Raw genomic sequence first — 288,358 nt, 5'->3', positions numbered from 1 at the left:
AATGACTCAACTGAACAAATAAAGCAAATCTATGTAAATCAGTGATTGTATATTCAAGGACTGTTTTTAATTTTAACCCTAATACCTAACTGAAATAAATGCCCATTTTTCATGGATATTGGATATCAATTGATGAAGTAAGAATGCTTTGAGATATTTGGGGAGGGGCAAAAATTTCTGGAATGACTCAAGCAGTAGGCTGCTATCTTTTCAACTTAAACAGGAAAACAGTCCTCTTATCTTCCTTAGACTCCTAATTGCATCTCACGTTAATTATGCTCCTACAGCAGCCCCTTCATACAGATCTTCTGTGCATGTTTACGTGTGTGTGTGGTAGCTAGTGTGGGTAGTTTTTTCTCCTCTGCATAATTCTGTGCGAGCTGCAGACTTAGGTGGAATCCTCACTGTATAGGAGGTAAGAAGAGATCATGAATTAGTGCTTCCAACAAAGAAGATTATTCAGAGCGTCTTTGGAATAGGCAGAGAAGTGGGGCAGTAGGCTAGTCTTTTATTAAACACATCATATCTGAGATCTTCCTAAAAATCATTTCCCTAGTCCCTGTAAATTTAAGAAGAAAATATCTAAAATCTGGAAGTCTGCAAATTATATTGTTTTCAGAGTAAGGAACAGATCACAGGAAGCTATGAATAAAACCACTCTTTCTGCCACAAAAATGTCACATGGTTTATTTGCTTAAAAACACACAAGGAGGGGTTGTGTGAGGAATTAGGGTAAAATGCAAGGCAAGAGAAAAACCATGCCAGGAAGATAGTTGCCAATGACCTAAAAGAGATGCCAAGTTAATTTGGGGGCCAATTTGTCAAACATTCCCTTTGAACTGCAAATTTCAGAACTACAAAAATTTCAGATGGGAATATCAGGCTGTCTCCAGGAAACGTCTCTCAGATAATCAAGGTTATAATTACAACGGAGGTGATGAAACATGTTCTATAATCTACACTTTGGCTGATGCTGTCTAGTTAATTCAGCTAACATTTCTCTTTTTCCTTTTGCCCCACTATCTTTCCAAATTTTCTGTAAATTTCTTGGACTAGTCAGTTATACCATGTTGCCCACACTACTGTATAAAAGAACATCAGTGCCAAGAACCAAAGAAAATTTGTTATCAGGGGACTGGCAGCTTACAGATCACTGTGACTGGTGGAAGCAATTCTTGCTGTTGTGAAGAAATTGTGTCAAAAGCACGTACAATGAAGTTCAAATATGCTAATGCTACTAATTCAGTTTGACATCCCAGAGCAGTTTCATGCCTGGACCTCAGAACCAGCACTGGGGTATACAGAGCTATTTATCTGTTATTTTAGTCATTCACTGGCCTAAGACATTTTATTGGAAAGCTACCGATTAAAGTAGGGAAGATGGGAGTCAGGGAGTGGGCGTGAGGCTCAAATTAAGATGAAACTGTTTGTCATTCCTAAGACACTACCTTTAGCTGAAAATGTGCTCAGGGTAGTTAAAAATTGCAATGTTTCCATGGCAGAGTTTGACAAACAATTTTGAATTAATCAAAAGACTGACTCTCTGCACAGACCCTCTGTTCTCTGCAATCAATCCCGCTTTAAAGTAAGGAACAGAATGCTGATCTTTCAAATCTGGGATAATTCCTCCTAATTCTTCAAGCCAGGATTGTGCATAGATGGTTCTGTTTGTCCTAAATGGGGTCTACACTAGATGAGGATGAAATTGTGGACTTTGTCACCAAATGATACTATATACATATAAGGCAATTCATCAATAGCATAGACAATATAAAATACTTGCTGGAAGTACATAGGCAGGTAGGGGAGAGAAAAAAATGAATAGTTATTAAGAACTTGCAGCACTCAAGGCATTTTATATGTGAAATACCTAGCTCAGATTTTAATGATTCATTCTGATCTCAAACCGTATTCTAAGTGTTTGTGATACAGTAGTGAGATAAACTGCCAAAAAACAAAAGAAATTCTGACCCTCATGGAGCCTGTTTCATGAAGAAGAGATAGACAAAGCAATAAATATAATAAATAACTAATCTAAATAGTAATATTAGAAGCGAAAAAGTGCTGTAGGAAAAGAAACAAAAACTAAAATAGCCTAAAGGGAATGAAGGTAGAGAAATTGCAGTTTGAAATAGGGTGTCAGGGCTGGCAGCCTCGAGAAGGCAGTATTTCAGCAAAGGCATGAAGGAAATGATGTACTATCCATACAGCTGTTAAAGGGAAGAATATTCCAGAGGTAACAGAGTGCGAAGGTTCTTAGGAGAGGTTGTGCCTGGGAATATCGAGATACTGCAGGGAGATGAGGGTGGGTTGATTAAGTGTGGGTGGGGAGGGAGGGAGGGAAGGGGATGAGATCAAAATGAAATATGGTCCACGTCACATGAGATTTTGTAGACCACTGTAAGAATGGTGGAGTTTATCCTGAAGAAAGTAGGAAACTGCTACCTGGTTTTCAGATCTGGCTTGTTTAAGAGGCTACTCTGTGAATCAGGGACTGTATGTAAAGGGGGGACGGTTGGAAAGAGCAACATAATTCCGAAGCTTTTGAAAACATTGAGATGAGAGTTTATGGTGACTTCAACCAGGATATTAGCGGTGGAAATGGTATGAAGCGGTTGAATTCTGGTTCTGTTTTGCAGATAGAGACAGCGGGATTTCCTGATTAAAGTCATGTGCAGGTGAGAGTTAAAGGGAGACATCAAGCATGACTAAAGGTTTTGTCCCAGGCAATTGGAGGGATTATTATTATTATTATTATTTTTACTATTTACTGAGCTATGGGAACAAATTTGAAAAAAAACTGAGGGATTATTTTTTCAGTGTATTATATTCGAGAAACTCACTAAACATCCAATGGAGATGCCAAGCAACTTGTTGGATACATAAACCTGGAATGCAGGAGTGATGGCTGGGCTAAAGTTATAAATAAAATAAATAAATTAAATAACATGGTACCATGAACCTGGGTGAGAGAGCCAGGGAGGGAGGATAGCTCTAAAGGAGGAGAAAGCCATGGATTAAGCCTTGAGCCACTCTGAAGATAAGAGGTGGAGGAGAAGAGGAGGATTCAGAAGGAGACTGAAAATAAACTGCTAGGAAGATAGGAGGAAGGGCTTCCCTGGTGGCGCAGTGCTTGAGAGTCTGCCTGCCGATGCAGGGGACACGGGTTCGTGCCCTGGTTCGGGAAGATCCCACATGCCGCGGAGCGGCTGGGCCCGTGAGCCATGGCCGCTGAGCCTGCGCATCCGGAGCCTGTGCTCTGCAACGGGAGAGGCCACGACAGTGAGAGGCCCGTGTACCACACACACACACACACACACAAACCCAAAGAAACAAAAAATAGCAATGAATAAAACACAGCCACAGCAGCAGCAAGATCACTGGAACTAGACAGTATGGGGCACGTTGGAATAATAAGTAGTCTGCTATTTGCATAAGGTCACAGGACTTGTAAACCGACTTTGGTACAAATCTTGCTTCTTTCATTTATTCTCTCCGTGAACCTACAAGAGATACTTAACCTCTCTGCACCTCAGTTTCCTAAGTAAAAAATAAAAATAATTTTACATTATCTTTCAAGATTGTTGTTAGGACTAAATGAGATAATTTATACATATATATAATTTAGCCCCAAGCAGGTCTTCATAAATGCTACGTGAGAATTAGTCATGGAAATGGGGTTTGATGTAAAGTTTGGAATCAAATCAGGGCAGGACTTCAAAATCATGATAAATATCCAGACAGATGTTAGGCCACAGGTGATGGTGATGTGGTGAAAGTATATGAGCTGAGAAGGTTACCTTGATCTCAGCCAGAGACCACCACACGCACAGCTTTAGTTTATTACTCTGCAGTGAATGACTACGAGATGTTTCAGTAAGAGAATGTTAGAACTTACAGGATTTGAGTCTGGGTTAGGTAAGTTTGGGGAGGAAGTTGGGCTTTTCTCTGGATTAAATGCTGTCAGGAAGTGGGGGTAAGATTGGGTATCTTTATGAATATAACCTAAAGGGAGAGAAAATTAGAGCAAGGATAAAGCTGTCATAGGCAAAGAACTGTGGCCACACATCACATATTAGCCAGGATATGGGCTGTTTGGTCATTTTTGCAGTTTGGACCACGCTAGTGTTTTTCTCTGTGTTGAGACAAGATTGCCAAGATTTGTCTTGATCCTCAGTATCCAAGAGTAGCCTTGTCTGATATTGATGTTCTATGAAGTTCTATGTGTTCAACTTCTGTGCACACATAAGATCTAGCTGTGAACGCCAGATCAGCAGCACCAAGACCTAACACACAGCACCAGACCATCTCCCAGAGGTCTGGGCTGCTTTCTCCTTCCCAAAGGTAAGGTCAATGATGTGTGTTTTAGGAGACATAACATTGGTAGACAGGAGAGAAACCAGAACTAGATCCTCTTATAACAGGTGAATGAAAACGAGAACTTTAGAGAACGTATGGGAGGACAGCTATTCACCCCAAATAGCGGGTTACTTATCTATCAGAAACAGTTTAAATGGGATTCTTGGGATGTGTGGTTAGTTGAGCAGGAGTTCTAAATTGTCTTCAATGCTTCAGTTTCATAGTTCTATGCATTCCTTTAACATAGCTGATTAAAGAAGAGTTTTCTGTTGTGATGGTGGTTTTAAGCACTTGGAGCCATCCATATTGTCAGTTTAGAATAACACTTATCCAGCCTGTTTCTCCAGAACCCAAGAGTCACACAGAACTTCCTGAGATACCACCTCAGTCAGGCAAGGGGAAAAGAAATGGTTGGGGTTTTGCCCTCTTACCTGATACCAGCCGTGAACAATCTCCCTTTGTTTCTATCATATGTCAAGTTTTTTGTAAGATTTTATTTAAAAAACAAAACAAAACAGGCACTGCTTCCTGACATTTCAAGGCATGTGTAATCTAAAAATTCCATCGGGGCCGAGCTAATTGTAGGCAGGTCTGGCTGTTGCTTCCTACCAGGCTGTTTCAAATGTAAATGTTTGTCCCAACTCAGTCTTTGCCTATGGTTATAGCAATACTTTGTTGAAAAGTGAACAATTATTCAACCTCCGCACTCACAGCAACAATCACTTTGATAGCTTTTCACCTCATTATGCTCTCAGTTCACTCCATTCTTAAGCAGAATGATTTAAATGAAGAAATGATTACAGCAAGGGAAATGGCTTTTTGGTAGTATTTGCTTTATAAGTCTGTTGGTCTTCTAGCTTGATACTAATATTTTATCTATTAAGAGATATATCCAGGCAAGCAGACTTCTTGAGCTGTGTATAAATGGCACTAGGATGTTGGTTTTCAGGCTTTCATATTACTAACACTGAAAATACATAAATTTTGTGTAGACAGAAGGCAGTCTCTCTACTGCTGATCCAAAGTGCTATTTGTTCATATCAAACCCTTGTCCCTGCAGTGGAAGCGCTGAGTCCTAACCACTGAACCGCCAGGGAAGTCCCTTGTGCATAGCTTCATTGTCTACTCTAGGTCATTTGCCAGCATAATCTTATGTGCACATTATAAATATCATGTTGCTTTGGGTTATTTACTCCTGGTGTTTATCATCAAGTGCCTACATTATTATAAAGAACTTGACAGGGCTTCTCTGGTGGCGCAGTGCTTGAGAGTTCGCCTGCCGATGCAGGGGACACGGGTTCGTGCCCCGGTCTGGGAAGATCCCACATGCCGCAAAACGGCTGGGCCTGTGAGCCATGGCTGCTAAGCCTGCGTGTCCGGAGCCTGTGCTCTGCAACGGGAGAGGCCACAACAGTGGGAGGCCCGTGTACCGCAAAAAAAAAAAAAAGAACTTGACAACTGGACCATATTCTCCTTTCATCTAAAATCAGTTTTGCTTGTATGTATATGTGGGCCAATATTTATACAGTAACTTTGGTGCAGTTTCTGGCAACATATTATATTTAAAAAGATACTCATGTCCCCACATTAAATTCTTTCAAGGGTCTGTCATAGGTTCTAGAATAAAAATTGAACTGATTAATGATACCCATGAGGTTATCTGTGATCTGGGCCCATGATGTGTTTGATCAGCCTCACACCCCTGACACTCTTGATCACCATCTAAAAGGTAAGCTCAGTATTGGGTCACCAATGTTCTCTTCTCTTATTACCTTAGTGACCTAACCCAAGTCTCCCTTGACTTTTTATTTCATTGCATCCTTCTTTCTTGATGCCTTTCGTTAAAACCCCTCTTGCCATAAATGAGTACCACTGCATCATTAACCTATTCAAAATGTGTATCTCGTATCTACTAGCTTTAATTGACACATGACAATGGAAAGCGATTTCTCCCTTGAGTAGAGGCACATGCTTTCTATATACCCATAAACACCTGCTTACAGAGGTCAGTTCAGTGTCCACCTGACCAGGACCCCATTTAGATCTTCACTTCTTTAAACTAGAACACCAGTCAGTGTCTGCCAGCGCCCAAACTCTGCTTAGAAAATTGCAATTCCTACATTTTTTTGCAATAAAGCAGCAACTTTATTTAAAATCCTTGTGCTTCTTTTTCACATCGATTAAGTTAAGGGAGGCCACCAGCTCCAAGAGCAGTCAATTTATGGGTAGATCAGAGACTGAAGATATAGATAGAATTAAAAAAAAAAAAAAGAAAGGCCAAGCAAATTCCCTCTCTGAATAATTTGACTCACAGAAATCATTGGAAATCCAGAGACTAAGAAAGCAATTTAAATGCCTAGCCTTGGAAATCCCCACCTCTAAGAATAAGGAAATCAAGGAGAAATTGGCGAGGTTTGAAAATTATGCTTTTGTCTTACCATCAGGAGCATGGCAGGGAATGAAAGAAAAATAAAGCTAGACAGACTGATGAAGGTGGAGAAAGAGCTATGCCTGTAGAAAAAAGTTTGAGATTTGGGAAGATTTGCAGAACAGATAGGTAGAGAGAAAGGACACCTTGAATGCAAAATTGGGCAGAAATATAAAAGCAGAACAGAGATGCATGTAGGCACATCTAATTCCCCTTGAAGAGAGTGTCAGGAAGGGGTGAGCTGATTTTGTGGATATTAAATCAAAAATTGAGACTGGGCCTCCGAAGAAATTTATCAAGAGAAAGACAAGGAATCTCCATTAATGACCTGGAATTACTCCCGAGGCAATCCAAATACAGGAAGCAATTGAGAGCCATTCTCTTAAGGCAACTCACAATAAGAGCTATCAGGAAACCACCCCTTTAAGACTGGGGATCTATTCCAAGTGGTTGAGAAGTAAAGACAAATACCAGTGTGGAATTATTAAAGCATTAATTTGCAAGCTTCACATATTGTATATGGGGATGTAGCTATTGCCCTAGACGAATACATTGTAGGAATGTATGGAATCAGGGGTTATAAAGGCATAGAGAAGATCAGACACATTTTTTTTAAGGTGATGAGTATGGTCAGTGCTAGATTGAGTCTAGCTCTTTTTGGAGGTTAGCCTAATGGCTACTGTACTTACAGGATGTTGGTTCTATATGTTGGTTCCTATGTGGTGGTAGATATTTATAAAATGTTGAATAAGATTAACACTGCAGGAATTGAGTCCACATTCCAGGAAGAAAAATGGTGAAGGAGTGGTGGGCTTGTTTTGTCTGTCTTTTTTGAACCCTACCCTATAATATCCACATACATCTTTTTAGCGAGAACTGGGTCTCATGGCCAGTCTTGCTGTGAAAGATTCTGAGAAGTAAGTAGTTTAGCAGAATTGAGGTTCTATTAAAAACTAAGATGGGAATAATGGATATCATGTTATAGTAAAAATTATGTGAACAATGATTGATTTTAGCAAAATTAGGACTCGTTTATTCCAAATTTCTCACTGTGAATGATCATACAAACAAAGTCATAAGAGTGTGTTAGCAAAAGAATTTCAGGGCCAGAAGACAAGGAGCAAGAGAGAGATAGGGAGACACTGAGATCTACCGAAAAATGCCAGTCCTACATGAGGTCAAAAAGTGGGTTTAAGTATCTAAAATCCAGCTGAGCTTTCCTCAGGAATAAGGACTCTATGGGGAAATTAGACCACTGGAGACGTATTTCACCACTGCATAAAAGTATGTACCAAAAAGAAATCCTTCTCAAAACCCAAAACATGAAAGAAAAGTAAAGAAGTGTCTTAAAGAGCAGATAGCTGAGTTATTGGTAGTTATCAGGGCTCCAGGGGCATTGGTTTCATAACCATCAAGAACAGCTTCCTTGAAGCAATGGGCTAAGGACGCTTCTCCAGCTGTGGGACTGGGGAAACTCTGCCTTGGAGGCTCAAAGCAATTATATTGCAAGAACCAGTGGTTGCAAGAGCTGTGATGAAACTGGAGTAAAAATGCCTTCTAATCAAGAAAGTGTGGGGCAGGTAGTGGGGAGGTTGTTACCAGACAAATCCCATACCCCAGTACAGCACCAGGTCACTGGTTAGTCAATGTTCAAAGAAAAACTACAAATTAAGATATTTTTAACGTGCTAGATGAAAATAAACCCTGAAGAATGGGACTGCCGCCACTGCAAATTTTGAACTCCCCAAGATCGCAGGATTATTCTAATGCTACCCACTGAGAGAGAAGAATTTTTCTGCAAGCTGAAGAATTTAAATAGTGCCATAATTAATTCCATGGTGAGATATTTCTCCTTACTGAATTTTAATCCACAAGTCTTGAAGCCTAGACCCCTGGGATAGAATAATTGGCAAAGTGGTGAGCCTGAAATGAAGGATTTTCTTGATTTTATCTATCCTCCATTGCTTAGATAGCATTAAGCCTTAAGCAAGAGTAACGTGGGTCTAGTTTAATTGTGTTTTTGGAACCTTCCTTTTGCTTGGGATAACTGCTATCAGGCCTGGGGATTGGCTTCTTGTCTTCATTTTGTGAGTGTGTGGCTTAATGCTAAGATATTCCTTTGTTCCCAATGTATACTTTAGACTTTTTACAAATGGGGACACATAAGAGACTTGGCAGGAATAATCCAATCTCAGAGGCACTGCAGAGCTACATCCTTTCCAGGGAGAGACAGACAGGTTGAAGCTGTTGAAATTCTTCAACTTCACTCTGGCATCTGATTTAGAATTCTGCTCTCTGGCTGAGAATTAGCAGGATTAAAAAAAAAAAAAAAATTGGCAGTGATGATTTCTGGACTAAAATGAAGATTTTGGACTACCTTTGAACTTCATATTTAAAGGCAAGATGATTTTGTTTTGGCATTGGTTTTACTTACATATTAACCTGAGAATGTTGATCTGTGATTTCTGTGGACTTCGATTTGTAGGATCTTATTCTCGGCATTTTTGTTTCTCCCAGGTACATGATAATGAGGGGCGTTTGTATTTACATTTGGGATATCTCTGTATTGCTGACATCTTGGTATTAGCATGTTTTTATGCTGTTATTTGATTTAACAGAGTAACTTACGGTGAAGTCATCTTATACAATGTGGCTGGGCATACTTTGAGAACAAGTACACTGAGAATAAAGAATATTTTCTGCTCTAGGGGACAGCAGTGGCTTCACTTAACATGTGGTACCGACCCATTCGAGACCCCCATAGGGGCTAAAGCTAAATTTCTGGAAGCGGAAGGAGACTCTAACAGCAGTAGTGGGTATGGAGGGCATGGACTCAGAATAGATAAATGGGGAATTCCCTGGTGTTCCAGTGGTTAAGACCCTGTGCTTCCATTGCAGGGAGCACAGGTTTGATCCCTGGTCGCGGGGAACTAAGATCCTGCAAGCTGCGTGATGCAGCCAAAAAAAAAAGATAAATGGAATTGTGGAATGGTTTTCATAGCATGTTGCCTGCTTCTTCTGGGAGGAATGTCCACAGCCAGTGGAATACAGATCCAAGAGTTAAGTACTATCAATTAAGAAAACAATTGAAATGTAACTGTAGAATTTCTAGATTTTTCACCTCATTTTTCAATGTGGGAGGGCTTCTCTAGAGCAGGGGTTCCCTACCCACTGGGCTGTGGACTAGTACCGGTCCATGGCCTGTTAGGCACCAGCCGCACAGCAGGAGGTGAGCAGTGGGCAAGTGAGCAGAGCTTCATCTGTATTTACAGCCACTCCCCATCGCTCGCATTACCGCCTGAGCTCCGCCTCCTGTCAGATCAGCAGCGGCATTAGATTCTAATAGGAACGCGAACCCTACTGTGAACTGCACGTGGGAGGGATCTACGTTGCGTGCTCCTCATGAGAATTTAATGCCTGATGATCTGAGGTGGAGCTGAGGCGGTGATGCTAGAACTGGGGAGTGGCTGCACATACAGATTGTCATTAGCAGAGAGGTTTGACTGCACAGACACCATAATAAATCAATTGCTTGCAGACTCGTATCAAAACCTTATCAGTGAGTGGCAAGTAACAATTAAGCTGCATCTGGTGGCAGGCCTTAAGTCAGAATCCGACACTTATCTTAGTCTGCACGTGGCCCGCCCATTATTTCATTTACCACTTCTGTCTGCGCCTCTTTCCCACAATGTGCACTTGTCTCAGTCACAGTTTTGGTAAGCCCACAAGCTAACCCTAGCCAAAATGAATAAAAAACAAACGTCGCTGGAGAGCTTCTTTGAAAAGGGGGAAAGACCCAATGATGAGACAGCAGAAGAGTCTAAGACTGCCCATGAAAAGAAAGCTGCATTTAAAAGAAAATACCAAGAGTCCTACTTAAATTACAGGTTCATTGCAACAGGTGATCACATTTTCCAATCCTGCTTTGTATAATATGTGGCAACCAGCTATCCAGTGAAGCCATGAAACCTTCAAAACTGCTTCGCCACATGGCGACCAAGCACCCTGCATTAAAAAGAAAGTCTTTGGAGTTTTCCAAAAGGAGAAAAAATGAACATGAAGAACAGAAGCAATTATTGAAGGCTACAACTTCATCAAATGCGTCTGCACTGAAAGCATCATTCTTAGTGGGTAACTGCATTGCTAAAGCTAAGAAGCCCTTTACTGTTGGTGAAGAGTTGATCCTGCCTGCTGCTAAGGACATCTGTTGTGAACTTTTTAGGAGAGGCTGCAGTTCAAAAGGTGACACATCACATGTTCTTCTTTCAGCTAGCACCATAACTAGATGAACTGATGAAATAGCAGGGGATTTTGAGACACAATTGTTAGACAGGATTAATGAGTCACCGTGGTGACTACCGATGTCTACCGATGTTGACAACAAAGCAACAATGCTTGTTTTTGTGTGATATGCTTTTCAGGAGGATGAGCCTGAGGATATGTTACGTACACTTTTGTTGCCAACCAGCACCACAGATGCAAAACTATTCAAATATTTGAATGATTACATATAGGGAAAACTGACCTGGTTATTTTGTGTCAGTATAGGCATGGACAGAGCGGCTGCCATGACTGGACGGCTTTCTGGTTTCACTACTCGGGTCAAAGAGGTCACTTCTGAATGTGAGTCTACACACTGTGTCATCCGTAGAGCAATGCTGGCTAGACGAAAAATGTCACCCGAACTTAACAGCATTTTGCAGGATGTGATTAAAATTATCAACCACATTAAAGTACATGCCCTTAACTCACGTCTGTTCGTGCAGCTCTGTGAGGAGATGGACGCAGAGCGCACACGTCTTCTCTTACGCACAGAAGCGAGATGGCTTTCTAAGGGAGATCACTGGCCAGAGTTTTTGAGAGCCACTCCAGAGATTTCTTTCAGAAAAACAGTCACCACTGGCAGCACATTTCAGTGACACAGAATGGGTCGCAAAACTTGCTTACTTGTGTGACATATTCAACCTGTTCAACAAATTCAATCTGTCACTTTGGGGGAGAACGACAACTGTGTTCAAGTCGGCAGATAAAGTGGCTGCATTCAAAGCCAAACTGGGATTATGGGGGTGATGAGTAAGCATTGAGATTTTTGACATGTTTCAAACATTAGCAGAGATTTTGAAAGAGACTGAGCCAGGGGCTTCTTTCTCCCAGATGGTGTGTGATCGCCTACCTCAGCTTTCAAAAGAGTTTGAGCATTACTTCCCAACCAGGAAAGACCTTGAACTGGGAAGGAATGGATCCACAACCCATCTGTGAATAAGCCAGCTGAAACCACTTTGTCTGTGCTAGAAGAGGATCAACTGCTTGAGATCACAAATGACGGTGACCTTAAAAGCATGTTTGAGACAACTTCAAATCTCCATACATTTTAGATTAAAGCCAGGGTGGAATATCCTGAGATCGCCACAAAAGCACTGAAAAGCCTGCTTCCATTTCCAACATCCCATCTTTGTGAAACAGGGTTTTCTGCAGTGACAGCAACCAAAACGAGATTACGGAGTAGACTGGACCTAAGCAACACACTTTGGGTGTCACTGTCTCCCATCACCCCCAGATGGGACCATCTAGTTGCAGGAAAAAAAACTCAGGGCTCCCACTGATTCTGCATTTTGGTGAGTTGTATAATTACTTCATTATATGTTACAATGTAATAGTAATAGAAGTAAAGTGCACAATAAATGTAATGCACTTGAATTGTCCCAAAACCATCCCCCTCCCCCAGCCCGTGGAAAAATTGTCTTCCACGAAACTGGTCCCTGGTGCCAAAAAGGTTGGGGACCACTGCTCTAGAGTAATACACCTGGTCTAGCTCTCTACCTCTTACATATTCTTCTTCATAAGAGAAATGAATTGTATATTTAGGGGGTTTAAAAGAAATATTTGGGCATGACTAGCCCAGCTTGTAGTGGATTGAATAGTACCCGACCCTCCGATTCGTGTCCCCCAGAATCTAAGAATGTGACCTTTTTTTGGAAATATGGTTGTTTCAGATACAATCAAGTTAAAATGAGGTCATGCTGGATTAGGGTGGGCCCTAAGTCTAATGATGGCGTCCTTATTAGATGAAGAGAGGGCACGCAGAGACATCAGGGAAGAAGGCCACGTACTGATGGAGACACAGCTTAGTGGGATGCAACTACAAGCCAAGGAACACCAAGGATTGCTGGAGAAGCAGGGTGAAGGCAAGGAAGGAGTCTTCAGCGGGAGCATGGCCCTTCTGACACATTGATTTCAGACTTTTAACCTCCAGAGCTGTGTGGGAATAAAGATCTGTTGTCTTAAGCCATCAAGTTTGTGGTGATTTGTTACAAAATTAATGAGGTCAGCAACTCTATTTCCAAATATCTTAATTGCTTCCAGACCCGTTGATATTAAATAGCTTTAAAATTTTGAAATGGAGCCCAATATTTCCCCTGCACTCTCCACTAACTCTTTAAAACTTGAATACTATCTACTGACAGGATAAGACATTCACCATTTCAGTAACACTTAGAGGCAATATCCATTGATTTAGCTTACAAACTTGACCTCATATTCTCTAAGAATATACTGTAAGGTGAATCACTTTATCCTGACAATACAAGGAAGAAGGATTACAAAAGTTACTGTCCCAGTTATGCTATTTTGTGTCCATTTTCTTTAACCTAAAATGTTTTCATTTATGAGGGGCAAATGGGGAAGGTTAAAACTGATATAATACCTCCATAGATGTTCCTGTTTAAAGCAAAGAAGTCACTGCTTATAAATGTCATAGGACACAATTGAGGGAAAATAACCTCTGTAAAGAAAATCCACTTCTAAAACAGGTATACATTTAAATATGAGTATTATCTGCTAAAGGGAGGCATCTTCATGAGTCTGTGCCAGGTTTATTTTTACTAATGCTTATAACAAACAAGGATGGACTGCCAGGTGACCTAACAGGGATTGACTGGTTTGTGTCAACTGGTTTGTGTCTAAGTGAAGTCCCAGAAATGTGCACTAAGAGAATGACAGGGATAATGAGATAAGTAAATCGTCTGGAGATCTAACAGCACGATAATTTTATCAGGGCTGGAAGAGAATAGTTATATAGGATATCAAAATCAAGAATATTAGCTGACCAGGGGCAAATCAGCTAGGAAAACCAGAAAATGAGAACATCAGAACTGCTGATCAAAAACCAGACACAGAGGATTTAAGGGGATTTCTATGAACGACAACTGAAAATAGTATAAAATGGTGGCTAAGCTACCTGAACAAATATGAATAGGGGCTATTAGGATCAGGTTAAAATAATGCTGAGATTCTCATGGGTTATATCTACCACTTCCATGTCCTGTAGAAGTGTCACAATTACTTAGTCTTGTCTCAATCAACAGACTAACCTTCATGCCAACACTGTATAAAAAGTGGCCATTGACTCCCTTTGTTCCTAGTTCCACCTTGAGTCCTTATACTGACCCAACTCTCCTTCAGCTTTCTGTTCTGTTCCTCATGTTTCTGAGTTCTGAACTTGTAACTCCCTTGCCAATTATAGTCTCATTTGTTTCCAGATTTCACCTCAGCATCACTGCCAATGCTATCCTTTCGTTCTTTACCAGGAGATGGATTTCTTCTTCATCTCAGCTGCCATGAGTTACTCTCTAAATCACCTGAATGATCCAGCCAGGATTTGAGACCTTGTACCTCACCACACACCCTTGAAGACACGAGCGCAGGACATTTTCAGAGGAGCCAGATCATGAGGGAACCCTCACGTCAGAGCCAATTTCTGGGTAGAACTTCTAACTTCAAACCTGAGTCCTACATTTATGATAGTGCTAAGATGGTAAAGACTCCTTTCAATACTCTTTCTTTTGGTAAAAACCCCACACTTCTGCTCTCGCAAGAAGGCGCAAAGCCCATTCAACGCTTCAAATTAATGCATAATCCATAATCATTTTGCTCCTTTTATTCAAGCTATAACCTAGCATTCCCTTCCCACTTGTATGTGGATGGGAAAGGTGTTGAGTGGATAAACAAGAATATTTCTTTTTCTTGGTCTCTTTCTAGATCATAGGAAAGGGTGCTCTTTTACAACATCTCTATCATTTCTTGGAATTGCTGTCAATCATTTTTGGATCCCTCAACTTTACATCCTTGAAATCTTTTAAAATATTTCCTGAGAGTTTAAGGTGAGAGGCAAAGGTTAAGTGTGGGGAAATCAAGTCGTATCTCAGACCAAGTGGTAGTGTCAATATCATCATAATGGCTCTTTGGATCATTTGATTTCATACCTTCCAGAAAAGCCACTGTTTCCTTCCCGATTCCTGCTAGCCAGTTTTTCAGCTTCTGCTTGCACTTACAACTATCATTTTTCTGGTATCTAATTAATTTTCCACATTCACTGTGGAATAAATGGTGGAGGAAAGAGAAAGGAATGGCCATATGCATCAGTTCTAAAACATGATCAATTGTAGATAGTGAGGAGCGTTATTGATTTAATATTAGTTTTGTGTGTGTCGGAGGTACCTTATGAGACACATTTTTAACACAGATTTTTTTTTTTTTTTTGGGCCGCTCTTTGTGGCATGAGGGATCTTAGTTCCCTGACCAGGGATTGAACCTGTGCCCCCTGCAGTGGAAGTGTGCAGTCCTAACCACTGGGCTGCCAGGGAATTCCCCAACACGGATATTTTAAGTGTGAAAAAAAGATCTTTGAGTGGACACAATGTAATATCTGTAAATTGTTTATTATGCTTTACTGGGTCAAGCACTGTGCTAGACACATATTACATGCATTAACTCATTTATTCTTCTCGATAATCCTGTGTTGCATTCAAATTTATCCATTTTGCAAAAGAGAAAACTGAGTTTCTTGTACATAATGAACTTGCTCAAGATTACCGAGCTAGTAAATGAAAGTCCTGTGTTCTTTTTTTTTAATTTATTTTTGGCTGCATTGGGTCTTCGTTGCTGCGCGCAGGCTTTCTCTAGTTGCGGCAAGTGAGGACTACTCTTGGTTGCGGTGCGCGGGCTTCTCACTGCGGTGGCTTCTCTTGTTGTGGAGCATGGTCTCTAGGTGCGCGAGCTTCAGTAATTGTGTCACGTGGGCTCAGTAGTTGTGGCTTACGGGCTCTAGAGTGCAGGCTCAGAAGTTGTGATGCACGGGCTTAGTTGCTCCGTGGCACGTGAGATCTTGCTGGACCAGGGATCGACCCCGTGTCCCCTTGCATTGGCAGGCAGATTCATAACCACTGTACCGCCAGGGAAGTCCTGGAAAGTCCTGTTGAGTTCTTTAAACTCAACACCAAGCTCATGTTTTCTCTCCTGGCGCTGTGGTCGATGAAACATCCTCTCTACTAACCTCAGGACCATTGGATGGGAAGGAGTGTAGATGACTTCCTCATCCAACCATCTTCCAACCATCTTCTCCAACAGCCTCTAAGTAATTCACCCTCAATATTATCCACTTCCATTGCCAGAAATCATTTAATCCTCAAAATTTGAATCTAAAGTTCCACGGAAACCACAGCATTTTATTTGTTTACTTCTCTTGTTTTCTTAATATAACTACACACTTTTATTATCTCCCAGCCCCTTGAAACCCCCTGTTTCCTTTCCAGCTATGCCCACGTGTGTCTTCACTTCCTTTTCTACTGAACTTGAGCCCACTCACCCATCTCCACATGTGCTCTTTCACCAGCAGACTTTGCTCTCTCATCCCTCTGTCCCTCTATTTCACTAATTCAATCCCCAATTTGGAATCAATCTAACCATTTCTTGCTCCATCAAACACTGTGTTCAGAAAACCATGTGACAATTCCAGCTGTATCCATTACAAAAGTTTAGTGTCCACCAACCTAACTGGGCCTCCAACACTGCTGAGAATTTTTTTGTACCCTCTCTAGTTACTTTCCTCTGGCATGTATGATAGTGTTTCTCCCAAACTCTAATTATTTTCATTAGTTCCCTACTCCAAGCCTGCTTGATTCTCAGCAGATGACCTTGTTTCCTACTTTCCAGAGAAAATAGAAGACAGAAGTCCTTTTGTTTCAAAACTCATCCTCCCTCATGTATTTATGTCAGTCCCCCTGGGATATGTACATGACTCACTCCCTCACCTCTCTCAAGACTTGGCTTACCTTTCAATTCCAGCCACCCTATTTAATTAAAAGCGTCTTCTTCCTCTGCTGACTTGGTCCTCAGGATTCTTCTTAAAGCAATCACTTTCTAACTTACTCTCATTTATTTATAATGTTTTTCATTATTGCTTATCTCCCTCAAGTAGAATGTAAGCTCCAATAGGAGCTTTGTCTATTTTGCACACTGATGTGTTCCAAGCCCCTAAAATGGTACTTGGCTCGTGGTAGATACCAATAGTTAGTTATTTGTTGGATGAATGAACAAACATGAACAAGTATTTTGGTTGCTTGCTTTCTTCCCTGTCCTCCCAAAGGAAGAAGTTACTTAACTCATCTCTAGATAAGACGGATCATGATAGCTGCTACTGCAGAAGAGATCAGGAAGATGATATGATTTGCTTGTTTACATCTGAGTTATGACTTCGTAAGATAGCGCTAAGGTTGCATACTTGACGTCCGGTATGAGAAAGCTTTCTTCATTACTCCTTCTTCTACCTAACTAGTTCAAGGGCAAGGAATGCATTTACTGACTCCCTCACCTCTGATTATCTCTCAGTAAATCTGGACAGAACACATATCACTGCTCCACTCAATCTCTGTCATTAAATACACTCCCTAAACAACTGGTCTCCAGGTTGACCCAAAGGGACTGACTTCTGCTGTATTTCATTTCCTTGGATAGATTTGGCCAATGTTTTTGTCATTGCAACTGAATTTTGTGCCGATTATAGTCTACCAGAGACTTCACTGACACCAGCAAGTATATTTCTCTTTGGAACACAAGTTGAACTTGAGGTACCGTCCCCAGTGAACAAGAATAGTCAAGTGTAGAGCAGTAATATAATCGACTATCCCCTCTGGCTAAAAACTGTTTGCCCGGAATCCACAACCTACTGGAAAATGCAATGCAAACACCTGCTATTTACCAATTTCCTGGGATAAAATATGATTGCAAAAAATACTTCATCAGATAGATAACATTTCCAAAGGTTGAATTTCCAGACTTGATCAAAGAAACCCTTCTTAGAAGATCCATTGCATTTACCCTGATTGCCTAAGTCTCAAAGAACAAATACATCTTTTCTTAATGTTTGAAAATGCTATTATGGCATGCTTTCTCATTCTCCTTAAAAGAAAAAAAAATCATAATAGTTTTGTTCAATTTATTCTTGTGGTTGTCTTTAGTTATTGCATTGATTCTTACGCTAACCTGGAGTTGGCTTCATTTTGTCTGTATCAAAAGATCTTTTTGTTTTTAAAGTAAAATATTGCGGGAAGTAGAAACTTGTGTTTTTCTGTGAAAATATTCTATTATTTTTTTAAAAAAGAGTGATGATTCAACCTGCAGCTTTTATGTATTGCTTAAAAGGAATGAGTGCCATCTGTTTGTCTGCTATGAGGGTAAGGGACTGAAGCAATTTGTGGTTAAATAAATTAGGTATGGAATTGCTTTCGTTATTGTTTCCACTGAAGGAGTTTTTTCTAGCTCTTTTTTTCCTCTTTAAATAAACTATTGGATTAGAGATCCCACTTCACTTAGGATGTGACAAGGCTGAACAAGCAGTCAGACTCCAAGTCACAAATGGATTGTGTTGCTAAAATGTGTTTGTTATCTTCTTTTTGTTCTGTGACTAATAAATTTTTATGTAGAAATTATATTCCTACACTAGTTAACGTATGCCTCCTCTCATGATATTTTTTTATGTGAGAAATGAATAGAGGGAGATATTTCAGTGTTTTTGCTTTCATATCTCTTATTATTTCAGTTTTTCTTTTCCACTTTCCTTATACTTTCTCTTTGACCTTTCTGAGACTTTTGTCTTTTGATTCCTCCAATTGACTCTTAATCTCAGCTCTCTTGAGTGGCTTCACTTCCTTCCCTAGCAAGCGTTGACCCACTTTTCCATCAACTACACACATTAACAATTTCTGCTACAAATGTCTATCAAGTCACTATTCCTATATTATCTGTTCTGACATATTTTTGGTCTGATCTTCTTCTTCTGCTCTTTCACCAACATCTCACGGACCTCACATCTGCGAATTGAAGTTGGCATCCTTCTGACCTCCATTCTGGAGTCTACACTATTTCCCCTTCTCCGTGGAGTAAAATTTCTGCTCTTTAGTAATACAATACTCTTTGGTAATCCTCTTCCAAATTTTCACAATTTTCTTTAGTTCTTTTACCTCATTCCCACTCCCATTCCTTTACTCTCAGCAGGAAATTTCTACATGTTCCTTACAGAGAAACTAGAAACCACTAGGTATGCATTCCCTACACTTGCCACTAATATAAACATTTGTCCTTATCTTATTTCCATCTCTTTCAAAGGAAGAGTTGCGCTTCCTCTAACCAAGTTTAATCTTTCCACCTATTCTTTTGTACTTTTTCCTCATCCTTCTTAAGCATCTTTCTCTATGACTAATGGATGAAACTCATAATTTTTATCTACTTATTCTCCATTAAACCCTTTCTGAATTGTCTTTAAAGGTATTCTTTGTAAAAATAAAGAAATAAAACAATTCCTAAACATTTCTTTACATGTTCTCTTCTTTTGTTCATTTCAATCAGGCTTCTGAAAGATTAGTCCGGTGGTAGAACAGTTTCAGGAGAAGTCGAGTTCTGGAATATGACTATGGGGATAGGAATGTAGAGTGGAGGTGAAATGAACAGGACAAGAAAGGTAAAGAAACTGAAAGGCAATTATGTTAGATGGGTTGCCGAAGTGAAGTTTGAAGTCACCTAAAATAAAGACCCAACTTAACCAGGAGAAAAAGACTATGGCCAGGCACTAAAATATTAGTAAGTGAGCAAGTGTGATCAGAGAGTCTGTGGATGATTTATGAGGTGGATGAATAAAGATTAGCGTCAGCTCCAATGAGCAGGATTTTTACTTCATGGAGAAGCGGAAATAGTGTACACTCCAGAATGGAGGTCAGAAGGATGCCAACTTCAATTCCCAGATGTGAGGTCCATGAGATGTTGGTGAAAGAGCAGAATCCAAATGAAAGAGCTGCAGGAGAAAATGGCTTTTCATGGCAGAGTCATGAAGAGTGAGGAATTTCAATGAAGAACTCAGAAATGAGCGAGAAATTTGTAACTGTGAATCAGGGTCTCCAACAGGTACATGGTGGATAAACACTCAGCAGTGAGGTCAGATCAAGGAAAAATGAGCCTGGAGCAGCAACGTGTATAAGAATCTAGATTGTAGTTGAGGAGAAAGACTCAGGTCTTGGGCAATGAGCAAGGATAACAGACTTGAGTAATGGCAGGCTAAACTGGCCACAGACTCCCAAGATTTGCCGTAACAGCTTCCTATTCATTTGGGAGGGATCAACCATGGCTTGGGTAACTATAATTCTGAAGGGAGGGGTATTGGATGAGGAAATTCTGACTTGAGTTGATTGCACTGGCTCTGATGACAGGCTCTGGGTGTGAGGTTCCTCCACAGAAACTCCCTCCATGGCAGTGTATGTGCTGTAGAGTGAGGGTGGAGATCTAATGGTCAGAGGTGTAGTCCTAGAAGCCGAGAGAAGCTCATAATTAATCCAAGCTTTATAAATCCACAGGAGCCATTGACCATCAGCATCTCCAGTAGTAGTCCCCAGTTTTGTATTAATTGATGTGTCACATAGTGAGTTACCCAGTATTGTATCCAGAAAATGCAAGAGTTGTGATTGCTGCACATGCAATTATAGAAATGCTGATCATCCCTTTTTTTCCCCAGTAGACACATATTTTTGTTTAAAATACAACCATTCCATGAAGTTACTTGAATCTGTTCCTGATGCATTTACTGATGGAAAACAGAATTGGGCTAACTTTACTTCTGGGTTTGATGTGCTTTCCAGACTTGTAGGTTTAGCTGGAAGTAATCCTACTCCTTATAGTGTGAGATGCTTTAAGGTGCTTTGCTGCACTCACCGTGGCTGATCAGAAATAAGCAAAGGGACAGATATAAAGTTAGCAAAATGGAGAACATAAATGAAGGAGCTCTACTTAGCTAATCGGAATCTGTAAATAAAGTAAAACCAGGAGGCACAGTAGGGATAGCCGTGTTAGAATTTCCAATTTTCATCCAGATATTGTACCTCAAGTAGATCCAGTCACTAGTATCAAACATGCTGAAAGCATATTACAATCTCTCTCATCTACAGATTATGTTCATGCAGATGTCATGTGCCTTATGATGGAAAGACTTCCAAAAGGGGAAAGTGGTTTTCTTCATGTCAAATGTAGTCAACAGAAACCAGGTAAGTCAGCTTTGCAGCCTGCAATCCTATTTGTTTGCATTAGGTTGACTTCTCTCATATATATCTTTCACCAGTAATATCAGACTGTATGTCCATTCTGATGATGTATACATGGAAAATTTTCAGTGCAAAATCACATGGGAACCTCCACAAGATCACTCTGACATGCTTTTTCTCTTATTTTTTCCTGCTGTGATTTTGGAAAGCTGTACTTTTCTCCTGTTAAAATGATTAGTGCTTTAAGTGAATGAGATCACTTACTGAAATAAAAGTCCAGCTAACCCATATTCTCATGTCGTGATCTCATACGGGCTCAGCCTCAAGAGAGGCCCCCTGAGAGATTTTGCAAAATTGTTCATCCAATTGTTGTATGCGGCCTCTGTTCAGAAAGGAAACATGGTTGACAAAATCTAGTAAAAAGGGCCCCTGGATGCCAAAAACAATATAAACCCATGTGTGCCTTAATATAGGCTGCTATCTTGCAAAAATAAACTTCCTCTGTTGTACATGTAAAGCCCATGGAGCATGAAACACCTGAATACTTATGTAATCCTCACTCTCTGTGTAGTGAGAAGCCCAAGATGTTGAGCTCTGTGTGTAGCCCTGTGCCCACAAATGGTCCACGGAGCATCTGGGGATACTGAGACTTAGCCTCCAAGCTTCACTTGGCTTCGGAGCTTTTGAGTTGCTGTTCCTCTGACACATATACCTTTTGATTTCCCACTGATGAAACACTCACAGCTAGGGACAGTGGTCACTGAACATGTCTTATATTCTAAGTAGATCCAAAAAGTGATCATGAATATGTGAGATGAAGTATATTGATACCTGCAGGATCAATCTAGAAAATACCGCAGGGACTTCCCTGGCAGTCCAGTGGTCAAGACTCTGTGCTTCCACTGCAGGGGGCGCGGGTTCAATCCCTGGTCAGGGAACTAAGATCCCACATCCTGCGTGGTGCAGCCAAAAAATAACATAATGATAATAATAATAAAAGAAAATATGGCAAAATAGTGCTTACCACTTTACTGAGCTCTCTCTTGGTCCTCCCCAACTTCCTTCCTTGTCTGAGTATTTTTCTTCCCTCTCTGACTTCCCTCTCCAGTCACCTTCCTTCTCCTCACTTGCTCCCTCAAATCCTTCTCTTCCAAAAAAAAAAACCAGAAACAAAAAATGCACTTCATTTTGCTTATAAATCTCTCTTTTTTTGTTGTTTTGAGGTAAACTTCACACAAAGTGAAATATACCAATCTTAAGTGTACAACTTGATAAGTTTTAATAAATCTACGTACCTTGTCCCACCTTCATCAAGGCATAGAATGCTTCTAACACCAGGGAAAGTTCCCCAGTTTCCCATCATAGTTCCACTCCCACAGGCAACCGTCACCTTGATTTCTGTCGTCATATTGTCATAGTTTTGTTTGTTTATGAACTGGTAGCAGAATGGACTTGTATAGTATATACTCATTTTTTCTGGCTTCTTTCAATTAACGTAATGATTTTGAGATCTATCCATGTCGTAATGTGTGCGCCAGTAGTTGACTTTTTATTACTGCAGTGTAGTACTCCATGGTAAATATCCCATAATTTGCTTATTATTCTCCTGTTGATGAATATCTAGTGTGTTTCCAGTTTTTGACATTATGAATAAAGCTGCTATGAAAAGAAGTCTTGTATAAGTCTTCTGAGGGATATGGTTTCATTTCTCCTGGGAAAATACTTAGAAATGAAATCGTTGGTTTTGTTTAACTTTATAAGAAACTGACAAAGAGTTTTCCAAACTGGTTGTACCATCTTCCCATTCCACTAGAAACCTATGATATTTCCCATTGTTCCAGGCACTTATCATGTTTGTCTTTTTACATCTAGCTCTTCTAGTGGATGTGAAGTTGTATTATATTCTGGTTTTAATTCCCCGATAATTAATGATATTGAACACCTTTTCATATGCTTATTGGCCATTCATATGCCTTCTTTTACCAAGTGACTGCCTTTTGCCTATATTTATAAGGGAAGAGAGGTTGTTTGTATTTTTATTGATTTATTGGTGTTCTTGTATATTCTGGGTACATGTTCTTCATCAAACATAAGTATCTCAAGTATGTTGTCTCATTTTATGACCAGCCTTTTGTACTTTTTAATGCTGTCTTTTGATGAACAGATGTTATTTTTAAACTTTTTTATTAAGTCTAACTTTCAATGTTTTATTTTATGCTCAGTTATTTTTGTGTTCTCTCTAAGAAATCTTTGCTTACTACAAGGTCATTAGGATATTCTCTGTTTTCTTCTAGACATTTTATAGTTTTAGCTATCACATTTCTAATCACCCCAAATTAATTTTGTGTATTGCATCATAAAGAGGCCAGATTCATTTATTTAGTGAATCATTTTAATCTAGTTGTTAAAGAGCAATTTTTATAACTATATATTTTTAATTGAATTGAGTTAGTACCTTCATAAAAAAGTCACTTGACATATATGCCAGGTCCTAATATTGAAATATCTTCCATTTTATTGGTTATTTTGTCTACACTACATCAACACCATACACTCTTGATAACTAGCTTTATAGCAAGTCTTGAAATCATATAGCATAAGTCCTTCAATAATATTCTTCAAGATTTCTCTGGCTATTCCAAATGTTTTGCTTTTCCATATAAATGTTATAATTAACCATATAATGTTATAACTTCCCAGCTTAGATGACATCAGTGGTAATACCTTCTAAATTTAAAGAGGAAATAATACAATTTCTACATGAAATTTTCCAGAAAAATAAATAAGGAGAAAACCATGTCCAATTCCAAAATTTAATAAGACCTGCATATTGATGATTCAAAGACCAGAAAGACACAACAAGAAAAGAAAATTACAAGCCCATTATCACTAATGAACATAGATGTAAATGTCCTTTATAGTATTAGGCAAATTGAGTTAGACCATGTGGAAACAGAATAGTTTATCATGTGCTAGTGTAATTTATCCAAGAGATATAGAGTTAGTTTAATTTTTAAAAATCAATGTAATTCTACCATATGACCCAGCAATCCCACTCCTGGGCATGTACTCAGAGAAAACCATAATTCGAAAAGATACATGCACCCCAACGTTCATTGCAGCACTATTTACAATAGCCTGGACATGGAAGCAACATAAATGTCCATCAACAGAGGAATGGATAAAGGAGATGTGGTACATATATACAACAGAATATTACTCAGCCATAAAAAAGAACAAAATAATGCCATCTGTAACAACATGGATGGACCTAATCTAAAAAAAAAGGATACAGATGAAGTTATTTACAAAACAGAAGTAGAGTCACGGATGTAGAACACAAACTTATGGTTACCAGGGGATGGGTGGGGGAGGGATAAACTGGGAGATTGGGATTGACATATACACACTACTATATATAAAATAGATAACTAATAAGAACCTGCTGGATAGAGCAGGAGACTCTGCTAAATACTCTGTAATGGCCTATAGGGGAAAAAAATTTTTTTTTAAAGAGTGGATATATGTATATGCATAACTGATTCACTTTGATATACACCTGAAACTAACACAACATCGTAAATCAACTATACTCCAATATTTTTTTTAAATCAATGTAATTCATCGTATTAACAAACACAAAAAGAAAAGATAGAGTAAAAACATTTGACAAAATTGACTCCTGTTCATGGTAAAAACTCTCACTAAACTAAGAATAAAACAGAACTTCTTCAACCTTAAAGTTAACATAATACTAAATGGTGAAAAAGTGCATGCTTTTCCCTCAACATCAGGAAAAAGGCATAGATGTCAACTCTCACCACTTCTACTTAACATTATGCTTAACATCCTAGACAATGCAAGAAGGAAAGAAAAAAAGGTAGAGTTAAAGGGAAGGAGAACAAAATATTTACCAATGATATGACTGCCTGTGTAAAAATCCTAGGGAATCTACAAAAAAAAGATTCAAGAAATAATATGTGAGTTTAGTGAGGTCTCAGGATACAAGATGAATACACAAAAAATCAATTGTATTTGTATATATTGCAAGTGAACCATTGGAAATTGAGACAAAAATCCAAGTTATTTGTAATAATGTAAAAAAAGTGAAATATTTGGGGGTATATTTTTTAAATAAGTACAAGATCTGTCACTAGAACCTAGGAAATACTGCTGATAAAAATCAAGACAAATAAATTTAGAGAGATGCCATATTTATGAATCAAAATGCTAAATATTGATGCAATATAAATTCTATAAACTGATCTTTAGATTCAGTGCAATTCCAATCAAAATGCTGGCTGCCTTTTTTTTTGTAGAAATTGACAAGCTGATTCTAAAATTTATGAAAAAAATTAAAGGACTTTTGAATAAGAACATATTTGGAAGACTTGCCTGATTGCAAGACTGATTATAATGACACAATCATCATGAGAGTGTGGTGTCAGTTTGAGTATAGACATATAGATTAATGGAACAGAACAGAGAGTTTAGAGAGAGACACACACATATGTAGTAATCGGTATTCAACAAAATGCTAAAATAGTTTAATCGGGAGCATATAGTCTTTCCAACACATGATGCTAAAATAATTGGACAACCTAATGGAAAAAAAAAATAAAGAAAAGAACAAAACAAAAGCCCAAACCTTACATTATACATATATACTCATTACTTCTAACTGGATCATTTAAATGTAAGAGCCCAAACTATAAAACTTACAAACATTAACTTAGGAGAAAAATGTTCACAAACTTAGCGTTATATTAATTAGATAGAACATTAACCATAAAAGAGAGAAATTGATACATTGAACTTTACTGAACTTAAAACTATTAAGAATATAAAAAGACAAGCCACAGGCTGGGAGAAAATATTGACAAAACATATATCAGATAAAGGACTCATTTCCAAAATATAGAAAGAACACTTACAAATCAATAATAAGAAAAAAAAATTTCAAAATGAGACAAAGATTTGAATAGACATTTTCCCAAAAAAGATACAGAATGGCCAGTGAGCACATGAAAAGATGTGCAGCTTCACTAGCCGTTAGGAAAATGCAAATTCAAACCACAATGAGATACCACTGCAGACCTATTACAGTAAATAAAATTGAAAAGCCTGACTACATCAAGAATTATATAGAGCAATTCGAATCATTGTATATTGCTGGTAGAAATACAAAATGTATAAATTACTTTGGAAAACACTTTGGTAGTTTCTTATAAAGTTATACACACACTTAGAGTAGGACCCAACAATCCCACTCGTAGATATTTACCCAAGAGAAATGAAATATTTATTTACATAAAGATTTGCGATCTCATTTTCATAGCAGCTTTATTCATAATAGCCAAACAACTATTGGAAACAATAGTGGAAACAACTTGGCCATCAACTGGTGAATGGAGAAATAAACTATCGTATGCACAAATAATGGGATACTGCCCAGCAATAGAAAGACACAAGCTACTGACGCTATGCAACCAAGTGGATGCATGTTGAAGGCATTATGCTAAGAGAAAGAAGCCAGACATAAGTAATTACACAGTCAACAATTCTATTGAATAAATTTCTGGAAAATGTAAAACTACAGTGACAGAAAGTAGATGTGTTTGCAAGTGGCTGAGGGTGGGAGTAGCAGATTGACTCCAAAGGGGCACAGGATACCTTTTGGGGTGATAGAAGTACTCCATATCATTATTCTGGTGCTGGCTACTTGGTTGTATGCAATTGTCCAAACTCATTTAATTGCACTCTCAAAATTGGTGAGTTTTATTATATATGAATCATAGCTTGATAATTGTGATTCAAAATAATTCAGTTCCAAAATTGTATCAGAAATATTATAAGGTATTAATTGGCAATGCAATAATGCAAAGAACAAAGAAAAGACAATTTCTGCACAGCATATCCAAAACCTGAACAGTCTCTTCAGAGATCAGTGACTTAGAATGGCCTCAAGAAGTCCCTGTTTTAAAGGTACATGAATTTTAATGGGAGGTTTCTATTTGAAATTCAGGTAAGGGGTGTGTGTGTGTGTGTGTGAGATTGTGTGCATGTCTGGGGCTGAGGGACTAGGGATGGAAAAACTGAGACATCAAGGGAGACAATGGAGAAAGGATGAACTGGACCCCTGCCCTAGAAGGGGAAGTGCCAAGGGGCTCGCCGGGTAGGCTCCTGGAGATGCTGGCCAGTATTGCTTTGAAAGCTCTTTGCTTACAAGCGCTCCGTGTTTACATGTAGTAATCCATCACCACCCATAAAATACTCTGTGTGTAAGCACCTTTCCTCAGGAATAGAGAGGCTACAGATGTCCTGTTCATATGCAAAGTATTCCATTTAGTAATGGCTTTCAGTGGGCTCATTTTAAGCTCTCCAACTGCTACAGTAATAGATCAATTCTATAAATTGCTAACAGTCCATGTTTGCACTAAATATAACCAAATGGCAACGTATCTCTAAAGTAAACAGATGAGTTTTTATTCTGTTCAATTTTCTCCAAACAAAATTAATCTTACTACTGTTTCTTGCTGAAAGTTATCTGGAAATGACATTTTCTCCCAATCTGCTTGGAGGCATTCTGAGAATACCAGAGGCCCCTGCATTCTGTTTCTTGCCGCTTCAACAGGCAGGAAATTCTCATAGAAGAGACAATTGCACGAAAAAGCCCTGGCCTCCACGCATCACCTTACAGCAGCCCATGCTTGGTCCGTGATTCCGTCCATCCCTTCTTTGCTCCTGGAAACAAATATTCATTATTTTACTTCAAAACTTTGGGCTCAGAGGATAAACAGAAGTGGGAAAGGCATGGCGGTGAAACAGTAGAGCTAGTTTAGAGAATATTTACTGGTTTTCCCAGAGGCAAAAGTGGTGGGATGGTTTAAGAAGTACAGACTACTAGGTATAAAATAAATAAGATATGAGGATGTAATGTACAGCACAGGGAATATAGTCAATACTTTATAACTACTTTAAATGGAGTATATAGCCTATAAAAAAATACTGAATCACTACGCGGTCCACCTGAGTCTAATGTAGTATTGTAAGTAAACTATACTTCAATTAAAAAAATACATACATAAAAAAATCCACATACATTAAAAAAAGAATTGTTGAAAGCAGTTGAGATAGAAAAGGCCTGATGTTAATCTTATCCTTTTCCATTCCACAGCAGAAAGCAGTATCCAGATCTGGCTTTGTGCCTACAAACCTAGGGTCTGTACATATTTGCATTTCATTTCATTTGTATGTCCCACAAACATGCCCTAATGGCTTCAGACTAGATGGTATCCTCCATCAACATCTATCCTCTTCCACCATAAAACTGAACAAAAATAAAAACATCCCTTCCTAGTAAACTGAATAAAATATATTTCTTTCAATGTTTGAATCAATGTATTTCACATGCAGTTGAATCTAGTTCATTGTACCAGAGCGAATCAGTGTGCGGCACCCTGGAATTTACATTAGTGTGACAGAGCCTTTATCTGGAACACACCTAATTACCTCCAGGTAACTATTGCCTTCTTGTGCCACTTGTGTAGCCCCATTATGTGTATGCAAAACGAAACCAAAAACCAAACAAATGTATTGTGATCTAAACATGCTTAATATAAATACTTATTTCTCTTCAAAAACCTAGAAGACCCTACATGGCAGGTGGGAGGTCCTTGATCTGTTTTAACTCAGAGTGACATTTGAAATCTTCTGAAAGTTTCCAGGCTAAACAATCAGTGCTTGGGGGAAAAAAGCTCCCTGATGATGAAATTATAGTCGTTGAATTTTACAGCATGTAAGGATCATCGAGAACAGGTCCAGCCCCAGAACAGCTCAAGAGAATTTTAATGGATTTGCCCTTGAGCTTGTACCTTGAGCCTGGCAGAGTTGGGATAGAATTCTAGAATTTTTATTCTCAGTACAGTGCTTGTCCCACTGCACTAACGGTGGCAAGTGGGGCAATAAAAACACTCACTGCATGTACTGATAACAAATATCTAGTATATGCAGACGTATTCTCTACTGTATCTAGTCAGAGAGCTTTGTGGAAAGCAGCCTGTTTGCAGCATGGGCGTTGAAAATAAACCCAAACATGGATGCCTCTTATATTCCCACCCACATCACTGAGAGAGTAGTCTAACACTCATAAAATGATTTGTCTTTGATAATTCACTGGCTTATCCCCCAACTCCAAATCCTCTTTGGTGGTTTAACTGGATCCCTGGAGTCTTTCGCATTCACAATCGCCTTTCACCTTCTTGTCATGACCTACAGAATTTAAAAGTGCTCCAGATTTAACACATGCTTATGAAGCACCTGGCATGTAACCTGCCTCTTGCTAGGGGCTGGCTGCACAGCACTGAGCAAACCAGTTTATCCCTGCCCTTGCGTTGCTTATCATCAGGCTTTCCAGGCACAGCAGCAGATGATATGGTGTAAGCTCTGAGACTGCATCTCCAGGGATGCTGATTGAATGAAGCTAGTTAGGCCCAGGCATCTGCATTTTAGCAACTATCCCAGGTGACATTTAACTAAGTTTGCCTGAAGAAGCACACGTTCTGCCACCTGCTCAGGCAGCTTGGGGATGTGAACCTTGAGAGCCATGATATCCACTAAGGTTGCCTAACAAAATACTGTAGATGGGTTGCTTAAACAATAGAAATGCATTTCCTGCAGTTGTGGAGGCTAGAAGTTCAAGATCAAGATGCCAGCATGGTCGGTTTTGGGTGAGAGTTCTTTCCCGGGCTGGCAGATGGATGCTTCCTGGCTATGTACTCATATGGCTTTTTCCGGGTTCAAGTGCACAAAAAGAGCAAGCAAGCTGTCTGGCGTCTCTTCTCATAGAAGCACTAATCCCACTGCACCAGGCCTCTACCCTCATAAACTCTCTAACCCTAATTACCTCCCAGAGGCCCTGACTCCGAATACCATGGGGCTTAGGGATTCAGTATATGAATTTCGGGGGACATAATTCAGTCCTTTGAGGCATCTTGAGCATATTCACCCTTTGTCCCATTTACCCTCCTTATCATAGAATTTGGGGAACCCACCCTTGGTGCTCTAAATAGTCATAACAGACTATTATGGCAACTTAATAGTCATAACAGGCAACTTAAACCTGCTCCCAGAGACTCCTGATGTATTTTTTAATAAAGTAATGACTGATTAAAAAAATAAAATTATAGTCTCAAATTATTTAGCTTAGAGTAAAAGTAACTATCAAATGACATTAATGTGTGAATCTATCTATCTGTATATATGTATATCTATCTATATATTATATATATGTATGTGTGTGTGTGTGTGTGTATACACACACACACACACACACACACACACACATATATCCCCCTACCACCAATTTGATGTCTTCATTTAAGAACTCTACACAGTGAATTTCCTAAGTGGAACAGGTAAGGAAAACTGTGAATTCTAACAGTATTTTGCATTCCATAGAAACATCTAAAATCTCTGCAAACATATTCTCCAAATTCATATGCTCTGAATCAGTCAGGAGGTAAAGACAATCAAAATAAAAGGGAATGATACCTTGCCATTTTATACCCCTCCCCCAGGCCTTTTCCCTTCCTGAGAATTACAGCTAAAATCCTCTGTCCAGTGTTGAAACTTTACAGGTTCAGTGCAACATCACACACACACACAAAGAGTATAAAGGTGTTATAGTTGTTTAGGAGCAAGAGTTGGCAGAGTGCTGTATTTCTAGACATCATACATTTCAGATTCTCTTTTCCAATCTCGTAGGGTTTTTTAACAGCTTTATTTAGGTGTAATTGATATAGAAAAAAAAGTCTGGACATATTTAGCGTACACAATTTGATGAGTTTGGAGATATGCATTCATCTGTGAAACTATAACAACAATCAAAGTGATAAACATATCCAGCACACCCAAAGGTTTCCCCCCACCCCACTGTGTGTATGTGTGAGTGTGTGTGTGTGTGTGTGTGTGTGTGTGCATGCACATGCACGCATGTTAAAAATACTAAACATGAGGGATTTCCCTGGTGGTGCAGTGGTTGGGAGTCCGCCTGCCAATACAGGGGACACAGGTTCGATCCCTGGTCCGGGAAGATCCCACATGCTGTGGAGCAGCTAAGCCCGTGTGCCACAACTACTAAGCCTGCACTCCAGAGCCCGTGACCCACCACTACTGAGCCCATACACCACAACTACTGAAGGCCACATGCCTAGAGCCTGTGTCCGCAACAAGAGAAGCCACCACAATGAGAAACCTGGGCACCGTAATGAAGAGTAGCCCCCGCTCGCCACAACTAGAGAAAGCCTGTGCAATAATGAAGACCCAATGCAAACAAACAAACAAAAAAAGTAAACATGAGATCTACTCCCTTAACAAATTTTTAAGTGAATTGTTAACAGTATGCACCATGTTACACAGAATATCCCTAGAACTTGTTCGTCTTGCATAACTGAAACTTGCCTGGGATATTGTAAAAAAAAAAAAGTCTTATAGATGAAAACAAACAAAAGTTTTGGCATCTTTATATCGAGACACTACACTTGTGATGAAAAATGTGATTGTCGTACTGGTCTCCAAGCTCTTTCTGGATTAAGACCTCTATTCATACTGACATCTGACCCCTCCCTCTGAATTTTTATACTCTGTTCCCTTATCCCGATCACATGGTTTAAGTCAATGCCACTTCTTTATTCTCTATTATCTCACTGAGATAGCAGTGTCCACAATTTGGTGTTTACTTTTTGGTTGATTCTAACATAATGTCAGTAGTGTCAGCTTTGCAGCGTAAGCTTGTACTTCTGGCACACAGCAGGTGCTCAAAATATATTTATTGAAAGCATGAATTCACTGCATTGATAGGCAATCTTGACAGATGCGTAGGGCATCGGTGAAGAGATTTTTATGCAGTTTTGCTTAGTTGTGTGTGTGTTTTCTCCCTTGGAAATAGAATTTAAAAAGTATATTAATCCTTCCCATTAAGAACATCTGACATCATATAACACTTCAGCATACGTGATATGTTTAGTAAAATTAGTTTGTTTTTTAATCAGATTTTTTTTTTATTCTTGCACACTTCCCAGTGTTTATGAGAGAGAGAAAGAATCCAGTGGACTTGATATTCCAGGGAGTGTTTTTTTTTTTTTATTTCCAACATATTTTTCTATGCTGAATGAAAGGAAGATGTGTGTGTAATTATAGGTTATTTCAATGTGATTTTTCAAGTAAGCACCATATAGGAGAATCACAGATATTTTTCATTCCTTTAAACCACAACATATAGCAGTTAAATTAATTTCAAGCCAAACCCTTTGATACAAATATAAAATATTTAAAAATATATTGGTTCAAAATTCAGGTCAATTTGCTTCTCATCCCTCCCAAATTATCCTACTCTATTCTATTCAGGCCTGTTGGAATTACACAATTTCATCTCAAAGAAAAAAATGAAATGCAGAAAGTATAACAGAACCAATCCCAAATAATATGATCAGTCTTTACAGACAGGCACATAGGGACCTAAAGGCAGATAATTATTTCTAGGAAACATACAAAGAAAGAAGAATATTGTCAGTGTCCCTTACAATTAGGGTGAATGTATCCCAGTTTGTCCTGGCAACATTATTAATAGTGTCTCTTTTTACTTTCAAAAATGTTCTGAACAATAAATTTTATGAGCATCTTATGTATGATTTAAGAAGAACTAAAGCTTGGAAAATCTAAGAATTTCAAAATGTATCTAACTAAATAGCAGCATATATTCCCTAGAATTGAGTTTTTTGTCATTTAAAAAAAATATATGTATATATATATATATTTTTTTTTTGCGGTACGTGGGCCTCGCACTGTTGTGGCCTCTCCCATTGCGGAGCACAGGCTCCGGACGCGCAGGCTCAACGGCCATGGCTCACGGGCCCAGCCGCTCTGCGGCATGTGGGATCTTACCGAACCAGGGCACGAACCTGTGTCCCCTGCATCGGCAGGCGGACTCTCAACCACTGCGCCACCAGGGAAGCCCTAAAATATATTTTGGAAGAATAATTGTCCTGAAATTCAGACTAACAAACTCAATTCTTTTTTCTCACATCTGACTGTGACAAATTCTTTGTGATAGTAACGCATCTTATGATAATCATGCTTTGAAAAGGTGTGCCAGGTCAAATGTAGGGCATTGGAACAGTGATAAGTCACAGGATAACTATGGAAAGCACTCCGGATTTCTGTTCAGAGAACCTGGATTCTGGTCTGTACTCTACCATGAACCAACTTTGTGGCCTTGGTCCATTCATTTAACTTTCTAAACACAAATATGTAAAAAGAGACTAATAACAGCATTAACAGGATCAGATAAGAAAATATGTGCATGTTATTATTATCATTCTATTCCATTTAAGGCAGGCTTGAATGGCACCTTAGCTGAGAAAATGGAAAACTGTAAAGGGGATGAGATTTGGAATGTGGTTGGTTTGCTACAGGTCCTGGCTTACCAGGTGTCTTACCTTGGGCAAGCTATTTAACCTTCTTAATTCTTAGTTTGTTCATGTGCAGAATGGGGATAATCACTGTATTAAATTTATTTTCTCAGTCTTGTAAGATAATGCAAAACATTTCACACATAAATAGTAGCTATGGTACTTCAGAACAGCGCTGCTGTGATGATGGTTTCTTGCAACATAAAATAGTGTGGTTGAACCTCCAACACTTCCAGAAGTCTGAAATGTGTCTACACAGTTATGGCAGATGACAAAATGGTGGGATGGAGGTGAATCCAAATTATTTTGGAAAATAAAACATAGCAGGGTTTCCCTGGTGGCGCAGTGGTTGAGAGTCCGCCTGCCGATGCAGGGGACACGGGTTCGTGCCCCGGTCCGGGAAGATCCCACGTGCCGCGGAGCGGCTGGGCCCGTGAGCCATGGCCACTGAGCCTGCGCATCCGGAGCCTGTGCTCCGCAACGGGAGAGGCCACAACAGTGAGAGGCCCGCGTATCACAAAAAAAAAAAAATATATATATATATATATATATATATATCAAACTCCACAGGTTATATGTGTTCGGAGGCTGGGTTACCCATTTAGTTCCCTCAATTCTTCTATATCTTATTATAGCCTATATCCTCTTAAACTGAAAATCAGTTTGTAATATATTTCAACAAAGTTGTTAACTATGAAGAAAAACTGATACAAAAATAGTCACCAAAATGGAGAAAGCAGAGTGTTAATGATTATAGAACTTTATGGGATAGAGTAATAGATGAAAGGACAGCTGGGATATTGATCTGCAGAGACTTAGGGTGATCAGGAGAAAAATAAAAAAAGTAGCAGGTGGATTTCCAGCAGTATGATATTCAAAAAATGTCACTGTGGTAGAGCTTGGTAACTACAGTTGAAAACTGTAATGAAACTCAGCCACAGTTATCTGGTGTAGCCTGTTTCAAGCCTTAGAACACAGAGTTTCACAACATTCATTACAGAGAGGAAGTGATTGCAGATTTACACACATTTCAGATTAATTGTTAGAGAATTGAAGAAAGGAGGAACAGGATACCAAGACTCATTGCTCAAACAAAATTTTTCTAAACAAGCAACTTGTTTTGCAGCTTCTTTTTAAAAACTTTGTTCCAGCTCTTCGTTAAACAAGATTTGAAAAATTTTGTGTACTGTATGTTAAACATTAGATCTTTGATCATTTACTTTTTATGATCTAAGAATGGAGAGGAGAAAAATACTAGAGTTAAAGGGGTAAATAATTCAGTTTTTACCTCTCTGGATTGTTTGGAGTGTATTCCTAAATTAAAAGTTTATTAATCCATAGACTGGCAAATTTTGATTGAGTTTCTCTCACTATTTTGCCTTCTCGAATAGTAGCTATTATCAATACACCCTCCAAAATGGGCATAAAAATGAGAGAAAAACTCAACTTGGCAAAAAAATAATAATAATAATTAAGGGGGAAAAATCACTCCTATGTGTAAAACCTTATAAATTGTGAAAAGATTACTCGTAATCAAAGTGTCTGACTTTCTCTTTATGCAAATATTATTGAAAATTATGCATATGCAAATAAAGATGCTTCTTCATGACAGATTAAAGACATACAGTACAGTGATTAGTATTCCTTGTATACATTCAAATACAGCAAGATTGATATGCAAGCAAAATGAATTACAATCAGGAATAACACTCTATTATTATCATATCACTCAAAACCAGTACCAAGCAAGTAATATAGCACTCAGGGAAATATGGGAATATACAAGGCTTAGCAAGAGACAGGAAAGTTCCTCTTCCAGGAATGTGATTTTATATCACTCATAATTAAAAAATCTGTAAGCTACAAATGAAATAAAATACAATGGAAGGTATATAGCAGCATAATTATTTATGAAACAAAAACAGTTTTGCATATATTTGCAGACCTTGGGCAAGACTGCTCTTGTTAGGTCTTAAATCATGAAGATCAATGCTCAACTATTAGTAAAAATTTTCATTGTGGAGGAAAACTATAACCGAATTCATTATTTTAGGGGAAAAAGGGATACTAAATCCAAACTAGGTATTCAATTTGGAAGTTGTTTGGGGGAACCAACTCTTTCATTAGGTCAATGATGTTTTAAAAAAATTTATGCATGTCTATTAAGAAGGAACAGTTATCCAAAAGCTTTCAGAGTCACAATTTTATCATGTGCCAAGGTTAACATTAAATATAGTCATGTAGTATTTCCTTTTGAAGATTGAACCACAATAGCAACTAAGGTAATAATAATCTGTAACTATGGATTAATAAGGCATCTTTTTCCTAGATGGTTAATTTAGAATTTTGCTGAAAAAGAATAAATATGGTACTTCTGAAATCCACTCCCTTTAGAAAGGCACGCAGTATGAAAAGTAGATTGGTTTAATTCAAATCTATTACCAAATAGTTTAAAATCTCCAAGATTCTCCATAACTTAATCTAAATGGTGCTTGACTTATTGCTCCTACTTTTTTTTTTGCGGTACTTGGGCCTCTCACCGTTGTGGCCTTTCCCGTTGCAGAGCACAGGCTCCGGACGCACAGGCCCAGCGGCCATGACTCACAGGCCTAGCCGCTCCACGGCACGTGGGACCCTCCTGGACCGGGGCACGAACCCGTGTCCCCGGCATCGGCAGGCGGACTCTCAACCACTGCGCCACCAGGGAAGCCCTTGCACCTACTTTTAAGAAGTTGACAGATCTATGCTACCTGAATGAATCTCTGGTTCACCTCTGACTTGGGATTTGGAAATGTTGAAAGTGTCGCGTGCAAAGGTGGGAGTGTAATAAGAATTATGCCCTTCATCCTTGACTGTCTTCTAGAGTTGTCAAAAAACAAAAAACAAAAGCAAAAACCAACAACAACAACAAAAATAATACATGAGCTTAGGAGGCGGGTGATGAAGATAGAAATAAGGAAGACTATAATAGAGTAAAACAATTAAGCATCTTAAATCAAAATTGTATTGCTGAGCACCTAGGTTTTAAATTCTGCATTGTCTCTGGAAAACTTTCGCATTAGGAACTGCCCAATCTGGTGAACCAGATTATTTATTGCCACCTGTCTTGATATCTGTTCAAAAGGTCAATATAATTCCTTTCCAAATACTAGAAATAATTAGTATTTAACTTCCTACGTGGATGCTGATGATGATATTAACAACATCAAGAACATAGTTGTATAGAGTTACATAACCTTTATGAATTACCCTATTTGATCACAACAACACTGAAAAGGAAAAGGTTAGATTTTACCATTAACCTTAGTCACCTAGGGTGAAAGCGGAGATAAATGACCCACCAAGGCTACAAAATTATTATTTTTATAATGCACAGTATCAGCTAATATTCACTATATGATGTTTCAGTTTGTAATCAATATCAAAACTGAAGTTTACTTGCACTTAAAAAAAGATTCTATTTTTATGAGAACCATCTGCAAATGATTACTTTTTGCTTGATTGGGTTTTCTTTCCCACATTAATGTTGTTTGCATTTCACAGAAAAGGCAAAAAAATACCAGTCATCTCCTTTGTGTTGAAATCAAGTTACACATATTTACTAAAATATGAAGTTTTTTTATGGTATTCCTCAGTTAATTTAATTCATTTGTATTTTTCCCAGTTTTATTCAGATATAAATAACAAATAAAACTGTATGTATTTAAAGTATACAATGTGATGATTTGATATATATATATACATTATAAAATGATTACCACAATCAAGTTAATTGAAATAAATTTTAAAAATTAAAAATAGTTACCACTTTTTTTTTTTTGGTGATAACACCTAACATCTACTCTCTTAGCAAATTTCAAATATAAATACAGTACAGTATTATTAATTATAGGCACAGTTCTGTACATTAGTTTGTCAAAACTTATTCCATCGGTGGATAGAAGGTTCATCTCCAGCCCAAGAGTCCCAGCTTGCCCCCCTTAATGAACTACCCTAAGAATTTTGGACTCTCTTAGACAGCCCCATTACTGTGTGGGTACACCCTTCTCCAGCCACGTTGAGTGTTGGCTACTAACACTCAGCTGTACTTTCTGAGAATCACCCTCCATAGACAGGAGCTACCTAGCCTGCTACAGCTCACTAGGAGGTTGACTTCTCCTATTGGATGATCTTCTTACCCATCACCCCACCCATACAAATCCTTGTGATTATATTGGGCCTATCTAAATAATCCATAATAATCTCCCTATTTTAAAAGTTGAATCATCTAAATTTGTTCATATGTTTCTGGTCCAAGATAGTGACACAGGAGTCACCTGGACTAATAATCCTCCCACAGACAAACTGAGTATATAGCTACACAAGGATCAATTTCCTCTGAAAGAAAGTCAGGAACTACCTGAGAGACTCCGGATAAGATGAATGAGAAAAAAACCCACACCAAAACATGATTCAGTGCAGAAAGCAGACAGAAACAGCCATCTCCAAGTCTTTCTCTGAAAGAGGATGACTGCAAACCTTAAAAATGCTGCCTGGGTGTCCAGTGTCTAATCAGTCTGCACCTAGGTGCTGAGATCCTCCACTTTGGGTCACTGAAACATGGCACACCCTCATATACTTGGAGATACTAAGAACAAAGAAGGAGGCTTAGATAAGCACAAAGGTTTGAGAGACAACCAAGAGGTTGGAATGAGCTCAATGATAAGATTTGTCATCTATATGAGACCACTCTGTCAAGACTGGGATGTATGGCTGTTTTATCCAACATGCAGAAACCAACACAGAGAGTAAAGGAAAATGAAGAAACAGAGGGTTATGTTCCAAACCAAAGAGCAAGGTAAAACTCCACAAGTGGATCTTAATGAAAAGAAGATAAGTGATTAACTTGCTGAAGAGTTCAAAGTGATGATCACCAAGGTCAGGAGAACAATGCATGAAAAAGTGAGCATTTCAGAAAATTTTAAAAGTACTAAACAGAAATCACAGAGCTGAGAAATGCCAGATCTAAATGCTTTCATATTCGGTTGAATAAGGAAAGAATATTGTGGAAAAGTAGAATACATGGGGAAACCAATGGAAGATGAAACTTATTTGGACAAGACCTGTCTGTGCAGATTTCTCTCTACCTTGACTGACTCCCATCTCTGGTATTAAGAGTGTTTCTTCCCTCCTGGTCCAGGGAGGGCACCTTTCACATGTGAGTTTTATCTCCTGCTTTCAGGAAAACAAAGGGGAGGTCAGAACAGTCTTCTTGCTTTTGCTATTTTTCAAGTGCCTTTTGCTCAAAACAATCCTTATGTCAAAGTGGCATATTTGGGGGTGGTGCATTCTGCCACCCTTCACACAGCACACAATGAAAACTGTACAGTTTATCAACTTGTGGATAAACTTGAATATCAGTAGGAGATGTAAAGGCTGTATTTATAGTTAACTTATAAAAGATATATTAAATTATTTAACTGTATATAACCTATATTTTAATAGTCTGATTTTTCTATCATAGTGATCCATTCACTCAGAAGGAAAGGGAAGAAAGTAATGAAAAATCCTGATGGAGAGATGGTAAACATAGGCAGGAATGGGCTACAAAATCAGAAGAGTGTAATTTTTTTGAGAAAAAAGAAACTAAAACAAGGTATACATGGGAGTAATTTGAGTCTATGTAACTCGTTGGAAGCAGTTCTGTGGATCTGGGTACTTGAACTTATGATTTCAGAATCGGTTACATGAATGAGCAATGGATAAAATCGAAGTTGAGAAATACACAGTCAAGCTGAATCTTTAGCTTTGTCTTAAAATTATGAAATGGGTTCCTCGATAATGAAATGTTTTTATTGTTTATTTGATTGTATTTCTTTTTGTTGTTGTTTGATTATTTCACTTCTTAACTAATTTTGGTGTTAGGTCTCTATATGTTTACTAGAAAAGTATCAATTTACTTTCTGTACTTGACTAAAACACGTACAACTTTTGATGAAAGAGCAAATGGGTAGCTTGTTTTTTGGTTTCTGGTTTTTTGTTTGTGGGTTTGTTTGGTTGGTTTTTTTGTTAGTTTGTTTTTTGGTAATGTTCTGATTCCAAAGTTTTTCAGCTCTTAGGAAAACCTAAGATATTTAATCATGTTATATCATACAAAGAATCACCACTGATTATATAGCAGTAACAACTTAGGAGCAAGGGAAAAGTAATAGAAAGAACTAAACAAGCTCCTTATGATTTGTCTGAAAACTTTGCTTCTATATTGGTAAGTAAAACATCCCAAGGGAGAAAGATCATAAAGTAAATGGAAAACAATGATGAATATTACATGTCTGATGTTAGACCCTAAATATGGGTCTATTATAGCATATTATAAAATCTGATCTCAAAAAACAAACATTAAAAAAGAAATTAACCATTCCTATTACTGTTCAAAGGATGTGTGTGTTAAAAGATCTATAAAAGCTTGAGGGGGTTTTATGAATCATATAGTAATACATATAACCGAATTAAGAGCTAGGAATGATATTTCAGCAACAGGGGGATTACGCTTGTGATTACCAGGTATATCACTTTTACAACTGTATTTTTATTTAGTTGTATTTCCTGGCCTTATCTTTAACATTTATTGGAATAGATTATTATTTTTAACAGCTCTGCAAAGAGAGAAATCAAGTAGAGTTTTATGATTTGCAAAGTATTTTGCTCGAGCAGCTTTATGTCTGTAAGAAAATGAAATTTCTGAAATCCAATGTTGAAAATGGGCTTGTTGACACTCTTGAATTAATGTAAGGAAAATCTATATACACTCAAAATAATTTGAATAATCATTAGCTGTACTTTTTCTCAGACTTCAAAATGGGGATGATGATACTCTACTCACTTCTTAGGATATGATGAAGATTAATTCAACCTTTTAAATAAAAATGTCAAATATTTTAGGAGTTGGGGTATCAGAGAAATGTGTACAATGTTTTTAGGTAAAAATATATTATTCACTGGGATGCAGTAGGATTTTATTCTATGAAGTACTTTATGGCTGTAGGTAGCAATAATCTGCTTATAAACTTTAGCTTTTAGGCCCCTTGACAAAGATTCTAACCATGTGTCCAATTCCCTCTTTTTCAACAAATTCTCTTTCATTTCAAAAAATTTTGAAATGTTCACCTTCACTTTAATTGATTGATTGATAGAACCTTAGAAGATCCTTATTTCTGTGTACAAATTTATAGTCTGAATGCAGTGTTGGTCTTCCATCTGTATTTATGGGAAATTGATTTCTGAGATGGACTGATTCAAGGTAATTTTGTGTACTCAGCTAAGGGAAATAATAAAATGTCTTAGCTACATTATTTTCCATTATGTAACCTTATCAAGTAGCGAGCAAATATCCCTGAGCCATTCAAAATCACAATTGGTTTCTATTAAATTCTGGTAATTCACATCTTATTTATTGGGATTAGTATTGATTGCGTCTCCTCAAAGTAGCTTTAATATAAACTCATGATCTGTTGATGAGGGAGAAAAGCAATGACCACATAGCTAACTCTTAGAGGTCCTTGACTTGAAAGTGTGGTAATAAAGCTACCTCTAAAACTCAGCTTATACATTTTCTAAATACTCATAGTTAGAGTCAGGATAATAAAATAAATCATTTAAGTCAATGTGTTGCTAAATTAGAGAGAAAATGAGGGACTAAAGAATGATAAGCAATAAACACAAAAATATTTTAAATGAAAATCAGGTAGGGCCAGTTTGAATGTTGAAGATGACAGAAAGCAGCAAGAGATCAAAGAGGTAAATGAATTTTTTTTTTAATGTGCTACAAAGAAAAGAATTATTCAGGCATAGACTGAAAAAAAGAAGTTACAAATTCTCAGAAGACCAAACATCAAAACACAAAACAAAACAAAAACCATACACACAGAAGATAAAGGGGGCAGAAAGAACTACCCAGAGTTAAAAGAAGAAGAAAAGAAAAAAAGAAAAAACAAAGTACAGGAGGTAATTTGAAAAGTAAATTAAATAAGGTTTAGAATGGTGCAGCCTGCAAATGAGAAATTGATACAAAGAAAGGAATTCAATAAAAAAACAATAGAAGTAATTGAGGCAGGAAAAAATTTCTACTTTAAAAAATACATGCTATTAGCAATAAATACACTTAGCTTGACTTACAATAACTAAAAGACTAGTGGTGAAAATTTTGACCTCTTATGGTTTTATGTACTGAGTTGGACAGGAAACTTGTTTCATTTGAACAATCTATGTGAACTGAACACTTAGATGCTTAATTTATTATTCTTTAATGAAGACTAGGTCACAGATCCTTAACAAGTCAATAATCCAATCCTAACTCTTATTTTAATTTACCGATTGCCAATGCAACTTAATTGATTTACTCCTTAGCCAGAGCTCCTGTATAGCTATCAGCAAGAAAACAAGTAAGTACTTTTCTCTCATAACCTTATGAAGCCAGAGAAAATAGCAGAGGTGCTACTGAAGCTTCTTAGAAGGGAACCGTGCATTAATGGTTCATTAATGTTTTAGTGTTTACTACTTCTTAAAAAATTGAGGGGGTAGCCTACCATAAAAGCTATAAATACAGAACAAAGAAACAAGGATTTAAAGAAATAATGATAACACAAAGCAAAATAAAAATATCTTTCCTAAATCCTGAAGCTGTGTATAGCTCTAAGCACACATTTATGACACTAATGTTTGAAAACCACTGGCCTCCATGCTGAAGCCTTTCCCATTAGGCAAGGCTTTCCCAGTGTCATCTTCGCTGATAGCACCGTATCTTTTGGGATACCTTCCTCTGCAACCGCATCTGTATTTAGACCCCAGGTATCAGCCCCTCTGACCTCTTACCTTGTACTTCCATGTCCATCTTGCCCTTGACCAGGCCGATGCCTCTGCATGAAGGCAGTACCCCTTTTAATTTTAATCAGCTGAGGAATTTCTGTCTTACAGAATTCTGGGCTAAAGGTATTTCCTCTCTGATACTTTTCCTAATCATTCTAGATAGAGTTAGTAATGGTTTTCATATCTGTCTTCTCCATGGCCCGTTACCTATATACACATCTCTTAGAGTTATTGGAGCTTACGTCATATTACTAGGTTCTTGGCTGCTAATTTTCCCCACTAAATTTTTAGTATCTTAATGATTGACATTTTAATTGTCAACAGATATTTGACATGAATTGGTAAGAATGTGTAAAAAGTGTCAGAGTTGATAACTAAAACCCAAGTTTCCTGATGACTATTCATTTTAGTTTTGCATATGCTTCCTCAACGTTATTTGCTGAAGAGATGCCCCACACAATTTACATTTTGACAAATGATTTCTGAATGACTAAATAAACATCTAAATAATTTTTAGTGCTATTATCACCACTGGTTTACTTGCTGAATAGAAGATTAAATCTGGAAATCTATTATTCTAAAGCAGAGACATCTAAGAGAAGAGGGTGTAAATAAGTAAATAAAACAAGTAGATGTAAGTACAACACAATACAATACAACACAACTATGGCAGATACTGTAAAAACTTAGAAGACATAAACATATTCTACATGACTTTTTATATCCTGTAGAACATCAGATGGTTTGATTTAACCAAACAAACAAGTTAAGAATGAAAGAGCATGCCCTGAAGAACAAGAGCTCCCCAGAAGGAAAGCCAGTAATTTTTGTTTAAAAGAAAAATGGTCAATACCTCCCTCCCAAAATAGAGCAGGATGCTTGTGTTACAGTCCCCAAGCCTTTTGTTCTGATGATGAGAGCTATATTTTAGTTTAGCTGGTATCCAGGAGACTATTTAGCAACGGAGACATCTTAATGTACCAAGTATTTGGTAGAATATTTAACCAAAATTTTATTTCAAATCAATAAATATACATTGGAGTCTGAGAATCAGTTTTAATATTCCTATGACCTACTAGTTTTTGTATAAAATTTGAACATCTAACTAGTTGTATAAAGTCTAAACAAATAAGTAGTTGTATAAAATCTGAATACCTAGCTTTCCAGTCTACAATGAGATTATATGATTTACACTTCTTGATTTCCTTTTTCCCTTTATTCCCCACTCCAGATTTCTGACTGGGGCCCTGTATTAGAATCTTATTAATTCCCTTCTTCTTTGTTATCCCTAATTATAGAGCTGTCAATCTCAAAACCCACAAAAGAGGGAAATTTGAAAACATTCTGGATTTGTATTATACTATTGAATGCATTGTGAGTTTTTTTCATATATCTGGAGGGAGAGAGCTTTAAATGAACTTTTCACAGGGGAAAAAAATAGGTGAGTGTTTAACAGGAGAAAAAAGGAATTGACAGATATATAATTATTTTAGTGTCTCCACTTTGTTTCTTTCTTCCCCTTTGTCAGTTGCCTTCTCTCTCCATTCACCAACATACCCTCTAAAAGTTATTTCGTTTCAGTGTTCTTTTATCACATGTACAAAGCAGACTGAGGAGGAATCTGCTTGGGTTTTCTTCTTCAGGTAAAGCATGCATCGTTGAGCTCCAGGAGCTTAGGGACTGAAATCTTCAGAATCCTGTGGGATTTGGCCCACCTCAAGAGCAGTAGACTTTAAAGATGTATGTATACAGAAAAACTGCCCTGTAATTACCAGTTTTTAACACAAAAACTATTCATGTCAGTATAATCCAGGAGGATCCATTAAAAAAATCAACTGAATACTTTTAATTAGAAAGGGACCCCCAAATATACGTAAGTTAAAAGTCAGAAATGAGTTTGACTAGGCATACACATCACATCCTTGTAATCCTGCTGGCATCAATAATAATCATGATTCAGGGGAAGGAAACAAAAAAGTCAGAGGTGATTTGTAAAAACAAACATGTTTTACAAAATTAAAGGGAAAAGACAGTAGAAAAAGTCAACTAGGGAATTACTCTAATTTTATGAATTGTAACCTCTCAGCTCTATGTATGGTGGCTGTTTCTATGATTTGAATCTACAGTGATATCATTAAAATCCAATAGGTCTTATAAAAATATGCATGCTTCTAACATTTAGAAGGCTGCCATTTTTTTCCAGATGTCCCAATTTGTTTTGATATCTCATTGTCAATAACATAATCACTCTTCTCCCAAAGTTTCTAAAACAGAAAGACCAAAGCAAAACCAAAACCTGTTATATATTAATATATTTATTTTTTTTGAAAATGATTATTTATAAATTTTATATAAATAAAAGCATATAAAGTCAATTATAAATAATGTTAAATTATGACTTACTTGGAACTGAATTATATTATCACAGATATTAGAAACTACATTTTGGATCCATTGCATAAAAAAAGGGAGAAGTGATGGGCTAGAAAATTCCTTTAGGAATAGTATCATCTTTATTTAAAGAATTCGTACCTGGCATTATCCTTTGACATTTCACATGCATCTTATGAATAAGTATTGATACGAGTTCAGATGAGATACTTCCATAAAATCCTGTCTGGTGGATTGCTGAATGGATTTAGTTATATATTGGCTGAAATTGGCCAAATGTTTCCTTATTAGTAGGATATCTAAAATAGTATATCATTACACATTATTTAATTCATTACAATGACTGCAACTGTGAAAATTTTGTCAAAAATCAGGAGATGAACTAATTCTTTTAGCATAAAAATAATTATAGTATAAGCTATTCTGAGTTCAGATAGACTCATTCCTCTGGAAGCCTGAATTTGGCTTAATTAAGGAAAATACTCCCCTTTCCTTCATAGGAGTTGCGATCATTTATTTCATCCCATACTTCTTTTAAAGGTTGCTGAATTCCCTTTTCTTGTTATACTCTACTGATTTTTCAAGTATGCAAATTGGAGTTTAAAGACTTTGATTCTTGCAACTCTAAAACCATCTCACATTGCTTTTATGACATGGAAGGTAACACATTGCAATATGTGAAAGGTGTTCTTATTTTAAAAGGAACTGAAATGAATGTCAGATTTTTTGTGTGTGTGTGTGGTACGCGGGCCTCTCACTGTTGTGGCCTCTCCCATTGCGGAGCACAGGCTCCAGACGCACAGGCTCAGCAGCCATGGCTCATGGGCCTAGCCGCTCTGCGGCATGTGGGATCTTCCCGGACCAGGGCAGGAACCCGCATCCCCTGCATCAGCAGGCGGACTCTCAACCACTGCACCACCAGGGAAGCCCTGAATGTCAGATTTATCTAAGGGAAAAAAATATTATTGGTACTTCATATAAATCTCTCCTTCTCTCCCCAAAATGCAAATTAGTTTAATATTTGGTAGCAACTAACAATGATAATAAATGAATCATGACTGCTGGTCTAGTGATAATGTCAAAGCACGTTTTCTTCTTCTATGACAAACAGATCAATCAATCAAACTACAGCAAATACATGTGATTAATAAAAGTGTATTTATCTCTTCCAGCTTCAAAATTCCAAATCTTATTAGACTACGGGCAAGATTCAATCGTAGGCGCTCTATGGTTCCAAAGTTCCTTTTGTAAGGCAGAATGAGACAAAAAAAAAAAACAAAAAACCCCACAAAAAACCAGGAATTCACTTTAAAGATGTATGTGATAATTATAGCTGGGTTAGGTTAAATTACTGTTCAAAATTATTCATGCCCTTCCTTCCCTTCACTTTGATGAAGGGATATACTTCCCTGCTCCTTGCCTTTGGGTTCAGCCATTCCATAACATCTTTTTTTTTTTTGGTACGTGGGCCTCTCACTGTTGTGGCCTCTCCCGTTGCGGAGCAACAGGCTCCGGACGCGCAGGCTCAGCGGCCATGGCTCACGGGCACAGCCACTCCGCGGCATGTGGGATCTTCCCGGACCGGGGCACGAACCCGTGTCCCCTGCATCGGCAGGCGGACTCTCAACCACTGCGCCACCAGGGAAGCCCCCATTCCATAACATCTTACAGAAAAACCCGAACAAACTTTTGGCCAATCCAATACATTGCTTTGGCTAATAGAATGTAAGCAGTCATAACCCAAGTAGGGACTTCAAATGTTTATTGTTTAGTTGTACCTGCCCTATTTTACCTCTTCCAATCACTATCTGAAGAACATACTCTAGGCAGCCCACTTGCCCAAGGAAGATGAATAACAAAGGGGCAGAATGACCTTGCCAATTTAGAGACCTGTGGCTTGAAGAAGAGTTGCCCAGAGGCACCAACCCAGACCAGGCAGCTACTGGCCGCTGCATAGACAATTTAGTGATCCAGCTGAGATTAACAGAACTCCTTCAAATAACCCACAGACGCATGAGAAATAAGAGCTTCTGTGTGATGACGCCCTTGCCGTCTTCATTTCATTTCTGATCTGCTTTCTTAAACTCTTACAATTTCTAGTGTCTTCAGCTATGACTTCCTATCAGTCAGATAAGCCTGTTGCTTTCCATTTCTTTTTTAATAAACATCAACACAAAGAAACCAAGTTTACTTAGTTCTACTTATTAAAAGTTCATGAAAAACATAGACTGAGTGAAAAGCACCCAGAATAAGTTCCTACTGCCACAAGTAGCTTAAAGGACAGAATGAATAGTTGAGTTTGTAATTTTACAGGAATATAGATGAGGACTGACCATAGGAAACTTTTTCAGTGTGAACTGGATTACATTTCTGAATGAGGATGTCGAACGTGCTGTGTTTTCTTCCATCTAGTCTGCAGCTGCCCAGAGCCGCCTCCCTCCTCCAGCCCCCACCAGCCCCAGTCTGTGAAGTGGGCTGGGCTGCGCTGGCCTGATGAGAGGGTGGATGTGCTCTTCCCCTGGCAAAGACAACAGAAACTGACATCTTCTTTGAATTCTGGCTTATAAAGAGTGTGATTATTTTTGCAGCTGCCTTTAGTCTTTACTGAAAAAGTGTTTATGTCTCCAATGCCCACTTTTAAATTATGCGGTGGTTTCCAACTAGGGCAAAGGTTGTGTTTTTCTTCAGTCACTTCTCTGTTCATATTTTTCATGGTCTTCTGATGGTTATAGTCAGACTTGTTTAATTCTACTTTTTGCTATATCTTAAGTGCTTGTTAAATATTTAATGATTCTTATCCAGGAGTTGCCAAATACAGTCCTGAACTCTGTGTCTCTCCAGATCATTAAAAACTAGCAGTCCAATTGCTTTATTTTTTTCTGACAAAACAACAACAACAAAGAGAATTATTATAAACAGCATACATAATCCTGAGTGTTTTTGAGGGAGTAATTTTTTTTGGAGTGCCGAGTCTGTTTATTATAATGTGAATAAAGAAATTATGAGTAACATTTGAGAAGTCTTGATATTTAACATGAAATTTACTGAGTGCTGTCTATCAACTCAGTAGTCAGACCTTGGTTAACCCCTTGCAAGATCCCTGCTGGCTTCCCCCAGAAGTACAGCTGAATCAGCCAAATCTATTTCCGTCAGTAGTAGAGAAAATTTTAGAAAAGGTTAAAATCTTAGGTTGATGAGAGTTAGATGGACCTGGAGAGTGATCAGGTTTAATCCTCGTTATTTTGCTTAAAAGCTACATAAATAATATAATAAATAATAATAAATAAGCTACAAGGATCTATTGGACAACACAGGAATATAACCAATATTTTATAATAATTATAAATGGAGTATATCCTTTAAAAATTGTGAATCACTATGTTGTACACCTGTAACATATAATATTGTACATCAACTGTATCTCAATCTTTAAAAAAGTTAAAAAAAATCCATTTCATCTTTTAAACTTAAATGACCATGATAAGGAGGTCTTGGGGCATTGGGTTGAGACAATATCAATATTAGATGAAAAGAAAGGAGGAAAAGAGAAGGGAGATTTTCACCCAGATTGAATGATGTCAATTTTTTTTTCTTTGTGAAGAAGGGATATTTGAAATTCATGTTGGAGCTTCTTTCTGTTCTATCAGGAAGCTGTAGGTTGAATAATCATATATTAATATTATTACTATAAACAGTATATTACAGATTTCTTTTCTGAGAATTTTTTTTTTTTCCTAGACAGGTCAAGGATTTAAATACCAGGTAAGCAGACTTGTCTAGCCCTTTCCAATTAGGTTGTTGTCTGAAACCTGTCCTAGGTCTAGCTTTATCTCCACATTGCAGGTGTAACTACACCACAGGCATCCCTCCTTCTATCTGCTGGGCTAAGCAGGTCATCAATACCCCTCCATAGGCAATCTTTCTTCGCCCTGCTGCCAATCTTCTTAGAAGCTGGAATAGCTAATGAAGACAGGCATGCTTTCATTTGAGGAAGCCCTACAAGCAGTGGTCTATTCAGCTATTTGAAGGCTTTGCACCTCTCATCATCTCTCTAGTCCCTAGCCCCCTACTTAACTCCACCAAAAATAAAAGTTCCTATTGAAGAAAATCTTGTCATCGCTAGTGTCAGCCAATGAGGGAGGAGGGGGGAAAAAAGCATAAAGGGAAAAAAAAAGCCTGGTTATTCCACAATCTGCAAGTTGTAAAATTTAGGGCTCTAGGGTACCTTCATTATAAATGAATTCTAAATAGATTTATAAAGTTCAATATGCAACATAGAAAAGTCAGGGGCCACAAAATTTGAAAAAAATATTGGAAAAAAACCCCTTAGAAACAGATATCTATATGGTTTTGAGAACATCTTCTAGGGTTCTTAGGGGTGACCCTTGACTCATGAAGGGCTATGAGCAGTGCTAGCTAGATATATTCTTCTCAAGCTCTAAACATGTTATAATTTCCTGTCTATACAAAAGAAAACTTTACACTTTTACAATAAGGGATTGACGCTTTTGATGTTTCGTCTTGCATTTTACTGGTTGTCTCGTACATATTCATCTTTATTTCCCCTTCCTGCTCAGTGCCAAGGCTGTGGGGACCCTTTGGGTATTATTATCCTCACCACACTGTTGTTCATCAGTGTTTATCTTTTTGAAATGCTCCCTCCCTTTCTCCTTTGCCTATTTCAATCCTTCCAATATTTCAAAGCCTGACCAAACAGCTGCCTCTTCTATTCAGCTGCCCTTTATTGATTTGTGCTCCTATGTCATTCTCTGCTTCTTGGTATGATCACAGCAATATATATATATATTTTTTTACATCAAAGTGTAGCACTGGGGCACTGGCCTTGTTGCTTTGTTCTCAGATTCCAGGGAGCCTCTCTTCTGTTGGCGTAGTAGGGGTACATGATAGCAGCTCAAGAAGAAATTATAGGTAGTATTTACTTCAAGATAAATTTGATTTTTCAAAAATTAAATATGGTTTCTAGCTGACAGTGTCCAATCCTACACATTGATCACGACCTCGATGTAGACAACTCAGGCTTGAGAGTCAGACTGCCTGAGTTTGAGTTCCAGTTCTACCACTTAAAACCTGGCCTGTCAGCATTGCTGTACTTCAGGTTCTTTATGTATAAAATGAGGATGACAGTAATACCCACTTCATAGGGTTGCTGTGAATGTTAAATGAATTCATAAGGCAGTTAGAATGGAGCCAGGGCCATGCATGTACTCAATAAATATTAATTATTATGATGATCACTATTCATGAAAATATTTATTGTCACCCCCAAGTAGCTCTTTAGCATGCAGATAATGAAATCACCACCACAATACTGTAACACATCACAGTGCTGGATTCAGACTTAGAAGCTGAGATAGGAAGTAATAATAAACAAGAACCCAACCCTTTCATTGAGCTAGGCCTTTTAATATTGGATAAGCATGATCTCTATTTCCTCGGCTAAATTAAATATACTATAACACAATATGGACCTTTTAATAGGCATTTTTGCACAGCCAAGATCAGTGGTCAGAAAATGCATAGAAATCACCTAATTCCTTTAGGAAGAGAGAGGGAAAGGATTTCTGACTAATTTAAGGGCCTTGCAGAGTCTGAAGTATATGATGGTCCATTGCTTCTGGTATTCACTTAAACTAGTAAATATTATGGGAAAGTGTATCACAGAAAAGGAAAAATGGAGCCCTGAGTAAAAATGTAAGCACCATAAATATAACTGAAGCAAAGATGAAAGGATAGGGCTTCCCTGGTGGCGCAGTGGTTGAGAGTCCGCCTGCCGATGCAGGGGACATGGGTTCATGCCCCGGTCCGGGAAGATCCCACATGCCGCGGAGCGGCTGGGCACGTGAGCCATGGCCGCTGAGCCTGCGCGTCCGGAGCCTGTGCTCCGCAACGGGAGAGGCCACAACAGTGAGAGGCCCGCAGGACAAAAGTTATATTCTTAGAAAAATAGATGCTTATTATACAGTTCTAGGAATTTTTTTTTTCCTTTTCAAAGTAATTTATTTTGGTTCACTTTTCAGTTGACGGAATTTTATCTTCTAGTAATTTTTTTTTACATAGTTACGAAAAATTTTTTCCTGTGAGGATGAGAACTTTTAAGGTGAACTCTCCTAGTAATGTTCAAATATACAATACAGTATTATTAACTATAGTCACCATGATGTACATTACATCCCCATGACTTATTCATCTTATAATTGGAAATGTATACCTTTTGACCCCCCTAACCCACTTCTCCCAACCCCCAACCCTCAGCCTCTGACAACCACCAATCTGTTCTCTATATCAACGAGCTTGTTTTTTTTAAAAAATTTGTTTGTTTGTTTTTCTGTTTTAGATTCCACATATAAATGAGATCATACTATATTTGCATGATCAAAATATGAGTACCAAGAAAAGTAAGAATTAAAAATTGCTGACAATCAAGATCTTGAAGAAGATGGTAAGCAGATTCCTTAACTTATATGGAAATGCTTAGTTAGCATGGAGGTGCGGATTACCATTATTTCATACCCTACAAATTTTAAATTAATATTGAAGTTGAAAATTATTCTTGCCTGTAATTATCTTATGTCTGTATTTTCATTAGAAAGGCTCTCTGTCAAGGAGATGTGGTCAAAGCATGCTTAGTAATTTACAAATAGAAACTTCCTCATAATAATATCCTTGGATTTATTTATTTATTAAATACTTATTGGGCTTCCTCTATTTTACAGAATTTTCCATATTCTGGAGATACATATCTAAATAAAATGAGTTCCTTTCCTCAAGGCACTTACTGGTTAGTGGTAAGACAGAAATGTATATGTAATAAATGCTACACTAAGAATTAACACAGAGTGTTGCGGAAAGTTTTACAAGAAGCTACACTTCAGATAAAGAAGCAGCCCAGACCTGAAACTTTTCTAGAGTTTCAAACTAAGTAGATCTCTTGCCCTCATAGATTTGCCTTAATGTGAGTTGTAATGTCATATATTCCAAGGTCATGAGACCAGAGTGCTGGTGGGAAAAGAACAATTTGGACCTGAGGATATAGGATAATCTTAGCTATCTGAAGGTGGTGGGTGTCTCATATTTCCTGTGAAGTTGATGACAGAGATATGGTCCTTAGTTCATTACTCTATCATCTATGGTAATTTTTTTGTAGCTACTGAATCCATATTTGTTGATTTTTGAAATCAGAGATGTTGGCTATGACCTTTGGTTTCACCTCCAGCATGTTAAGATCCTAGAAATCATCATTCTCAACCTCACAACAAGAAAAAGCTAAACAAAGTGAAAATCAATGATTTTTCTTAAACCCATTTGAGAACCACTATCTTAATATCTAGGAAGAGAGGGAAGTGCATCCAGAGGTACAGCTGAGATTTTCTTACCTGGAGCAGAAGCTGTTGGAGCCATAAACTGGTAGGAACACTTACATGGTAATTTGGATGAACTGCTGAATGTTGAGTTAGAACTTGAACTCCTGGAGGGCTGCAGTCTTCGGGGGTGGTCCACATTTGCATGGGCTTTATTTCTAGGAAGATACAGGGAACATCCCCTGTAGCTCTGGCAGGGGAAGGGGATGAGTCAACATTGTAAAGTACACCTGGAGCCTTCTCTGTAACAAAAGCCCATTCTTCAGGAGAAAGGATTTTGCCACAGCTTTATCTCAGCCGGAGGAAGAAAATTTCTTCCACATCAGCCTCCTTCCAGCCTTCTTGTCTCAACTAAGGGGAAAACAAAAACCAGAATCAACTGTTCAGAAAATCAACTGACAATGTTGCAGCCAGGATAGTGAGTAGGAGGCAGAGGGATATAAATGTTTGTGACATGGCCTTGAGGACATGGCCCTGAGACACAGGCCCGTGAAAATTCACAGATTTAATCCAAGATTATAGAATATACCTTCTCCTCACTTTCCCGCCACACTAACACAATCCCAGCTTAATAAAGTGGATTCCACTGAAAGAACTGTAAAACACTGGCTCTCTCTGAGAAGCAGCACTTATGGAAGCCTGAAATAAAGAGGGAAGACAAAAAAAACAAGGACACTAAAGGAATTTAAAGCCTCTGGCATCTACAGCAAACATTAAACACAGCACAGTTCATTGCCAGATTAACAAAAATCCTCAAACTAAAGGCCTATTTGTTTCAGTTCCTATTACTTGATATAACATGTCTAGCTTTTGACATGAAATTATGACATTCCAAATGGCAAGAAAGAAACACAATATAAAGAGATACAGCGGTCAACATACTTAGGTATGACAGAGATTTTGGAATTATCAGGCCAGGATTTTGAAACAGGTATGATAAACAGGTTAAAGGTTTAATGGAAAAAGTAGTCAATATGAAAGAAAAGATAGGTATTGGAAGCAGAGAGATGAAAGTTCTAAGAAAGATTGAAAAGGAAATGCTAGAAGTCAAAAACACTGTGATTGAAATGAAGAGTGTCTTTGATGTGTTCATCAGTTGTCTAGACATAGCTAAAGAAAGAATCACTGTACTTGATGACAGGTCAATAGAAACTTCCTAGTCAGAAATTCAGAGAAAAAAAAAATTTAAAAAGCAAAAAACAGAATGTCTAAGAACTGTGGGACAATTTCAAAAGGTGTAACATAGACATAATGGCAACAACAGAAGGAGAAGAAAGAAAGGGTAAAGCAGAAGAAATGGCCAAGGACTTTCCAAAATTATTGACTATCATCAAAACACATATTCAGGAAGCTTAGGAAACAATAAGCAGGATAAATCCCGAAGAGCAGTGATGAAATCCCTCATGTCTAAGCAAATCATATTCAAATTGCAGGGCTTCCCTGGTGGCGCAGTGGCTGAGAGTCCGCCTGCCGATGCAGCGGACACGGGTTCGTGCCCCGGTCCGGGAAGATCCCACATGCCACGGAGTGGCTGGGCCCGTGAGCCATGGTCGCTGAGCCTGCACATCCGGAGCCTGTGCTCCGCAACAGGAGAGGCCACAACAGTGAGAGGCCCGCGTACCACACACACACAAAAAAAAAACTGCAGAAAACCAAAGACAAAAAAAAAAAAAGTAAGGGAGAGGAAAAGAAAATACCCTATCTCTACAGGAACAAGGATAGGAATTACAGTGGAATTCTTGTCAGAAATCATACAAGCAAGAAAAGAAGGATGTGTAATCATTACAGTGTTGAAAGAGATGTTGGTATGGCAGTATAGTTAAAAATTTAACATTAATAATGAAAACCTTGGGAACTACTTAAAAATACAGAAAGCTTTCCCCAACCTCAGAAAATTCTGACTGAGGGACTCTCATGTGAGATCTGGAGAAATGCATTTCAACCATGTACTCCAGGTGCTTCTGGTCCACACAGTTTATGGATCACAAGTTAAGAAACACAAACAAGGTTGCAAAGCAAATGTCAAGATGGGATTAGACATTCAAGGGTTGCATTAGGGGAAAAGCCTATGAGAGAAAATGGAGAGGAAGCTAGTAATCTTGGAAGAGACATCAGGCCACCATGCAAGTTTAATCACCAGTGAAGGAGAGAGAAAAGGGAGGTTGAGTGGAAGCATCCTAGATTACCATCTAGTCTAAGGAAAATTCAATCAGGTTGCTGGAGAGTCCTTGAGATCAAGCAGGCTGTCATAGAAGTCCCTTATCTCCCAGAAACAGGCCAACCTTAGTGTTATAACTTAGGCACAACCTTCAGTCTGGAGCAACCCATGGGCAGTATGGCCTCAGTGCAAATGCTGTGATGGATTTCAGAGCAGAGCATCTGCCGTTGTGTGTCTACAACTGTCGTTGTGGTCTACTAGGTATATTCTCATGACTGTCACAGTACAGGAGATAAATAATTATGTCACGTTATATTTTTATAATTTAATAATATCCTCATGAGGTAATTAACTCTCAGACACATTACATAATTTTCCAGTGATCACATAATGAGTAGACGATTAGGGCCCAGGTTTTCTTATTCTTAGGCTAGGATTTATTATTTCTAATACTGGTACTATTTCTATTGTAAAAAGAAAATTGAATCAAAGCATAGAATTTAGAAATTTTTTAATACGGCTAGTCTATATGTGAGGAAGGAAAAATAATTGTCAGAATCAATTTTTTTTTTAATTGCTGAGAGACAATTATTTCCAAAGTAAATTAGGAAATAAATTCTACAGGAAAATATCTGTCAAATTCTAGTTATTGTTTCACAGCACCAAATCTACCTATCTTTTTTTTTTTTTTTTTTGCGGTGCGCGGGCATCTCACTGCTGTGGCCTCTCCCTTTGCGGAGCACAGGCTCCGGACGCGCAGGCTCAGCGGCCATGGCTCACGGGCCCAGTCGCTCCGCGGCATGTGGGATCTTCCCAGACCGGGGCATGAACCCGTGTCCCCTGCATCGGCAGGCGGACTCTCAACCACTGCGCCACCAGGGAAGTCCTACCTTTCTATCTTTTTATAATGGAAATGGGATTCTAAAATCATTTCTGCTTGGCTATCTAGCTCCCTATAGGCTTTGTCAGGAGGAGGCAACAGGAGGTGTCCACATAACAAGTTGGGAGAAGGCACTTGCCCATCATGTTTGTTTCCTGCTGGTGCTCTGCTTTGTTTTCACCTGTTTCTTGTCCCTGCGTCAGCCCAGCAAGGCTGCTTCACCCCAGCAAGGCTGCTTCACTCCAGCAGCAGCAGTTCCTGACGGTAATAGCAACTGAATCCGCAAGAGTTTTTACGACTCTTGTAGAAGCAGCCTCATAGCCCCCACCCTCACCTCCGAGCAGCATGAGCCAGCCAGTGCCCCCTCCTCAGAGGGGAGAAAGTCTGGGTCCCAGTCCTCTGGCCCTTCCTCTAAGCTCAGGGACACTGGCTCAAATCAGCAGTGCCTCCCCCTCCTCCGAGGAAGTGATTCCACTCCATTGGTCTTCTCGTAGCTTCTATGTTGGAATAATTCCAGCCTCTTCCTTCTGTTCCCTAGCCCTAGGGATGGAGGCTACTTCCTGAAATACTACCTCTGTTATACCTAGTATTCTTTTCTTACCTTTTGAATTCTCTATTAAACAACTTTACACCCAGTTAACAATTCTTATATTGACAACAAGCGCGGTTTCTGTTTCCTGATTGGACCCTGACTGATAGGATGGAAGAAATTAGAGAACAGATAATCCCATGCATCTGATACATAACATTAGATTATACCTGAGTTAGAATTATAAGAAAGTTGAGATATTTTCAAGCCAAGCAAAAACAGGCATTGGGTAGGGTGTAAAGGTAATGTCACAAAGATTCAGACCACATCTTTTGAATATGTGTGCATTACAAGGCTGATGGAAAAAGTTCATTTAGGAGTGAATAAACTTTGTTGACCATCAATGACCCACTTCTCAGGGTTATCTCTATTCTCAATTTAAAGTAATATTCCTCCAGTTAACCTATACTGGTGATTCTTAATGACGTTGAGAGAAGTGTAATAGAAAGTCAGTTTAAATTATCTAGCTTGAAAAACATGCATAGAGTTGAGATTTACTGTCCAGGTTTTCTCCATGCATCAGTCAGATCTGATAGAGCCCTGGGCATCCCAAGAGTTTTGCTGAAATGACATCAGTAGATGTAGAGGTGTGATCTCAGAAACAAGATTATGAACTTGTGCTGTTTACTATGAAATGTTGTTGAGATTAGGCTTTTTATTTTTCTATTTTCTATTTTCTTCGTAGTTATACGCTAGGATTATATGCTAGTTATACGTCAGGATACGCTAGCTTTGAAGTAGGAACAAACACAAAAGTTTATTGATCATGCACACAACGCTTATGTGGGGTTAGTTAGTAGCTCCGTAGGGAAGCTATTTTCAGTGACTCAGGGATCCAGGCTATTTCCCTCCTGCAGGTTCTGTGATCTTTTTCTCTACGACAGTGAAAGAGAAAGGAGAATTTCAATGTAGTTCTTAAATTATCCCGCCCATTAGAGACACACATGAGTTCCAATTACGGCCCGTCGGCCAGATAATGTATTCACATCATCCTAACTTCAAGGTGGAGGAAAAATGTGGAGGAAGCATATGGATATTCAGTAAACAGTGAGTGTCTCTGTCACGTTAGTCATCACTGATTCATGATAGTACTTGCGGAATCATGCCATAAATATATTTCTAAATTTTCGGATGTGCAAAACTCTTGGGGCAGGTATTTCTTAAATGCCAAGGGTCTGCTACAAAGAGAGGAAGAGAGGCAGCTCAGATGTTTATCATAAATAGCTGCGTTGTTGAGAAAGAGTTTTTCTCACAAACCCATTCTGTTATTACCTTCTATTTCGACAACCTTAGAAGGACATATTTTTTTTTTTCACATCTGAATTAGTGGAACTCTAGCAGATATTGCCATTAGAACAAAAGAACAGATTCAAATCTGTAACATACAGCTATAGCATTGCTTTAGATGTGGCAATTAAAAGACCTCTGGGGAATGAGATGAAATAGTCACGATGATCTTCATGATAGCTGAGGTCATACATGAAGCTTGGTTTCTCATGTGTGGTGTAATCTTACATGTACTATGCAAAAAAAAATATCCTAAATGGTGGCAGTTGTTACTATGAGACAATTATGAGACTTCAGACACTTTACCAAAAACAAAAGTCATAAGTAAAACACCCCACTTCTTAGCAGGCAGTGTTTCTTGAGCCTTTTTGGCCAATGTTGGTTTGTTCTCCCTGGAAGGTCATTCTTTTAAATAGTGTATTGATAATTACATTCACTAGAGAACATGTATGACAAATTTAGGTCAGATTAATTTCAGGAGAAGCATTCTCTCAGATAAGGAGCTAATGGATGGGGGATACGGTTGACTAGAAAATATAGTCAACTGCCTGGCTTTGTATAAAATTAAGCAGGGTTTCTCTTGTGAAGGGCTCATCCTTTGAGTTGATTTTTGTCATCCTTTGGGTTTCACAGGAGTCCTGTATTCCAGCATTTCTTTTACTACCCATAAGGCAGAAGAGCTCTGTGTGCCCATAACAAACCGACATTGTCTTTATTTGTAGCAAATTATGATTGAGATTAAAATGCAATTAATTTCTTTTCTGGCTCTCTCTTTACTGTGCTGTAAGGTTACCTAAAAGAAGGAGTTGAATCACTGTAAAAATAAAATTAGATAATGTATGCAACATTTTTGAGAATAATAATGTAAAAATAGTAATAGTAATAATCATAAAGATAACATTTATTGAACACCTGGTATGAACCACGCACTGGGATTACATATATGATCTCACAAATCATCACAACCTATCACAGAGGTGCATTTATTACCCCAGTTTAAAAATGAAGAAACTGAGGCTTGGAGATTTGCCCTAGGTCATAAGCTAGCTAGTAGTGGAGCTAGGAGTTAACCTAGGGAGTCAGACATTAAACATAAGCTCTTTGGCTTTCCTTATAACCTAAGGGTTCACAGTGGAATCCATACTGGACCACAATTTTCTTATTCTCAGGGTTTTCCCATTGTTATAAGTTAGTTCCATAAAGTTCTCTTGGAAACAGAGAAAATGGAAACTGTCTATCCCTTTCTAGGCTTAATTTGATATATTATTTACCTCTAACACTGGGGTTTTCACTAAGAATGAAAAATAGGCAACTTTCTGACACTACTATACATGTTTTCAGCCCAGTGCCACGGTTTCCTATTTGCTGTAAGTTTTGCCAACTGAGCCTCTAAGTGTCCAGTGCAATCACTCCAAAGAAACCTCACTTTGTTCTGCTTCCTTGATGCAATAAGCATGCAGCTGTAAACTACCCATCAGGAATGTAGAGAAGAACCCAAGGATCATGGCAAGTGTGTGTGTGCTGGACGTGCATGTGCCTGATGATGTTAAAATGCTGCCACCTCCTGTTTAGCCCAAGTGTTGCTGATGCAACTCTTTCCCACAGCTTCCCTGAGTCCTCTAAGCTGATTTATACTGATCCCGAATTGCACTTCTGCAATATATAACATGACAAGTTAAACGAAAAGCCTGCCAAAAAGTCTTGATAGGCTCAGCTTTCGTGCTGCAGCACTTGAAAAGACCATTACGACTGCCATCCCACTAAAGTGTGCTCAGTATTTTTGACAGTGAATTATCTAAGCAGCAGTTTATCTCCACATTCATGGGGTAGGGGTGTGGGGCTTGCCCTTTAAAGATTCTAAAGAGGGAAGATAAAGGGGGTGCGGGTAGGGATATTTTCCATCTCTCAAGTGGTAGTGGGTTACTCCAAGGTTTTCCAGATGTTGCAAGGGCTTTAGGTTTATACTCAGGTGCATTTTCTGCTGAAACACTCATGAGAAATGAAACACGGCATGGACAGGATCCTAGATTTGTAAACGAGGGAATAGCGCCAGCATCTGAATTTGTCTCCAAACTGAGAGGTTGTATGAAAGAGATACTGTGCGCCTGACCCCAGTAAGCTGAGCCTGGAGCAGCTGGCTTATCAAGGACAATCTCCTCTTGCTTTATCGGCATTAAGCTATTGTTTACCCCAGGACAAGAACCCTGTAGCAATCACGGACACCATACAGTGATTCCTTCCATCTGGAGCTCTGCCAGCCTGAAATCCCATCCCTAACTTCTCTCGACAAAGTGAGGGCGGGACTTCGTTTTATCTCAGTCACTCAGTCCAGCAAAATTAGCTTTGCCCAGGATCATTTTAATAACTAGCACATGACCACCTCCATCCATGTGTATACACTTAGGTCTGGGTGATTTGGGTCTCTTTATATCATCCAAATACCAGAATTGTTTAGTAAAGCTGGAAAGTCAGGAATGGAAAATAGTTTTAGAACTATTTTCTACAGGCCAGAACTGTCTAGTTAAGTGCTTACTGACCAAATTTTTATTGACTAAGAACCCCGTGCTTAATGGTTACACTCAAATCTTCTCTTCAGTCTGAAATTATCTATCTATTGATGTATCTATCTTTCTTTCTAGTTTTATGCCTCTTGTCACAAGACAAAAAACAAACATATATATTATTTCTTTCTGAAGACTTATAGAAAAAAAATCACTTTTTCCTTCTAAAATAAATATTTTTTTTATGTTCTTACTTCTTTTACCTCACTTATGCATCATTTTTCTAGAAATGCTTTTCTATATGTTAGGGGTCTTATATATACTAGATGCTTAACATTAGTTGGAGACAATCTTACTGATCGTTGACCTTGCAAGTCCCTAAACTAATTAATAACTTACTTGCAAATATTTTCCAATATAAATGCAGTAAAACAGATTTTCATATTTTTGAAGGGAGAATTCTGTGCTCAAGAAAAATGAACGTCAGTGCAAGGGTGCTATGTAATCTTACAGTGAACATGCATACAGATAGTAGTAATCTCCCACCAGCCTCGGTTGAAATGACATCAGCAGAGAAATTCCTTGAGGGTAGAGCCCCGGTACTTTTCAAGGTTTAATGCCCAAGAGTCAGGCACCTATACTGGACAAGGACTTAGGAAAACTCAGATGGACCTGAGGTGACAACAATTCAGGCGAATACAATTTCCCTGCCCACTTTTATATCTGGACTCCCATACCTTTTAGAAAAATGTTCATCATCTTCAGTTTCTTCAAGTTGAGTTAATACAAGCACTACTTCCTGGTGCTCTGATTTTATTGAAATATTGTTTAACAACAATCTGTCTTCTCTTGATAGTTAAGCTTTAATCATTTCCACTCAATTTTACTGACTAGCCCAGAAAGAAAATCACACAGCAACTGTGCCCGAAATCATACAGCCTGTAGCTCTAGTACCTTCTTAGCGATCTTGCACAGCATCTAAATTATCTGACTGAAAGGGAGCTAGGAAGACAGGCAGATCCAAAGGCAGGAAGGAAGGAACTCATAGAAAATCAGATTAAGAGAAACAACGTGTTTCAAAGCTAGATTGGGCAGGGGAAATCTTGATCCAATACCCTCATTATGGATGAAGAAACTGAAGTACAGAGAATGACTCAACCATGATGACAGAGCTAGTTTAGCTTCAAATATACCTAGAACCAAGAGACTAGCTGACCTTCTTATCTTTTTCTCCGACATCAATTCTCAGATTAGTGCCAACTGAAAATTCAGAGATATTATCTGATATGAATATTTTATAGAGTAAGAATCAACGTGCTTGCAAACAGACGCCTTCAAAACAGAGCGGTAAGGAGCTCATTTCAGAAAGGTAACAGTAAAGTTTACAAGCCTAAAAGGGGACATTCAAAGAGCTTAATTCTCATTGGTTAGGGTCAGCGGATTATGGCCGTGGCTGATTGGCTACAATGTGCTGAGTCACTACGAGAAGAAACGAAAGCTCGAGCTCCTGCCATTTAAGTGGATACTTTCGGGGAAACGTCCTTACGCAGTTTTGCTGAGCTGGATGTCGGCTGATTCCTCAGAGGAAGGTGGGTCCCAGCCTCTATTCTGATTTTTACTTCGTTTGTGTGCACAAAAGTCATCTAGGGAATATGGTGACAAGGCAGACATGGGCTCGAGCCGAGAGTCCCAGAGGCACTAGGCCCCAGTGTTGCATTAGAAGGAGCGAGAGAACCGTCACACCCCAGGTGCTGGGTGAGTCCCTGGGACGGGTTACCAAGTGAGAGTCCTTGGCTTCACTCAGGAAAGAATTCAAGAGCACCCAACGGTGAAAGCGAGTTTATTTAGAGGGATACACACCCCGTAGGACGGAGGCGGTTCAGCGCCACGCCACCCCCGGCTGCGGGGGGTGGTTAGCTTTTGTGGGCCGGGTAATTTCATATGAACTATGTAGGGGAAGGGGTGGGGATTTCCAGGAATTAAGCCAACGCACACTTTTTGGCCTTTTATAGTCCGCCTTGGAACTTTCATGGCTTTGGTGGGTGTGTCATTTAGCTAAGGTATTACAATGAGTGTATAATAAGGCTCAAGGTCTACTGGAAGTCAAATTTTCTGACATCTTGGGCCTAACTGGTTCTAACCCATTTTTGTTGTATGCTTAATGGCTGTGTCATTCTTTTTTTTTTTTTTTTTCGGTACGCGGGCCTCTCACTGTTGTGGCCTCTCCCGCTGCGGAGCGCAGGCTCAGCGGCCATGGCTCACGGGCCCAGCCGCTCCGCGGCATGTGGTGGGATCTTCCCGGACCGGGGCACGAACCCGCTTCCCTTGCATCGGCAGGCGGACTCTCAACCACTGCGCCACCAGGGAAGCCCTGTGTCATTCTTTTAAAGGTTGTGACCTGCCCCCTTCCCTCCTGTCTCACCATGAAGTCAAACAATCTGTGTTTTTAATGGATTTTCTAGGTGATCATGACACAAGTAGTCTGAGCATGCGGCTTTAAGAAAAGCTGCATTACATCATGCAGTAGTTTCTCATTTATTACTAGAGAAAAACGTGTGGAATCAAAACTGAGAAAGTATTCAGGTGTGTAACCAACAGGTCACCAAGGTCAAACCAACTCATTTGAGTTAACCTGTTTCCTGCTTCTGCATACTTAGAGGATTTGCGCCGATTTCTGGGTAAAGAATTGTGGGGAACAGAGAAATGTTTAAATGTCATCTATGCTTAATTGACCTCCATATTCTCCCACAGCCCCTTACCAGTAGGAGAAGATATGGCCAAAGGCTTCCTTTCTTTCATTGGTCTCTCAAACCTTAAAAGCTTCAAGTAGAATAACAAATATTTTCTTCCTACAAAGGGCTCTCATTTATAAATTGATCTAAGCAATTTTGTGAATATCCTTAACAGAAACAAATTCGGGGTTTCTCTTACCAGGGTCAAAAAAGAGTGCAGATGTGGAAATTTAGATAAATTGGATTAAATAACAGAATGGACTAGATGGAGTCAAGATTTGAGATTTTGTGATTCTGGAAGCCCCGTGACTCTTTTGCTGTATTAGTATCTCTCCCATAAAGTACCAGGGAAGGATGAACAAATTCATGAAGACCATTCTGATCTTCAGCCACTGGCGGGCCTTCTCCCACTAGAATGAACTCCCAAACATCAGGCAATAAGCAACAGAAGAGCAGCTACCTGCTTCTCTGTCCCTTTCTCCCAGCCCCATTGAGCTGCAGGCAGCAGAGGAAAAGAAGAAAAGTAAAATTGATACGTTTCTTTTGCTTTCTGCCTAAGACAGGGAGCTCTGGCCAGCGTGTCCATTAAAAGTGGGAGAAAAGGTAGACTCGTCCTCTTTGATTAGGACCGTCACCATCACACAGTGGTTGCAATTAGTCCATGCCAGGCTTATTCAGGCCTTGGATTCTTTTCAGAAGTGAAAAAGGGAACACTCAAGGTCTATTGAATTGGAGCGTGGCATCTGCCGCAGACCGAGGGGAGAGGTCGGGGGTCAGTGCTTGATTTTGATAAAGCGTGCCAGATTAATTGTCTTCGGTAATCCTGTTTGTCATGCTAGATATGCAGGGGCGTCTTTGTGGCACAGGCTGACATATGGGCCAGCCTGCTGCTTGCCTATTCAGCCCCCCCAGCACATGCTCTCCACAGTTGGACTGGTTCCCAGGGCCTTGTTTGCCAGGGGAGTGGGGCCTCTTGCTCCCATTCAGCCAGCCCCCATCTCCACAAACGGGCTTCCTAATCTTCAAGCCTGCCTGGGCTATTGAAAGAGCCTGCATTATTCAAAAAGGCCTAAAGAGAGAAAGGGAAAGAGAAGGGGGGCTGCTGAGGAGAGAAAGAAGGGGATTGTGGGGGAGGGAGAAATCCAAGCACCAGAGATGGGAGTGAAAGACTCTCCAGACTGGGGAGGGGACGGGGGGAGGGCAGAGAAATATAATTACAAAAAATAGCAACCGTGTACTTCAGGCAGAGCCCTTCAGGAGGCTGATTATAGCTCCTCTCCAAATCTGAATCTATCACCAAATTATACCCTGCCTCTTTTGTAAAATAAATGTTAATAGGAGGTAATTTGGGCCCTGCTGATTGTTAAGCTCAATGGAGATAGAAAATTTTTTTTCTGCCTGTGTGTGTGTGTGTGTGTGTGTGTGTGTTTATTGTACTATCTGGAGGGCTTTTTTGTCTTCCAACCAAAATGTGTATTCAGCCACAAAAGATGAAACAAACGTTCAGTGGCCTGACACAAGTGCCAGAAAATGGAGAAGAGTTTGAATTTTATGATAAAGGGTGAATGTACTGATTGGCAATTGGCCCTTAATCTACTACAGGGTGCAGTGGGTGTGCCCTGGAGAGAATGTCCCCTGGATTTTAGAAGAGAGAGGAGCGGGGAGGAAGGAGGGCCGCTAAGCCCTGCCTGGTGCGCGGCGGAGGTTCTTGCTCTAAATAGCTTTGCCTTTCTTTGGTTTAAAAGCAGGATTTTTTTTTTTCATTTACATAATCATTATTTTGAGTTGCTGACAATTCCTCTGGGGGCTTTTACATGGAAAAGCACAAAAAATGGAGATAATCCTGTGGCAGAGCTTTGGAAAGTGTTCCTGTGACGTGTATTTACGAACAGATCCAGAAATGGAGCAGTTCGAAACAATGAATAATAATCTTCTGATCAGACAAAGTGTGGAGATAGTAAAATATAAATCCTTGATGGTAATCTCCCTGAAGCAGTCCTTCCTGTATCTTCACTGTTCTGTTCTTCTCATCCACAGGATAGAGATGGGGGACGATTCAGTCAGTAGTGTGTCTGACCAGAGACTGCTTAGACTCCAGTTATGATTTCTTACTTAAATACTCTGAATACTATTTTTTGGGGGGGTGGGGGGGAGATGATAATTTGACAATGTCATCTATCATTGATTTCAAGAGGAACAGAATAGATTTTCAAATTTTAAAAAATTGAACTAAGAAGAAATCATTTAACCCTTCCTTTATTGTAGATATTCAGAGAAAAAGATTTTGTCCCCCCCCTCCCCAAATAGTTGACTGCAGTACTTACTGCTTTTCTGGGATATGTATTTCAACATTTATTTGTTCTGCTTCCTGTAATAAAGCTGGCATTGGACTGAGCAACACAGGGCTGGGTGTGTAGTGGAAACAGAAACAAAGTAACAAAGTTTCTGTTTTCATAGAGCTTATGGTGTATGAGGGTTTTTGGTTGTTTGGCCAGTGCATAGAACAGCGCCAGGAACATCCCATGAACTCATTAAATTTTATTTATTCAAAAAAATGACTGAGTAAACAAGTAGCAAAATTTTTGACATTTCCAAGGTGGAATGCTTGCTCTAACTTATACATGATGCTATAAAGAAGGAGAAAGAAAAGAAGGGGAAGAGGAGGAGAAAAAGAAAAAAGAAATAACACTTTTTGAGCACATAGTTTATGCTGGGTATATACCAAGTGCTTTGTAAACGTTAGCCCTTGTAATCTTTAACAGAACCTATGGGTGGGAAGAGCTGGTAGCTAGTGCACGTGGATGCCTCCATACTAGTTATATAATTGAATTCACCTGATAACCCTGTAAAATGAGTTACAGCTGATGCCCAAGCATCATCACTGAGAACCTCTGGGGTGAAGCCCAGGAATCAGTATTAAAAAAAAAAGTTCCCAGGTGATTCTAATGAGAATCCAGAAATGAGAATCACTGATTTTAAGTCATATTTTTCAAACTTTGTTGTGCATGCCAATCTCCTGGGGGTCTGGCTAAAATGAGGTTTCCCAGTAGGTTGGTTTGCGGTGAGCGCCTGAATCCTAGAGCTCTAACAAGCCCTCAGGTGATGCTAGTAGTACTGCTGGTCTCTGAACTTCTTTTAAGGAAGCCAGGCTTTCAAGATGGAGCAGCTTGCACAATGGCTGACCTGGATTTCACACCTTGGTTTTTCCAGCGGTGATCCTCTGCCTCTTACAGAATGAAATCCAGCCTGTACGGAAGCATGGTGTGATGGGAAGAACGTGCATCTGTGAGTCTGGTGATCCGGAGCTTATTTATAGTTCTTTCACTGCCCTTGACTTTGGGTCTTGCCTCCTAGGGTCTCAGTTTTCTTCTCTGTAATTTGTAGGGTTTGGACTTGATTATAGTTGCTGTCCTTGGATTCTCAAAGTGTCACCTATTTAAATGTCATCCATGAGATCAGACAATCAGACATTTCCTGTAGGGAAAATTCCACTTTAGGAAGAGATAAGAACTTGTTTCTTTTCTTTTTTCCTCTTAGTGAATATGTGGGTTTTCATTATCTGCTTGCTGGGATGAAAAAGGTACAGAAGTATTGGTATTACTGAGAAGGGTCCTTTGTTCAGCAGCGTCCCCAGAGCCACCCCATGTGATGTCCTTTAACTTCCCCATTTTGTTTACCACTCCTTGGGCATTTTTCCAGTAAAGAAAATCAATTAAAATGGAAATCTGTGAAGAGATATTAATTATTTACGTCTTAGCAGGATCTGGTGCTTTCGGAATGCCCTGAGGCTATCTGGATGGGAGCTGGAGAAACAGGGACAGATACAGGTGATATACAAATGGGGGCATTATTAGCCAGGCGTAGGAGACCTGCGCCGGGATGGCTGAAACACAGATATAAAACAGATTCAGAAAGGGATAAATACCATATCTTGCTTTCTTTTTGGCTGGATTTCAGGGCAGATCTGTCTCAGGGTCTTCCAGCCTTTGCAGAGACTGGCACTGGGACCATTCCCCTGAAGACAATGGAAAATGACCAGCATTTAACTGGCCTGTCCCTCCTTCACCTTGGCACCGCCTGAGCCAAACCCTTTAAACCTGCGTGATTAGGCTCGGTGGGAGCCAGTTCCCTTTCTCTGTTCATGAGGCCAACAGGGGCAAATACTGCTCATCTCCTCTCATGCTCTATAAGCAATTATAACACAAAAGCAGGCCTCTGATTCCTAAGGTAAGCTTATAGAGAACCTGTGTCTCCTATACCTGGGCTGTAGGAATGAGGTAGAAACTAGGCTTTGGTATTTCAAGAGAAGCATGACATTCAGGAAGGTCCAAATACATAAGGAAGCAACACTGTTCTCATGTTTTTCTTCTTTACCTTTATTCAACATATTTGTGTCTTAATTTTTTTTTAACATAAATTAGTCAAAAAAGGCTTCTTTGTGGATTTTCAAGTCAGTGTGAAAAGTGAGCCCCAGAAGATGCCTAAGAAACAAGTTATGAACAGGAACAGCCCCCCATCCTAGCCCTGCCCTGTCAAACAGACCGTGACTAGCTTTCACATCTCTTCTTTACTTCTACTCCAGAACAAGCTATAGCCTTGCTCAGTGCTTTTGCCGAATTTTACAAGGTCAAAAATTATGCCATGGGGGAAAACAGTTTGAGGGAAGCAGGAGGAAGGAAAGCATTATTCCTTTCAGGGCTGCCTTTAATGTTGACGTTTAAGGAGTCTTGACGCTTAGAGTGAAAACTTTACTCATCTTCTCAGCTATCCCAAGTGGGCTAAGGACTCTTCTGCTGGTTTTAATGCTTTTTACTAATTCAGTAATACTCAGACTCCTAATGGCCACTCACCCTGCAGGTTGTCAACAAGAACAAGTTAGGATGTCAGAGGACTGTGTGATTCAGTCAGGTTACTTATATAAGATCTATTTCACATCCTGAGATAATACTGATAAATAATCATCACCTCTACCAAAACAATAGCACAAATAGAGGCGTTGCCCGTTTTTTCCATGGGCTTATTTAAAACCAGGTTAAGGAAAGAAGTGCTTCTTCCCTCTGTGCTGTGTATCTCTCTCTAGGGGAAGGGTAATTAATCATCCTAACTCTTCTAAAATCTGGTTGTTAGCCTGCCCACTAACAGTTTTCCAGTGTGCTTTAACAGTGATCTAGCATCTTGGAAGTGAAAGGATTCTGGAAAGATAAAAAGTGATGGTTTGCCTTATCTGCTGCTGGACTTATTTTATCAGCTCTGGTGATTCAGGTATTCTTGAGATATTTAATTCTGGTGTCAACTCTTTTCCTCCTGTCTGTTTTTATTCATCATCCTACTTTTTCCAAGAACCCTCAGCCATTTACTACTACTACTACTAAAATAATAATAATAATAATAAGGAGAAGAAGGAGAGAAGAAGAAGTAATATTAAGAGCAGTTACCACCTGCTCAGTTTTTATCTCACTTTATACTTACCCTCGAATTCACAGGTAGGTACCACTATTTCCTCCACTCATGGTGGAAGACATTGAGCCTTAGAAAATGTAGGTAACTTGCCCAGTGTTCCACAGGTTACCAGACTAGAAGTCTGTCCTTGACTATGATGCAGCAGGGCTACAAAGAATCAAATAAGCAAGCACTTAGAAGGCACCTGCAACATTTAATGCAATGTGTTAGATATAAAATAGAACAGAATAGAATAAAAATAAAATAAAATAAAATCCTGCCCTCAAAATTCTCCCAGAGATACTAGGCACCTACCAAAACCTAGTGTCTCTTCTCATAGATGTGAAAAACTAGATAGTTGCTGCCCTCAAAATGCTAGACTCAAGATAGAGATATGACAGAAAAACAAAGCCTCAAATAACTTTATAAAAATTAATAAAACATTGAAGAGGCAATAAAGATATCCCCTAAATCACAAAGCAGTTCTGATGAAATGCCAGTGAATGACATATCATATCTAATTTACGTGCTATCAATTAAGGGAAATAATTTAGGATCTGAGAGCAGAGATAACAAGAGCAATGGAGCCTCCATTCTGTTGAGTTGAAAGGTTCACATTACTCTGGCTATTTTTTCATATAAATATTTAAATATGTGGTATCTTCTTTGAATTGATCTGGGTGTATAGCTCTCCCTAAAACACTAAGAGCTAAGCCACTGAATGAATACCTTGATAACTGAATTTCCCAGGATGCAGGCTTCTTGTTCTGAGTAGTAACTGATTGGCCAGCTTGTTTGTAGAAGCCTCATGTTTTAGAATTGATTGTGAACGTTAACACTAGAGATAATGAAAAAGTAGTATTAATGCAAAAACTGGTTCATAATTATTGCATTGCAAGGCAAAATTCCAAGGATTTTACAAGTTTTAATCTATGTTAAATGTCGCAAGAACACGAGGTACAGAATTCTGGCAGAGCTACTAGATATTCACCAGAGCCTGATTTCTTGTTTTCTGACTACATTTTGTACTCTATCTTGTAGTTACTTATGGCTTTGTGGCTGACCTTAGACCAATGTAATGTGAACAGCTGTGAAATGTTCTGTTTCCAGTCTAGAACCATGTACACCTTACATGCACAGTCCTCCATGCTCTTTTCTATTTCTGGCTGGCCGAAATGGTGATGCTCCCTCCCCTTTCCTCAACATACACATGTGCACGTGCACACATGCAAATGCACAGGGTGGCATCTTTGGGCTCTACATACTAAAGAAGATAACACCACAAAATAAAAGGAGCCCATTTGCAGGAGAGCCATCCAGCTGGGGATATTCATTAGACCGTACAGGGAACAAGATACACTGTTTTAATTGGTTAAGCCACTGACAGTTGAGATTTACTCATCAGGGCACCAAGCCTACCATAAAATATGCATTACTGTTTCTCCCATTTTTACTGAGGCTCAGCGAGGTTACGTAACTTGCCTAGGACCTTTTAAAGAACCAAGATTTTAAGCCAGGAGATCTGATTCCAGAGCCCAAACATTTATCTACTATGCTAAGCTGGAATTTAACTCATTCCTTTCTTCTTAGATGTGCCATTAGTTACACTTCTGGTTAAAGCTAAGTTAATAATGATACTGTGCAGAATAGTCACTACTATATTCTTTAGTGTAAGCAAGCTCTTTGAGCCAAGTAAAACTTTAAGCAGCAGCTAGTAGTTTAAGAAAAATGTGAATTTTCCTTTGTTTCTGTAGAGCCTGTGCTTATTGTTTCTGCTGGTTTTAAGTTTGGTAGCATATTCAGTCATACCAACTAAAGGTTGGAACTTGGGGTACACAAAGGTAGATGCAAAGTTAGTGCTCCCCATGAAGTATCAGCTCTGCTGTTGCATGGCTGTGTGCATTTTGTGAGAAATGAACCAACCAACCAAAGAAGAAAACAACAAAAAAGTTTCATTGCAGCATTTATCCTTGTTCTGATCTTTAGTATTCTTGAAGGGAATACTAACCAATAAAACTAAAACGTTGGAGTAGGTTTTTAAATCGCTATAATAAAATTAATGTAGATGGGATTGCAAGTCAAGAGTGGATGACCAGAGAGTACTTGGGTTGAGATATTAAGCTAGATTTATAATTCCAAACTTCTTGGTCTTGGCTGGGGAAGATTGTCAAACTCTCTGCAAACATAAGGCCATTCCTTCATACCTCTCTCTCATCTGGGCTATTTCTCAATCTCTGCTGGGTTTTTTTTTCCCCAAAATCATGTTTCCCTGCCACATAATACAAGTCCCTGGATGGCTGGGGAACTGCTTTTATGCATATTTTCATGCCTTGTATTGTCTATTGTGTTTCCTCAGAATAAGCTGTTTCAATAAACATCCCCTAAATCAATGAATATCTTAATGGTCTCTAATGTGAAATGGGATTTAATTTAACGCTTGAGTCCCTCACCAGATATAGCACAGATAGTTATAATATCTCAGGAATCTACTTTGGTAAGCTAAATATTAGCCATTCCTTCCCAGATAGCTGACTCTATGCCTAGGTGTTCATTTTAAGTCCATAAAGCACACTGATTATTCACAGTGTGGAAATGAAAATAAATTTTTAACCATTAGGATTTCAGATTAGCACAGAGTAAAAGGAAAAGTTGGTGGACCATGTCTGAAAGTAAAAATTAATGCAAAAAGATACACAAAATTTGAGGGCATGCAAAAACGGGTACAATCTGAGTAACTGCTGGAGACCAGTTAATTTTGCTGTGCCAATCAATTTCCTGAATTGATTATGCATTTTAGTTTTCTATGTCATCATTGGGGGAAGCTGGGTGATGGGCACGAGGGGCTTCTCTGTGAAATTTTTGCAACTCCTGTGAGTCTATAATCATTTCAAAATAAAAAAGTTTTAAAAAGCAGCATAGGGCTTCCCTGGTGGCGCAGTGGTTGAGAGTCCGCCTGCCGATGCAGGGGACACGGGTTCGTGCCCCGGTCCGGGAGGATCCCACATGCCGCGGAGCGGCTGGGCCCGTGAGCCATGGCCACTGAGCCTGCGCGTCCGGAGCCTGTGCTCTGCAACGGGAGAGGGCACAACAGTGAGAGGCCCGCGTACCGCAAAAAAAAAAGAAAGGGGCAGCATAAAACAATTTAGTGATAGAAGAGGATTATCAGAAAATACGTCTACCCTTTTGAGAAGTTTTTTCATTGAGAACTAATATTAAAGTACCTTGTATTTCTGGCTAGTTTAGTCTAATCTAACCCTTCTGTTAATATAGAGTGCCACAGATTATGAGAAGATATATTTTGGTAATAAATACTTTTTGTTTTTGGCTGCTGAGTATGGTATCTATATAGGAATAATTCACACGTTCACATTTTATGCAAATTATGTTAATCTTATAGTCTTCAAACTCATTTGATACTGCTTTTATTGTACTGATGGCAGCGTTTACTGCTTTGTTTTAAATATGCCCTCACTGATTATGGCACTGGAGATTTCTGCCATCTCAATAGTAATGATATAATTTTATGTTTGTAATACATAAAATTGAAACATACATTCATTGAAACTATATCATACAAAGAGGCTAAATTGATCAAATAAAATCCACCTCATAAACACACAATACAAACATACATACACACAAATATAATATTCCATGAATTTAGATGCATTCAATTAGAAAAAGCAACTTCTATTTATTTCTAGAATTCTCAAATAAGCTATTTCTTCATATTGCTTATAATTTATTTTTCTTAGACTTATCCTTGATATATTCACTTAAAAAAAACTTTGGTGACATTCTCAGGACAATGTGAAATAGAATGTCCTTCTATAACTAGATTTGAAAGATGGAAGAGACTTTATAAATAATAAAATCCAACTGGCTTATTTTAAAGAATAAGAAACAGGGTCAGCCATGCCATGTGGCTTTGTGGCACAGTCTGGATTAGAAAACAGTCTTCTAATTTTCAGAATAGTGTACATTTCAGTGTCTGACCTTACCTCGTGAGAGAGAATGTGGAAAATTCAAAATCTTAGGGATTGAAAGTTCCACTTAGGTAATTTCGTCACATTATTACCAGATATGTAAGTGGCCTGGGGTTGACATCTAAGATATTTATTAATACTTGTGCGTATTATGTCCCTCCTCTTCCCTTATTCCGATTAATCAGGCTACAAAAAAAAAAGAAAGAAAAATACCTAGGAATTGCTTAGTCTGGGAATGTAGGGAGAGGAAGAAAGGGGCTTGAGAAATATGTCAGGGTTCTTTTTCCTCCAGTGTCATTGTGCCATCTTGACATGAAGAATGGCTGCCAGAAAGAATCTGTTTCATTGTCAGTCTGGAAAACTGCATTAGGCATGTGTTGGCATTCTGTGATTGGTGAGATACCCTACTGTTTTTATGCTTCAAAATTATTTGCCATGTTGTTTAATTACCTAATTAGTCTTTTTTTTTTCCCTGTCTTGATGCCATTTCCTGAACTGCAGTCATTTTGGAAAAGCAGAATTATAGCCTTTTTTAGTCTCTACGGATTTTCCCTATTCACTTATCTTTGTTTTGTGAGAGCTATACTGAGTTACTGGTACGGAGAGAGAAAGATGGATATATGGATTGGGAAAGAGAAATATACTGATTGGAACTTAGAAGGCTTCTTTTGCCCACTCCCTTCACTCATTCCACCAACACTGATGGTCTCATCAGGCTTCATCTTCCCTCTTGGTATGTTTTCCCTGTTCTTGTCTCCACTGATGTCTATTATCATCTTATATAACCAATATGGAGAAGTTAAGGAGATGATTGATCTTTGAGAGTATCAGAAAAAAATGTGAGGAACTCTGAAATGGATCAAAATGATTACTGGGTATCTTCAGCAGAAAACTATGTGTTGAGGGGTTTGCACTTTTCACTGTGTTTGAACTGTTTTCCACCTCTCTAAGCTGCAGATAACTCTTAGCAATGCAAATAATTACTTTCCATTTGCAAATGAATTCTGTCCAGAGCAGGGACAATTGATTTCCCTCCTCCTTACAGAAAAACCTTTGTATCTATTTGTAAGTTCATTTCAGCATTCCTGTTAGATCTTTATAATTGTGGTCCATTGGATTCTTTTTCAAACTGATTGTAACATTTGACTGGTCCTCTCATCAGTTACATCCAAAACAAGACATTAGGTTTACTATAGCCCTTTAAGTACATTCTTCTAAAAGTAGAGATTGTTGTTACACAAAATGAAGTAGTCTGTCTATTCGAAGTTATACGCTCAATTGTGATTCATTACAACTTCATCATCACCACTGTAATTACCAGTCGGGTATTTGGCAGATTGGGAAAATGAGACAGGGGAAGACAGAGACAGAGACAGAGAGGCAGATACACACTCATACACCCCACACACCTGCCACACACACACGCAGAGTTCGTTTCAAGTTCACCTTACAGGCTTCTTGGCAGAGTCAATGCAAATGTAGGACTTCTTCTTTAATTTTATAGATTTAGGAACATTATTTTGCCAATATATCATAGGATTTTGGAAAGAAATTCATATGAACTAATCACATTTAATTCCAGACGGGATCATATAAACCAGAATTTTAAAATTTTATCCTGGGAACTAAATGTGATGGAATAATAATTTCTGGTTATTTGAAGAGCCCAAAATGTGCATAAATTTTGAGTATTTTTAAGAGACTATCTGGATGAAGCTAACATTATTTGTCAAGTTAGTGTCTTCAACTGTGTTTCAATCTAAATAAGCAAACATATCACTGAGGCTAAAATCTCTGAACAGCATCTCGGGACAGTTTTGGAAGGATACTGAGAAATTCTGTGTACACAATCCTCTTTTTCTATCCTCCTTATCAGACACTGTTTTCCTCTATCATAAAAATGTGCTCATTATGTATAATTTCCTTTATATTGTTTTTTATTAGCTACATTTTATGTTGACATGATCCATTCAAGGAGGCACCCTTGGCCCATCCCACAATTTAGGAAGCATTTTAGTTTTATCTACAACATACTTTCAAAACACCTATTATCTAATTTTTGTTTTGATAGCATTTTCTTCAGTAGTTAATCTAATTTTATACGATTTTTTTTTTGGACTGACTTTTGTTTTAGGGTAATCTTATCTGTTCTTTTCCTTATATAGAGGAGTTATATTTTACTTGAGCAATTTGCACTTGCTAGCATCAGTCAGAAATAAATATTATTTTTAATAAACTAAAAAAGGGGCGGGGGGGTTAGTGGTTACTTTCTCTTCTAGACATTAAACCCCAGACCAGGATTTCACAAAGATGATTTCCAAGTCAAAACCAAAGTGTAGATCTATGGAGCACATAATAAAGGTGGGCCTAGGGCCTCTGGCCTTTTCAAAGGTGAATTCATGTCACAGTCTCCCAAGTGACAAGTGGAATCATTGAATGATCTTTCATTTGTCCCTGGATCTATAAAAGCTCTAGAATATGTCAAGTAAATGAAATCTCGAGCAAGGATAAGAAGCTAGAAGCAACAACTTAGAGGCTATGTCCATTTTTGTTGGGAAACACCTAATTTAATGCAAAGGGAATTTTTTGGTGTTTTCTGGTGGAGGATCACTTTGTTGAAGGACACTGGTGTCACGTAGAGGAATATGTGTCCACTGCTGATGTATTACTGTTTCTACAAGATGCACACTGCTCATCACCTAGCAGAAAGCAACATAAAAATTTATTGCATGAATGTGAAATTTGGCTACATGATTATACACATAAGGTCTTAAATCATTCGGGAATATCACAAATATGTAAGGAGTACATGCGCATATGCTATAAACCACACACAGTACATGATGATGATTTTTACCATAAATAGTCAATAGTCTTTTAAAGAAATTATATTTCTACTCACATACACAATGGTATTTAACATGTGTAGTGAAAACAGACCACTTCTGTTTTATCAGATATTTATCCTTTCTGGTGTCCACCATTTATTCCTGAAGGGCTAGGGTCCCACCTGTATTTATTTTCCTCCAGCCCAAAGAGATGCTTTTGTCATAAATCGTCATATAGGTCTGTTGGACATCATTTTCTTAGCTTTGGCTGCTTAAGAAAGCATTTATTTCACTGTCATTAAAGAAGAATTTTTTTTTTTTTTTTTTTTTTTTTGCGGTACGGGGGCCTCTCACTGTTGTGGCCTCTCCCGTTGCGGAGCACAGGCTCCGGACGCGCAGGCTCAGCGGCCATGGCTCACGGGCCCAGCGGCTCCGGGATCTTCCCGGACCGGGGCACGAACCCGTGTCCCCGGCATCGGCAGGCGGACTCTCAACCACTGTGCCACCAGGGAAGCCGAGAACAATATTTTTGATCAATATAAATCTCTAAGATTTTTTTTTTTCCACTTTCAGTACTTTAAAAATGTTAATCAGTTGTCTTTCTGACCTCCATTTTTTCCTGGAGTGGTCAGCAAGCATTCATATTGTTGTTTCTCTGTCTTGCATCTTTTACTTTGGCTGCTTTTAAGATTTTTTTTTTTTATATTTGGTTTTCAGCAATTTGATCTGATTCTTTTATCTCCTATGGTGTTTACTGAACTTCTTGATATATGGCTTAATATTTGGAATGTTCTCAGTCATTATCTCTTTAACTATTTCTGTCCCCTTCTTCTTGCTGTTTCCTTCTGGGACTCCAACTGTGCATATGAAAAACTGATATTTTTCCAGAACTTGGTTACTCTTCTTCTCCTTCTTCTTCTTCATCTTCATATTCTTAAATCTTTTTCTCTTTTTGTTTCAGGCTGGGTATTTCCTTTTGATCTTTCTTCATGTTTCCCTATCCTTTGCCATGTACAGTCTTCTCTTAAACTAATAAACTGAATTTTTTATTTCTCATAATTTACTTTTCATTTCTTTGGATTCTTTTTCATAGTTTCCATGTCTTTGCTAATTATCATCCCTTTATACTATTGTTCATTTTCCACTTTAACAGTCAGTTTAAAAGTCTGATAGTTCTAAGAGCTATGCCTTTCCTTATGCTCTTTCCATTGACAATTTCTTTTCTTGTGTATCTTTTGATTTTTTATTTCTTTCTTATTTGTTTTTGATTTTAATTATTTGCTGAATGTTTTTATAAAGATATGGTAAATAATATCTATCTCCAGAAAGAACACACCACTTCTCTGTCAGTTTGCTAGAGTAGACACTGAGTCAATATACTTGGTTGTTGAGGTCTGGGCTTTATTAAAATGCCAGTTTAATTTGGTTCAACACTGGATTCAAATGTTTTAAGAGTAGGCTTGGCTTAGGGTTTAGGCCTCACTGAAATTATGGAGAGCTGCCTGTGTTGTTCCAAAGATGAGTCCTTTTCTTCCTCAACTATGGGGTATCCCTTCCTGCTTTGCAACCTGCTACCACCATTTTGGACAACTGAAGAGTTTTCTTTGCTCTCTAGCTCCACCTGCTGTGTTAAGAGTAGTCTCCTTTGGCTTTTCTGAGACATCCTTGGCTTTTTGAGTTCAGCTGTGGTCACCCTATAATCTGTGAAGCTGGTATTGCCAGGGAGTGTGTATGTCTCAGCAACCTCCTTAGCTGAAAGTTCTAAGTACCTCGAAGGCTTTCTTTCAGCCTTCTTTCCCTGATCCTCTTTATGATCTACTGATTCCAGCACTGGGAGTGTCTAGGACTCATCTGGGTTCGAATTTACCATGTCAGCTCACACATGACCACACAGATTGATGTGTCATATACCCTTTTCTTCTTAATCCCATCTATGGCACATTCTTTAGTGAACATTTTCTCTATGTTTCTTCTAGGAGTTTTGTAGTTTCAGATCTTACACTTAAGTCTTTAATCCATTTCAAGTTAATTTTTGTGAGTGGTATAAGATAGGGGTCCAATTTCATTTTTCTTCATGTGGTTATTCAGTTTTCTAACACCGTTTATTGAAGAGACTATCCTTTCCCTATTGAGTATTCTTGGTTCCTCTGTCAAATATTAGTTGACTGTATACGTGGGGATTTATTTCTGGGCTCTCAGTTCTGTTCCATTGGTCTATATGTCTTTTATGTCAGTACCATACTGTTTTGATTGCTAGAGCTTTGTAATCAAAAAGTATAATGTTTCCAGCTTTTTGCTTCTTTCTCGAAATTGCTTTAACTATTTGGGGTTTTTTGTGATTTCACACAAATTTTAAGATTTTCTTTTCTATTTTTGTTAAAAATGCCACTAGAATTTTGATAGGGATGGTATAGGATCTATCCTTTATCTACTTGGTTAAATGTATTCTTGAGATCCTTTACCAACTTGGTTAAATGTATTCTTGAGAACTTTGTTGTTTTTGATGCTAATGTGAATGGCCTGTTTTCTTTATTTCCTTTTCAGATATTTTGTTATTCAAATAGAGAAACACAGCTGATTTCTATATGTTGATTTTTCTATCCTGCAATTTTACTGAATTACTTTACTAGTTTTAAGAGTTTTTGGTTGAGTCTTTAGGATTTTCTATGTATAAGGTCATTATGCTAAGTGAAAGTCAGACAAAGAAAGTGAAATATTACATGATAGCACTTATATGTGGAATCTAAAAAAGCCAAACTTGTAGAAGCAGGGAGTTAGAATGGTGGTTACCAGGGGCTGGGAGATGGGGGAAATGGGGAGATGTGTGTCAGAGTACAAACTTCCAGTTAGAAGATGAATAAGTTCTAAAGATCTAATGCACAGCATTGCCATTATAGATAGCAAATCTACATTATATGCTTGAAAGTAGATAAGATGTTGAAAGTTGCTTAAATATTCTCACCACCAAAAAGAAATGGTTATTATTTGGGGGGCCAACACAAAAACTTGACCTATCAGAGACAGACCTCACGAGCAGATACATCTAGTCATAGCCCATAGCTGTAGTTTGCCAATGACCTGCTGAGCTGCCATGGCTTTTTACTTGGGTGTCTCAAAAAGAGGACACTTAAGGTCAGTATGAGTATCACCAATGGGTTCTGATTTAAGACTTCATGCATATTATTTCATGAACCTCATGTATATTTAGCACATCATCAATATTTACTTTGTCTTTCCATCTCTTTCTTTTTTCACTCACACATATTTTACTTTATACTTGTCTGACATAAGCAAAGGTATATCATTTAAGGGAAAATTTAAATATCTAGTATTTTAAAACATAATCCCAATTAATTTTAGCATATTATCATTTTCTGTTGTCAGAAACAAATTAATGATTGGTAAATTTATTGATATTTATCATGAGCCTACTTAATGTCTGACACTATACTGGGTATGTAAAATGCAGCTGTGAACCAGAATGTTTTTTAACCGATAAACAGTGCTAATACTTACACAAATGTTCCCCAGTTACATAGATGATCCACTTAATTGAACTGATAACCTTAAACTTTCTAAATATCACAGTCTGCTCTTAAAGGGATATTAGACATGGTATTGTTCCTCAAGGAGCTTATAAAATAGCATGTTTATTCTTTCATTCATCTATCCTGAAGAATATAATCAGGCACTGCATGTATTATGCTTTTTAAAAAAGCCTTATTTGACTTCTGGATGGATTTTTAGGCTAGGCAATATTGGAGGGGTAGGGATCTGGTATATTCATACAGAGGGGTCAATTCTTAGATTTTTTAAACATGCAAAATCTTAGCACAGCATGGATAATACACATATAGGAATTTATGATTGATAGTCACATTTTATGTAGACAGTCACCTTCTAACTAACAAATTCTTTCTTTTTAATTGTGTGTACAAATTTGGGGAAGGAGAAAGTGGTGCCTAAGAAGTAAATCAATTTACCTTCCAAAAAGGAAAAAAAAAAAAGGCAAACAAAAAAAGGAAAGGAAAGAAAGAAAAAAATACATATCTGAGTTAACACATTATAGCCAGTGGGAATGCATGAAATACTAGAAATGGCCATACCCCAAGATAGAAAACACCTATTAACTCACTGATATGTAATATTCGACTCACTGCCACATGGAGAAATTTGGATAAATTCTTAGTCACTATTTCCAGGCTGCAATGTTGACTCTCCTGCTTCTGGTTTTATGTGCTATCATTCTTTTTGCATTAACATATTCATAGCAAGCCACAATTTTCCATTTATAGATTATTTCCATGAAGTTCAATGGCTATAAGTCTCCTAATATATATTGTGGTGTCTTAATCTTTTCAAATAAGTGGTTTCAAACCACAGCACTCTTCTTTCAGCTATGTAGTTATCTTTGATAACCTTCATCAATACATCATTATTTGATGAAAACAGACCAATCAAATGCTGTCTGTTTTTCACTGTCCAGTCTTTGGACCTCATGGTTTTGTGAGCTTTCAAAAGCTACCCTGCTCCTTCTGGCTTCCCTGAAATGCCAGGTGATTAAGGAAATCTGCTTTGCTTCAATATAGCATAATCAAGATTATATTGTGTGGTGGTGTAGACTCTCTTTCTGCTGCTACATTTATAAAGCCATTGTATTAGAAGTCTATTCTGTGTCTTACTCTTGTTTAAAATAACCTTAAACAGTACTGATACTTACACAGATATTCTACAGTTACATAAATGTTCTACTAAACTGAATTGATACCTTAAATTTTGCTAAATTTCACAATCTGCTCTTAAAGGGGCAAAAGCGATAAGTAAGTAAGTAGTGAGCAGCTGTTTGGTTTGCATGATGGTTGTACATGTTGATAGGTATAAAAGAAAGCCAGCCATTGACAAATTAGACACACTCAGAACATATTATTTCACCCCCAGTGATAACTGTACACTTTTCCTAATAGTTTCTGGGTCAGTAGGCTTGCAGTCCAAAAGAGTATGGAACATAAAGTAATTTAGAAGCTAATTAAACATAAGAATGTTTTTTAGGAATTTCTGCCTTCTCTGAGATAAAATATATATATATACACACACACACACACACACACACACACACATATGTATAAAGAATGCAGCATTGAATATTTATGCTCACTTTTCATAATTACTGTGAAATCATACACAGTCCTACAGTGATCCCAAAGTGAGACAGAGATATGGGACACAAGGTCTCTGTATATGTAAATCCTGTTTTAAGCCAGGGGTACTGGGATTGCTTATATATGCCAATAAATCTCCACATATAAGCAGAGGAAGCTCTTCACTGTTATAAAATGTAAATCCTCTCTTAAAAAAAACAACTGACTTGAAGTGCTTTTGTATCTGTGGATCATGCTGTCAGGATTTTAGTGTTCTAATAACCTAATTCTAATGAGTTCTTATGATTTATTCAATAAGCATGAAAGGTCTTTTATATGATAGTTACCTTGATGGCTAATACAGTAGGATAAGTATTCCAGTTAGTTATATAGTTCTGCATAGAGATATTATTTAGCTCTCATCTTTGAGTAATCAAAAAAATGTTTTAATTGCAATTCTGTATTAAATCAGTTGTCAAAATTATTTTTATTTCTTAGTTTGGAAATCTCTGTTTAAAATTTGCCAGAAAAATCTGTAAAGTATAATCTCTCTTCAGTTAGATAAAAGTCATTTTAACTATAAAGCATGGTCACGCAGATCAAGTTAACAGTTATGGATTCCATTTCTTTCCAAGGAATTAAGTTAATACCTTTAAATCTACCTAAAAACCTGCCACCAGATTTATAATTAGAACATTACTTACATAGAGAGCTGTTTCTAGTATCACATTTTGTTTTATATTCCATAATTAGACAACCAGTCCCTTATTGACAGGTAGGTAGGTGATTTCTAACCTTTGCCATTTCAAACTGTATAACAATGTCCAAGTATTTAAATTTTTCTATCATTTCTTCCTTGATGAAATAGTTGAATTTTATGGTACGTAAGTTGTATCTTAATAAAGTTGTTAAGAAAGAAGACAATAAACAAACAAAAAGAGTTAAGGTTGTTAATAGTCTTGTTTCCCATGTCTTTATCAAGCTTGTCAGCAAGACCTATGGATAACTGACAGAATATTTTTTAACTTATCCCTATAATTCTATACATTTTTTGGTTTATATATTTGGTTTTATCTTGACTTTTTCTTTTCCTGGTGTTTAATGAACTAGCAAAAGTTAAAAATAAGCTTTAGATCCCCTCCTGTTTTGGAAAGGTCCTAGGAGAGCATTAAGTAGATGAAAGCTGAGATTTCATCCAATTGGCTGGACTGAAAAATCCTAACTGTTCTACAGTATATCCCAGGGATGAGAGTCAGCTGGAAAGTCACAAATGTGGGCCAGAAAATAATGGCAGCAAACAAATAAGGAGAAAAGGAAACTCTCCACACATAAGCCCTAGGGAGATTGAGAGAAGAATGAAATGTCTACGGGGGTCTTTGATGGGAATCAGCACCACTTGCCCCTTGAATCTAATCTGATCCCAGATGGGGAGTTTTACTTATACTTGCTTCCAAGTCGCTAAGAGGAGACACTACAAGTTTCAGTGATTTTTTAAAAAAATTACATTGTGTGCTGGATTCTTATCAAAGAACATGTTAAAATATATTGGAATCCAAGAGGTGATGACTCTTGTATTAGTGTCAATTTTCACTGTATTTGCAAAAGGCATACAGTAAATTTTGCTACATTTTAATAAAGTACTTAAGAAAAGTCACTGAATTTTGGGTAAAAACAAGTGAATTCTACCGTTGTGTCTGCCAAGAAACACCACTGTAGGCATATTTGGGTATAGTAAAATAAGGTATTTAGTTTGATCAGGGTCTCAAACTAGGGACCAAATCAAATCCACCCACAGAGATGTTTAATTTGGGCAGCATAGGGTTCGTGGAGGAGATATGGGGGTATATGTATACGTATAGCTGATTCACTTTGTTATAAAGCAGAAACTAACACACCATTATAAAGTAATTATACTCCAATAAAGATGTTTTTTAAAAAAAGAATATATTTAAGCTATTATAAATTTAAATAAGAAATAACATTGAAAAAAAAAATTAAGTTCAATTTGCCCTTTGACAGACCTGACATTCCAGCTGACTGTGGGCACTACTGCTTCCAAAGTGCTTCATAGCTTCTGCCACTTCTGGCCCCTGGTGATATGTGGATTTCCTACCTCCAATTTGTGTGCGGGATCTGTTCAAAAGGATAGTGATAAGAGCACCGAACTCCATGAAACACATAACCAGTACAATTAATGGGGTAGATGAGATTGTTAGCTCTAATTCTTCTTTCCCAGTACGTGTCTTCTGCCCAGAAATGTCTTGATGACCTCCCTTTGTGAGTAGGCTTTGATTTTAGGCATATGACATGCCCTCCCGAATAGAATGACACAGACTTGATGGTTTGCTAATGCTCAGCCTAGACCTCAAGAAGTCTTGAGTGTTTTTCTTGCTTTCTTGTACCTCAGTTATTACCATGATAACAACATGACTGGGCTGATCACCAGTCTTAGGAGGAGGTAGCATACAAATTAATATGTTATGATTGTGTATTTAAAAAACATTCACATGTTCAAATTCACTAGAAGTCAAACATTGCAGGTTAAATCCCTGAAAGATCACATGTATATCAAATTGGAAATTTAAAAAATGCTGCATGCCCAGTGTGCTTAGGTTTTGGAGATGGGAGTGAAGATAATTGTGCTAATACATGTTTTTGCAGGAGTGTAGATTACCTCCACCTTTCTGCAAAACAACTTGGAATACAGTATCATAAGCAGTAAAAAAAATAATAATAATTAGAACTTTTTACCTAACAATTCTACGTGGAAGAATTTTTTCCTAAAATAGGATTGTACAGACCCCAAGTACACAAATCTTCATCACAGCTTTGTTTGTAGCAGCAAAACATTAGAAACAACGGTAAATAATTGAATTTAAATGACAACATAAAAGCATAATTTAATTCTATAAAGCTGTTAGGAATATTATTATAGAAGTACATGTATTGACTCAGAAAGAAGTAGAGAAAGAAGTATTTTAATTACAAGGAAAAGAAAGTTAAAAAACAATATCCAGAGTACTATCTCACTTTTGTGCAAAAATATTCAAATACATTTTATATAAAAGAAGTCTATACTGCAAAATGTGAAACAGGTGATACCAATTTTCTGATTTATGCTTATCTGTATGTTCTAGTTTTTTTGTCACTATGGGTTGTTTGTGTAATTAAAAAGTAAATAACAAATGCATCCCTCCCCGCCCCCCCGTTAAAGTAGTTGATTCAATATTTTAGAGAATCTAAAGTACAGATCAAGCCTCCTGTTGACCTGTAAATTAAATCTTGAATTCCATTTCTACAGTTTTTCCTGTTTTCAGAATCTCTCTTCCTTTGTGGCTGTCTCTGTTCTTGATCCTGCTCTATTTTATGTTTGACTGGAACTGTCTTGGGTTACCTGGGTCTTGGTTTTCCCTACTGCCATCACAGCTGAAATAAAAAGGTGAAAAAGGCAATGTGGATTTTTAAAATTCACCATTATAATCACAGAAAAAGTTTTCACTTATCATGTTCTTTTTCTAAATACTCATATTTCAACTTTTCCTAAATTATCCATGTTATCCTTACAATAATTTCATCATCTACAAAGGAGAGCCTTAGAATGATCATAAATTTAGCAGTAAACTTTTGGCAGTTTTAATCATTGAATACTTTTCACACTTCTTATTGACTGTTGTTAACATTATGAGGTGAAAGGAAGCAATCCGACTCCACTAATGACCTTGAAAATAAGGAAATTCGTTTCACAGTTATATTTGGATTTCTAATAAGAGGTATTGAGTCAAAAGTTTTCAGCATTATCTGGCCCAACCACGGCAAAGAATCTCAGGTTAGACTACAAGGGCAAATCAAACCTGAGTTCAGTAATTTCCTCATTGTTCTTCCCTGCTGTGAAATGTCAATGTCCAATCTTCTACAATAACTACAAGAGTAAGCCAGTTCCACTCAGTGCTTTGCTAAACACAGAAGTTTATTTTGCTTAGCTTCTTTGTTTTGTCAGATATTTATCAGTTTTACAACTTTTCATTAAAAGTGTCTGTATTTACTTTAATTGCTCAACCAACAAAACATTTTTTTTTAACAAACTCACAGTCCTTGAGCTTAGAAACATTTCCGTTCTTGCTCTTTTAAAGAATCAAAGTACAGATTGAATGTGGAGTCTCTTTTATAGCTTTAGTTTGTTTTTATTTTTTTCAGTCATTCTCAGAAAAAAATAAACTTTAAATGTATAAAGTAATTATAGAGAGCTTAGAAAATCATGATTTCTGAGTCTCTTTAAGAATATCAACAAAATACTAGCAAACAGAATCCAACAACACATTAAGAGGATCATACACCACGATCAAGTGGGATTTATCCCGGGGATGCAAGAATTCTTCAATATATGCAAATCAATCAATGTGATACACCATATTAACAAATTGAAGAATAAAAACCATATGATCATCTCAATAGATGCAGAAAACGTTTTTGACAAAATTTAGCACCCATTTATGATAAAAACTCTCCAGAAAGTGGGCATAGAGGGAACCTACCTCAACATAATAAAAGCCATATATGACAAACCCACAGCAAACATCATCCTCAATGGTGGAAAACCTGAGAGCATTTCCTCTAAGATCAGGAACAAGACAGGGACGTCCGCTCTCACCACTGTTATTCAGCAGAGTTTTGGAAGTCCTAGCCATGGCAATTAGAGAAGAAAAAGAAATAAAAGGAATACAAATTGGAAAAGAAGAAGTAAAACTGTCACTGTTTGCAGATGACACGATACTATCCATAGAGAATCATAAAGATGCCACCAGAAAACTACTAGAGCTAACCAATGAATTTGGTAAAGTTGCAGGATACAAAATTAATTCACTGAAATCTCTTGCATTCCTATACACTAATGATGAAAAATCAGAAAGGGAAATTAAGGAAACACTCCCATTTACCACTGCAACAAAAAGAATAAAATACCTAGGAATAAACCTACCTAGGGGGACAAAAGACCTGTATGCAGAAAACTATAAGACACTGATGAAAGAAATTAAAGATGATACCAACAAATGGAGAGATATACCATGCTCTTGGATTGGAAGAATCAATATTGTGAAAATGACTATACTACCCAAAGCAATCTACAGATTCAATGCAATCCCTATCAAATTACCAGTGGCATTTTTTACAGAACTAGAACAAACAATCTTAAAATTTGTATGGAGACACAAAAGACCCTGAATAGCCAAAGCAGTCTTGAGGGAAAAAAATGGAGCTGGAGGAATCATACTCCCTGACTTCAGACTATACTATACTACAAAGCTACAGTAATCAAGACAATATGGTACTGGCACAAAGACAGAAATATAGATCAATGGAACAAGATAGAAAGCCCAGAGATAAACCCATGCAACCATGGTCAACTAATCTATGACAAAGGAGGCAAGGATATACAGTGGAGAAAAGACAGTCTCTTCAATAAGTGGTGCTGGGAAAACTGGACACCTACATGTAAAAGAATGAAATTAGAACACTCCCTAACACCATACACAAAAATAAACTCAAAATGGATTAGAGACCTAAATGTAAGACCGGACACTATAAAACTCTTAAGAGGAAAACATAGGAAGAACACTCTTTGACATAAATCACAGCAAGATCCTTTTTGACCCACCTCCTAGAGAAATGGAAATAAACACAAAAATAACCAAATGGGACCTAATGAAACTTAAAAGCTTTTGCACAGCAAAGGAAACCATAAACAAGGTGAAAAGACAGCCCTCAGAATGGGAGAAAATATTTGCAAATGAATTAACGGAGAAAGGGTTAATCTCCAAAATATATAAACAGCTCATGCAGCTCAGTATGAAAAAAAACAAACAACCCAATCAAAAAATGGGCAGAAGACCTAAATAGACATTTCTCCAAAGAAGGCATACACATGGCCAAGAAGCACATGAAAGTCTGCTCAACATCACTAATCATTAGAGAAATGCAAATCAAAACTACAGTGAGGTATCACCTCACACCAGTTAGAATGAGCATCATCAGAAAATGTACAAACAAATGCTGGAGAGGGTGTGGAGAAAAGGAAACCCTCTTGCACTGTTGGTGAGAATGTAAATTGATACAGCCACTATGGAGAACAGTATGGAGGTCCTTAAAAAACTAAAAATAGAATTACCATATGACATAGCAATCCCACTCCTGGGCATATACCCAGAGAAAACCATAATTCAGAAAGACACATGCACCCCAGTGTTCATTGCAGCAGTATTTACAATAGCCAGGTCATGGAAGCAACCTAAATGCCCATCGACAGACAAATGGATAAAGAAGATGTGGTAAAAAAAAAAAAAAAAAAAAGAAGATGTAGTACATACATACAATGGAATATTACTCAGCCATATAAAGGAACGAATTTGGGTCATTTGTAGAGACGTGGATGGATCTAGAGACTGTCATACAGAGCGAAGTAAGTCAGAAAGAGAAAAACAAATGTTGTATATTAACACATATATGTGGAACCTAGAAAAATGGTACAGATGAACTGGTTTGCAGGGCAGTAATTGAGACACAGATGTAGAGAACAACTGTGTGGACACCAAGGGGGGAAAGTGGCAGGGGGTGGTGGTGGTGTGATGATTTGGGAGATTGGGATTGACATGTATACACTTATATGTATAATATGGTTGACTAATAAGAACTTGCTGTATAAAAAAATAAGTAACAAAAAATTCAAAAAAAAATCATTATTTCCCTTTTTGAAATCACCAAACTAAACAAAAATAAAAGTCCATGGTACATACAAATACCCATACAAATAAACCATGGTACATACAAATACCCATACAAATAAACCATACATACAAATAAACCATTTAGAGAAGTCAGGCTCTTCCATAACAATTTTTAAAATTTTTTTTAACATCTTTATTGGGGTATAATTGCTTTACAATGGTATGTTAGTTTCTGCTTTATAACAAAGTGAATCAGTCATACATAAACATATGTTCCCATATGTCTTCCCTCTTGCGTCTCCCTCCCACCCTCCCTATTCCACCCCTCCAGGCTGTCACAAAGCACCGAGCCAATATCCCTGTGCCATGCGGCTGCTTCCCACTAGCTATCTACCTTACTACGTTAGTGTGTATATGTCCATGACTCTCTCTCGCCCTGTCACAGCTCACCCTTCCCCCTCCCCATAACCTCAAGTCCGTTCTCTAGGAGATCTGCGTCTTTATTCCTGCCTTACCCCTAGCTTCTTCATGACATTTGTTTTTTCTTAAATTCCATATATATGTGTTAGCATACGGTATTTGTCTTTTTCTTTCTGACTTACTTCACTCTGTATGACAGACTAGGTCTATCCATCTCATTACAAATAGCTCAATTTCGTTTCTTTTTATGGCTGAGTATATTCCATTGTATATATGTGCCACATCTTCTTTATCCATTCATTCGATGATGGGCACTTAGGTTGTTTGCATCTCCGGGCTATTGTAAATAGAGCTGCAGTGAACATTTTGGTACATGACTCTTTTTGAATTATGGTTTTCTCAGGGTATATGCCCAGTAGTGGGATTGCTGGGTCATATGGTAGTTCTATTTGTAGTTTTTTAAGGAACCTCCATACTGTTCTCCATAGTGGCTGAACCAATTCACATTCCCACCAGCAGTGCAAGAGTGTTCCCTTTTCTCCACACCCTCTCCAGCATTTATTGTTTGTAGATTTTTGATGATGGCCATTCTGACTGGTGTGAGATGATATCTCACTGTAGTTTTGATTTGCATTTCTCTAATGATTAATGATGTTGAGCATTCTTTCATGTGTTTGTTGGCAGTCTGTATATCTTCTTTGGAGAAATGTCTATTTAGGTCTTCTGCCCATTTTTGGATTGGGTTGTTTGTTTTTTTGATATTGAGCTGCATGAGCTGCTTGTAAATTTTGGAGATTAATCCTTTGTCGGTTGCTTCATTTGCAAATATTTTCTCCCATTCTGAGGGTTGTCTTTTGGTCTTGTTTATGGTTTCCTTTGCTGTGCAAAAGCTTTGAAGTTTCATTAGGTCCCATTTGTTTATTTTTGTTTTTATTTCCATTACTCTAGGAGGTGGGTCAGAAAGGATCTTGCTGTGATTTATGTCATAGAGTGTTCTGCCTATGTTTTCCTCTAAGAGTTTGATAGTTTCTGGCCTTACATTTAGGTCTTTAATCCATTTTGATCTTATTTTTGTGTATGGTGTTAGGGAGTGATCTAATCTCATACTTTTACATGTAGCTGTCCAGTTTTCCCAGCACCACTTATTGAAGAGGCTGTCCTTTCTCCACTGTACATCCCTACCACCTTTATCAAAGATAAGGTGTCCATATGTGCATGGGTTTATCTCTGGGCTTTCTATCCTGTTCCATTAATCTTTCTGTTTTTGTGCCAGTACCATACCGTCTTGATAACTGTACCATACCGTCTTGATAACTGTAGCTTTGTAGTACAGTCTGAGGTCAGGGAGCCTGATTCCTCCAGTTCCTTTTTTCGTTCTCAAGATTGCTTTGGCTATTCGGGGTCTTTTGTGTTTCCATACAAATTGCAAAATTTCTTGTTCTAGATCTGTGAAAAATGCCAGTGGTAGTTTGATAGGGATTGCATTGAATCTATAGATTGCTTTGGGTAGTAGAGTCATTTTCACAATGTTGATTCTTCCAATCCAAGAACATGGTATATCTCTCCATCTATTTGTATCATCTTTAATTTCTTTCATCAGTGTCTTATAATTTTCTGCATACAGGTCTTTTGTCTCCTTAGGTAGGTTTATTCCTAGATACTTTATTCTTTTTGTTGCAATGGTAAATGGGAGTGTTTTCTTGATTTCACTTTCAGATTTTTCATCATTAGTGTATACGAATGCCAGAGATTTCTGTGCATTAATTTTGTATCCTGCCACTTTACCACATTCATTGATTAGCTCTAGTAGTTTTCTGGTAGCATCTTTAGCATTCTCTATGTATAGGATCATGTCATCTGCAAACAGTGACAGCTTTACTTCTTCTTTTCCGATTTGGATTCCTTTTATTTCCTTTTCTTCTCTGATTGCTGTGGCTAAAACTTCCAAAACTATGTTGAATAAGAGTGGTGAGAGTGGGCAACCTTGTCTTGTTCCTGATCTTAGTGGAAATGCTTTCAGTTTTTCACCATTGAGGATGATGTTTGCTGTGGGCTTGTCATATATGGCCTTTATTATGTTGAGGAAAAGTTCCCTCTATGCCTACTTTCTTCAGGGTTTTTATCATAAATGGGTGTTGAATTTTGTCAAAAGCTTTCTCTGCATCTATTGAGATGATGATATGGTTTTTCTCCTTCAATTTGTTAATATGGTTTATCACACTGATAGATTTGCGTATATTGAAGAATCCTTGCATTCCTGGAATAAACCCCACTTGATCATGGTGTATGATCCTTTTAATGTGCTGTTGGATTCTGTTTGCTAGTATTTTGTTGAGGATTTTTGCATCTATGTTCATCAGTGATATTGGCCTGTAGTTTTCTTTCTATGTGACATCCTTGCCTGGTTTTGGTATCAAGGTGATGGTGGCCTCGTAGAAGGAGTTTGGGAGTGTTCCTCCCTCTGCTATATTTTGGAAGAGTTTGAGAAGGATAGGTGTTAGGTCTTCTCTAAATGTTTGATAGAATTCGCCTGTGAAGCCATCTGGTCCTGGGCTTTTGTTTGTTGGAAGATTTTTAATCACAGTTTCAATTTCAGTGCTTGTGATTGGTCTGTTCATATTTTCTATTTCTTCCTGATTCAGTCTTGACAGGTTGTGCATTTCTAAGAATTTGTCCATTTCTTCCAGATTGTCCATTTTATTGGCATAGAGTTGCTTGTAGTAATCTCTCATGATCTCTTTTATTTCTGCAGTGTCAGTTGTTACCTCTCCTTTTTCATTGCTAATTCTATTGATTTGAGTCTTCCATAACAATTTTTAAAAATTTTATTTTATGTATTTTTTATACAGCAAGTTCTTATTAGTCATCTATTTTGTACATATTAGTGTATACACGTCAATTCCAACTTCATCCCACCCCCCCAGACACCAACCCACCCACTTTTCCCCCTTGGTGTTCATATGTTTGTTCTCTACATCTGTGTCTCTATTTCTGCCCTGCAAACTGGTTCATCTGTACCATTTTTCTGGGTTCCACATATATGCGTTAATATATGATATTTGTTTTTCTCTTTCTGAGTTACTTCACTCTGTATGACAGTCTCTAGGCCCATCCACATCTCTACAAATGACCCAATTTCATTCCTTTATATGGCTGCGTAATATTCCATTGTATATATGTACCACATCTTTATCCATTCATCTGTCGATGGGCATTTAGGTTGCACTCCATAATAATGAATAATAGAGATATAGGAATTGATGTAAAGAATACAAATTTTGGTATTTCTTTAAGGAACCTAAGTTGAAGCTAGCAGCATTCAGGTATTTAATATTTTTCCAAGAAGAATTTAGGAAGTATGAACCAGATAGCTGAAGAAAGCATCAGATATAACTAGATTTTATTTATTTTTTCTTTTTTTATAGAAAGGGACATTTTTCCTCTCAAATTTGAATTGAAATTATATGTCAAATAATTTTATTTTTCCAATGAAAAGTAATTATATATTCACTCTTGTCAAATGACTATCACCACTTAACTATCTGTATGACTTTCAAGTTATTAACATCTGCAGTTCCACATTTCCAAACATGAAAGGTGTTTAAATATAACCTCAAGTATTCATTCTGCATGAATGCAGATACTCATTTATTCTGTCCTTCATTCTACAGTCATTCTACAGACGCTGGAGATAAAACAGTGAACAAGAAAGGCATAGTGTCTGCCTTCTCAAAGCTTACCTACTGCTAGAAAAATCCAACCCTGAAAACCATTGTAGAACAGTATAAATGGTAGGGTAAACCAGGGTTCCAGGAGAGCACTGGGGAGGGGCAGCTGGCCCACTATCTAGGGAAGGCTTCCCAGAGACTCTTGATTAAGACCTTAAGTTGGAGTAGTTATGGCTGGTGCAGAGATGTGATAGTATCTCTCACCAACACTTCTAACAACTCTTCTGAAACAATGATCCCCTAACGGACAAGCAAAACTTAAGTGAACAGGATCACATGGAAGAAAACCCATATCTATGTATACAAAATATGGCTAAAATTAATCTGAAGTGATAGTAAAGGGAAAGGTGATTTAACATACATCTATTCCACTTTTTCTCCCCTTTGTTCTGGACATTTAGACTACAGCTGACCCTGGAGGTCTGTGTCTGAACTTGAAAGATACACTGAGGTTAGTAGGGGAGCAATACTGGCATTTCTCTAAAAGGCAGATTGATGATGTTCAAAGTATTTGTATATTTGATCTAATATGTACATTGTAGGAATTCATCCTTAACAGATGTATATATATATAGATGTATATGTATAATCTATCTATATATATATAGAAATTTATGCTCAATAATATTTACTGTAATGGCAAATGTTGGGAAAAAACTCAATAATGGGGGAATAAAAATGCTAAGCTCAGAAAATTAGTAGAGATAATGCAAAACAACAAAACCCAAATGGATAAGACAAAGCTTTTCAACAGCGAATATGTATTATTTAAAAAGTAAGAAAAATATAATTTATTCCTTTTAAAATTGTATTTATTATTGAAGTATAGTTAGCTTACAATATTCATTTTAAAAGTGTACAATATAGTAATTTGATATTTTTACAGATTATACCCCAAAGTTATTATAAAATATTGACATAGTCCCTGTGCTGTACATCACATCCTTATAACTTATTTATTACATTTTATACCTGGTAGTTTGTACCTCTTAATCTCCTTCACCTATTTTGCCCCTCCCCCCGACCCTCTCCCTTCTGGTAATCACTAGTTTGTTCTCTGTATCTGTGAGTCTGTTTCCGTTTGTTATATTTGTTCATTTGTTTTTTAGATCCCACAAATAAGTGAAGACATCCAGTATTTGTTTTTGTCTGATTTATTTCACTATATATAGTACCCTCCACCCATGTCCTTGCAAGTGGCAAGATTTTATTCTTAATGAGGCTGAGTAATATTCCGTTGTATGTGTATATACCATATCTTTATCCATTCATCTGCTGATGGCCATGAAAATTTTATTTATTTTTAAAACACACATACACTGTTTGTACCAGCTCATTCTGTGTATGTGGGAGCTATACCCACTTCCCTCATGTTCTAATCAAAGTACTTTATAGTATCTCATTGAGTTCACTTTCGAAGCTTGAGAAAATACTGGTTATATTGGTAGCTTCTAGGCTGGTAGGAATGTGTGGAATTGGGGGCAAATGAATGCTGAACATTTATTGAGGATTTAAGTATCTAGAAGATATAAAGCTCAGCAATTGGCATCCATTATTTTCTTTATGCCCTTTGCAACAGCAGCAGCTGTGTGAGCAAGGTGATAGTCATCCTCTTTTTACACTGAACAGCCTAAAATTCAGAGACATCAAGAGAATCTCCCAAGGTGAGGCAGTGTGTCTGTGACAGGGCTGAAACTTGAAAGCAGAATGCGTGTATCTATAACCTAAACGGTTACAGAAAGTACAGGCATAGCTCGTTTTATTGCACTTCACTTTATCGGGCTTCACAGACAGGTGGTTTTTTTTTTTTTTTACAAACTGAAGGTTTGTGGCAACTCTGAGCCAAGCAAGTCTAATGGTGCCATTTTCCCAGCAGCATTTGTTCACTTCGTGTCACGTGTCACATGTTGCTAATATTCATATGTCAAACTTTTTCATTATTATATTTGTTATGATGATCACTGACCTTTGATATTACCTTTGCAAAAAAATTATGATGCACTCAGATGATGGTTAGCATTTTTAATTAAGGTATGTACACTACACTACAGTGTAAGCATAATTTTAATATGCCTGGGAAACCAAAATATTGGCGTGACTATTACGATATTTGCTTTATTGTGGTGGTCTGGGACCTGAACCCTCATTATCTCTTAGGTGTATACCTTTATGCTAATGCATAATGATGATACCCATCTTAATTATGAGGAAACCGAGATTCTTAATCATGAAGAAATTGAGCGACCACATCCAACATACAATGTCACACATCTAATAAAGCTGCAGCTGATTTTCAAATCTATGTGTTATGATGCTAAATCCTGTGCTTTTTCTCCACTACGTTATGTCTGTATGCATGGGATACACTGTCCTTTCAGCTACCAGCAATAGATGGATTTTCAACCTAGGTGTGAGGGAAGAGCCTGAGGGAAAAAATGTTCTCAGTGATTTCCCGATCAGCACTCCTAACTCCATAACTTTAACAAGTAAATATGCTTGTGGTTGGTTTGCCCTGAGGCTCTGAAAGCCTGATTTCATCCATTTAGGCTTAGTGCAAGTCCCTACCTGATTTCTTCTTTAGACCCTACTTCTGTGTCATCTCCAGGGCTACAGGGTGGCGCCACCTTGGGTTCTGGATCTTTCTCACCTTCACATTCTTAGGGCAGATGTCAGCAATATTAAAAATATATCTGGTCTGATTTTATACCAAACAAGTTGAAATAGGTTTTTGAACAAATAAAAACTCAAACAGTATCTTACCTAGTTAGTTAGAAATAAAACAACAGCAATAGCAACAACAAAAAAGACCTTACCTGTCAAATTTTCAATTGTCTTCTTATCCAATTCACCTGGAAAGCAGAGTTTTCACATAGAAAGGTGACAACAACATACGACATCTGATAAATAAAGATAATGAGTTTCCCCTGCTTGTTGAAACTGGGCCATCCACAGCTCTATCATCACTGAAGTGAAAACCGATCATCACTCAGCCTGCATTAATGTCATATTATGATTGTGATTCACTCAGTAGCCTGCTGCAGACAGCAATTCTTATAAATAAGCCCGAATGCCACAGAATGTAGTCAGGGGATTGGCAGAGGCAACATAAATATTGATCATCTCCATAATTGTAATTTATATTGGCATAATGTCCTCCTTATGAAGCATTTAAGTGGCTCTGAATATTTTCCACAGATCTGTCCTAATTCAAATATAGATGTGACCTGTGTTTGTCTATGCCATGATATAAAAAAATATATAAACGTATGAACACCATTTGTGTTTGTGAAGGAAGATGATGTCTAGCTTACTTACGAAACAAATTGATTTTATAGTACCTTGAAAAATTACTTGGCAGGTAATACAATGTGGCAGTATGTGTTATGTTAGTAACAAATTATTTTTATTTTCTCATTCAAGCATGTAAGGCTGTTACTCTCTTGGTTAGAACTCCATTAGCCCACGGTTTGAACCTTAATAGTATTTATTTTAAAATATTGTACAAATCAACCTTTTTTCTTCTGTTTCTCTCACTCATCCCAAATTTTGAAATATAAACTTCAAAATAGCTTTAAAAAAAAAAAAAAAAAACTTGTATGCTGTGTTCTAAATGTAGCTTATTCTATATGCCGTACCATTATTTCTATATAGTCTCTGCCCCGGGATCCACTCATCTGTGTCATTAATGTTCCTTTCTCTACTGGATCATTCTCATCATCATACACACATGCTCCAGCGTTTCCCATCATAAAGTAAACAAACCAACCTTGACTGTAGCATCCTCCTTTCAAATGCCAATTCCCTATTTACAGAGAATTTCTGAATTCACTTCCTTATCTTCCATTCTCTCTCCCATACTTTCCAACGGCCACTATACCAGTGTTCTTCTCAAGGATATCAAAGACCATTAAGGTTCGTAATTGAACTATATATTTCATTATGCTTATTGGGCACGGCCTCTCAGCAGCTTTTGCCATAGGAGCTGATTCCTTTTTCATGACACACTTCTGTCTTTGTCTTTCATGAAAGCATTCTTTCTTGGCTTCCCTCTTACCTCTCCAGCATCTCCTTCTCCATCTCCTTAGCTAATGTCTTTTCTCAAAATATTTCTTAGATTACTTATTCCTGTTTCATTATGTTTTTTTTTTTTTTTCCTGAGGCTTTATCTCGATCTTTCCTCTGGAACATATTCCTCTGGTTCTTCATTTTTCTTGACTCTCTGTGTTGGTTTTTATGTATTAGACAAAATAAGCATGTCTCCCAGTCTTGGAGGAATGGCCTCCTGTAGGAGATGAACCTGGTGGTCCAACCTTGCCCTGGTTGTCTCTGGAGCTGCCAGACCCTCAGGCAGCAACTCGTAAAGTATGCAAATACAAACAGTCTTGTGGGACTGCAAGCGTGAGCCGTGCTGGCCACCAGAGCCTCCTGATCTGGAGGTGTCCCCTGGGTGGTGGCCACAAAACCTGGGCTACCGGATGCACGAAAAAGCTCCCCTCCAGGAGATACTGGTGCTCTGGAGTGTGTCTGGGGGAGAAAACAAAGATAGTTCCTGCCCTGAGATCTCTGGAAAGGACTACAGTCAGCCCTGCAACTTGTGTTTAATTAGAAGCCTGCCCCTCAGGCTGCAGGTCTGGTAAGCTACTGGGCTGTTTTCACAGAAAGACTGAGTTCTTGGGTCTGTCGCTTCTTGCTGGGCCCTGGAGGGTAGCCATTTAAGAACCCTTTCTCCATTGGTTACGGTCCTGTGGGACCCATGAGTGCAAAGCGCACTGGCCACCAGAGCGAGACAGTATGGGGCTCTTCCCTGGCAGCAGCTGCAAACATGGAGGAGCCGGACAAGGGTGTAAGCTCCTTTCTGGGAGATACTGGCTAAATGGAGCAAAGTGGGGGAGAGCTCAGAGGCTGCATCTCCCAGCCTCCGCTCCCTGAGAGCACTTCTGTAGATCCCTAGACATGTGGCATGCAAAGAGGCCTCTTTCACAGAAAGACTGGGGGTGTGTTTCACTCTGCTCTCTGTGCAGTGCCCTGGAGGTGGTAGTTGGCCAAGACCTGTTTCTCTGACTGTTACAGTTTGTGGACCTCAGGATTGCAAGCCCTCCGCCCCACACTCCTGCCTACAGAGCCAGGTCATCAAGGGCGTCCCCTGAGTGGTAGCCTCAGGAAACCTGTGCACCAGACACTTGTAAAAGCTCCCCTCTGGGAAATGATGGTGCCTTGAAGCACGGCAGAGGGAGGCCATGAAGATGGTGCCCCCCAGCCAGCAGGTCCCAGACATGTGCTAAATTAGATGCCTGCCCTCTGCCGATGGTTTAAGATTAGCACGTGAGCCTTATTCACACCAAGTCTGGACACCTCTGGAGCAGCTGCCTCTGTGCTGGGTCCTGGGATGGGTGAAGCCACAAACAAGTCATTTCTCAGTTTGCTATAGTCTTGTGGACACAAGCCTCATTGGTTTCCAAAGCTAGATGTTTTGAGGGTTTGTGTCTCAGGTTCGGGTCTTAAAAGTTGGGATGCCCAGTGTGGGGTTCAAACCCTTCGCTCCTTAGGGAGAAGCTGCAGGTTTTGAGTTTCCTCCGGATTTTGAGTGTCTGTGGAGGGATGAGGTTTATGGCGAGATCGTGTCCCCAACTCTCTCATCACCCTGGAGGTGGGCCTTCTCTCCTTTGCCTGTTGCGTAGAAATTGCTCAGACTGTTTTTAGATTTTATTTTCAGAGGAAGTTGTTGCAAATGTAGCTGCAGATTTGGTACATCTGTGGAAGGAGTGAACCCAGGACCCTCGTATATCGCCATTTGAACCAGAGCCCCCCCCCCCCGCAAATATTACTTAATTGTTGTACTGTCCCCAGGGCTCTGGAATAGATCCTCTTTATTGTTCTATGTTCCCTCCTACCTCGTGGCTTTGAATATTATCTGAAAAGACTTCTTACTTCTAAATCTCTATTTCCAGCTCTGACCTCTTCCCTGAGTTTCAGACTCAATTTCCCAACTGTTTATTGGGCAACTCTATTTGGATGTCCAATAATCATCACAAACTTACCATTTACCAAACTAAACTCTTGCATCTATAACCTCCCTAAGTATTTCCTGCCTCACTTCAGTAAATAACACCACCTTTTGCTGACTTTCTCTATCCAAAAGATTTCCCATGAATCCCTTTAGAAAGTGAAATTTACCTCCTAAATAAGTCTCAGGTTTGTCCACTCTTCTTATACTCCAGTCCATGCCATCCTCCTGTCTCACCTAGGCTTCTGCAAATCCTACTATTGGTCATCCATATCTGACCATGACCTTCCCTCCAGCCATTATTCTTAAGAAACCACAGTGAGCTTTTAACAAGATTCAGAACATACTGGTCTCCGACTGAAATCTCTTTGATGACTTCTCATGTCCGTAGAATAAAACACAAAGTTCCAACATGGCACTTAGGAATATTCCTTTTCCCATGTATCTTGTATTTCTCTCACCACTTTTCCTGCTCTCCACTCACACAGACTTACTTTCTGTAACTTGAGCATACCAAGGGTTTTTTCTGCCAAGGATTATGTTGCCTAGAAGGTTCTTCCTGTGGTACTTGGTCTTCTTGTCTCAGCTCACAGTTGACCTCCTTACAGAGTATTTCCCTCACTACAATACCCAAAATACCCCATCTGCAAAACTCCCCCACCCACTCAATTATTCTCTAATACATCATTATGTTTACTTCCTCCATAGCACTCATTTATTCTGCTTTGTAATTAGCCTGCGTGTGTTTAATTTACTTATTGATCTAATAGGAGCGTTCATATTATGAATTCCACCAGAACAGGAACCTTGTCATCTTTTTACCATTTTTTTTCTCACCAGCTAGAAAAGTGCCTGTCACGTAGTAGGTGTTCAATAAATATTCACCAAGTATACAATAAGGCTATTCTCATCACATTTTACGTAACCTTAATATGTCCATTCACATATACTGAATGAGAACTTATTATATGTCACGGTTGGTAAGGAATTAACATCAATCATTTTCTAGATAAGACGTCAGCACACTGCAACCTGAAGGTCAAATCTTGCATGCTGCCTATTTTTGTAAATAGAACTTTATTGGAATACACCCATGCCTATTTATTTTATATATTATGTATGGCTGTTTTTGGTGCTATAAACTCAGAGTTGGGTAGTTGCAACAGAGACTGTCTGTCCTGGCTTGGGAATTCTAAAATGTTTGTTTCCTGGTGCTTCACAGAAAAAAGTTTATTGACGTATTTATAGTCCTGAATTTCCCATCAGGTTTTAGGTGAGATTTATCCATTAACATTTGACATTCAGCAAGTTGTGAATAATTTTTAGTTTCAGTTTCATGATCTGTGAGATGAGAAGAATAATACTTGCTTTGACTCACTGAATTCTTGAGAGAGTGAAATGTCACACACCTGTGGCTGAATTTTGTTTTTGACTCTTTCTGATGACTCCTTAAGTAAGAGCGCTTTTCTAACTTTTCCTCTCTTTCTGTTTCACTTCTGGGGAAGGCTCTTTAGAATAGAGGTGTCAGAGAATAAACATGAATTGTGGAATTAGACTGTCTGGATTTGAATTCCAATTCAAGCACATGAGTTTAGTATTTTTATTGAGGTATTGGCATGTAACATTGGCATGTAACATTGTACAGGTTTAAGGTGTACAACATATTGATTTGATACTTTTATATTGCAATCTGATTACCATTATAGTATTAGCTAACACCTTTATTGCATCAATAATTATCATTTCTTCTAGTGGTAGGCACAATTAGGATCCAGTCTCTTAGTAAGTTTAACGTTTATAAAAGAGTTTTGTTGTCTGTAATCACTGTATTGTGTATTAGATCTCCAGGATTTATTTATTTACCAGTTGCAGACTTTGATAATTAACCCCTTCAAGGCTCAAATTCTTATTAGTAAAATGAGAAAATAAGAGCTAATGTTCTTATCGAGGTTACTGTGAGCTAGGTAGTGCTTTAAGCTCTTTAGATATAGTAATTTATTTAATATTCTCAACTACACAATGAAGTCAGGGTTATTATCATTATTATCCTACTTTATAGAAAATAAAATTGAGGCATTGAGAAGTTAAATACTCTTGTCTAAGATTACTGGCCCAGTAAGTAGAAGAGCTGAGATTTGAACCCAGTCCTTGGGCTTAGCCTCATAAAGCATCAGATTCTTGTTAGGATTAAATAAGGGAAATGATGAAAACTTCTTGAAATTCTTGCATTAGAAAGCATATCATAAAGTTAGTTATTATTTTATCCAACCTTGTATAGGTGTCCATTCTGATGGGAGAAATGATCTACTCAATTTTTTCAGGATTACTTTATTTCTGGATAAATTAAATTGAAATGAATATATTTAGTTGATCCACTTGCATGATACCATGTAAACAGCAGCAAAATTCACCTTTAATTGTGTATGTATGTGTGTGTGTGTATGTGATGTCACATCCTCTAGTGAAAGACCTTATTATCCAGATAAAACAAATTTCTTGGTATCCCCTCTATTTCCACCCCCATAATCACGACAAAGTAAAAATTTGCTTTTAACTTCAACCTTGGGCCTCTGTCTCAGAGATGTCTGCAACACATAATAGACAAGGAATTAAAATCTAGAAAAAAATGAAGTGAATGAGATGTTCTAAAATTTGCATTTATTAACTGAATGCTTTTTTAAAATGAGTGTTTACCAGTATCAAATTCATCATTATGGTAAGCCATGGTCAGGCTTTCTTCACTGAATCCTCAAGTAAGTCCAGTGATATACTGTGAACGAAATCATGGGAGAACCTAGGTTATGTAACAACGGCGCAACAAAATTATCCTCACAGTGTAATAACACAGAGGAAATAAAACAATTTGGACAGTCTTTTTTTGGCCTTTATGAATTCTGGGATTCAATTTCATTATTTTACTGCAAATTTGAATACCTTACTTTGCATAGCCTTATTCTCACCACTGCAAGCAGAGGGATGGTATAAGCTTTATTGTGGAGATAATTGACATATATGCAAAAGGGAAAAGCATATATTTTAAAAATCTTTCCCAATTGTGCCTGTGTACTTTTGAGAACATGTTTTAGATTTCAAGGAGTAGTACTTTAAAGCTATGTATGATACATAGTAAATTGGTGAAAAAGATGCACCTTCTCAGATTCTTTTTTGCCCAAAATAGTGTCTATATGATCCTCTTGAAATATGGAAGATGATGTCTCCTTTCCATGCTTAGTGCTGTGACTCCTGAGTTCCTCAGAATAAAACTTGTGATTATCCACATAATGGATGGTAGTGAAGAAAGTTCTTCAAATTGAAAAGATAAGATCTGACACAGACAGTGAGAATATTGTATGCGACAAGGACAGAGACTAGTATGAGCAATGTGTACCCAAGGGAATTTGAGATTTACTTTCTAAAAAGAAGAGGTTTAATGCTGAGGGAAAGTGGAAAATACTGTTGACTGAGTAGATAGAGGGCCCAAAGCATAGGGCTTTGAATACAGAGTCAAGAATTTTAGAGTAGTGGGGAAGTATTAAGTGTTTCTCTCATAACAACATTGTTATGGCGAAAGGACTCCAGCATTTTAAAACACTTGTCAGCACAACGTGTTACCCATTTTGTTCAAAGACATAATTGCAACGAAAGTCATGGATTTGGGTTTTCTCCTTTGAGCCTAGAGGGGGCTCCAATATCATATCTTTATTAATATAGATCAGCAGTTCTCAGGATTTTGGGTTTCAAGACCACTTTACACTTAGTCTGCTCAGGATGTCATAACAAAATACCTCAGACTTGGTGGCTTAAACAACAGCAATGTATTTTCTCACATTTCTGTAGACTGGAAGTCTGAGGTCACGGTGCCAGCATGGTTAGGTTCTGGTGAGGGCTTTCTTTTGGTTTGTAGATGGGCTTTTTCTCCTTGTGACCTCACATGGCCTTTCCTTGGGGGGGGGGGGGTGTGTGTGTGTGTGTGTGTGTGTGTGTGTGTGTGTGTGTGTGTGTGTGTGTGTGTGTGTGTGTGTGTGTGTGTAGAAAGAAAGCTCTCTCCCTCTTCCTCTTCTAACAAGGCCACTAAACACATTGGGGGTTAAGCTGCAACATATGAATTATGAGGGGGGGACACAATTCAGTCCCTAGCAGTACTCTTCAACATTATCGAGAATACCAAACAGCTTTTGTTTGTTTGGGTTATATCCACTGGTATGTACTATATTCGAAATTAAAACTGAAGAATTTAAAAAACAGAATACACAGTGTACATTTCATTAGCTATCTAGAAAACTCCTCCTGTTACTCATGGGAAATTAGAGTGACAAGGACTAATAGCACTTTAGTGTTGCTATGAAAATAGTTTTGACCTCACAGGCACCCTAAAAGGATCTTGAGAATTCCCTGGAGTCCCAAACAAACCTTGAGAACCATGCACATAGAAGAAAGCTGAGCTGCCTAGATATTTTTTAAATATATAAATTTTCCAAAGCAAAGGTGTTATATAATTTTGTGTGTGTTTCAGGGGGCAGTTATCTCAAAGAATCTCCTTTTTTTTCCCAAGGTTAGGATAATACACAAAAATTATGGGACCAGACCCCCTTCCCTCATCCTGCCACCACCATTTTCATACACAAACCCAAAGGCAGTCATAAGTTTTCATTCTTATTTTATGACAGCCTACTCTTCTCTTAGAACAAAGCAACCTCAGAACTGTGCTCAGGGCCAGACAGATAGTTATTTTACCAGGAATGGCAGAATGCTTACATTCTCATTTTCTCTTTTGACATCAAACTTTTGTCATTCTTAAAGTTTGATGTAAACACATACACGTACACACCATCTTGATCTTCAAACATAGTAAAGCATTAGTTGAAACTATTTTAATATGAGAAGACCTGTAGTATTGAATTCCAAATTTGTAAATCACACTGCTTTCTGGAGTAGCTCATTTTGTCTAGTACTAGCTGTGATTTTTCTTACTGAATGTCATTGAATGTTTTGTCACCAAAGATTTGGCCCTATTTTCTTACAATTTTACAGTATCTCTGTGTATTTCTTTCAGTATCAGCAATTGAAATACTTGGGGCTGAGCTTCATTCTAGAATATTATTCTGTTCTTAGATACTGATGTTTTAAACAATTATAAAAACCACTGCACAGTTAATACCAAGTCACTGAAAAATGTCTTTTAGCAACTTGATATGTGGGAAAAATACATACTCCTTTTGTACATCAGAATTTCAATATTATGTTGACTTTTAAAGACCTAATAAAAATAAAGTTTACATTTTGACAACTTGAGTCAAAATTAATCTAGGGCTTCCCTGGTGGTGCAGTGGTTGAGAGTCCGCCTGCCAATGCAGGGGACACTGGTTCGTGCCCCGGTCCGGGAAGATCCCACATGTCGCGGAGCGGCTGGGCCGGTGAGCCATGGCCGCTGAGCCTGCGCGTCCGGAGCCTGTGCTCCGCAACGGGAGAGGCCACAACAGTGAGAGGCCCACGTACCGCAAAAAAATAAAAAATTAAACAAAATGCTTGAAGTGAAGTTGATTTAATAAATTAATAGCAGGGCTTGCGTTAGGGAAGGCATTCATTCTCAATATAAAAGAACACAAATATGAAATCACAAATATTCCTATTCCCATTTTAAAGCAGATATTAAGATAAATGGCCTGGCTTCCCCAGTCTATTTTATCATGTCTTTAATAAATAATTACTTCCATGCAGTCAATATTTTAGTAACATTAAGAAGAATTCACCACCTTAAGAAAGGCATTAGAAATGGAAATTGTAGGGAGTCTGGGGAAGAATGGTTACATGTACATGTATGGCTGAGTCGCTTTGCTGTGCACCTGAAACTATCACAACATTGTTAATCAGCTATACTCCAATATAAAATAAAAAGTTTAAAAAAAAAGAAATGGAAATTGTAGATATTCCGTACTAAAAAGACAAACCATTTTGTGTGAAGCTAGATTTTCCTAGATATGTGTATCTTATTCGAGAAGTCAGGAAATACAATGGCTGTAGACAGAGAGTGACAGAGGTAGTAATTGCATAATCAAAATCACATATTTTTTAAAGTTTGGGTACAATTAATAGTGTGTATGTTGATTTAAGTTATTGTTTAAAAAAGAGAAATCCTTCATTAAGAAAACAGGTAACTTCACTACAATCTTTGTGGTTGGAGAATGGAAAACAGATAATTGGTATTAATCAGATGATAATTGGTATTATTTTTATTTCTCTTAATACAGCCTTGCTTTATGTTTTCTGCCTAATTATTCTAAGAAAAAAGTCTATTTTTTTCTTTCTAATATCAACTCTGGTTGACAAGAGAATAGAGAACCATGCAAAAGTGAATGAATAGCTCACTGGTTCTTCTGGCTCACTTTAGAAAATTGAGAAAATTAGAGACATCTCCTTCAAAACCTAAGTCACTTAGATTCCTTCCACCTTGAGAGACCAGTTAATTTATGGTATTCTGTTGTGTTTCATTGGGCGATGTCCTACACTCTGAAATAACATTCTAAAGCATTATTTTTAATGACAGAATGAGGAAAATAAATAAACACAAAATTACCTGCCCCATAGTTGCAAAAGGATATCGAGTTCAGAGAGATGGGATCTATCAATAGGAGAAGGCAGTTCTGAATGCTAAATCAAATTACACCTTTTCCTGCTGGGATTTCAACATCTGCCTCTGTGTAGATTGATTAGAATAAAGCAGGCCATCAGAGACCCTTTGTCTGTGTTTGACTGGGTGAAACAGCTGACAAGTGGCCATCAGATTACCCACAGAGGGGCAGCTGCGAGATAGGAGTTTGACAGCTGACTTCATTATAATTCCTACACTGCAGACTGCAATGGATTTGTCCTTTAATTGAGCTGGGCCAGCAAACTGCCCAGAGAGGAAATGGGAGGGAAGATGGGTAGATACTGATAACAGAAAAAGTAGCAGGTAAATCCCACTCTAAGACAGAACAGACAGTATCAGCAAAGAAATGTTTTGGTATTTTGGGCACTTCAATCACTTTACTTGAAATTGAGCTTGGCTACTGGAATGTCTTGGAAAGTTCTTTTGTTAATCAGGGACTTCCCCCAACCTTAACAAGCAATTTCCAAAATATTTGCCTATCACTTATTTGGCCGCATGCTTTTGAATGCTGTGTAGCAGAAGAAGTTGCTTCAAAAGCATATGAACAATTATATACAAAAAAGCAAAGAAGGTCTGCTATGGTTAATAAGATTCTGGAGGGGGTTATGACAGAAAAAAAAATTTTTTAAATATCAAACTATATAGTTTACCATGATTCAGTATGTATAAGTATATTTGAGAACATAAAATAGTATAAGGTCAAATAGTCCTAAGTGAAATCTTGCAATCTGAATATCAAAGGCAATTGGATGTAATGAAACACATGGGTCAAAATAATCCACTATGTCATATTAAAACAAAGACAGTTTAAAACTGCATACATTGTAAGGTGTTATAGATTTTCACTTCGGGAAAATAACTTTGCAGTAGGCTTTGGCATTTAAATGTATGTGCTTCTGTAATTTGTCTTCATCTGCTTCTGGCAGACTTTTCTCTGTTCACAGTAAGAATCAGTATGAAATAAGCACTAAAAAGATTCATGCTGGTCATGAATACAATAATGCATATTGTTCAATGTCACTGTTAGAAATGCTTCTTGTATTTCCATTTGCATTATTATCATTGTGCTTTATATATTGAAACTTTTATTTACAACTATAGGATTAACAGAATAAATTAACCAATGATTTTTAAACCATAATTTGTGTCTAATATCTTCAGCTTCCTTTCCCACAAAATTTTTGTGAGTCCATTACAAGAAGACTCTTTATATTTATATTACCATGGTTCACTCTTCTGTGTATGAATGCAAAATCAGAAATGCAAAATAGTAAAGCAATCAAATGAAAAATCTAGATAAATGATATACTGATTATTGTTCTGAGAATGATAGAATTTTATGCACTCAGGTATTTAATAACCATTTACTGAAATAACTCAATTCTTTTTGGTGGGAAAGAAATCAATGTAGAGGGTGGGGTCACTCATCCCAAGACTTAAAACAGAGATTTTCTAAACAGAGGAATTTGAGATCTGGTTTATTGGTTCGGTTTATTGAGGCCAATAGTTGAATGTTACTGTCTTGCTCTTCACAGAACGTCAAAACTTAGGACAGTCATCCCTTTAATACAATATTATAGTGGTTAAAATATGGTCTCTGAACTAAACTGTCCGAGAGCAAATTTCAATGGTACTGTCTAATATTTATGTATTCTTGGGCAAGTCACTTTTAAATCTCTTCCTCAGTTTCCTCATGTGTAAAATTAGGAGGCTTATATTACCTAACTTTATAGTATTACAGGCTTTCTGTGTGTGTGTGTGTGTGTGTGTGTAATGATTAAGTAATACATGTAAAACATTTAGAGCAAATATAAAATAAGCCTACTATTAAAGGAACTGTTAACTATGATCCACCTTACCCTCTCCCAGTTAGCCCCATTTTATTTTTTTACATGCTAATTTCTTAGAATATAAGCAAATGAGGAATACAAAAAATACTCATTTATGAAAAGACCATCCGGTAATAAAATTTACAAAATTGTCAACACGTATTACTTAAGCAAATAAATATTACAGAAATAAGATTTCCAAGTCAGAAAAATCAAGTCTAAAAGCAGTTTCTGATTTATTCTTCTTGAGATTTTGTTTCTTTGGTTACAGCCTTTTCTTGCAGTGGTTCCCAGGGTCACTAACACTGACCTCCAAAGGAGAAAAAAATGAAAAAGATAAAGAGAATACTAAAATGCTTTTAGTATCCTATGATATATCTGATATATCTCTTATGACCGTGGCAAGTATGCTGCAGGTAAAGGAGGCCTGGATCAATTTTATACCCTTGTTTGAATTTTGGCCATAGGGTTCAGATGCTGTCTTGATTTCCACCACGTGGAATCTGGTCTTTCTAGATTTCTTACTTCAATCAAATACTAGTTTTAAAATTCATCTCATTCTGTTGGAGTTCTCCTTTATCTCTGATATAGAGTGATTATTATTTCCTCTCTAATATAAGCATTTTAAACTGTAACTTCCTTTAGCACTGATTAAGCTGTATACCACAAATTTTGATATGCTTAGTCATTATCATTCAGTTTGAAATACTACTAAATTTAATTTTTGCTTTCTTTTCTGACCCATGGGTTATTTAGAAGTGTCTTGTTTAATTTGAAAAGATTTGTGGTTCTCCTAGATATTTTATGGTTTTTGATTTATAATTACACCCCTTGTGGCCAGAGAACATACTCTGCATGATTTAATTAAATTAATCGGGATTTGCTTTATTTTCTTGCATAATTTCCGTCTTGGTGAACATACTAAGTGCTCGTGAAAATAATATGTTTCTCTAGTTGTTGAGTGCAGTGTTCTATAAATATCAGTTAGGGCAAGGTGGGTGACACTGTTACTAAAACAACCTATTGATTTTTGTTTTTGTTTAGGTGTTCTATTAATTCCTGAGAGAATGGTGTTAAAATCTCTAATTGTAAGTGTGAAATTGTCTCTTTAATTCTGTTAATATCTCCATATGTTTTGAAGTTCTGTTATTAAGCACATGAACAATTATCTGTTATCTATAAGAATTTCCCTGTTTACCTCTAGAAATACTTTTCTCTTAAAAATTAGATCATCTGATAATAACATAGCCACTCTGACCTTCTTAGGCATACTGTAAGCATGACATAACCTTTTCCCATCCATTTGCTTTCAACTTATCTATGTCTTTATATTTAAAGGGAAACTCGTGTAGATAACAGATAGTTGAATCTTGTTTCTTTATCCATTCTGATAATCATTGACTTTTAATTAGAGTGCTTAGTCCATTAATAGTTAATGTAATTATTGACATAGTTGTGATTTATATATATCCTTGGCTATTTGTTTTCTGTTACTTCTATTTTTTTGTTCTTCCTTTCCTGCATTTTTTTGGATTATTTAAGAATCATTAGAATTTAATTTTAATGTATCAGCTTTTTTGGCTTGACTTTTTACATTATTTTTAGTGGTTGCTGTAAATATTACAGTAAACATTCTTTATTTTTCATTCTACTTAATGTTACTATACCATTTTATGTAAAATGGAGAAATTGTGCAGCCATCTTTTATGCTATAGTTGTCATATATATCACATACACATGAAAATATAAGCCCCACAGGACAATGTAGTAATGTTTTTTTTAAACTGTTCTGAAGAATTCCTTTAGCATTTCTTGTAATGCTGGGCTGCTGGATATAAATTATCTTAATTTTTCTTCTTTATTTAAAAATGGTTTCATTTCACATTTATTCTTAAAGGATAATTTTTTGGCATATAGAATTCATTTTTTTCTTTAATAACTTTCAAGATGTTGGTTCACTGCTTCCTCACCTGTATATTTTCTGAGGAGAAATCCATGTTATTGTTCCTCTGTAGGTAACGTGTTGTTTTTCTTTGTCTCCTTTCAAGATTTTGTCTATATTTAGCATTTAGTGTTTTGACTATGATGTGCCTTGGGCATGGTTTTCTTCATAATTATCTTGCTTGATGTTTGCAAAACTTCATTCCTCTTTAAATTTATATATTTCACCAAATGAAGACAATAATGGATATTATTTCTGCAAATACGTTGTCTGCTCAGTTCTCTCTCTTGTCTTCTGCTGGGACTCCAATTACATATATGTTAGATCTTTTGATTTAGTTCCACATACTCTTGAGGCTTTGTTTTTTTTCAATTTTTCTCTGTTTTTTTTCTCTCCAGGTTCACTGACTTTCTCTCATCCATATTATTTGTTGGGTTTCTTTTTTAAAATTTTCAGATATTGTATTTTTCATGTAAATAATGCCCATCTGTTTCCTTTTATAGTTTCTATTTCTCTTCTATTTCACTGTGAGCATACTTTCAGTTATATCCTTGAATATTTTTATAATTGCTATTAAAAATACTTGTCTGCTAATTGTAACATGGATTATCTCAGGATTCTTTTCTATTCAAAATGGGTCAAATCTTTTTGGTTCTTTATATGCAGAGTAATTTTGGATTGCATTTTGAGCATTGATATGCTGTGAAGGCTGAGGACTCTGTTTTATTCACTTGAAAACATTTAAAATTTTGTTATTTTAGCAGGTGATTTACTTCTAGGAATTCAATTCCAAATTTTGTATCTCAAATCTCAGTTTAGTTTTGTCTCTTTATCCTTATCTGAGAGCTATCAGAAGCATGTGTAGCTCAGGAGTGAAACTAATTTAGGCAGAGTTTACACACAAAATATAGGGATTTATTTCTCTAGTTCTCAACTTTATTGAATCCCTTTCACTTTTATTTTTTTAATTTAATTTAATTTAGTTTTATACAGCAAGTTCTTCTTAGTGATCTGTTTTATACCTATGAGTGTATATATGTCAATCCCAATCTCTCAATTCATCCCACCACCACCCACCCCCCTGCCACTTTCCCCACTTGGTGTCCATATATTTGTTTTCTACATCTGTGCCCTCTCACTTTTAAATAGCTGTTAGTTGCCTCAAATTCTGTTCTCTGGCTCTTCAAGGCACAAAATTCCTAGGTTTTCTATCAAAATTTTAGCTGCTATGTATGCAGCTAACGTTGACAAAAAGCCTTAGAAATAAAAATCATATGAGCTACCCCTTTTTTCCAAAATTTTACTCCAGAATTTGTCTGCTGTTGTTCACTTTTAGCATCATTATTTATTTTAAAAAATTGCCCAGAGTTTGTAATTCTTATCTGCAGTAGGATTAGATCCTGTAGAAGAGTTCTTGGTTGTACCAGAAATGGAACACTGATCATTATTTCTTAAAACACAAGAAATGCGAACAATCCAAGAATATTTGAACTTTGGTGGCCGATTACCTAATTCTCTAAATGAGTATAGTTGCCTAGTTATCTTTTTCCCAAGTTTCTATCAATAAATGGAACCTGAGAAACAAAGTCCCTCTGGGGCAATACGAATGCTATAGCCATGTATAAATACCCAAGGAACCAGAGAAATTGCAAGGTGTATCCTTGCTTTAATTCCAATAATAATGAACCCTTTAGAAATATGAGAAATGAAGAGGGAAAATTTGCCTGTTTATGGATATTTCTGAATTAAACTCCTTCTCGTCCATCCACCTAAATTGTTTGGTAAATACTGCAAGGTCCTGTATCATAGAAGATATGGTACAGCCTTTCTTACATAAAGATTGGACTGTCAAGAATATAATTAGAGCCATACTTTCTGATCATAGTGATATTTCTGATACTTTTGAGCCAATCATCCATAGTACCTTACTTAGCAATTTAACTGATAATAGAATTTGCAGAATTGATTAGTAAAACTAGTTGTTGAAAAAACTAGACGTCACAGGAAAAAAAAAAAGGTAGCTGGAGCAAAAGGAATTAATTTCAAAAATAAGATTTATGTTAAATACATGGGAGAATAAATGGTATGGACATATATAAATATTTAAGCCATCCCTATCTAAAATGCTTATCAAGTATATAAGCTACCCAAGACTTAGGACTGCACTGAAAAAAGATGGATATATGTTTTGTCAAACAAAAGATAAAAAACTTATGCAGACAATATTTGGAGTTTTGAGAAAGTATGTGTGTGTGTACACAGGCAGATATGCCTGTGTACATGTGCATAAATTTTTCACTGAATATTTTTTAAGTGAAAATTCTAGTGGAAAGGGAATCTAGCTAATGTCATTCTTTTCTGTGGCTTCTTCCCTACTCATGTCATTCTAATTTATCAATCTTGCTGAGAAGTTTAAAGACTAAGGTTTAGTTTCTTACTGAATATTATTTTCATTTTTATTATTTAATCTAATGAATTTTTATTAGACTTGCTGAATTTTAACACCAGTTTCTCTGCAATATGCTGATGAGTTTCCATCACTGCGGGGCACTGTGTATTGCTATCAGATTAGTAGGTGGAGCACATACTATCAGATTTCCTATAAGTAATGCAGATTCACTTATGCCATATCAATCAATACTGAAAATTATTTCTGAAGGAAAGTAGAAGTTATCATGTTAAAGAATAAGAGAATTCAAGCTGACAAAGAAAGAAAGGAGCTGAATTCTTTTTTTTTTTTTTTTTTTTTTTTTTTGCGGTACGCGGGCCTCTCACTGTTGTGGCCTCTCCCATTGCGGAGCACAGGCTCCGGACGCGCAGGCTCAGTGGCCATGGCTCACGGGCCCAGCCGCTCCGCGGCACGTGGGATCTTCCCGGACCGGGGCACAAACCCATGTCCCCTGCATCGGCAGGCGGACTCTCAACCACTGTGCCACCAGGGAAGCACAGGAGCTGAATTCTTGATCTCTTAGAGTCAGAATTTCTGCTTAGTGTTAGAACACTCTGGGTAAATATTTCCATTACACTTTGATACGTAATACTGAACTTCATATTCAAATGCTAGTCAATTAGAGAGTTTTTCATGGAAGTTGTAGTGGAAGACACATGACCAAGCTACCTAATAACCTACATCTCTGGGTTTTATTTTATAGAAATCAAATAGAAGTGGCAAAAATGACAAGGCACGGTGCTGGTTAGAGTTAAAGACAACTGATTTTTCACTTACCATCAATGAAGTATAACTTTTCCGATGGGCAATTGGGCAACATAAAGCTAATGCCATAAAAATTATAAATTTGATTATATATAGTAATTCTGCCTCTAGAAGTAAGCATTTCCTTGCTTATCCCAATGAAATAATTAAAAATGTGATGAGGCATTAGACATACAGAGGAATGTCAAATATGGCACAGGGCCAGTTGTATCAGAGGAGACTGTATCTGCTCCACTAATATTTTTCTGTGACTTTTGTAAAGATCAAGGCACTCTTCCCCCTAGAAGGCCATCTGATAAATGGATATACATGGTACAAGGAGGGAGCAGGCAAGGTTGGAGAGTGTTGAAAACCTCTTGTGCCCCATTTCATAGCTCTGTTCTCAGCTGCTGGGATTTTTTTGTTTTATTTGTTTGTTTTGGAAACATAGGTTGTCAATTGTTATTTGAAAAATGGTGGAAAGAAGTGGCAACACTGATGGATACAAAATGGCAATTTATTTCCAAGATTTCTTGTGCAAGATTTTGAGTATTTTCAAAATTATGAACGGTAGGTTACTTTTATGTGTTCAAAACTTGTTAGGAAATAATTTTACCGAATCATTTTACTAAAAATGCCAAATATAAAGATTCATAAAATCAGAAAACTCATGTAATGATCTCTTGAATAAATACCAATTAATTTTACTCCTGGAGAGTAAAATTTAGTAATCAGCATAAAAGGTTACATACTGACTTCTGATATATCTTAAGCTTTTCTCTAACCATTAAAGGCTGAATGGTTATACAACTCCAGGGCCATCTTCCAGATTGTAATCTAGGTGAATTTCTGCCTGGATTTGTGCAATGAGAAAAGCCCTCCACCAACATCTGTTTTGAAGAATTCATAGCTATTAGTTTATTTCATTATCTTTCTAGCAAAAACTGAGCATTTCAGGACCATTAAAGTCATAACTTTAAATACATTACCAAACCATGATTTAAGGTCTGCTACAAGCCCATATATTAGAGGAGAAAAACCAATGGGGGAATATTTGGCTCAAGCTCCCCAGTTGAGATCATGGTCAGAGGTGTGACACTTGCCAGAAACCTCGGAAAAACATCACACATCTACACATCACTCCACCCTTCACCACAAGAAAAAATAAGGCAATACAAGGCTAATATCTTTCCACCTTTCCCAAAAGTCAGGGCATTAAAGCTACTCTTTGCAGTCTAGATTGTTAAGTTTCATGTCTGAATGCACAAAGAAATGGCATAGGTCATAGGTGAGATACAGCATCCTGCAACCCATTTTAAAAAGTGATTTTTCATGTGACATTCTCCTTGTACCAGACTTGACCATTTTTAAACACAAAAATATCCCAGAGTATAACTGCCAAAATACTTAAAAGCATATCCTTGAGGAAACTGAGTGGATTATTATTTCCCTCTAGATCAAAACTTAAAATAGAATTAAAAATAGTCTTCTACTCCAAGATAATGCGGAACTTAATTTCTTGCTTTAATTTACTGTGAAGTTTTAACAACATTTGAATAGACTGGAAATAATAATAATTATTATTATCTTTTAGGGGGACATGGAGAGAATCAGATTAAACATTACAACCATTGTTTTAAAATGTAATCTCATCATTGAATCATTCCGTCCTGGTATTTTCTAATCATTATATTATTTTTAATAATATAAGAAGCACCCATGAACACACCACTTAACACAAAAACTAGGATCTTACCAATAAAATGCAGTTAACCTTAAGGTCTTCTCACAATGCATACATCTAACTGTCTCTGCTGGGGTAAGCATCCTCCCAAATATATTTTTACCTTTTCTTACTTTCATTTTTTTCACAGCTTTATTGAGATGTAATTGACATAAAATAAACTGCACATTTCCCCCCCCCCAAGGTTTATTTAGATGCAATTGACCTATAACATTGTATAACTTTAATGTATACAAAATAATGATTTAATATGTATATGTTGTAAAATGATTACCATAGTAGGTTTACTTAATATCCATCGCCTCAAATAATCACAATTTTTTTCTTGTGATGAGAACTTTAAGACCTACTACTCTCTTAGCACCTTTCAAATGCACAATACAGTGTTACCTATAGTCACCAAGCTGTGCATTACATCCCCAGAATTTATTTATCTTATAACTAGATATTGGTATCTTTTGACCACCATCACCCATTACTCCCCAAACCCAACTTCTTGCAGCCACCAATCTGTTCTCTGTTTCTGTAAGTTTGGGTTTTTTAGATTTCACGTGTGAGATCATATAGTATTTATCTTTTATTGTCTAATTTATTTTACCTAGCATAATATTCTCAAGATTCATTCATGCTGTCACAAATGGCAGGATTTCCTTCTTTTGATGGCTGAGTAATATTTCATTATATGTGTATACCGTATTTGCTTTATCTATTCATCCATTGACGGACACTTGGCTATTGTATATAATGCTGCAGTAAACATGGGGGAGCAGATATCTCTTTAAGACAGTGACTTTATTTCTTTGGATGTATAGCCAGAAGTGGAATTATTGGATCATATGGTAGTTCTACTATTAATTTTTTGAAGACACTCTATACTTTTTTCCATAGTGACTGCACCAACTGACATCCCTACCAACAGTGTACAAGAGTTCTCCTTTCTCTACATCCTCACCAGCACCTGTTATCTCTTATCTTTTTGATAATAGTCATTCTAACAAGTGCGAGGTGGAATCACTTTGCGGTTTTGCATTTCCCTGATGATCAGTGATGTTGAAAAACTCTTTCATGTGTCTCTTGGCCATTTGAATATCTTTTTTGGAAAAATGTCTATTCAGGTCCTTTGCCTATTTGTAACCAGATTATTTGTTTTTTGTTTTGGGTTTTTGGGGGGTTTTTTTTGTTTGTTTTTTGCTATTGAGTTGTATGAATTCTTTATACACTTTGGATGTTAACCTCGTTTCAGATATGTGCTTTGTTTCCAGACTTATTCCTAAGTATTTAATAGTTTTTGCTATTTTAAATGGTGTTTCTTAAAAATTCAAGTTCTGATTTTTTTATTAGTGTTCCTGATCTTAGGGAGAAGGCATTTAAAATTTCTCCATTAAGTATGATGTTAGCTATGGGTTTTTCTTAGATATCCTTTTTCAGGTTGAAGAAATTCCTTATACTCCTAGTTTTCTGAGAGTTTGTTTTTTTAATCAGAAATGGATGTTAAATTTTGTGAAATGGTTTTCCTTCCTCTATTGAGATAGTCAGATGGGTTTTCTTTTTGAGTCTATTAATATGAGAATTATATTGATTAATTTTCAAATGTTAAATCAACCCTGCATTCCTGGGGTAAATTCCACTTGATATTGGTATATTATTCTCTTTCTCTCTCTCCCTCTTTCTCTATGATTCCATTTGCAAAAATCTTGCTAATAATTTTGCTAAAAATAAAAACTGTAGTTTTCTTGTAATATCTCTGGTTTTGCTAATGTTATTTTTTTCTTTAAATATTTGATAAAACAATGTTGGGTCCATATGGGCCTGGAATTTTCTGTGGGAAGGTTTAGCTACATCTCCAATTTCTTTGATAGATACAGGGCTGTTCAGGTTACCTCTTTCTTCTTGAATGTGCTTTGATGGTTTACATTTTTAAAAAATTTGTCCATTTTTCTAAATTGTCAAGTTTATTTGCATTAAATTGTTCATACTATTCCCTTATTATTCTTTTATTATCTGTAGAATCTTAGTAGTGGCACTTTTCTCATTCCTAATATTGGTAATTTTTAATTTTTTCCCTTATCAATCTGGCTAGAAGTTTATCCATTTTCTCCATTTTCTCAAGAGGTTTTTGTTTGTTTGTTTTTATTGATTTTTGTTCTGATCTGTATTTTTCATCACTCCTGCTAACTTTAGGTTCAGTTTGCTTCTATTCTACTTGCTTAAGGTGGAAACTGAAATAATTGTTTTGACACCTCTTTTTTCCTAGTATAGGCGTTTTGTACCATAAAATTTTCCCTTAAGCATTGCCTTAGTGGCATATCATATTTTGATGTATTGTATCTTTATTTTCATTGAATTCAAAATACTTTCTACTTTCCCTTTTCATTTCTTCTTTGACATATGAGTTATTTAGAACTGTATTGTTTAGTTTCTAATTATGTAGGAAGCACTTCACTCTCCTTCTCTTATTGATTTCTAATATGATCCCACTGTGGTTAACGAAAATACTTTGTATAATTCGAATCATGCGAGATATTTTAAGACATGTTTTATGGTCCAAGATAAGTTCTTTTTGATAAATATTCAGTGTTCACTTGAAAATAATGTGTATTTTTCTATCATCAAGTAGAATATTCTAAAGTTAATAATTAAGTAAATTGGGTTGAGAGTATCATTCAAGTTTCTACATCCTTACTGGTTTTCTATCAACTTGCTCAATCACCTATTGAAAGAAGTGTATTGTGATGTTATTGTATTTATGGATTTTTCTATTTCTCCTTGCACTTCTATTGGCTTTTGCTTTATATAGTTGAAGGTCTGTTATTAGTTACATAAGCATTGATAACTTTTATGTCTTCTTGATGAACTGACTTCTTGATCATTATGAAATGAATTTATTTCTGATAATATTCTTCTTTCTTAAGTCTACTTTGTCTGATGTTAATGTAACACCTTCAGCTTTCTTTGATTAGAGTTAGGATGTCATACATTTTTCCATTTTAGAACATTAATTCAGGGCTTCCCTGGTGGCGCAGTGGTTGAGAGACCGCCTGCTGATGCAGGGGACACGGGTTCGTACCCCAGTCTGGGAATATCCCACATGCCGTGGAGCAGCTAGGCCCGTGAGCCATGGCCTCTGAGCCTGCGCGTCCGGAGCCTGTGCGTCTGGAGCCTGTGCTCCGCAATGGGAGAGGCCACAACAGTGAGAGGCCTGCGTCCCGCAAAAAAAAAAACAAACAAAACATTAACTCATTTCTGTCTTTATATTTAAACTGGGTTTCTTATAGGTACCATGTGTTGAGTCTCACTATATTATCTAAGCTAACAATATCTTCCTTTTAATTGGGATAATTATACCATTTACTTTTTATTTAATTTGAATACAGCTGTTTTAAATTAAAATTTTTGAGATAGTTGTAGGTTCACATGCACTTATAAGAAATAACAGAGAGAGATATTCTATACCCTTTACCTAATTTCCTTCAACAGTAACACTTTGTAAAATTATAACACACAATTACAGCCAAGATACAGATATTTAACATACTTAAGATACAGAACATTTCCATCAGCACAAGGAAGCCTCATTTTGCCCTTTTACAGCCACAACCATTTCTCATCTGCCTCTTCTTTAACCACTGGAACCCACTAATCTTTTCTCTTTCTGTAATTTTTTTCATTTCAATGTTATATGTACATAGAATGAAATCAGAACACTTCCTAACACCATACACAAAAATAAACTCAGAATGGATTAAAGACCTAAATGTAAGGCTAGACACTATAAAACTCATAGAGGAAAACATAGGAAGAACACTCTTTGACATAAATCACAGCAAGATCCTTTTTGACCCACTTCCTAGAGAAATGGAAATAAAAACAAAAATAACCAAATGGGACCTAATGAAACTTAAGAGCTTTTGCACAGCAAAGGAAACCATAAACAAGACGAAAAGACAGCCCTCAGGATGGGAGAAAATATTTGCAAATGAAGCAGCTGACAAAGGATTAATCCCCAAAATACACAAGCAGCTCATGCAGTTCAATATCAAAAAAGAAACAACCCAATCCAAAAATGGGCAGAAGATCTAAATAGACATTTCTCCGAAGAAGATATACAGATTTCCAACAAACACATGTAAGGAGGCTCAACATCACTAATCATTAGAGAAATGCAAATCAAAACTACCATGAGGTATTACCTCACACTGGTCAGAATAAATCTACAAACAATAAATGCTGGAGAGGGTATGGGGAAAATGGAACCCTGTTGCACTGTTGGTGGGAATGTAAATTGATACAGCCACTATGGAGAACAGTATGGAGTTTCCTTAAAAACTACAAATAGAACTACCATATGACCCAGCAATCCCACTACTGGGCATATACCCCGAGAAAACCATAATTCCAAAAGAGACATGTACCACAATGCTCATTGCAGCACTATTTACAATAGCCAGGACATGGAAGCCACCTAAGTGTCCATCGACAGATGAATAGGTAAAGATGTGGCACATATATAAAATGGAATATTACTCCACCATAAAAAGAAATGAAATTGAGTTATCTGTAGTGAGGTGGATGGACGTAGAGTCTGTCATACAGAGTGATGTCAGAAATAGAAAAACAAATACCATATGCTAACACATATATATGGAATCTAAAAAAAAAAAAAGTTCTGATGAACCTAGGGACAGGTCAGGAATAAAGACACAGATGTAGAGAATGGACTTGAGGAGACGGGGAGGGGGAAGGGTAAGCAGGGACAAAGTGAGAGAGTAGCACTGACATATATACACTACCAAATGTAAAATAGATAGCTAGTGGGAAGCAGCAGCTTCGCACAGGGAGATCAGCTCGGTGCTTTGTGACCACCTAGAGGGGTGGGATAGGGAAGGTGGGAGGGAGATGCAAGAGGGAGGGGATATGGGGATATATGTATACATATTTTTCACTTTGTTATACAGCAGAAACTGGCACAACATTGTAAAGCAATTACACTCCAACAAAATGTTTTTTAAAAAAAGATAATATGTACATAAACTGTCCATTACTTTTTGAGATTGACTCTTCTAATGCAAAATAATTATTTGGATATTCATCCAGGATGTTGTGTGTGTCAATCAATAGTCCATTCATTTTTACTAGTGAATGGTATTCTATATCATAGATGTACCACAGTGGCATATATAAGTGGATGAAATTCATTGTTTTTCATCTTCTTTGTCCATTCATTTGTCAGTGGACACTTAGGTTGCTTCCACATCTTGGTTATCGTAAATGATGCCGCTTTGAACATCAGGGTGCATGTACCTTTCTGAATTAGTTTTTTTTGGTTTTCTTTGGATATGTTCCCATGAGTGGAATTGCTGGATCATATGATAGTTCTATTTTTAGTCTTTTGGGGAACCTGCATACTGTTTTCCACAGTGGCTGCACCAATTTACTGTAGTGCCAACAGTGTACGAAGGTTCCCTTTTCCCCACACCCTCACCAACATTAGTTATTTGTAGACTTTCTGATGACAGCCATTCTGACAGGTGTGATGCGATATCTCATTGTGATTATGATTTGCATTTCTCTGATGATTAGCGATACTGAACATCTTTTCGTGTGCCTTTTGGCTATCTGTATGTCTTCTTTGGAAAAATGTCTATTCAGTTCTTCAGAAAAGCTTTCAGCTTTCACAGTTGAGTATTACGTTAACTGAGGGTTGTATTGTCACACTTTTAATTTTTACCAGTTGGCCTGGCATAAAATGGCACTGCATTTTGGTCTTGATTTGCATTTCATTGACTTTCAGAAGGACCAAACTATTAAACATATTGTCCTCTTCTTAAATATTATTTATCTCTCTATATATCTTCATATATTTTATTTTATTTGTAGAAGCATTTCTTTCTTTTTTTTTTTTTTTTTGCGTTACTTGGGCCTCTCACTGCTGTGGCCTCTCCCGTTGCGGAGCGCAGGCTCAGCGGCCATGGCCCACGTGCCCAGCCACTCCGCGGCATGTGGGATCCTCCCTGACCGGGGCACGAACCCGTGTCCCCTGCATCGGCAGGCGGACTCTCAACCACTGCGCCACCAGGGAAGCCCCTGTAGAAGCATTTCAAAACAATTGTTAGATTCCTAGATGTTTGTTATCCTTGGATGCTATTGTAAATAGATATAATTTCTTTAACTACATTTTCCATTTATTTCTTCCTATTATGTATATTTTATATTTTTCTATGTATAATACAACATAGGTAATACAGATTTGATATATAAAATATAAAAATTAGGTATAAATATATATAATTTATATAAAATATAATTTATATGAAATATTAAAGAAATATTGATATTTCTTTAAATTTTATATATGTTTTATATCGAACTTCCTTATAGATAAAGCTTTTAATTTACTTTTATACATTTCTGTCACCTGATTCTTGGTTTTCCAATAATTACAGCTATTTGGGCATAACTTTTCTGAAAGATTCTCTTTTTCAGACCTATTTCTGAGCCTGTTAGTGCTCAGTTATTTGCTAGAAAATGATAAAGAATAACTACTTTGGTGATATTGCTATTAATGGCTATTAATCCTTCAATATATTTTGGTGTTTTATGGTACTAAATATAGCACATTGGTATATATGTATTTGGATATAAGGAAAGAGTAATTATATATGTATTTGGCAAACCTCCCATATCTGATAATTCATTTCTTCTCTGAACATATTTTGGTGTTGAATAGTATTAGTTTGGCCTAGGAGGCTGAATATAATATAGACTCCTAAAACCAGAAAAAAACAATGAAGTTGTTAAATAGTGGTTATTTTACCAATAACTACTGAATTAAAGAAATAGATCTGGGACATGAAAGGGATACATTCCATCATGAATTCATTTATTAATTCATATTCTCACTCTATTCCGTAAAGATTTATTTAGTTCCACTTTTTTGCCTAGAAATGTGCCCATGAGTGAAATGTATGAAAGATGCTCTAGACTTGGTAAACCACTGCTGTTTTCTCACCGGGCCTACTGCGTTTATTTCTGGGCATCAGAGCAGATTCAGAAGAGATAGCTTGTGTTTTTATAATTAGTCAAAGATATATTTACCTTGTAAATTCCAAATTCATTCATTTGAAAAGCTATCAGTGTGACAGCAATATAGATTTTTAGAACCAAAGATAACTTAGAAATCACCTTGTTCAATTCCTTTATTTTTTTGTCTTTATGACCTGCTAAGTTTCAGAGGGGTTAAGAAAAATAGGCAGCCTGGGTATAATCTCAGACTCTTAAGAAAATACAGAAAATAAATGATAGACAACTGACTTGGAAATTAAGTCTTAAAGTCTCAGTGTCCTCACCAAAAAATAGGAATATCATTCTACCAGGACTGATACTAAATGGAATGCACTAGCACTGTGCCCAGCACAGAGTAAACAAACATTACTTGCTAAAAATGAGCTAAATATTACCAGCAGCACTGCTAGTTGAACCCACTTTTTTGATTCAGCCTCCAGGGAAAAAACTGACTTCAAATTTTTTTGTGTCCATGAAGTAATAATCATAATCTTCTACACTGGGTGATGTGTGTCAGATTTTGTTATTGTTCCCCATTACGTTCTTTCCCTTCTTGTGAGAGAAGTATAGCTCCCTGAGACATGGATGTCAGACTGGCTTTGGCCAGTGAAATGTGAATGAACCTGACATATATCACTTTCTACCAAAAGTCTTACGAGCAATTGTGTGCTGCTTCTTTTTTCTTTTCTTTTTTCCGTGAAGCCAACATAACTTGGTAGAGGCCGAGCCTTATGTATTCAGAATGAAGAATTTTGGGAGCAGGATCTCAGCTAACCCATGGTGAATATATATTGTGGTCAAGAAATAAACTATTGTTGTTGTACGGTATTGAATTTTCAGGGTCTTTATTACCACAGAAATAACATTTTTTACTATAGAATAACCTAGTAAAAGCTGACTAATACAGGGAATTACATATATTTTTTGTGCATTGTCTTGCTATTTGTTTCCATGGCAGCGGTATCTACAAACCCTGCCAAATATATGGTTGAATGTTGTGAATTTTATTTGGCAATTTTATTTTTAAAGTGCTAATCTTCTTTCTGGATTCAAGGGGAAAATATGAATGAGTTTTTTTCCCCCCAATTTTCACCCCAGATGTTTGGCAACATACAGACAGAATAGAATGTTAATGGTTTTGAAATGAAATTAAGCTAGAATGTTAGTCTCATCAGAGAAAACTGTATTTTAAAATAGGAGGAATAGGAATTGTCTTCCTGAGGGCAGCACCTCCTTCATTTATTAAGCTTCTTATTTGTCATCTAGTCTGAGGACAGGTTCATTCAGCTCAGCTGAAGCAAGTTAACTAGATGGATTTTTTTAAATACTAGTCACATAATAGCAGTCAATAAAAAAATATATTTTGAGGCTTTTGCAACACGAAGTATTATTAAATTCAAAAAAAGCAGGATGAATATATTATTGATACAAGTACCTTAAAAATAAGAACGCTGTAAGATTGCTTAGTAGAAAAACGTAATCACCAGAAATCAGAAGTTCCTTACAATTGACCAGTGAAAGTAAGCCTTTATAAAAAAAAAAAATTATTAGGTTATCTGCTTTAATATTTTTTTGATAATGCATCTAAGGAGAGACGCAATGGGGACTTCAAATATCATGGTAGAATTGTGTTTCATAAACTCTGTGTTGGGTATATTGCTATTAAATATCTTTCATACATATTAATACATATTTTTTATTCAATATTTAACAAAATTTTAAAGAAAAATCCAGTAAGTTAAAAAATGGAGAATATCTGTTTGATTTTTGACATATAAATTGTGTAATGATATAGCAGGAGCCATATGGAGAAGTGATGAGGGTAAAAGCCTGATTGGAGATGGTTGAGAAAAGAGCAAAAAGTGATAAAATGAAGACACAGATGGTGCATAACAACTTTTTCCAGAAAGGAGATATGGTAGTAAATGGAAAAGGAAGTAGTTTAGAAAAAGGTGGCTGTTTGACTTTATTTTAGTTTGTAGTAAAAAAGGGATTGACACCTGTTTCAAAGCCAGTGGGGAAGATCAGTTGAAAGGAAGAGGATACCAAAGGGAGGAAGGGATATACCACAGCAAAATGTACTTGAGAGGAAGGGAAGAGAGGAATCCATATTGTCCACAGAGGAAGTCACCTTGGATTGGAAAAATACACGGGCCCCTTTATTGTAACAGGAAGGAAGAAAAAAGGATGTGTATTCTTTCCAGAAAGCTAGGAGAGAGATGCCTCTTTTCTGAATTAGGGAACTAGCAAAGAGAGTGGAATTGGTGAGTGCAATCAAGAAAAATTTAGAAAATACTAATAGGACTTTTTTACCATTTAAATGTTTTCCTGGTTGGCGGGGAGAGCATACATGGATAAAAGAAGAAAACAGGATTAGCTGGACTTCTGGCTTGAAAAGGTTTGGGTGGAGTTTAATGCTATTTGTTATTATCGAGCTCTAGGAAGATGTGTAGATTAGAAACTAATCTCAACTTTTTGTGAGGTTCAGACCTGCACAAAAACTCCCAGAAACACAGATCCGGACAACCACATTGTGAACGCTACCTCACCAGTGTGATGGAATCGTCAGAAGAACCAGGAGTCAGAAGACATGAACTCTCTTCTGGTTGCACCTTTACATTACATGGATCTGTGTACACCTTTGGGGGTTTCATTGTCTTTATGAGACCATATCAATTTTTGATCCTTTATAATATTTTTATGAGCCTATGTTTGTGAACATCTTCAGAAATCCAAACTTCTGACTTTTAGAGGTATATGGCATTTTTTGGATTGAACCTGGTTATAGCAAGATAGTGGTCAAAAAAAAAATCAGTTGTTTTTGGAGCACAGCTCTTAGATTTAAATAGTTTCAGTATTCATTTTATCTTTCAATAAGAATATGTTGAACCCCTACCATATGCAAAGGGCAGTTTTAAATACTTAACACAAGTGAAGCTCCTCCAACCTGCGGAGGGGGGAAAAGAAATCTGAGCCTTCAAGAGGCTTACGTTCTAATAAGAAGAAAAAGCTAATGAACAGTAAACATAATAAGTAAATGATAAATAAATGAGGATAACATGTTTGAAAGTGGTAATTATTATGCAAAGATTAAAAGAGCAATAAATGAGAAACCTGGCATGAAGATAAACAGTAATTAAAATATGATTATCAGCATGGACCACATTAAGAAGGTAACAGTTGAGCAAAGATTGAGGGATTTAACCATTTAGATATTTGAGGGAAAAGGGAAAACCTAGTGCAAAATGCCAGAAAGTACATGACCTAGAACAAGAACACCAGAGTGACTGGATCAGAGGGATCAGGGAAGAGTAGTAGGTGATGAGGTTGGAGGGATAAAGAAGTGATAGTTCACTGGCTGCTTCTTCTGAGTGACATGGGGGGTCACCAGGGTAACTTAAGCAGAGGAGAGACACGAGCTGACTTAGGCTTTATAAAGATCACTTCATCTGTTGCGTTGAAAGCGTTACTCTATCTGTGGGTGAGGGAGGAGGGCAAAGAGTCCAAGAAGAAAGCCATGCTAGTTAAGGTAAGAGATGACAGTGGCTGAACCAAGGGGGCAGCACATTATGATCCTGTTTTAAAAGTGAAACAGAATTTGCTGACACACATCGAATATGTGTTTGAGGGAAAAAGCAAAGTCAAGAGTAACTTCAAGGTATTTGGCCTGAACAACTAGAAAGATGGAACTGCTATCAGCTGAGATGGGAAGTCTGTGGGTGGAGTAGGTAACCAAGAGTGTATGTACATCAGGAAGTCAGCTCTAAATGATAAGTTTGAGATGTCAAGTAGACCCTCTAGAGAGTTGCCAGCATGGAGCATGTTGTCAATCTTCCACCTGATATCACAGCTCATCTCATTAGTATGTGAATAAATGACTCAGTGTAGTGTATTTGTGCAGAACATATTACATATTTAATGATCAGTTAATATTCAAATTCTTGATATTCTACCAAAGTTGTTTTTGTTTGTATGCATTATGGTAGAATAGAAATACCTTAGGATATCCAAAAAGCTAACTTAGATGTAATGGAAATAGATCAGAATGTCCAAAACTGATTTAGTCAGTTCTTTCAAAATGTATAAAGTGCTTGATTCTTGTTAGAAGAAACTCTCCATGTTATTTTTTTTAATGTAATGTGGACTTTAATATTGCTCTGAAATATCTATCATTATTTGATATCCCAAATTTATTTGCTTTCTATATTGCAAATTTCTAAAATAATTCTGTCATTTTGTGGTCAAAAAGAACATTTCAGTGTGTCATAATATAATCATAAACCAGCTTAAAGACTCAGCCATGTTTCTCTTATCCTCTAAGTAGATTTAGATTATTGCAACAAAGAGGTAATTTCACTCATTCAAGTCAGCAATGATTGCCAGACAGTTTATGGGATGGAAATGCTTACAGATCATACAGGGACTTTGATTGCAGAGTGATATGAAGTATATTTGCAATATTTTCTCTTAGTTATTTTTATCTGCTAGGCTTATAGACCTGTAAATAAAAGTGGCAGATTTCCCCAAAGAATTAAGTTGCAGCTTATGAGTTTATTTTATGGAGCCTCTATTCTACCTGTACAAGTACTTCAAGTGGTAACACAGGCAAATATAAAGCAACATCCTACTTTACTTTATTAGTGTATTTTACCACAATTCTGCAGATACACAAGCTTCAGAGATCATAAACAACGAAGGTCTTGAAGACTTTACCTTCCAATAAAGCGCTTTTTGGAAAGTGGTACTGCCTTCCAACCTATAAATACACTGCTACCCTTGAGGGAGCAAAGATTTATCTCTTCTCAATTTACAAGTAAATCCATTGTTAACCCACCTCACCTCTTCACCAATAAAGGGCTGATTTATGATCGACGGTCAATGAGTCCATCTGAGGCGATTTCTACTAAGGCTAAGAAAAGAAAGTATAAGAAAACCTAGTAAATTGTGCACCGTTTAATGTAGATTAAATGAAGTGAGCTATATTATATTGCTCAGCATCAATCCTAAGGAAGCACTTGACTGTTGTACATTATACCTCCAGGATGAGAATAGTGATGCAAGCCAGTAATCATTCCTCCAGGAGAACATTGTTCATGGTGCTTGGGGACTGTGGCTGTACCACAGCTGTCTGATGAAGTCCTATTCATAAACTGTCACTTGCCCACTGTTTCTTGCATTTCCTTCCAAATAATTTTGGAGTCCGTTTCATTGTCTACCTGAATATATTATTCCATGCTAAAGAACAACAATAGCAGAATAAAAAGAAATAGCACATTATATACTTATAAAGAAGAAATGTTAAAATTAATAAATTGAAATAGGGACGTTTCTCGTGGCTCACAGAAAAGTTCTTGATATTGGAAAGAGTAGCGTCTGGAGTTAGGGGCTACATCTCAAATCCTCCACCAACTCTTCCTTAAATCACACATTCCCTGGGGTGTACAGCATACTTGTATCCTCTTAAAATATATTTTCTGGGGTGTCAACCTCCTAAAAGATCCTTCATTTTTCCTCTTTCTTAGAGAGTGAGCAGCTAAAGAACCGCGAGGAGGCTTTTTATGTGAACCTAACCATGGTCAAAGGACCTTACAATCTGAGACCTGGGACAGATCTTAGCACTTTCCAATGTTGTCTGAGAAAAGAACACTGAGCAATACTGCATCCTGTATCCTCTTCTTAGAGGTTTGTAAACTACATTAGCGTTTAAATACTTTGAGAAGTTCTGCAATAGAGAATTCTATTCAACGTTGCATGGCCCACCCTCCCTCAAATATACTATATTATAGATTATTTTTGTTGTCGGGTGGATATAAAATTCATTCACACGTTAGTAATGTTAATCTAATCCCACTTCTTTCAAAATGAGGAAACTGAGACCCAAGAAGGTAAATGATATGACCGCGATCTCTCTGACTCTGTCATAAGCCTAAACGGGACGTGAGATCTGTTGATTACCAACTTAGTGCATCCTGGGGCTCTAAAAACTTTGTGAAAAGACTGAGCTGTATGTTAGATCAGGGAAGACTATAGAAAAACAGAAAAAAATCTCTGCTCAATATTTTGAGAAAAAAAAATTGATAAACCTCTTGCACGCCAATATTTTCTTTCTTTCTACTGTTATATAAAATGGTTTGAAATGTATTACCTCATTTACTTACCTTCACCTGACAATAAGTTGTTATTCTTAGCGCATTATCCAGAAACATGAATTCTTCATTTTTAAACTTAGAAAATTTAAATTGTATTTTTCTATATTAGTCTGTTTCAGCTGCCATAACAAAATACCAGGGACTGGGTGGTTTAAACAAGAGAAATGTATTTTCTCAAAGTTCTGGAGGATACAAGTTCAAGATCAAGATGTTGGCAGGGTTGGTTTCTGGTGAAGCCTCTCTTCCTGGCTTTTAGACGGCTGCCTTCTTGCTGTGTCCTCACATGGCCTTTCATCTGTGTGTCATAGTCCTGCTGTCTCTTCCTTTTCTTATAAGGATATCAATCCTATTGGATTAGAGCTCCATCCTTATGATCTCATTTAACCTGAATTATGTCATTAAAGGTCTTATCTCCAAGTGCAGTCACACTGGGGGTTAGGGCTTCAACATATGAATTTTGAAGGGGACACAATTCAGGCCAAATCATTTCCATTCCTATATGGTATTTTCTGCTACCATTTGTTGTTTCAGAGAACATTCCTTTTTCATCCCTATTCTTTCAGTTTGCCCCAGGTTAGCTCTTTCTTTCTTGTCTCTAAACTTTCCAAACATATTTTATAACTGAAAAACTGAAGTTTTGGGGATAGACCCAACAACAGTCTTGAAGATTTTCATTACCTCCAACTTTCGTAGACTTTATTTTCTTGCACAGACCAGTCCTTCTCCAGGTTCTCAATTTGGGAATCCTGCTTCAAGGCATCCCCTGCTGTCCTTGCACTTGTCTAACAAGCCCATGGTCCTTCCACAATAATTAGACCATCAACTGTGGTTTTATAGAGTGAGCTGTTGGGAATATCCCATCTAGGAGATGAAACTTTTTGTTTGTACCAGCACACTAGTAGTATCAATTTGTTGAATCTTTTCTGTGAAACAGTCTTATATACGTGAAAGAAATAAGTATGGTTGCATTGATGTTAACGACCATTTCGAACATTCTGCAGTTATGCAGAGCTAAAAGCACAGTATTGGCTCTATTTCAAATTCACTGCAGCAAAAAGAAGGAAAATATGTAACAAACAGACCAACCGAAAATAAGTAAGTTGCATTTGATCACTTTCATAACAACCTTTACATTGTGCATTACTACTGCGGGATTAAAATAACATCTCCATATTATTCTCAGTTGTGCATTTTTGTTGCCCCTCATAATCATTTGCAAAGCAATAAACAGACATTAAGTAGTTATATGACTTAGCTAGGATCACACAACTATTAACCTCTTGAACCAAACTTAAACATAACTGATTTCAATTGATTTAAACTGAAATTCTGCAGTTAATTCAATCAACACTGACTGTATGCCAGGCTCTGGTTACAAAAAAGTGAGCAAAAAGAGTCAGAGCTTGGATTTAACCCTGCCTTCCAGAAGCTGGTGGAAAGACAGACACATTTAAGCTGAACAGGCGGGGTATCAATCAGGCTTTGATTGGCCACAGAAATTAAGAAAGGGTGCAGAAATAAGGTTATATGGAGGACCAGAGTAGCTAAGTCAGAGAAAAGCATTCCATTCACAGAAGAGGACCAGAGAATGATGTAAGAGGTAAAAGAATGAATGAATGAATAAGATGTTTAGTTTGACACAAAACAGAGGACACGTCTATGACTGATTATTGGAAATAATTTCTTATCCTTTTTAGTAATTGTCATTACAATGAGAGTTAATCATAACACACACCCGATTTCCAAAAAAAATTATAGTTTGAAACATATTTTTATTTTTTATTAACGCTTACTCTTTTGTCTCAGTCTAAGAATCTAAAGAATATTGCACTAAATCCAGACAATGAACTTCAATAGCCAGATTTTGATGTTTGATTTACGGCTACAGAATATGTGTGGGTGTGTTCACGCCATCAGCCTTAAAGACTGAAGGACACACCCGAAACTCTCCCTTAGTAGCTAATTATGGAAAGTTAGATCTAAAAATTATACCCATCTTGAATATATTTATATTCACTATACCTTGGGGTATAACATTTCTCAAATCATCACTGATTTACTATTGTACTACTTTTCTTTATTTCCTGTCATAACTGTTTTCTTTAACTATCAAGAGTTACCTTCATTCCTATGCAGTTATAACATTTAGAATCTAAACAGTTATTTATTGTCTCTATATCATGTATATTTTTTAGACATATCAGTAACATCAGTTTTCATTTTTACCAGAAAAGTCTTAGCTTATTTGATGGTCTCACAACTTACCCAGGAACATAGCTATTATTTTCTTTCAGATACAGTTCTATGTTCAACAATATTTTTATGATTATTTTGTAGGAGAAACATCAGCATATTTCTTTATAATTACTTTATACTTACTTTATTATTACTTTAAGTTACCTTTCAAACCATCCATTCAATATAATATTAAATATCTATTGTATGCCATCTATTGTTCCTATAATTCAGCAACATGTTGATTTTTTCCTCTCTTTTAAAGGAGATTTATTTTGTCTTGCCATAGGAGAATCCAGAAAGATTAAAGGCCCATGTATGCTAGCAAGTAGTTACCAGAAAAGCTTTTTATGATACATGATTTTAACATGCCAGAAGAAAACTGCATTGACAATGATGTAGTCTAAATAATAAGAGATACGTTTGAAATTGAAAATTAAATATACTTTTGCACATCCTGATATGTTACTGTGCTTGCCTCATTTGCATGCAAATAAGGGTTCAATAACTATTTTAATTGCTATATCCTCCCAAAAGCAAGGAAAGAAGATTCAAAATATATGTATTATTTTGTATGGAAAAGAACGTTAATATTCACCAAATAATTACCTAATTTACATAGCGATTAGGCTCATCTGCAGTAAAGTATTTTATAAATATACAGAGGGAACATTAGATGTTGTGAAATTTGACAAGTGAAATAACAAGCAAATCTAATAAGCAAAATTGTATGCAGGTGAAAGACTTCTAGTACATTCTTTTTACTATAACTTTATTACTAATGTCAGAATAATAAGTCAAATCCTTAAACATTCTATGCATCGTATTTGGTAGGTGAGAGGGGAAAAGCAAATATAATATAGTTAAAAAAATATTGAACATGATCAAACACATCTGAAAGAGATAAATTCCTCAGGGAAGAATTTCCACCTACATAATTTCAAGTGGAGTAATCTATTTTCTAATTAGCAAGGAAAAAAATCTTCTGTATATGACCTTGAATTCTAAAATATTAGCTCAGAGGGAATATTTACAATCCAGAGGCTCAGATGCATAATGAAAATATGGACATGACTTTTACTCTTGTTAAGATTCTTTTTAAATCATTCTTAGGCATAATCTGCCTATGTTGACTGACATTTATAGTATGGAAATTAGCTGGAATACAAATGCAGTGGCTTTTGAAATTAGAAAACACAATACTGAGAAGGCAGGTTAAATATTTGTGGTGTTTAAAGCCATTTTTCTTGGTAGAACCAATACCTTTTTTCATTTTGATCAAGCATATATTCTAAATGAGTTTTACATGTTGAAATTATTTTAGTTCTCTAACGCGACTTCTTTTGTCATTTCATATGTAGCTGTTATTCATTTCAGAGAAATGTGTTTTTCAGCTTTCAACATTTTAAGTATGATAAAGGAGGGAAGACTGTAGGATTTAAACATGGAGAGTTTGTTAGATAGAAATGTGTGCGAAATGAACAAACATGAACTTGAATTAGTGAATGAGCAAACTGACCTGATTTTAAGCAATCTATTCACTTGTTTGTTTGTGGGTTTAAAGTGATCAAGAAACAATGATTATAAGATGAACTGTGAGGCTGCGCAGATGGATATGAAGAATTAAGAGACTTGATGAAAAATTCTAGTTTATGATCCTTTTCTCCAGAATCTGGGACAAGATAGAGATTCCTGGGCTTCTGGGAGAATCCTGAACTGCTGTCTGCACTGAATTGGAAACTAAAATTATAAGGGCAAGAATGCCACCTTGCAATGTATCTGAATTTTGGTGTCAGCCAGACCTGAGGTGGAAACCTGACTCCTTCATTCGTACATTACCTGATCCTAGGAAATTACTGTTCAGAAGTTCAGGTTGTAGGATGAGAATGACAATCATTTCTTTCAGGGTTATTGTGAGGATTAAATAAGATTGTTAATGAGCATCAAGTCTGTAGAACATGGCCAATTTCATAAATAATGGCAAATATAAGTGTTATAAAAGGTCCAGGAGCCAAGAATCCTGGGATATTTCTCCCTTCAGCAGCTGACTTCCCTTATCCTTTTTTTTTTTTGAAGGCGTCTCTATTGTTTTCAGCAACCAGGCCAATGCCATTCTTCACCATTTTCCTTTGAAAGTGGTATGTTTTTCTGAATTGTTTAATTTTTAAAGTATTTATTTATTATTGAGGTATAATTGACATAGCATTATAGTTTCAGGGGTACAACATAATTAGATATTTGTAGATACTATAAATGATCACCACCACAATAAGTCTATTTTTTTTAAAACATCTTTATTGGGGTATAATTGCTTTACAATGGTGTGTTTAGTTTCTGCTTTATAACAAAGTGAATCAGTTATACATATACATATATTCCCATATCTCTTCCCTCTTGTGTCTCCCTCCCTCCCACCCTCCCTATCCCACCGCTCCAGGCGGTCACAAAGCACCGAGCTGATATCCCTGTGCTATGCGGCTGCTTCCTGCTAGCTATCTAACTTACGTTTGGTAGTGTATATATGTTCATGCCTCTCTCGCTTTGTCACAGCTCACCCTTCCCCCTCCCCATATCCTCTAGTCCGTTCTCCAGTAGGTCTGTGTCTTTATTCCTGTCTTACCCCTAGGTTCTTCATGACATTTTTTTTCCCCTAAATTCCATATATATGTGTTAGCATACAGTATGTGTCTTACTCTTTCTGACTTACTTCACTCTGTATGACAGACTCTAGGTCTACCCACCTCATTACAGATAGGTCAATTTCGTTTCTTTTTATGTCTGAGTAATATTCCATTGTATATATGTGCCACATCTTCTTTATCCATTCATCCGATGATGGGCACTTAGGTTGTTTCCATCTCCAGGCTACTGTAAACAGAGCTGCAGTGAACATTTTGGTACATGACTCTTTTTGAATTTTGGTTTTCTCAGGGTATATGCCCAGTAGTGGGATTGCTGGGTCATATGGTAGTTCTGTTTGTAGTTTTTTAAGGAACCTCCATACTGTTCTCCATACTGGCTGAACCAATTCACATTCCCACCAGCAGTGCAGGACTGTTCCCTTTTCTCCACACCCTCTCCAGCATTTATTGTTTGTAGATTTTTTGATGATGGCCATTCTGACTGGTGTGAGATGATATCTCATTGTAGTTTTGATTTGCATTTCCCTAATGATTAATGATGTTGAGCATTCTTTCATGTGTTTGTTGGCAGTCTGTATATCTTCTTTGGAGAAATGTCTATTTAGATCTTCTGCCCAGTTTTGGATTGGGTTGTTTGCTTTTTTGTTATTGAGCTGCATGAGCTGCTTGGAAATTTTGGAGATTAATCCTTTGTCAGTTGCTTCATTTGCAAATATTTACTCCCATTCTGAGGGTTGTCCTTTGGTCTTGTTTATGGTTTCCTTTGCTGTGCAAAAGCAGCAAAAGCTTTGAAGTTTCATTGTTTATTTTTGTTTTTATTTCCATTTCTCTAGGAGGTGGGTCAAAAAGGATCTTGCTATGATTTATGTCATAGAGTGTTCTGCCTACGTTTTCCTCTAAGAGTTTGATAGTTTCTGGCCTTACATTTAGGTCTTTAATCCATTTTGAGCTTATTTTTGTGTATGGTGTTAGGGAGTGATCTAATCTCATACTTTTACATGTAGCTGTCCAGTTTTCCCAGCACCACTTATTGAAGAGGCTGTCCTTTCTCCAGTGTACATTCCTGCCTCCTTTATCAAAGATAAGGTGACCATATGTGTGTGGGTTTATCTCTGGGCTTTCTATCCTGTTCCACTGATCTTTCTGTTTTTGTGCCAGTACCATACTGTCTTGATTACTCTAGATTTGTAGTATAGTCTGAAGTCAGGGAGCCAGATTCCTCCAGCTCCATTTTTCGTTCTCAAGATTGCTTTGGCTATTCGGGGTCTTTTGTGTTTCCATACAAATTGTGAAATTTTTTGTTCTAGTTCTGTGAAAAATGCCAGTGGTAGTTGGATAATGATTGCATTGAATCTGTAGATTGCTTTGGGTAGTATAGTCATTTTCCCAATGTTGATTCTTCCAGTCCAAGAACATGGTATATCCTCCATCTATTTGTATCATCTTTAATTTCTTTCATCAGTGTCTTATAATTTTCTGCATGCAGGTCTTTTGTCTCCTTAGGTAGGTTTATTCCTAGATATTTTATTCTTTTTGTTGCAATGGTAAATGGGAGTGTTTTCTTGATTTCACTTTCAGATTTTTCATCATTAGTGTATACGAATGCCAGAGATTTCTGTGCATTAATTTTGTATCCTGCAACTTTACCAAATTCATTGATTAGCTCTAGTAGTTTTCTGGTAGCATCTTTAGCATTCTCTATGTATAGTATCATGTCATCTGCAAACAGTGACAGCTTTACTTCTTCTTTTCCAATTTGGATTCCTTTTATTTCCTTTTCTTCTCTGATTGCTGTGGCTAAAACTTCCAAAACTATATTGAATAAGAGTGGTGAGAGTGGGCAACCTTGTGTTGTTCCTGATCTTAGTGGAAATGGATTCAGTTTTTCACTACTGAGGACAATGTTGGCTGTGGGTTTGTCATATATGGCCTTTATTATGTTGAGGAAAGTTCCTTCTGTGCGTACTTTCTGCAGGGTTTTTATCATAAATGGGTGTTGAATTTTGTCGAAAGCTTTCTCTGCATCTATTGAGATGATCATATGGTTTTTCTCCTTCAGTTTGTTAATATGGTTTATCACATTGATTGATTTGCGTATATTGAAGAATCCTTGCATTCCTGGAATAAACCCCACTTGATCATGGTGTGTGATCCATTTAATGTGCTGTTGGATTCTGTTTGCTAGTATTTTGTTGAGGATTTTTGCATCTATGGTCATCAGTAGTTTTATTTCTTTGTGACATCCTTGTCTGGTTTTGGTATCAATGGGATGGTGGCCTCGTAGAATGAGTTTGGGAGTGTTCCTCCCTCTGCTATATTTTGGAAGAGCTTGAGAAGGATAGGTGTTAACTCTTCTCTAAATGTTTGATAGAATTCGCCTGTGAAGCCATCTGGTCCTGGGCTTTTGTTTGTTGGAAGATTTTTAATCACAGTTTCAATTTCAGTGCTTGTGATTGGTTTGTTTATATTTCCTATTTCTTCCTGATTCAGTCTTGGCAGGTTGTGCATTTCTAAGAATTTGTCCATTTCTTCCAGGTTGTCCATTTTATTGACATAGAGTTGCTTGTAGTAATCTCTCATGATCTTTTGTACTTCTGCAGTGTCAGTTGTTACTTCTCCTTTTTCATTTCTAATTCTGTTGATTTGAGTCTTCTCCCTTTTTTTCTTAATGAGTCTGGCTAATGGTTTATCAATTTATCTTCTCAAAGAACCAGCTTTTAGTTTTATTGATCTTTGCTATTGTTTTCTTTGCTTCTGTTTCATTTATTTCTGCTCTGATCTTTATGATTTATTTCCTTCTGCTAACTTTGAGTTTTGTTTGTTCTTCTTTCTCTAGTTCCTTTAGGTGTAAAGTTAGATCATTTATTTGAGATTTTTCTTGTTTCTTGAGTTAGGATTGTATTGCTGTAAACTTCCCTCTTAGAACTGCTTTTGCTGCATCCCATAGGTTTTGGGTCTTCGTGTCTCCATTGTCATTTGTTTCTAGGTATTTTTTGATTTCCTCTTTGATTTCTTCAGTGACCACTTTGTTATTAAGTAGTGTATTGTTTAGCCTCCATGTGTTTGTAGTTTTTACAGATCTTTTCCTGTAATTCATATCTAGTCTCATGGCGTTATGGTCGGAAAAGATACTTGATACAATTTAAATTTTCTTAAATTTACCAAGGTTTGATTTGTGACCCAAGATATGATCTATCCTGGAGAATGTTCCATGAGCACTTGAGAAAAATGTGTATTCTGTTGTTTTTGGATGGAGTGGCCTATAAATATCAATTAAGTCCATCTTGTTTAATGTATCATTTAAAGCTTGTGTTTCCTTATTTATTTTCATTTTGGATGATCTGTCCATTGGTGCAAGTGGGGTGTTAAAGTCCCCTACTATGTATGTGTTACTGTCGAGTTCCCCTTTTATGGCTGTTAGTATTTGCCTTATGTATTGAGGTGCTCCTATGTTGGGTGCATACATATTTACAATTGTTCTATCTTCTTCTTGAATGAATCCCTTGATCATTATGTAGTGTCCTTCTTTGTCTCTTCTAATAGTCTTTATTTTAAAGTCTATTTTGTCTGATATGAGAATTGTTACTCCAGCTTTCTTTTGGTTTCCATTTGCATGGAATATCTTTTTCCATCCCCTTACTTTCTGTCTGTATGTGTCTCTAGGTCTGAAGTGGGTCTCTTGTAGACAGCATATATAAGGGTCTTGTTTTTGCATCCATTCAGCCATCTGCGTCTTTTGGTGGGAGCATTTAGTCCATTTACATTTAAGGTAATTATCGATATGTATGTTCCTATTCCCATTTTCTTAATTGTTTTGGGTTCGTTATTGTAGGTCTTTTCCTTCTCTTGTGTTTCTTGCCTAGAGAAGTTCCTTTAGCAGTTGTTGTAGAGCTGGTTTGGTGGTGCTGAACTCTCTCAGCTTTTGCTTGTCTGTAAAGGTTTTAATTTCTCCATCAAATCTGAATGAGATCCTTGCTGGGTAGAGTAATCTTGGTTGCAGGTTTTTCTCCTTCATCACTTTAAATATGTCCTGCCAGTCCCTTCTGGTTTGCAGAGCTTCTGCTGAAAGATCAGCTGTTAACCTTATGGGGATTCCCTTGTGTGTTATTTGTTGTTCTTCCCTTGCTGCTTTTAATATGCTTTCTTTGTATTTAATTTTTGATAGTTTAATATGTGTCTTGGCGTGTTTCTCCTTGGATTTATCCTATATGGGACTCTCTGTGCTTCCTGGACTTGATTAACTATTTCCTTTCCCATATTAGGGAAGTTTTCAACTATAACCTCTTCAAATATTTTCTCAGTCCCTTTCTTTTTCTCTTCTTCTTCTGGAACCCCTAGAATTCGAATGTTGGTGCGTTTAATGTTGTCCCAGAGGTCTCTGAGACTGTCCTCAGTTCTTTTCATTCTTTTTTCTTTATTCTGCTCTGTAGTAGTTATTTCCACTACTTTATCCTCCAGGTCACTTATCCATTCTTCTGCCTCAGTTATTCTGCTATTGATCCCATCTAGAGTACTTTTAATTTCATTTATTGTGTTGTTCATCATTGTTTGTTTCATCTTTAGTACTTCTAGGTCCTTATTAAATGTTTCTTGCATTTTGTGTATTCTATTTCCAAGATTTTGGATCATCTTTACTATCATTATTCTGAATTCTTTTTTAGGTAGACTACCTATTTCCTCTTCGTTTATTAGGTCTGGTGGGTTTTTATCTTGCTGCTTCATCTGCTGTGTGTTTTTCTGTCTTCTCATTTTGCTTATCTTACTGTGTTTGGGGTTTCCTTTTTGCAGGCTGCAGGTTCGTAGTTCCCATTGTTTTTGATGTCTGTCCCCAGTGGCTAAGGTTGGTTCAGTGGGTTGTGTAGGCTTCCTGGTGGAGGGGCCTGTGTTCTGGTGGATGAGGCTGGATCTTGTCTTTCTGGTGGGCAGGTCCATATCTGGTGGTGTGTTTTGGGTTGTCTGTGGACTTGTTATGATTTTAGGCAGCCTCTCTGCTAATGGGTGGGGTTGTGTTCCTGTCTTGCTAGTTGTTTGGCATAGGATGTCCAGCACTGTAGCTTGCTGGTCGTTGAGTGAAGCTGGGTGCTGGTGTTGAGATGGAGATCTCTGGGAGATTTTCGCCGTTTGATATTATGTGGAGCTGGGAGGTCTCTTGTGGACCAGTGTCCTCTCCCACCTCAGAGGCACAGCACTGAGTCCTGGCTGGAGCACCAAGAGCCTTTCATCCACACGGCTCTTTTGGGAGTCTGAGGTGTTCTGCAAGCATTCAGTAGTTCTGTAGGAGTTGTTCCACGTGTAGATGTATTTCTGGTGTATCTGTGGGGAGGACAGTGATCGCGTCTTACTCTTCTGCCATCTTCCCCTCCGCTATCTCCCGTTTTCCTTTTGAGATATGACAATTCTGTGTCTGTGAGGGTTTCTCTGGTATATTTAAGCGATCTGACATGTAACATCCACAAGGGCAGAGATCAATCATGCAGGTATTAAAATCAATGCAATAATGAGAAATAAAACTCTATGATTATAATTTACTACTTTACAAAATGTATATTTATCTAAAAGTTCATTCATATGTTTTCATTGACATGAGATCATGCCAACCCTTGGTATGAAGTTTCACTGTACCTGACACATACTAGTAACTGAAATTTATTAGGAATGCAAATTTTCTGAAAGTAGAGAATTTAACAAAAGTCTGTGAACTTCGGAGTATTCTAGGACACTGAAGAAATTCCTATCAAGGGAAAAGGACAAGAAAGATGACAGTCAGTAGAGTAATCCTGTACAGATTCATCCAGAGAGAGAAAAATACCTCCAAATAATTTTATAAGGTCTTTATAACCTTGATATCAAAACTAAAAAAGTACTTTGTCGGTCACACAAAATACTGGCAAGGTGAATTCAGCAGTATGTGTGTTGTGAACAAGTTGAGTTTTTCCAAAGAATTCTAGGGAGGCTAAGCATTAGAAAAATCTATATACTCTTCATATTAAAAGATTAAAGGAGATACTTAAAGAGCCTCTGATATTATCTAATACTTATTTTTAATTTGAATTACTTGCACATTAACACCACAGTGTTCACTGCAGCTCTATTTACAATAGCCAGCACGTCAACCAACCTAAATGTCCATTGACAGATGAATGGATAAAGAAGATGTGGCACATATATACAATGGAATATTACTCAGCCATAAAAAGAAACGAAATTGAGTTATTTGTAGTGAGGTGGATGGCCCTAGAGTGTGTCATACAGAGTGAAGTAAGTCAGAAAGAGAAAGACAAATACTGTATGCTAACACATATATATGGAATCTAAAAAAAAAAAAAAAATGGTACTGATGAACCTAGTTGCAGGGCAGGAATAAAGAGGTAGACATAGAAAATGGACTTGAGGACATTGGGTGGAAGGGGGAAGCTGGAGTGAAATGAGAGTAGCATCAACCTGTATACACTTCTGAATGTAAAATAGTTGGCTGGTGGGAAGCAGCAGCTTAGGAGATGGGCTCAGTGTTTTGCGATCACCTAAAGGGATGCAATAAGGAGGATGGGAGGGAGGCTCAAGAGGGAGGGGATATGGAGACATGTGTATGCATATGGCTGATTCGCTTTGCTGTGCAACAGAAGCTCACAGTATTGTGAAGCAATTATACTCCAATAAAGATGTATTTAAAAAAAAAGGAATTTTCTTAACCAAATAACTAGTACCTATTAAAACCTCAATACAGAAGGAACCATTCAAAATATTGCGTTAGGACAATTGTTTATTCTAGATATCTACATTTTGAAAGGCCTGTTTATTCTTTATATTTGTCACGAAACGCAGAGCAATTGTCATAAATTGTCTGTGCTCAGAATCATAATCTCTATAAAGGGGATGTTGCCTGACCCCTGTCAAACTTAATGAGATGAATTCAATTAAAGGAGAAAGAAACGAATCTATGCCTATGCTCATAGTCTATGTAAAAAACAAAAAGGATTGTTTTTTCATACACTTATGTTGATATCGGTTCTGTGATCTTGCACCTCAATTACTCTTGCTGTCAAAGCAGATAATATTGCTTTAGCCCCTGGTACTCTGAATGCAGTGGGAAAACAGGCAGCCTCAGCATCACATGGGAGCTGATTTAAATATGCAGAATCTCAATCAGACTCCACCCAGACTTACTGAATCAGAGTCTGCATTCTAACAAGGTCCCCGGGCATTTATCTGCACAATGTAACCCATGAGAAATACTGCTCTAGGCTACTGACTTCCTGCCTTCAGAAACACTATGAGGATCATAATCCCCAAGAATAATTTTACTTTTGGCACAGAGTATATGATATTTGCAAATATTTTGTGATTTTTTTGTTTGTTTTATCTGAAGGTATCGGAATTTGTTGGCAACTTTCCCCATCATGGTGATAATAATAGTTAACAATTGTTAAACTATGTAACTGTCCAAGGAACTGTCCTAAGTATTTGAAGTGCATTTATTGCTTTCATTTTTCCACCTCCCCTGTGAGTTGCATTACCCCATCGCACAGAAGAGGAAACACAGACTTTACATACCTTGCTCAAGATGAAAGTTGTTAAGATCCAGAGTTGGTTTTGGAACTAGGCAGTCCAGTTCCTTGGCCTGCAACTGTTAAAGTCTCTTAGGCTATCTCTCTGATACCACAAATATACTCAACTTTTTTTTTTTTTGCACATTACGTGGGCCTCTCACTATTGTGGCCTCTCCCGTTGCAGAGCACGGGCTCTGGACACGCAGGCTCAGCGGCCATGGCTCAAGGGCCCAGCCGCTCCACGGCATGTGGGATCTTCCTGGACTGGGGCACGAACGCGTGTCCCCTGCATCAGCAGGCGGACTCTCAACTATGTGCCACCAGGGAAGCCCTACTCTTAATTTTTGATCTGTTCCTAACGTATATCAGTATATTTAATTTAAGAGGTAGCACAAGATAATTTTTTTAACCGTATGCTAATCACTCTTTTTTTAAGCATCCGCATTCATTTGCTCATTTAGTTTTCACAGCAACTATGTGAATTTCATTGTTTTGTTTTACAAAAAAAAAAACCCAAAACCCTGAGTTCCAGAGGCATATGACTTGCTCAGCATCAGACAAGTTAGATATTAAAAAATAAAAATTCATAAAGTCATGAATCGCTGTGGAGGTAAATTCAGAGTGATGCTTCTGTTCCAGGATTTTCTACTTGAGCAACTCCATGAAACAACATTTCCTAATACTGAGGTGGGGGGGAGAACAACTTCTCAAAAGTAATTTTAAAACCCTTGCCTGTCCAACACCCTGTGTCTATCTCCTTAGCTGCAGAGCCTGCCCTTAGGCGAAAGCTACTTTGAATGCCAACATGTTGGAGATGGTATAGGATAGAGGTGGCAGGTGAGCAGAAAACATCATCAAATTCTCTAACAGTGCTGTCAACTAGAATTATAATGCAAGCCACACCAGTCACTGTACGTTTTCAGATGGCTAGATGGAAAGAAGAAATAAGAAGTGGGTGAAGTTCATTGTAATCATATATTTTATTTAACCTGCCATGTAAAAAAAATGTTATTTTAAATTGTCAATATTTACTTTTATGAAAGAGATACTTTGCATTTTTTATGCTTTGTCGTTGGAATTGGCATATATTTTTAAGTCACAGCACATCTCCTTCTGACTAGTCACCGTTACAATGCTCAGTGACCACCTGTGGCTCCTGGACACATTGGTGCACTGGACATCATGGTGCCAAAGACTCTGAGTGACAAAAAACCCAAGTGTGTATGTAAATAAGGAAGGGATAAACCAATAAGTATGTCTAACATCAAAGGAGTAATCTATAATGTCATCATTACTAACACACAGTACTATTCTATTTCCCTGCAAGGTTTGTGCAATTTTATTTTTCATATTTTTCTTCTTTTAAAAAATTGGTGTAAAATTATGTTTTTATTCTGATTTTTAAATTTCAGAATTTGAGCATAATTTTATTCCATCAAAACCTGTGTTAAGAAATGATCTTAATAATTAAATATTCCGTATGGATTTCTGACCAATGTTTAATAGAAAATCTCTGACCATCAGCATCTGGTACAAATTTTCTATATATAAACAATGCCTTGGTGAAGTCCTGCTACAAAAAATTTTGTGCTCATACCTGAGTAAATGTACACATTTGTAATGACCTCCATGATAGGATCAAATTGTTTTCCATAGAATAATACCAATGGTACCCATCAGAAGTGTTCCTTTACCACTCTGCCCAACCCTACTGAAATTTAGGAAATATCTTTGCCACTTTAAGAAATGATATACTTTTTACTTCTAGTTTGTTTCTTTAATTACATGTTAGGAGAATGTGTGTGTGTGTGTGTGTGTGTGTGTGTGTGTGTTTAGAGGCCATTAGTATTTCTTCTCATGCATTTCCTGTTTTTCACCTTGGACCAGTTCTTTATATATTGAAGGGATCGATTATTTTTTTCTTCAGATATGAGCAAATATTTCCTAGTTTGGAGAAAGATATTGAGATGATTTATGGTATTTACAATTATGTAGTTACTATCTACCAATATTTGCCAATTGGTCTACCCTTTCACTTTCATATTTACAAAGGATTTTTTCCTCCCCCAAATCAATCTCCATTTTCCCCTGCTGTTTTATTGTTTTTTCTGTATTTAATGTCTTAACCCGTATGGAATTTATTTTTTGTATGTAAGTGAAATGTAACTTTTAAAAAAATTATCAGCTGATTCCAAGTAGCTTAATATTTGTTAACTTCAGAAGCTTTTAGATGCACAGAATTAGGTATTTAGTCAACTTCAAAAATAATTATTTTGTTTTCTTAGGAAGGTTTGAGCTAGGTTTTACATAAAACCTAAATCAGTCCCAAATGATGTGAGAAGTGTGAGGTTTAGAATTAACACAGTATTTCCTGTACCTGGTCAGTGATCCAGCAAGTGGAGAGGCAGGGAGGGAGGGAGGAAGGGAGAGCCTAATGAAAAGCACATGCTGTCAATTTTTATTTCTTGTGCGGAAACGTTTCTTCTCTGGACTGGCGCCATGTCTTTTTTTCTTTTCTTTCTTACCCTGGCATGGCCTCCTTCATCCACAGCCAGCCCTGCTAAAATCATTATGTTTGCCTGGAATAAAGAGCCATGGCAGGTGTAAACATGCGATAAGTGCCTCCGTAGCCTCCAGGCCTGATGTATCTAGAACCAGAATTAGTTTTCAGAGTCCCTGATGGGACCCAGATATTCTTCCTCAGAACAGTCGCCTCCTCGTGTCCCCAGGACACAGCTTCTCCTGACATCGCTCTTTCTCTCTCTCTCTCTCACACACACACACATGCATACCTACACTTCAAGCCTTCAAAAATCATTGTTCAGAAATATCAGTAGCATTCTCCTTCTCCTGAGTTTTCCTCCTCTCGCTTCCCTGCTACACAGATTTTTCCCATAAGAAGAGCCACAGCCCACTTCTCAGTTCAACACTGTCTTGAACAAAGTGGATCCCGCAGAAATGAAATTTCTTGGCATTTGGATTTCTCTTTTTTCAAAGTTTTTTTCTTTCTATTTTTATAGTCAGTTGGTATATTTATTTGGAAATCTGGAGGTGAACAGGTTTAATGCCTGCTAGAGAGAGACAGTATCATTGGCATACTAACTGGATTGGTAATGTGTAACTGTTTAGCATTTGCTTGTGCTACATGCATGCATGTAAGAAAAACAGTACAGAATGTGTCCCAAGCACAAATCTGTCATTATGCCTGCAGGTGTTCTTTCAAAAGCATTGAAAGGGCCAATACATTTGAGTAGCATTGCACTTGCTGTCAGCAATCTCTTCAACCTAGGGAAGAATAGAGTCATGTATGGAATATCGTGCTAGCATACATGGAAAGCATAGACTTTCTCTGTCAGTGCCCATGCATTTTGCACATCTTTTCCATAAAGTGATATAAACCTTCATTTCAAAAGCCAGTTGATGGAGTCCTATCTGATTTTATTAAGACTATAATTTAAGACTATAATGATGAAAAAAGCCATTTCTTTCAGTGCCATCCCTGGGGTTATGCTGCACACCTCTCGTAATAATTGTATACGTAATCACAAGCCAGTGGCTGTGTGGGATAACTGGTTCTTCCCCACTGCACTTATGGGGAGTCAATCTGAGAATTACTGAGATCGAAAGAAAGCCACAGTGACTGCAAGACTGAGGCCCATACTGATCTAGTCAGAACCGGATAGATCTGTCAGGTCGGAGCAGAATACATCATGCTCCTGGTGGGAGAGTTCTTTCCGCAGAAAAGGGAAATAATTATTCCCTCCAATGAAACACTTGAGACGAAAGTACACGTACTCAAAAAACAGTCTAATAGAACCCTGAACTTGGAAAAGAAATTTTTTTTTCTTTTCTTTATTATTATTATTGGTAGTTTCTGCTTGGGAAAACATTACTCTGAGGTTCCCTATGTCTTTCTGAGTCTATCTGGGCATTTGTTTTTTTTTTTATCAGTGTATTCACATTTAAAACTATGGTTTAAAAGCCTTTAGTTGAAACAGAAAGAGGCAGATCCATTTGGTATATATGAAGTTGGCAGTAATTGCATTGGAAAACCCCAAAACACACAAACCAGAACCAGCTGTAACCAAACATGTATGGAAAGCAGTGCACAGAATTTTCCATGGCCTGTAGCAACGATGTTATACAAACAGTCCCTGAGGTGTCTCAGCAGCGCCATGCACAGTGGAAAGAAATTAGATAATGCTAAAGACTTACCAGATGGATATTCAAACAGTACTTTCGTGTAAAATTCTCTCCCTAAATTGAATATTGAAGAAATAGCTACACTGAACTTATAAAATTAACGCTGTATCAGTTAACAGGACACGTGAAAATAAGCAGTAAGGATAACCCCAAAATAATTGGGCAAAAACTAATTGAAAGTAGATTATGAGAAAATGCACAAAAGAAATATAATTTTCAGTGCCCTTGATTCCAGATTTGAGGTAACAAAATGCCTTTTTAATAAGAAACAGACTTCTTGTTTCAATCATTGTCTTCTTGCAGAGTGTTGCAACTTTCTAGAACACAGTCATGATGCGGTTCTCCAGATCGAAACACCTAAAATATATGTTCCTTGTTGCACTAAATCCCAAACTTTCTGTTTCATTACTAAGTCCCTTTGTAATCAAACTTCACCTTACCTGGAAAAACATATCCCCCTGCTAACATAGAATTTACTTTTATCAGTCTACTCTGTAATTATACAATGTGCACTGTTATCAGTACATACTCCAAGGCATTGTTTCCTTAGAAATGCCCTCTTTTTTCCTTCAATAAATTCAAATTCTGGATTTCAATATGTTCAAATCCAGGCTTGGAGGCCCAGACTATGCCCAATCTCTTCCATGGCTACTTCAAACCTCCTGTCTGAAGTCTCCCACTGTAGGAATAATACGGGTTTCATTAAGTAGTAGGTGACTATTTATTGGCAAGCAAGTTAGAAGGACTACCATTCATGGGCATTCATACTGGGAAAGAAAATAGGTATTAGATAGATTCAAACAAGTTGAATTGGGAGTGCTGAATCATAAATGCTACATTGAAGGACATGATTTCTTAGACAAGTATAGCAAATAAAAAGGATGACCACATATCCACATTTGCTCTGCGTGGTTACAGTTTACCTGTTGTCCCTCTATGTTATGAACTGTACCCCCTTTAATCTCAAAGTTATTTCCATTTGGATGATAAATAATATAACTGCTTTGTTAATCCCTGTTGAGCGCTTATTACATGACTGGTAATATTCTGAATTCTCTATGCATTAACTTCTTTGAACTGTACAACAGCCTTATAAGATAATTAGTAAAATTATTTTTGCTTTCTAAATTAAACAGAAGCCCAAGGATTGTATTTCAAATGATCACACAACTATGGAGGTAAAAGCAGCTGTATAGGGCAGCAGCTGGAGAATTAGGCTAGGTTTTGCTGAATTCTAACATAGGGTTTTTGAGAATAGAGGTAAAATTAATGTTAAATATTTATGAAGGGAGTTAGAGAGTGCCTAGAGAATTTTCCGCAGAGCTAAGCAGATCTAAATATTGAAATAAATGACACACAATGTTTTCTAAACAAAGGCACTATGATACTCTCACAGGAAGACCACAAATACTTCGGAAGAGGGGGGTTGAAAGCTAGAGGAGGAGTAGATCCGGCATTAATAAAATGGCTTCTGAGCCTATCAACACCATCTTGCTCTGTTCCTCAATATACTAGAGAGTGTCTTACAGCTCTCCAGCATCCTGCAGGTACTTGAATGTATTCAGAATAAGGCAGAAATGGAACGTTAAAAATATAATTACTTTGGAATAATTTGTCTTATGAAATAATATCCATACCCTTCTGGGCAACTGTCAACCTAAATGAATCTAGTAGGTATTTGTAAGATATTAGCAGTGGTGGTATTCCTCTAGGATGCACTAATTGGCTCCACTGAGTGTACTCATGAGATGTGTGCTCGTAGGTGCTCAATAATTTCTTTATGGATGACTTTTGCCACTGAGTACATTTACATATGTCCATATCTATGAACGATCGTGCCAAACGTACCTTAGAAAACTGTACAAAACAACAGTGGGGTCCCAAGACCATGACTGTTTTATCCAAGTTTGTGCTTATCCTTGGGGCCTGTAATTTTCCAGGTCACAATCCTTCCTCTATTTACATCAAACTCTGATAATGAGTACGTTCAAAGTTTACTTATGTGTCACCTTTGCATCTCTCAGAAAGTTATGTTTTCTCTCTAGAATGGTCTGTAATTTGTTGGCTGCCAGCTTTGCTTCATGCCTTAGGAATAAGTTCGACGTCTCTTTTCTTGATGTTGCAAGTCTTATCATCTTGCCTCAGTACTCTATGTCTATCTCTTGTTCTGCAACCTAATAAATCTGTGTTCTACTTCTAGGTTTAAAACAGAAATAGAATTCCCAATTTTGGGCAGTAATTTCTTGAAGAAGAAAAAATATGGATTTCCTAACAAGAAGGGCATAAATGCCATTGTCTATATAATAATATAAGCATTAAACGTGTTTGCAAGAATTCAGTAACACCTATAACAATGTCATCTTAATTAACAATTACTTTCTCTTCTGTGATTCATAGTAGTAGTAAATGAGCGTTTATATATGTCAACTCAAGCATTCAATTTAATGACATGACATTTACTGTTAAGTACCAGTATGCTTATTTTTTTAATACATAATACATAAGCTAACAATAATATGCTTGCTCCTTTATCTCTAGATCAGGAAAACACTTCCTACTTCTTCAGTTCTTCAGCGTGAAGATGTACACACTTCTCTGTACTAACATCATTGCCAAGCCAACGTCCAGTACCTCAACTCTCCTTCGGATGTCATTTCTCATTCAGGGAGTACATACAGAGGAAGTGGGCCCCCCTTCAGCCCCAGAGGTTTGTCAAAATCATTTGTGGGTAATCTGATATCCCTAGCCAACACAGTTTAGCTTGATTATATCAATATAACCATTAGGATTTTTGTTTTATGCTAAGGAAGGAGATACCTTTGAGATAATTTAAGATATCCTAACCGATATACTTGCATTATCCTTACTTTACTAATTACTTACAAATAGAATATTGCAATTTAGATATCTGAGATATTTATAGATAGATAGAGATCTGAGATATATAATCTATCCATCCATATGTATCTGAGATATATATATATATATATATCTCTATCCCCAAAATGGTAACAAGATTTTCCCTTAAAACCTCCTGCTAAAGGAAATCAAAGCCCATTGTCCTTGCAGAAAGTTTTATACCTCATGGCAGCTACTATGGCTATAAATCTTTTTTCAAAAACACAGTTAACTAATATAGGACTTTCTGTCTTGGGGAACTTTCTCGACCATGGCACAAGAAGATGGGGCCCACACAGAAATCAGGAGTCTAACTAAGGTACCTAAGCTAAGTCTACCTAAGTTAAGCAGGCAGAAATCTGAGGTCAGGACTGTGGAGGGCCATGGAATTTGTGAAGTATGGTAGTAAAGAAAATGGAGAAGTGGGGAGCAGGGCAGTCTCTGTGGAGGTACCCTTTGGGTCTTTGGCTGAGGACTAGATTAGTTTGCAAAGAGAAATCAGAGGCTTCAGGTCTGGAAATTGAGAGTCGCCAGGATTGGGAACATCTTTAATAGCAAATAACTTAATGTGAATTAATTGATACAAACAGAACACTTAGTAAGCATCTAAAAGGGGTTATGCATGGTGTCATAAGAGGGAGAAGTAGCCAAAATGGGAACACAGGAAAATACCCAAGATGCAAGCTTCATAATTTTTCTCAGGGCTAATCATGAATAAGAGTATGATTAAACCTAGTGCCATTAGAATTTTATTGAAACAAGTAAACCCTTTTCCCCTCAATCCTTAAAATTACTGTACTATGCAATGACAGTGTCTTAAAATGAAAAAAGATCAATCCCACAAATTTTTAAAAAAATCAATTATCCAATGGGAAAGAGATGGATTACCATTGATTGCATCCTGCCTGAGTTAGAGATGATGGATGACTGCAGTCATGGCATTGATCTCTGGGAGCCGGCTTAACACGGGTCTTGCATGGCTTATTATGGGGCCACCCACTCAGAGAACGCATACACACACAACAAATTCCACATCCACATTTTACATTCTATCAGGGTCTTCCAGCTATTCTTTTGTTCATATAACTTTGACGATGTCCCTAAATTCAAGCAATGCTACCCACCTTAAACGTTTTGTTCAGATACAATGACTATAAAGAACAGACAAGTGCAGTAACAGAAGGAGAGGGGGGCCGTATAAATGATCTTGTGGTTCGTTCCTAAGTGAAGATCCTGAGAGCTCATCTTGTAACTCATACAAATCCTTCACATTTTCAAATAACCAGGAAATGGGTGAAATATTAGAGCTTTATTCCAACCTGCAGCATTTCGTAATGATAAATATGTCCAGTTCAGTTTCAATTTATACACTCCATGAAATACTATGTATATGAATTGGGGGGGATCAATAGTGACTTGTTAGTTAAGTGGAATGCATTGTGACTTCAAGACTTTTTATTTAAATTTATTTAAATTGTACATTCTTTCTTGAAAGGCATCTCAACTTCAGCCTCATCTACTGTTCAAGGTGAAGTTCCATGCGCGGAGGGCAAGAATCACATGAACACAGGACTGGTAACAAGAGACATTTCAGATTCTACAATACATGTACTGTTCCTCCAATTGTTTACCAAATGCAGCAGTTAAAGCTCCACTGCCCCCTCCTTGACTCACTGACTTACTGGCTGATGAACAAAACTGCCAACTGCACATTAACAGGGGTGCTTGTTGGAACTGTGTTAACCATTGTGTTGCCATTTAAACAGGAAAAATCCTCATCACTGTAATATGTGTGCTGCTCTTTACACAAAATAAACAGGAAAAAATGTTGATGAGTAAGAAAAGCAAAAGAAGTAGGAAATAAATATATCTTTGTCTCTGTTGTACACTAACCTAAGTCAATTTGACTGCTTAGCCAATATCAATTTTTAAAAATTTTATCTGATGTTTTTGGTAGATGCTGGTAAACTCCAGAGTTAAAAGGAGGGGCAGTGCCTTATTAAAGAAAGGAGCTCTTATTATAAATTTTACCAAATGTAGTAACATTTATTAGTAAACAGGTACAGAAGAGTCATATAAACTGGTCTGTACTTTGGAGAAGACTTTGCCCTTGGTGCATGGGACTTCACCTTGAGGGAATGGCTATTCCTAACAGCTAAGAATAACTAATAACTGACTGGCATAGATTAGCGTTAATTAGCAATATGTTTAATACATATATTTAATATATTCTGATAGTTACATATTTAGTAACGTATATAAAATAACACTCGATTATTTTAACATAAATAACCAGATAGACATAATAGTTCCAAGTTGAAATTTTTCATGCCGGGGCATAGTTTGACAACATAGCCGGGAGTTACCATCTAACTTGTGAGAAGCATACTTCATGTTTTCTCTGTGTGACATATCACTGTTTCCCAAGACTTAACAAAATTAACCCTGAACTACAACATGGGGAAATAGAATGAAGAACACAATTCTAGTGTCAGCCATTATTTGGAACTGGGGCCTGAACCTAGATGAATTAGATATTATTATCATCACTTTATTATTAACATGTGACTTTTTATATCTGAATTGGTCATGCTAGGCCCAATATTATATAGAAAAGTCCAGAAAATTGAGAAAAAACTTGCTGAGTTATCAAATAAGATGACATGCCAGATTTTTGGCAATTAGCGGGCAGGCTAATATCAATAGATCATTAATGTAACTCATTTTTATAGAAAAATAGTTTTGTAAAATGAAACATCCAAGATCTGTGCTATGGGAAGGAGAATGGAGAGTAAACGAACCTTCATTGAATGCCTATGTTTCAGACACAGTACTAGTGTGACCACATATAATCTTTATTATTTAGACTCTCTCTGTGAGGTAGGGTATATTATTCTCATGTTTACGGATGACGATACACTGTGACTTATGCTAGATAGACCTACTTACATGTACCAAGCAATTATACTGTAAAATTAAATTCTAAAACTTTTGACAGGTGGGGTGTGAAACATCTGGATTTCTCCCTTAAAATATAAGTTTTTAGTGACTTTCCATCATGTAAATGCAGTTGTACTCTAACTCTGAAATTGCCAGTTCTGTTCTTGGGGGGGGGGGGGGTTCTGCGGTACTTTTCTTTTCTGGGCACTATCTGGTCATTTTGTCCTGTTATTATGTTTGTATCCTTGAAGAATGTAAAGATGGTGTTTTCATGAAAATGAATATTGCCTTTTCTTTGACTCAGGATGGTTGACTATAATGCTGTCATTATACTTACGTTTAAAACTCTCATTCATCTAGGCACTGAGTACTTGCTGGAATCCATAAAAAAAGTATAACACCTACCTTCAAGGAGCTTATCTTTGCCTGGAAATTAAGCCAACTTCTTCCTTAGTGAGGAACAACTCTAAATATTGTAGCACTGAAATTGATGGGTCTCATCTTAGAAGGCTTTCTTTTTTTTTTTTGCACTTTACTCATAAGACCACCTGGAAACCAAGAGAGTTTATACATGTTATATTTTAATTGACACACACCACCAAAAGCTTGTTAATAGTTCAGAAGATTAGTGAGTGTTGATGTTTACCAACAAACAATATCCTTTGTAATGGGTTTATGGAGAGAAATAAAGAGTTGCGGCCTCACTGCTCGGACCTGCTCCTCCCTTTTACAATATTGATACTTGTTCTGTAGTCACTTATAACCCTCTGTTGTGGCTAATTGGAAGTTCTTGGTCTGACTACTAGCTTCTTGCTGTGATAAATATTTAATCACAGAGGGGGAAGGTCCTTTTTTGAGAACATACATTGGTCTGTAACTCTTGAAAACAGAACAAAGGGCACTGTTACCTGGAAGGCACCTTCCTTCACTCCCTGGTCCAGGGTTGAGAAAGGTCCACCTAATTACCTCTGCGGAGAAACAGCAGTCTCCTTCTCACTTACTGTCTGACATTTAGACATTTCTCCCCTCACCTCTTCCCACTGGTGTGAAAAGGAACTGAATACAAAACGAAAGTCCACTTAGCTAGCACGTTTCCTCTCCATCACAAAGTTACGCCGTGGATATGTGGTATGTCACTCTAACTGTGTCATTTTTCTCTCCAATTAAAAATAATGGATGCTTTTGGCCTGTCAGCCTGCACAATGTTCCTGTAGGGAGAAAATTAGTTGGTATCTCCACAGAGCCATTGTCCACTAATTTGAAGTTCAAGGTCTGACTGCAATCCATCTCCATGTCCCCCCACGTATCAGAATGTCACTAAGAATCCGCACTTCCCATGGGAAGACTCTGACAGGCATGATTACACCTGAACCCATCTTTCCTGGAACAATTTTCATGCAAACTGGGAGTGAGAAAAGATTATCACATCATCTTTCAATTACTCAACTATATTTCCTGGAAGAAAGTCTTCTGAATTTGTCAGTAGCTGCTTCATCACAGGGATGTTAATATATTGGCCAATTTTCTGTGACAAATGCATTTGAGAACACACCCAAAAAAAGAAGCTCTTAATATATCAGGTATTAGAAGAGAACAAAGGATATACAGCCACCATTGGTCAAAGGAAGCTGTGTGTGTGTGTTCTCTTTATATTTCGATTCTCCAATACCTAGAAGAATATACAAGTTTTCAGTTTGCCCACCTTGGGACAGTTGGGCTGCCAATTGCTAGTAGAATAAATGCTGACAACCTGAACGTTGGGAACAAATTATTGAAGAGGTGCAAAAACATTTAATTAAATCTTGTAAGCCAGAAATAAATTTTAATAGTTAAAAACATTTCATTCCTCTTCAATTACACCTATTCAGCCTTCAGGGTTTTCTCTTTGAAAGAGAGTGCAGTTGCCAAGAGAGACAACTTTCCTTGAAGGGAATTGTGTTCTGGGTTATAACTGGGAGACTGTATTAGCTACTGTTTGAAAACTACCATTCTATCCCCGTCTCTAAAGACTGCAAAATATACATGAAAGGAATATAAAAGGAAGAAAAAATTATAATCAAAAACATTAAAGGGATAGAACTTAAATTATTTCATGACATATTCATTAACCCCAAACTTAGAAGTATTCTACTAACTAAAATACAGCTAAGAGGGCATTCTGAAGAGGAAGAAGCTGTGTATGCTTAGCTACATTTTCTGAGATTTCTTATTTTCATATTATGCAATATATTCTCATTATAGTTCTTCAGAAATTTGTTTAGGTATCTCCAGGATATAAGCTACAATAATTTCAAATATATAGCATGAGTAAAGACAAATTTGCAATTAGAAAAGTATTATTTTTTCCCTTTAATCATTAGTTTTTTTCTTTTTACATATTCAGCAAATGTATTTAATATGTTTATAAATTCACAGTTAAAATGATACTTCCATCTTACTTTAGTTCATTTTAAGATTGTATCTTAAATATATTTTTTTATTCCTAAGAGTTGCTGAAAATTATTTTAAGGAGTACCTGCCTAGTATTTCACTTTATCTGACAGTAGGTTGATTTCCATTTTTTTTTTTCGTAAGTATAGATAATTTGGCAATTAGGACATTTGTACATATGCATTCCATATCTTCTTGAGCAACTTCTGGAACTTCAGATAAATATCCCCATATAAGAACTAACACATCTAAAATCTCTTTCAAATTATTTTCCCATTTAGTTTATTATAGAGTATTGAGCAGAGTTTACTGTGAAAAAGAATAGATACACATATATGTATAACTGAATCACTTTGCTGTACACCTGAAACTAACACAACATTGTTGTACAACTATACTCCAATATAAGACAAAAATTAAAAAAAAATAAATAAAATCTATCTCTAAGTTACCCGAACAATAGCTTTGGAAATTAGGGGCTTGCTACCTCAACTACCACCCCTAAAAACATATTGGAAAATTTTGTCAAATCATTAGAAGATGATAGCTTAGAGAACAATTGATTTTTGGATTCGTTCACTAATTTCATTAGTTTTAACTGACGAAGAATTTCCTGGGTGAGAAAAAAATCAAGTAGCACTTCACAGCAAGCCATGGGATAGTTTTGTTCTATGAGTCCCATGAATGCACATCAATTAAGCTAAAAATATCTAAGGGGTAGGAGCTGGAGGAACATGGGACAATAAATCTGTGTAGTTCAAATTTTTAAATTTTACAGAAGAAACTAAGGCCCAGCTAAGATAAGGGTCTTGTGTAGAATTTGTTTCCTTCTTCCCTGTCTAGTAGTCTTTGGACTATAACGATACTTCTTCTTTAATAGAAGCAAATAAACTACAGCATTTGGGGGTAGAAATAAACTCTGATTTTAATTGTGATTAAAACACCAGGCTTTGGAGGCCATGAATTAAGATAAATTTAATGTGGTGTTATAAGAAATTTGACAATGAGTGTTTAATATAGTGATATGTAAGAAATTTGACATTAACTGGAATGTCTTAATATCATTCAATTCATTAATGATCACAATTGAATTAATGTATAGTACCTTGTTTTGGTTCCAAGATTGACCTATGGAGTACAACCAAGGTAGAAAAATGAATGTGATTAATTGTTGATTTTTTTCCTTATCTTTCAGGAAAGCACTTTAACCTCTGTTAAGCCTGGAGAGGGCAAAGCTATTGTTGGAGGATGGTGATTACCAAAAAAATTTCAAGTATGTAAAGGAAGATGATTCAGAAGATGTAGAGAGGTGACATATTACTATTAAGACCAGAATAGGAAGCGAATTTGAAAAGAATCAGGAGGGACTTAGGTTAGACATAACAAAATACAGTGTAATGTATTTGAAACATAATTTCATGTTATTTTAATGTGCTATGAAAATGTCTTCCCAGAAGAATTGGAAAAGGCAAAAGGGAAAAAAAGACACTATCAGTCTAGAACATTAATGTAGATGTCTACATAAAGGTAGTGAATTCTGAATTCCCTTCCGTTCCTAGAATTTAGATTATCATTGACTTAAAATGCAAAATCTTGAGGCTAAACCGTCTCTCTTATGACTTCACATATTTAAACTAAAAGCAGTAAATCATATGCAGAATCCAGTACAAAGTCGTTTAACTTGAAAATAGAAACAGAGTGATCTCTACTGTTTCAGAAATTGGTTAAAATAAAAATGGAAAGAAATTTGTGTGTGAGAGAGTTAACAGGAAAATGACTTATGGCATATAAATGCAGATTTGTATGATACACACACACACGCACATTCAATAGATGGATTTGTAACAAAGAGTTTGGGATGGCTTTTAATCTTATTTTAGTTAGATGGGATACTGAAGTACATTATTTTGCAAAAAGAAAATCACATTAAAATAAGACCTTTGAAATGAGACTCAAATTTTTTTTAGATTGTACTAAAGTTAGATCATATTTTATATGATACCAATCTGTTGCGACAGCTAACATTGCAAAGGGCATAGAAGTAGAAAAATTTCAAGGAGGCAGTTCTTTTTTTTCTTTTTTGGCTTAAACAACAAATTTATTTCAACAGTTTTGGAGACTGGGAAGTTTGTGATCAGGGAACCGCATGGAACGTTCTGGTGAGGGCCTTCTTGGTTTATAGACAGCTGCCTTCTTGCTGTATCCTCACGTGGGCAACAGAGAGCAAGAGATCTCACTTGTGTCTCTTCTTTTTTAAAAAACGTATTTATTTATTTATTTGAAGTATAGTTGATTTACAGTGTTGTGTTAGTTTCAGATGTACAGCACAGTGATTCAGTTTTATTTTTATATATATATATATATATGTATACACATTCTTTTCTAGATTCTTTTCCCTTATAGGTTATTATAAAATATTGCGTATAATTTCTGGTGCTGTACAGTAGGTCCTTGTTGATTACCTATTTTATATATATAGTACTGTGAATTGATATATGTCATCTTTTCTTTCAGATTACACATATAAGCCAGATCAAATGTTATTTGTCTTTGTCTGGCTTACTTCACTTAGTTAGATAATCTCTAGATCCATCCATGTTGCTGCAAATGTCATTATTTCATTCTTTTTTAATGGCTGCGTAATATTCCATTTCATATATATATATATATATATATATATATATATACATACACACACATACACACACACACACACACCTTCTTTATCCATTCTTCTGTCAATGGATGTTTAGGTTGCTTCCATGTCTTGGCTGCAGTGAACATTGGGGTGTGTATATTTGTTTGAATTAGAGTTTAGGGAGACAGTTCTTTAATGACGTGAAAATTTTCTGGGCTAACTTAGGATTTTGTTTCCTCTCTCTCCACTATTACCCCAATATCACTCCACAATGTGTTTGAGACCCCCTGTTCCAATAAAGTACGATATAATTATACAAAACATGACAGTATGGAATGACTGGAAATCTGTATTATTTTCCTACTGCTGCTCTGAGGGATCACAACCTTAGTGGCTGAAAGCAATATGAATTTATTATCTTATAGTTCTGGAAGTCAGAAGTCTGAAATCAGTCTCATGGGGTTAAAATCGAGGTATCGTCAAGGCTGCATTCCTTTCTGGAGGTTCTAGAGAAGAATCCATTTCCTGGCTGCTTCTACCTTCTGGAGGCTGCCCATAGTCCTTGGCTTCTGGCCCCCTTCAATGCCAGTAATGATGGGCTGGGTTCTTCTCACATCATATTACTCTGACCTCTTCTTCTGCCTCTCTCTTCCACTGTTAAGTACTCTTGTCATTATCTTGGGCCCACCTGGATAATGTAGGATTATCTCCCATCTCAAGGTCAGTGATTGGAAATCTTAATTCTACTTGAAACCTTAAAAGTCTTCTGTAGATTCTGGGGAATAGGACATAAGCATCTTTTGTAGGGGGGAAGCGCATTCTTCTACCTACTACAGAGTCAAAATGGCGCATACACACACAGAGAATTGAATTCCATTATTTATAAATAAATTTAGAGACTTTTCTTTGGCTCCTCAACTTTAGATAAGATAGATTTCCCTTTTGCAGTACTTTCTTTGTGTCAAAACTAGGACAGCTGAGTTGCATTTTAGCTAGATCCTCCAATCTCAAGTCACTTGCTAAATGACATACCCAAAGTGAAAGAAAAGAGGAAATTTATATACGTCCTGAAAATGACCCTTTTGTGAACACTGAGTTCCCTTTTATTTACTGACTTTAAAATGCACTGGAAAGAAAGATGATACTGTGGGCAAGGAGGGTATGGGAGATTCCAAACAAGTAACACTGTTGTAAAAGTGAAAAACTTCTATCCTATTTAAATGTGTTGTGAATTTTTTTATACATGAAGTAAAAGGTCAAGAGTCTCACAGAATTAATTATGGAGCAACACACACACACACACAAACCAAGAGGAAAGGAAAAGTGAACATCTGTGTTCAATTACTGTGCTAGGCAGCTCTACCAGTGGTCATCTTTGTGTGAGCGAATGATCGATAACTTGATTCATGGGAAGAGCACTATAAAGAAATAAATATTTCTGGTGGAGATAAAAATAGCTGATCCACTTTTACATTGTGGTTTTCTTGTTTGTTTCACTGGTGATCCCCCAGGAGTCCCATCCAGACTACCACACAGATTAAAATGCTCTTTAACTATCTTTGAAAAAGCTTTAATGCCTTCCAAGTTGCATTTCAGTTGACTGACATGTCAAGTCACATGAGATGATGTGACATTTGGACCTTTTATGATTGAGGGCCATTCATTAAATTGCTTAGCAAACTTTATGTTCCTGATTCTCTAAACAAAGAGGGTTTAACCAAATATTAAAGCGTGGATGGTTCTATGAGTAATTTATTAAACCTGGCTTTAACAAGTAAGATAGAATGTCATACTGAGTAGTAAGTAATCTATCTATAGTCCACGTCAGAACATCCTAGATGGTACCATTCTTTAGCATTCTAGCATAGTACCTATCCCAGCATTCTTAAATCCAAATGCAGACCCACTGTCAGTTTCCTTTGAAAATTCTATAGCAGTCAAGACAATTTTTAAGTGTTCTATAAAATCAAATAGATTCATGACTGATCAGGGCTTTTTTCCCTCCATATCCAAAAAGATATAGTTATGCCCAATGGCTTAGACTACATTATTCTCTTTTATGACCTCCAGAGGAGTTGACATTTCTAAAACTATTTACAGATACTACATAGTGTACATTTCTCCCATTCTCCTTAACTCGTTATTGACCTATATTCAGTGTGTACGTAAGATGCAGATCATATTTTAAATGTGTGATGCTCTTTATGAAGGACATCCAAAAACTAATGTTTAAAGTGATATTGATGTGCAGTCTAAGAAATAGGGGCAATTACAGAGTTGAGGCAAAAGTCACATATCTGTATCCTGGATAGTAATTTTTGTACAAGATTTACATTTCTATTTGTAAAGTTTAAATTCTAGAACAAACAGTAAAATTTGGTGACCAGTACACTTTCAGTAATTCCACAAATTCATCCAATGACATGTTCTCAGGTAAAGAAGGATGCCAGTGTTTCTTTCATGTGGAAAATATTTGGGGGCATAGGCTATCAGGAGCATAGAAAAACATAGCAAACTTGTGTTCATATAATTTCATTTTGTTTTCTTTAACATAGAATGAAAATGTCTTGGCATTTAAATCTAAGACAGATTGATAAAATAAAAGTGCCTTAAAGTAGTTATTTAAGATTTAGCATCTGCATAAGCTCCAGAGTAAAGTGTGTACTCAGAAGCATCCTATGTTTCTTGAGAGGGGGGCTTGCATTTCCTAATAATATCCCCCACCAGCTAAACAAAAACCCACCTTGTTTTCAGAAAAGATGTATTGAACAGTAGTAAAAATTAGTGATGGGCCAAGATAAATTCTGGATGTCCTTTTTTTCATTGCAAATTACTCATTACTTTCCTCCCTTGCAGTAAATTCAGGGTATAGTTAAAGAAACCCTGTGTGGACTTTGGTTTTGTCCACTGCACTCACTATTTTGTGTTGGGAAGTCCCACGTCTTTAGCATGTTAGACATTTATTACCTAGGTAAGGTCTGGTCCATGTGCATGGGCCTGTACAATCTCAAAGGGCAAGACCTTGGAGTTAGGCCCTTCCACTGGACTGAACATGCAGTGGTGAGATGCAAATACAGTCAACTCTTGCTCAAGAAACCATTTGATTGTGTTGAGTATGGCAGTAACTTGGTCCAGGTTTCAAAGGTCACATTGGTTGGTAAATTCCACATACTGAATTTGGGCTGATTTCCTGCTGCTCAAATGTGTTGACTGGATGTCCCTTGGAGAAGTAATAAGGGACAGCATTACCATGTTTTAGTTTTTGAGATATTGGGGAGCGAGGAAGGTTAAAGAAATAAAGGGAAAGGAAGACAGAGAAAAAACACCGATGCAAATGTCAGTTTTCAAGGGGTTTAAAGTGTAAATAATGAATATGGATAATTTGGCTGTTTACACAGCCTCAGTAGATGCCACATAACTTACTGACATTCAGCCAGTCCCTATCAATATAAAGTCGTAAGAAAAAGAAATATCTTGAGGAGTTAACTGCACAAATGCCTGCAAACTGTAAGCCATACCTCGCACTGGACAGCTTTGCCCGTTAATCCTCAGGTTTTGAACAGAGTTAGGACTAGCTAAAAATTATCCTTTCATTGACACATAGGGAGGGCTGCCTTTAAAACCTCTTATCTTTCCTGAAGTATAGGTGTGCTTTCCAGGAAGGATATCTCACATATGCAAACCTGGGTTGAAAAAGTAGGTAATTTGAAGCAGAAAACTGTACGTGTGTATATTAATAAAATCATACCCTTGAGTTGTGTATGTAAGTTGTGGTTGAAACTCCAAACTGAATCAAATATTTAAAATTTCAGTAACAAAAATGCTACAGCCTCTGGATTCTATTCCTTTATGTATTCATCTATCTATCATCTATATCTGTTTCATCTCTCTCATATTTACTTGCTACTAGATCTAAATATTTTGTGCCTTTAGTATATTAACATAAATTAATATCACAAGTTACGTCTGAGCTTCAAAACAATCTTGTAAGATAGTTATTTCCTCATTCATGAGGAAACTGAGTCTCAAAAAAGTAAGTAACTCACCGAAGGCCACACAGATAACCAGTCCCAGCCATGCTGAAAGCCGTCTTCCTTCCACAAAGGACAGCCTGGCCTGAAGCAAAAGAATGAAAAGGTAAGTCTCTTCATAAATGTACCTAGACTTCAGTTCGCTTAGGGCAAATTCACTTTTTGTCTTGATTCATCCAGATCAGCTTTTTGTGAAATCAAAATTCACAGGATACTTGCCAACTAATTCCTATTTGTGTCACGCTAGGACAATCTGGCCTAAGAGGCTTATGATATAAAATTACTATATTGTTAAAAGACATTTATGAAATAGATTTTCCCTCCTACCACTCTGAGTGGAGAAAAATGACGTGCCATCAGTATCGACACACTCTTCCTATATACTATTATTCCTGGACCAGCTTGAAGGGAGGATACAATAAAGGTTCATTTGTTACATGCCTGCAACAATAGATAGGTTTAAGTGGCCTTTCTCTGTTATTGCATTCACAGCAGATTTCTTACTGTGTGATATAACATGATATACACAAGCAAGGAGCAAAATTCCCAATGTGGCTTATCTTTTTTCTGAAAGTGACATTAAGCAGTATGATGTTTCATTACTTGTCTGAGTTTCTTATTGTTTTGATACACTTCATGGTAAATGGTGAGCCACTGTTCATTCCCAACTTGTTTTTAATCTGAACACAGAAAAAAATTCGGCAGCCCTTTGTATGCCTTATCAGAATCACTCAGCCATTCAAATGGATTTTTAAGACACTTGTCCCTTTCCATATTGTGTATTATATTAGTTTGTTTTCCTGAATCTTTATTTGTATATAGGTTTAACTCTAGAAAAAAAATACTCTGGAAACAAATCATTTCCCAAAGAATCAACTGGGAAATCTTTATGAATATTTCATTAAAATTATTTCTATTCTGAAAACCAAAACAACATAAATTATCAAATAGTATGATTTACATCTTAGTACAATCATTTTCTCATGCTGACTGTCAATTTTCTTTTTAGAACCTCTGACTGGTAAATATTGTTAAAAGCACATTTAGTTTAAATCAGAATAGGTGAAGTACAGCTTGACAAACATTTAGATGAAGTTGATCAATGATACTATCGTATATAATTTAGGTAAAAGTCCTTTGTAAGGATAGATCCTTTTTTTCTTCTTTTTTTTATTGAAGTATAGTTGATTACAATGTTGTGTTAGCTTCATGTGTACAGCAAAGTGATTCAGTTATACACATATATATTCTTTTTAATGATATATTCTTAAACTTCAGTTATTATCTAAACTTGCTGCTCAATTTGATTGTGTAGAGATGGCAAGAGTAATTGTATTAACAAAACAGTAGACTCTATTTACTGCTGCAACCCTCTGACAATGGGTTTGCTTATATAAATAAGTCCAGACATGCTGGGCTCAGGGGGATCACTGCCCATAAGTGATCAGTCTTCAAGTGGAAAGAGCTGACAAAAGATGCCAAACTCTCTGCCCCTCTGTTAAATCAATATTCTTGAATAGAAAGTTAAAACTCTACCGATCTGCCTAGGAAAAACTTCTGCAGCAAAAGCTTTACTGTTGAAAATGATGAAGTATGGGTTAGCAACATTCACACACCCATGCATTTTTCATTTTCAGGGAATCATAAAATGCAGTTTATGATTTTCAGCAACTGGCAATGGGAATTTACTCGTGTACTGCATACATGTATATCTAGGAAGTAAAAGAGTTTGAAGAACACTGATCAAAATACAGTGTCACAGTACTTCTTATACACCAAACTAAATGTCTTCAAACATCATATTAACCATCAGCTTCAAAGAAGGATAAAATCAAAGCTATTCACATTGGCATAAAAATGAATATATATTTGCTTGATTGGTGTCTCTCTGGTCAAACAGATGACTCAGCCTAGTGTGCCAGGCACCCAAAGAGGAGGACTGATCAAAAGACTTTGTTTTGGGTCAGTTAGCCGGGTGGTGGTGTTAAAAACTTCTACAGTTGGAAGGAGAGTGATCAAAAGTGAATTAAAGAGCTAACAGACACGAAATCAAGGCAGCAGTTATCAAAGAGCCAAAACGAAGGGAGCTTCAGTACAGAAAGCAGAGAATGAAGACAGAGACCAGAGTCAAGTCCAGGCCACAACAAACGGGTGTTCCCCGCGTCTACTGCACGAGAGAGAGCCATTCGCCTTGCAGACATAGAGTGATTTGTGTGACGTGGGGATTCTGAGCCTCCCAACCAAGTCCTGGAAGGGAAGGAGAGAAGCTGCTTCTGCATAAACCCACGCTGGCCCTCATGGTCATGCACACATATGGGAGAGGATGCTCAGACACACACACTAGTGCTTGCCGGGGCATGGCTGTGCCCTGTGCTGCCACATACTCTCAGTGCTCCCTGTTGGCATCTGTCTACCGCTCTCCAAAGCCCAGTCTCCACTGGACAGTGGGAGAGTAGAGCCAGAAGCATCCTACCACCCATCGTTTGTCTGCCCTGATATCCAAGGTAAGATCATTTGTGAGAACTCATGGTGGCTATCCCCAAGGTTGAAAGTGACCCCAGCACAGAGCTGTTGAGGGTGATCCATAATATACTAACTTAAAAATGTTTTATTTGAGGAAAGGGGCATCTTATGACTGTATAAACTAGCAGTGACTTGGGTCAAGTTCATGGTCGCTATATCCAGGAATAGGCCAGAGGTCCTGATACCAATAGAAAAGATGGTAGTAATGGAATATTAGGCATTCATTGCCAGGAGCAACTTAGATGTGAAAATCCTTCCCTCAAGGGCTTTGCGTCTCAGCTCTGCACACTGCACGACTCTTTGTTTATTGTTGTTTTATTTGCTGCTCTTTAGATGTGCTTTCTCTTACCCCCAGGGCTTTGACACATAGTCTTCCTTCTATGTGGGGAGTTCCCTCTGCAACCCCTCTCCCTTACTTCCCTACATAGATTTTTTTTCCTTCTCTACTTAATAAACACGTACACATTCTTTAGCCTTCAGCTCAAACGGACTGTTCTTGGGGTGAACCTCCCTGACAGGTCATGGAGGTCTAGGACCCTTCTTACGGGAACACAGAGTTCCTTTCTTCCTCACCAGTTTGTCACCACATATGTACTGAGTGGGATGTTCATGGTTGAGATTACAAGGAGTTGCAATTATTCATGATAAAATCAAGGCAAGATCATGAGACTGCATGCATGGGAGTGGGTGAAGGACAGATATCTGGAAGTCAAAGAATGAAAGGCCAGCCTAAAAGAGTCACCTCTGGATATTTAACTCACCAAGTATGATGGCAAGACTTGGGACATAAAGATAATGAGAAAGGAGCTCAACTTTTCAAGGATTGAAGTATAGTAACTTGAGAGGGAGTATATGTCTGCAAAGTAGGGGAATGGGTATTGTCTGATGGCAGGAGAGTCCAAGATGAGTGACTGCATAGAAGAGAGAATGAAAATGGTCTGAAAGTGGCAACAAGCAGCAAGGAAGACACCTGTCCCACCAGTAGACCCCACAGGTACGAGTGACATGGGACACAAACCATGAGAAGCTTTGAAAAGGCTGTAGGGAAAGAAGCTTTGTAAAGAGGCAGGTATCAGAGCAAGAAGACGGAATGAATATTCAGAGAAGAGGTGAAAGATACATGGGATTTTTACTCATGACTGGCTTAGGGCTCCAGAAGCTCAGTGAATTGAGTTTACAGTTTGGGAAATGATAGAAGTGGTCAGAAAAGGCTAAGTTTGGAGTAATAGGATTAGATTTCAGGGGATGAGGGGTGATCTACAGTCCTGAGCTGCTTTTGGTGACCACTATAAGCGGAACAAGAAGTGTGATGAGATTAATCCATTAAGCCTGGTGTGCCCTGAGTTGCCCCTTCCTCTGTATCCCTGTTACATCTTTTACGATCCACATATTAATCCTCATCGCATTGTGATTAAATCAGTATGTTTTCTGCCTCCTCATAAAACTGTGGTAACATGAAGATGGGAGTCAGGCCTTCCTGACCCTTTGTATCTCTATCATCTGCCATTTTTATTTGCATATTATATGCCTCCACAACCCATTTAAAATAATCAGATAAAATAATAAATAATACAATTGGATAGACCATTTGATTCATTCTCTTGCCTTTGAGTTGACTAATATCTGAAGTTTCTACTGGGTACAAGATTATTTTCCCAAAAGAGGAAAAAAATGGATACATCTTGACTTACTATTTAAGATACTTAAATGTGGAAATGAAAACAATCATGTTTATTCAACAAATATTTATTGAGTGTCTACTATGTACCAGGCATTGTTCTAGGCTCTAAAAAAATATAATTTTTTAAACGAAAGAAAAACATAAAGTTTTTACCTTCATGGACCATAGTCAGGAAAACATAAACGTATGAAATAATTATGCAAATAAATGTTAAATTATAACTATGATAAGAGCTATATAGGATAGTTGATGGAAAATTACTGGGTGTTTGGAAGTATTTACCAGAAGTTATAGGCTTGTTTGAGGATGGCGGGGAAGCATCAATGAGGAAGTGGTGATTTAATGAGTTTTAAAGGAAGAATAGAAGTTAATAGACCAAGGAGACGGATGAAGAACAAGCACAGTGAGGACCACGGAGCAGAAGGAAGGTCACCCATCAGGCAGACCTTTGTACGATAGTGAGACTTTGGCCCTTTATCCTAAGTGCAGTGACAATCTGTTGAAGCCAAATCTTCATAAAAATATGATCCCAAGAGTTAAAATTTATCCCAGTAAAGATCTACTTAATATAAGTTAAGACAGTAAAATGTTCCACATTTTTATTGTACCAAGGACTATGTTGGGCTCTAGAGGTAAACATGTGAACAAACATGGTCCCCTGACATACAGAAGGGCACACTCATGTGCAAGAAAAGATACGGAAACATTTATAATCACAATATTCACAAGCATTTGTAATAACAGAAGCATATGTAAAAATCACAATGAACAGGAAAGATTATGTCTGAGACTCTGAGGTTTGCCAAAGACTACTCTGAGCACTTGGTCTCTGGGGAGGAATTTGAAAAATCAACAGGGCATTTTCCAGACAGAGAGGCTGATGCAGCAAGGGGACAGCATGAGCAAAGGAACGAGCATACAGAGCAGCATGGTGTGTACCTGTGTGCGAGTTGGGAGGAAGTGGCTATAAGTAACTTAGTATTCCGAGAGCGAGGAGTACACAGGAGGTGATAGCAGATGAGGCTAAAGGGTTGTACCTGGGCAGACCATGATGGGTGTTATTTGCCATGGCATGAAGCTTTTCCTAAAACAAACACAAAAGCAAAAACAAAAAACTGTTGAAGAAACAGTTGGAAGGAAGAGGCAGGTCAAGCAAGGTAATCAGTTGTAACAGGGAACATGGATAGTATAATTTTCCTTCCCCTTAGGCAAAGTTGCTGCACGTAGGACATAGGTTTACTTTGTTCTGGGAGCTTCAGAGCTTTTCTGTGTCTTATTCTGCCTTCTCTAGCTTCCTCTCTATACTCTTCCCCACTCCATCCTCTCAATGTAATTAACTCCTATTCATCTTTCAAAACCCAGAACTCTCTGGGGCTTTGGAAAGAGGTGTGGAGTGAGAGAGATACAGCCTCTCTTCTTGCGTTTCTTTATCCCCTCTGAATGCTAATTTCACATGCCTAATTTGTTCACAGAACACCTGAAATTCTTCCATTGTACTCCTATAAATAACCACCCATGGGAATTGTAATGGCTACAGAACACAAACACTGACTTCTGATTGTCTACCAAATGGGTGTCGGGCATGTCTGTGATCAAACCACTTCCCAAAGTTATAGCGGCTTGCCTTCACAAGTGAACAATGAGAACCAGAGGTATATGGGGAACTCTTGCAATTGTTAAAGGCGTATAAACTACGTTAAAAAAAATAAAATACAAGCTTTCCGTCTTGAGATGTGCAACTTCCTTAACTCTCAGTTAGCCTCATACCTTAAAGGCAGGAAGGAAGAAATGCAATATTGGCAGAAAATTCACTAGAATTGGCTGCGAATGATGTGTTTCTGGCACTCTGAGATACTTAACACCTTTCAGAATAGAGGAAAAAATCGCTTTGAAACGTTTCAGCAAGGCACACATGGAGAATATTCTTGATCAAGACAAGCTGTCAGCACTGTATTTTACCACTGCTGCTCCCCTACCCATTTTCTTCACTAAATATACTGTGTTATTCTCTCATGCGGGGTCAAAAGTCTAAGAGTCAGCTCTGGTTTCTGCCCTGTCTCAAGTAAATTTATTTGCAAATGATATAGGAAAAGAGGTTTGCTTTTTTTTTCCCCAAAAGAAACAAACATAAAGATATGCTTGGGCTGGTATCAGTATTTAATAAGGCAGGTGAAGATAGCACTACATCGGCATCATTCCAAGGACATACACATCAGCTTAAAAAATAGATTCAAATAAAATAAAATGTTTCTTTTACCTCAGTCAGGCTCACAGTACCTCTCTCTTTTAGAGAAGTATCCTGAAATGTTTTATTATACTGTAGTAATATTTTGATGTCTTGAGTGTATTGTGATTTCTTTTCAACAAGGATACACCTTAACATAGTCAGAACTTAAACAGAGTGTGTTGGAGTCCATTCACGGAACTAGACCACATTTGTCAGAATGATTTGTCCAGAGAGTGGTAAGCAGCACTTCAAATCTGAGCTGATAGATTTAGTCCAAACCGTTAATGCCAAACTTTTGGAAAATGATAAGCAGGTGGGAGTACTCAAATCAGACTGGACACAACCTGATCTGTTTGGATGAGCACTTGTGATTTAAAGTAAAAAGAATGTTGGACATGGTATCAGCAGATCTGGATGTGAGTCTGAAGTTGGTTCACTTATTAGATGCTTAATTTTGAGCAACTCATATAACCTCTCTGAACTCCAGTATTCACAGATGTAAAATGGTATAATAATACCTATCTCAGAGTGGTTTTGTGAAGATTAAATTGCTTTATTTTAAAATTTATTTTGTTGAAGTATAGTTGATTTACAATGTTGTGTTAATTTCTGCTGCACAACCAAGTGATTCAGTTATACATATATATACATTCTTCTTCATATTGTTTTCCATTATGGTCTATCATGGGACACTGAATACAGTTCCCTGTGCTATATAGTAGAACCTCCTTGTTTATCCATTCTATATATAATAGTTTGCATCTGCTAATCCCATTAAATTGCTTTAGCACAGTGAAGTGTCTAGCAAAAGCTTGGAGTAGAGTAAACTTTCAATAAATGATTGTAGAATCAAAACTGAATGAATTCAACCTGAATGAATGAATATTGGGAAGCATGTTTCTTTCTGGACAAAACTGAGACAAAAGTGAAGGACAATGGCTGAGAAAGGTGACCAGCCCAGGCCAAACAGTGTGTTAAAGTCCTGATCCAGTGTTTACAGAATGCCTACTCTATCTCAAGGTAAGAAGAGTCTTTCCCAGATCTGACCTTGAGTTCTCAGTGTCACACTGGGCCACTCAGAGCCCAAGGAGCCTCCCCAGACTCGTGAAATTATTTGTTTCCATAACCAAGAGAAGAGTTTGCATGGAAAAATGGAAAAAAGAGTTATTGCTTCAAAGCTTAATTGAATGTAATTCAGTCTTACTAACAATGACTGAATACTTCCTATGTGCAAGGACTATATGAAAACCAAGTGAGTATGTATGTCAATAAATGTTTACCATAATATTGTACAATGCAAAGAAAGTTTATGGTGAAACAGAATAAGTAAAGTTTTATTTGTTCATTGAGATAAAGAATGAAGGAGAAAGGTTGGGCTTTTTCTTGGATGCTATTATGTGTGGAGAGCAGAGGTCCACATATAGGGAGATGTTCAAGAGTAATTAGAATGAAGAGTTTGGAGCAACTGAATGGAGACACAACATCACAGAAAAGAGCTTGTCCTACGCAGTCATTTCCATTGTGTCTTTGGTGCTCCCGGCTCCCATTTTTACTCCCTTTATGCCTTTAATTTTTTCTCTTTTTCACCTAGAATTCCTAGACAACAAATGCCTGCATTTGTATCCTGCCTGGGTCTCTCCGATCAGAAGGGAAACCTATTCTGTAAGGTCAGGTAGATTAGAATTAATCCCAGGGAGAATTTGTACTGTATAAGAAGAACCACTGGAATGGAAAATGAAATGAAACGATACTTCATAAATCTCCACAAACACAATGGTTCTGAGTGAAGGACAGGTTGGGACAGAACACTTTCTGCCATGGCCCATGGGTAACTGGCTGCTTCTCCAGACGTAGCTCAGCCCTGTGCTCTCCTGTAATGCTGGTTGCTAAAAGGCACTGGCTTTCTTGGAAGGAGGGTAAGGGTCAAGGGGAAAATGAAGCCATTGAATGCTCAACAGAATTTGCTTCCACCATTTTTAAGCAGCAAGACCCCAGATTGACCTGAAAGCCATAATTGTGAGGAGGTTTCCATAAGGGGGTCAGAACACGGTGGGTGTCTGTGGCCTCCTGGGTGCCCTGGAAGGCTGTGTATTGGGAGTTGAGGGAGGCAGAAGGGATCCACGTAGACAATCCCTTCTGAACGTTAATTCCACCTTCGAACTTTGTTCACGTAATGCCTAACACAAAAAAACACTTTACGTTTCTATAACAGGTTGAGATTCAAACAAGCCTTCACTTCCTGCCCATCACTGCAGTATTCATGTATTTCATTAAACCACTGCCACTTTTTCTCCAGAGGATTCTGGGTGAAGTGACAGCTAAATATAATGGAGCATAAATCAATAGGCAAACATCTGCTCCAGGGGCCTCTGGAAGGAAAGGTGAGGAAGTTTACATACACATGTAGCCTCTCTGTAGCAAGACTGAATTTATCGCAATGCTCTCCACATCCATTCGAGAGCCCAAGAAGTGAAAAAGTCACTTCAGTGGGAAAGGGAAAACCCTGCTTCTTCAGTGTCAGACCTTCAAATCTTTGCAACAGGAAGCATTTCATTAAAGTTATTCATAGTTATCTAGCAGAAGTAATTTTGTGTTTGGGGTAAAAGAACATAACCTAAAACATACACAAAGAATCCTATTTAACATAAGAATAAGCTATTAAAGATCTGTTCAAACATAATCAAGGTTCTACTAAGGAAAAATAATACATGAGATTGTATGACTACAGCCCAAGCTTGAAACTCAAATCTCAAGGTTTATGTTTTCTTTCCTTCTTTTTCCTTCCCTCCTGGTCTCTCTGCCCCCACCCCCTCTCATAAAAGAAGACAATGCAGGTTTTTAAACTACAATCCTCACAATTAATTTATGATTATTTTTCAGCGATATTGCTAAAAAATATTGTACATTTAGCTTTTATTTCATCAGTACGCTAAAAAAAAATCACTCTAAGCATTAGAGATTTTTCTTTCTGGATTCTTGAAAATGAATGTTAATCCAATGGGAAATTGCAAACATGATACAAGGTAAAGGTAATACATCTTAACACATGTTGTGCTGGTGTGCTGAACCATATGAGTTGGGCTCGCAGTTTTATATACTTCAGGTATAAAAGCCCTCTGTACATTTGCTAGGAAATATGGAGGCAATTCAAGAGGGTGCTTTGCTGCGGAGCATGTATTTTATGTGCTTGTCTCCCTAAATCTTGCCAGTAGTTACTGGTTATAAACCTCAGGGTGAATTTGCAATAGAATTTTCTGTCTTTACTAGAAAATCAAATTGGCAAAGCTCCTGCCTGGTAAATAGTGTTTGGGGATTACCCAATCTTAGGGTTGGAAATAACTTTGGAGTTCATACCTATGATTATTTATTTTAAAATCAGGAGTATGCCAATATTATAAAGGAGAGAAAATAAAAGTCCTGCAGGCTACATATCATAAACAAGGAGAAAAGCTTTTTTCACGTTCCCATATTGAGTGATGCACACCTATTTTTACTATTATGACTGCCTTGACTCTCACAACCATCATATGTATGTAGACTCTTCGGTAGAAGCTCAGATTTAGGGGGTACACCTTGGTTCCAATCCAAGGCTGTCAAATCCTGAAGAAGTTATTATTCTCTGATCTGTGAAGTATGAAACTTATCAGCATGATTTTTGTGGTTGGTAAATGTGATATAATACAATATGTGACGTCCTGATCCAATGTGGACCATGAGACTGTTGGTTCTTATACCCTGCTTAGAAATTGTAATTATGTGATGTGATGGATGTGTTAACTAACCTTATTGTGTCAATCATTTCACAATATATATGTGCATCAAACCATCACACTGTATACCTTAAATATACACTATGTTATATGTCAGAAATACCTTAATAAGGCTGAGGGGGAAAGACAATAAATAAATAAAAACACCGATTTCACATTAAAAAAAGGAAATCAGTCACACTTGGTCTCAAGGCACAAATAGGAAACAGTTCAACAAGCAAATGTTGAGCACACACTTTGTGCTAGAAAAACGTGCTAGGTGCTAGGGATATAACTGTGAAGCAATAAGAATAAGAAGAATTAACATTTATTTAAGAGTGCTGGACAGTAATCTAGACATTCTGCATATATTAAGTCCTTGCCCTTCGGGAACTTACAATTTGGTGGGGACACAGGTGAGAAAATGAGCCTATGCAGTACAGTATGATGAGGGCTAAGGGAGAGTTTGCTCAAGGGCCTGGGGCAATTCATCAGAACTCAGGAGGAGCTGGAAGCCTTCTTAGACAAGATGGCATTAGTGTGACCTACTTACGGGAAAGAGAATCCTTTACTTTCTGAACTTTTGAAATGATAAGATTAAAAGCCTTCGCATTAGAAGCAGATTGCACACTCTGCCCAAATAGTCACTGGATCATTAGAGTGAGAAGAGGAATTGTGTGTGTGTGTGTGGTGGAGAAACTGATAGAGAATAGATAGAGAATGCCCGACTGGCAGTCAATGGTATGGCTTCATATGGACGAAATACATCCTGTATGAACCAACTAAATAACCACTAAATGAATGAATGAATAAGAGAAGCCCTAGTAAACAAAAAATTACAGTTTTGGAAGAGAAAATAGGTAATATATGCCATTTGAAGAATGACTGCCTGTTCTGGAAGCAAGGCCCATAAAGTCACTTAAACATCATAAGCAAGCTAATGAAGCCCATGGCGAATGGTATTGCTTGTTCACAATTCTTGTGTTTGCTCCCCACCCTTGCCATGGCTTACCTGCCCTATTGTATTTGATCTTGACCATACTTGCTTTGGCCGATAGAAGTCATCAGACTTAGTACCATGTTTAAAAGTAGAGGTTTTGGAGTCAACCTTCTCTGAGTGATACCTTAATTCTGCCACTTCCCACCAGGTAACCTTGGGCAAATTACTTGACTTCTCTAGACCTACCTTTATTTTTTTTTCCCATTTTCACATAACAATAGTAGTTTTTTCATAGGATGATGAAGATTTTGATAATGTAAATAAAGTATTTAGTACAGTTCCTGGCAAATAGTAAATTGTTTAAAAATTAGATAATCGCAACATGATTATAACTCTTCTACCTCTACCTCAGGTGAAATTTTCAGAATATTTCATCCAGATTTCTTCTTGAGTCCATTATATTTCTTGTGGTATTTCTGTGCCGCTATAACTTTTAGTATCCTTGAGATGGTGGCACCCTGAGGAAGTGCCTGGACTTCTACCCTCTAATTTTGGTTAGCCCGTAAGAACCTGGAAATCCTTGGTAATTTAAACTTATTTAATAAACAGTGCTAAAATCAAGTAATAGTTAGATGGACTCTTGAAGAGACCATAATCTCTGAGGTTCATTTTGGATTGCTGCTGCTTTAGAAACTCTGCAAAGGAGAAAAAAAGTGGCTATTGCTTTCTCCAATGGAAAATTTTCCTCTGGCAAATATACTCTGGAATTGCAAAGCACCATTTAATTTCACACAATGTCAGAGAGAAACAGTATTAGCTCATTTGGCCCTCCATAAGAAACTGTTTTTTCTAAGATCAGGTGTCTTAATGATTAAGGCTTTTTATTAATGTATATTTCTAGGCAGCCTCATGGAGCCACTACAAAGTCAGATTATGTTTCAGAAACATGGGTGTCTTATAATAAAGATGTTTTCTTCATGAGGTAATGTTCCTGAAATACGTGCTGGCTAATCCATGATCCACTAAATCCATGAGGTAATGGGTCTGAAATACATGCCGTAAACCACAGAAATTTCTTGATGGGAAAACTGGACGTGGACTATTGCATTTCTCTGTATGTTAGGGCAGTCAGAATGACTAAAACATTTTTTTTTCTCTTTTCCCATTTTCTTTCACAAAGATAGACAAAATTTACACTACCAATTATTTCAGAAGAAAAAGTCATTTATAAAACTCTTCCCACAAAAAAAGGAGAAACAACAATTTGACAGTTTGAAATGTGGCACAAAGTATGTTGTGACAACCTCTCCACTCCACATGCACACATTTAAACCATTAATATGAGCTCTTATCTGTTAATTCAATTACAGAAATGAGAGAAAAAATCTTAACTTTGAAGGAAAAAGCATTAATATGAACTCAAGACAACGGATTTAAAAATACATATATTTTTCCTTAGAAAGAGTCACTCCCTTACCAATGAATATTCTTTCTGGAGGCACAAGAATGAAGCTACTTTACACACAAACCTATAAACATGCACACACATACACTTCAAGACTCTTAGTAACCAACTGGTTTAAACCCTTCATTTCATAAATGATGAGACAAAGAGCTAAAAATGTTAAGTGCCGTCTGTGGTGGTTCTGAAATACATCCATAATTTATGTTTTGTAAGCTTCCCTCAAGAGATGGAGCCTAATTGTTCTGTTACTGGAGAGCAGAACAAACTTAGTGACTACCTTCTGAAAGAATAGAATGTGGCTGAAGTAACAGTACAGGAATTTTGAGCGTAGGTCACAAATGGCAGTGAGACTTCCTCTGTGCTTACTGTCCTGGATTGCTTACTCTGGGACAAGCCAGCCACTTAGTCTGTGTCAGTGAAAAGTCAATGGAATGTGATGAGCAGAATTCCAAGATGGCCTCCAAGCTTCCCACCCCCGGTGTACACATCCTGTGCGATCCCCTCCACTTGAGTGTGGGCAAGACATAGAAATATGTTTGGATATTACTCTCATGACCAAATGTAATATGGAAAAGGTGAATGGGTAGTTACTCCCATGATTATATCATGTTATTTAAGCCTGTCATAGCAGGCAGTGGAGAGATTCTTCTGATGCCTTTGAAGGAGTTAGTGCCATGTTGTGAGAGGGCCACGTGGCTAGGACCTGAAAACAGCCTGTAGGAGCTCAGAGAGATCTCTGACTGACATCCAGCAAGAAGACAGGAACCTCATTGCTACAGCCATAGGAGCTCGATTTGGCAAACAACCTGGATGTGCTTGGAGATAAACCCTGAGCTCTAGATGACAACATAGCCCAGCCAACACCGTGATTTTCAGCTTCAGAAGAGAAACTAAGCAGAGGACCCAATCTAACCTGTATCCTGAATCCTGACCCATGGAAGCTATGAGATAATAAATTTGTGTTGATTTAAGCCATTAAGTCTGTAGTAATTTGTTACAGCAATAGAAAACTAATACAGAAGAGAACTGAGGTCTTCTGCCAATAACTATATCATGTGAGTGAACCATCTTGGAAGTGCATCCTCCCATGCCAGTCAAGTGTGCAGCCCTGCTCAACCTCATGAGAGACCTTAAGCTAGAACCACCCAGGCTAGGCTGCTATATTAGTCATGCTTTTCATATTTTCTGATGTTTTGGCATCTTGAGGGCCCTAGCTGGCTGGGGAGAGACTAGCTAATTCCTAGCGATACTAAACAACATGCCTGCAAACACGAACACATTTCATATGCAAACCAAGCAATCCTGAGTCCATACCCCTAATTCCCTCCCCTTTAACTACCTCCTTCATGTAACTCTCAAACCCCAAGCCAACATTTCCTCTGTCCTAAATCAACCCAGGGCTAGGTACCAGACGACTAGAGATTACCTCTACAGTCCAGAGCCCACAGACATTATTCTACTAGTCAATCCTAAACGTATCCCCTGCCTTTCCCACAGGAAATACAATAAAGGCTTCATACCATACTTTCTCCTTGTCCTGTTACTGCCTCCTGACTAAATCTGGAGCTTCTCCATGTAGCCCTGCATGGAATGACTTACCCCACTTCTCTTGGGAAATCAAAGTAATAAATCTTCTTTCAGTTAGCCTCTCTGTGTTGTCACTGAGTCACCTCCATGAATGAAAACCCCGTTGAGTATTATTTAACCCAGCAGCTCCCTAATTTCTAATCCACAACACCTATGTGAGATTATCAATATTTACTACTATTTTAAGCTGCTCAGGGGTGAGTGGTTCTTCAGTAATAGACGACTAACACACCATCTTTGCCCCTATTCTTTGGCAGAGCCAGAGAAGCCAGTCCAGGTTCCTGATCCTCCCAGATGTAGGCTGAAGTAGCAAAAGAAGCATAGCCTCTGAACTCGGACCAATCTTAATTTAAATAAAAACTCTGCTGCCTATTTTCTTTTTGAGTTTGGTCAAGTTCCTTTAATATTACTGAGGCTCAATTGCCTCATCTTTAAAATTGAAATAATACTTAAATCTTCAGTATTTTACTAGCAAGATAAAGTTTATAAATGGCTTTGCATGAAGTTCAGTAAATACTAGTTATTTTTTCTAACTGGGTGTTCTCTCCATTGTCGTTGTAAAATCCAGAGTTAATAGTCAATTGCTAATACAAAGACATTTTGTCAGTCTAAGATCTCTGACAAAATTTCTTTTGTGTAAGCAACTCGTATTTGAAGATAATGTTAAAGGACTATGACAGAAATCAGAAGAAGGAAAATTATAAGAGATCAATATGCATACGAACAAAAAGACAAGTCACCATCACCATCTTGAAACGTTTCAGTATTCCTTTGAGTATCTTTTATAACCCTGGGTTGCTGAAGCGAAAGGAGCCAGGTAGTTCAAACAGAGCCCAAGCATCACTTGGGCATTGCTTGTGCCAGAGCATCACTGTTTCAAAAGGAAAAAATGTTGCAGAGGAGGTAGAACACTGTGCTCTCATTTTTCCCCGTATCTCCTATCTGTTGATAAGAACTTCATCCCTATCTTCCTATCTTTTCAGTGATCTATGCTTTTCGGAGAGATATCCTGGAATAAAAAAATGGATAAATGCCAGGCAGTCTACTTATATATTCCTTCACCTAATAAATCATATCAGTAAGATGTATTAAAGATGACTCTCAAGGAGTTTATATCTAGTCAAGAAGGAAGTTATAAATAAAAGTAAAAACCATGAGATTGATGATTAAATCCCAAATGAGTGGTTATTTTGAAATGCAATATTCTCTAAAATCTTAATTAATTTGGTTATTTGTCTTTTCTTCAATGCTGGAAATATGGAAATAATGAAACTCTCTACACTATATATAAAAGCAAATTTTCTCTCTTTTGGTTTATGCTATAAAAGAAAATTTTGCCTAAACAAATGCCAGGTTTTATAGTTTTGAATTTAATGTTTAGTTTTATGATCCATTTTGACTTGTTTGCATATAATATAAAGTGTGAATATTAAATTGTTCCATCACCATTTGTTGAAAAGCTACTCTTTCTCTATTGATTTATTGGGCAACATTGCCAAAAATCAAATGACCATGTACATTTGGGTCTGTTTTTGAACTATTCAGTTTCACTGATCTATGTGTCTATCCTTATGCCAATACCATATGGTCTTGATTACAGTAGCTTTATCATAAGTCCTGAAATCAAGTAGTGCAAAGCATCTAGTTTTATTGACCTCGTTAAAAATTATTTTGGCTCTTCTATGTTCTTTGTATTATCAAGTAATTTTAGGAATCAAATTGTCAATTAATTATGCAAAAATTATGTGCTGATGTTCATTGGTATTTTTTTGAATATAAATATCACCATGGGGAGAATTGTCATCTTAGCAATACAGAGATTTCCAATCCGTAAACACAGTCTATGTCTTTAATGGTTTGAATCTTCTTTAATTTCTCTCAGTAATACTTTAAAATTGTAAGATACATGTATCACACATTTTTTAAAGTTATCCCCAAATTTTCATGTAGTGATGCCATTATAAATGCTTTTAATTTTAGTTTCCAATTTTTCATTACTAGTAAATAGAACTGCAGTTGATTTTTATATAGAGAGCTTATATCCTGTGACATAGCTAAACTTACTTATAAGTTCTAGTAGGAGCTAAACTTACTTATAAGTTCTAGTAGCTTTTACTTAGTAGATGATTAGGTTCTTTGCAAATAAATACAGCTTTATTTCTCTTTAGAATCTGTATAGATTTTATTTCATCTTCTTCTCTTATTGCCTTGGCTAGGCCCCCAGTACAAAGTTAAAAAGAAATAGTAAGAGTGGACATCTCTGCCTTCTTCTCAATTGTTGGTGGAAAACATACAATTTATCACCTTTGGGAATGGAGTTAGCTGTAGATTTTTTTCATAGATACCCTTTATAAGGTTGATGGAGTTCCCTATTCCTAGTATAGATATTGAATTTTATCAAGGCTTTTTGCATATTTATTGAAATAATCATATGATTTTTACTTTTAGTCTATTGATATGGTGAACTACATTGGCTGACTTTTCAAATATTGAACAAACTTTGTTTTCCTGGGATAAACTCCATCTGATCATTTTATATTATCATTTTATTATATGATGTATTATATTATCATTTTATATCATCATCTTATTATATTCTGCATGCAATTTAACTGTATTTTCTTAAAATATTTTTCTTTATTTCTGAGAAATATCTGTAGTTTTATTGCAATGTATTTGATTTTGTCAGAATAATTCTGTCTCATTAAATAATTTGAGAAGTGTTCTATTTTCTTCCATTATTTTATTTTTTTGGGAAAGCGTTTGTTTAGAAGTGCAGTGTAGTGTTGTTTCTCCCTTAAATGTTTGGGAGGAACTACTAGTGAAGCCAGCCGCCCCTGCATAGTTTTTGTAAGCAGCATTGGTTTCTTTGGATTATGAGTTATATTCCTTTAGTAACTATAGGGCTATTCAGATCACCTATTTCTTCTTGAATGAAATTTGATAGCTTGTTTCTTTTACAGAATTTGTCTATTTTTTCTAAATTATTGTTATTTATTGTCTCAATTGTTCATAATGTTGTTCATAATATTCCTTTATTGACTTTTTTTTTTAAGAGATGGTTAAAGTCCTATATTTTATTTTATTTTTTATAAATTTATTTATTTATTTTTGGCTGTGTTGGGTCGTCGTTTCTGTGCGAGGGCTTTCTCTAGTTGCAGCGAGCAGGGGCCACTCTTCATCGCGGTGCGTGGGCTTTTCACTGTCTCGGCCTCTCCTGTTGCGGAGCACAGGCTCCAGATGCGCAGGCTCAGTAGTTGTGGCTCACGGGCCCAGTTGCTCCGTGGCATGTGGGATCCTCCCAGACCAGGGCTCGAACCCGTGTTCCCTGCATTGGCAGGCAGGTTCTCAACCACTGCGCCACCAGGGAAGCCCCTTTATTGACTTTTAATGTCTGTAGAATCTATAGTGATACCTTTCATTTCACTTCTGATATTAGTAATTTTTGTCCTCTCTCTTTTTCTCTTGATTTGTCTAGCCAGAAGTTTATCAGTTCCACTGATTTTTTCAAAAATCAGTTTTGCTCTCATTGATTTATTCTATTTAGTCTAGAAAGCAGTTTTCATTTAATTAATTTCTCATTTAATCTTCATTATTTTCTCTATTCTGCTTGTTTTGAGTTAAATTTGTTCATTTATTTCTACCTTCTTAAGGTAATCTGTTAGGTAATTAGCTTCAGATCATTATTTTCTGTTCTCAAGAAACATTTGATGATGTAAATTTCTCCTCTCTTTTTTTTGGATTTCCTTCCCATTTAGGTCACCAAAGAGCACTGAGTGGAGTTCCCTGAGCTACACAGTAAGTTCTCATTAGTTATCTATTTTACACATAGTATCAATAGTATATATATGTCAATCCCAATCTCCCAATTCATCCCACCCTCCCTTTCCCGCCTTGGTGTCCACATGTTTGTTCTCTATGTCTGTCTCTATTTCTGCTTTGCAGATAAAACCATCTATACCATTTTTGTAGATTCCACATATGTGCGTTAATATACGATATTTGTTTTTCTCTTTCTGACTTACTTCACTCTGTATGACAGTCTCTATTTTTATTTGGTTCAAATTTTTTCTTAACTACCCTGTGATTTCTACTTTGTCTTATAGGTTATTTAAATTGAATTAGTTGATTACCAAATAGTAGATGATTTTCTAAATATCTTTTCTGTTATTGATTTCTAATTCCATTGTGATCAGAGAGCATATTTTTTGTGTTTGTGTAACTTCCATCTTATTAAATAGATTGACACTTGTTTTATGGCCAAGTATATGGTTTATTCTAGAGAATATTCCATGTGCACTTGAAATGTATGTGTCTTTTCAAGTGAGTGTTAGTATTTGAGTTTAGTTTTTGAGACAACTACTCTTCCCATCCCTGGTGCTGACTGAAACATTAAAAAGGGATGGGGTGAGATGGAGTATCTGGGGAAAGAAGAATGCTATCACTTTAAAACAGGAGCTGATGTACTGTTAAAAAAATAATCCACTGGCTAATTTAAATGGGACAATCCCTGACTGAAAGTTAGGTGGGTAGGTGGGGTTATTTTTTCATCACTGAATATTACAGGAGGGAGATGTATGAAAGAAGACTTGATGGAAGGGCACTGGAAATTGTCATTGATAACATATGATGGTCATTCTATTAGATGCTCTATTAGTTTTCTATTGGTGATGTAACAAATTATCATACTTTGGTGGCTTAAAACAACAAAAATGGACTATCTTACAGTTCTATAAGTTAGAACTCTTGACTTAGGTCTTGCTAGTTGAAAATCAAGGTGTCAGTAGGGCTATGTTCTTTCCTGGAGGCTTTAGGGGAGAATATATTTCCTTGCCACCCAGGAGGGCCCCCCACATTCCTTGGTTTGTGGCTCCATTTCTCCATCTTTAAGGCCAAAAACATAATATCTCTTTGAACATTCTTCTATCGTTACATGTCCTTCTGACCACAGCCAGGAAAGGTTCTTCACTTTCAAGATCTCCTGTGATTAGACATTGGGGATACTCAGGTGATGCAAGATAATCTCCCCATCTCAAGATTCTTCACTTAATCACATCTACGAAGTCTCTTTGCCATCATATGCACATGTTCCATGGATTAGAAGTGAACATGTTTGGAGAGTTTGTTATTCCTCTTACCATGCACTTTTTATATTTTTTTCAAGATACAGAGTTTTAAAATGGTGCTTCTAAATCTGGTTTGTTGTCAAATCTGTGCCTCCATGCAGGAACGCCAAAATCAGTTAAGCAAATGGATTTCCTTGGACTGTAAATGTGATGTCAAAGAATGCAAAACATGATAGGTTGAAATGAATTCCTAGGTCCTTTGGCCATAGCTGCTCCTGACATAAGTCTTTGCGTATAAATAAAAAAGGAGGAACTGTGCTGGAAAAGAGCTATTACAGACAAGCTAGGGACATGTCGCTGGGCTGCTGTAAAGCCTGCCATGAAGAAAGGCTGTTGACACACAAGAGGCTCTGTCCCAATAAACTCTGTTTAATCCCTGGTTTCTGTGGCTCTCCTTCTCTTCTCCTAAGCATCATTTTGTAATAGGGGAGGGAACTGAAAGAGAAATGTCTAGAAAGTCACAGGGAAGGTGACTAGCACACTTTGCATTTTGAATCCCTTCACAATGTTCTTATTCTTCTTTAGAATGTATTCTCATTGTGGGAAGTCTGGTCAAAAATCTTCCACAGAGAGAGCAGGAAGATGGCGGAAGAGTAAGACGCGGAGATCACCTTCCTCCCCACAGATACACCAGAAATACATCTACACGTGGAACAACTCCTACAGAACACCTACTGAATGCTGGCAGAAGACCTCAGACCTCCCAAAAGGCAAGAAACTCCCCACGTACCTGGGTAGGGCAAAAGAAAAAAAAAGAATAAACAGAGACAAAAGGATAGGGACGGCACCTGCACCAGTGGGAGGGAGCTGTGAAGGAGGAAAAGTTTCCACACACTAGGAAGCCCCTTCGCGGGCGGAGACTGCGGGAGGCGGAGGGGGGAGCTTCGAAGCCGCGGAGGAGTGCGCAGCAACGGGTGCGGAGGGCAAAGCGGGGAGATTCCCGCACAGAGGATCGGTGCCGACCGGCACTCACCAGCCCGAGAGGCTTGTCTGCTCCACCGCCAGGGCGGGCGGGGCTGCGAGCTGAGGCTCTGAGGCTCGGGTTTCGGTTTCGGACGGAGCGCAGGGAGAGGACTAGGGTTGGCGGCTTGAACATAGCCTGAAGGGGTTAGTGCACCACAGCTAGCCGGGAGGGAGTCCGGGGAAAAGTCTGCACCTGCCGAAGAGGCAAGAGACTTTTTCTTCCCTCTTTGTTTCCTGGTGCGTGAGGAGAGGGGTTTAAGAGCGCTGCTTAAAGGAACTCCAGAGACGGGCGCGAGCCGCGGCTAAAAGCGCGAACCCCAGAGACGGGCGCGAGCCGCGGCTGAAAGCGCGGAATCCAGAGACGGGCGCGAGCTGCGGCTGAGGGCGCGGACTCCAGAGACGGGCGCAAGCCGCGGCTGAAGGCGCGGACCCCAGAGGCGGGCGGGAGACGTTGGGGCTGCTGCTGCCGCCACCAAGGGACCTATGTGCGAGCGCAGGTCGCTCTCCACGCCCCTCTTCCGCGGAGCCTGTGCAGACCGCCACTGCCGGGTTCCCGGGATCCACGGACAACTTCCCCGGGAGAGCGCACGGTGGGCCTCGGGCTGGTGCAGGGTCACACTGGACTTTGCTGCCGCAGGCCCGCCCCGCACTCCGTGCCCCTCCCTCCCCGCCGGCCTCAGTACGCCAGAACCCCCGAATCAGCGGCTCCTTTAACCCCGTCCTGTCTGAGCAAAAAACAGACGCCCTCCAGCGACCTACACGCAGAGGCGGGGCCAAATCCAAAGCTGAGCCCCTGTGAGCTGTGAGAACAAAGAAGAGAAAGGGAAATCTCTCCAGCAGCCTCAGAAGCAGCGGATTAAAGCTCCACAATCAACTTGATGTACCCTGCATCTGTGGAATACCTGAATAGACAGTCAATCATCCCAAATTAAGGAGGTGGACTTTGGGAGCAAGATCTATGATTTTTTTCCCCATTCCTCTTTGTGTGAAGGTGTATGTGTATGCTTCTGTGTGAGATCTTGTCTGTATAGTCTTGCTTCCACCATTTGTCCTACGGTTCTATCCGTCCATGGTTTTTTCTTAAAATTTTTTTCTTAATAATCAATTTTAATTTTAAGAACGTTATTATACTTTACCTTCGTCCTTTCTTTCTTTCCTTCCTTCCTTCCCTCCTTTAGACAACAAATCATCCAAAATTGAGGAGGTGGTCTCTGACAGCAAGATTTATGATTTTTCCCCCTTTACCTCTTTTACTGAGGGTGTATGTATACGCTTCTGTGTAAGATTTTGTCTGTATAGCTTTGCTTCCAACATTTGTCCTAAGGTTCTATCCGTCCCTTTTTTTTTCTTTTTTTTTTCTAAATAAGAATTTTTTAATTCAAAAACTTTATTATACTTTATTTTATTTTTACTGTATCTTCTTTCTTTCTGTTTTTCCTTCTTTCCCTCCTTCCTTCCTTCCTCCCTCCCTCCCTCCTTTCGTTCCTTCTTGCCTTCTTTCCTTCTTTGCTTCTTTCTTTCTTTCTTCCTTCCTTCCCTCCTTCCTTCCCTCCTTTCCTTCTTTCTTTCCTCATACTTCTACTAATTCCCTCTACTTTTTCTCCCTTTTATTCTGAGCCGTGTGGATGAAAGGCTCTTGGTGCTCCAGCCAGGAGTCAGGGCTCTGCCTCTGAGGTAGGAGAGCCAACTTCAGGACACTGGTCCACAAGAGACCTCCCAGCTTCACATAATATCAAACGGCGAAAATCTCCCAGAGACCTCCATCTTAACATCAGCACCCAGCTTCACTCAACGACCAGCAAGCCACAGTGCTGGACAACCTGTGCCAAACAACTAGCAAAACAGGAACACAACCCCACCCATTAGCAGAGAGGCTGCCTAAAATCATAATAAGGCCACAGACACCCCAAAACACACCACCAGACGTGAACCTGCCCACTAGAGAGACAAGATCCAGCCTCATCCACCACAACACAGGCACTAGTCCCCTCCACCAGGAAGCCTACACAACCCACTGAACCAACCTTAGCCACTGGAGACAGACATTAAAAAACAGGAGGAACTACGAACCTGCAGGCTGCAAAAAGGAGACCCCAAACACAGTAAGATAAGCAAAATGAGAAAACAGAAAAACACACAGCAGATAAAGGAACAAGATAAAAATGCACCAGACCTAACAAATGAAGAGGAAATAGGCAGTCTACCTGAAAAAGAATTCAGAATAATGATAGTAAGGTTGATCCGAAATCTTGGAGATAGAATGGACAATAGAATGGACAAAATGCAAGAATCAGTTAACAAGGACATAGAAGAACTAAAGATGAAACAAGCAACGATGAACAACACAATAAATGAAATTAAAAATACTCTAGATGGGATCAATAGCAGAATAACTGAGGCAGAAGAACGGATAAGTGACCTGGAAGATAAAATAGTGGAAATAACTACTGCAGAGCAGAATAAAGAAAAAAGAATGAAAAGAACTGAGGACAGTCTCAGAGACCTCTGGGACAACATTAAACGCACCAACATTCGAATTATAGGGGTTTCAGAAGAAGAAGAGAAAAAGAAAGGGACTGAAAAGATATTTGAAGAGATTATAGTTGAAAACTTCCCTAATATGGGAAAGGAAATAGTTAATCAAGTCCAGGAAGCACAGAGAGTCCCATACAGGATAAATACAAGGAGAAATACACCAAGACCCATATTAATCAAACTGTCAAAAATTAAATACAAAGAAAGCATATTAAAAGCAGCAAGGGAAAAACAACAAATAACACACAAGGGAATCCCCATAAGGTTAACAGCTGATCTCTCAGCAGAAACCCTACAAGCCAGAAGGGAGTGGCAGGACATACTGAAAGTGATGAAGGAGAAAAACCTGCAGCCAAGACTACTCTACCCAGCAAGGATCTCATTCAGATTTGATGGAGAAATTAAAACCTTTACAGACAAGCAAAAGCTGAGAGAGTTCAGCACCACCAAACCAGCTTTACAACAAATGCTAACGGATCTTCTCTAGGCAAGAAACACAAGAGAAGGAAAAGACCTATAATAACGAACCCAAAACAATTAAGAAAATGGGAATAGGAACATACATATCGATAATTACCTTAAATGTAAATGGACTAAATGCTCCCACCAAAAGACACAGATTAGCTGAATGGATACAAAAACAAGACCCTTATATATGCTGTCTACAAGAGACCCACTTCAGACCTAGAGACACATACAGACTGAAAGTAAGGGGATGGAAAAAGATATTCCATGCAAATGGAAACCAAAAGAAAGCTGGAGTAGCAATTCTCATATCAGACAAAATAGACTTTAAAATAAGGACTATTAAAAGAGACAAAGAAGGACACTACATAATGATCAAGGGATCGATCCAAGAAGAAGATATAACAATTGTAAATATTTATGCACCCAACATAGGAGCACCTCAATACATAAGGCAAATACTAACAACCATAAAAGGGGAAATCGACAGTAACACATTCATAGTAGGGGACGTAAACACCCCACTTTCACCCATGGACAGATCATCCAAAATGAAAATAAATAAGGAAACACAAGCTTTAAATGATACATTAAACAAGATGGACTTAATTGATATCTGTAGGACACTCCATCCAAAAACAACAGAATACACATTTTTCTCAAGTGCTCATGGAACATTCTCCAGGATAGATCATATCTTGGGTCACAAATCAAGCCTTGGTAAATTTAAGAAAATTTAAATTGTATCAAGTATCTTTTCTGACCACAACGCCATGAGACTAGATATCAATTACAGGAAAAGATCTGTAAAAAATACAAACACATGGAGGCTAAACAATACACTACTTAATAATGAAGTGATCACTGAAGAAATCAAAGAGGAAATCAAAAAATACCTAGAAACAAATGACAATGGAGACACAACGACCCAAAACCTGTGGGATGCAGCAAAAGCAGTTCTAAGGGGGAAGTTTATAGCAATACAAGCCCACCTTAAGAAGCAGGAAACATCTAGAATAAACAACCTAACCTTGCACCTCAAGCAATTAGAGAAAGAACAAAAAACCCCCAAGCTAGCAGAAGGAAAGAAATCATAAAAATCAGATCAGAAATAAATGAAAAAGAAATGAAGGAAACAATAGCAAAGATCAATAAAACTAAAAGCTGGTTCTTTGAGAAGATAAACAAAATAGATAAACCACTAGCCAGACTCATCAAGAAAAATAGGGAGAAGACTCAAATCAATAGAATCAGAAATGAAAATGGAGAGGTAACAACTGACACTGCAGAAATAAAAGAGATCATGAGAGATTACTACAAGCAACTCTATGCCAATAAAATGGACAACCTGGAAGAAATGGACAAATTCTTAGAAATGCACAACCTGCCAAGACTGAATCAGGAAGAAATAGAAAATATGAACAGACCAATCACAAGCACTGAAATTGAAACTGTGATTAAAAATCTTCCAACAAACAAAAGCCCAGGACCAGATGGCTTCACAGGCGAATTCTATCAAACATTTAGAGAAGAGCTAACACCTATCCTTCTCAAACTCTTCCAAAATATAGCAGAGGGAGGAACACTCCCAAACTCCTTCTACGAGGCCACCATCACCTTGATACCAAAACCAGGCAAGGATGTCACAAAGAAAGAAAACTACAGACCAATATCACTGATGACCATAGATGCAAAAATCCTCAACAAAATACTAGCAAACAGAATCCAACAGCACATTAAAAGGATCATACACCATGATCAAGTGGGGTTTATTCCAGGAATGCAAGGATTCTTCAATATACGCAAATCTATCAATGTGATAAACCATATTAACAAACTGAAGGAGAAAAACCATATGATCATCTCAATAGATGCAGAGAAAGCTTTCGACAAAATTCAACACCCATTTATGATAAAAACCCTGCAGAAAGTAGGCATAGAGGGAACTTTCCTCAACATAATAAAGGCCATATATGACAAGCCCACAGCAAACATCATCCTCAATGGTGAGAAACTGAAAGCATTTCCACTAATATCAGGAACAAGACAAGGGTGCCCACTCTCACCACTCTTATTCAACATAGTTTTGGAAGTTTTAGCCACAGCAATCAGAGAAGAGAAGGAAATAAAAGGAATCCAAATCGGAAAAGAAGAAGTAAAGCTGTCACTGTTTGCAGATGACATGATCCTATACATAGAGAATCCTAAAGATGCTACCAGAAAACTACTAGAGCTAATCAATGAATTTGGTAAAGTGGCAGGATACAAAATTAATGCACAGAAATCTCTGGCATTCCTATACACTAATGATGAAAAATCTGAAAGTGAAATCAAGAAAACACTCCCATTTACCATTGCAACAAAAAGAATAAAATATCTAGGAATAAACCTACCTAAGGAGACAAAGGACCTGTATGCAGAAAATTATAAGACACTGATGAAAGAAATTAAAGATGATACAAATAGATGGAGACATATACCATGTTCTTGGATTGGAAGAATCAACATTGGGAAAATGACTCTACTACCCAAAGCAATCTATAGATTCAATGCAATCCCTATCAAACTACCACTGGCATGTTTCACAGAACTAGAACAAAAAATTTCGCAATTTGTATGGAAACACAAAAGACCCCGAATAGCCAAAGCAATCTTGAGAACAAAAAAAGGAACTGGAGGAATCAGGCTCCCTGACTTCAGACCATACTACAAAGCTACAGTTATCAAGACGGTATGGTACTGGCACAAAAACAGAAAGATAGATCAATGGAACAGGATAGAAAGCCCAGAGATAAACCCATGCATATATGGACAGCTTATCTTTGATAAAGGTGGCAGGAATGTACAGTGGAGAAAGGACAGCCTCTTCAATAAGTGGTGCTGGGAAAACTGGACAGGTACATGTAAAAGTATGAGATTAGATCACTCCCTAACACCATACACAAAAATAAGCTCAAAATGGATTAAAGACCTAAATGTAAGGCCAGAAACTATCAAACTCTTAGAGGAAAACATAGGCAGAACACTCTATGACATAAATCACAGCAAGATTCTTTCTGACCCACCTCCTAGAGTAATGGAAATAAAAACAAAAATAAACAAATGGGACCTAATGAAACTTCAAAGCTTTTGCACAGCAAAGGAAACCACAAACAAGACCAAAAGACAACCCTCAGAATGGGAGAAAATATTTGTAAATGAAGCAACCGACAAAGGATTAATCTCCAAAATTTACAAGCAGCTCATGCAGCTCAATAACAAAAAAACAAACAATCCAATCCAAAAATGGGCAGAAGACCTAAATAGACATTTCTCCAAAGAAGATATACAGACTGCCAACAAACACATGAAAGAATGCTCAACATCATTAATCATTAGAGAAATGCAAATCAAAACTACAATGAGATATCATCTCACACCAGTCAGAATGGCCATCATCAAAAAATCTAGAAACAATAAATGCTGGAGAGGGTGTGGAGAAAAGGGAACCCTCTTGCACTGCTGGTGGGAATGTGAATTGGTTCAGCCACTATGGAGAACAGTATGGAGGTTCCTTAAAAAACTACAAATAGAACTACCATATGACCCAGCAATCCCACTACTGGGCATATACCCTGAGAAAACCGAAATTCAAAAAGAGTCATGTACCAAAATGTTCATTGCAGCTCTATTTACAATAGCCCGGAGATGGAAACAACCTAAGTGCCCATCATCGGATGAATGGATAAAGAAGATGTGGCACATATATACAATGGAATATTACTCAGTCATAGAAAGAAACGAAATGGAGCTATTTGTAATGAGGTGGATAGACCTAGAGTCTGTCATACAGAGTGAAGTAAGTCAGAAAGAAAAAGACAAATACCGTATGCTAACACATATATATGGAATTTAAGAAAAAAAATGTCATGAAGAACCTAGGGGTAAGGCAGGAATAAAGACGCAGACCTCCTAGAGAACGGACTTGAGGTTATGGGGAGGGGGAAGGGTGAGCTGTGACGGGGCGAGAGAGAGTCATGGACATATACACACTAACAAACGTAGTAAGGTAGATAGCTAGTGGGAAGCAGCTGCATGGCACAGGGATATTGACTCGGTGCTTTGTGACAGCCTGGAGGGGTGGGATAGGGAGGGTGGGAGGGAGGGAGACGCAAGAGGGAAGAGATATGGGAACATATGTATATGTATAACTGATTCACTTTGTTATAAAGCAGAAACTAACACACCATTGTAAAGCAATTATACCCCAATAAAGATGTTAAAAAAAAAAAAAATCTTCCACAATGCTTTTGTCCTTTTCCTACCTGCATAATCTGCCCAATTCAGTAATTCATCTCCATATGGGCAAGAACATTGCTTCCTAACTACTTTTTTGTATTTTTTTCTGAAGATGCAGTGAATACAATGTTGTAACTCACGGAAAATACATTATTATCATCCTATATGAGCATGCTTGCACAACTGAGATAGAAATAGTAGGAAAATAGTTCATTCCCCACAGTTTCTTCATATCATTTATGTATTCGGACTCACCTTTCCTTACAGTAAAAATAATTAGAAGTGTTCATAAAAGCTCCAAAGTGTCTGTTATAACAGAAGCTGTTGTTTGTTGTCTACCAGCAGAAAGTGTGTTTTCGGGGACATGCATAAATAAATAGGGAAATCTGTTCTTGCTAATAAGTGCAATCTTGGCTATACGAAGATAGAATTATGAACCAATAGCTCAGTGCCTCATGTGGTTCTGTGTGTCCCACTTTGACTGCCAGTCTTCACAGTTACAGTCCAACAGGACAAATGATTTTCTGCTGTTCTACGAAAACGTCATCAGTTATGTGCTTACATCCATCAAAACTTAATCTGATTATGGAATAGTATATTTTCTGTTATTATTGTTTTCATGTGTATTGGGCTATTTAGTGCCTATACTTCTTATTCCTCATACCATATCCCCTAACACATCGCCATGCCATATCCCCTAACACATGTACACATGTTTAGAGACAAATACACTTAATAAATGCAGCTGTGTTCAGATTGGAATTGTAAAGGAAAATCAGATGGTTTGAATAATCACAGTGTGGAAAGGACATTGCCAGGGAGAGACCTTCAAGATGGTGGAGGGCTAAGATGTGAAGATCACCTTCCTCCCCACAAATACATCAGATATACATCTACATGTGGAGCAACTCCTACAGAACACCTACTGAACACTGGCAGAAGACCTCAGACCCCCAAAAGGCAAGAAACCCCCCCACGTACCTGGGTAGGGCAAAAGAAAAAAAACAGCAACAAAGAATAGGGACAGGACCTGCACCAGTGGGAGGGAGCTGTGTAGGACGAAACGTTTCCACACACTAGGAAGCCCCTTCACGGGCGGAGACTGCGGGTGGCGGAGGAGGGGAGCTTCGGAGCCACAGAGAAGCACAGCAACAGGTGCGGAGGACAAAGCGAAGAGATTCCCGCACAGAGGATCGGTGCTGACCGGCACTCACCAGCCCGAGAGGCTTGTCTGCTCACCCGCCGGGGCGGGCGGGGCTGGGAGCTGAGGCTCGGGCTTCGGTCCGAGCGCAGGGAGAGGACTAGGGTTGGCGGCATGAACACAGCCTGAAGGGGTTAGTGCACCACGGCTAGCCGGGAGGGAGTCCGGGGAAAAGTCTGGACCTGCCGAAGAGGTAAAAGACTTTTTCTTACCTCTTTGTTTCCTGGTGCGCGAGGAGAGGGGATTAAGAGCGCTGCTTAAAGGAACTCCAGAGACGGGCGCGAGCCGCGGCTAAAAGCACGGACCCCAGAGACGGGCATGAGACGCTAAGGCTGCTGCTGCCGCCACCAACAAGCCTGCGTGCGAGCACAGGTCACTATCCACACCCCGCTTCCGGGGAGCCTGTGCAGCCCGCCACTGCCAGGGTCCCGGGATCCACGGACAACTTCCCCGGGAGAACGCACGGCGCGCCTCACGCTGGTGCAACGTCACGCCGGCCTCTGCCGCCGCAGGCCCGCCCCGCACGCCGTGCCCCTCCCTCCTCCCAGCCAGAGTGAGCCAGAGCTCCCGAATCAGCAATCAGCGGCTCCTTTAACCCCGTCCTGTCTGAGCGAAGAACAGACGCCCTCAGGCAACCTACACGCAGAGGTGGGGCCGAATCCAAAGCTGAGCCCCGGGAGCTGTGCGAACAAAGAAGAGAAAGGGAAATCTCTCCCAGCAGCCTCAGAAGCAGCGGATTAAAGCCCCACAATCAACTTGATGTACCCTGCATCTGTGGAATACCTCAATAGACAACGAATCATCCCAAATTGAGGACGTGGACTTTGGGAGCAGCTGTAGACTCGAGGTTTGCTTTCTGCATCTAATTTGCTTCTGGTCTTATGTTTACCTTAGTTTAGTATTTAGAGTTTATTATCTTTGGTAGATTTGTTTATTGATTTGTTTGCTCTCTTCCTCCATATATCTAGATAGACAGATACTTTTTATTCATTTTTCTTTTTTTGTGAGTGTGTAGGTGATTTTGTCTGTATAGCTTTGTTTTTACCATTTATCCTATGGTTCTGTCAGTCCTTTTTTTTTTTTTAAATATGGTTTTTAGCGCTTGTTATCATTGGTGGATTTGATTTGGCTGCTCTCTTCTTGTTTTTATTATTACATTTTAAGTTTTTTTAATTTTTAATACTTTTTTTTTTTTTTTTTTTTTTGCGGTACACGGGCCTCTCACTGCTGTGGCCTCTCCTGTTGCGGAGCACAGGCTCCGGACGCGCAGGCCCAGCGGCCATGGCTCACGGGCCCAGCTGCTCCACGGCATGCGGGATCCTCCCGGACCGGGGCACGAACCCACGTCCCCTGAATCGGCAGGCGGACTCTCAACCACTGCACCACCAGGGAAGCCCTAATACTTATTTTTTATCTCTTATTTTAGTAACTTTATTTTTTTCTTTCTTTCTTCCTTTTTTTCTCCCTTTTGTTCTGAGCCGTGTGGCTGATAGGGTCTTGGTGCTCCGGCCGGGTGTCACTCCTCTGCCTCTGAGGTGGGAGAGCCCAGTTCAGGACACTGGTCCATCAGAGATCTCCTGGCTCCACGTAATATCAAACGACAAAAGCTCTCCCAGAGATCTCTATCTCAACACTAAGACCGAGCTCCACTCAACGACTAGCAAACTACAGTGCTGGATGCCCTATGCCAAACAACTAGGAAGACAGGAACACAACCACACCCCTTAGTAAACATGCTGCCTAAAATCATAAGGCCACAGACACCCCAAAACACACCACTGGACACAGTCCTGCCCACTAAAAAGACAAGATCCAGTCTCATCCACCAGAATACAGGCACTAGTCCCCTCCACCAGCAAGCCAAAACAGCCCACTGAACAAAACTTGGCCACTGGGGGCAGACACCAGAAACAACGGGAACTATGAACCTAAAGCCTGAAAAAGGAGACACCAAACACAGTGAGTTAAGCAAAATGAGAAGACAGAGAAACACACAGCAGATGAAGGAGCAAGGTAAAAAACCACCAGACCAAACAAATGAAGAGGAAATAGGCAGTCTACCTGAAAAAGAATTCAGAGTAATGATAGTAAAGATGATCCAAAAGCTTGGAAAAAGAATGGAGAAAATACAAGAAACGTTTAACAAGGACCTAGAAGAACTAAAGAACAAACAAAAAATGATGCACAACACAATAAATGAAATTAAAAATTCTCTAGAAGTAATCAGTAGCAGAATAACTGAGGCAGAAGAACAGATAAGTGACCTGGAAGATAAAATAGTGGAAATAACTACTGCAGAGCAGAATAAAGAAAAAAGAATGAAAGAATTGAGAACAGTCTTAGAGACCTCTGGGACAACATTAAATGCACCAAGATATTCAAATTATAGGGGTCCAAGAAGAAGAAGAGAAAAAGAAAGGCTCTGAGAAAATATTTGAAGAGATTATAGTTGAACTTCCCTAACATGGGAAAGGAAACAGTCAATCAAGTCCAGGAAGGACAGAGAGTACCATACAGGATAAACCCAAAGAGAAACATGCCGAGCCACATATTAGTCAAACTGTCAAAAATTAAATACAAAGAAAAAAAATTAAAAGCAGCAAGGGAAAAACAAAAAATAACATACAAGGGAATCCCCATAAGGTTAACAGCCTATCTTTCAGCAGAAACTCTGCAAGCCTGAAGGGTGTGCCAGGACATATTTAAAGTGATGAAAGGGGAAAACATACAACCAAGATTACTCTACCCAGCAAGGATCTCATTCAGATGCAATGGAGAAATTACAACATTTACAGACAAGCAAAAGCTAAGAAAATTCAGCACCACCAAACCAGCTTTACAACAAATGCTAAAGGAACTTCTCTAGGCAGGAAACACAGAGAAGGAAAAGACCTACAATAACAAACACAAAACAATTAAGAAAATGGTAATAGGAGCATACATATCAATAATTACCTTAAATGTAAATGGATTAAATGCTCCAACCAAAACACATAGACTGGCTGAATGAATACAAACACAAGACCCGTATATATGCTGTCTACAAGAGACCCACTTGAGACCTAGGGACACATACAGACTGAAAGTGAGGGGATGGAAAAAGATATTCCATGCAAATGGAAATCAAAAGAAAGTTGGAGTAGCAATTTTCTTATCAGACAAAATAGACTTTAAAATAAAGACTATTACAAGAGAAAAAGAAGGACACTACATAATGATCAAGGGATCAATCCAAGAAGAAGATATAACAATTGTAAATATTCATGCACCCAACATAGGAACATAGGAGCACCTCAATACATAAGGCAAATGCTGACAGCAATAAAAGGGGAAATCAAAAGTAACACATTCATAGTAGGGGACTTTAATACCCTACTTTCACCAATGGACAGATCATCCAAAAAGAAAATAAATGAGGAAATACAAGCTTTAAATGATACATTATTCTAGATAGACTTAATTGATATTTATAGGACATTCCATCCAAAAACAACAGAATACACTTTCTGCTCAAGTGCTCATGGAACATTCTCCAGGACAGATCATATCTTGGGTCACAAATCAAGCCTTGGTAAATTTAATAAAATTGAAATCATATCAAATATTTTCAGACCACAACGCTATGAGAATAGATATCAATTACAGGGAAAAATCTGTAAAATATACAAACACATGGAGGCTAAACTACTTAATAACCAACAGATAACTGAAGAAATCAAAGAGGAAATCAAAAAATACCTAGAAACAAATGACAATTAAAACACGATGACCCAAAACGAATGGGATGCAGCAAAAATTTATAGCAATACATTTCTACCTCAAGAAACAAGAAACATTTCAAATAATCAACCAAACCTTACACCTAAGGCAACTAGAGAGAGAAGAATAAAAAACCCCCCAAAGTTAGCAGAAGGAAAGGAATCATAAATATCAGATCAGGAAAAAAGAAAAAGAAATGAAGGAAACAGTAGCAAAGATCAATAAAACTAAAAGCTGGTTCTTTGAGAAGATAAACAAAATTGATAAACCATTAGGCAGACTCATCAAGAAAAAAAGGGAGAAGACTCAAATCAATAGAATTAGAAATGAAGAAGGGGAAGTAACAACTGACAGTGCAGAATTACAAAGGATCGTGAGAGATTACTACAAGCAACTCTATGCCAATAATGTGGAAAACCTAGAAGAAATGGACAAATTCTTAGAAAAGCACAACCTTCCCAGACTGAACCAGGAAGAAACAGAAAATATAAACAGATCAATCACAAGCACTGAAATTGAAACGGTGGTTAAAAATCTTCCAACAGGGCTTCCCTGGTGGCGCAGTGGTTGAGAGTCCGCCTGCCGATGCAGGGGAAAACGGGTTCGTGCCCCGATCAGGGAAGAACCCACATGCCACGGAGCGGCTGGGCCCATGAGCCATGGCCGCTGGGCCTGCGCGTCCGGAGCCTGTGCTCCGCGATGGGAGAGGCCACAACAGTGAGAGGCCTGCATACCGCAAAAAAAAAAAAAAAAAAAACTTCCAACAAACAAAAGCTCAGGACCAGATGGCTTCACGGCAGAATTCTATCATAAGTTTAGAGAAGAGCTAACACCTATCCTTCTCAAACTCTTCCAAAATATAACAGAGGGAGGGATACTCCCAAACTCATTCTACGAGGCCACCATCACCCTGATACCAAAACCAGACAAAGATGTCACAAAGAAAGGAAACTACAGGGCAACATCACTGATGAACATAGATGCAAAAATCCTTAACAAAATACTAGCGAACAGAATCCAACAGCACATTAAAAGGATCATACATCATGATCAAGTGGGGTTTATCCCAGGAATGCAAGGATTCTTCAATATATGCAAATCAATCAATGTGATACACCATATTAAGAAATTGAAGGAGAAAAACCATATGATCATCTCAATAGATGCAGAGAAAGGTTTTGACAAAATTCAAAACCCATTTATGACAAAAACCTCCCAGAAAGTAAGCATAGAGGAAACTTACCTCAACATAATAAAGGCCATATATAACAAATCCACAGCCAACATTGTTCTCCATGGTGAAAAACAGAAAGCATTTCCACTAAGATCAAGAACAAGACAAGGTTGTCCACTCTCACCACTATTATTCAACATAGTTTTGGAAGTTTTAGCCACGGCAATCAGAGAAGAAAAAGAAAAGGAATCCAAATCGGAAAAGAAGAAGTAAAGCTGTCACTGTCTGCAGATGATGATACTCTACATAGAGAATCCTAAACACTGTACCAGAACACTTCTATAGCTAATCAATGAATTTGGTAAAGTAGCAGGATACAAAATTAATGCCCAGAAATCTCTTGCATTCTTATACACTAATGATGAAAAAACTGAAAGAGAAATTAAGGAAACACTCCCATTTACCATTGCAACAAAGAGAATAAAATACCTAGGAATAAACCTACCTAAGGAGACAAAGGACCTGTATGCAGAAAATTATAAGACACTGATGAAAGAAATTAAAGATGATACAAATAGATGGAGACATATACCATGTTCTTGGATTGGAAGAATCAAAACTGTGAAAATGACTATACTACCCAAAGCAATCTACAGGCTCAATGCAATCCCTATCAAACTACCAATGGCATTTTTCACAGAACTAGAACAAAAACTTTCACAATTTGTATGGAAACACAAAAGACCCCGAATAGTCAAAGCAATCTTGAGAATGAAAAACAGAGCTGGAGGAATCAGGCTCCTGGAATTCAGACTGCACTACAACACTACAGTAATCAAGACTGTATGCTACTGGCACAAAAACAGAAATATATATCAATGGAACAGAATAGAAAGCCCAGGGATAATCCCACACACATATGATCACCTTATTTTTGATAAAGGAGGCAAGAATATACAATGGAGAAAAGACAGCCTCTTCAATAAGTGGTGCTGAGAAAACTGGACAGCAACATGCAGAAGGAATGAAATTAGAACACTCCCTAAACACCATACAGAAAAATAAACTCAAAATGGATTAAAGATCTAAAGGTAAGGCCAGACACTATAAAACTCTTAGAGGAAAACAGAGGCAGAACACTCTATGACATAAATCACAGCATGATCCTTTTTGGCCCACCTCCTAGAGAAATGGAAATACAAACAAAAATAAACAAATGGGACCTAATGAAACTTCAAAGCTTTTGAACAGTAAAGGAAACCACAAACAAGACAAAAAGACAACCCTCAGAATGGGAGAAAATATTTGCAAATGAAGCAACTGACGAAGGATTAATCTCCAAAATTTACAAGCAGCTCATGCAGCTCAATATCAAAAAACACAAACAACCCAATCCAAAAGTGGGCCAAAGACTTAAATAGCCATTTCTCCAAAGAAGATATACGGACTGCCAACAAACACATGATAGAATGCTTAACATCACTAATCATTAGAGAAATGCAAATCAAAACTACCATGAGGTATCACCTCACACCAGTCAGAATGGCCATCATCAAAAAAACTACAAATAATAAATGCTGGAAAGGGTATGGGGAAAAGGGAACCTTCTTGCACTGGTGGTGGCAATGTAAATTGATACAGCCACTATGGAGAACAGTATGGAGGTTCCTTAATAAATTAAAAATAGAACTACCATATGACCCAGGAATCCCACTACTGGGCATATACCCTGAGAAAACCATAATTCAAAAAGAGTCATGTACCACAATGTTCATTGCAACTCTATTTACAATAGCCAGGACATAGAAGAAACCTAAGTGTCCATCGACAGATGAATGGATAAAGAAGATGTGGCACATATATACAATGGAATATTACTCACCATAAGAAGAAACGAAATTGAGTTATTTGTAGTGAGGTGGATGGACCTAGAGGCTGTCATACAGAATGAAGTAAGTCAGAAGGAAAGAAAATACCATATGCTAACACATATATATGGAATTTAAAAAAAATTGTTCTGAAGAACCTAGGGGCAAGAAAGGAATAAAGACGCAGATGTAGAGAATGAATCTGAGGACATGGGGAGGGGGAAGGGTAAGCTGGGACGAAGTGAGAGAGTGGCATGGAGTTACATATACTACCAAATGTAAAATAGATAGCTAGTGGGAAGCAGCCGCATAGCACAGGGAGATCACCTCAGTGCTTTGTGACCACCTAGATGGGTGGGATAGGGAGGATGGGAGGGAAACGCAAGAGGGAGGGGATATGAGTATATATGTATATGTCTAGCTGATTCACTTTGTTATAAAGCAGAAACTAACACACCATTGTAAAGCAAATATACTCCAATAAAGATGTTAAAAAAAACAAAACAAAAAAACCAGGGCTTCCCTGGTGGTGCAGTGGTTGAGAGTCCGCCTGCCGATGCAGGGGACACGGGTTCGTGCCCCGGTCCGGGAGGATCCCACATGCCGCCGAGCAGCTGGGCCCGTGAGCCATGACTGCTGAGCCTGCGCATCCGGAGCCTGTGCTCCGCAATGGGAGAGGCCACAGCAGGGAGAGGCCACAGCAGTGAGAGGCCCGCGTACCGCAAAAAAAAAAAAAGTCTATATCTTTCTTCTCAGGGAAAAAGACATTGTCTATCTACCTCTAATTTATCTATCCCTCTACCTATCTATCTATATCTAGTTATCTATCTAGATACAGATAAGATTATATAGTCCAAATATATACAAAGATAAATTATTGATACGTAAATAATTAGAGATAATAGACACAGACATATGTAGGTAGACAGAATAAACACACACACACATACACATGCCTTTTTAAAATATAATTAATTCACTTACATATGGGACATGCCTAGACTAGGGGAATGTGTATATGTATATGTGTACTTGGTGTGTGTGTAGTGAAACACAGACGACAATTTTATTTCTGTAGGTTTAAAACCCATTTCTGAATAATAAAATGAATTAGTCACCCCTGTCCTTGAAAGACTAGCCACTCACTCATTATGGCTTCACATTGGAATTTGATCAAAGAAAGAAATGTTACCATAATTTCAATTAATTGAAATAGCTAGTGAGTGTCTCTGTGTTGAGGAAATACCATCAGAATTCAGGAGTCCAACAACACTGGTCTTTGTAAAATGGTTTTGAAAGATGGATCCCATGTCTTACTATAGAAGCATACCTAAAAACAATTGCACGCAGCTCTGAATCAATAAGAAACAAGGACGAAATAAAAAAAATAAAGTTGGGGTGGATAAACTGCTGAGAGCCATCTCCAGAGGGCCATATAAATAAAGCAACACAAAATTTCCCTGAAAATTGACAGAATCAGGGCAAAATAGAGATTTTTGAAATTTATAAAACGATTTGGTAAAAATAATTCAGTGGAATGCGTAGACACACAAACACAGGAAGAGTGTGACTATAAAGTAGTGAGACCTATTTAACCAATCTCACCTACAAATGCTTTTCCATTCAGATGCTATAAATTGAAAAGTGTCAGTTTTCCTATGGACCATTATGGCACCTACGTATAAACAGGCACTTTCTGTATTCACTTGGCTATAAAGGATGCTGACTTGCTCTACTTTCTGGTTTCAAATGGAAAAATTGTATTTTCCAGTCAAGCTTAAAATAGGTCACACCGAAAGTTTAATGAGATTTCTTCTCATGAAGAACTTCTCCCTCAAGACTTCAAAGCCATTCTTCTAACCAAAGAACAGGAAGTATTCTTTATACCTAGACATTGGGACTCATATTCTTAATAAATCAATTATCCAAATGCTGTTCTCCATATGAGGCCAAATAATTGGACGCTATTCTTTCTTTTTTTATGCTTCACAGAAGCAAACCATTTCTAGTGGTAGTTGTGGGTACAGATTGTGAGTCTTATATGGTTTAAAAAAAAAAAAAACCTTTGGATTTTTTTCCCTTAAGCAAAGCTTTAACATTTCTGAAATTCAGTTGATTTGAATGTCATAACAACCTTTGACATTTGACTTTTACCTGAAAAGAATCATGTGAGTCTCCATTTTGAGTCATTCACTTCTGGATAAATGGCAAGACAATATCCCTGGTAAATCTAACACAAGAAAGTCCTATTCCACCACCTGTGATTATATTCAGGAAGTCTGGTATTTAAACAGTTTGAAAACTAATGTCCACTATCAAATAATCAGATAACTTGGCAAATTAACAATATCCTCTAAATTACCTCCTAAAGCAATTGTAATATTTATTATCACTTAAATTTGCAGAAGAGATGTTCCTACATTTGCTTTTCGATGTTTAACCCAATATCCAGGATCACTCGCGTTAATAAGTGGAAATCTCTCATCATCTATTAATTCTTTTCAACTGTTTGGTTTGAGGGTAGGTACCAAACTTTTAATGTTCCAGTTATTTTTGCATATTTTTTTAACTTTATTCATTTTAATACTACAAGCCTTTCTGTATATTTCTTTACTAAAGGCAGAGATATTATATGTTAAAATCGATGCAGGAAAGAACCAAGAGGATTTATTTCAATGGGATATCTTCACTGAAAACCACTGACCATCATTGTGGTATTTGCTATTATTCAGTTGGATCACTTTTTTTCTAAACTTTGCTTTGGAAAAATACTGGATGTTTTAGAAGAAGGATGGAGTTATTATTGATAAATTGCTAAGATATATACTCAGCAAGTGTCAGTAGCCTAACGAGGGTTGTACTTCTTCAATGATACAGGAATCCTCAGGAAAGGTGCAAAGCAATCTGCAGATGCATCTGTGAAGAGACACAGGGAACGCTTCCTTCTTTAAATAGGAAATGAGTTGATTAACTATTAAAAGGCCAGCAATTTTGGTCAAAGCTTTGAATCATCTCAGTCATACATGGTCTGAAAATCAGTTCAAGCAGTAATGCCCAAAAGTCTACGGACTGTTTCCTGACACACATTAGTAATCTCAAGTATTGTGCAATTAAACCAGAATCAATGTTGGTATAGGGCTTGGGTAATATATATTATTGCTTGCTTCATGGTTTAAATCTTGGATCCATCATTTACTGCTGTGTGGCCTTATTCAACTACTACACTTCTCTGTACTTCATTTTCCTCATCTATAAAATGGGTAATAATACCCATTTTGCTAAAAGGACTCAATGAGATAACATGTTTTTCAGTGCCCTAGTGACTATGATCTAACACAATCTTCCTACAGACTATTCTTAACATGACAAGCACACATGACAATTGATTCAGAGCTGCTGTAAAAACCTAAGTCATTTCATCTCATGCCACTCAAGATTCCTCAGCAGTCCCCCATTACTTTTAGAGTGAAAGCTGAAGTCCTTAAAATGGCCCACAAGATCCTATACAATCTGTTCTCATTCCTGGTCTGCTATTTCTTTATCTTCATTTCCTGCAACACTCTTCTGGCTCAAGCTACTCCAGACACCCTCTGTTCTTCTTGATTCTTATAAACCTTATAGCCATGCTTCTGCCTCAGAGCCCTTGCACTCTCTGTTGCGCCCCCCAAAACCCCATGAGATAATCTTCCTCCAAATAGCCACACAGTTCACTTCCTCTCCTCCTTCAACACTTGGCTCAACTGTCACTTTCTCAGTGTAGCTCCATTAAAAGGACACACTCACCCATACCCCTCTCGATTCCCTTTATCCTGTTCTATTTGTTTCTGTAATACCTGATACTCTCTAACATACTATATAATTGATTCATTATGTTTATAATCTGTTGTATTTTCTCTCACTTGAGTGTTAAATCATGAAAGTGGATTTTTTTTGGTCAGCTTTGTTTACTGATTCATCCTAGAACAGTGCTCAGCGTAAAGTACTCAAAAAAATTTCGATGAATGAATAAAAATGAATAAGTGGTAGTGAGTTTTTGTATTATTATTTGGCTTATTGTACCTTCTTATGACTTGGTTCACTGCCATCTCTGCTGCCATCTTTTTCCCAGGCTGTGGCATATGGCAGGTTAATCATTCTCCCCAGGTTGGAGCAGGCTGGTCAGGAGTCCATGCAGCTTCCTACCTTGGAACATAATCAGTCCCCATTTATCTGCATTTACAAAATAGCTGCGCAGCAGTATGCCTTTGAGTGAGCATTCAGGAGGCTTCCAAAGAACACTGCTTTCTTTTGTCTCGCTGCAGGGAAAAAAGGTCTCAACAAAACTCAGTCTTGCCAAGTGCCACAAGTTTCCTCCTTTTCATGCCCTGGAATATAAAGTCAGTTCAAGATCCACTTCAGCTGCAGCTGACGGTGCCTGGGTCCCTGTTGTCTCCAGCAGACACAGTGACCACTGCCTGTGAGTAGAGCTTCTGGTGGACTAAGCCCAGCTTAACTGCTGATGAGAAGAATCGCATCATAGTTGCAAAAAAATGCTCCCAAATGCATCTGGACATGCAAAACATGTTAGAGCATAGGGTAAATAGTGAAGACTTTTAAGAGTACTTTCTCTTAAATAAAATTCTATAATTTACCTCTCTCTTCCGCTTTCTTTATCCTATAAATACAAAGAGTGTAAATTAGCTTGAGGGAGATGACAGATGGTCTCAGAGAGAAAATGTGAACAACAGTTGCTTTGTTTTTGTTTGGGCAAACAGAATGAGAGACACACACCACAGCATTTGAAGGACAGGTACGGTTGCTGAAGAATGATTTACAATATTCTAATAAGTTTCTTTGGGGTTAAAAATAGATGGCTGTACATGGAATCTAAGTAGCTCTGCTCTTAAGTATAACTGAAGAATAAGCAAAAACACCTTACCCAGCAAGTGGGTTGGACAGCATACCTCCCTAAGTTACCACTTTACCACGTTTAAAGTCACGGAAGAGAACGTGACTGTGTATGAATAACAATATATGAAATTAGTCCAATAGGATAATTCCTGTAAGTAGGTGGAAATATAAGCATAAGATAGGTACAGCTCAGTGACTGGCATGTCAAATTTGTGACTAACACACCGAACCCATTCATATGGCAAACTGTTTATTAAGCTTCCTTTATGGGTGGCACTGGGCTAAACTTGGGGGAAAATAGGAAAACAGCCTTTGCCATTAAGGAAGTCACAGTTGAATGTGTAAGAAAGACAAGGAATGTAATGATTTACCATATACAGTTGATGTTTGAGCGACGTGAGTTTGAACATGCAGGTCCACTTATATGCCTATTTTTTGAATAGTAAGTACTATCTATTTTTTTGAATAGTAAGTACTACAGTACTACACTGTCTATGGTTGGTTTAATCCCTGGATGCTGAACCCTGGATAAAGAGGAACCACGAATATGGAAGGCCAACTATAAGTTGTATTCCAATCTTTGACTGCATGGAGTGGCGAGAGGGAGGGCACACATAACCCTGCCTCTCCCCACCCGCCTCAGATGTTCAAGGGTCAACTGTAACGTGGTTATGGTCAACGACAAAGGAATGGTAAGGGAACATAAAGAGACATTGAGGGCACCAATCTCAAGCATGAAGGCAAGCACAGTAAATATTTCCAAGAGGATGTTACAGGGCAGCAAAATCTTGAGAAATGATAAACTAGAGTTGGCTAGATAGAGAAGGGATTGAATGAGAGAGAATATGATTAGCAAAAGGAGTTTGAGCACAAAGGGATGAGGGCAAGAAAGGGTAAGCTAGGAGGTACACAAAAGGACAGGAGGCAGGCAACAGACTGTAGAAGATTTTTACCTCTATTCTAAAGAGTTTGGATTCTTACGGAGAGCTGCTAGGAGAATTTACACAAGGGAAGGATGCAACTATTACTGTTTCAGAAAATAATACCACTGACAATACCAAAAATTCAAGCAACTGGATAGATTTTGGCTTAATTCATTGAGAATGAGAATACTTCCTTGGGAATGGCAAAGCAGAAGCAAATTGATGCTGAATTCCGTTTGTGTTATGTAGAGTTTAAGTACAAAGGGGAATGTTTAACAGAATTGGAAAGATAGAGTTTGAGCTTAAGAGAGTAATAAAAATGTGAGAAAGAGAGTTGAGGTCATGAAGTACTTCATCACAGCACATATGATCTCTTGACACATTATTTCCTATCTTCCCCTACTAGAAGTAAAATCCATGAGGGCAAGAACTTTGCTTATTTATTTCTGGATTCTCAGCATCTAGAACCATGCATGAATCACAATGGGTACTCAGGGAATATTTTCTGAAAAGATTATCATTCAGAATTGTAGTTGAAGAAGATGTGTGTGGCTAAGATCACATCTTATCTAGAGTGGAAATGAACGAGGTCATAGAATGGAATTCTAAGTCAAACACTGGGTGAGCACCAACGAATTAGGAGAATTAGGAAATAATGGTGTTAGAGGCCAATAAAAGAGACTGTGGAAAACTGTCTTAAATGTCACAGAGCATTCAGAAGGAATTTATTAATGACTTTCTAAAGAGGTCCAGTGTGGCTCCAATGCAATAATTCCTAAAATTGTGGAATTAAATGAGGTGAAAGTATCACTACTCTAAACAGACACACGAGATGGAGAAGGGAGTGAGCAAGACTGCCCGGAAATATTGGGTCAACGAAGAATTCCATGTCTACCTATTTACATTTTGATTGGGAGCTGTTTAGTTATAGTTAAGGGCTTAGTAGTGAAGTAGTGATTGAAGATAGGCAGAGTGGCCACTAGAGGAAGACGATCCATAGAGGGTTTAAAAACAGGTCTGCCTTGTTGCTGGCTGTTTCCTGGGTTCCCTGCAAGCACTAGCTACATAGAAAACACTCTATTAATCCTCATCAATTGAGTTAATATACTATTGAGTGAGGTAAGTGAATATACAAGAGTCAGGATCAGGAAGTAGGCAGAACAGTAGCTTTTGGATAGGAAGGAGGCTCATCTGTCTCTTTGTCTTACTTCTTCCAGGTGATCATGGCTTGACTCCCTACATACATTTGTTCCTTTTTTTCTGGATATTAAGGGGCTGATCGCTTTTTGAGACTTCATCTCCCCTCCTTCTCCTAAACTCATACTTTTGATTCTTTCTTCACACAAAATCATCTGTTTCCACTTTCCTTCTCCTCCAGCTTAATTTCTTCAGTTCCACCTGGCTCCACCAGGCTTTGCATCACCCATTTTATTTTACTTACATGTGAACATGTAAGGAACACGTCTTCCTCACCTCCAGGAAGACAAACTCACCCACCCTCTTGTGGCTTCCCTATCCCACTTCTGAACACTGAATTGATTACCTGAGATTCCTAGGCAAGCTTTCTCATTGTTTTGCAATCAAATCCCTCCCTGTCTCTTGTAAACGCACATGAAACCCTCACCCTCCTTTATGAAGTTATCAGAGACTCCTCACAAAACACCCACTCAATGGTATAACTCATCTGCTGTTTTTATGAGTGGATTAACTTCAAATTGTTTTTCCATGGAGACACACAGGACTGTGACATTTACTAGCAGACATACTAGCAAGGGTACACCTGAGAATGCTGATCGTTTTCTTGAACACATGCAGTAACTTCTCCCTTTTTCTCCCACTCATAATGGGTGTGAATAAGAACTATGCTATGGAGATAACGCTAAATTATCTCTAACTAAATACTTTCACAAGCTTCAACATAACTATTAGTAACAAATACTTTTGAAAAACCACACCAACATTCCAGACTCTGTGAGTAGGTGAGAGCACCATTAAGGCAGACTTAAGTATTTTAAAGGGTAGACAACTTTACTCTGTATGGCTACAGATTATACCCTAAATCCTGCCCAACCATCCTATCTATTTGAATTTCTAGCAATGAAACAATTTAGAATAAATTCATCACTAATCTCATAAGCAATTCAAAGCTTATGCCTTGTTCTTGACTGAAGTACAGTGTGGATAATGTTGACTTATATTACAGAAGTTATATTGGTTATCTGTTATTGCATAATAAATTACCCTAAGACATAGACATTTAAATCAACTTTTTCAACTGTCTTGCTCGGTTTCTGTGTATCAGAAGGAATCCAGGAACAGCTCAGGGTTTTAGTTAAAATGAGGTTTTAGCTAAGCTGTCAGCTGGGACCGTGGTCATCTAAAGGGTTGACAGAGGCTGAAGATGTGCTTCAAAGTGGCTCACTCCCAGGCCTGGTGAGTTGGTGCTTGTTAGTAGGAAGAGGCCTCAGTTCCTCATGGCGTGGACCGCCCCTATAAGACAGCTGGAGTTCCTGGAGTGAGTGGTACATGGGAGAAAGGCAGAAGCCTCTATGTCCTTTATGCTTAGCCTGAGGTCCCATCTCATCATTTCTGCAATATCTTATTAGTTACCCAGATTGGCCTTATTCACTGTGGAAGAGGGTTCCACAAAGACATCAATACCAGGAACTGAAAATTGTTGGGAGTCCTCTTGACTGTCATGGAAGTGGTATCCCGCGTTTCATTTATCTGTTTTTCCTACTAGGATTTCCCTTATAATAAAGATGCCTTGTTTACCTCAAACTCTTTTCACTCTCATAATTCTTACCTTACTGCATTTATAATAATTAAGCTCAATAAAGACTTATCAATAAGAAAATATACATATATAGGTATACATATTTTTTAGATTTGCTTTTAAGTATTTCAGAGAGAGCTAAAAGTCCAGATTGGTTTTCATTTCAGCCAAGTCAGTAGGCTGTATTTACTCCAAATGCCCATGAATGATTTCAAGGGCATAATGGATTTTGCAGAGACTTTTAGTCCTCCTCCAAAAAAACTGGAAGCCCTGCTGGGATGGGGCTAGCAGATGTGCAATCCTGACAGGAGGGACTGTGTTGTATTTCTGGATTAGATGTTCATTAAGGGAAAGTGGTATAGGTGAGCTATATACTCAGGATTTACCACTAATGCCTTCCAGACCCACAGGAATCTTCTCCACTTGTTTTTCTCCACTAACGTTAAGAGACTTAACAACTGTCCTGGGAAGTCTGACATCAGTTTTGAATCTCATGATGGAGAGATTTTTGTCATTTAATTTTCTAACTGACTTGAAGCAGCAGAATGGCCTCACAAAATCTTTTTTGAACACCTGGTTATGTGAGTTCATCTGCCCTGAACACAGATATGTAGTCCAGAAGAATGGCTGCAAGCACACTGGAGCACTGTTCAGCATTACCCCACCCCCATCCCATTGCAATGACACTGTACTGTAACAGGCCAGCAAGGACTTGGAGCCCAGGGGCAAATTATTTAATGCATCCCTGTCTCTGTTGCCTCCCTGCCTTGTAAAAATAGAAAGATGATGGCTGACATGACTCACAGAACTCTTGTGACAAATGACTAATAAAAACCCAAGCAAAAGGCTTCCCTGGTGGCGCAGTGGTTGAGAGTCTGCCTGCCGATGCAGGGGACACAGGTTCGTGCCCCGGTCCGGGAAGATCCCACATGCCGCGGAGCGGCTGGGCCCGTGGGCCATGGCCGCTGAGCCTGCGCTTCCGGAGCCTGTGCTCCGCAACGGAAGAGGCTACAGCAGTGAGAGGCCCGCATACTGCAAAAAACAAAAACAAAAACACCCAAGCAAAAGCACTCTATAAATACAAACGGTATTATATGAAGCATGCTGTGACATGATGAGACGATCTAAGGGACCTAAATGCTTTCAGGATATTTAGTAGATTTTGGCAATGTCCTAAATGTCATTAAGACCTGAGTAACCATGTCTTCAAGAAACACGTCCTGTGATTGACTCAGGTGCAAGACTCTTCCAGCTTATCAGGAACTACCTTGACACTTTTCTGTGGCAGGATGAACATTGTTTGATTGGGTTGGGTTACATGCCGCCAATGCCAATGAAACATGGTGAGTCAGGTAATCAAAAGAAAAAATCCAGACCAATGTAGTCACACTGATAGACTTTGGTTCTGATATCATTTTACTCTGCCCACATGACCCCTTCTGAATTCTGTTTTGTGAATAATGACACTTTGGATTTGCCTAGTAGAGAAGACTACCGGCTCTCAACCAGAATGTTTTCTAAACTCTTCTGTATACAAGGTAACTCTTGGGTGACTTGGTCATGCACATTTATCCCCCATAAACAAGGGCAGATTTATTGAGTGAAGATATCAAAACAATTTCTATTGAGCAAGCAGAATGGAAGTGGGAGTCTATAATCATATTTGATTTTGTAACACCTTAACCTTTTCTTATAAATATACTTTTTGACAACACATTTTTACTAAATTGAAATTTATTTCATTCTGAAGGGTTGGAAGAGGATTAGGAAGATGGGAAAGAATTGTGTTAAATCTTCTACAATAAGAGGAAATTGTTTGAAAAGAAGCCCAGTTACATGGAAGGACATCAAAATTGGAATCCCTGTTTTGTCAGCTATTAACTGTACAAAATGGACAAGTCATTTATCATTCTAATTCCATCAATAAGAAAAATTAGACATAAATATTAACACCTACCTGTGTACAAGGATTGAGTGAGATAAATCTCGATCTCTGTTTTGAGCATTTTGAGGTCAGCAGTGGATTACAGCTGTTTTAAAAAATTACGTGGGCCTATCTAAATGTATGATTAAAATTTCTCAGAGGTTTATGGTGTGGTATTTATAGTAAGATAAGAATGTATTCTAAATTGATCCTTGATCACATTTTCATTCTTTTAAACTTGTTCTACCTCATTTTCTCTGTGATAATAACTATAATTATATCCATTCCTCATTATAAAGCTACTCCTTTTTCTTTCTTGACATTCTGCCCTCACTGGCTAATAATGGTGAAACTACCCGAGATTATTTATAAAATTCAGGAAAGCACGAAGGAATGTCATATGCAGTCTGCATTGTATGCATTATTCTAGTTTTCTTGCCTACAAAATAAATTTGCCAAAATTAGGATTTGTAACATAAGCTAAGTCCCTATTTCTACATGTGTTAGCTTCTGAGGCTTAAGTCAAAACTCCTAATTTTGACCAATGCTTCATCATCTGTCCTTAAAACATCTGGGAAAATTTCACCATTCTTCTCTCTTCTGTCCCCTTAACCTTTTCAGTTATTACTGGAATACATTTTTAATCCCTTTCCCTTCCTTTTGTTCTCATACCTGGAGTCCTTCGTAGAGACTTCAGATGGAGAACACTCCACTTACAGTCTAGCTTTTCATAGTTAAAATTAAATTTTTCATCAATGGGAGAAGTGTTGGATATTATTCAGACTTTTAGAGCTTTGGAGAGTGAATTTGTAGAAAAAAATGACTTCATATTTGCTGTTAGATAAAAAACTATGTGTCTGTAATCAACAGATATCTTCTATATGTAATTTATCTTTTTCTTATGCATTGTCTGTGAAAGATGATCTTGTGTTTCCTGACACATTTTCAAGTGAATGATCTTATAAGAATGCGTCTCTATTCTTCCATTATTTTACCAAATTGCATGTCAGTTTGGCATTTTCTCTCTTATAATCTTAACCTTTCCTTTATTTGAAGTAATTGTCTAGTTCATGTAAAACTATTTACTTTGGTTATTTTAATTACTTCAAAGGGAAAGAAATTCTAACGTAAAATGATCTTTTTCTATATCTCTTACAGACTTAAAATGTACTCCACTACTATGAATACCTTCCCCTACCTAGCTCACATCACCTCCCCACTCCTACACCATGGTCCCCTAGCTTATTGAATGCACTTATAGCATTCCTTTTCAGTCTGTATTGTAATCATGTTGTTTTTCTAATCTGCTTTCCATAGTAACCATGCATTCTTTGAGGACATGAGCTCTTATTCAACTCTATTTCCAGCACATAGCTTTGTGAGTGGCCATAATTAGTTCAATAAATATCGATGTATAGATAAATAAATATCAGCTAATTTTTACTTATATTCCAAGATAAAGTTTTATTTATTGCCATCATTATCTTTACTCAATCTAAATAACTACATAAACAAAAAAGTGGTAATATACAAGTTCATCCTTAGACTGATACCCAATACCCAAAGTTTAGAACAAGTTCCACTATATAGTTTATTTTTTTATTCAAAACATTTGTTTCTGTATTATTTAACTGTCTTCCCAAAGAAACCTATGAATTAAATATCAATTTATCAAATTTCTATTTAGGTATCTTTAAGATACTCTCTAAATCCCAGCAACTAATCTTGGTGAAAATTAGTTAAATTACATCTAAAACATTATAAAATCCTACTATTTAAAGGCACCTTAGAGTTCATCTAATACTCTTTTTAAAAAAAAAAACTGCTTATGAAACGTATTTAGACTGATCAATGTTTATGCAAACAAGAAAGATAGGCAGAACATTAGTTCACTTCAATCACTTCAAAGAGAAGATGTGCAAATAAACTAGAACACATTTGAGTTTTCAGAACTGAGCTCATGTTTACAAGACTGAGAAGTCTGGGCCATAATGTGATTTAGTGGTGATATATTAGCTGTATAACAATTAAATCTCAGTAAGTCACTTACCATACCGCAAGTTTATTTCTGGTTCACACAAATCTGATGTATTTGGCAGGGGCTTTTCTCCATTTCAGGCTTTGATACAACATGCATCTTCCAGCATGGATATAACAGTGTAAGCAAACGATATAGGTGGCATACCAGCTACTAATCATCTTGGACCAAAATTATGTCCATCATTTTTGGTTCCGTGTATTTGGCTAAAACTAGTCCTATGGGCCTGCCAGACCTTACCCTACCAAGTCATTTGTTCAAGTCACACCACACATTAAATTCATTATCTTCCTGTGTACATAATAGACTGACCTCTCTCCAAGAAGCCAACACAAATACCATCCACTCTCTGCATCCAGTTCAAAGAGCAGGGTCACTAATTGTGCCCAGTAAGGAGAAAGAGACCAGAAATGAGAACTCACGGGTAGTCTTTACTATAGATTGTTTTGATCAAGTATGCTACATTGAATGCCTTTCATGATCAAACACTATACTAGGTGGCGAATCAAAATTTTATAAATGGCAATTCAATTATCTGTAGAGACTAAGAACGAACAAACAAACAAAACCAACCACGACATTGCTTTTTAAATCAGTTCTCATAAGAAACATCAGTATTGTTGCTTTGTACCCTTAGAAGGACTAGATACAGTCAATCAAGGTTTAATATCCGTTGAGTTAGGACCTCTGGCTTGCTTAACTGCTTTATTTTTTAATTTTTTTCAATAAAAAAAAATAGGTGTGCATTTTTATGAACGAGAAAAGAGTGAGGTCATTTCACGAGCCATGAAATGATCCCTGCATCTCCCATTCGAGTGCTGCTGTCCAAAATATGAGAATGAAAGAAGCACAATTAAAATTCATACCTTTTTATGAAAACTTTGAAATAATAAAATTATACAAAGTAGCCTAAAGATAATTTGCTATGTGGTTTTTGCTTCCCTTCTCTTTCCATTGGATCCTCAGAATATCTGTATAAAAACCACAGGCTGCAAAATGTAGCAAATGATGGCCCTCCAGCAGTGAATGTTTTAAGGTTTATCTTCTCTGAGCTCTTTGAGGGTAAGTAAACATGGTTAGCAATGGAACATTTCTAAGCTTACATTTGACTAAGACCTAGGCTTAAACCAATTAGCAAAATCATCTACACAACAGTAGGATCAGAAAAAATGATTATAGGGCCATTTGACACCTCTTTAGGAAAACAACAGTTATTAACCCAAATCCATCACTTAGAATTTTTCTAAGGATAACATGTAACACCAAATAGCTCAATCAGAATTTTCAGTCTAATTGTTTCTTATTTAAGGGATAAACTATATTTTTAAATGTAAAAAGGACTCCAGTATTGACTTGAGAAGCTGCTTAGTTAATTCAGGTGATTATAGTGGCCTTTTATACAACCCAAGAAAATTTTTTTGTCAGTGCCTTTTTTTACCTATATGTAAAAAGGTATAATTTACCTTTTAGTATAATTTTTAATTTTTTTGATAGCATAATTGGGAAAAATATATAGGGCTTAATTTCCAATAGCACAAAGTTCTAAGGACTTTGAAAATGAAAATAAATTAATTTAGTAATTTATGCTTTGTCTCATTCTACAAAAAAATCAAATAAAATAGAATGGAGGGAGCTTATGACAGAAACATTCTGAAGAAATATTCAGAGCCAAAAAAAAAGAGAAAATGAGGATAAAAGTAAAATATAATATACCCAGGGATTATGTTAGTGAACCATCACAGCCTCACATTTGAGTCTGTGCTTTGCAGCAGCCAACAAAAAGAAAAAAACATATACAGTTAGTGCATATAAGTAAATTATTTAATTCAAAATGAAAGAAAGAAAGGAAGAAACAAGAAGGAAAATCAGTCTTCTCAGTCCTAAAGTATTTTCTGGAACTGACAACTGGAAGAAATTTCTCCTTTGGATGTATGTACATGCAGGAGGATTGGATTAAGTCTTTTGAATACACAGACGTAGAAAATGTACTTACAGATACAATGGTGGAAGGGGAAGCTGGGACGAAGTGAGAGAGTGGCATTGACACTACCAAATGTAAAACAGATAGCTAGTGGGAGGCAGCAGCATAGCACAGGGAGATCAGCTCGGTGCTTTGTGACCATCTAGTGGGGTGGGATAGGGAGGGTGGGAGGGAGACGCAAGAGGGAAGGGATATGGGGATATATGTATATATATAGCTGATTCACTTTGTTGTACAGCAGAACCTAACACAACATTGTAAAGCAATTATACTCCAATAAAGATATTTAAAAAAAAGTCTTTTGAAACTTCTTGGTAATACATGTGATGTTAAGTTTCCCATGACTTTTCCTTTTAATGTTTCATGATTATAGTTATAATGTCTTATAATGTCCCATAATCCATTTATTTAACAACCATTGATTGCCTATATAACTAGTGCTCGGTATTAAGGGAGAAATGGTGAATGACACACTGTCCCTGCCCTCGTGGTGCTCACAGCCTAGCAGAGACATGGAAATATAGGCAATTAAATCCTATAATGGGAGAAGCCAATCAAAGAGGAAATAGGAAGAGAGTGGTGATGGGAAGTATCTTCTAAGCCTCTGGGCAAAACCTGCAAAGGTCCTGACGGGAGAACATCATGGCCATGCCAGCAACTGCAAGTCTGCACAGGGGGCATGGAGAATAGATAGAGATAAGACTACAGACATGAGCAGGTAATTATGAAAGACCTTGTAAACTGTGTTCAGTAATCTGGCCTTAGTGGTGAGAACAGTGAGCCAAAGTGAAACTTAATCAAAGTGATTCTGTCATTTACAAAAAAGAAAAGAGAAAAACCAACCAAACAACAAAACATCACTACAACAACACTGAACTCCAATCACGCCATTATGATGACTTTTAACTAAAAAAATGCTTATAAAGTGTCAGGGGGACAGGGGAATTTAACGCACGTTCCATGTGACAGTGTGTCCTTTTATCAGCCTTAACTGAGCAGTTGGTTCCTACTCCAGGAGAGACTGGATTGCAAGGGACACAGCCAGTTCCCTTGCAGTCCTGAGGCCCTTACAAGAGATACACAGTCTACCATCCTAGCAAAGGTCACATGTCTGGCGTGGCTGCTTATGTCAGCAAGACCTGTAAAAATGCCCCATGGGCCAAGAGCATCTGTTCGTCTTCATGACTTGTGGTAATGTCAGATGCTTTATATTCCCTGCCTTCCCGTGAAGGAAGACAGTTCTCTGCTATTAAAATTAAAGCAACAGCATTACAAATTTTCTGCAAGTTCTTTGTCCTAGGTACGTTCTCAATGAACCGAGGAGAGAGCTGTGCTTTCCTTAGAAGACGTGGACTTAGAAACTTCTCTGTGTGTCAGGAGAAAGGAAGAATACATGTCTTCTGAATGCAAGCCCTCACTTTTTCCCACAAGACACCCAGGTCTCCTCGACATGGCAACCCCATCCCTGCCTAGACACATCCACCCATGAGAGAAAATTCTCTCTCAGAGAGCTGGAATTTAATTTCTTTACCCTACCCAAAGAAAAATTAAAATACTTAAGTAATAACATTCACTAACATTGTCTGCCATCTGACACTACACAGAAACAGGGCAAGTATGCTTCGCCTTGGGTGGCTGATGAGGCCACTTCCAATTTCAGGCATTATCTAACAATATCCTTGCCTGTATCTAAGTGCATTGTTATAATTAGTAATCATAAAGAAAATGGGGTGTATGTATGGGGGAAATAGTTTTAATTATTTAATATGATGGTATAACAACACAGCCTTGCTGTTCCCATTCCTGTAAATTCACATCAAGCAACAAACATGCTGTACATCCATAGCTTGGTACCTCTCTGCATGGCCTCTAATTTAAAGTCTGGAAAACCATATAATTATCACTTCAAGTGAAGAGGGCTTCAGAGTGTAACTGCTATCAAGGATGTGCTAAAATGAAAGTAAAAACGTACTGAGGGACCAGAGAGGATTGTGAAGTGTCGGGCAATGGAACTACATCACGAATTTCAACGCTTAAGTCATTCACTAATGATCTATTTTGGTAGCTTTCTTTTCTTTTACAGACACTGTTTCAGAAAAGTCTTAATTTATTTTTTGGCTGATAGAGTGTGGGGAAGTAGCCATCTTTAATAAGGTGGTTGTGTGTGCTAAAGAGAACAGGAAATAGTGTAGAAGCACTTAACTTTGAAACCAGTAAGCATGGTTCAAACTCTACTACAATCCTCTCGATGACCTCATAAGTCACAAAGCTTGAGAATATCTCTCCAGGACAGTGGACTTCCAAATACAGTCTGTCCCACAGATATGTGACGTTAAGCTATTTTGCTCATGCAAAACAACTGCAAATAACAAAGCCGTGCATGTTCATCTTAGAAAAGGCAAACTTAGAAGATGTCTTTGTTGTCCTCCACTACTGCCAGGTGTGTCAAAAAGAAATTAGGATTTGATTCGTTGATCTTCATTGCTCCAGTGGGCAAACTATCTCCAAGAGGTAAAAGATACTGCAAAGCAAATTTTCCCTCAATATATGATTGATTTTATGTTTTAATTTGAGCCTGTGATAACCATTTGTCATAAATATTTTGTAGAGAAGTTTTCTGTGCCGGGTGGGCAGCTGCATAGAACACTTGTAGGGCCTCTTCTAATTTTATACAATCCAAAATTGTGTAGAATGGAGAAGGGACAAAGAAAAGGACTAGCATTCATAATCTATTAGTGAGTTGAAGTCTATTTCATTGCAATGAGTCTTTGAAGGATAATAACTTGACTTTCCCCCTCTGTACCTCTGCTCCCTCCTCCCATTACACACCCGCTAATGGTTTCCAGTGGCAGAAATCCAAGATACAGTAATCCTGTTTGTTTGATGACTAAACATCCTTTTATGCCTGGAGGATCAACTCTAACAGTCAAACAAACTGAATTAGTGCCTAATGCCAAAACCAGGGCACTCTCTGGACTTTAAAGAGTGGCCCAAATCACCGACATTCCCAGCTTGATTGGTGTCTCCCTGGAGAAAAAAATCACTTTGTTTCATTTTAGTTCATTATGACAAACTTTGGGGGATTTAATTGACCGAAAGGGCACTGAATTTAAAATGCATGCTGAGGTTCTTGGGTAGCATGAATCCACAACGAGTGTCCATACAGGCCATGAGCTGACATATGTTTCTGAAAATGTTTTGATTTGACTTGATTTGCATTTGGGGTAAGTGAAGTTGAAACAAAGATGAAAGTGTAAGCTGTTTGGGAAAGAAGGAAACTAAGTCTGATCTGATTTTACCTAATGTAAATTAGCCCTTCAGGGAGAATAATTTAGTGTTATTTATTTGTCCTGCTCATGGCCTAGCTAGAACTTACGCTGGCCAAGATAACGTTATTTCATGAAATCTCCCTCATACTATGTGAAAACCTTTCATTCATTCAGATTGCTGTCCCTCCAAACCTACATGAGATAACCTTCTCTAGAAATGTGACTTTGCAGGGAAGACCTGACCTTAGAAGAGATTCTGTTGCTGCTATTTATTATGAGAAAATAATACCAGACTCATTGGTTGCCTGTGGGTCTAGCAGATGAAAATAAAATCCAGAATTACAGAAGAGAGGATGAGAGGAAGCCAAAGACAGACAATTTCCGCTTCACAATATGGCTTCACGCAGATTTTCATGATTCAGTCCTAATACGGAGAGTAGTGATTTATGAAGTGGCAGCATATTGAATGGTATCCCTTTCCCTACTCTTAGGTGTTTTGCAAATTCCCATAACTCTAACCTCAACTGACTTTTTAAATAATGAAGACCACGTAGACAGGAATAATAGTATCATGGCTATTAACACAGTAAGAACAATATTCAAGGAAAACTTGTATTTCATATATCAGACTTTAATTATTGTTCTCCTTAATATGGAATCACCAATATTTAGAAGAGTACCCTAGGTCATTTCTTGCTCTACAGACTCAGTACTTCACTGCTATTAAAAATGGGGACTCCAATTGCACTTGTTCTAAATGAATCTGAAATTTTTACTGAAATGGAAAACAGTGCCTGATAATGAACTTCCGGTTCTCTTGCCAAGAACAGACCATGACCAGGAAGTCCCATTTTTATCACAGGTAGCCCCGAATGTCACCTCCTACCCACATTATGTCATATATTATGTATGGAATATAACTTCTTTCAATAACCTCAACTCTCACTTTGCCGTGAACCATCTTTAACACTCTAGAAACACACAGCATCCAAAACAGCGTAGGTCTGTTTTGTTATGTTTGTCTCCTTGTATGCTGGTCTGAATAATTTATTCACTTCATAGAAGAGGAGGGAGGTAAAAATTAAATCAGAATAATTTATCTAAGCATCGCATTCACCCATAATATGTGGTTTCTTAATTTCCAGCCCAACATTTGTCTTTAATTGAGAAGAAAGAATACACATGTTATATTACCAGATCAAGTTACTCTCTTTGTTTTTTCTTTATCCCCATCCATTTTGGAATAAATGTTATTCTCTATTCATTCTGATATTAGATTAAGTGGACAAATGTAAAGACCTACTAAAAATTCTTCTCTGACTTAGGAGATTGAGATAGGGAATTCACAGAAAGATGGAGTGCAAAAGAGAAGAACTGAAATTCTGATCAACGTTTTTATCTCTTTAAACTGTAGCAAATATTTATTCTAAGTACATAAGATTGTTAAACAATTATAAGTATCATTTGATTATCACCACTTGCAATAGAAGCCAAACTCTGAATTACATCAGTCTCTTTCTCTATTTAGGTATCTTCTCTATCATCTTACAGGCAGCTTCGGCATACGTGGATGTATCTGGTTGAAAGGGACCATTTACCCAGTCAGATTCTGGAGTCAATGGAACCATAAACTACTATTTTCCTTTATTTTAAAAAGATTTTTTAAAATATCTTATTTTAAAAAGTAATGTTTCTCACAGCATAGCCTTCTTGATTCTCCTTCTTAAGAAATAATATTAAAATTTGGACTGGTTAAGTGCATGTAAGTTAATTTTAACCATCAGTCAGAATTCAGATATTGAGTTTCTAGTAAGTGATTCCTTATGTTCATATGCAACCTGCAATGCCGTTTCAATTTTGGTTGTTGCACAACCCTGTTTTTGTGTATTTGGACAGCAGAAATGTCCCAAAATCTTTCAGATGATCAACCAAAATAGGAGAGGGTTTTTAAACTATGACCTGACATTTCAAACTATAACATAGCAACACAATAATCCTAATTATTCAAATAATCATCAATAATAAATATTGAGTATAAACAGAGAATTTTAGAAATTCAAGAACACCTATAGCAAAGACATTATGCCTAAGTCATAATCTACATTTTCAGAGACAGAAGGATAAAATCATAGTTCCTCCTTACCTATGATGGCTAAATACAATTGAAGTAAAAAGATATTCAGAGTTGTCCATCAGATTAAAAAACAAGCAAACAAAAACAAAAAAAACCTCACTCTGAAATGCGTCCAGTCTCCCATGATTTACTTTGAGAAGTCTTCTGACAAAGTAAATCACCCAGGTCAAAAAGTCAAACTGTTGCTTGGACTCTGAAGAAATATGTCATAGTAAAGAAATGATGGCCTGATTTGTTTCTTTTCCTTAATCAGTTTGAGTAATCTGAAGACAGGTGGTGTTGCCAATAGGGAATTTCCTAAGCCAGGTTCTCAAAAAAATATCCAGTTTAGTTTTTTGCTGCTGTTGTTGTTGTTTTCTCTTCTTAAAAGAAGGACTCCCAACAAGGGCAGATATTTTCATTGGATTCCTATTCATGTGCTACGTTTTTGGGCCCCATTACCCTTCCTGTCTCCTTTCCAGGCCATACACCCTCAATCTCATTTCTTGACCTTATTTAGAGGAGAGAAAAAGAGAGGAGTAAAGGTAGAAAGCAAAAGCATCATTTGCATAGATGGACAGATGCCTTTGAGAAAGGCAGAAGAAAAGTGTATGAATTTCACTTTCCAGTGCAGGTCTTGAAAGATGGTGTGTACTTCTAGCCAATAAATAGATGATTGATGGTAAAAAATCACAAACCAGTTGTGGTTTCGGAGGGAAACAGGAAATGGGCAAAGAAACTTTTGATATTGTCATGGTCTGTACACTTGAGAAATTTAAGAATTTTCTTTATTTTGAAATTAGCTGTTAAACTGTTGAATTGGGTTTCCTGAATGTGATACACAGATTAAAATAACAGAATACCATTTATTAGAATTACAATTGTAAAAGAGGACTCTGAAAATGTCTATTTTTTAGTAATATCAAAGCTCATTTGTTACATGGCACGGCTCTTATTTTTTCAAGGAATGCTTTGTATTGTATATTATATAATTGCTTGATTTTTCGTTCAGAATTTTGTTTTGTTTTTTAATACCTTGAACAATGCCTTTTATCTTATGTTCAATAATTATATACTACTCTACATTTTAACATTTTTTATGAGAAAGCTTTAAAAAAAGTATAGACCTCAGTGAGTCTTCTTTATTTCTACTAAAAACTACCCAAATAACTTAAATCAGCACAATCCATTTACATAAAATAAAACATAAAGGCCTTTCTTGTTTTCTTGGTCCTCATCCAAGGATTTGGATTTTTGTCAAAACAATTTAAAGGAAACCCCCCCCAACACACAATAATGTATCTTCTGTCATTGTACAAAATATATAAGTGCTATGAGTTCAAATTAAATTTAATAAGGAGGCATATAATAAAATGGACAACCTGGAAGAAATGGACAAATTCTCAGAAAAGCACAACTTTCTGAGACGGAACCAGGAAGAAATAGAAAATATAAACAGGCCAATCACAAGCACTGAAATTCAAACTCTGGTTAAAAATATTCCAACAAACAAAAGCCCAGGACCAGATGGCTTCATAGGTGAATTCTGTCAAACATTTAGAGAAGAGCTAACACCCATCCTTCTCAAACTCTTCCAAAATACAGCAGAGGGAGGAACACTCCCAAACTCATTCTACAAGGCCACCATCACTCTGATACCAAAACCAGACAAAGATGTCACAAAGAAAGAAAACTACAGACCAATATCACTGATGAACATAGATGCAAAAATCCTCAACACAATACTAGCAAACAGAATACAGCAGCACATTAAAGGGATCATGCAACATGATCAAGTGGGGTTTATTCCAGGAATGCAAGGATTCTTCAATATACGCAAATCAATCAATGTGATAAACCATATTAACAAATTGAAGGAGAAAAACCATATGATCATCTCAATAGATGCAGAAAAAGATTTCAACAAAATTCAACACCCATTTATGACAAAAACCCTCCAGAAAGTGGGCATAGAGGGAACTTACCTCAACATAATAAAGGTCATATATAACAAACCCACAGCCAACATCATTCTCCAGGGTGAAAACTGAAAGCATGTCCACTAAGATCAGGAACAAGACAAGGTTATCCACTCTCACCACCATTATTCAACATAGCATTGGAAGTTTTAGCCACAGCAATCAGAGAAAAACAAGAAAAGGAATCCAAATTGGAAAAGAAGTAAAGCTGTCACTGCAGATGACGATACTATATATAGAGAATCCTAAAGACTCAACATAAAGCTACTGGAGCTAATCAATGAATTTGGTAAAGCAGCAGGATACAAAATTAATGCCCAGAAATCTCTTGCATTCCTATACACTAATGATGAAAAATGTGAAAGAGAAATTAAGGAAACACTCCCATTTACCATTGCAACAAAGAGAATAAAACACCTAGGAATAAACCTACCGAAGGAGACAAAAGACCTGTATGCAGAAAACTATAAGACACTGATGAAGGATATTAAAGTTGATACAAACAGATGGAGAGATATACCATGTTCTTGGATTGGAGGAATCAACATTGTGAAAATGACTGTACTACACAAAGCAATCTACAAATTCAATGCAATCCCTATCAAACTACCAATGGCATTTTTCACAGAACTAGGACAAAAAAATTTTAAATTTGTATGGAAACACAAAAGACCCCACCCCCACATAGCCAAAGTAATCTTGAGAAAGAAAAATGGAGTTGGAGGAATCGGGCTCCCAGACTTCAGACTATACTACAAATCTACAGTAATCAAGACAGTATGGTTCTGGCACAAAAACAGAAATATAGATCAACGGAACAGAACAGAAAGCCCAGATATAAACCCACGCACATATGGTCACCTTATCTTGGATAAAGGAGGCAAGAATACACAACGGAGAAAAGACAGCCTCTTCAATAAGTGGTGCTGGGAAAACTAAACAGCCACATGTAAAAGAATGAAAATAGAAAAATTCCTAACACCATACAGAAAAATCAACTCAAAATGGATTAAAGACCTAAATGTAACATCAGACACTATAAAACTCTTAGAGTAAAACATAGGCAGAGAACACTCTATGACATAAATCACAGCAACATCCTTTTTGACCCACCTCCTAATCAAAATACAAACAAAAATAAACAAATGGGACCTAATAAAACTTCAAAGCTTTTGCACAGCAAAGGAAACCATAAACAAGACCAAAACACAATTGTCAGAATGGGAGAAAATGAAAATGAAACAACTGACAAAGGATTGTTTTGCAAATGAAACAACTGACAAAGGATTAATCTCCAAAATTTACAAGCAGCTCATGCAGCTGAATGCCAAAAGCACAAATAACCCAATCCCAAAATGGGCAGAAGACCCAAGTAGACATTTCTCCAAAGAAGATATACAGATTGCCAACAAACACATGAAAGAAGGCTCAACATCATTCATCATTAGAGAAATGCAAATCGAAACTACAATGCGGTATCACCTCACACCAGTCAGAATGGCCATCATCAAAAAATCTACAAACAATAAATGCTGGAGAGGGTGTGGAGAAAAGGGAACCCTCTTGCATTGTTGCTGGGAATGTAAATTGATATAGCCACTAGGACAACAGTAAGGAGGGTCCTTAAAAAACTAAAAATAGAACTACCATACAACCCAGCAATCCCACTACTGGGCATACACCCTGAGAAAACCATAATTCAAAAAGAGTCATGTACCACAATGTTCATTGCCGCTCTGTTTACAACAGCCAGGACATGGAAGCAACCTAACTGTCCGTAGACAGATGAATGGGTAAAGAAGATATGGCACATATATACAATGGAATATTACTCTGCCATGAAAAGAAATGAAATTGAGTTATTTGTAGAGAGGTGGATGGACTTACAGTCTGTCATACAGAGGGAAGCAAGTCACAAAGAGAAAAACCAATACCATATGCTAACACATATACATGGAATCTAAAAAAAAAAAAAAGGTTCTGAAGAACCTAGGGGCAGGACAGGAATGCAGATGTAGAGAATGGACTTGAAGACACAGGGAGGGGGGAGGGTAAGCTGGGACGAAGTGAGAGAGTGGCATGGACTTATATATACTGACAAAATGCAAAATAGATAGCTAGTGGGAAGTAGCCACATAGCACAAGATCAGCTCGGTGCTTTGTGACCACCTAGAGGGGTGGGATAGGGAGGGTGGGAGGGAGATGCGAGAGGGAGGAGATATGGGGATATATGTATAGCTGATTCACTTTGTTATAAAGCAGAAATTAACACACTGTTGTAAAGCAATTATACTCCAATAAAGATGTTAATAAATAAATTAATTAATTTAATAAGCAGGAATATATTGTATATATCTAATATGTATACAACAATATTCTGGATACTGTTATGGTTGTAGGAAATATGCACTTACAGCAAATATTGTACTTTTCTAAAAAACACTGATCAATTAAAAGGAGAAGCTATATGGTACCTTACATTTTATATAAGCTCTATTATTTGTGGTTTGTTAAAAGTGTCTAGACTACAAATTGCTTAGGAGTATGAACACATATATATAAACACATATTCATTTTATGTATATTATATTTTAACATACATGTGCAGATATATACTCATGTATATATATATCTTATGTATGAAACATTTTCTATAAGATAAATATATTTTATATATATGATTTTAACACAATACTGAAAAATAACACTTTCAAAAAGGCTTTAAATGAAATATTTGTAAAAATCTGCACTGTAAAGCTGTTGTTAGTTTACCAGGTGCTCATCTACATAAATTGGAATAAAACAAATGTCTTGACCTGACATGTTTATTTCATTCAAGTAGGTCTAATAATTGAGCTGTGAAAACTTAGAAGCTTAGAACCATTTGGTTTACTCTATTTACTTTCTGTTCTTTAAAGTCTGACACTGTCCTTCATCTGAATGAAAGTTCTATTGAAATTATCCTTCTTTTAAAATATCCTGGCATCTTAGAAGCGTGCTTCACAAGCAAGTTTTCTATTACAGTACTTTTTTAGTATCAGCAACAATATAAAAAGTACTCTCCATGACTAAAATGAATGAAGCCATAATTGTCCTTGGTTTTCATGGTTTGGTAAAACCATAGAATCAAATACCTTGGAGATTTCCTTAGACGTGAGTTTGTGTTTCCACTTCAAGTGTCTGAAGTTAATAGAAGCAAGCACAAAGAAAATTAAGGGCAACTGCAGAAAAAACGATAAAAAGTGAGTTTAGGGCTTCCCTGGTGGCGCAGTGGTTGAGAGTCTGCCTGCCGATGCAGGGGACACCGGTTCGTGCCCCGGTCCGGGAAGATCCCAAATGCCGCGGAGCGGCTAGGCCCGTGAGCCATGGCCACTGAGCCTGCGCGTCTGGAGCCTGTGCTCCACAACGGGAGAGGCCACGACAGTGAGAGGCCCGCGAACCACAAAAAAAAAAATAAATTAATTAATTTAAAAAAAGTGAGTTTAAAGGGTGCCTGAATTTGCTGATAAAAAGTGAAAATATCAATCATCTATATTTTTGTGTAATGCTAAATACCAGTAACTCTGTTCCAACCTGGAGTCACAAATTATTGAGCATTAATTAAGTGATCATTGAATCTTCTAAAACATGTGGATATTTGATAATATATAAACATGTAACTAGGCAAGAAACACAAAAGAAGGAAAACACCTACAATACCGAACCCAAAACAATTAAGAAAATGGGAATAGGAACATACATATCGATAATCACCTTAAATGTAAACGGACTAAATGATCCCACCAAATGACACAGATTGGCTGAATGGATGCAAAAACAAGACCCATATATATGCTGTCTACAAGAGACCCACTTCAGACCTACAGACACATAAGGACTGAAAGTAAGGGGATGGAAAAAGATATTCCATGCAAATGGAAACCAAAAGAAAGCTGGAGTAACAATTCTCATATCAGACAAAATAGACTTTAAAATAAAGACTATTAGAAGAGACAAAGAAGGACACTACATAATGATCAAGGGATTCATTCAAGAAGAAGATAGAACAATTGTAAATATGTATGCACCCAACATAGGTGCATCTCAATACATAAGGCAAATACTAACAGCCATAAAAGGGGAACTCGACAGTAACACATACATAGTAGGGGACTTTAACACCCCACTTTCACCAATGGACAGATCATCCAAAATGAAAATAAATAAGGAAACACAAGCTTTAAATGATACATTAAACAAGATGGACTTAATTGATATTTATAGGCCACTCCATCCAAAAACAACAGAATACACATTTTTCTCAAGTGCTCATGGAACATTCTCCAGGAGAGATCATATCTTGGGTCACAAATCAAGCCTTGGTAAATTTAAGAAAATTTAAATTGTATCAAGTATCTTTTCCGACCATAATGCCATGAGACTAGATATCAATTACAGGAAAAGATCTGTAAAAACTACAAACACATGGAGGCTAAACAATACACTACTTAATAACAAAGTGGTCACTGAAGAAATCAAAGAGGAAATAAAAAAATACCTAGAAACAAATGACAATGGAGACACGACGACCCAAAACCTATGGGATGCAGCAAAAGCAGTTCTAAGAGGGAAGTTTATAGCAATACAAGCCCACCTTAAGAAACAGGAAACATCTCAAATAAACAACCTAAACTTGCACCTAAAGCAATAAGAGAAAGAACAAAAAAAACCCAAAAGTTAGCAGAAGGAAAGAAATCATAAAAATCAGATCAGAAATAAATGAAAAAGAAATGAAGGAAACAATAGCAAAGATCAATAAAACTAAAAGCTGGTTCTTTGAGAAGATAAACAAAATAGATAAACCATTAGCCAGACTCATCAAGAAAAAAAGGGAGAAGACTCAGATCAATAGAATTAGAAATGAAAAAGGAGAGGTAACAACTGACACTGCAGAAATACAAAAGATCATGAGAGATTACTACAAGCAACTCTATGCCAATAAAATGGACAACCTAGAAGAAATGGACAAATTCTTAGAAATGCACAACCTGCCAAGACTGAATCAGGAAGAAATAGAAAATATAAACAGACCAATCACAAGCACTGAAATTGAAACTGTGATTAAAAGTCTTCCAACAAACAAAAGCCCAGGACCAGATGGCTTCACAGGCGAATTCGATCAAACTTTTGGAGAAGAGCTAACACCTATCCTTCTCAAACTCTTCCAAAATATAGCAGAGGGAGAAACACTCCCAAATTCATTCTACGAGGCCACCATCACCCTGATACCAAAACCAGACAAGGATGTCAAAAAGAAAGAAAACTACAGGCCACTATCACTGATGAACATAGATGCAAAAATCCTCAACAAAATACTAGCAAACAGAATCCAACAGCACAATAAAAGGATCATACAAAATGATTAAGTGGGGTTTATTCCAGGAATGCAAGGATTCTTCAATATATGCAAATCTATCAATGTGATAAACCATATTAACAAACTGAAGGAGAAAAACCATATGATCATCTCAATAGATGCAGAGAAAGCTTTTGACAAAATTCAACACCGATTTATGATAAAAACCCTGAAGAAAGTAGGCATAGAGGGAACTTTCCTCAACATAATAAAGGCCATATATGACAAACCCAAGCCAATATCGTCCTCAATGGTGAGAAACTGAAAGCATTTCCACTAAGATCAGGAACAAGACAAGGTTGCGCACTGTCACCACTCTTATTCAACATAGTTTTGGAAGTTTTAGCCACAGCAATCAGAGAAGAAAAGGAAATAAAAGGAATCCAAATTGGAAAAGAAGTAAAGCTGTCACTGTTTGCAGATGACATGATACTATACATAGAGAATGCTAAAGATGCCACCAGAAAACTACTAGAGCTAATCAATGAATTTGGTAAAGTTGCAGGATACAAAATTAATGCACAGAAATCTCTGGCATTCGTATACACTAATGATGAAAAATCTGAAAGTGAAATCAAGAAAACACTCCCATTTACCATTGCAACAAAAAGAATAAAGTATCTAGGAATAAACCTACCTAAGGAGACAAAAGACCTGCATGCAGAAATTTATAAGACACTGATGAAAGAAATTAAAGATGATACAAATAGATGGAGAGATATACCATGTTCTTGGATTGGAAGAATCAACATTGTGAAAATGACTCTACTACCCAAAGCCATCTACAGATTCAATGCAATCCCTATCAAACTACCACTGGCATTTTTCACAGAACTAGAACAAAAAATTTCACAATTTGTATGGAAACAAAAGACCCCGAATAGCCAAAGCAATCTTGAGAACGAAAAACGGAGCTGGAGGAATCTGGCTCCCTGACTTCAGACTATACTACAAACCTAGAGTAATCAAGACAGTATGGTACTGGCACAAAAACAGAAAGACAGATCAATGGAACAGGATAGAAAGCCCAGAGATAAACCCACGCACATATGGTCACCTTATCTTTGATAAAGGAGGCAGGAATGTACAGTGGAGAAAGGCTAGCCTCTTCAATAAGTGGTGCTGGGAAAACTGGACAGGTACATGTAAAAGTATGAGATTAGGTCACTCCCTAACACCATACACAAAAATAAGCTCAAAATGGATTAAAGACCTAAATGTAAGGCCAGAAACTATCAAACACTTAGAGGAAAACATAGGCAGAACACTCTATGACATAAATCACAGCAACATCCTTTTTGACCCACCTCCTAGAGAAATGGAAATAAAAACAAAAATAAACAAATGGGACCTAATGAAACTTCAAAGCTTTTGCACAGCAAAGGAAACCATAAACAAGACCAAAAGACAACCATCAGAATGGGACAAAATATTTGCAAATGAAGCAACTGACAAAGGATTAATTTCCAAAATTTACAAGCAGCTCATAACAAAAAAACAAAAAACCCAATCCAAAAATGGGCAGAAGACCTAAATAGACATTTTTCCAAAGAAGATACACAGATTGCCAACAAGCACATGAAAGAATGCTCAACATCATTAATCATTAGAGAAATGCAAGTCAAAACTACAATGAGACATCATCTCACACCAGTCAGAATGGCCATCATCAAAAAATCTAGAAACAATAAATGCTGGAGAGGGTATGGTGAAAAGGGAACACTCTTGCACTGCTGGTGGGAATATGAATTGGTTCAGCCACTATGGAGAACAGTATGGAGGTTCCTTAAAAAACTACAAATAGAACTACCATATGACCCAGCAATCCCACTACTGGGCATATACCCTGAGAAAACCATAATTCAAAAAGAGTCATGTACCAAAATGTTCATTGCAGCTCTATTTACAATAGCCCGGAGATGGAAACAACCTAAGTGCCCATTATCGGATGAATGGATAAAGAAGATGTGGCACATATATACAATGGAATATTACTCAGCCTTAAAAAGAAACGAAATTGAGCTATTTGTAATGAGATGGATAGACCTAGAGTCTGTCATACAGAGTGAAGTAAGTCAGAAAGAAAAAGACAAATACCGTATGCTAACACATATATACGGAATTTAAGAAAAAAAAATGTCATGAAGAACCTAGGGGTAAGACAGGAATAAAGACGCAGACCTACTGGAGAACGGACTTGAGGATATGAGGAGGAGGAAGGGTGAGCTGTGACAGGGCGAGAGAGAGTCATGGACATATACACACTAACGTAGTAAGGTAGATAGCTAGTGGGCAGCAGCCGCATAGCACAGGGATATTGGCTCGGTGCTTTGTGACAGCCTGGAGGGGTGGGATAGGGAGAGTGGGAGGGAGGGAGATGCAAGAGGGAAGACATATGGGAACATATGTATATGTATAGCTGATTCACTTTGTTATAAAGCAGAAACTAACACACCATTGTAAAGCAATTATACCCCAATAAAGATGTTAAAAAAAAAATGTACGTACTTTCCACGTAAAATGATTGGAGTTTAGCAATTATTCATCGTACTGTTACACTTTCTACTAATTTCACTGCATTGAATATAAAGTGCTTTACTGCTATTTCTTTAAGAGGGTCAGTTAAAAACTGCAGTTATAAATTTGTTTGAGAGGAGTTTTAAAGTGGTTTTGAAACTACTGAAGTACATGTCTAAACATCTTACCTCTTGGGACTTCCCTGGTGGTCTAGTGGTTGAGACTCTGTGCTTCCAGTGCAAGGGGTGTGGTCGGGGAACTAAGATCCCACATGCCGCACAGCTAAAAAAAAACAAGAAGAAACATCTTACCTCTTGGTCCTTCTCATCACTACTCCTTGTCACCTGGATTAAACTTGCAGATTTATAATACCCACAGACACAAGACTCTGACAAGAAGTCATTACTCTAGTTTTTTTTTAAGTACTCTATGAATGTATCAACTGGTATAAATGAGTTATGACTTTAAAATCCCATTTAATGATGAGCTCTGTTGTTCAAAGCTAAATAATAATTTTAAACAAATTTTGTACTTTTAAATCCATGATTTTTGTATCAGGTAAATACTTTTAAGAGGAATGAAAATTTATTTATGTAACATGAAGATTATAAATTAATGATAAGAGAATACTTGGAAATGATAGGATATTGACTGAATTAGTAAAAATTAACCAGTCATTTTAATAAGAGAACAAACATCAAGGCTGTATGTTCATACTGCCCATGCAAATAGTTCTGGATGTTGAAAGGGGAGTGTGAGTGCTTGAGAGAGTAGGGGGATGGAGAGAGGGTTAAAACACTTGTATACTACGTAATGGGAAAAGGTTAAAACTAAGGTTTTCATTTATTCACCAGTGTTTTGATACATATGGTTACAAGTATGCATTTCTATTTTCTATATATTTACCTTTCATCAGGTCCAAAACATGAATCTGAAATTCATTTCAGTGTTTGGCTTCCTAGCAAAATGTCTCTGTGATCTCTGCGGGGCCACACAGAATGCTCTCTAGGGATCATTGTACCTGTTAATGGGCTGAATTGCACCCTCACCCCCTAATTCATATGTTGAAGTTTGAACCCCCAGTCTCTCAGTATGTGACTCGATTTGAAGATAGAGTATTTACAGTGGAAATTAGATTAAATGAGGTCTCTAGGGTGGGACCCCATCCAATATGACTAGTGTCTTTATAAGAAGATATTAGGAGACAGATACACAGAGAGGACACCTTGTAAAGACACAGGGAGGAGAAAATGGTTGTCTATAAGCCGAGGAGAGAGGGCTCTGAAGAAACCAACCCTCGTTACACTTTGGTCTTTGGACTTCTAGCCTCCAGAATTGTGAGAAAACAAATTTCTGTTGTTTAAGCCACCCCATCTTGTACTTTGTAATGGCAGCCCTAGAAAACTAATACAATACCAATTCCAAATCTAAACCAAGGCAGGTAGAATTATGCAGGACAAAGAGGAGTAGAATCTTAATAAAATCATCCCTATGACATAAGATTTTCTGAGAGTTAAGACATGAATAATTTTCTTCTTGGTTTATGTTATGTCTTCTCTATGATATTGTACTAAAATTGTAAGCCTACCAAGGTTCTCTAATTAGTGCTTCTAAAGTATTCTTCTACTTGTATATTAAGATTTCGGTATTTTCTGTAAGAGTTAGAAATGTCCTGATATTGATTGCTTTGCACCACTATAGCTTCAAAGCTTGGAATGATGTTTAATATAATGATTTTTTTCCTGACTCTACTATAATGCAAAAGAAATAGGAATACCTGCCATGAAATCAAAGGAAGACATTGATTTATGCTCTGGGAAGAACGAATTGAAAATTAAATAAAGAGAAAATAAAATTTCCTAGACCAGGAGCAAATGGAAATTGATTTAATTTAGTGAAAAGAAGTCACCTCTTTGAGTAGTCAAGCAAAGCATTAGGATCTTGCTGACTACCAGGAAAGGACAAATTAGAATTGGAAGAAACTATGAGTACGTAGCCTCCAAATTACCATAGTACTTTTCTGGTAAATTTCCCGTTTTACACAAAACATTATGTAACATTTCAGGGAATCATGATTTTTCCACCAGTAAAGTATAATGATATTAAAATATTTTCCTTGCCTTGTCTTTTAAAGAAAGATTAAATTATATTCTATCTTGCAGGCATATAACCCATGCATTTTTGAGAGTGGTGCATGGAACATACGGACATTTCAGCTGTCTATGGTTTTCCTCATACCTTTTGACACCCCTTAAACAAACTTTATTCTTAGAGCCATGGACTGAAATCTTTAGAGAGTGAGAGATGGAGATAGTCATAGGTAGGGGACAGACTTATTGCTAGTAGAAGACTGACACCACGCACCACTTTTAGACTGACAAGAAGAAAGGGTCAGAGCAACCTGGCAGTCTGCCAGCTGTAAGAAAGTGACACCACTAGAGGCTGAAGAATAAATTTATATTTAAATACCCTCAGTTCTGAAGAATTATGTGGTGGAATCAGAAGGGAAATATAGCAGGTAAAATCCTGATGACTTGAACTTTTAAAATCTCATCTTGGAGGAAAATTGCAAAAAAGAAACTCTATGGGACTTAGCATAGCACAAAATGTATTGAAGAGTTGGCATCAGGTGTGCGGTGTAATTTCAGACAGAATAGGGCAGATATTGGAAAATATATATGTGTTTCTATTTGAAAGCCACCTCCAAACTCTTTGTTTTGCAGTAATTCTCCCTGAGGGGAAATAGCTAGTCTCATATCAATCATTTCAGGCAGGAAAGGAGGGAGGAAGGTTTGAAGTGGTAGCTAGGAGGATTGCCTCCTGCCCTAGCTAGACCCAGAAGACACATCCCAACAGTTGAAGTCACTCTCTATATTTTACTTTTGTTATTCCCCAGCCTCCTTTAAAGTGGTCTTACAGATAGCTTAGTGGAAGCTATGCTTTGGGCAATTAAGAGACTAGTTGTGTCCATACCTGGGGTAAAACAATTTCTGGCAGAGCAAGTGGCAGAAATATCGAAAAATTAATCTACAAGGGTTCAAAGTTAAATGCTTTTGCAGATTAGGAGACTAAAGTGACAACTGACCACCATCATGGACTTTGAGAGTTCACAGTAGTCACTTCTCGAGAGGACTCGGTAGAAGAATGGGCTTCCAAAATCTATGGGACAGAAGCTTGCAGCATTACTCTTTGGGTATTACAGGAAGAACTTCCTAAAGACCTCAGAGAGACCAAAGATCATCAGCTTAAACTTTCTGTCTGTACATGAAGATCATCCAGCTCCCCAAGAACTTAGAGAACAGAAAACAATTTACCCTCCATTAAAATGTAAAAGCAAAGCACAGCCAGTTTGTGCCAAGTGTCCTGGAACAATGAGACATCATAATAACTTTAGTAGAGTTATTACTTGTTTGTAAATGAAGAAACTGTTAATCAAAAACAGGGATGGTCAGCCTGATGGAAGCATGGAAAAAAACGCTCGAAATGAATTGACGATAGTGCCCATCTGAGGACTATCTCAGTTACGGAAAATCTAAGTCAAGATTAATCTTATCATGGTGTCATTGACAAGATTATTTCTACTGTGAAATGAGTATATCTGGTTATGTTCGCCTGATCTACTCAGGCTGTTTATTAATATTTAATACACTCAGATCTCTTTGTTCCAAACATATGCTTACCAAGCAACATTTTCATTATATTTTGGCTTCTCATACACACTCATCAGCAGCTTCAAAATTTCTTTATATGGGAAGATATTAGGGGTAGTGAAGTAGTTTAAAGCATGGAACTGACGATGAGAATCAGGCTGGGCTTACATAATGGGCACATCTGAAGAAATTTATTGTGTTTCTAATTGGGCAAGTTTGCAGAAGGACTAATAGAAACTGTTGGATAAAGCTGTCCAACCTGCCCTTATACATGGCATTTTTGGCACTGAAATTATTTATAAAGAGAGAATGGTTGGTCCTGTCCCTTGACACTGCATATCTTATTTAGTTTTACTTTTTTCTTCTTGGTGCTTATTACTCTTTAGCATACTATACATTTTACTTAATAATCTGGCGTTTTTGATCTCTTGCATTAGAACACTGGCTCTATTAAGTCAAGGACATAGTAGATATTCATAAATATTTTTAGTTAATCTTGTAACCATATACCTATTAGCAATAAGTGTTATCTTTGCTATGGGAAGCCTAGGACAAGGGATTCCAAATATTTTGTTTTCAAATAGGATCTCTCCTATTGTGAGATGTACTGTTGTCCAGAATGACCTTAAAACCTTTGCTATTCAATGACCTTAACACCTTGGGCTGTTACAACTCATCTTTTGATTATATAGACATATGTTTAATTTTGTAACTCCAAATACTATATTTATTTACTGACATGTCAATTTCTTCAAGCCGAAGTTTTTTTCCACTTTCTGTTTCGTTCTTATTGTTATTTCCTTTAAAGGCATTATTATTCCATATTATATTTGGAAGTATATCTCTTCTCAACCAAACCTCATTTTTCCTAATAATTTTGAGGGATAATGTTTCTGTTATAATTTCTCAGACATTTCTTATTTTTTTTGCCTTCTAATTAGCCAGGAGTTTAGTTTGTTTAATCTCACAGGAGGTTCTCTGAATCTGTATATCTCAATCTTAACCTGTAACTGCTAATTTAGTATTTAAAGAACAAGAAATTCTGATGGAAATGTATAGGAATATAAACATAATCCCTAAGTCTTCTCTAGTTCGCATAAAGTGGCCATTTCTCCACAGAATTCAGATATTAAAAACAGCATCTCCTTTTTCACCTCCCCACGGGAGCTTAAACCCATGTTATAACATCCTTAAAAACTGAAAATCACCTAGAGCATTTCTGTTGACTGGAAACACATTATCTCCTAAGTAGTCCATTTCATTGTCAGTTCCGAAAGATAGGAAGTTCTCAATACTGAAACCAACTCTATCTCTTCACTCCTCAAGCAACTCTAGTCTGGCTCTTGTCCTCACCGTTCCTCCAAATTGTCCACCTGTGACGCTTATGACAGTAAGTCCAGTGGATCTAGGCCAGGATCATCTTACTCTCTCAGCAGCATTTGACCCAGTTGGCATTCGTGACTTCTGGAAGGCTTTCTCTGTTTTTCACTCTCACTGTGCCACTTTCTCCTGGACGTTTGCCTATGTCTCTGGGCATTGCTTCTCAGTCTCCTTTGCCAATGTATCTAACTTAATTCCCCCGCAAAATAGTTTCCAGAAATGCTCTGATCCACCTGAAATATGTACCTAAATGTTAGAGTTTTCTTTTGGGTTAGAAGTAATTTACTTAGAAAAGCATCTAGTATTGAGCCTGGGACATACAAAGCACTCAATAAATTAAAATGATTCATTTTTCCACTCTGAAAGGTAACACTCATTAGGATGCATATTCTATGTTTGTTTTTGGACTTGATTGAGTGATATTTAATATCTGCAAAATTCTGAAGTGTCTTTTTGGTTAACTGATGCTTAAGGAAGGATATCATTGCTGGTTAATGATTGAAACAGATTCAAGATACACTTACTTAATATTTTTCTCAATTTTCAATTATACTCATACTTTAACCTGTAGTAATTAAAAAGAAAACAAATCCTTCTGTAATGAAGAAAAACTATACAAGCTTTGTAACCCACAATTGTAACCAGATTTGCTTTAATGGGTTATATGTCTTGAGAAGATAGCTTAATGCAAAGTATGTGAAAGATTTAAAGGTGAAGCAAATTCCCTTGTCCTTTTCTTTAATAAACACCATCACAATTGACCTTTAAAGCTTATAAAGCTATAAGGAAAGACAAGGGCAGATGCAGTAATCTGCCAGACCTATTCGAAAATATTTAACAGATGGCCAAGGCAATCACTCTTCCTTTATCCAAAGAAATTTCAAGTTGATTTTAATTCTTATGCTGGTACTTCATAATATCAAGGTTTTTCTTATACAATAACTTGAAATAGGAAATGAACTGGAAAATAAAAGAACCATTTCTTTTGCTGGTCTTACAGAGGGTTTGAGGTAAATAGGACAGGAGCTTCCTGTGCCATAAAGAGGTGAAATATGCCAGCAAGCATCCATGTTTGCTGGTTCTATGACGTGCCCAAGAAATGATCTCAGCACTGTTCACAAAGGTGTGGGAATTAGGGTTGCCTTTTATTTGACCTCAACGCTTTTTATTTGCTATATTGTCATTTAGTCTTTGAAAACGTTCAAGCTAATCTTTCCAGACTCTTATAATCAACTAGAGTGGTATTGATTTTCCTATCATTCCCCTGCCTTTGGAAATCATGAACGGGTACGAATGTGCACACTCTTATAGATGATCTAAAGCTATTCAATATGTCCTTAATTATAAATAGCTCTTTCTAAATTTACTACTGTTATAAACATCATATACTGATATATACATACATATTCTCTCTCTTATCCACCCATGTGCATTTATATTCATAGTTTTATAGTCACATATGCTACAAATTTCACTCCCAGATGTCTCACTGCCATATCTATTTGGTGCTTACCCTCTAAACAATCTGAAGCCATTAATAGACACCTGGCTATAAATGAATTGCACACACAGCTCCCTGAGAAACCCTGAAAGGAAATAAGTGTCCCTAAGCTGGCTTCAGCTCATCTATTTTCAAATCTTTCAGCTATGGGTAGGAGATATCACTCAGCATCTACTAAATGCAAAGTTGAAATACAGCACAATGAACATTCATCTGCCCTTCACTATTTTCACTAATAACGAATATTTTGCCATTATTGCTTTCCTTCTATCTGTATGTTTTAATACTTTTGTTGTTAATGGTGGAGGTCAACCATTTGGAAGTAATTTGCAGACATGATGACAATTCACCTCTAAATACTTCATTATGCATTTCTTGAGAATAAGAACATTTTCCTACAAACCCACAATACAAAGAAAACACCATTAAAATTAATTTAACTATATCTATGTTATTCCACAGTGTTGAGACATGACATGAATTTTTTGAAGACTTCAGGCCAACTTTCATGCAGATTTTCCTATAGTCTGGCTCTCTTTGACCGTTTTCTCATGACTGACTACATTTATACTAACTTTTTTTTGACGAAAACACCATATAAGGGGGCTTCCCTGGTGGCGCAGTGGTTGGGAGTCCGCCTGCCGATGCAGGGGACACGGGTTCGTGCCCCGGTCCGGGAGGATCCCACATGCCGCGGAGTGGCTGGGCCCGTGAGCCATGGCCGCTAAGACTGCACGTCCGGAGCCTGTACTCCGCAACGGGAGAGGCACAACAGTGAGAGGCCCGCGTACCGCAAAAAAAAAAAAAAAAAAAAAAAAAAAAAACCACCATATAGGGGATGTTGTGTATTTTTATTTGTTTGTTTGTATTGCCTTACATCACATGGCACTTAAGTTTTATTTCCCTATTGGTGAAGATAAATTTGTCACTTGGTTAAGGTGGCACTACAAGATCTGTTCTGTCCATTGTAAAGGTATCCATTCAATTTATAATAAATCTCCCAGAAATTGGCTTTATTTGATGTACCCAAGTCTTAAGTTTCTCAATAAAGAAAAAAATATCCATAAAAAATTGAGTGGTATTTTTAAACCCAATGAATATGCAGTATCCTAACATCATTTACCCAATGATTTTAGCATCTACTGATTATCTTTATCAAAAGATAGTTCAATTTACAAAGTTAATTCATTCGCTACAGTTCAGCAACAACTGTATATATATACATATATATATGCCAAATAAAATGATTAAATATGAATTTCTTAATCTTAATCTCTCCATAACATTATCCACTCCAGGATAACCTAAAATACTGAGGCCAACAAACACATTTAGACACATGTAGTTGTTTGTTGGCATATAAACGATAGGTTGGGTAAAGCCTTGGGGACCAGAGCTACATTGTTTATGAACCAGTGCTAATTAGAAATTAAGCATCTGCAAAATACCAGTTATCAATGGGAAAATACTGTTAACATTTTGAAATTGCTCAGAAATTACCTGGATTGTTTTTCCGTCTCTCTCACTTTATCAAGCCCTGTCCAGATTGTTTATTTAACTGGATAGAAAATGAAAGCAGAAAGAGGCATTTTGAAAGCAGAATTATGATGTCAAAACCCGTCTATAAATCTTTTATTTTCTTTCACTTTTTTTGTTACACCCAGTGTGACCCAGTAATCTATTTGGAATCAGAATTAAAAGAGCATTTGACAGTTGTGAAATGTATGTTTAAGTTGATACTTCTGATTAGTTGTACAACTTATCTTGAACAAATTACCAGATTAACTACATCATATCTTCAATACTGGGGGTTTTCCACGATTTCAAAATTGAGGTCTTCTTCAAATACGAAGTTAGGAAACGTAGGCATGTCTCCCTTACTGTACACTTGCTTGAGCTTAAAAAAGCTCCCTCTCCCCCTCTGGCTGATACTCCAGGCCAATGTCAACAGATCCTCCCGATGCCTATTGCTTGGATTTGTATTCTCTAATCTTGTCCATGAAGATGAAGCTTCTATATAGGATCGATTTCTTTATTAAACGCCATGCTCTAACACCAATGTCACTCTGCAAATGGACTGACAACGCCAAGGGAATGACAGAAGACACTTGAAGAGGCTCTGAGGAACAATGGTGCTTCTATTACCTGCACTCAGTCCCCAGCTCCCAGAACCACTGCAGCTGCCCTGGATCACCCTACCCGCCTACCTGCCAAGGCAATGCATTATGGGCCACCACTTCGGTTTGTGGATTCTCATGGGACAGGAAGCATCTGGGAAACAATCAACTTGAATTTTTTCACTGAGGCATTTTTAAGAGAGGCATTAGAAATAATACCAGATGCACTCTCTTACCCAAATTTGAAAAAACGAGAAAGACACAGTCGACAAACACTTCTTACACAGGTCTGGTCAGCACTCCTACCAGGGAGGTTTAACAGTCCTAGAGAAGGCAAGTAAAATTATGAAGGAATTTGAGCAATAGGAAATTACACTGAAAAATGAAAGCGAGACCTATGATTTTGGAAAGTCAAAGACGAAGTGACATTATAAGAGCAACACAAAACATTATGGAGGGTGCCAAAGCCAAGAATACTAAAAACGCTTGCGACACAGCAAAGGAGGCAATTTTAGGGTCTGTAAAGTTTCACGTAGTTGCAAGTAAAAAACTGAGAACACATTTCCATCTAAAGACTTACAGGCTGAAAATATAAATTTAAGAAGTTTGACATAAATTAACGGGTGACATATTCATACCTGAGGGTAAATACAAGCTAAGAATATTTGAGAAGAACTATGTGAAGGGCAACTACCTTTTTTTCTCATTAAAATAAAAATTTTCATCTATTTGCAGAGATAGGCTCCTGAAAAAGTAACACCAGGGAGCAATATAACAAACCTTATAGTTCTATATTTTAGACCATGTACTTCCTTATTTTTGAGATTTGTATTACTTCTGCTTTCAAAAACACCACAATAAAGAAAAACCACAATTATACTTTTGTGTGTTGATTTCCAAATTATTATTTTTCTAATTTAAAAATAAAACACATTCATTTCTGAGAATAATAATAAAGAGGATTAATGCATTATCTCACAACGAAGTGGTTGCTACTAACATTTATTGTATTTTTTCCATTTTCTTTTTCTAATTATTTACTTTTATATTTGGTTCACACTGTATTTACTATATTTGTAGTTGTATATGCTCATATATTGATTTTTTTTTTTTAATTTGTGAGGTTGGAGTCTATTAGAAGAGGAACATCTGTCTATATCACATATTTGGGCTCCTGACAGTAAAATGAAATAATGTAACAAAAACTTTACTAGGCCAATAAAATAGGTCTCCTGGTAAGGTGAGCTTTCAAAATCCTGCCAGAGCTTCTCCGTTCAGCATCATAGGTAAAAGGTCATTTGTGTGCAAATTTTTTTGACTCATTCTAAACCTGCTGAATGATCTATTTTAATTAATGTAAATCTGTAAGGCGTCACTTTTCTATAGCTTAGCCAATGTCACCATTCCTAACTGTCCTTGGGTGGCATAGCTCTCAGCAGGCACAAGGTAGTTTTTCTTTGGATTCTGGGGACGTTCTGGGAAGGAAGCTTTAAAACTGACTCTGAGATTTGGTGACTGGGTTGGGGTGGCCATGACTGAAATCTGGGGGCAGGAAAGAACAATAAAGGTCCCGGAGAAGAACTCACTGTGAGGAGAGCAGAACCATCTGGGTTTTCTAACAGGCTCTGGAATTTCATGGAGAAGACTTGATAACAGGGTGTGTCTGAAGCTGGTACAAACAGAGGGCTCAGCTACCTTATCACAGGATCATGTTTGGGAGATACCAGCTAAGCCTAAGTGTGAACCAGAAGATCTCTTTCTCTCACCCAATTCTGCAGCACGACCAGGGCCTGTGCAGAGATCTGGGCTGCCAAGGGCATTGTAGTGCACACTGCCCCACACACAGCACCAGGATGGGAGCTGTGTAAGCAAGACCACTGTCATTGATTCCAATTTCATTTTCTCCTTCTCTTCTTAGTTTTGAAAACAGGTCTTTAAATTGCATATGACTCCATGAGTCTTTAGACATTTCAGATAGTGACTTGAGATGGACATCTTGGACTGTCTGTTGTAACAGCGAATTATTAAAGGTGGAAAAACAAATGCAAACAATTCAAAAAAACAATGTCATTGATGTATCCAGTGATGCAGATTACAAAATTCTCCTCAGGCATGAAGGAGAGACAAGAAGGCCGACGGCCCTAAAGAGTTGCCTTTGTCCAAATTACTATTGTTCCCGATACAGAGGAGACTAACCAGGTAGAACCATCTGACATCATGAAAGATGTACCCATTCCCCAGCTGATATTTGCAATTTTTTAATTTTGATTTTTTAAACAAAAGTTTAACCATTAAATGTGCAGAGGTAAGACTGTCTTTTAATCCTATTTTCTCAGCATTGTTAACTAATTAATATAATTCCATATGAGGAGGAAGTCCTTATATTTTAGTTTTTAAAGGCATAAGCAATTATTGCTACCGTGCTCTCCATTTTTACTACTATGCTCTTCAAGTCTGATTGAATGAGAATACATATTTTCCAAAATCTGTACCCTGTTAATTTTTTATATTCACTTGACTTATTCACACATTATTGGTCATAGCTTGACCAATGATCTGTTTATGTTTTATTTAAGGGTAAGATTATAATCCACCAAATAGCTCATTGTGACCTTTGTTTACTGAATGATTGCCTTGGTAAATGTAACTCTCACTTTTCAGACAATTAAGCAAAGATTTTCAGAAATACAGAATCTCCCCAATCAATAAGGCTTTGAATATTAACTAAATTTTAACTGTGACAAGTAAAAGACTAATATGTTCCGAGGTCCACCTCCCAACTAGTCTATGTGAATAATTTTTTTTTTTAAGGAAGAAGAAAAGAAATTCCCTATGCATTTAATCAGGATAGACTAGCCGATATGGAAGCTGTCACTTGAAACAGATGTGGTGTCACTTTTCTCGAATGGATGAAAATATACCCCCTAAATTATAAATGATAAACAGGAACCAGCAGCCGCAAAGTGTAAAGAAGAGGGTGAGGGGGTGGGGTAGCCATAATATAAATAAATAAATAAATAAATAAATAAATAAATAAATAAATAAATAAATAAGAAAGCCAAAGGGGTTTTTACCAAGTGCAATGATAAATCTCTCTGGGCTCTTGTTGTTGGGTTTATTTGGAAGACAGGAGGCATCATTTGGGTGCTCCTTGAACTATGTTATCTTTACCTGTACTCAGTTGGGCAATTGCATTTTTACTTCAGGGACAGCGAAAAGGATGGAAGAAATCAAAACAAAAGAGGGCAATAAAAAAAGAGACAGTGCTCACAAACTTGAGTTATTGCTAGCATCATAATAATGTCCCTTTCAGCTAACCTTTTCACCAGGCTAGGATCCAGGAACTGAGAGTCTGTGGGAATTTTGCATCCATTGCTTCTTCAACTTGCAAAGATGGAACAGTCAGGATGAGTTACTACCTAGACAGAAAGAAAAATGAAATATTTAAAGCTGCAGAAAGTGGTAAAACTAATAAATTATATTATGTCCCTGTCAGCTATTTTCTTACTATAAACTCTGGGATTGAAGTAGATGTGTTTAAAGGATAAGTGAACAAAAGGGACTTGAAAGATTTGAAAATATTTATTGGGAATGTGGTAGCATCACATACGGGGAGAGATCTCTTTTCATTTGTGAAAGCATCCGAAAGATCGTGTTCATTTTTTTCCAAAATAAGGATTAGTTTAGAGCATTAATATCATTTCTCCTGTCTTTGTTGAAACTATAACTCAGTACCAAAAGTAGACAAGTCAGGGACCAGCAGAATGGGAAGGACATTAAAGTGGGATCTTAGCACTAATGCTGTCAATGAGAATGCTATTTTCCCAGTAACCATTACATAATGTCCAAACTTCCATCTTCCGATCTACCATCAAGTCAGGAAGCACTTCAAGTCATGATCACAACCAGGACTCTTGTGAGTTCTTGGTTATTATTCTGGGCTGTGAGTAGCAAGAGACAGGGCAGACTCTCCAAGGTCCTTCCAACTTCGGGATGCCACTTGGCTCCCAACCACGGCCTTACTTTTAGGTTTTGTAACGGCAGACCCCTTGGTACTTCCATGTGCCAAAATCTCTTCCAGTTACTGTGGCTGCATAACAAACTATCCCCAAATTTAATGTCATAAAGTAACCATTTCTTATGCTCATGGATTGTGTGGTTCAGGAGTTCACACAAGATACAGCAGAGATAACTTCCTCTGCTCCATTATGTGTGCCTCAGTGGAAGACCCAACGCTGGAATTAGAATCATCGGAAGGCTTGCAAATTCCCTGGTGGGGTCCAGTGGTTAGGCCTTGGGCACTTTCACTGTGGTGGCCTAGTTTTAATCCCTGGTCAGAGAACTAAGATCCTGCAAAACGCAGAGCATGGGCAAAAAAAAAAAAAAAAAATCATCATCAAATAATCTGAAGGCTCATTCACTCAGTGTCTGGCTGTTAATGTTGACTGTGGGCCAGGAGCCTGGGTTCCTCTCCCTGTGGGCCTCTCCATTTGACCTCTCTAAGTGAACTAGTCTGGGCTTCCTATCAGGATAGTGGCTGGATTTCAAGGGCAAACATTCCAAGAGAAACAGAGAGAGCCAAGAGGAAGTCATATTGCCCTTTCTAATCTAGCTGTGCAAGTCATGTATTGTATTCGTACCATGCTCTATTTAATGGAAAAGTCAGAAGGTGAAGGGGAGGGGGAAAGGAGGCTTCACCTCTTCATAGGGAGGAGCAAAGTTCTGGAAGGGCATGAGAGAACAGAAGTATTGCTGTGACATTTGGGGGAAATTCAATCTGCCCCAATGAGGAAACTAAAGTGCAAAATAGTTGAGATGTACTCAACGGATGCATATCCGGCAGGTGGTGGGGCGGAGAACCAATTTCTCTTTCTTAGACTGCAAAACCTTTCTTCTTTCGAATATACAGCAGTGAGGAAATATAAAGCCCAGCTGAATGGGAGCTGTTCTCAATGCGGAAGTGACATCTTTAGGGAAATAAATGTTTATCAAGAGACAAAAATGAAAACACACTGAGCTACTTCACAAAATTGACATCATACCTGCCTGGCCTGAAGGAATTAAATATTATTTGAATGTGTTCTTGTAAATTTTAGCCATGAAGCTTTTAACTCTAAAACTCTTGAGTTTTAAATTGGTAGATATTATAGCTAAGGAATCTGAAGATGTAAACTGTATTATTGACTTTAATATGTAAATATGAAAGGAATACTCAAGGTATATATAATAACAAATCAGGACCTGAACAAAATAATGTGATATATGAGATATTTGCCAGTATCAAAGGAATGCCATTGGACAGAACAAACATTTCTGCTGTTACTCTAACAAGCTAAAATATAAAGCATGCTGAATTAAATCTGACCTTTAAAAAACTGTTAGTGATTATAACTTAATATTATTGATGAAAGACATAAAATGTTTTAATCAAGTTATTCTACATAAATGTTATACTATGAGGGCAATCACTTTATTGAAAATACTATAGCTAAAGAAAGAATCAGTATTAAGAAAAAAAATATATATATATATATTACCAGGGAATAAGAGATACATTTAATACAATGACATCTTAGCCTGGCTTTTACCCAAGCAGAGCAGTAGTCAAATTCTTGTATGCAGTTAGTTGATTTGGGAGTGTGTTGCAAGGAAGCAAGGATGCAGAGAGTGAAGTAAAAGAGCTAGCAGGAAAAAACAACACACGGGTGAGTTTCTGCGTTAGTCACCCAATCCCAACAGAAGCTTCTGAGAACACTAACAGACCAGATCTCTCATCTCTATGCCTGGAGAATGAAATTCCATCCCTCCGTAGACAATGATGCAAACGGCAATCACTCCTGGGTTGCACATGCTGAGAGCAGAGCAAGTCCCAACAGTGTCCCGCCCCCTTTATATCAGAGGAGCCACAGGGCAGGGAGTGAGAGGGATGCAGCAGAGGACGGAGGCAATGTGTACGGTCCAAATATCCCCGTGCAAGACTAGAGTATTAAAGTGTAACTGATATAAAATGAAATGCACAGACCTTAAGTTTTCAGTTCACGGAGTGTTGACTGTTTTATATACAAGTGAAATCATCATTCTAAACAAGAAATGATTGTCACCATCACCCTAGAAAATTTCCTAAAGTCTCTTTCTCATCAATGCTCTCAAACACTTTATTATTTCTATCACATAATATTGAGAGATTAACTTAAATTTGTTAGTCTGCTTTATAACAATATAAATGTAATAAAAATACATACTCCAATGTATGACTTTTTTCACTCAACATGTTTTTGAAGTTCATCCCTGTTTTTATGTGCATAAGTTGTACATTTGTTTCTATGGTTGGGTAATAAATTTTTTTGTTGGAATATGCCACAATTTGTTTTTCCGTATTTTTTTTAAATTTTATTTTATTTTTTATACAGCAGGTTCTTATTAGTTATCTATTTTACACATATTAGTGTACGCATGTCAACCCCAATCTCCCAATTCATCCCACCACCACCCCCTTACCACTTTCCCCCCTTTGTGTCCATACACTTGTTCTCTACATCTGTGTCTCTATTTCTGCCCTACAAACCGGTCCATCTGTACCATTTTTCTAGGTTCCACATATATGCATTAATATATGATATTTGTTTTTCTCTTTCTGACTGACTTCACTCTACATGACACTCTCTAGATCCATCCACATCTCTACAAATGACCCAATTTTGTTCCTTTTTATGGCTGAGTAATATTCCATTGTATATATGTACCACTTCTTCTTTATCCATTCGTCTGTCAATGGGCATTTAGGTTGCTTCCATGTCCTGGCTATTGTAACTAGTGCAGCAATGAATATTGGGGTGCATGTGTCATTTTGAATTATGGCTTTCTCTGGGTATATGCCCAGTAGTGGGATTGCTGGGTCATAAGGTAATTCTATTTTTAGTTTTTTAAGGAACCTCCATACTGTTCTCCATAGTGGCTGTATCAATTCCCACCAACAGTGCAAAAGGGTTCCCTTTTCTCAACACCCTCTCCAACATTTGTTGTTTGTAGATTTTCTGATAATGCCCATTCTAACTGGTATGAGGTGATACTCATTGTAGTTTTGATTTGCATTTCTCTAATAATCAGTGATGCTGAGCAGCTTTTCATGTGCTTCTTGGCCATCTGTATGTGTTCTTTGGAGAAAAGTCTATTGAGGTCTTCTGCCCATTTTTTTGATTGGGTTGTTTGTTTTTTTAATATTGAGCTGCATGAGCTCTTTATATATTTTGGAGATTAATCCTTTGTCCACTGATTCATTTGCAAATATTTTCTCTCATTCTGAGGGTTGTCTTTTCGCTTTGTTTGTAGTTTCATTAGCTTTGCAAAAGCTTTTAAGCTCCATTAGGTCCCATTTGTTTATTTTTGTTTTTGTTTCCATTACTCTAGGAGGTGGATCAAAAAAAAACCTTGCTGTGATTTATGCCAAAGAGTGTACTTCCTATGTTTTCCTCTAAGAGTTTTATAGTGTCTGGTCTTACATTTAGGCCCTTCATCCATTTGGAGTTTATTTTTGTGTATGGTGTTAGGGAGTATTGTAATTTCATTCTTTGACATGTAGCTATCCAGTTTTCCCAGCACCACTTATTGAAGAGGCTGTCTTTTCTCCATTGTATATCCTTGCCTCCTTTGTCATAGATTAGTTGACCATAGGTGCATGGGTTTATCTCTGGGCTTTCTATCCTATTCCATTGATTTATATTTCTGTTTTTGTGCCAGTACTATACTGTCTTGATTACTGTAGCATTGTAGTATAGTCTGAAGTCAGGGAGTATGATTCCTCCAGATCCGTTTTTCTTTCTCAGGATTGCTTTGGCTATTCGAGGTCTTTTGGATCTCCATACAAATTTTAAGATTTTTTGTTCTAGTTCTGTAAAAAATGTCACTGGTAATTTGATAGGGATTGTAATGAATCTGTAGATTGCTTTGGGTAGTATAGTCATTTTCACAATATTAATTCTCCCAATCCAAGAACATGGTATATCTCTCTACCTGTTTGTGTCATCTTAGATTTCTTTCATCAGTGTCTTATAGTTTTCTTAGTACAGGTCTTTTACCTCCTCAGGTAGGTTTATTCCTAGGTATTTTATTCTTTTTCTTGCAATGGTGAATGGGATCGTTCCTTAATTTCTCTTTCTGATCTTTCATTCTTAGTGTATAGGAATGCAAGAGATTTTCTGTGCATTAATTTTGTGTCCTGCAACTTTACCAAATTTATTGATTAGCTGTAGTAGTTTTCTGGTAGCATCCTTAGGATTCTCTATGTATAGTATCATGTCACCTGAAAACAGTGACAGTTTTACTTCTTCTTTTCCAATTTGTATTCCTTTTATTTCTTGTTCTTCTCTCACTGCCATGGCTAGGACTTCCAAAACTATGTTGAATAATAGTGACAAGACTTGACATCCTAGTCTTGTTCCTGATCTTAGAGGAAATGCTTTCAGTTTTTCACCATTGAGAGTGATGTTTCTTGTGGGTTTCTCGTATATACCCTTTATTACGTTGACGTAGGTTCCCTCTATGCCCATTTTCTGGTGAGTTTTTATCATAAATGGGTGTTGAATTTTATCAAAAGCTTTTTCTGCATCCAGAGTTGATCATATGGTTTTTATTCTTCAATTGGTTAATATGGTGTATCATATTGACTGATTTGTGTATATTGAAGAATCCTTGCATCCCTGGGATAAATCCCGCTTGATCATGGTGTATGATCCTGTTAATGTGTTGTTGGATTCTGTTTGCTAGTATTTTGTTGAGAATTTTTGCATCTATATTCATCAGTGATATTGGTCTGTAATTTTCTTTTTTTGTAGTATCTTTGTCTGGTTTCGGTATCAGGGAGATGGTGGCCTCATAGAATGAGTTTGGGAGTGTTCCTTCCTCTGCAAATTTTTGGAAGAGTTTGAGAAGGATGGGTTTTAGATCTTCTCTAAATGTTTGATAGAATTGACCTATGAGGCCATCTGGTCCTGGACTTTTGTTTTTTGCAAGATTTTTAATCACAGTTTCAATTTCATTACTTGTGATTGGTCTGTTCATGTTTTCTATTTCTTCCTGGTTCAGTCCTGGAAGGTTATACCTTTCTAAGAATTTGTCCACTTCTTCCAGGTTGTCCATTTTATTGGCATAGAGTTGCTTGTAGTAGTCTCTTATGATGTTTTGTATTTCTGTGGTGTCTTTTGTAACTTCTCCTTTTTCATTTCTAATTGTATTGATTTGAGTCCTCTACCTTTTTTTCTTGATGAGTCTGGCGAAAGGTTTATCAATTTTGTTTATCTTCTCAAAGAACCACCTTTAGTTTTATTGATTTTTGTATTGTTTTCGTTGTTTCTATTTCATTTATTTCTGCTCTGATCTTTATGATTTCTTTCCTTCTACTAACTTTGGGTTTTGTTTTTTCTTCTTTCTCTTGTTCCTTTAGGTGTAAGGTTAGATTGTTTATTTGAGATTTTTCTTGTTTCTTGAGGTAGGATTGTATTGCTATAAACTTCCCTCTTAGAAGTACTTTTGCTGCATGCCATAGGTTTTGGATTGTTGTGATTTCTTCGTAATTTGTCTCTCGGTATTTTCCGATTTCCTCTTTGATTTCTTTAGTGATGTCTTTGTTATTTAGTAATGTCTTTTTGGGCTTCCATGTGTTTGGGTTTTTTACATTTTTTTCTCTGTAATTGATTTCTAATCTCTTAGTGTTGTGGTCAGAAAAGATGCTTGATATGATTTCAATTTTCTTAAATTTACTGAGGCTTGATTTGTGACCCAAGATGTGATCTATTCTGGAGAATGTTCCATGTGCACTTGAGAAGAAAGTGTAATCTGCTGTTTTTGGATGGAATGTCCTACAAATATCAATTAAATCTATTTGGTCTATTGTGTCATTTAAAGCTTGTGTTTCCTTATTAATTTTCTGTCTGGATGATCTGTCCATTGGCATAAGTGAGGTGTTAAAATCCCCCACTATTATTGTGTTACTGTCAGTTTCCTCTTTTATAGCTGTTAGCAGTTAGTTGCCTTATGTATTGAGGTGCTCCTATGTTGGGTGCATACATATTTATAATTGTTATATCTTCTTCTTGGATTGATCCCTTGATCATTATGTAGTATTCTTCCTTGTCTCTTGAAACATTCTTTATTTTAAAGTCTATTTTATCTGATATGAGTATTGCTACTCCACCTTTCTTTTGATTTCCATTTGCATGGAATATCTTTTTCCATCCCCTCACTTTTAGTCTGCATATGTCCTTAGGTCTCAAGTGGGTCTCTTGTAGACAGCATATATATGGGTCTTGTGTTTGTATCCATTCAGCAAGCCTGTGTCTTTTGGTTGACACATTTAATCCATTCACAGTTAAGGTAATTATCAATATGTATGTTCCTATTAACATTTTCTTAATTGTAATGTGTTTGTTTTTGTAGGTCCTTTTCTTCTCTTGTGTTTCCCACTTAGAAAAGTTCCTTTAGCATTTGTTGTAGAGCTGGTTTGGTGGTGCTGAATTTTCTTAGCTTTTGCTTGTCTGTAAAGCTTTTGATTTCTCCATCGAATCTGAATGAGATCCTTGCTGGTTAGTGTAATCTTGGTTGTAGTTTCTTGCCTTTCATCCATTTAAATATATTGTGCCACTCCCTTCTGGCTTGTAGAGTTTCTGCTGAGAAATCAGCTGTTAACCTTATGGGAGTTCCCTTGTATGTTGTCATTTTTCCCTTGTTGCTATCAATAATTTTTCTTTGTCATTAATTTTTCTCAATTTGATTACTATGTGTCTTGGCATGTTTCTCCTTGGATTTATCCTGCCTGGGACTCTCTGCACTTCCTGGACTTGGGTGGCTATTTCCTTTCCCATGTTAGGGAAGTTTTCGACTATAATCTCTTCAAATATTTTCTTGGGTCCTTTCTCTCCCTGTTCTCCTTCTGGGACCCCTATAATGCGAATGTTGTTGCATTTAATGTTGTCTCAGAGGTCTCTTAGGCTGTCTTCATTACTTTTCATTCTTTTGTCTTTATTCTGTTCCACAGCAGTGAATTTCACCATTCTGTCTTCCAGGTCACTTATCCATTCTTCTGCCTCAGTTATTCTGCTATTGATTCCTTCTAGTATATTTTTCATTTCAGTTATTGTATTATTCATCTCTGTTTGTTTGTTCTTTAATTCTTCTAGGTGTTTGTTCTTTAATTCTTCTAGGTCTTTGTTAAACACTTCTTGCATCTTCTGGATCTTTGCCTCCATTCTTTTTCCAAGGTCCTGGATCATCTTCACTATCATTATTCTGAATTATTTTTCTGGAAAGGTGCCTATCTCCACTTCATTTAGTTTTTTTTTCTGGGGTTTTATCTTGTTCCTTCATCTGGTACAAAGTCCTCTGCCTTTTCATTTTGTCTATCTTTCTGTGAATGTGGTTTTCCTTCCATAGGCTGCAGAATTGTAGTTCTTCTTCCACAATTTGTTTATTTATTCCCTCATTGATGGCATTGCATTTTCCACTTTTTAGGAATCAATGAATAAGGTTGCTATGCAAATCCTTGTACAAGCCTTTCTGTGGACATTTGAGGAGTTCTACATGTGATGATGCCATTTTATAGTCCTATTAGTTGTTCCAAAATTCTTGCCAATTATCTTACTGTGGGCTGCTATGGAAAATACCATAGACTGAGTGGATTAAACAACAAACATTTACTTCTCACAGTTCTGGAGGCTAGGAAGTCCAAAATCAAGGGGCCAGCATTTAGTGTCTGGTGAGAGCTCTCTTCCTGGTTTGCAGACTGATGCCTTCTTGCTGTATCTTGACATGTATCTTCCCTCTCTGTTCTTATAAGGGAACTAATCTTGCTCGTGAGGGCTCCACCCTCATGACCTAGTTACCTCCCAAAGGGCTCCACCACCAAATATCATCACATTAGGGATCAGGGCTTCTACATACACATTTTGGTGGAACACAAATATTTAATCCATGGCATCAATGTTGTATATTATCTGTTTTGTTTCATTTTGTAACAATAGTCATTCTAGTGGGCTTAGAATGGTATCTCCTTCTGGGTTTAGTTTGCATTTCGCTAAAGAATAACAAAGTCAAGCATCTTTGTAGGTGCTAATTGGCTATTCCTTTATCTTTTGTGTCATATCTGTTCGATTCTTTGCCCATTTTTAATTGAATTGCATATTAGTTTTCTATTGCTGCTATAACAAATTATCAATACCATAAAACTTAGTTACTTAAAACAATGCAAATTATTACCTTTCTAACCTCTGTAGGTTAGAAATCTGACACAGGTCTCATTGGGCTAAAATCAAAATATTGCAGAGTTTTGTTCCCTTCTGGAGGCTCTAGGGGAGAATCCCTTTCTTTGCTGTACCAGATTCTAGAGGCTGCTCACATTCCCTATCTTATGGTCCTTCCTCCATCTTCAAAGCCAGGAATGTTGTGTCTGTCCCTCTGACCATTCTTTGAAGTCACATCTCCCTTTCTCTCTGAACTCAGTATTGAAAGGATTCTCTGATTTTAAGAACCCTTGTGATTAGACTGAGCCCACCCAGATAATCCAGAATAATCTCCTGCTCTCAAAATCCTTAATTTTTATTCCACATTCATTTTGCCATGCAAAGTAACATACAGGTTCCAGAAATTAGGAAGTGGGTATGTTTTGGGGGACTCATTGTTCTGCCTACCAGAAGTCACTTGTTTTCTCATTACTGATCTGTAGGAGTGTTCTATATTTTCTGGATGCACACACACACACACACACACACACACACACATGCAAACACACACACACTGTTTTTCCTCATCTGTAGTCTCTTTTGGTGAGCAGAGAATTTTGATTTTGATGAAGTCCAATTGATAGATTTTCCTTTCATGTCCTTTTCATTTCTGTACTTTTCACATCTTTAAAAAAATTTACTTACTGCAATATTGTGAGGATATTCTCCTATGTTTCCTTCTAGGAGCTTTATTATTCCAGCTTTTATGGTTAGGTTTATGACTCTCCTTGAATTAGTGTATGAAGTGATAACACACTTCACAGTTCTTGTCTTTCATAAAAATATCTAGTTGTCCCAGTACTGTTTGTTAAAAGATATCCCACTAAATTGAATTGGTGTTATGGCCATAATTTAGTTCTGTAGGTCTCTTTGTGGTCTGTAGGTCTGTTACATTGATCTCTTTGTCTGTGCTGATTCCATTGTCCCACTCTCACATGATTGCAGCACTGCAATAAGTTTTGAAATCAGGTATGAAAAGCCCTCAATTTTGTCCTTCCTTTAACAATTGTTGTAGTTATTCTACGTTGTTTACATTTTGATGTAGATTTTAGAATCAGCTTGTCAATTTCTACCAAAATCACACTGAAATTTTGATTGGGATTGCAATGTTTCTGTAAAGAAATGTGAGGAGAAGGGATATATTGAAAATAGTGAGTCGACAGATCCTTGGATATAGTATTTCTCTCCACTATTTAAGCCTAAGAGCAAACATCCACTCTTTTTACCAAATTTGGGAAAGCACTTCCGATATTTCACTATTATAAAGTTAGCTGTAGGTTCTTCATAAATGTCCTTGCTATTAAGGAAGTTTGCCTAATTCTGTAATTTGCTGAGAGGTTTTATTATAAATCGGTGTTGGATTTTATCAAGGGCTTCTTAAATCATCAGTTGAGATAATCATAGGGTTTTTCTCTTCTGTTCATATGGTGAATTACATCAATTTATTTTTATAATGTTAAACAAACCATACATTTCTGATGTAAACCCCCCTGGGAATGATACATTATGCTTTTTTTCTGTATTGAGGGCTTTGATTTGCTGTTATTTCTTATAGAATTTGCATCTGTATCATGAGACTTTCTGATCTGAAAGCCTGAAATACTTTTCTTTGCCTGAACTGTCATTATCAGGTTTTGTTCCAGTTACACAAACCTCATAAAAATGAGCTGGGAAGTTTTTCTGTCTCCTCCTAAAATTGGTATTGTTTCTCACTTCTTAAAGTAGAAACTGAGATAGTTGTTTTTACATTTTTCCTCTTTGCTAGTAAATATACTTCTAGCTATAAATTTCCTTCAAAGCATTGTTTTACTATCATTCTACAATTTTTGATATGTTGTATTCTCATATTCATTCCGTTTGAAATCGATTTGAATATCTCTTGTGATTTTTGTTCTTGACCATAAATTATTTAGAAGTAATTTTGCTTAAATTCCAAATATTTGGGAATCATCTGCATCAGTGTTTATACAACGTAAATATATTGTGAGCCACAGATATAAATTTATATTTTCAAATATTCATATAAAAAAGTTCAAACAAAACAAATAAAATTAAATCTAGTAATATGTTTTAAGTCAGTATCTCTAGCATAAATCATTTCAACAGGTAATCAATGTAAAATTATTTAAAAGATACTTTACACTTTTTTTGTACTAGGTCTGTGATATTTAATGTGCATTTTACCCTTACAACACATCTCAATTTAGCTTAACCACATTTTAAGTGCTGAAGAGGCACATGTGGTCACACGTTACCATATGAGACAGCATAACCCTAGCAAGGTGGAATTCTGCTTTTTCCTAGGAGTCCCCATCTTAGGTCTCTGTCTCTGCTAACATACTTGATTTAGAAATATTAAAAGAGAAACTAAGGTCTGCACAGATCCAATTTCCTATTACAATATCTGTACAATACACAATTTAGTAAGCTCAGACCTGAGTTCTATTTGTGAGTGTAGAAATTGAGTAGTAACTTCAAGCGGTCATTTAACTTTTCTGTTCTCAGTTACTTTAGCTGTTAAAAGATAAGCCACCTTCTTATGTTTCAAGGCATCGTTGGACAGATTAAATAGAATAGCAGATGTGAAAGCAACGTCTAAATGTATAAATATATCTTATATTCGCACAACATGTATTATTAATATTTTCTCAAGTTCTTAGAAGATGAGTGTTTGATAACAAAAACATCACTCTCCCATGCAAATGCTCACTCCTTTGGATAAAGTCTGTATCAGTATATGGGTAGTAAAGTGAGAAAGCACTGACATAACATGTATACCTCACTTCAGGGATAAAGGACATTTTCATGTTTTGCTTTCTTTGTGCAACTGAGCTCAATATTCAGTATGCATTTCTCTTTGATGTTGTTGACTTTTTATATATATATATATATATATATATATATATATATGTATTACACGTTCTCAGGAAATATCCACAACTTAACCGATTCCTGGTTTATCATTTCTTTGAGGAGGATTTATCCTAAATGAATATTTGAAATGAGCTACTTTCTAACTGTATGAGAGAAAAAGAAACAGGGAGTCTCACATAGAATGTTTGCACATGATTAAAACAAATTCTTCACTTCCTTAGGCCTCATGACTTTCAACCCATCACTCTTCATTACACTGAGTTCCATTTTTACATGCTTTTATATTAGAAAAAGAAAGAGTTAGCGATTCCAGTAGTTCAGTATCACTTTCTGCCTTCTTCTTTCATCTTGGTGGAGAGCAAAAACATTTGGAGGTCGTGTTTATTGAGTCACCCTACATAAGGCATTAGAGGCTCCAACAAGTCATATTTGCAGGTAACATGCATATTGTTCTGGGGCAGCATTCATTTGTTTCAGCCTCCTCACCTTCCACTCTCTGTCCTCACCACACTCACACAGCCCTTGGGTTTTATTGAGTTTAATGACTGCTCTTAAATGTTATGGGAAAGAGAGCAGAGTCAGGAAAAAGTAGGTGCCATAAAAAATGTGCAAGCAAAGTAGCATTGTCACTGGTACTGCTGGAGTGCAGATCCCAGCGCGATGGCCTCTGTGTAAGTCTTTCCTGCGCCCAGTGAAAAATGAAAACAACATTGTAATAAATTAGCTGGAACTACACTTCCCTAGGGTTCAGTGACAGCATGATAAATAACCCTATGCATGTACGATCTGGCTTTCCCTCTGCCAAGGTTTTCTACCATAATATTTTCAGGCCTTAAGTCATGGTCATCAACACTTGATTAATACAAGGAGGGAAAGTTAAGATAACACTAGGGTGTATTTCCTTGGACAATGCAAGATATTAACAGTATAATATTGTATCTGGGTTAAGTTTTTATTGGTCATTATAAGGATGATCATTTTCATATATAATTAGTAGTTGAAATGTTCCAACCTTTCTCATAAAGTAAATACCTTGAATAAACCTAGAGGCACCTCTTAAGTTTGTTTATCTCTGATTTTTGAGGTGTATTTCCTGGACGTTATTTTCTAATTTTTGTGAAGAAGGTGCTTAAACCTCGCAGCATGATTTGTGTGCAAAATTTATTCCTCAGTACATTTTCCATTACATATATATGGAATATATATGTATAAATATATAAATTATGTGTATAATACAACTGTGTTTTATAAATATGTATATCACATTCACTTAACCCAAATCCATCAAATAAATTCAGTTATATTTGTATAACTTTCACAGGGAAGGATTAACTTAGCATATAATTTTTCTAGCTAAACTACTATTGTTAGAAATAAATCTGTATTTACTCGTTCTAGTCCAGTCATCTTTTTCTTCTGATGAATAAAAGGTAAGCCAGAAACATTTCTTTGCCATTAATTATTGCACTAGAGAAAATGAATGTTCAAGTAAATAACAATAAAACTGATTTTTACTGAATGCAAAGCTGGATAAAACAAGAATACAGGGCTTCCCTGATGGCTCAGTGGTTAAGAATCTGCCTGCCAATGCAGGGGACACAGTTTCGAGCCCTGGTCCGGGAAGATCCCACATGCCGCAGAGCATTTAAGCCCGTGCGCCACAACTACTGAGCCTGCGTTCTAGAGCCCACGAGCCACAACTACTGAGCACACGCGCCGCAACTACTGGAGCCCGCGCGCCTAGAGCCCATGCTCCGCAACGAGAAGCCACCGCAATGAGAAGCCGGTGCACAGCAATGAAGAGTAGCCCCCACTTGCTGCAACTAGAGAAAGCCCACATGCAGCAACGAAGACCCAACACAGCCAAAAATTAATTAATTAATTTAAAAAAAGAATACAAATTTTGTTTTCATTTTTTGAGAGATGGCTTCCATAATTAACTCCAATATACTGACATAAGTTAATCACTATACATACATGTAATTTTTGTCTTATTTGGTCTCCTCTTTTAGGCCTTAAAGAATATCATGAAATCAGATTCTCATGATTCTTTTTACTTGGACTGAACGTGTTTGTATATGTGTGTGCACAGCTGTGCTGTGTGTTTCTGTATTTAAAGAGAGTAATAAAGGCATCTATTATGTTTTCAACACTTAATATATACCAGGTACTGTTTTAAGAGTTCTGTATTTTTTAAATCTTATTTAATTTTCAAAATGACTATATGGGTAAATACTATTATACCCTCTTTTTAAAAATGAGGAAAGAGAAGCAAGTAATAAGTTTGCTGAAACCATTCAGTGAGAAAATGGTAAGACCAGAATTCAAAACCTGTAAGCCTGTCCCGGGAGCTTCAGCTCCTAACCAGTGTGCTATACTTCAAAAAGAAAGCAAAGGCAGAGAAAACAGCATAATTACATCACATGGCCTTTCCCGTGAAATATACTTTCTTTATTCTCAAAGCTAGGTATAACTGGATTTCATGGAACTCTTATAAATCATGCTCAAGGAGAGATCCTTCTGATTAAATTCACCACATTTCCATCACTCCTTTACGATGCCCATTCCACTTTATTTAAATAAAAAGTCAAATTAAAATTGGACAGATCTGAATGATCATAAAAATTGCCACAGTACATCCAAGCTTTATTAACATGGAAACACACTGTATACTGAAAATTTATTTAGTATAAGAAATGGTCAGTAAAGGGGAGTTTCTTTTGTCTGACCCAAAGCAGGATCTGTGTTTACTCATCTTGCAGAAAAAAAATACTTCACCAGATAGGAACCGCATCTTATTCATCTTTATAGCTCCAGGACCCAGTTCTGAGTATGACACCTAACAGGCACTCATTAGATATTTGTTACATCAGACATGCCTAATTGACTCCAACATATTCATCAAAATATTTTATTTCATAATTTGGGTCATAGGAGATTTCACATGGAATAAGTAGTCTTCAAAAGACTTTGGGTCGCAAATGACAAAAAAAAATTCTTGCTCTATCTAAAATAGGAATTTATTAGAAAGGACACATGGAACTCAAGATCAAAAGATACTGGATTTTACCAGGCACTAGAAACAAACCAGAGTGGCCCCAGGAAGCCCAGTTGATTCTTTCTCTCTTTGGTCACATGATCTATCACTGCTTGTTCTCTCCTCAGAATCCCTTCCCTCATCTCCTTCTTCGAAGCCTATATTTTTCTGCTACTTCATACACATGACAGAAAACAGTAATCCAACCCGATCCCTACATGAGCTCCCAGCTTTAATGCCACCAACTAACTGACTCAATCTCTCCATGGTCCAATTCTAAATTCCTGGGAGCAAGAATTCAGTTGATCTAGCTTGGGTCAAGAATCCACCTCATGGTTCCCTGGTTTACTGCTACTCAGCAAGAGGCCATGAAAAACAGGTTCTGAAAGGTGAGGGCAGGCGGCTCCTCCAAAAAAAGACAAGTGTGAGGGTGTGAAGATCATAAATGATGGAGAAAAAAACGTCATTTTTAATACCTTTGTAATCACCTCAACAGAAAAGTACTAGGCTGGGATCTTTACTAAGTCATAAATGTAAAGTCATTTTGCAAGGAAATACAATTATATCCTCACCTGTAATTCACATTTTTGAACATTCATATATTGGTATCTACACAATACCTAACTCTCCGGAAAATTTAGGGAAGACTCAATTAAATATTTATTTGAAGAACAAACATTCTAAATTCAGTGACGTAGTAGTGTGTTGCTTCGATTTTCATCAGTTTATCTATGTGAAACAGAATAAATATAAGACACCAAAACACTTCGGTCATTCAGTTTGGACCTCAGGTGTCGTTATTCAATATAGATCAAGCCAGCGTATTCACATGAAGAAGAAAATTATGCAAATGTTAAATCAAGATGCCACCTTTTTAATCTGCATTTTAATTTCAATAAAACTAGAGATAACAGGATAGAGATAGCTAAAGATTGTGTTTGCCATTCTAATTTCTTTGAAAGAAATGCCTCTTATTCTGTGATCATGTCCATCCTCCATTTTGTGTGTGAGTTAAAATGGATATGCTGTTAGTTCTGTCTTTTCATATCACTACTTGGTAAATTAAAAGACTGTAGTATTAAAAAAAAAGACTGTAGTATTAAGTAGGCATTGCATATATTATTTCTGTTGAATTTACTTGTTAGTGATGGGAAAAATAAAACAACTATAGCTATAGCACAGGTGCATTAAGGAACTTAACACAATAAAATCGGAAAATAGAGAGTAAAGGGGTAATGGCAGAGAAAAAGTCAAGAAGGGAAAGCATAATTTGAAATGATGACAACTGAGTATATATTTTGTAGTTTGTAGGAGTCAGGAGAAACCTGTTTTCTCATTCTCATTGTCACACACTGTGGTAGGCAGGAAAATGTTCCCCAAAGATACCCAGGCCCTAATTCTTGGAACCTGAGCACAAGTTACCTTACATGGCAAAAGGGACTTTGCAGTTGTCATTAAGATTAAGCATCTTGAGATGTGGATAGTCTGGATGGGCCCGATCTAATGAGTCCTTAAAAGTAGAGAAACTTCGCCAGCTGCAGAAAATAAAAGCAATGACAGCATAAGAATTCAAGGCCCTTTTGCTGATTCTGACATGCAGAGGGACACATGCAAGGACTAGAAAGAGGCCTCTAGAAGTTAGAAAAGGCAAACAGATTCTCCCCGAGATTCTTCAGAAGGAATGGAGGCCTGCCGACACCTTCGTTGTAGGACTTCTGACTTCCAGAACCATGAGATAAATAATGTATGCTGTTTTAAGCCACTAAGTTTGTTGTTATTAATTACAGCAACAATAGGAAACTCATACAGACACACAGGTGCAAACTTGTTCATAGAAAAAAGAAAAGGTTTCGGTTTCCCTGGTCCTGAACTCCAAAAGAAAACATTATACCTAGAAGCTTTATAACAGGATAATGATCCCAACTGCAATATTGAAAAAAAAAGTTTTGCAAAGGTAGTCTTCATATGGCATTCTTATTTATTTATTAATTTTAATATTTTTACTTTATTATTTTTGACAGTAGCTTTTTAGGAAAAAAACACAGTAAGAAGAGTGAGGGATTTGGTTCATAGGAGAACTTTTAGCAAAGAATAGTTAATATCCCTAACTTAAAAAAAAAACCAAAACGAGCAAACAAACAAAAACCCTACATAGTAAAATATCATTCACCTGTTACAATAAAAATAACCAAAAAATAATGGAAACACTGTACTCTCTAAAAGGATCACTATTTTGACATCTGGACGGTAACTTTTTTGATTTGAATTCCCTGGAACATCAATTACAAAGAACACGTTTGCAAAATGGCTTCAAAACAAGGCATACCCAGATTTGTATCAGCCAGTGTGCCATTAAGTATATGCGACACTAAGATACAGGAAGTGTTGTAAATATCTCGACCTAAGAGACTAAATTTACAGAACTACAACTTTTCTATTCTTTAAATTTTTAAGTGCAGGCAGCCCTCGCTTTGCACAAGAGTGAGGTGCTGTATAAATGGCGGTACAAGCTGAAACCATGCAATGTGATCATGATAAGCAATGGGAAAAAACACAATTGTTCTATTCCCTCTAAAAATTGTGTCAAAACATTAAAAACTCAATGTCAGTTATAAGTATTTAGAGGAATAAAAAACAGTAAAACTAATATTTACTTACTACATTATAATTTCACACATTAGAAACACTGAAAATTAGTGCTTTAGTTTTTTGTAAAAAGCTTATCAAGTTAGGCTTTGTGGGCCGTACAGTTTCTGTTGCAATCACTCAGCGGTTATGTTTCATTGTAATGTGAAGCAGCCATAGACAGTATGTAACATATGTGGGTGTGTGCCAATAAAACTCTACTTACAAAATACAGGCATTGGACCTAGACCATATGTGATCTGGTCTAGGCCTCTGACTCTGATAACTTGGAAAGAGCAGACACACAAAGCTACATAGTGTGAGAAGTTACTTTAGGAGTTAATCAAATAAACTTCATTTTGTAGATGAATCAGATGAGGTCCTGAGAGGTTGAATGATTAGCTTAAAGTAACAAACTAGGGGCAAAACCAAGACTCAAACCTGTAGCTCCTGACTCCTAATATATTTTCTTTTTGCTTCACTGTATTGCCTTTACTGTGCTGGGAGTTAACAGAATTTATTATTAAATTGTTGAAATATGTAAAAAAAAAGGAGTCATTTGAACAGTGCTTGCTTTCTTCTCATAGTATAAATTACAGTCAAGAGTAAGGAGCGAGCATCTTTTCTATGCTTTAGCAAATTATCACACTCGTTTCTATGTTTTCATCAGCTTTCAACATTTTATCTTTTGCTCTTACAGCAACAGGAAATAGCTCTGAGTTCCTTTTCTGTGAAGTTTTATGTGGGTGTCATTTGCTCTGGGACATTTTTACCCTTTTTATCAGTCACTTTTCTTATTTATATCAATGAGTTTGCCTTCATAAAGTTTTTCTGGTTGTGTACCTAGAGTCTAGGCAGCTTATCCACAGTCTAGAGTCTACAGCAGCAAGGTCAACATCCTTCGGATCTGTGTCTTCAAGTACATCACTTATGTTTGATTCAAATTTCACTCCCAATAATATCACGTTTTTTTTCTTTACTGAACCTTCATTTTCGTTGGCAAATTTCCAACTTCAGGTACCAATATTTGTACCTTGTCACTTGGTTTTAGCACTGAGAGATAAGAAAGAAACACAGCTACATGCTTTGCTGTCTGTGTGTGAACCGAACAATAGCTGTGCAGGGACCAATCAACAGACTTTGAAAGAAGTGATGCAATCGGTCATTACCAATGATGCTCCTCTGTTGTTTACATACGAGTGATCTGTGGGCTGAAGAGCTATCAGCAAGGTTTGTACTTCATGCAATTGCTTACAGTTAATATACTGTGGCAGTTGATACTTGAATATGCCATTCAAGTACTAGTGTTATTTAGCTAAACCTAAATAACTGAAATCCATGCATATCACAACCAGGCAAAGCAAGGATTGTCTGTATTGGGATCTGAGGACACAAAGAAGCTGAACAATGAAAACTGTCAGTTTTAAAAAGACATGAGGGAGGAAGAGATATGGGAACATATGTATATGTATAACTGATTCACTTTGTTATAAAGCAGAAACTAACACACTACTGTAAAGCAATTATACCCCAATAAAGATGTTAAAAAAAAAAAAAAGACATGAGGGAGAGGAGAAATGACTTTTTAAAACAACAAATAAAGTTTTTAAAAAGACATTAAAGAAAGTAAACTTGTTATTGAACAAATATAGATAAGTCCATTCAACATGTGATCGAGAAGTACTAGGAAATAGGAGATAATGTAAAAGAAACATTCTTTTCTTGAATATAAGTGACAAAAGGAGATCCTTAAAGAAATCAATACAGCAGGCTACAGAGAAAAGGACTGGGGGAAAATCCAGCCAGCAGATGCACACAGAACATAAAGACAGTTTTATACAGGCAAAACATGCTAGAATTTTTTCCATAAAGCCCTTGAATTATGATAAATGTGAGTGCTGTGTATATATATTTGGAAAACCAACTGTGCCTTCTGCTTTAGTTGCCTTTTTTGCACCAATAATTTCTTAAACAATATTCTATTTCTAGAGCATAACTCTGTCACCGTAGTGTAGCCAAGCTTTTCTTTGACAAATCAAGTACTAAATAATTCATTGGTGCTCTGAGGGGAAAAATATCCACAGCATACTGCTACAGAAAGTTTTCCTTCCTATAAATAGAAGAGCTTAACAGAGATATGCAGAGGCATGTCCTCTGTGTGTACAAGCGCCTTCAAAATGAACCAGGCTGGAGTACTTACAGTAGGGAGGAGCTGGACCTACTGGGCAGCCGTCTGTTCATCTTATTATAATATTTTGCCTCCATTGTTCTTTACCTGAGGTTAATGGCATTACACTGGCTTAATTAGCTGGGCATAAAATATATTCTTTCACTAAAGAAAACTTAATGGTTTTTCTAAGAACCAATAGTAATTCATAGGGCTTATTTTATGTTATTTCCAATCTTTTATTTCAGATAGTTTCCTTATTTTTTTTTATTGAAGTACAATTGATTTACAATGTTGTGTTAGTTTCAGGTGTACAGCCAAGTGATTCAGTTTTATATATATATAAATATACACACACACGTATATTATATACCTATATATACACATGCATATATATTATATACATATATATATAATATATTCATTTTCGGATTCTTCTCCCTTATAGGTTATCACAAAATATTGAGTATAGTTCCCTGTGTTGTACAGTAGGTCTTTGTTGGTTATCTATTTTATATATAGTAGTGTGTATATGTTAATTCCAAACTCCTAATTTATCCCTCCCTCCCTTTTCCACTTTGGTAACCGTAAGTTTCTTTTCTATATCTGTGGGTCTATTTCTGTTGTGTAAATACGTTCATTTACATCATTATTATATATTCTTAAAAGAGATGGGAGACTATAGGATGGTAGGGAGAGAACGCATGTGCGTGAACCAAAAAATAATTGTGAGACAGAATGGTTACGATGGCTCTTTCCAAGGATGAAAATATATTAGCTATGGGAATATGCAGTAAAAATATGGATATCATATATAAATCACTGATGAGGACATGAAAAAAGTAAAAACCTTTTTTAAAAAGATTTATCTTTTCTTAAAATCTGAAGAATGGAGTCAGTAAAATCTGATTTTATTTTAAAAGAAATATCAATGTTTGTTAGACAAATGCATATATCTTCCTTTCCCATACCAGTTACAAAACAAATTGAAGGAATAATGTAAACACTCATAAGGTATTTATGTTGCATATCTCTAGGGATCTTGGCATGCTTGACAAAATTCATACAATTAATTCTTCCTCTCTCCCTATGAGATGGGAAGCTAGCAGATATTATTAGACAGTAATGCAGCTAATGTGCATATGTGGAAGCAGGGAAGCTGGTGAGTCTTCAGAGGAGCCTGGGCCTGCTGGTTTTCTGCCTTTGGGGGAAGGAGAATGGCTGCAGGGAAACTACTCTCCGAAGCCACCAGTCCCTTCCCCTGCACAGGGAATTCTTTTGCCTCTAGTTCTTCAATCACTAAATTTATTTGAGTAACTCCCTAAACCGAATACAAAGTCTTCAAGTAAGTAAACTTTCTGGCTCTCTTCTACTCACTTTCACCCACTTCCTAAGAGCAGATTGTCCTGTAGTTTTGAGTCCCTTTCTCTGTAACCAATTTCCAAGCATTAACTGTTACTAAATTGTACATCTCAAGCTCTGTCTCCACAGGCTCAGAAGGAAATCCAGACCCTCTTAATTTTATCTGCACTATTTCTGCAAAGCCACAGCAGTTGTCCCTCTCATGTTGATTCCTTGCAAATGCAAGTCTTTTCGATATTCTATTGAAAAACTCTTAAGTTTCTATACATTTGTATTGCTACTCCCTCACCAATGGACCATGGAAATTTGGCTGTAACAAGGAACACCTGCATATACTACGTTGTGTGATACTCAGAATCACTTCTGCCTTGACTTTGGCCTTGAAAGAATGGTGGTGTTAATTATCTTAACAACTGAATCTCTCCGGTAATAATATGTAATCTAGAGCTTACGTTACATTTACCACGTGTTTTGCAATGTACTAAGCACTTTACATTCATTACCATATGAAATATCAATATCTATGAGGACGGTTTTTTTATTACATGTATTTCCAGCTTAAAGAGACTTTGAGTTCAGATTGTAAATCGTCCACAGTCCCACAAAAGCAAGTGTGGACTAGAACTCAAGCCATGATTCTTTCACTGTGAGTGTGTTCTGAACCACTAAAATTTAATACTACTAAAATTGTGTGCTAAACAATTATTTATTAGATTACTAATAAATAACCTCAAGGGGACAAGAGAGAGAGATTCAAAACTGAGGTGCTGGGATTAGCTGAGTTATATGCCATATTTCTCATAGTTTTTCTTTTTTCATCTTCATGAAAAAGTTATATTTTTACAATGTAACAGAATGGACTTAAGTGTCACAGTTTATGTAGCTTCTTGCATATATTTTTGATAGCCCTATCACATTTCCGACAGATACATTTGCTCCCTACCCCACCTGCGACTCGAGGCCTTGAAATATTAGAAACAGGTTTTACCTCGTTGCAATGTGTATGAGGTGACAGAGGGCACATAATGAATAAGTAGAAAATGTAGGAATATGACTCCATCTTCCTGTCATTTTGAAGAGGACACAATAAGTTCCTAATGCTCTCCTATCAAGAAAAGTACACCATATTTGTGTGGTAGCATTGTTCCAGCGATACGTAAGGGGGTATGGTATGTGTTGCTTTGCTCTTTTTCTTCCAATACTGAAGTTGAAGCTTTAGGTAAAGTATGAGAATGATATCATCATTATGTGAGGAAAAAGAGTATAGTTGATATCAAGGTTTCCCTCACCACTTAAGTCATGAATAGAATATAAGCCAGGTGAATTCTGACTGTGCTCTATAATTTATTTAAATATACTTTCACTCTTCTGGAAGTCTTAGGGGTTTATTTGCAGAATTATTGTTTTGTAATACATACAGGTAATGCTGGGGTATTAAGAACTCTTCGTTTAGAGCTTTACAGAAGTTTAATTTCATATAACAAGAATATGAGGGATCACAGACCTGCTGGGTCCCAGTTTTCAGGTGTACATTACAATAAATCAAACCAAGGATGGGTAAAGTAGGCTTCAGGGTGTTTGTCAAAATACCCACAGCCATTTTTCAAACACTATGAGATTAACTCAAACAGAAAAATGTTTACCAATTTCCCTTTTGCTCTATCTTTTATGTTCTTCTGAACTTTATTGAAAAATGAATCTGTGTGTTGCTGGTTCTTTTTGACTTTATTCATCTCAATTTCATTGGTTTATTTATAATTTTAAAGAGCTCGATTTTGTCTGAAAAAATAGCAAGTTATTATATGCCTCAAAACATAATTTTACATATTCAACTACATAATTTTCATGGTGTTTCCTCTTACAAGATTTTTATGTTGCAGGATCCCCTTCTTTTTTAAGGCTAAATAATATTCCGTAATATGTATATACCACATTTTGTGTCCATTCATCTGCTGATGGACATTTAGGTTGTTTTCACATTTTGACTATTGTAAATAGTGCTGGGATCAACATGGAAATGCTAGTACTTATGTGAGATCCTGATTTCAAAAAAAAGAAAATCCTGCAATATGCCACAACATGGATGAACCTGGAGGACGTTATGCTAAATGAAATAAGCCAGTCACCAAAGGACAAATACTGCATGATTCTACTAATATGAGGAATCTAAAATAATCAAATGCATGGAAGCAAAGAAGAGCATTGCGTTTCCAGGAGCTGAGAGGAGGGGGAAATGAGGAGTTGCTAATTGATGGGTATAAAATTTCAGTTCTGCAGATGAATAAATTCTAGCAGTCTCCTGTACAATGTCATACCTATATATTTTAAAACTGTATTATACACTTACAAATCTGAGAGGTAGGTCTCATGTTAACTGTTCTTATCACAATCAAACATTTTTTAGAAAGATTTTTGTAACACAAGAAGAGCAGGTCAAGTAGGTCAAACTAATCTACTGATTACTAATTAATACTAATTACTAATGAGTAATCATACATGAAAATAAATAATAAGGCATCATTGACACTATAATATAAATTATTTTAAATTTATTCAAATAAAATTTACTGATCAGTTACTATGTGTTCTTTGTAAGACACTAGAAATATGAAGATGAAAAATTACAGTCATCGGTTTAAGAAGTTTAAGGCGATACACAAATCACAGTAGATCTTCAAGGGATGAAGTCATCAGTTATGCTTGGGTCAGAGTCAGGGAAAGATAACAGAGTTGTTGACAACTGAGTCTTAAAAGCGAAGAGTAGCTTACCCGATGAAAGAGGGATTGGAAAGTAAAGAGATTTCTAGACTAACTAAAAATACTTTTAAAGGGATGAAGACATGAGATGAGTACGGGTCTTCAAATGATTTAGTATGCTTGGAACAGGTGTAACTGAGACAGTAGGAAATGAGGGTGAGGGAAGCAACAGCCATGACTCCTAAGTGATGAAGCGATGGGAACATGCTAGATCTTAATTTATTACGGCGGGCCAAGGAATTTAATATTTATTCTGTGGTGATACAAAGGCACTGAAAGATTAAAACAGGGGTATATTATATTAAGGTTTTTTGTATCAGTAATAAAATTACAGCAGCAATATGAAGGGTAGATCGATGGCAAAAATGACCAGATCTAGGGGTACCCCTCAACTAACCTTTGCCATGGTCTAGACAAGAGATGATAGAGGCTTGCATGAAAGTAGCAGGAGTCCGGATGGAGGGAAAAAGTAAGAAATCAAAATTATTTAGTAGTATAATTTGAGAGGAATTAATAACCAATTAATATAGCTCATAAAAAAGAGAGAAAGATGAATAATGGCTGAATTAACTGCTTTAGGTTACTGTGTTGATGGCAGGACTCACTGAAAAAGAACATGAAATTTTAGAATGTAAACAGATTCCAGGGAAAATAATGAATTCAATTTTGGAAAATTCATAATCTGTGATTCATAATTTAGAAGTAAAGCAAGTCATCAGAGTTAGATTTATGAGTCATTAGCATTTATGTGGCAACAAAGTTACTGGAATAAATAAGATTGTCAACTGATCATATAAAAAAAGCAATAGAGAATCAAGGACAAACATGGGTAGGCACTATCATTTTAAAGGACATATAAAAGGGGAAGAATAATGGAATCATGGCCAGAAAAACAGAGGTAGAGACAGAGAGAGGAGAATCATGAAAGAAACATGTTCAAAAATCCAGGAAAAGGTAAAAAAAAAAAAAAATCCAAGACTTAAGAAAACTAAATAAGAATTCAAAAGTGTCCATTGGTTTTAGCAATTAAGAGATCACAGATCATCGATTTAGCAGCATTGGTGAGGACAGAAACCAGATAAAATGATGGGAGACATATGAGATTTAAACTTGTGGAGAGAGCAAGCATAAAGGTAGGAGAATCTGGTCTGTGGAGGGGGAGAGGGAGGCTGATACTAGGAGGAGAAATACAATTTAGACAGTAAGAGTGACTTCATCATGTTCAGCATATGAGAACTGAGCCAGAAGAAAGGTAATAAATTAAGATGGGGAGACAGAATATGAGAAAAAGTCCAGGAGAAGCTGGAGAGGAATGAAATAGAGTGTAGTTGGAAGGATCAGCCTTGAAGAGGGTGGGGGAGAGAATGAAGATGAAGTTACAGGGCTCTCTTGATGTGTAGAGGCAAGAAGGTGAGAGAGCTCTTGCCTAAAGGCCTCTGTCCTCTGCCAAGGTGTTTCCAGGTTGTCAGCTGAAGGGAGGTGAGGAGGGGACAAGGTCTGATCAGAATGGTTGAGGTTTAGAACCACCACTGAGAGGGCAAGCAGGGAAAATTAATGAAGGAAGCACTGGTGGCCTGACTGAGATTTGCTTTAATGAAAGTATAGTAATATTTGTTCATTCATGTATATATTAACATATTCAACAAATATTGATTGAGCATCTACTATGCCCAGGGATTGTCTGGGTGTTAAGGAATTAGCAATGAATAAAAACAGAAATTTTCAATTGCATGGAATTGGAGGGGTAAATGAGAAACACAGTACATAAGTAAATGATATACTATTACATACTCTGTCATTATTCTCTGGCTTTTTCCTAATTGGGATCACAGTTTCTGTCTTTACAGGTTGATGTTAGCTCTAAGTGAGCTAACTTATTGTGAATGCACTTTTTAAAAGGTAAAGGGTTTCAGAAATGATGACCCAGATCCTGAAAACAAATGCTGTCATTGATGAGCGGACCATATAGATACAAGAAAAATAATAGAAGAGAAAAAAATGCATTTTCACCACAGGGTAAAACATGTACAGTATTAAATTATGAATGTGTTTTAATATCAATAGGGTGTTTCTTGTGTGCACACTAAGCTTTGTATGTGCCTGCAAGCGACATGACTATAGCTCAGCCACTGTGGTACAGGAGGACCAGGGTCTGGTCGGGGATACAGGCGCTTGAACAGATAATTCTAACACAATGTGACGTGTGTTTTGGGAGGGATCCAGAGAAAGTACTATGGGGCCACAGAGGGGTGACTTGTTCTCCCTGGTGTAGCCAGTGAAAGCCTTCTAGCTAACAATACGAAGGCTCCTGCTTGAATAATGAAAGGAGTTTCACAGAGAAGAAGCCAAGAGACAACAGGAACAATTCACATACTCTTTTTCCACAGTAATATTATGCAAAGATAGGACGTTAAAGTGCTCCGTGATAAAACTGACATTTCTTGCAACAGTCTTGGCCCAAAAGAAAATGCAGTTCAGTGGTGCATGTCAGTTTCAGCAACATGCCTCAGGCCCCGTGGGTGTTAGTTTCCTACTGGACTACATAAAAGGGAGGGGACCAAATAAAATAGTATGAACCCATCCATCAAGAGCACAGTTCTCTTAGGAGACAAAATTTTGATTGAATTTCCTCAGAAGACTATTCAGGTCTCCATGTTCATCAAAGGATTTCATTTAAGTTACCATTAAAGTAAAATTAAGTTGGTATTAACCTTGTCTATTCAAATGATGCCACTGCAAGGTAAACACACCATTCTGACGTGCACGAAAATGAAATGATAAATTGATTCACGTACCACTTGGAATGGATGGAGTCCTTCTAATGAGTGATTACCTGTGGTATAACTGTATTGATTGTGTTTGTACATGTCAAATGAGGCTGGCGAGGATGAACTTGAAGAAATCAATCTTGGAAACTGCTAGGATAGCAGCCTCCTACTTTCACAGGTACTAAATCATGAACCTAAAAAAAAAAATGAGCCAAAAACCTGCAAAAGTTTGTAATCTCTTCCCCAAACTATTTGACTTAGCAAAGGATCCCTTGTCAACTTTAAAAGACAAATATGCGCTCAAATAATGATTTACGGAGGACAAGTAATTACAAGAGTTCATTTGAAGACTCACACTCTTCCAACTTGTGTCCCCTTGATGTTATGAGGGGGAGTTATTTATTTCTATTTCTATTTATTTTCTTATAATTACAAAAGTACATTTGGAGACCCACATTCTTCTGTCCACTCTTGTCCCAGTATAACGAGTTATTTCTACTACACGTGGGTATGCACATACATCCACACACAAACCACGTCCACACACAAACATTCATGTGTGATAATGTGTGTTATTCAGTAATAGTCTGCTGGCAGAAAAAAGTGTCACCCCCCCACCTGCCCTCTTACAATGCTGGAATTCACATTAAGAGAGTCTGAGGGTCTGGGGAACTCCAATCCACATGAAATAAGTTTGCATGTATTCTGGAGGAAAATTTCTTAAGGACAGGTTTGGAGTGAGGACTGATATCAGAGCAGATACAACAACACAAGGCCTCGGTCCTGAATACACTCCACCACTACTGAAGCGTGCCATCCCCTTGGTTTCTGAAGAAAGGCTTATGAAACCTGGGGCTAGAATGCCCAGACAGGAACTTACTGACCCAAATCTCTTCCTTATGCTAGAGAATGATGTTTTCATGTTTCCTTAAAAAGGAAAGACATGCATAATGTCTAGATCATCTGACACAGCAGCCTGGCAGAACAATTCATTTTCAAGCTTGCCTGGTGATTCTTCTTCCCCAGGGTAGTGAAACAATGGGCCAGTTCAGGGACGAGAAGGACTTTACAGCAAAGAGAGAACATCACCTACTGGCATGTCACTTTCATTGCTTTTAACTCATTGCTTTCAGACATTTTAGAAAAACCCTTATCTTGGGAATCTCTGGTTAAAAAGAGTTCACTCCTTTTATCCTCCTTTACCAGTTATTAATATAACTGTAGCAGTAGTTATAGAAAAATGTAAAGAACAGGATGTATTTATATAATGAATTTGCCAGTGATTCCTGTTTGTCAACATCATGTCATCTGATGCAACATTAGCTTAAAAAGCCAAATCACAGAATAGTCACTCTTCTGTGAACCATCCTTTGAAAAAGCTGACACACAGAGACTTTGTTGGTGGCTACATGGACCATCCGCCTTTAGTGGGCAACGGATGTTAGGGACTGTAATACGAATACAGGAGGTTAGCATATTCATCTCCTTAGCTATATATCTCAATTCCTACCATGATTTTATAATCATCTCTTTCTCAACCTTTGGCGCTGAAACAGATGAAGGTGCGGCTCATCACAGGAGCAGACATTTTTCTCAGGAGTGATACAGAGTCTGAGATACAGGGATTCTGATTCTATAACTTAACACAGGGCTTTTAGCCAAGGATATCTTAAAGGAAAATTACAGGAGATACACCTTCTCCTTACTCTCTCAAATATTATATGTATGAAATACAGGTGAAATGAAATCTGAGAGCTTCCCAAAGGGGAAAATTTAACAAAAAGACATTGCTGTATATGTGAGGACAGAGGGAGGATGAATCTTTCAACACAGTAGAGGATGTCTTGCAACAGTCACCCCTGACTAACTTAGAAAAAAGAAAGAAATAGATAGATGTATATTACTTGGTTTTACCAATTTACAGGCCTACTAATTAATCCTAAATTAATAAATAATATTGCAATGTAAAATAACTGTTTGAACGCTTAGAGGCTTAAAGATTTTTCTCTCTCTTCTTTTCCCTTTCACCTTAATGAATATTATAGATAGTTTAAAAGATGATAGCTTCCTCAATGAAGCAATGCTCATATGGGCTAGATATCAGGTACATTTTAAAAATCACTTTATCAATAAAATTCAGCCAAACAGCTGAACCAAAGTTTTCCATTTTCAATTTTTGGATGAACAAGGGTGTGAGACTCATTTTTGTTTTTTAGGTAGTAATGTATATAATTAAATTATTGTGACTATGGATTTTTAATTTGGTCCAGCATGTTGGTATACTTAAAATGGGGTTGGTTTATTTTTAAAAGTATAATAGAATGGTAGCTTTAAGAGAATAGTCTGTGTGTCTGAATCTGTACACATTTTGTAAGTGAAATTAGTACTGAAGCCTAACCTTCTCGAAGGCTGCTAGACAGAACTGATCTGTCTTGGAGGCATTGTTGATTCATCTCTAGGATAAACTCTTGGGCTGGGCAAAAAGAAACTAAAATAAAAACTGAGAACCCACACTGAGCACTAAGGTCAAAGAGCCCGAAGAAGTAGTCACTGTGGCATGAAATGGAGGTTTCACTTTCCTTTCCACTTGGATAAGGATAACAACACCAGCAATATATTCTCATTAAATAATGATATATTATAAAAGTAATTTCCAAATTGTAGAAAATTTGCAAAATGCATAGAAGCATTAAGCAAAAAATGAAAATCACCTGTAATCCATTGCCTGTCAGACAGGCAATGTGAACACTATGCATTCTATATCCGCTTCCAGTGTTTCTCTTTGCTTAATTTCCAGAAAACTAAAAACTATGGAGGGTTATATTCTGCTCATTCACTAAAAGTATTATGGAAGCATTTCCCATACCATTGAAAATTAGATAATTGAACGCTGAATCTCAAAAATAAGGCAAGAGGGAGGTGATTAAGGGCACTGCTTTATTAAGTAGTGAATTTTGTGTGTGTTTGTAGTGCATTTCGCGTGTGTTTGCGTGTCTGTGTGATGTTTAGGGAAAGTGTCATATTTAAAGCATGCATTGTGTGAATCTTGTATTTCATTTTTAGTAGAATCTCAGAATTAACTCAAAAATAGATTTAGGACCATAGAGGTCAGTCATCTGTAGTACAGGATAATCCTTTTGTAAACAGAGGTCCCATAATAATCCATTTCACTATTATAACATACTACATCTAAATTAGAAATATCGATAGTTACCAAACACTTTTTGGTATTGTTACATCTATAAAGTCCTTTCTGCACATGAGTACATGTAATTTTCCCCACCTGGCCATCCCCACCTCCTTGTTCTGTATTCTCCCATGTCACATTTTTACATATAGAAAATAGCTCTGGATTTTCCTTACATGCTGAAGCTCAAATTGCTTGTCCTAAAAACCAAAATGGACCATTAATATTAATTGCATAGCCACATCTTTTCCAATAATCAAATCTATTTCCATGAGTAACTGTAAAACTAACTTTACTGTTAAAAACTTGAATTCCACAACTCAGTGTCATTATAGTTGAATCGGCCATAGGTTCAACGGCTTCCATAGAAAACCCACTGTTTCTATCCTCTTATTTAGTTCTTCTCTAGATCACTTCCTCACTTTTTTCTGCCACCCTTAGTCCTCCTACCTTTTTCATACCTGCTGCCTTTCTCATTACCTTCATTTTTCATTTATTCCTTTTCTCTTTCCATTTTTTCTTTTTTTGCACCATTAGTCCGTTAGCGTAGTTGCACTTTCAAATTTATGGAGGTGCACTGAATGCTTACTCCATCTGCACAGCTGTGTCTTCTGCAACCTAGAGGCAGGCACTTATTTCACCAGAGTTACAGACATGACTCTGACATCATGAATGGCCATATCAGTGCACCAAAGTCTCTATTACAAACTCAACTTCTCTTATCTGGACAGAACAACAGATGAACCGAAAACTCTACCAACCTTGGAGAGCCCTCAAGGTGCTAATGTTTGACAGCAATAAAAGCTTTAAATGGTTTGGGGACCATCAGTCCCCGCTTTGTAAAGTATTCATGAAGTGGAATTACGATGACCTGCTACCTTGATATGATTTCCAGTTGCCTCAAGCTCTCTGCACTCAGTTTGACCTCCTTTGCTACGTTTGACATTGATCTATTCCTGAGATTGTAGCTATAGGCTTTATGTGTGAACCTGAGATTAAAGATGGAAATAAAAGTCACCATAATGCCGCTGCCTATAAGTTTAGGGGCTGGTATTGCAGTCCTTTGTACTAATCAGGGTGGCCACTGCAGAGTCCATTTAGAAAACAAGATCTTCAGGGACTCAAGTTGTGATGAAACTACTGCAGAATATTGTGGGAGAAGAGGAAGAGACGGAATGGTTGTGACACTAAAGACTGCTCCTGAATTGTAGAAGGAAATCAGAGGGAGATGCTAAAAATGGCCACAAGCACTTTGTATTTGATATTGGCTTCTCTAATACATTCAGCTTGAAACGACCAGATCCATTTATTTTCCTCCTCCTATGGGACTTGCTAAGATGCCTGCCTGAGTTTCATTTCCATGACTCTTTCCAGTCTATTTGCTTTAGCTTTTTCCTTCTATACCCCAGACACAGTATGGTCTGGCATATTTTTATTTCTCTGTGCTTCATCATAATTTATTACATTCTCCTGTGCCCTCTGTGCTTTTTTTTTTTTTTTACCATGATTAGCAGTTTGCAAAAGGTAGTAAATTTTTCTTGTTTTTTTTTTTTCTCTTGCTTTCTTCATCTTTCACCCTTTCTTCCTCTTCGCCTTTTTCTGAGACTATCCTTCAGCTTCTCAGAATAAAGGGAAAACTGCATAATTAAGAATGTGGTTAAAATACAATTATACCTTCCAGATTCTAAAAGGAGGAGAGGAAGGTAGCAGAGCAAGTCTGATAACATGGGAGCCCTACGTTTCAGGCAAAGTGGCTCCTTTCTGTAGCTAATTTCTACTTAGAAACAAAAGCTTTTTCAGAGAATGGGGAGAGACAGGTGACTGAATGATGCTCCAATTTGCATTTCTGTTCACATAATATTCTTGTTCAACTGACTAGAGAAAGGTTTTTTTTTCTTGTTACAAATGGAAGTACCTGTTTAAAAATAGCTGAATCAAATTTTATTCACAATTACTATTTTTCTCAAACTCGTCTCATAACCAAAGAAATAAATTCTAAAACTTATTAGGTTTCTTTTCTTTTCCCCAAATCTACACTAAATAACTTGAGGTAGTGTGGCATGGTAAGAAAGAACATTCTTTCCAATGTCAGAAGACGTAGGTTATAATCTAAACTCTGACATGAACTGTATGATATTAAGTAAATCGTTTAAAATTCTAAGTCTCTATTTCTTTTCTTACAAAATTAGGAGTTTGTATTAGATAATCTGTACTATCCCTTCCAGTTAAAAAAAAAAAGTCTTCTTTTACGTTTACAATTCAAAACTCTTATCTCAGGAGCCGAAAGTGGACCCCATCTGTCTTAGGAAAGCCACCCGACCCCCTCTGGGACAACAGTGCCTAGAGAAGCTTCATCACAGGGGCTTTTTGATGTTTTTGCTGACCTGAACGAATTGGAATAGAGAGAATGATTTTGCCACAGAAATCGTAAGGGGATTTCTGTAAATTATCCATAGCCCTTGTAAGCACCATCATCTAAGAACCACACTGTCAAAGGCTTCTGTTTCTCAGACTCTTTGGGCTGCCATCTGCAGTGGCTGAGGGAAGTCTAGAACAATCACTGGTGGTTTGAAAATATTCTGGTTCTTTACTGCCAAATTCTGTTGCATCATTCCGTAAGGAGTTGCCACTGTGGCAGGGGACTGGAAAGGAGGATTATGTTAGTAATTTGAAAAAGAGGAAATTGTTTTTGAACATCCAGTTAAACTAGGAATCACTAGTTTCTTCCATGCCTCCTTGAAGGCATGAAAATAATTTTGTTATCTGTATCTCCTGATGGGTAAATTCGGCATCAGGCACACATACTGATGACTGGGAAATGCTGAACATTCTGACATTAAAAAATATATATTTCAAAGTAATGGTGTCCTGAAAGTGTTTCTTTTTTTGTCTTAAAATATTCAATATACCATTCATTCTGTGGAAAAGAACTAATAAAGTCTGCTAAGCATTTGCTTATTATTTTGATTTAACTTTCTTCTTTCCTTTCTCTCTCCCTCCACCCTTTCCATTCTTTCTCTCTTTGTTCCTCCATTGTGAAAGGATTCAGGACAGATCTAAGTGAGATGGTCCAGGCTGAAACTTCCTCTCTTTGAGACATCCTACTGCCTCCTGCATGCCCCTCCCCCTTCCTCTTCCCCTCTTCCCCCCTCCAGTTTTTTCTTTGTTACTGAGTTCTGGCTTTGCCTCTTCCTGGAAACCTTCATTGACAACCTCACCTGCTAAGATGTCTTTCTGTGTGTTAACACAACATCCCAAGCTTACCTTTTCTGGTAGCACTAATCAGACTCATAACTAATATTATGGCTTCATTTGTAAAAACTGGGGACCTATATCCCTATACAAAAATGGCTTCTGGAATCTGCTTGATGACTTCTAACACTGATAACATTGCAGTAGAGAGACTTCAGCCTGGTCCACTCATTTTCCCCGGTTTTCTCCTCTATCAGGAACACCATTTTCCATGTTCCACAATGTATGTGTTAATGCACAGTCTTGCTAGTATCCAAAAATTTTTATAGCAAAACAGAAACTTCACATTTTCCTCCCAATTCCCTTACTCAATTCTCCTTTTCCTATCTGGCTCATAAGAGATAGTGAAGATGCTGCAGAGCTGTCTGCCCTTTCAACCTTTATGCAAGACACTGTTATGGTCACTAATTGTCCTGAAGATTAAACACAAATTTCTATGCATGGATTTCTGGGGGTATATTATTTAGGGTCATGCTACTGACTTCTGCTGTAAATAACTGCTCTTTCCTTTTTAGGTACATAAGCATTCAAGCTTCCCTCTCCCATGTCAAGATGTTTACATTCTTTTGTTTCTTCTCATACTTTAAACCTCAAGTCCTGAGAAACTTTCAGCAGTCTATTCAAGAAAGTAATTAGAAACACAGACACACACACATAAACCCCGAAGCCTCTCTGATGGACAGGTTTCTGATATACTGGAAAACTGCACTGAAGACTTACTGAAACCTGTGCAGAAGAAAATAAAATAACAACAGCCAAAAGGAAATCATCTCATTGGGTGGTTTAGGCATATACTTATCAAAAGGATGGAATAAAACAAGGTTTTTTAAAATTTTCTTTTGTATTTATTTTTGCACTGTAACGTGACTCACATTTCCCTTTTGAATTCACTGATAATTGTGAAATATAGTCTCACATCAGATCCTGCCACAGTAAAACACACAGCTGGAAGAAAACATTTATACAAGCTACTAGAAGGATTCTGCTAATTCAAGTCATGTGGTATTGCATAATGAATTCATTTCTAAGTATTCTAATACTGTATAATAAAATGCACCTGTAATATAAATTAAAACATTTATAATAAGATATACATTGCAAGAATCCCTTGACATTTCAAGTAAACAAAAGATACATATTTGCCACTTTTTTAACAAATGGATGTTCAAACAATGTATTTTCACGCATATGCTAATTATTGTACTGTGAATAGACAAAAATTGGTTAAAAGATACTTTGCAGATGTTAAATCTGTGCAAATACATGATCGTCCAAAGAATTTTAAAAACTCAATGGCCAAAGGCAGAGATAGGAAAAATATCACCCTAATTACTTTAATAAATGAACTGAAGATATAAATGTCTTATGAAACACTAATACAAAATGTGTTTTTTATTACATTTCATGAGTCTATTCTGATATTATTGGAATCTAATGTGGTAAACTGCCTTTAATTCACAAATGTGGGAGCACTTCTACATATTGAAACACTGTCAAGAAAGGTAAGTGGGTGAATGTATGTAGTACCAAAAGTGAGATAGTCTTGAAATTTACAAAGTAGTTGTAAAAATATGGAGTAGTGTTAAAAACAAACATCTATATCATCTATGGAAAAATATTACTGAGTATTTTTAATCTTTTCTTTTATATGTTGAAGTATTTTACGTTAACCCAGTTGTAGGATTAGGTGAAGGAAGTCTTTATGGAGACCTCATGATGCCAAATGTTATCACATAGAAGATCTATCTATCTAACTGTCATCTATCTATCTATATCTATCATCTACCATCTATCTAGTAATATTTTTATTCACCCATCTATACATCTATTATCTATCTATTCTCTCATACCTGTTCTTAATTGCAGGGGTTGTAATATATTTATTAAATTCATATTCACTGGCAACATGCTTGTCACACAGAAGGCCCTCAACAAATATGTGTTGAATTGAACTGGAAACATGCTTCCTGTGCTGGTTTAACTAAATTATAATCCCAGATGTTCTAACAGTCTCCATCTTGTACAAGACAGTAAAATGGAAATGTGGACTGGTATGAATTGACCTAATACTACTTGACCAGTTATTTTCCAAAGTCCTCATGGTTAAGTTAAACATCACCTGATATTAACTCAATTTACATGAGAACAAAGGGAACTTTCACCTCATGACTTTCATTTTGGCATGTGCAATTTCCACATCCTTTTTTTTCCACCCCATCATTTGTTTCTCCTACACTCAGGAAAATTTTGTTTCTCCTATTTTCAAAACAATGACAGTCACTGGTTTGGCTTGTTACAATTTTAGATCTTCACTGTGTGCTAGTGTGCCTGAAATTCAACACAAAGTAAATAAATTCTATTAGCACAGGGTTATGTTTATCATCCTAGTCATACATGTAGGGAAGTGTTACAACTCACAGTGAATGTTGCTGGCATGAATACAAACACTACAGTAAAGAGATGTATTTAAAGTGACAGATGCTTTTACACCTTAAGCTTTATCAGGACATACTGGGGAAAGTCCCCTTTTAACTGCGTTCATTGTCCTGACTTGCACAATAATTATTTTCCCTATAGCTACCCCTGCAGGCCAATAAAGAAAAACTTTATATCAAGTAAAAATCACCAAGGGCCTCCTGGGATCTTCGAATACCACAATCCTTGGGTCCCATGGATCCAAGCTGTCTACAGCTGGATAGCACAGCAGTCAGAATGACAGAAAAACTGGAGAATAAATAGCTTTCTCCTCTTCCCCTTAACTAACAAACCCCACTCTTTTAACATAAGTTGTGGGTATTAGATAGTTTTTATACTTGCTAATAAAAGAAACTCCACTATGTCTGTTGAGATTGAAGTGTAGAAAATAACTTCATCTCCACAGTGAGTGAATGGCCAGGAATAGGCATCAGCAAACTATGGCTTTGGGCCAGATCCATCCCTCCACCTCCTTTTGTATGGCTCACAGACCAGGATTTTTTTCTTTTCATTTGTAAAAGGTTAGTCAAAAAAAAATATGCGACTTTAAAACTTTTAGATGTTTACATTTAATCTGGCTCTAATCTACGGTTTAGACTCTTGACTAGGGATTAGCACATTTTAGTTTTTTATGTAAAGGGCTAAATGTTGAATATTTTAGGTTTTATAAGCCAGGTACATTTGCATATTCTACTTTTTCTCTCACAACTCCTTAAAATGTAAAATAAACAAACAAAAATTTTTACAAGGAGGCTGTACTAAAATAGAAATTACATTTGTGGGCCACAGTTGGCCACCAGGCAGGCCCTGGCCCTAGTGGATGGTTGACCCATAAGATAGAATGAATCATCACATAGAGAAAAGTACTCCATCAACCAAGAATTCTTCCCACCAGGATCACCTCCCTTGGACCGTTGTGAGAAATAAACATCTACTATATTTGAGTCAGGATACATGTTTAAGTTACGTATTATAGTAGCTAGCTTACCCTAAAACAGAAAGGACATCTAAGGCAACACTTCCCAAGGGGTGACAGTTAACATAGATTTGAAGGAAAGAAAGCCCTGCAGATATCTGGAGGAAGACTTGCAGGACATTTGGTCCTGTCCAAAATGTTCATAAGACATTTGACCCATGCCAAAAGGTCTTTGATATTTGATCTTGTCCAAAACTAGTTGGCATGGGCCAAATATGCTAATGGACGTTTTGGATAGGACCAAACGTGTTTTGGCGTGAACCATGGATATTTGGGACAGGATCAAATGTCTGCTAACCAGAAGAGCATTCCAAGCAGATGCCCTGAGTCAGAAACACAACTTAAAGTTTGAGAAGCAGAAAGGAGGTAAGTGAGTTTGCACTCAAATGATCAAGAAGGAAAATATTAAGATTTAAGGTCAAAGAAGAAAGGGGCAACTATATTTTGTAGGTCCTCGTGTATCATTGTTTGGTTTTTACTCAGAGAAAAATGGGAAGCCACTGGAGACTTTCAAGTTGAGTAGTGACATTAAAAGACTCTCATTTTGGGCTTCCCTGGTGGCACAGTGGTTGAGAATCCGCCTGCCAATGCAGGGGACACAGGTTCAATCCCTGGTCCGGGAAGATCCCACATGCAGTGGAGCAACTAAGCCCATGTGCCACAACTACTGAGTCTGCGCTCTAGAGCCCACAAGCCACAACTACTGAGCCTGTGCATCACAACTACTGAGCCCACATGCCACATGTCACAACTACTGAAGTCTATGTGCTCTAGGGCCTGCGTGCCACTACTACTGAGCCCACGTGCTGCAACTACTGAAGCCCGCATGCCTAGAGCCCTTGCTCCACAACAAGAGAAGCCACCACAATGAGAAGTCCACTCACTGCAACGAAGAGTAGCCCCCACTCGCTGCAACTAGAGAAAGCCTGCACGCAGCAACTTAGACCCAATGCAGCCAAAAAATAAAAAATTTTAAAAATTAAAAAAATTTTTTTAAAAGGCTTTCATTTTAACAGCTTCACCCTGGCTGCTGTACTGAAAACACATAAAGGGGATCAATGGTGGAAATGGGAGACTAGTTAGGAGACTATTGCAATCATTCAAGTGAAAGATGATGGAGAGTTAGAGTAAAATTGCAGCAATGGATAAGGTAGAGCCCACAAGATTTGCCAGGATTGATGGGGTATATGAGAGAAAGAAAAGCTTGACATGACTTCATATATTTTGTACTGGGTGAAGTTGATATTTACTGAATTAAGGAAGACTAGAGAAGGAGTAGTTTTGAAAAATATTAGGGTCTGAGTTTTCTACATGTTAAGAGTGAGATGTCTATTAGACATCAAATGGAGATGTCACATTAGTAGCTGTACATATCTATAAAAATTTGGGGCTCAGAGGAGAGGTTCACGGGATCCCTCTCTAATCTATTCCTTTTCCTGAAGTACTCCTATGACAGTTTTTAATGCATAGGAATATAACGTTTTGTTCGCATATTTTCTTCTACTTCCAGTTTGTTTACTCATTGAAGAAAAGACTGATTTATTTTTAAACAATTTTGGGTCCTGTATAGCATGCAGCACAATCAATGAATGTTTTTCAAATGAATAACTGAGTGTATCTAGCTGAGTCTACAAACACCACAGTGGGTTCCTAAGTAAGTTTCCATACTTGTGAAATATAGTAATTGTCCACACTGCTTCTATTCTGAAACATAAAACACTTTATTTTTTAATGGGGAATATCTAAGATCTTTAGAAAATAGTGAAGAGCATATGTCTAAAATAGTCATGAGCTCTCTAGGTAATTGTAATGCTAACTAGAGTTTAGGACTATTGCTACAGAATTGTGAGTACAATCATACATTTTTCTTTGTGAAAGTATTAATAAAGATTATATTCAATATCCTAAGTTTCATAGGTAAATACCACCAATTAAGCATTTTATTCCCACTCCCACCCTAGAGATCTATTTGTGAAGGTTATGTCTACTTAAATATAGAAAAATAGCCTGAGTTATGTTATTTTCAAAGAAAAATAATAATAACAAATTGAAAGGCAGAAATCGTCATCATTCATCATGCAATGTCACAAAAGTCTTAGTGAGCTTCCGGGAAGATGGCGGAAGACTAAGACGCGGAGATCACCTTCCTCCCCACAGATACACCAAAAATACATCTACACGTAGAACAACTCCTACATAACACCTACTGAACGCTGGCAGAAGACCTCACACTTCCCAAAAGGCAAGAAACCCCCCACGTACCTGGGTAGGGCAAAACAACAAAGAATAAACAGAGACAAAAAGAATACGGACGGGACCTGCACCAGTGGGAAGGGCCTGTGAAGGAGAAAAAGTTTCCACACAGTAGGAAGCCCCTTCGTGGGCGGAGACTGCGGGTGGCGGAGGGGGGAAAGCTTCGGAGCCGCGGAGGAGAGCACAGCAACAGAGGTGCGGGGGGCACAGCGGAGAGATTCCCGCAAAGAGGATCAGGGCCGACCAGCACTCACCAGCCCGAGAGGCTTGTCTGCTCACCCGCCGGGGCGGGCGGGGCTGGGAGCTTAGGCTCGGGCTGCGGCCGAAGCGCAGGGAGAGGACTGGGGTTGGCGGCGTGAACACAGCCTGCAGGGGATTACTGCGCCACGGCTAGCCAGGAGGGAGTCCGGGGAAAAGTCTGCACCTGCCGAAGAGGCAAGAGACTTTTTCTTACCTCTTTGTTTCCTGGGGCTCGAGGAGGGGATTAAGAGCGCTGCTTAAAGGAGCTCCAGAGACGGGCGCGAGCCACGGCTAAAAGCTTGGACCTCAGAGACAGGCATGAGACGCTAAGGCTGCTGCTGCCGCCACCAAGAAGCCTGCATGCGAGCACAGGTCACTATCCACACCCCGTTTCCGGGGAACGGGAGAACGCATGGCGCGTCTCACGCTGGTGCAACGTCACGCCGGCCTCTGCTGCCGCAGGCCCGCCCCTCACTCCCCCGCCCCCGGCCTGAGTCAGCGAGGGCCAACGCAGCAGCTGCTCCTTTAACCCGGTCCCGTCTGAGCGAAGAACAGATGCCCTCCGGCGACCTACACGAAGAGGCGGGGCCAAATCCAAAGCTGAGCCCCAGGAGCTGTGAGAACAAAGAAGAGAAAGGGAAATCTCTCCCTGCAGCCTCAGAAGCAGCGGATTAAAGCTCCTCAATTAACTTGATATACCCTGCATCTGTGGAATACCTGAATAGACAACCAATCATCCCAAATTAAGCAGGTGGACTTGAGAGCAAGATTTATGATTTTTTCCCCTTTTCCTCTTTTTGTGAGTGTGTATGTGTATGCTTCTCTGAGATTTTGTCTGTATAGCTCTGCTTCCACCACTTGTTCTAGGGTTCTATCTGCCCTTTTTTTTTGTTGTTGTTTTTAATTTATTTTTTCTCTTAATAATTATTTTTAATAACTTTATTATACTTTCTTAGTTTATTTTATTTTATCTTTTTTTTCCTGCCTTCCCTCCTTCCTTCCTCCCTCCCTCCTTTCTTTCTTTCTTTCTCTTTCTACTTCTACTAATTGTTTCTTTCTACTTTTTCTCCCTTTTATTCTGAGCCGTGTGGATGAAAGGCTCTTGGTGCTACAGCCAGGAGTCAGTGCTGTGCCCCTGAGGAGAGACAGCCAACTTCAGGACACTGGTCCACAAGAGACCTCCCAGCTTCACATAATATCAAATGGCGAAAATCTCCCAGAGATCTCCTTCTCAACACCAGCACCCAGCTTCACTCAATGACCAGCAAGCTATACTGCTGAACACCCTATGCCAAACAACTAGCAAGACAGGAATACAACCCCACCCATTAGCAGAGAGGCTGCCTAAAATCATAACAAGTCCACAGACAACCCAAAACACACCACTAGACATGGACCTGCCCACCAGAAAGACAAGATCCAGCCTCATCCACCAGAACACAGGCACTAGTCCCCTCCACCAGGAAGCCTACACAACCCACTGAACCAACCTTAGCCACTAGGGACAGACAGTGGGAACTACGAACCTGCAGCCTGCAAAAAGGAGACCCCAAACACAGTAAGATAAGCAAAATGAGAAGACAGAAAAACACAGCAGATGAAGGAGCAAGATAAAAACCCACCAGACCTAACAAATGAAGAGGAAATAGGCAGTCTACCTAAAAAAGAATTCAGAATAATTATAGTAAAGATGATCCAAAATCGTGGAAATAGAATAGACAAAATGCAAGAAACATTTAACAAGGACCTAGAAGAACTAAAGATGAAACAAACAATGATGAACAACACAATAAATGAAATTAAAAATACTCTAGATGGGATCAATAGCAGAATAACTGAGGCAGAAGAACGGATAAGTGACCTGGAAGATAAAATAGTGGAAATAACTACTGCAGAGCAGAATAAAGAAAAAAGAATGAAAAGAACTGAGGACAGTCTCAGAGACCTCTGGGACAACACCAAACGCACCACATTCGAATTACAGGGGTTCCTGAAGAAGAAGAGAAAAAGAAAGGGACTGAGAAAATATTTGAAGACATTATAGTTGAAAATTTCCCTAATATGGGCAAGGAAATAGTTAATCAAGTCCCAGAAGCACACAGAGTCCCATACAGGATAAATCCAAGGAGAAATACTCCAAGACACATATTAATCAAACTGTCAAAAATTAAATACAAAGAAAACATATTAAAAGCAGCAAGGGAAAAACAACAAATAACACACAAGGGAATCCCCATAAGGTTAACAGCTGAACTTTCAGCAGAAACACTGCAAGCCAGAAGGGAGAGGCAGGACATATTTAAAGTGATAAAAGAGAAAAACCTGCAATCAGGATTACTCTAACCAGCAAGGATCTCATTCAGGTTTGATGGAGAAATTAAAACCTTTACAGATAAGCAAAAGCTGAGAGAGTTCAGCACCACCAAACCAGCTCTACAAAAACTGCTAAAGGAACTTCTCTAGGCAAGAAACACAAGAGAAGGAAAAGACCTACAATAACGAACCCAAAACAATTAAGAAAATGGGAATAGGAACATACATATCGATAATTGCCTTAAATATAAATGGACTAAATGCTCCCACCAAAAGACGCAGATTGGCTGAATGGATACAAAAACAAGACCCATATATTTGCTGTCTACAAGAGACCCACTTCAGACCTAGAGACACATACAGACTGAAAGTGAGGGGATGGAAAAAGATATTTCATGCCAATTGAAACCAAAAGAAAGCTGGAGTAGCAATTCTCATATCAGACAAAATAGACTTTAAAATAAAGACTATTAGAAGAGACAAAGAAGGACACTACATAATGATCAAGGGATCGATCCAAGAAGAAGATATAACAATTGTAAATATTTATGCACCCAACATAGGAGCACCTCAATACATAAGGCAAATACTAACAGCCATAAAAGGGGAAATCGACAGTAACACATTCATAAGACGGGACTTTAACACCCAACTTTCACCAATGGACAGATCATCCAAAATGAAAATAAATAAGGAGACACAAGCTTTAAATGATACATTAAACAAGATGGACTTAATTGATATTTATAGGACATTCCATCCAAAAACAACAGAATACACATTTTTGTCAAATGCTCATGGAACATTCTCCAGGATAGATCATATCTTGGGTCACAAATCAAGCCTTGGTAAATTTTAGAAAATTGAAATTGTATCAAGTATTTTTTCCAACCACAACGCTATGAGACTAGATATCAATTACAGGAAAGGATCTGTAAAAAATACAACCACATGGAGGCTAAACAATATACTACTTAATATCTAAGTGATCATTGAAGAAATCAAAGAGGAAATTAAAAAATACTTAGAAACAAATGACAATGGAGACACGATGACCCAAAATCTATGGGATGCAGCAAAAGCAGTTCTGAGGGAAGTTTATAGCAATACAATCCTACCTCAAGAAACAGGAAACATCTCGAATAAACAACCTAAACTTGCACCTAAAGCAATTAGAGAAAGAAGAACAAAAAAAACCCAAAGTTAGCAGAAGGAAAGAAATCATAAATATCAGGTCAGAAATAAACGAAAATGAAATGAAGGAAATGATAGCAAAGATCAATTATACTAAAAGCTGGTTCTTTGAGAAGATAAACAAAGTAGATAAACCATTAGCCAGACTCATCAAGAAAAAAAGGGAGAAGACTCAAATCAATAGAATTAGAAATAAAAAAGGAGAAGTAACAACTGACACTGCAGAAATACAAAAGATCATGAGAGATTACTACAAGCAACTCTATGCCAATAAAATGGACAACCTAGAAGAAATGGACAAATTCTTAGAAATGCACAACCTGCCAAGACTGAATCAGGAAGAAATAGAAAATATAAACAGACCAATCACAAGCACTGAAATTGAAACTGTGATTAAAAATCTTTGAACAAACAAAAGCCCAGGACCAGATGGCTTCACAGGCGAATTCTATCAAACATTTAGAGAAGAGTTAACACCTATCCTTCTCAAACTCTTCCAAAATATAGCAGAGGGGGGAACACTCCCAAACTCATTCTACGAGGCCACCATCAACTTGATACCAAAATCAGACAAGGATGTCACAAAGAAAGAAAACTACGGGCCAATATCACTCATGAACACAGATGCAAAAATCCTCAAAAAATACTAGCAAACAGAATCCAACAGCAGATTAAACGGATCATACACCATGATCAAGTGGGGTTTATTCCAGGAATGCAAGGATTCTTCAATATACGCAAATCAATCAACGTGATACACCATATTAACAAACTGAAGGACCAAAACCATGTGATCATCTCAATAGATGCAGAGAAAGCTTTTGACAAAATTCAACACCCATTTATGATAAAAACCCTGCAGAAAGTAGGCATAGAGGGAACTTTCCTCAACATAATAAAGGTCATATATGACAAACCCACAGCCAACATTGTCCTCAATGGTGTAAAACTGAAAGCATTTCCACTAAGATCAGGAACAGGACAAGGTTGCCCACTGTCACCACTCTTATTCAACATAGTTTTGGAAGTTTTAGCCACAGCAATCAGAGAAGAAAAGGAAATAAAAGGTATCCAAATTGGAAAAGAAGAAGTAAAGCTGTCACTGTTTGCAGATGACATGATACTATACATAGAGAATCCTAAAGATGCTACCAGAAAACTACTAGAGCTAATCAATGAATTTGGTAAAGTAGCAGGATACAAAATTAATGCACAGAAATCTCTGGCATTCCTATACACTAATGATGAAAAATCTGAAAGTGAAATCAAGGAAACACTCCCATTTACCACTGCAACAAAAAGAATAAAATATCTAGGAATAAACCTACCTAAGGAGACAAAGGACCTGTATGCAGAAAACTATAAGACACTGATGAAAGAAATTAAAGATGATACAAATAGATGGAGGATATACCATGTTCTTGGATTGGAAGAATCAACATTGTGAAAATGACTCTACTACCCAAAGCAATCTACAGATTCAATGCAATCACTATCAAACTACCACTGGCATTTTTCACAGAACCAGAACAAAAAATTTCACAATTTGTATGGAAACACAAAAGACCCCGAATAGCCAAAGCAATCTTGAGAACGAAAAACGGAGCTGGAGGAGTCAGGCTCCCTGACTTGAGACTATACTAGAAAGCGACAGTAATCAAGACAGTATGGTACTGGCATAAAAAACAGAAAGATAGATCAATGGACCAGGATAGAAAGCCCAGAGATAAACCCACGCACATATGGTCACCTTATCATTGATAAAGGAGGCAGGAATGTACAGTGGAGAAAGGACAGCCTCTTCAATAAGTGGTGCTGGGAAGACTGGACAGGTACATGTAAAAGTATGAGATAAGATCACTCCCTAACACCATACACAAAAATAAGCTCAAAATGGATTATTAAAGACCTAAATGTAAGGCCAGAAACTATCAAACTCTCAGAGGAAAACACAAGCAGAACACTCTATAACATAAATCACAGCAACATCCTTTTTGACCCACCTCCTAGAGAAATGGAAATAAAAACAAAAATCAACAAATGGGACCTAATGAAACTTCAAAGCTTTTGCACAGCAAAGGAAACCATAAACAAGACCAAAAGACAACCCTCAGAATGGGAGAAAATATTTGCAAATGAAGCAACCGACAAAGGATTAATCTCCAAAATTTACAAGCATCTCATAACAAAAAAACAAACAACCCAATCCAAAAATGGCCAGACGACCTAAATAGCCATTTCTCCAAAGAAGATATACGGACTGCCAACAAACACATGAAAGAATGCTCAACATCATTAATCATTAGAGAAATCCAAATCAAAACTACAATGAGATATCATCTCACACCAGTCAGAATGGCCATCATCAAAAAATCTAGAAACAATAAACTGGAGAGGGTGTGGAGAAAAGGGAACACTCTTGCACTGCTGGTGGGAATGTAAATTGATACAGCCACTATGGAGAACAGTATGGAGGTTCCTTAAAAAACTGCAAATAGAACTACCATATGACCCAGCAATCCCACTACTGGGCATATACCCTGAGACAACCATAATTCAAAAAGAGTCATGTACCAAAATGTTCACTGCAGCTCTATTTACAATAGCCCGGAGATGGAAACAACCTAAGTGTCCATCATCGGATGAATGGATAATGAAGATGTGGCACATATATACAATGGAATATTACTCAGCCATGAAAAGAAACGAAATTGAGCTATTTGTAATGAGGTGGATAGACCTAGAGTCTGTCATACAGAGTGAAGTAAGTCAGAAAGAGAAAGACAAATACGTATGCTAGCACATATATATGGAATTTAAGAAAAAAAAAGTCATGAAGAACCTAGGAGTAAGACAGGAATAAAGACACAGACCTACTAGAGAATGGACTTGAGGATATGGGGAGGGGGAAGGGTGAGCTGTGACAAAGCGCGAGAGAGGCATGGACATATATACACTACCAAACGTAAGGCAGATAGATAGCTAGTGGGAAGCAGCCGCATAGCACAGGGATATTGGCTCGGTGCTTTGTGACAGCCTGGAGGGGTGGGATAGGGAGGGTGGGAGGGAGGGAGATGCAAGAGGGAAGAGATATGAGAACATGTGTATATATATAACTGATTCACTTTGTTATAAAGCAGAAATTAACACACCATTGTAAAGCAATTATACTCCAATAAAGATGTAAAAAAAAAAAAAGTCTTAGTATCTGCTGAAATAAGTTCACAAAGTGTGTGGGTTACCTATGGGATATATTTGTTTTGTCAGGGAGAAAATCTTGTTGTGTTTCACAAATGAATTATATATGAGTTATAGCTTTCTTCAGAAAAATAAATTTAACAGATATTAGATGATATATTTGGATTCACAGATTCATTTCAGCAACGCTTTTTTCCCCTAGCTTCCTAGAAAACACTTCCAGGGGCCTTCGTGGTGTTTGTTGCCATTTGCACCTGTAAGAATATTGTAGTAGGTGGAAATGAAGCTTCTTGTTTTAAATAGATTAAGGAGTAAGAAGGGATCTTTAACAGGTTAAAGCAATTTCTTAGTTTTCCTGGTTGTGACAGATTTTCTTTGTTCCCAAACATAACCCTCCATGCAGAAGGGAAGAGCATGCTTATTTATTTTTTGGCTTGATCAACTGACTCATCTTTCTTTCCCACCCTCTATACCCCCCAGAGGTGTGCGCACACCCACACCCACATCCCCACACCCCCGACACGCAAAAAATCCAAACAGCTTGCAAACTAGCCGTTCTTCAAATCTATTTGTAGTTTGTAATTTTTAAATACTTTTGAGGTAAAAGAAAAAAAATTTTTTGGCTCCATCACACATCTTGTGGGGCCTTAGTTCCCCAAGCAGGGATCGAACTCAGGCCCTCAGCAGTGAAAGCGCAGAGCCCTAACCACTGGACCACCAGGGAATTCCCAAGGCAAAAAATTTTTATATCATTGATTATTTATGAATATTCTTAATTTATGGTTCCCACTCATCACAAAGAAAGGAATCTATCTCAAAGAATACTCTCACAATAAATAGAAATTCTACCAATTTATTCATATTCCTAGAGTTTTAAGCTAAATGGTACTAGTAGGTCTAGCATATGAATTTACTGTATTTCACTTCTAACATACAGAAGTTTCAGAGTTACCCTTCCAGGTGAGTAATGCTTTAAATTTAGAAATTAAAAAAATGAATTGATTAGATCATAAATGAAACAAAGGGCAGGATAAATAAATGGCAGGAAATAAAAGTAGAATTTAAAACTCCAATGAATATGACAATGATAACTCAAGAAATTATATCCTAATCTTCCCTAAATTGAATTTCAAAAAATTATTTTTTTCTTCATTGCCAGTGGTCTGGGCAGAGCATAGTAACAGAATAACATTTTCCTTTTCACATAGTTAGCCACATTAGTTTGAGACAAGGCAGATGGCGGGGGCACAACACACACACAAAAGCATCTTGCAGTTCCCTGTCAAACTAACAGGTGAACAAAAGAAGGTAAGGGTAATTTTTTTCCAATTTTATTGAGAAATAATTGACATACATTCCTGTATAAGTTTAAGGCATACATACATCCCTGTATAAATTTAAGGCATACAGCACAACTGTTAGATTTACATATGTTGTGAAATGATCACTACAAAAGGTTCAAATAACATCCATCATCTAATAGAGATACAATAAAAAGAAACGAAAAAAGAAGAAAAAAGAGAAGTTCTTGTGATGAGAATTCGACAATGTTAGGTATAGTCATCATGTTGTACGTTACATTTCCAGTACTTAGTTGTCTTATAACTGGAAGTTTATACCTTTTGTCCACCTTCCTCCAACTCCTCCTCCCCACTCCCCACATCCTTCACCTCTGGTAACCACAAGTCTAATTACTTTTTCTGTGCGGCTTTTTTTTTTTTTTGGTTTGGTTATTTTAGATTCTACACATAAGTGAAATCATACAGTATTTTTCTTTCTCTTCCTGACTTATTTCACTTAGCACAATGACTTCAAGGTCCATCCATGTTTTTGCAAATGGTAGGATTTCCTCACTTTTTATGGCTGAATAATATTTCATTGTATATGTTTCACGACTTTTTTATCCATTCATCTGTCAAAGGACACTTAGGTTTATCCCATGCTTGGCAACTGTAAATAATGCTGCTATAAAATGGGGGTGTAGATATCTTTTTGAGTTAGTGTTTTCATCTTCTTTGGAGCCCTTTATCATTATGTAATGACCTTCTTTATCTCTAAACCATTTTTAGTTTAAATTCTCTTTTGTCTGAGAGACAAAGAGTATAGCTACTCTTGGAGGGGGGGGTTGTTTTGTTTTGGTTTGGTTTTGGTTACCATTTGTTTGGAAATGTCTTTTTTTTCATCCCTGTCTGTGTGCGTCTTTAAGGCTAAAGCAAGTCTCTTGTAGGCAGTATATCATTGGATCTTGTTTTTTTATCCATTCAGCCATCCTAGGTCTTATGATTAGAGAATTTAATCCATTTTTGTTTAAAGTAATCATTAATATGTAAGGACTTACTTTTGCCATTCTGTTCATTGTTTTATTGTTGCTTTATAGATGCATTGTTCCTTGTTTCTTATCCTGCTGTTTTTTTCCATGTTTTCTGTCTTTTTGGTATCAGCTTTGACTTCTTTATCATTTTTGTTTATAAATTATGGTAGGTCTTTCCCTTGTGGTTACCGTGAAGCTTGAGGCTAACATAAAAAAATCTTAAAATCATAGCACCCTACTTTATGCTGATAATGATTTCAATAGAATTTCTAAACTTTGCACATTTTTTCTCCTGTCCCTGAAATTTTAGGTTATTGCTGTTACAATTTTCATATTTTTATACTGTGGAACTAGTAATAGATTATTATAGTTATGGTTATTTTCACAACTTAATTTAAAAATATTTTTAAACTAGAGTTTCAATGTACCACCATTGCTGAATTACAGAATCTAACTTTGAATATATATTTACCGTTACCAGTGAGTTTTACATTACCTTTTTATGTTTCTATGATGTTAATTAACATGTTTTCACTTCAACTCAAAGAACTCCCTTTAGCATTTCCTATAAGGCAGCTCTACAGTAATGAACTCCCTCAGCTTTTGATTGTTTAGGAAAGTTTGTTTTTTTTTTTTTTTAATTTATTTTATTATTTTTTGTGGTACGTGGGCCTCTCACTGTTGCGGCCTCTCCCATTGTGGAGCACAGGCTCTGGACGCACAGGCTCAGTGGCCATGGCTCACGGGCCCAGCCCTGCTCCACGGGATGTGGGATCTTCCCGGACTGGGGCACGAACCCGCGTCCCCTGCATCAGCAGGCGGACTCTCAACCACTGCGCCACCAGGGAAGCCCTGTTTAGGAAAGTTTTTATCTCTCCTTTATTTATGAAGAACAGCTTACCCAGGTATAGTATTGTTGGTCGACAGTGTTTTCCCTTCAATGTTTTAAATATGTTATCCCATTTTCTAATGACCTGAAATGTTTGTATTGAGAAATCGGTCAATAATCTTAGGGAGTTCCCATGTATGTAACTTCTCTCTTTTCTCTCGATGCTTTTAAAATTCTTTCTTTGTGTTTGTCTTATGACAATTTCATTATAATGTGTTTCCATATAGCCCTATTTGGGTTCACCATACTTGGGCCTCATGGATCTGGATGTTCATTTTTTCTCCCAGGTTTGGAAAGTTTTTAGCCATTGCTTTAAATATACTTTGTCTCTTCCTTCCTTCCTTCCTCCCTTCCTCCTTTCCTCCCTCCCTCCCTTCCTCTTTCTCTCTCTCTCTCCTTTCCTCTCTCTCTCCTTTCCCTTTCTTTCTTTCTTCCTTCATTCCTTTCCTTCCTTCTTTCCTCTTCCTTCCTTTCCTTCTTTCTTCCTTCCTTCCTTCTTTCTTTTCTCCCTTTCCTTCTTTTTTTCTTCCTTCCTTTCTTTCCTTCCATCTTTCTTTGTCTCTTTCTGGAATTCCCATAATGCAAATATTGTTTCTATTAATTGTATTCCATAAGTCTCACAGACTTTCTTCACTTTTTTTTTTGTTATTATTCCTTTGACTGTATAATTTTAATGTTCTATCCTCCAGGTCACCAATTCTTCCTTCGCTTGGTTGAGTCTGCTTTTGAAACTTGCTACTAAATTCTGCAGTTCAGTTATTGTATTTTCTAACTCTAGGATTTCTGAATTTTTTTGATGATTTCTATTGCTTTGTCATATTTCTCATTTTCTTCATGCATTATTTTCCTAATTTCATTTAGTTGTCTGTGTGTTCTTGTAGTTCATTAAACTTCTTTAAGAGAATTATTTTGAATTATTTGAGAGACAATTCATAGATCTCCATTTCTTTAAGATCATTTATTAGGGCTTTATTAGTTTCCTTTGGTGGTGTCACATTGTTTTTTCGTTTTTGCTTTTTCTAATCTTTGTTTCCTCAAGCTAGTATCTGCACATTTGAGTAACACGGTTCCTCTTCCAAATTCTACAGGTTTGCTTTGGCAGAGACAGATCTTTACCAGTCAGCTCAGTTTGGGTTTCTGGGTGTGTTTGAGGGTAATATCCCTGGGCAGGTGGGGCCTACTATTATAGTCTAATTTTGGGTGAGGCAACTGTTTGAGTATGGGAACAGGGGTGTGTGTACCTGACTGAGAACTGTTGCATAAGACTGCTGGCTTTGTACCCTATCCAAGTGAGGCTGTAGGATAGGCCCCATGCTTGCCTGGATTCTCTGGTCAGGCTTATTAGATGACCTAGATTAACTAGTAAATGGACCTATGAATTAGCTTCCCTTCCTGATAGGACAGCAGGACTAGACCCGAGGCCAATACGGCTCATTGTTTGAGGCCTTGAATTAGGCAAGAATGTGCGGTGGACTCCCTGGTTTTGCTCTGCAGATGAGTAAAGCCTAAGGCTGTGCTTTCTGTTCAAGTGTCATTGTAAGCAGAGCTGCCGAATGGGTTACACAGCTTCCTCTGTGCTCTTTAGGTTCCTTGGTCAGGCGGGCTGAAGGCTGCATTCAGTAATAAATAGAGCTGGAAACTAATTTCCTTGCCTGGGTGCAGTGTGAGAAGCAGCTCTAAAGCCTGTAAAGCTCTTTGTTTGTTGTGTTAACTCAAGCCAACCTGCGCACCAAATTCTCTAGCCAAAGAGGTCCACTGGTTTTGCTCTGCAAACTCTTGGCTCTGCCTGACCTTCTCTTAGCTCAAGTGCCACTCGGCAACACAGCTTCCAGGTGTTCTTGCCAGCCCTTTTGGTCAGATGGGACTGGGAGCCACAGAAGGTGTGGCTTTATCTTAGATTCCCTTGCCCAGGCAGGAAGGGGAGGGGTCACTCCAGGTAACTCAATTTTCTGAACAGGCTTTCTGTTTAGGAGAGGCCAGGCACTATCCTCAGCCTGTTCTATGAATTAATTCCTCTGCCTGGAGTAGCATGAGAACCCTCCACTTCAGTTACTAGCTTTGCTCTGGAGGCGATCAACCCTGCCTGCCTACCTCTTGGCTCAAGCATTGCTGGACTACACAGCTTCCACGTGCTCTGCCAACACCTCTGGTCAAATGTGTCTGGGAGACACTTTCCACAGCAGTCAGGGCTATGACTCAGCTTTTTGCCTGGGTGTGGGCAAACCAGGCTCTAGGGTTGGCAAAACCCCTTCTTTGAGAATCCCTGAGTTCCTTGGTCAGAGTGCACCACGAACTTGGTTCTGTAGGTGAGCAAAGCCGCTGGCGGGAATTACTACTTAGGCCCTGCAGCTATGAAGTCAGTCTCTCAAAATCTGTATGCTGGTTGTTGTAAACTCCTGCCTTCTTCTCTGTCACAGTCAGGTTCCCAGTGATTGAGCCCTAAGAATGCCCCTGAAATCCCCACAGGGTCAGATCAGAGTAGGGGCTCCCACAAAGAGACCCACAATGTCGGTGGAGGGAGCTGGTTGTCCCCACTAGGCTATCTTTTCCCACAGGAGGAACAGGAGTTTTAGCAGAGCTCTCCATGGGGTGCTGAGCTGCTCTTGGGGAGGTGCAATGTGGTCAACATGTAGTTGCTTCTCTTGCCCTCTAATGCAGTCTGTCTTGGTCTCTGCTCTGCATGGGGGGAGGGTGCCTCAGCCTCACCCTAACATTCTAGGATTCTCTCAGTGGTATCTTGTTCGTGAATAGTTTTAGTTGTTCTTCTTTGAGAGGTAGCAAAGTCAAGAATGACCTATGTTGCTATCTTGGTCGGAGTTAAAGTTTTTAAGGACAGTGAGATAAATGACATTTAATGGGCAGGATGTCTCATTGCCCACACAGCTTCTCTTTGAAACTGGAAGATGTTCAAGTGTCTCTAAAATATGTTTTCACATCTGAGAAATGACTTACGTGATTAAAACCTGGATCAGTTTTGTCTCTTAAGCTACCAATAAGCTCATTCTTTTTCAGACGCACAAATTTTACCCATGGTAACTGAATTACTGTGATCTTTTTTAGTTTACATTTTAAATGTAAAAAGGACTAAAGAGTGAGAATGCACTCCAAAAAATGAACAGAATCCATAGGCATTAGTTCTGTTGAAACAATATTCATAAACTCTAGATATGATACAACTCTATTTTCTATGAACATCACCTTGATAGATATGGATGTTCATAGAAAATAGAACAAAATTCACTTATAAAAAAGCACACAGTATATTCAAATGTATGAATGAAGGCTTGTAGCTAACAATCATTTCTCTTCATTCATATTACAAATTGATCTAGAGATTTACAAAAGTCTTTTTATACATTCTCTTCTAGAATGCAAGGGCTAGGAAAAAAGGAGACACAAATTGGTCACATGATTGAGATTGAACCACAAATATTTTGGCCCTTGATTCTTAGCCTCTTTTTTAATACTGTCATTCAATCTAAAAGCAATTTAAAAAGCCATGTCTAGAACAACTGAAAATTGCCAATACAAATCAGTGGCAGGAAAACTAGAAATTATTTTCAGCTCAGTTCATCAAAGTGTATCAAAGTATTTTTTCAAACATTAATCAACAAGAAGTGACTTTGATTCACAAAAGACTTGAAAAGTGTAAAATATAATCAACAAAGACCATGAATAACATGGGGCTTTCCCCCTCTTTTCATAATTAATTTTACAATGGTGATTATATAGTTGATAAATGATATTATATAATTTTATAGCAATCTATGTCATAGCACTTGGCTCAATATGACTATGTCACAATGTAGAAAACTCACATGCCTTAAAGTGCTCTGCAACCCTTTCCATGTCCTTGGTCAATCCATGCATCTAAGCAAGACAATATCATCCCTAAAGATGTGAGCTTCAAGGAGGTATTTCTCTGCATCTGAAGCAATATCAGCAGACACTGCCAGCCAAGTGCAGTGGGGCCACAAGTCCTTCCTTGAAGGGGATCTGCATGGCACAGCTCCAAGCCTATTACCAGCAATGTATTATTTTATTATTAAAAAAATTACTGAATGCCAACTACGAGCTAGATACTCTGTGTTCTACATGCACTATCTCATTTAACACTTATAAAAACTCTATGATCTACAATAATTTTTTGCTCCACTTTACAGATAAGGAAACTTTGACACATTAGATTTCTAAAGGACACATGAATGGAATTGGGACCTAGGGACTCTTGCTGTAGATGCAGAACTTTTTAACCCTACAGTACAACTGCTTTCCAAAAAGAATGCAAAACATCATGTAAGTCAATAAATCATCTGGAATGTCCCAAATTTATTTTGGCTCAGTGTGCTTGTTTCCATTTAGAATGTATTAAGGTGAGTTACATTTGTATGAAAAAGAAAATTTTCCCTAACTGTGCTATTTAACATGAGAGGGTGACCCTTGTAGTGATTAATGTTTGATGTCAAAGATAGGACAAATACAAATAAATACATAGAACCTCATGTGAAAACAAGAAGCCAATATCTCCATCCAAATGTGCTATGCATGTAATGAGAGATTTAGAAGGCAGAATGATGGACGGTCCCTGAAGTAATGTTTTATACTTTTACCTCACCAGGTGATTGATAGGAGATATAATACTCTGAGTAACAAAACAAATATATCCTAATAAAACTGAGCTTTAAGGATCTAACTCTCAATGAGATATCATGTTAATGAAATAATTTAAAGCATATTGCCATGTATTTTGCAGGTGCTCAGAAATATAAATCCAAAATGTACTATACATTTATTCCCATTGAGAATATTTTGTACAAACTTCAACCAACATATTTTGTTATAAATATTAAGGGCTAATTTCTAATGTTATTAGAAAATAAATTATCTAGACATTGAGAACCAACAGTGTGTGGACTACTTTCCCACAGAATACGACAGATGAACCAACACTAAAGTTATTGAAACCAAGAATTAACAAAATACAAGTGTTGGGTATAGAGAAAGCAGAAAGGGACAGGTTACCTTAATGGTTCATTACTCTTTCTGAATTTCTAGAATGAATGGTTATAAATGATATTAAATAGATAGAAAAAGTATGAAATAGACAAAGCTTATTAGATTATCAACAACCACTAAAATGCACTTATTTCATTATAAATGGTTTTACAAACTTACCTAAAGTATTTAATATAACAAGCAATCTTTAAAAATAGAATAAAATAAATGCATTTGAAAAGGCTTGATATGTTATAACCACCATATTCCCAAATAAGTTATTTCCAAGATTTTTACATACAACTCTACTCACACCATCCTTATAAATATATTTTTACATCATCAGAACTCAATTCATATACAATAAGTAACATAGTTACTCCAAAAAAATTAAAAATAGAGTTTGAAGGTGACATAGACTTAGAAGGATCTCTTAGACTGTGTGTGTGT

At 37.4% G+C, this 288,358-nt stretch overlaps 1 long non-coding RNA gene across 2 annotated transcripts; it reads right to left on the bottom strand.

Annotated features, from left to right (window-relative positions):
- Positions 1-64,979: 64,979 nt before the first annotated feature.
- Positions 64,980-273,384, bottom strand: LOC132598076 (uncharacterized). 2 transcript variants are annotated; one of them, XR_009565730.1, is made up of 9 exons: positions 273,223-273,384; positions 234,085-234,185; positions 222,307-222,400; positions 156,788-156,857; positions 148,079-148,221; positions 93,450-93,485; positions 68,547-68,655; positions 67,848-67,985; positions 64,980-65,944 (listed from the first exon to the last, which is right to left on the bottom strand). It is a non-coding gene; the product is annotated as an uncharacterized lncRNA (long non-coding RNA). The 2 variants fall into 2 exon arrangements; XR_009565729.1 differs by lacking the exon at positions 93,450-93,485.
- Positions 273,385-288,358: the final 14,974 nt, after the last annotated feature.

The sequence above is a fragment of the Globicephala melas genome, chromosome 11 (genome assembly GCF_963455315.2).
Source record: "Globicephala melas chromosome 11, mGloMel1.2, whole genome shotgun sequence".
NCBI lineage: Eukaryota > Metazoa > Chordata > Mammalia > Artiodactyla > Delphinidae > Globicephala > Globicephala melas.
Note: the sequence above shows the minus strand (reverse complement) of the source record. Positions and strands in the feature narration are given on the sequence as shown.